This window comes from Podarcis filfolensis, assembly GCF_964270895.1.
Source record: "Podarcis filfolensis genome assembly, chromosome: 14".
In the NCBI taxonomy this organism is placed as follows: Eukaryota; Metazoa; Chordata; class Lepidosauria; order Squamata; family Lacertidae; genus Podarcis; species Podarcis filfolensis.
Window position 1 is genome coordinate 34,641,845 of NC_139616.1, and position 287,180 is coordinate 34,929,024.

At 45.1% G+C, this 287,180-nt stretch overlaps 6 protein-coding genes across 27 annotated transcripts in view; 3 read left to right on the forward strand and 3 right to left on the reverse strand.

Moving 5' to 3' along the window:
- Positions 1 to 18,180: 18,180 nt before the first annotated feature.
- DNAAF8 (dynein axonemal assembly factor 8) lies at positions 18,181 to 104,805 on the reverse strand. Its single transcript, XM_083584852.1, is given in 34 exon segments — positions 18,181 to 18,393; positions 22,123 to 22,192; positions 29,387 to 29,472; positions 32,253 to 32,470; positions 34,032 to 34,152; positions 35,834 to 35,928; positions 37,894 to 38,089; positions 43,656 to 43,825; positions 46,463 to 46,516; positions 46,840 to 46,902; positions 47,425 to 47,638; positions 47,642 to 47,751; positions 48,459 to 48,656; positions 49,679 to 49,810; positions 51,011 to 51,158; positions 54,472 to 54,626; positions 56,468 to 56,574; positions 58,512 to 58,821; positions 59,191 to 59,335; positions 61,201 to 61,317; positions 63,320 to 63,514; positions 67,901 to 67,948; positions 68,914 to 69,060; positions 76,038 to 76,232; positions 85,003 to 85,147; positions 86,631 to 86,966; positions 89,175 to 89,276; positions 93,276 to 93,422; positions 93,861 to 94,002; positions 96,031 to 96,133; positions 101,143 to 101,646; positions 102,499 to 102,615; positions 103,133 to 103,306; positions 104,693 to 104,805. Coding segments are annotated over 33 exon segments (5,097 nt in total). The 5' UTR covers positions 103,262 to 103,306; positions 104,693 to 104,805; the 3' UTR covers positions 18,181 to 18,315.
- A 321-nt stretch (positions 104,806 to 105,126) lies between these two features.
- ANKS3 (ankyrin repeat and sterile alpha motif domain containing 3) lies at positions 105,127 to 134,019 on the forward strand. 7 transcript variants are annotated; one of them, XR_014541410.1, is made up of 18 exons: positions 105,128 to 105,231; positions 106,857 to 107,040; positions 109,534 to 109,732; positions 110,851 to 110,972; positions 113,731 to 113,812; positions 115,479 to 115,614; positions 115,961 to 116,119; positions 116,697 to 116,825; positions 117,252 to 117,364; positions 118,040 to 118,207; positions 118,486 to 118,610; positions 119,424 to 119,565; positions 120,533 to 120,705; positions 121,885 to 121,970; positions 122,508 to 122,591; positions 122,765 to 122,859; positions 133,255 to 133,379; positions 133,923 to 134,019. XR_014541410.1 is itself a non-coding variant. In XM_083585090.1 (17 exons), exons 2-16 carry the CDS (start codon positions 106,871 to 106,873, stop codon positions 122,839 to 122,841), a joined length of 1,965 nt encoding a protein of 654 aa, XP_083441216.1. In that variant the 5' UTR covers positions 105,128 to 105,231; positions 106,857 to 106,870; the 3' UTR covers positions 122,842 to 122,859; positions 133,255 to 134,006. The 7 variants fall into 7 exon arrangements, 4 of the variants coding, with proteins under 4 accessions (XP_083441216.1, XP_083441214.1, XP_083441215.1 ...); XR_014541408.1 differs by lacking the exons at positions 133,255 to 133,379; positions 133,923 to 134,019 and adding an exon at positions 123,679 to 125,989 and having other exon boundaries at positions 105,127 to 105,231; positions 120,533 to 120,724; XR_014541409.1 differs by lacking the exons at positions 133,255 to 133,379; positions 133,923 to 134,019 and adding an exon at positions 123,679 to 125,989 and having other exon boundaries at positions 105,127 to 105,231; positions 121,851 to 121,970.
- Positions 127,776 to 152,770, reverse strand: LOC310748928 (glucagon receptor-like). Of its 5 annotated transcripts, XM_083585254.1 has the most exons (14): positions 152,654 to 152,770; positions 144,667 to 144,799; positions 142,192 to 142,288; positions 138,999 to 139,106; positions 137,068 to 137,189; positions 136,676 to 136,782; positions 135,486 to 135,642; positions 132,497 to 132,656; positions 131,464 to 131,524; positions 131,133 to 131,202; positions 130,157 to 130,245; positions 129,924 to 130,062; positions 129,633 to 129,674; positions 127,776 to 129,120 (listed from the first exon to the last, which is right to left on the reverse strand). In XM_083585254.1, exons 2-14 carry the CDS (start codon positions 144,739 to 144,741, stop codon positions 129,049 to 129,051), a joined length of 1,299 nt encoding a protein of 432 aa, XP_083441380.1. In that variant the 5' UTR covers positions 144,742 to 144,799; positions 152,654 to 152,770; the 3' UTR covers positions 127,776 to 129,048. The 5 variants fall into 5 exon arrangements, with proteins under 5 accessions (XP_083441380.1, XP_083441378.1, XP_083441379.1 ...); XM_083585252.1 differs by having other exon boundaries at positions 136,676 to 137,189; XM_083585253.1 differs by lacking the exon at positions 152,654 to 152,770 and adding an exon at positions 148,758 to 148,842 and having other exon boundaries at positions 136,676 to 137,189.
- A 34,208-nt stretch (positions 152,771 to 186,978) lies between these two features.
- On the forward strand, positions 186,979 to 243,751 carry CLUAP1 (clusterin associated protein 1). Of its 3 annotated transcripts, none has more exons than XM_083585296.1 (13): positions 187,009 to 187,195; positions 191,246 to 191,357; positions 193,093 to 193,177; positions 197,687 to 197,866; positions 200,738 to 200,833; positions 211,687 to 211,770; positions 215,410 to 215,543; positions 218,323 to 218,464; positions 230,238 to 230,310; positions 235,513 to 235,620; positions 238,475 to 238,530; positions 241,476 to 241,532; positions 242,482 to 243,751. In XM_083585296.1, the coding sequence occupies exons 1-13, from the start codon at positions 187,174 to 187,176 to the stop codon at positions 242,632 to 242,634; spliced, it is 1,302 nt and encodes a 433-aa protein (XP_083441422.1). In that variant the 5' UTR covers positions 187,009 to 187,173; the 3' UTR covers positions 242,635 to 243,751. The 3 variants fall into 3 exon arrangements, with proteins under 3 accessions (XP_083441424.1, XP_083441422.1, XP_083441423.1); XM_083585297.1 differs by lacking the exon at positions 187,009 to 187,195 and adding an exon at positions 187,254 to 187,355; XM_083585298.1 differs by lacking the exon at positions 241,476 to 241,532 and having other exon boundaries at positions 186,979 to 187,195.
- Positions 243,400 to 275,229, reverse strand: NLRC3 (NLR family CARD domain containing 3). 4 transcript variants are annotated; one of them, XM_083584957.1, is made up of 21 exons: positions 275,187 to 275,229; positions 272,226 to 272,278; positions 271,621 to 271,838; positions 268,273 to 268,334; positions 267,295 to 267,439; positions 264,975 to 266,715; positions 263,631 to 263,717; positions 260,944 to 261,027; positions 259,656 to 259,739; positions 258,945 to 259,028; positions 257,448 to 257,531; positions 256,806 to 256,889; positions 255,705 to 255,788; positions 254,897 to 254,980; positions 253,592 to 253,675; positions 253,135 to 253,218; positions 249,804 to 249,887; positions 248,025 to 248,108; positions 246,953 to 247,036; positions 245,601 to 245,684; positions 243,400 to 244,173 (listed from the first exon to the last, which is right to left on the reverse strand). In XM_083584957.1, exons 5-21 carry the CDS (start codon positions 267,299 to 267,301, stop codon positions 244,083 to 244,085), a joined length of 3,018 nt encoding a protein of 1,005 aa, XP_083441083.1. In that variant the 5' UTR covers positions 267,302 to 267,439; positions 268,273 to 268,334; positions 271,621 to 271,838; positions 272,226 to 272,278; positions 275,187 to 275,229; the 3' UTR covers positions 243,400 to 244,082. The 4 variants fall into 4 exon arrangements, with proteins under 4 accessions (XP_083441083.1, XP_083441084.1, XP_083441081.1 ...); XM_083584958.1 differs by lacking the exons at positions 271,621 to 271,838; positions 272,226 to 272,278; positions 275,187 to 275,229 and adding an exon at positions 271,021 to 271,107 and having other exon boundaries at positions 268,273 to 268,332; XM_083584955.1 differs by lacking the exons at positions 268,273 to 268,334; positions 272,226 to 272,278; positions 275,187 to 275,229 and having other exon boundaries at positions 271,621 to 272,200.
- Positions 275,230 to 276,546: 1,317 nt separating this feature from the next.
- Positions 276,547 to 287,180, forward strand: part of DECR2 (2,4-dienoyl-CoA reductase 2) — a 13,902-nt gene continuing 3,268 nt past the window's right edge. For 2 of the 7 annotated variants that reach the window (XM_083585372.1, XM_083585371.1), the window contains exons 1-8: positions 276,613 to 276,638; positions 280,747 to 280,860; positions 282,273 to 282,341; positions 283,028 to 283,079; positions 284,295 to 284,430; positions 285,294 to 285,418; positions 285,669 to 285,762; positions 287,057 to 287,161. In XM_083585372.1, coding sequence (XP_083441498.1) covers positions 276,628 to 276,638; positions 280,747 to 280,860; positions 282,273 to 282,341; positions 283,028 to 283,079; positions 284,295 to 284,430; positions 285,294 to 285,418; positions 285,669 to 285,762; positions 287,057 to 287,161 — 706 coding nt within the window. In that variant the 5' untranslated portion in view covers positions 276,613 to 276,627. The other 5 variants (XM_083585373.1, XM_083585376.1, XM_083585377.1 and 2 more) reach the window with 5 other exon arrangements.

Genomic DNA, 287,180 nt, shown 5'->3' on the forward strand with positions numbered 1-287,180 from the left:
AGGAGCAATGCCCAAATAAATTCACAGTCATTAATACAATGGCAGCAGAAAATGAACACACACCTGACCTGTAGTCTGGAGCATAAATGTCGAAAATGACTTTATGGTGACTTTTGGCTGAGGCAGCTAAGATGAAGCCAGCTGCTGATCTTGACTGCGTCCTTGCCTGACCGATGAACAGTCAATTATTTAGAAGCCTGACCAAAGAGGCAGCCCCTCTGGAGACAGATGGAGAAAGTTAATTAGGCTGTGGGGCAGTGGGTGGGTGGGGAGAGCAAAGGAAGCGTTCTGATATTCTGCTTCAAGCACCAAGAGGAAGAAAGACAGAAGAAAGATTCTATCCAGATTGAGAACAGCTGTTGGGAGTAGGTTTCCGGAAGTAGACCAATCGGATAGGAACATGAGAATATAAGGACCTGTCTTATATGGAGTCGAACCATTGGCATCTCTAGTTAAATGGATCAGGTAGCAAGCAGAATAAAAGACCCTGGGAAGCCACAGCCAGATAGCATAGACATTACTGGGTTTACAGACCCTCTGTGTCCCTATTTTCCAAGAACAGTCCCTGATTAACAGAAGCTGTCCCGGTTTCTGATTTGATTCCAGAATGTCTCACTTTTCCTTAAAGGTAAAGGTAAAGGGACCCCTGACCATTAGGTCCAGTCGTGACTGACTCTGGGGTTGCGGTGCTCATCTCGCTTTATTGGCCGAGGGAGCTTCCAGGTCATGTGGCCAGCATGACTAAGCTGCTTCTGGCAAACCAGAGCAGCGCACGGAAATGTCGTTTACCTTCCCGCCGAAGCGGTACCTATTTATCTACTTGCACTTTGACGAGTTTTCGAACTGCTAGGTTGGCAGGAGCAGGGACCGAGCAATGGGAGCTCACCCCGTCGCGGGGATTTGAACCGCCAACCTTCTGATTGGCAAGTCCTAGGCTCAGTGGTTTAACCCACAGCACCACCTTAGGATGTCCCTATTTTCATCAGAGAAATGTTGGAGGGTATGGAGGTATGTGACCCCCCCTGAGCCAAGGAGATAAGTAACTAAACAACCTTTAGAAGACATCTGAAGTCGAATTACAACGTTTTAGCAGCGGAACAAAGGGAAATTAGACTACAACCTGGAAAGAACAATGGAGGGAGTTCTATTACAGTTTTATTAAAGACTGAAGTTAAAGTTTTGAAAAATAATGATAATAATAATAATTTTGATTTTCAAAAAAATTTATTTTTAATTTTAAAAAGAAATAGCCAGCAAGGAGTTGGGGAAAAGTTGTGATTTATGGCCTTAAGAATTCCAGGCAGACACTAGGGGATGATGGTCAGGGGGAAATTAAACCGGAGACAGGGGGGGGAGAACTAAAACTCCAAAGGCTTGCCAACTTTGTTATTTTTTGCTGAATTGGTCTATTATTTATTATATTTTTTTTTTATTCTCTACCTTTTCTGTTTCTATTATCTGGGGTGCTTCTTTTATTAAAAAATGGAAATTGTGGAATGACATGGGGTGGGTCTTGGGGAAAGAACACTGGGTTTTTTTCTTTTTTTTTTTTTTATTATTATTAAGGGTAAAACAAATTAAGTTTCAATTTGAATGGGGAACTTGTTTGGCCAACAATATGAAAGGGGAATATGGTAGGGGTGGGGGAAGGGGGGAGTCCCGTAAAGTGATATTTTTTGTATTTTTGAAAAATTTTAATAAATATTATTTAAAAAAAAAAATAGAAGACATCTGAAGGCAGCCCTGTATGGGAAAGTTTTTTTTTTATTGTTTAATGTTTTATTATGGTTTTATATATGTTGGAAGCCACCCAGAGTGGCTGGGGCAACCCAGTCAGATGGATGGAGCAGCAGCAGCAACAACAACACTACTATGGAATAGGGCGTCCTATTTCACTGGAGAAATGTTGGAGGGTCTGGGTTTAGATCAGGGCTGGGACTACAACTCCCATCATCCCTGACCTTTGGCTATGTTGGCTGAGGCTGATGGAAGCTGGAGTCCAGAGGGCCACTGGTTCCTCATCCCTTGTTTAGATGGGCAAAAAGCAAAGGCCCCAACCTGTGAGAGAGATTGTGAGGCATCTGATCAAGACTTGTATTTTAAAATGAGCTTATATATATATATATATATATATATATATTTGCAGATGCTTGTGTGTTTTTAATGCCAGGCAGAAGACCAGCTGTCTAAAAGACTTTTGGCAGATGTTTATCCTCCTGGACAAGGGCCCCCTGATTTATAACAGGAGCCAAAATTCTCAAAGTTGTAAAAAGGGAATTACAGGCTGAGAGCAAAGGTTACTAGGTTACTGACCCTACAGAATACAATCAAGCTGCAAAAGCACTAATTAAGAGTTGGTAAATAGTAGGATTCATTGTTTAACAAAATATAATACCATGTGTCTCCCATTAGAGACTTGAGCCACAGGTTAAAGGGCAAGAGCTAATGGGAAAAGCAACTGGCCAGGAAAGGGGGTTGTAAACTGAAGAAGTTTTTACTTAGAAAAGGCCTTTGCTTCTAAAAAATCTATATATGTTATGTATGAAATATATTGGCTTAAACGTAATTATGCAAAGGATTTAGAAAGTAAGAAATGTTAGATTCTTATGTTAGATTCTTATTTCATAGAATCATAGAGTTGGAAGAGACCACAAGGGCCATCGAGTCCAACCCCCTGCCAAGCAGGAAACACCATCAGAGCACTCCTGACATATGGTTGTCAAGCCTCTGCTTAAAGACCTCCAAAGAAGGAGATCTTTCATTGATGGTGTGTGAGAATGTGAACCCAAGATCTCTGACCTCTGTTTAAGATAAAAATTTTAAACCATTAGCCATCTGTTTTGGAGGGCAAAAGGGCAAGAAGGGCAAGAGGTGATCTGGTAATTAAGGTGCCTTGTTGAGGCAAATGTAAGATATATGGCTACTTGTTTGCCATTTATAGATAGAAGGAAATATAGCTCTTTGTCTCCCATAAAAGGTAATAGGAAATGGGTGTATCTTTTATGATTGGTTCTAGCAAACAGCCAATAGGAATTTCAACCAGGCTGATTGGACAGAGGCAGCCAAAGGAGGAGCAAGGGGGCTGGGCTGAGGAAATATAAGTGCTGACCATCAGGGCTGGAGTGGGCAGAGCTTTGGTAACCATATACCACTGTGTCTCTCATTTATTTGTCTGACAAATAAATTATTATTTTAATTTCTTTATTGCTGCGTTGAATATTTCATTCCAGCTAAGCGTTAACCACAAGCAGGGTGCTACAATTGGGGAGGGGCAATATCATGCAGGCGACATCAAAACATCAGGAGTCAGATGTGGCAACAGAGCTCCTTCAATGGTTGGCAGCTTCTTTCTGGTACTAAGCCACCTCCTCAGTCTCCTCCTCCTGCTGCTGCTGCCACTGGCTGGGCCTGCTTCCCCGTCTTTCCCTTCCATGGGAGGAAGAGAAGGAGGAGAAGGAGCCGGCCACTGAAGCCAAGCCATGCTTGGCTGTGCATTTGGTGTGCTCTGCCCCTTGATTCTTTTGAGCATGGGGGGTCCCACCCCAAAAAAAATTGGGGGGAGGAAAGAGCTGGGCCTCTGAGAGTTGGCGCCTATGGCAGAGCCTCCATTGGAAGAAAGGTACAGTGGTGCTTCGGGTTACAGGCGCTTCAGGTTACAGACTCCGCTAACCCAGAAATAGTACCTCAGGTTAAGAACTTTGCTTCAGGATGAGAACAGAAATCGTGCGGCGGCAGCGGGAGGCCCCATTAGCTAAAGTGGTTCCTCAGGTTAAGAACAGTTTCAGATTAAGAACGGACCTCCAGAACGAATTAAGTTCTTAACCCGAGGTACCACTGTACTATGGTGTTAACGGGGCCAGTGGGAAATGACAGCCATAGCTACATCCTGGGCTGGTTGTACTGCCAGAAGGCAGGCAGGTGTTGGCTGGCTGAGGGCAAACTGAGACGGGTGGTGTATTGCCCCATTTGCCCTTACAAACCAGTCTGTGGTTCGGACATGAAAAGTTTGGGAGCGTTTGAGTCAAGAAAGGGTTCTGAGGCTGGCACATTTCAGCCTTGCAAGGTGAGGGGAGAACTGAGATGTATTATCTTGCTGTAGTAGTGGAGTTCCTGCACTTCCTTGCCTCCCCGTCTCATCCCCCCCTCCCAGATCCAGAGTTGAAGCTGTCTGCCACTGATTCTGTGCAACAAGGCTCGCTGGCACCCTGCAGGCCTCTGCCAGTTGCCATGGCAACCGCAGCTGCTGGGGCTTGCTAAGGCTATGAAAGATTCACCACCGAAGAGCCTTTTTCCTAACAGAAAGGGGGGGAGGCTGAGATCACCTGCAGCCCGTAATTTGTGGCAGGGTGCAATAGCAAGGATTTTGCTTTGCTTTGCCATGACCTGACTCTGGAGACACGGCTTAGGTCAGTCAAGAAAACAATGCCATGCCCAGAGGACCTTTCCCTCACCATCCTTCCTGCACAGCTTGGGTTGTATCCCAGACAGTTCAAGTCACTTAGCAGTCTACTTGTTGTGCTGAGGAAATATTTTGTGACAGTGGGGTGCTGTTGCACAAAAGAATACACAAGTTGGTTCTGGTAGCATTGTTGCGCAACGGATTGCGCTGTTGTGCAACTGTTGCATTTTATTCCTTGGGTGCGCATTATTATTAACACTCGCCCGCCTGCTAGCTCAACACCCTTTGCTGTGTCTTAGAATCACAGAATTGTAGACTTGAAGGGACTCCAAGGGTCACACAGTCCAACGCAGGAATATAATGCAGGAGTTGCAGCTAAAGAATCTCTGGCAGATGGCCACCAAACCTCTTTTTAAAAGTCTGCAATGGAGGAGAGTCTGTCACTTTCCGAGGGAATTCGTTCCACTGTCCGGCAGCCCTTACAGTCAGAATTGTGGGAGCTGCTTTCATTCCACCAAGAACACAATGGGGAGAATCCTGCCACAGTCTTGCCCCATTGCTTTTAAAAGCAGCGCCAAGCCTGTTTCAATCTCTCCTTTTCGAAACCAGTGGGAATATAAAGTTCTTTTTTAGGACGATGGAGGTAAGACAAATCATAAACAGATTCTGGGGCATTGTATCTCACATTGCGGTTTGTGATCTCCCTCCCTTGAAAGGGTTTTGCAGACCCTGCAATTTAAAATATTTTCTGGTTCACAGTGATTTTAAAAGACCACAGAAAATTTCTCATCTGCCACTGGGACAAAGTGTGGAGGCTGTTTAGCCTGTAACCAAGTTATTGAAACTGCCTCTTATCATGTCCCTAACAGCTCCACAATTCTGAAATCGAATGGGTACACTTACTGTGGCACCAGAAATGTGATTTATTCAATCGAATGCACTTGTCAGTTGATATACATTGGTGCCACCACCTGCCCTGTTAAGACTCTTATTTTAGAACACTGATCCCACATTAGAAGCAAAATCAGAGAGGCTCCACCGGTTGAACACTTCATTGAACAAAACCACACTTCTGATGACTTTCACTTCTTTGTTGTAAAGCACATATCTTCAACTCACTCATTAACTGGTGTTAATGTGTCCAGATTACTTTCCCAGATGGAACCCAAGTATTTTTATAAACTCAATCCACTAGTTCCACATGGATTAAATTCAACATTAGAGTTCACAGGATTAATGCAATTACATGCAGCTGTATTTGTGGACTTTTCACCACTATGTCTTTAAATTTGTGAGCCCTACCCATGTTTCCTAAGGAGGTTTAACAAACTGAAGGACATCGTCCTCTTTCTATGCTCCTCCCAATGGAAACATGCAGATGGGGACAGGTAAGTCTCTATACAGATCTTTTTGTATTAGTGGGACTGGGGGTATTAACTATGTATGTGCGAATAGACTAGTTATTGTCTCACCTTTATTCTTGTACAGTAGATATACCCCTGCTTTAAGTCATTTACATGCTGTCTTCTCTTACATATTATTCACTACAAAGGTATGTCTTAATTATGCATTGTCAAAGTATTTTTAATTTTAATTTTCCTTATTCTAATTGTTAATTCAGTGGAATTCTGTTACAATTGATTTTGACAGCTCGATGTCTAAGCTCTTTAGCAACGAAACCTCTGATTACCGGAATGACGTCTGAGCACTGAACCACTGGTATATCACAAATGGACTCTTTATTACTGTGTTTTCAATTGTTCAAGATAAAATCTATTTTGGAAAGAGAAGAATTGAGCACTGAACCACTGATATATTACAATGGAACTCTTTATTTACTGCATTTGCAATTGTTTAAGATAAAACCTATTTGGGAAATAAACTACTTTTGCCATTTCTATGGACTTTTATTGTTGTTTACAGATAGTTGCCTTGGTGATATTATATTGTGTCAATTGCAAAAATCATGGAAAGCCAAAGACACCAACAAGGCCCAAACACTTGGTTTTCAAATTTTGAGATACACGTTTCACATTCAAAATGGGAAACTGAGTTTGAAATGTCACATTCGACAAAACTAGACAGTCCAGTCAATTTTCAAAGGCTGGCAAATATTCACTTCAGCTCCTTCAGGTCAGGCTGGGGGATTTGGTCTCTCATGTTGTTCCTCAGGGTCATCAAAGCTTCATCTATTGAAATATCTGATCCTTTCACAGATGATAATTATGATTTTTTGTGTCCAGCCTTGCCTCACCTCACCGCTCAAATTCAGGTGTCAGCACCAATCACAGATTTAGCTTGCTCTGCTGGCCTGGCATACTAAGCCTGGCATTCTGCAATGCAAGGAGCTCCAGAAGGTGTCTAAACTCTGCCCTGCCGCTCCCTGCCTCTGCTGCAGCTATTTGTGCCTTGACCCAGCTGGTTTCCAAATGGAGCCCAGAGGAAGAAGACTGACACATTTGTCATTCTATGCTCACTGCTGTCAATTCAGATTGTCGCAGAACCATCAACTCACGCCAAAAGTTAAACTCTAAGCTCTACTCCAAGGCCTAGGAAAACAGCTTGGAGGAAAAAATCCCTGCTCTCTCAAAAAACCCAAAACCTCAAAGAAAGGAAAGGGGAATGGAAAGGGATTCAGAACAGCTGAACATAAAAGAGAGAAGGCTCACTTCAACAAGGTCACTAATGCAGGCTGCAGCCAAGATGGCGCCGCCCTCAGAAGAGGCATCTTCCTCACTGGAGCAAGAAAATGGTAAAAACATCTTAAAAGAGGAATTTGCAGTGTAAGAATAAGCCATAAAGGAATTTAGTAAAAAAACACCACACCAACAACTTGGAAATAACTAATGCTTCCAATGGAAACGAAACTGACAGGACGTAACATGAGGCTTGACTCTTTAACAGAAACAACTACAGCAACAAAAGAAATAAGCCCAATCCACGACAAAAAGATCGGAGATTAGAAAAAGAAAATATAGATGCAGAAAATCAAAATAGGACATTTGTGTTCTTTTGAAGATGGAGTGAAAGAGAGTGATCCTGCACAATTTGTTGCTTCGTGGCTTAAATCACTGCTTGCAGACCTCATAATCTTTGAACGGGCACACAGAGCACTCAGGCCCAAATTGAGGGCGGGAACTACCATAACAAGAAACTTTAACAGACTCTATTCACAGAACTCACGCCCAAAGCATCTGGGAGTTCAAGGTGACTGAGGATGTCTGGTGGAAGCAAAGTGCTGTGGCCTTAAGGGTGGCAGCACAGCAACCTCCTGCCCTCCCCTAACCTTCCCTTAGTCACTTTCAATTGCCATAATCAATTATTGGCTTCAGCTCCTGTCATACAGATGGGTGTCTGTCCCAGCCCAGAAGGAAACAGGAAGTTTACCTGCTGGCTGGGCAAACATTCTTCCCCATGTGTAAACATGTTCACTCTAGGAATGTTGACCTTGGCTGCTCTTGTGTTTCACATCCCACACTAGTGACCATGCTATATAAAAATGCTGCCCACACAGCTTGGATCCCATTGATTTGGGGGCAGGCGCAGCAGCACTGGCAGAGACCAGCACTTTGGGGCAGGTTCAGAAGCAGAACCCAGGTCATAAATGGTCGCTTAACCTAAGACAGAGTGGGGAAATGCTTGAGTTTGCCCTTGTGTTCCTGATAGCGGACTCAGAAAGCAAAATTCCTTGCAGATTTCCTCTCCCCCCTCCCCCTCTGCTCTGGTCAGTTGGTCTAATTTTAATATCCAATTATATTTCCTTCTGCTGAGTCCCAGGAATCCCCTCCCAAGGACTCTGGGCGAAGAAGGGAGGGGAGCAGACAATATCCTACATAATTTCTCTTCTAAATGCCATTTCTTTTCTTTTCTTTCTTTGAGAAGCAAACAATCTCGCTTGTTTTGTCCTCAATTTTTTTGCTTTCATAATCTAAATGAATTGTTTGCAAGTAAAGGACAGCTGCGGAAAGCTGAGAATTCCTCCCCATCAACGCGACTTCCCTCTTTGTGCTCTTTCCCTCTCTCAACATTTATTAATTTTACTCAGCTCAGGCTGGCTAATCCCTCATGTTTGGAATGCAAGGAGAGGAAGGCAAGGATCATAGAGTCACAGAGCTGGAAGGGACTCCAAGGGCCATCTAGCCCAACCGCCTGAATGCAGGAACCTCAGCTAGATCATCCATGACCGCTGGCCATCCAACTTCTGCTTATAAACCTCCAAGGAAGGAGAGTCCACCACTTTCCAGTGAAGTCCATTCCACTGTCGAACAGCTCTTAATGCCAAAAAGTTCTTATTGATGCCTAGTCAGAATTTCCTTTCTTGTAGCTTGAAACCATTGATTTGGGACCTACCCTTCGGAGCAGGAGAAAACAAGCTTGTTCCCTCTCGACAGCCCTTTAGATATTTGAAAATGTTTTATCACATGTGGTGGACATGCGAGAAAATAAAATCATTTTGGGAGTTGATTTATAACGAATTGAAAAAGATGTTTAAATATACCTTTCCCAAAAAGCTGGAAGCCTTTTTGCTAGGCTTGACGGGAGAGGAAATTGCAAAGATGGACCAAAGACTGTTTATGTATGCAACAACCGCGGCGAGAACTTTATTAGCCGAAAATTGGAAATCACAGGTATTATCGACGTTGGAGGAGTGGCAGACAAAGATGATGGACTATGCAGAATTAGCAAAACTGACCTGTAGGATCCGAAACCAGGATGAATCAAAATTCCAAAGAGACTGGAGTAAATGTATTGACTATATAAATAATAACTGTAGAAGTTTGAAAACACTAGCAGGATTGAAATAAATCTTACGACGTGGACTTGAAATAACCAGGAAACTGTGGATTTAGATTGGAAATAGAAAACCTGTTGGCTGGAGGGAGGGAAGTCACTGCTTGGCAGAGTGGTGGGGAAAGAGGTGTGTAAATAGATGTTGAAATTTACTGTTTTTTTGATTAAAATGAAAATTTAATAAAAATGTATTCAAAAATTAAATAAATAGATATTTGAAAATGTACCCAATTCCCTCAACCATTCCTCATAAGGCTTGGTTTCCAGACCCTTGATCATGGGGAGTTCAGTAAGATGTAAAGCACTTTCTCCGAGTGGGTTGCCTGACTGGTGTCACAAAGGAAAGGCTGTAGCTTAGCGTTAGAGCGACTGCTTTGCATGTGGCAAATGCCAGGTTCAATCCCTGGTGTCTCTAAGTAGGGCTGGAGAGAAAGACTCTAGGAAAGCTGTGGCCAGGCAAGGTAGGCAAAGCTGAGCCAGATGGACCAATGGCCTGACTCAGTATAAGGCAGAGTCCCATGCTTCTATTTAATTCAGCCCTATCTTCAGAACCATGAGGACTGGGAGATTACTCTGTTTGTTGCAGGCAGGCCATAGGGCAGCACTAGAGCACATATTCTGCATGCAGGAGGTTTGAGCCTGGATAGCTCAGCTGGTTAGAGAGTGGTGCTGATAACACCAAGGTTGCAGGCTTGATCCCTGTATGCGACAGCTGCATAGTCCTGCACTGCAGTTGATTGGACTAGATGATCCTCAGGTTCCCTTCCAACTCTAGGATTCTATGGTTCCCGGTTCAATCCCCAGGTAGGACTAAAAATGATTCCCCTCCTGAACCTCTGAAGAACCTCTGCCAACCAGTGTGGACAGAGGTGGATGGACCAACAGTCAGACTCAGTATCATGCAGCTTCTTATGCACACTGGATGCATCTGTAGCTCAATGACTGGCCCCAGGTTCAAATCATGGCATCCCCAGGCAGGGCTGCAAATTTATGAGGATTAAATCCCTGAGGTGTTGCTGCCAGTCAGTGTAGACCATGCTGAACTAGATGGACCAATATTCTGACTCCGTTTAAGGCAGCTTCCTATGTTCTGACTTAGTTTTAGGGAAGGGTGGTAGTTCAGGAGTAGAGCATCCCCTTTGAGTGCAGGTTTCAATCCTCAGCATCTCCAGGTAGGGCTGGGAGAGACTCTTGGTCTGAACTGCTGGGGAGCTGCTGCCAGTCAGTGCGGGCAGTACTGAGCCAGATGGCTGAAGGGTCTGGCTCAGTCCAAGGCAGCTTCCTATGTTCCTGAACAAGTAGCAGGAAATCACCCACAGCTCCTTGTCACTAATAATTGCCTCTCCTTTGTCTTCCAAGGAAAGTGACCTTGAGGCTATATCTGCTGAAGCTTCTTCATTTTGTTCTCCTCCACATGCAAGCTGCTCTCAAGTCCTTGGGGGAAAGAAATAAGATTCGGTCAAAATTTAAAGGCAAACCCACCCAATTCACAGTCACACTTTAAATTTCACGCATCTCTGAATTTTGCAGTGCGTTTCTCCAGCCACATAACACATACAGAAAGGCATATACCCGGGTAAAATGTGTGTAAAAATGCATGTATTAGTGGAAATAGCTTGCAGAAATGTGTTATATTAGGGAAATTGCTTTGCAAAAATGTGTTTATTGGGGAAAATGGCATGCAAAATGGTGTGTATTAGGACAGATTCAATAAAATGCTGATGAATTTTTGTGAGGACTATAAAAAAATGTGAACTGATGCAAAATGTGGAAAAATTGGACCTAAGATTCATATATATATATATATATATATATATATAAATTTTCTAAATTACATTTCAAAATATTTATTTAAACAACCTTAAATCAATGACTTCCCTGCTTCTCCTTCCATGGTTCATTTTGCATACCATACATCCCTGCATATTTTACATGAGCTAAACCATTCAGTAATCCAATGTTACATCCATCGAATCTTATTTACACTGTTGAATTTATCTTAATGCCACCAGCATTAAGATGAACACATTAAATGAACACAATTTTCACCCATAGTAAACATTTTCCAGTCTTCTTTAAATGTGCCTTCTTCTTCTCTTCTTCTATATGTTAAATCTGCAGGCTGTGCATATTCCAATAAGATTCAAAAAATGAGAAACTGGAATTGTCTGGCTCACAGTCGAAAAAGGGATGACACAAAAGGTAAAAAGGATGGGCAGGGTAGAGGAAAACAAGCAAACTGAAATCTGCATCTGAGTTACTACAGGCCGGGTATTCTAACAATCTAATTTAGGAAAGGAAAAAGAGCAAAAGCATTCAGCAATGTACCTTTTAGCCACCTCAGTTTTCCACACCACAGCTGCTCAGATAAGAGCTATAGATTATATGAACTTATTAGTGGCTAAACGTATTGGTGGGAGGCTGGCTATGCAGGCTAGCCTAGAAGATAGCCTTCGCCAGGTGAGTGAGGCCCACCTTCCCCTGCTAGAGACCTCTAGGCGCCTGGCTCTGCATCTTGCTGAGAAAAGGTGAGAGCAGGTCACAAGTGTGCAAACACCAGGAGATGCTCTTTGCCCCTTTTTGGAGACGGCCTTCGGGGCACTGGCCACGGGGGAGAAATATGACCGCCGAGGACGTGTCGCTGCCTGGATAGGAACACATCAATAACATCCCTTTGTGGGGGAAACAGACAAAATAGCCTTAACAGATGGCACCAAAGTGGCTGTAATTCATTCTCCAGGGACGTCTGGACATTCAACAGCACTTAAAAAGGGCTGTCAGCCTGCAACTTGCCCTGACCAAGCAGTGCTGTAATTGCTATACAAGCTGGAATCTTCTTTTCTTTGGCGATCACTCGTAGCCGAGTAAGATTGTCTTCCATGAACACGGTCTTAACAGTGAGTCTGTAAGTGACTGTAGTGGCCAATTCTGGATCCACACATCTTTCCACAGTGGGGACATAGGTTTCTGGGTAGGAGTTGATCATGGTGAGGGTTTGCCAAGCATGCCTTCCCCTTAGAATGTTTCTCCCTTTTGTCCTGAGTTAGAGCATCTTCAAAGTCTAAGATACCTTTGGTAAAGGCTGTTCTCCAATTGGAGCGCTCGCAGGCCAGTGTTTCCCAGTTGTCAGTGTTTATACTACATTTTTTAAGATTTGCCTTGAGACAGCCTTTAAATGTCTTTCGTCGGCCACCAACATTACATTTTCCATCTTTAAGTATCGCTTTGGAAGGTGATAATCAGACATCCGCACAACATGACCATTCCAACAAAGTTGATGTTGAAGAATCATTGCTTTGACACTGGCGATCTTTGCTTCTTCCAGTACACTGGCATTAGTTCGCCTGTCTTCCTAAGTGATGTGTCAAATTTTTCGGAGATACCGTTGATGGAATCTTCCGAGGAGCTGGAGATGGCGTTTATAAGTGGTCCATGTTTCACAAGCATATAGTAAGGTTGGTAGTACAGTAGCTTTGTAAACAAGCATTTTGGTTTCCTTGCGAATGTCCCAGTCCTCAAACACTGTGCACTTCAATCGGGAGAAAGCTGCACTCGCACAGCTCAGGCGAAGCTGAATTTTGGCATCAATGTTGGTCCTTGTGGAAAGATAACTGCCCAGGTAGGGGAAGTGACTGACATTTGGGATACAAGTTGGGATAAGCCTCTGGGAGCTCAGTCTGACCCATCAAAGAACTCACCACCAGCCTTCCAGTAGAAGCCGCCATCTATAGCTAAGGCAGCTCAGAGGCATCACCTCTCATGATGTTAGAAACTCAGATATATGAGCTGGGCACCCAATGGCACATTAAAGGTTATGGCCACCACAAGGGAATGTCTATTCACAGGGGGTTGGACTAGTGGGTTGGTCCCTTCCAATGCTACAGTTCTATGATCTCAACTATATTTCTTGACTGTAGCTTGCTCTTGCAACAATTCACTTGTCCCGTTATGCAAGAAGGAGAATTACACAGAGTGGAAATGAAAATGGAATTAACTATGGACTAAGGCAGAGGTTTTTAAACTGTGGTTGCTAGCCTGGTGCTCAATAATCTCCACAGTCACAATTGGACCTGAGTCAGTAGCAACTTCACGTGCCTGGTGAATTTTGAACACTGCCCATGTGGCCCTGAAGGGCTCTTTAGACTCAAGAACATGACAGGTGAGTAAGAAGTGACATGGCAGACGTTTATGAAATTATATACACCATGGAGGAAGTGGATAGAGAAGTTTTTTCTAAACACTAGAACTTGTGGACATCAAACGAAGCTGAATGTGGGAAGAGTCAGGAAAAATAAAAGCAAGTCCCTCCAAAGGAGGCAGTGATGGCCACTAACTTGGATGGCTTTGAAAGAGGATTGGACACATTCTTCACAGAGGATAAGGTTATTGATGGCTACTAGCCACGATGGCTATGCCTCCACTGGGCGTTGCAGGAGGAGAGAGTGCCTTTGTGTTTGGGTCCTGCTTGTGGGTTCCCCTGGCAGGATGCTGGACTAGGTGGGCCATTGGCCTGATCAATCAGGACTATTCTTACTTACAAAGACAGAGGAGGAGGAGGAGAGAGGGTTGCTGAAAAGCACATAGGAATGCTATCAGTTCCAGGACTTGGGGGAGCCAGGACCCTTTCCAGGACGAGGTGGGACATGCAAACATCAAGGCTTGTGCATTGTGTCATGTTGCAGTTGTAGTAAAAATGTCACAGCCAGTCTTCTCATACCACGTTATTGTGGATAGGGAGATTAGTAATTGAGCACTTTAAACTTGTTCAAAAATTAAAGTCATTTTAATTTTCCATCTAGTGTATGTTGTCCTGAAGCAAAGAAAACTATGAAACTGGGCCCTCCTGTCAGATTTGAACACTCAAGATTCTCAAATATATGTTTCTTTTTCTCTAGAGTAATATTTCAGAAATAGTAATAGAAGTTCCATTGTCATGAAGCAGCCTTTGAAGACATTATTATTATTATTATTTTATTATTATTTTTGGAAGAATTTGCAGATTGATGTCACTAGTCTTTTGCATTATGTGTCATACTGTAAACGCTAATCTTCAAGATATTATTGTGGAGTTCATTATGAAATAGGTAATGTATATTTTGGAATGTGCTAGTTAGCTACAAAATAAAAGCAATTTAATTCTCATGCCAAAAAAAAAAAAAAAGGCTTGTGCATTGTGCAAATGGCACCATGTTAGGGCCGTGGCCTCTCAGCTTTTTAGGTAACCTAGCAAATGCTCAGCCTTGGCACCATCTGGAGCCAGCCCTGCTACCCAGAAAAGCTCAACTTTAGGGGGTGATCTCCTTAAAAAAAGCTCAAGAACTTTGGTGTATCTGCTAGAAAAAGCTCAACAATTTTGGCTGCCCCTCCCCCCATGGGCCCTGCCTGGAGATGCTGGGGATTGAACCTGGGGGCTGGTTCTACCTGGAGGCATCTGCCCTACTTCCCAGGTCCCACATGCCCAGGGCAGAACAGTTCCTGGAAACTGTGTTGCGCTGCATTGCTCTGGAATCAGTGGAGGCTAGTCCATTAAGGATCATGGGACACTGGCCCACCAGGCAGCCCCCAGATGCCTGCCTCCTGATTTACAACCAGTCCAGGAGGTGGCAGCCCTGGCTCCCAGCTTCCTCTTGTAGAGCTCATCAGGGAGGAGGCAGAATGGGGACAAACCTAGCATTAGGTGGCTGCAGCTGCCATTGGCTCTGGCTCACCCTAATGTTGGCTCACCTCTGCCAGGCATGTTAGGGCAGTTCACGTTGTCTTGTTTAATTTGTGGGGCTTTCTGGGCCAACCTTCAGCCTCACTGTGGATTGCTGTCAGGGCTGCACTTTGGCCACGTGAGCTGAGCTCTGCCCTCTTAATCAACAGGGCTGTGTCCTCAGACACCGGCCTCTCGAGTGACAACAGCTCCAGGCTGCTGCAGGAACTGTATGTGCTAAGCCCGTCCTGGGAGGCAGCTGCTGGCAGGCTTTGGGCAAGGGGGGTAATGGCACAGAGATGGAACTGGTCCTGAAAACACAGCCATTAAACAATTAAGGATAATGAAATATAATTATAGGTACTCTGAGCAAGGAGTGCAGCACGGAGTAAACCTGTCAGAGGGATGGAAGCAAACAGCAGAAGCACGATCTGTTAAGTGTTATTATAGAGGATGCTTTTCCAGCCAGTGGGGGTATAGCTCAGTGGTAGAGCATTTGACTGCAGATCAAGAGGTCCCTGGTTCAAATCCAGGTGCCCCCTCTTTTCTTTTTTTGCTTTTTTTAAAAAACAAAGATTTGGAAAAACTCCTCTTAGCTAAGGCTCAACATTTACATTCCTCCCTCGGTTCCAAAGGCACATAACATTTAGAAATGCATCTTCAGGACAAAAGCACACATAACTATTTTCCACCACTCCCAAGGATTTGTTTTCACCAGGAACGGTTCTGGGCTTTTAACACCAGTGCAAACCAATGGCTACTATATCACTGCAGGTCGTCCATACCGCAGGAGGGCTGCCAACTTTCCAAGCAGTTATTGTAGCTGTGCCTTCAACAACATGCTGTTTTTCAAGAGAATCAGCCACATAAGGGTTTTGATTGCAGGGAGATAAACATGATCACCCACTAATGTCTCTCTACCTGTAGCTGCTGTGAAAGGCAATTCAAGAGGGGCCAAGGAAGGGCTGCAGCTCAGTGGCAGGGCTCAGGTTCAATTGCCAGCATCTCCACAGGGCGGTTCTCAACCTGTGGGTCCCCAGATGTTGTTGGACTACAACTCCCATCATCCCTGAGCTCTGGCCTTGCTAGCTAGGGGTGATGGGAGTTGTAGAAAGGCTGACAGTGTATTCAACCATGGGTCTCCAGCTGTTTTGGGACTACAACTCCCACCATCCCTAGCTAGCAGGGCCAGTGGTCAGGGATGATGGGATTTGTGGTCCAAAAATAGCTGGAGACTAAAGGTTGGGAAACCCTGGTTTAGAAAGACCCGTGTCTAAAACCCTGGAGAGCTGCTGCCAGTCAGTGCAGACAATACTGCCACAGGTACACCAACGGCCTGATGTGGTAGAAGGCAGCTAGAAGGTGCTGGCCACTCTACCATGTGGGTGGGCAGTTGCATTGCTAATGACCACAGATGATGGGAGTTGTAATTTTTTTTAATAAAAAAAATGTTACTGAACTACTTCCTGTACACAGGGTGGAGTGTTTTTTTTGTGTTTTTTGTTTACAACCAAGCAATATTTAAATTTTGTTAAGTAAACAAATAAAATGTGGAGGGCCAAACATTCCCCACACCTGGTCCAACAGGGTAGGACTGCCAACTTATGAACTGGCCTCTGTTGCTCTGCCCCTTTAACAAGTAGAGGTGGTTTTAGGGCAGTGCCACCAGTTCACCTGCACTCGTTGCGCAGCCAAGGAGGACACCTTTTCAAAGCCCGGCAAGCTTTCTCCACCTTGGAGAAAGTGGGGTGAGGGCATCAAATTCTGGGCGCCGTATCACCAAGGTCTATCCCCTGTAACAAGATCTTGCTTTGCTGGTGGGAATGTTTTGTTTTCCATGGCAAAGTTATACGTGGAGGCCACACCTTCGTTGCAGGAAAAGGAGCAAGTTAGGCTATTCTTTCCTTTCCCCTCCAATGATAAGCTCACCAACAGTACAAAGCAGCCAAGCTCATGACTCCTTCCAATTAACCACAATGGCACCAGTATCTGTGCCATTCCCTGGCGTTCCTCTCTCTGCCTCATCTCTGCATTCGTACCGGCCCCAGTAGACTGAAGGTTGCCGGATTCTGCTCCTGTGCCTTTAACCGCAGTTCGGTCTGTAGACATTCGCTGGTAATAATGCCTGCCTCCATGCTGTGATGAGCTCCACCTGCTGATTTCTGCAGGTTTAGTGGCTACTAAAGGCATAGCAGCAGGCTGGGCCTGCTTTTCTCATCAGCAGGTATCCCATCCCAAATTCCATCTGAGTATTTGCTTGAGCTGAATGGAAGGCAGTGATGGCTGATGATAGCAGTGTCTCAATATCAAGCTAACAAGTGGCATATGCAATTATAATGTGAATGAATCAGCATGTAAATTGCGGACATACAATGACTTTCTTGTTCTCCTCTCCCCCCGCCTCGTATTTTATCTGAAGCCATTTGTGATTTGTAAATTCCTTTGTTTTTACCACTTTCCATGCCAGCTGCCTTGTGAGGGCTCTAAAAGGCAGGTTAGAAAAATATTAAACAAACAAGCAAACGAATACAGTGTTACACAGGCACCCCCAACCTTCGGCCCTCCAGATGTTTTGGACTACAATTCCCATCATCCCTGACCACTGGTCCTGTTAGCTAGGGATCATGGGAGTAGTAAGTCGCAGGTTGGGGATGCCTGGTGTTACAGAACTGGGGGGCTGGTTTGGATGATGTATTCAGGTCCCCTCCAAGCTTGTGTATCTGTAAGATGAGAGTCCCTAGTATAAGGAACTGCTGAAGTGATCAAACTTTGCGAAATTAATGGCTCTAGCCAAGCTAGTTAAGGACCCTTTTTACATGTCTAAAGAGTTGGTCCAGTGTGCATGTGTTGCCATAGCAACAACTAGATAGTGATGCCTCTAGAAGGAAGTTGTAGGCTTCTCTTTCTCACCTCTCTGGACACCACTTTATCCTAGGGGGTAGGAGAACACTAGGTCCGGGGTAATCTCATTTGGAGCTGGGAAGACACAGAGACTTGACTAACTCTGTGTGCTGAAGCCAAAATGATGATTTGGGGGTAGGAGGGTGCTGCTCCCTGGAAACCTAACAGTGTTGTGTGTGTGGGGGGGTGTAACACAGTGAGCTCTTCCCTCTTACACTCAGCTTGTATATCTATGTACTGTAAATAAAGCCATGCATCTCAAAGACACCGTGGTCTCCAGTGACCTCCATTCTAAGGAAACTAGACATGGCATAAGCACTGGCATCCCTGAAGCCTCTCACTGCTTGGAAAGTGGGGCACACACACCAATATAAACCCCCCCCGAGACCTGAGACATGTGACAAAGGATATACTTTATTATTGAAACTGTGGGTGCCTTGTACTCATACTTTCTTCTTTTGGGGGTTTGACTTTGCTTTGTTCCCCCAAGATTGAGCAGGATCCAAGCAGATGTCCAGGTGGCCCTTGGCTAGGGATCCTGGATTTCAATCTGGTAGCTGCTATCAGAAGTCAGAGAGTCAAAGAGGACACAGAGAAGCTCCTCAGCCTGGGAAGGAAAGCAAATAGCCATTAGACTGTTGGACTCTGACTATGATACAGCCAAGGTGCGAAACCAACACTCAGCCATGAAGTCACCATACATGCATGTCTGCGGTTCGGAAAAGGCAGCCCAAGATGCAATGCTCACTTACGCAATCTAGGGCCCTTCTCTGTATGGTCTCCTTGAGGAAGGTGCAAAGGGCAGCAACAAGGAATGGCATCTCTCCGTGGTGACTCCCCATTTGTGGAATGCTCTCCTAAAGGAAACATACCTGGCATATTTCCCTATCTCTTTTTACGTACCAGGAAAAACATTTTTATCCACCCAAACCTTTGGATCTTAATTTTCTGCATATTTTGTATTGGGGTGGGGTTGAGATGCTCTTTTATGCATGTTATTGTGAGCATTAAGTTGTTTTTACCCCTGTTTTTAATTAAATCATATAGAAAAATATTTATGTACCACTATTCATAAAATAGGGATGCGGGTGGTGCTGTGGGTTAAACCACAGAGCGTAGGACTTGCCGATCAGAAGGTCGGTGGTTCGAATCCCCGTGACGGGGTGAGCTCCCGTTGCTCAGTCCCTGCTCCTGCCAACCTAGCAGTTCAAAAGCATGTCAAAGTGCAAGTAGATAAATAGGTACCACTCCGGTGGGAAGGTAAATGGCGTTTCCGTGTGCTGCTCTGGTTCACCAGAAGCAGCTTAGTCATGCTGGCCACATGACCTGGAAGCTGTAGTCCGGCTCCCTCGGCCAGGAAAGCGAGATGAGCGCCCCAACCCCAGAGTCGGTCACGACTGGACCTAACGGTCAGGGGTCCCTTTACCTTTACCTATTCATAAAAAATAAATCAGAGTGGTTTACAACAGTTGAACAGATGCTTGTTTTTGTAAGTCACTCCTGAGTTCCTTCTGTTGTTGTTGGAAAAAGTGAAAAATAATAATTCACTTTATGCGTGACACAAACAGAAAACAGCAGCTCAAGACTGGAGCAGGTGAGTCTCTCTGCTAGATGCACACACCTTTGAAAACAAGGGTTTGCTTCTCATCAAGTGTGAAGCTGATATGTAGCCTGAACTGTCTAATAAATTGAGGGTTTAGAAAAGAAGAGATTAGCAATCGGAATATTCAGGTCTGGGTGCAATTGTGAGTTAGGCAGCTGCCCAACCCCCAAAATAAAATAAAAAAACCTGTTCTGAGATTCTAGAAAATGCTTCATGTTGATTGGCCACCCGAGGCTGCATATAAAGATGCACATGTACAGTTACCAAGAAACTGCATGGGCTGGATATCCAGAATTGATGGGGACAGCGTGAGATTGTATCCAAGGGAAAGCTTATGTAAGTGTGGGGGTCACTGCAGGACTTCTAACTGGCTGGGATCCTTCCAGGTGGAACCATCAACCTGCTGTTCTGAACAAGGGAGCCAAATGCGCTCTTCCTGGCCTCCTGTCACATTTCTGGTTATTTTCTTTTTTAGAACAATCCTGTTATGGTGAGGGCTGCCCTCATCTGTTTCTTTGTTCCTCTCAGAGTATTGGGCCAGCTTAACGACACAATGGCTCCCTTTCCAGGGCGTACATTTGAACCAGCCCTCCCAGAGAACCTGGGAACTGCAATTTGTTATGGGAATAGGACTTTTGGTGAGGGGTAAACTGCAATTCCCAGGGGGAAATCCTGAGCTTTAGATACATGGTGTGTTTGCAGCCTGAAGCTGCCTCTCGGCTGGGAGGTGCAAGCTGATTTACAACCAGCTGACCACTGGAAGCAACCGGCGAGTCAGGCTGTGGTCCACTGGAAGCAAAATGTGCAGCGCTCTTAAAAATTATGAAAAGCTTCCTGGGATTGATCTCTGCAGAGCACTGCAGCTGTGCCCCCAGGAGCCATTTCTATCTACAAGGATTTAAGATCTCAAATCCTGCTATTTAACCCTGTTGATATGCCTAATATATTGCACTAAGCTCCGACTCAAGGGTCTTGGCTGGCATTTCACAAATTCATTCTGATGCGGCCGGAAGATGATCCAGTGGGCTTTCTTTCTAGGGGCAATATTTGGAGGCAGGTTCTTCTGCCAGTTCGTTCCCAGGGAAAGTGTGCTGTGATTTAAGGAGATGCAGCCATCCACACGGGGAAGCAGGTAGGATGGGAAGAGGGACAGACTTTGGTGCTTTTAGTGGCCAAACAATGTGTATGTACAAGTTCCTACGTATATAGATATAATGGGGGAGTGATGGGGGATGCTAAAGGACACAGCTGGAGCCATCCAAACATTATCCTCTGCTAATATCCTCTGCTAATATCTGCTTTGGCTAATATCTGCCCAAGCAGTGAGCATAGGAGCACTTCAGGCTGTGCGTTGTGCTTGGTCACAGCAACACCATATATTTAAAGCACATTGATTCCCCCAAAGGCAGCTCAGAACTGTAGCTCATCCCCATCAGAGCTACAGTTCCCAGCACCCTTAGCAAACTACAGTTCCCAAGATTCTTTGGAGGAAGCGATCTGCTTTAAATATGTAATGTGGTTGTGGCTTCAGGGACTGTCTGAGCAGTTCTATGTTTAAGCCTTCTCAGAATCCTGGTATGGGGTAAATATCTAGCAGCAATTCTAACAATGGTAGCGATTGTAGGGTTGCCAAACTTTTTCTTTTTCTTAAAAAAAAACAACCCTACTCCTCTGCCCTTAAAAGCAGCCTGGTACATGGAGATTTAGTAAGTGAGGCTTTTCTTTGCAGGGGGATGAGCAAAGGGAAAAGCCTCAGAGTGTATAATTTGTGTGCGCTAAGCTGCAGTCCAAGACACAAGAGCCAGAAAAGTAAAAAGAAGTTGGCAACCCCATCCAAAGTAGTAGTAGTATTAGCAGCAGTAGCTGTTATGGAACCAGGGTATGTGTCCATCCGTCTGGATGATACCTATGAGTCCCTTCCAAACCTATCTGCTGAACCAGTCAGACCAGTTTCTTTGTAAGATAACGACCTGAGCTGGCCAGTTAAGTACAGTGGTACCTCGGGTTAAGCACTTAATTTGTTCCGGAGGTCCGTTCTTAACCTGAAACTGTTCTTAACCTGAAGCACCACTTTAGCTAATGGGGCCTCCTGCTGGAGAATGATTTCTGTTCTCATCCTGAAGCAAAGTTCTTAACCTGAAGCACTATTTCTGGGTTAGCGGAGTCTGTAACCTGAAGTGTCTGTAATCCAAGGTACCACTGTACTTCCATTTACATATCCAAAGAGGTTTCCCTGTTGCCGTAGAGACAAAGGGGTAGTCCTTTTCCCAGCTTGTCTGGCTGGATGCCACATCAACCTAGAAGGGAGAACTAGAAGCTAAGGGGTGTGTGTGTGTGTGTGTGTGTGTGTGTGAGAGAGAGAGAGAGAGAGAGAGAGAGAGAGAGAGAGAGAGTGTGTTTTGGCTGATGTTGGAGGTTGCAGAGGCTTGTTTTGCAATGGTCTCAAAGCTGCAGCTACAGCTTCTCCCTGGGAATCTCTTGGTGAGGCAAGATCCCCACCCCTCTCGTATGCACATGTTGCCTATATGTCTAAATAAAACCCTGTATCCTAGGGACACCACAGTCTCCATTGACCTTCATTCCAAGGAAACTGAGCCCTGGGTAGGCACAGGCATCGCTGGAGTCTCTCACTACTCAGAGATTGGGGTGCACGTAATGGTAACAGGAAGGGGAGAAAAAGGAGTGGGGTGTCAAATCAGGGGCATAGATAAGCAAGATGAGAGTTGCACTTGCCTGTTTTTCAGTCTTTGGATACAGAAGTTGTTTCATGCACTCTGACACAGCTTCTTTCTGACAGTGGTCACTGGGACGCAGGGGGAGGGGGCATTGAGGAGAGAAAAAAGACCGGGGGGGGGGGGGGGAAGCAACTGTTAACACATTGCAGCAGAATCTGTCAACACCTAGAAACTGCCTAGTTCTGGGGAGGGGGCTTTATGGGTCTGCCTGCCTGTGTCTGCTGCTGAACCGCATAAGCCTTTTAAATCCAGGGTTCAACAAAGCTTTGCCTAAATGGATTTGAGAATTTAAAAATATAATCCTTCAATATACACAGTAATGACCTGTTATGTAAGACGCTCTCTAGAAATGTAGGAGAGGAGGGGGGCGGGGAGGGGGAAGAGGTGCTTATGGGCATTTAACAGCTCTGGAAACCCCAGCCTGGAAGCAGAGGTTGCAGCCACCAGGATGAAGCTAAGCAGGTCTGAACCTGGTCATCGTCTGGATGGGAGACCCTTTGCGTATCCCATTTATGGCAGCTGAAACTCCATGGGGTAAAAGGCAAAGCAGGTGTAGCCACTGCTAGTCCTACTCAGAGTAGACCCATTGAAATTGATGGACGTGGCTAACTTAGGTTCATTCATTTGAGTGGATCAACTCTGAGTAAAACTTAATTTAATAAAACCCACAGGCAGGATAGAAGTGAAATAATAACTGAATCTCAGCCATTTTAAGCATCATAGATTTTAATTTCTTTGGACCGGCAGACTTCCAAAGACCCTCGCAGCTGAGAGACACCTCTGGTTTTCAGTTTCCATCTTCTCACCATAATCTGAATGATGCTTATAGGTAGGGAAGCAATTGTTCTAGCCTATGCAGCATTTCTGTTATTTAAGATTGATTTGCCCATTAACCCCTAATCCCAAAGAAAATACACCTGTTAAGAGTTAATCTATGCAACCTGCAAAGGGTGGGAGACAGACTGCTGTTAAGGAGCAAACCAACACCCTGATGACAGTGTATAGCTGTTGAACTACAACTCCCAGCATGCCTGACTATTGGCCATGGTGGTTGTGGCTGATGGGATCTGGAGTTCAGCAACTTCTGAGAGACAGTGTGGTGGAGAGGGTAGAGTCTTGGACTACCTGGGAGACCAGGGTTCAAATCCCCACTCAGCCATGAAGCTCACTGGGCTTGGACCAGTCACCGGCTTTCAAATGAACTAACCTCACAAGGTTGCTGTGAGGAAAGAATGGAGGGGAGAAGAACGACATTCAGCACTTTGAGCTCCTTGGATGGGATATAAATGTACTGTAAAAAAAATCCCCACGGATTGCATTCCCCAGGTGTGTCTAGGGATATTTGAGGAATTAGATTCCTGTGAATTCCAATGGGAACCAACCTGATTTGCACCTCCTGGGCTAATGTGCCAACCTGAATGGGACAATCCACCCGATACCACACTTCTTCGAATTCTGTGATACAGTTCTCTGCTCAACAGATGTACCAACATATGTTTAAAAATGTGTATTTTAGGGAAACTGATATTTAGAAATATCTATATTGAACAATGTGGATTTAAATTTTTAAAATTGTGTGAATTTAGGGCTTCAGCCAACGTTAATCCTATATAGAGTAGATCCATTGAAATTAAGGGACCTGGCTCTCTTAGGGTCAACAATTTCAATGGGTCTACTCTGAGTAAAACTCAGTTGGCTACAGCATAATCGTTGGTTTACAGGTTAATACAGGATAGAAATAGGCTTGTGGATGAGCATTTACAAACGGATGTGGCTTGTCCAGTCTGCATCATGTTCCATGGTCTGCACTGTGTATCATTCCATGTAACCTAAGTTGGGACAAATGGCCTCCACTGTCCCTCCCCCCCAGTGATGGTCCTACTATTCTCTCCCCCTCACACACCCTTACCAGAGCCTTAAAAAAAAAAATATCAAAAGGCCAATACTGCACCATACCCACTGATGAACACCCACACACAGTTACCAACATGTAGGAGTACAAAGCAGTTTGTGGGCACATTAAATGCACACTTTACCCAGGCAATGCATTGTACACAGTGCTTGCCTAGAGTACTGCCTTGCAAATGGTTCATAAGATTTATATGCAGCTTGATTGTAATGGAACCTCAAGGCTGTTTACAAAAAGAACAAAACAATAAAATTAATAAAAACCAATTGAAAGGAACGACTGTATTTTTCCGTATATAAGATGCCCCCATGTATAAGACGCCCCCTATTTTGGGGGACTCCAAATTAAGAAAACACCCCTCAGCACTACCCGTGTATAAGACGAGCCCCAATTTTAAATCTATTTTTTAGGTTAAAAAACCTAGTCTTATACACGGAAAAAAATGTTATTTAAAAACATTTTTTAAAATTTAAATCAACAATAAGCTGAAAACTAGATTAAAACACACGTCAACGTTCTACCTGCCCGGATAGGCTTGCCTAAAGAAACATGTTTTCAGCTGGTGCCAAAAAGAATACAGTGAAGGCACCTGCCTTATGTCAAGAGGCAGGGAGTTCCAAAGTGCAGGTGCTGCCATGCTAAAATATCAATTTCTTACAAATGCACCCATAGCAATGCCAGTTCTGCAGATTGGAGTGGTTGAGTGGGCATATGGGGGAACTGGACAAGTTTGCCTTTAAATGTGAACTGAGTCAGATTTCTCCCACAACTCCATGGATGTCTCTGTGTGTCTGCTGTCAAAGACTACTCACATCCCAAGAGACAAAGGTGCATTCAACTGTTTTTGCTCCTCAATGTCTCCTCATCAAACCGTAAGTTAAGGGGGTGTCAGAGGCCTTTGTCCTGGGCCCAGTACTCTTTGCCATCAGTGACTTAGATCAGCCAACTTTGTGAACTCTTCCCATCAACCCCAGCCAAAACTGCCAATGATCACAGGTGCTGGAGTCCCAAAACTCCAAAAAAGCACTCACATAGGCTCTTCCTGAGTTGGGTGAAGGGGATTTGCAGATGACAACACACACACACACACACACACTCGAAGAGGGATGAGTGTTTGGAGAGGTCTTTTATTGCTTTTGCAAACTCTCCAGAGATCTTTGCTGTTGGGCAGCATGTAAATATTGTTAATGAATACATAAACAACCACAACATGAAAAGCAGAGTCAATTTGCAAATTAATTATAAACAGTGTGCGTTTGTGTCCACAAGCAGCGCTTGAGGAAGTATCCTGGTTCCTGTCAAAAGTCTGCATGTGTTAAATGACTCTGACTGGTCCAGGACAAAGAGGTGTCTATCTGCACATCCCTGCCAAACCAATCTCATAAATAAAGTCCAGAAAAGTTTATTAGCCCCACGGGGTTGGAGGGACAACAACCTAGTAACCTGCCTGTCTCCCCATACACTGTTGTGTTAGTGAATATTAGCCTGTTCCAGAGAGTTAGCTATATTTATTCTCTCTCTCTTCCTTTTTAGCAAAAGCAACAGAGTCCCTTTTAACATGCTATATCCTGGCAGGTTAGAATGACTAACTGCCCCAATAGCATCATGAGCACAAATCAACATGAATGCACAATAAAAAAGAACACGTAGAGAGACCCTAAATTTCTGTGGAGCAGCAGGAAGGGGCCCAACTCTCTTTCATAACATAGCTAGACTGTAGGACTAAGGCAAGGGAGACCCAGGTTCAAATCTCTGGACCACAGAGCTCCTTGGGTTAGTCACTGTCTATCAGCCAGTATCACCTCACAGGGGATAAAATGGAGGGGAGAGGGAGTGTCTTGAGCGCCTTTGGAGGAAAGACAGGATATAAATGAAGTTAATGCAGATCTCCTCCTCAGCTACTATTAGCTCCTGCTAATATTGTGACTAATATTTGTTCCCAGTGGGGAGAATACCAGCTTCGGCGGGGGGGGGGGGGAGGGATGTAGGTCAGGAAAAATGTACATGAGAAAACTGAACACCCTCTCTCCTGCTCTCAGTACCTTTGCTTTGATCAAATTCACACACACACATGCACCGATTTGATTTTGAGTAGACAAAAAGAAATCCAGCAGATCTGATCGATCACAGGTCTCCTGCAGCACATCTCTTCTTGCACACTGCAGTCTGCCTTTTGATGTAGACTTGGGTTGTTCTCTCTCCCCCCCCCCCCCCACAAATGCTGAATGTGGTGATTTTCTCCAGGGAAGCTTATTGATTCAGCCGGCTGATTCTCAAAGAGAGACTTCCCTTTTGCTGAGCTCCCTGTAGCTATGCGACCAGCATGGGAAGCCTCCTATTGCGCTTCTTTCTCCATCTCTCTTTCTCTGACCTTGAGAAGAGCTTTCCCTTAGCCACTGGGCTCTGCCTCCTCTCTCAATGCACAGCCTCCAAAACCAAGAGCCTTTGGATAGCGTGGACACACCAAGTGGCCCAATAAATAATGGGGTGTGTGCCTTCCTTGGCAGCTTAAGATAAATCTGCATAGTCCTGCATTGCAGGGGGTTGGACTAGGTGATCCTCAGGGTCCCTTCCAACTCTGCAATTCTACGATTCTATGAATAGGAGAAGTGGCATGGAAAGGGCAACTCATGTTCTCTGCGCTTAGGGAGGACTGGCTTAGGGAGGACTGTGTCAAAGGTGATGGTGGGGTGGATCCTCCAATTTACCATCAGAAAACATAGCCTTGAGGTTGCCTGTGCTTCACCTGAGAGTCTGTTAGGCCAGGAGTGGTGGGTGGAGGATGTTTTTCAGCTTGGGGACCACATTCCCATCTGGTCAACTGAAATATACTCAGAGTCGAGGGTGGATTTCATGCTCTTTATTCAGCTCATAGTGGTGAGGAGGAATGGCAGTTCCCCCAGAATGTCTGCTTTATAAACATTATTACACAATGGACCCCACGTGATTGGCTAATTCCGGGATTCACCTGTAGGCCAATCAGGTTGCAGATTCACTTCCACCTGGAGCTGGATTGGGTGGCTCCTGAGGACCAATCAGACTGCTGCATTCTGAATCCTATTGTTCTAGGACCAATCAGACTGCTGCCTTTTGGATCCTATTCAACTCAGTACATAACACCAACCTTCTGGGGACCACATACGAAGAGGATGCAAAGAAGGACTAGGGAGGAGCATCACAGCCCCTCTCCGCAGCCCACCCCTTCTTCCCAGGCTTCTCCCCTCACCAGCCCTGCTCCACACCCTCCCTGAGTGACTGGAATGTACCTTTGAATTGTGATCATGCTGCTCGCTTGCCTGGATGGCAAGTGGTGTGTGCAGAAACCTCTGGGTTTTGCATGGCTGGGATGTAGCCAATTGTTATAGGTTTTGGGTACCAGAATTTGTGTTGTGAGTGCAAGGCACCTGTACTTCCTTGATTTGGTAATTGCTAGGATTTAGCCAATACTTGGAGTATTACGAGAATGTGTCAGACACTGAATTTAGCAGTGTAAAAATACAGGCTAAATTTGGTGTGTGTCCCCACCCCCCACCAGAGAATCGCCTGGAGATAAGCCATTAAGAATTGAAGACAGAGTCATGACCCATCAAGATTGGCCATCAGCAAAGCAAAGGCTGTGCCAGCCGCAAGTGAGGGACAGTTAGTAAGGCGAAAGACCAGTCGTTTCAGTTTAGGACTGCAGTAAGCGAACAAGAGGAAAGTGTCAGTTTTGCAAGCTTGAGATGGGGTGGGTGCAGAGCTCGAGGTGGGCTGTTTGTTTTATGCTGCAGAATGGGTCAAACAAGATGTTTGGGGACCCTTGGAATTTGAGGATGCTGCAGTGGAAGGAACAGGCCCCTCTTGGGATGTGAAGGCTCTGCACTCTCTCCATGTAGGCTCAGATTGTATCTATGTATAAATAAACCATATATCATAAAGACACCACAGTCTCTGCTGGGCCTCCCTGCCCAAAAGGAAACACAGACCCTGGTAAGCATGTCTGGAATCGTACACCATTTGGAGATTGGGGTGGCATGTGAAGGTTGCCCATGAGGCAATGTGGTCCTCAGGCTGAAAAGTGTTTCCCACCTCTGCTTTAGTGGCAAGGAGGAAGTGGGAGGGGCAGGGAGGGAGAGAGGAATGGATTTAGGGCTTCTTCTTCCTTGGGGGCTCTCAGAGCCTGGCAAGGAAGACACCGGGCAGCCCAGGGTCGCATGAAGGGGTTGAAGACTATTTCTGCAGCAGGGGCCCTGCAGAGTCGCTGTCTCTAGCATCCTAAGAGTCACTCAGTTAGTACAGTTTTTTAGCCACTGTATGCTCCAAAGCATTTGGGGACACTGAAAACACAAGGAGAACGGTGTGTATGTTCTGCTGTGTACAATGGGACCTCAGGGGAAACACAACTCAAGCAGTCCAAATAATTTGCCCACATATATGCACAGAAAAAAATAGGTCTAGCCAAAAGGAAACACATGGAGATCTGCATTAATCATTGCAATGCATCCCTAATTACTATTATTGTATAATTATAAGATTATTACATAATCTTAGAAGGGGGTGTGGCTGTCAGGGAGTGTGGCTGAAATTGTTATGACGCGCCCTGCACTTCTGAATTTGCCGCAGGGTCAGGGCGATGGGCAGAATGGGCTCCTGGAGGGGGACGCTCAGCCAAAGAAAATGAAGCAGGGATACTAGTTGGGAGTAGCGATGGACAGAATGGTGTTTCTCCATTACTCACTTTTCCATTATTAGGTTCAGCTTGCTATATTTCTGCAGCAATCTGCAATTTGTTTACCAAGACAAAAATCCTCGCAAAAATTAGCCAGCATTTCCCCCCAATGCTTGCATGTGATTTTCCTGGCTACAATGCATTTTTGTAAGTTATTCCCCCTAATTATGCATCTTTATGCACACTCTCCCCTCATTTGCACATTTTGGGGTTGGAAAACTGCATCACAAAACTCAAGTGTGAATTCTAAAGGTTAGCTGTGTTTTGGTGTGCAAATGTTTGGGAAAGTGCAACAGAAGCAGATTCACATTAAAATGCAAAGCGAAATGAATTTCTCTCCCTCCCTAGTGGAGACTAGCTGCTTTCACCACCTGCCTCCCAGAATGGTGTTTAGGTACTTTGAAAATGGCCCTAGCCATGACAAGCAGGGACATCACATAAGGCACTTTTATAAGGCACAGCTACAGAGTCTGGTTGAAAAAAAATGGCAACGCTGTTTGCCTGTGAAGTTCTGCTGGGCATTTGTCTGCTCCCTGTTGGAGTCAGCATACTGGGCCGACTAACTGGATCTTTCCTCTGGCCTGGTAGGCCCAGACAGAAGTGATGAGGTGAGTGAGTTAACGGGACAGTGATGTTCTTGCTTACCTGCTCAGCAGGGCATCAAAGCAAGCCACTGCATTGTCTCGCTGGGCTGCAATGATCAGGCAGGTGCCCTTCAGTAACTGAGAGCACTGAAAGAGAAAAGAGAATGTGAGCCACCTTCTACAGGCACCCAGTGAAAGCACTTTTCCAGGAGTCCAATGGGCATCTGACATCACATGCTGTGCTGGGTGGCAGTAATGCAACCTACTCTGTCTAAAAGGCACCCATTATCTACACCCGGTTTTCCAGTGGGCTTCCTGTTTTTCTCACCCAAACACCCAGTGGTGCACCAGAGGTACGGATGGAAGGATTGGTTCATGCGGGTTCTCGGCATTTCTTATTTTTCCAATCTTCAATTCACTTCTCAGATTTCTGCAGCAATTTCCCACCCCATCTCTAACCAGGAGGGGTGTTGCCTTTTGATGGATTGGCACTCGCCAGCCTCCATAAAAATCAAGGGGGAAGCAGTGCCAGACCAGCCTGCTGTATGGCGAATCTGCACTTGCCACACTTCACAATGCCAGGAAACTTGTGCCACTGATGACCCCCTACAAGGATCTGTTTGGCAAGAAGAGAGGAGAGGAGATCCCAGAAAGCTTCCCTTTGGCTCAGATACAATCGCTCTGGCTGGAAGCATGACAGCTCCTCCCCTTCGGTGGACAAGACTCCATCTTAGAAGGGAAAGAGGTGTGTCATCTCCCACTAGTAAAGGTAAAGGGACCCCTGACCATTAGGTCCAGTTGTGGCCGACTCTGGGGGTGCGGCGCTCATCTCACTTTACTGGCCGAGGGAGCCGGCGTACAGCTTCCGGGTCATGTGGCCAGCATGACTAAGCCGCTTCTGGCAAACCAGAGCAGTGCACGGAAACACCATTTACCTTCCGACTGGAGCGGTACCTATTTATCTACTTACAATTTGATGTGCTTGTGCTTTTGAACTGCTAGGTTGGCAGGAGCAGGGACCGAGCAACGGGAGCTCACCCCGTTGCGGGGATTCGAACCGCCGACCTTCTGATTGGCAAGCCCTAGGCTCTGTGGTTTAACCCACAGTGCCACCCGCGTCCCCGTCTCCCACTAGAGCTGCCCTGTTAATGCAAGACTTCCTCCTGCCTCCCCACACCTTTGGGTTTCCACCTTTGTGGCAGAGGCCCTACTGGTGTCCCCAGGTTACAAAACCAAGTCTAATTGCTCAGTGAGCGATGTAATTGCTCTCCTGCACAGATGTACCTTAAAACAGCTGCTGCTGATTAAACATTCTGCTCTTAAAAATAACTTCCATGCTAAGGCTGAAGGGAACATCTGAGGCTGTATTAACTGGAGGAATGAGACACCCCCCCCCCCCGCAAAAATATATTGTGGTCTCTTAATATTCAGCAGCCTTCAGTTAGCAATGCATTTTAGGACACTTTGTTATTAGCACTTCTTAAATACCTATAACAACTCAAGATACAGGGATTCCTGGGGAATTAATAGCATATGTTCCAAAATAAAAACATCAACAACAAAACACAGCTATCCTTCAAAATCTGTGCATTTTGCAATGCAATTCTCCAACCGGTATGTACAAAAAAAGAGAGTTTATATTAATGAAAGAGTGCACAAAAAGGTAAACACATGCAAAAATGTGTATATCAGTCAAAACCACATACAAAACTGTGTTTTTGGGGAGAATGTTGCACACAAAATGCTAGTACATTTTCATAACGATTGTTTTAAAAGGTTGCAAATTGCTGTCGGAAAGTGGAGAACTCATTTGCGAGGCCCACAAGTGGGGCAGGAGCCCTCTTCCATTTCTGCTCCTTGGCAGTAACTAATATTCAGTAGTATATTTCATCTGACCATCTAGGCTTCAGTTAACTATTGCCTGAAGAAACCAAATGGGCCCATCAGTATAATAAGCTGTAAATAAATAAGCAGTGCTGCTTAGATGGAAGAGGGGAGCTTTGCGGGAGGAGCTGCAGCTCGGTGTTAGATTACATCCGAAAGGTCCCAGGTTCTAGGTAGATCTAGAAAAGACTCCTGCCTGACCCTCTAGAGAATGTATGAGCCGTGGTGGTTGGCATCCACTGAAAGTGGCATGGCAGTAGGCAGGGAGCCTAACAGTAGGTGGCACCAGAGCCAATGGCAGGCAGAGTCCACTCATTCTATGTTTGCCCCCATCCTCCCTGCTAAGATCTGCAAGGACAACACAGAGGCCAAGGAAGAGGAAGCTGATAGGCAAAGCCACCCTCCTGGACCAGTTGTAAGAGAGGCTGGTGGGGGCAGGCTGCATCTGGTGGGGCAGAGCCCCATTTGCCCTGATGGACACTGGCTATAAGGCAGGGGTCCTCAAACTTTTTCAGCAGGGGGCCGGTCCACTGTCCCTCAGACCTTGTGGGGGGCCGGACTATATTTTGAAAGAAAAAAAATAAATGAGGGATGATGAGCGGTGTGCGAAAGGGCTCCGGAGAGGGGCTGGCACCAACAAAGCCCAGCCCCATTCCTTCTCTAGGCAGGGTGGGGAGAAGCCAGGAGGAGGGAGGGAGGAGGTGCCGCCACTGCTGTGTGAGGGAGGGGGAAAGAACGTGTGTGCTGGCGATTCACGCGGCGATTCCCAGACCGTCCGTGGGTCGGATTTAGAAGGCAATTGGGCCTGATCCGGCCTGCAGGCCTTAGTTTTGCGACCCATGCTATAAGGGATCTGCATCCCCATGGATTTTGCTGCTCTCCAGTTCCCACTAGCCCCAGCCAGCAAGACCAATGGTCACAGATGATGGGAGCTGTGGTCCAACACTAATGGCAGGGTTTTGCTGTCAGTCTGTGTGGATAATACAAAAGACTGGAGCAATGATCGGACTCAGTATCAGGGCCCTTCCTATGAGTTGGCCTACCATGACTGGCGCCTCCCTATCGGTCGCACTCAGGACTGCAGAGATGAAGCTGGCCCGTGGTTCGTCCATGGTGGTGAGCCGTGCCCCTGTCACCAGGAAGCCTTGGCCAATCAGTCGCTCCAGCAGGACCAGGTAGGGCGGGGGGCTCACCTTCCACAGGGAGGTCTCTGGAAGGATCAGGCAGGTGACTTGGCAGAGCACAGAAAGCTGAGAGCACTCTGGAAGCGAAAGGAAGGGAACTATCAAATATGTAACTGATCTCTTGGTGAGCTCCAGCCGTTCGAACCCTATCACGTACTAAATGAACAATTTTTCTTGTCCAAATTACCATTGTATCTGAGAAAGACCGAGATATCTATCCAGCTGCATGCATATATATATATATATATATATATATATATATATATATATATATTCCCAAAATCAAATACTCAGTTAACTCAATTTTCAATTTGGAATGTTCCACATTTCCATTAAATGCTACATCTGCTCATATATCTGCAGAAGAGGAGATTGAACCAAATCCAAAGGACATCAAGCTCTTGGGTGTGCAATCTCTCCCTCTAGTGGCCAAGCCTGATTCAGAGCAGAAAAACGCACCCTGTTTACCAGCAAACAGCACCAGTTTCCCCCAAACAATCCTGTTCTGGAAAGGAACTGACAGCTGCTATACCGCTGCCATCCCATTTATCATGTATTCTCAAGAGCTGGAAAAGAGGCACCGCCGGGGCAAAGTAGGGATCATTTACGTGAGGAACTCAAATGGGAGAGCAAAGATTTCCTTACATGTTCAGCAGAACTAAATGACGGATATGAGGTGGGTGATGGGGGGGGGCATCCATTTCCCATGGATTAGCATTCAGGTGTGCAGCCCCCTCGGCCTGCTGCCCAGTGTGAATCCAGGAACAGCTCTGCCACTCGGTTCTGCTACAACAGGGGTTCTCAAAGTAGCACCCATGGTGCCATTGAGGTCTTCCCTGCCATGCACTAAGCCTCTTAGCACCTGCACACCCACTCCCCGCCTTGATCATGAGGTGGTGAGGGTGGTTAACTTCCTCCCTCGAAAAGTAAATGGAGCCGAAGTTGCAAGTTGGAAGAGTGAACCTCTCTCCCACTTCCTCACTATAGCTCTATGTGCTTTTCAAGGTTCATGTTTATTTTGCTGGGTATGACTTTTACACCAAGTGGTGTGCATTCTCTCTGTCTCTGTCTGTCTCTTCACTTCGGACTCTCTGTGGGGGCTCGTGGGGCCTCACTCAGATCCATGGACTTTAAAAAGTGGGTGACCTCCATACTACATTTCTGAACAGGAAATAATTGGTGGGGCGGGTGGGCAGAGTGAGATAGACAGATCTAACCTGGGAGCTACAAAGCACAGAGTTGGGGGAAATGGGCACATTGCACGATCACCCAAAAGTGACCAATTGTAAGGCCAAAATGCAAGGAGCTGCTCTGGGGAGTTTAGACATGTTTTTTAACAATCTGAATGCTGTGGTCAGGAATCCATCAAGCATCCATTTATTTTTTAGTAAAGAGGGGTGGGGGGACCCCACACTTTTAACGGACTCCCAACTCCTGGTACTTGATGGGCTCAGCATTCAATGAGTTAAAGGCCTAAACTACACTCCCCTCCCCCATTCTAAGCAGCAATTCTCATTCTCCAGATGTCAATACCAACTCTAGGCTGCCTCTGTTATTTTGTTTTTTTGTCTTGCTACCCAATTAATCAATAGCCATTTTAGGCTCATATAATGAGGAGGGAATTGTACATTTCCTTACCTAGAGTCTGTGGCCGCTCAGGGCCCAGTAAATTGAGCTGCCTTCTCGCTTCCCTTTTCACAAGCCTGTGCTGTTTGTCGATCTCAAGGCAGGCTGTGGGGTCAGATGCAACAGTGCAAATCTGCAGGGGAGATGGGAGAGAGAGAGAGAGCAACGCGCATCACATGAGCCACCATTGCCGGGAGACAGATAAACGCTGGTAGAAGGAGTCAAAACAGCTTGTCCATAACTCTGCCAGAAATCCATGCATTATCCGCCGGCCTGCAAAAGCCACAGGAGTGATGAGAGGGTTCTTTGTCCCTGATTTCCTTGGGTTTGATCCTGCACTGCCTGGCAAAGCACCTGCCCAGCACTCCATAAAGTTCACCTGTCAATATATATTGGGATTCCATATTCTTTGTTACTGCAGCACATAATAAAAAGTTGATTTCACTGTTAACGCCAACCTTGCACTGTTTGCCTTTTTAAGGCTACACGAGCACACACTGAATAACATGCATCTATTTATCACATTTTTAAGAGACAACAGGGGTTGGGGGACAGTAAAACCAATCCAGGTGTTGAAAGGAAGAACTATGTTACCCAATACAAATGCAGGATAATAGGCACTCATGACAGTCAACCCAACAGGCACCCAGACATCCCTGGGCCAATGGCCATGCTTCTGGGACTAACTTTGTGGTGGTTTTTTTAAATTCCAAGTAAAGATACAGATCAAAGCACTAGAGAAGCCTGAAAAACTGTTTGATCAGGGACAGTGGAGGGAGAGAGTAATGACTGTGTAACCCACGGGCAATGATAATTTTACACCATACCTCTTGGTGTCTGAGCAGTTGTCTTGGTACACAACCCAAGTTTCATACTCCATTATCTGTGCATGCGCATGCTATGAAATCTCTTGGCTTTCAGCAAAGAAAGAAGGAATCTACACGGCACATACTTGGCCAGTGAATTTCATTAACGGTGTAGATTCCTGGGTCTTTGGCCCATTACTGAAAGCCTCTAAGGGAGGTTCACACAAACTCCCTCTTGTGTTGAAAGATGTGGAACAGACACAAGCGGGTTGTGGGTTCCTGTTGCCTGGCCGTGCCCTCGCCATGCCTGCATTACTGGGTATTTTGGCTGCCGTGTGTCTAGAGCTGTAAACGCGTAAGACCTTCTCCACATCCTGGGGGTTCCTGGGCCAGTCAGGGTCCCGCCATCATGCCTGGAAGGGTATAGAGCTGCCTCAGGCTAAGGAAGACCATTAGTCCATTGAGCACAGTGTCATCTGCACTGAATGGCAGTGGGTCTCTAGGATTCCAGACGGGATTCATTCCCACCCCTACCTAGAAATCCCAAACCTACATGAAATGCAGACACTCTGCCACTGAGCTATGGCCCTCACTTTTGTGCGTACATCTATAAACACAGAGGGTCGCTTCACGCGGTTGCTGCATGCCACCCAGAATGCACCTCAACGTCGGGGGCAGAGCAGGTTGGCACAGCCCTACAACACACACACAAACATCCACACTCTTTCAGTGCCCAATAAGGTTTGTCTGAAAACTCTCTGCCTGCAGAATCCTTGGGAATAACTCAGGCTTTGCCAACCTAGTGCAATCCAGATGTTGTGGAGAGCACCAGGTTGGCAAAGGTTGGAGTAGATGGTAACCTTCGGTTAGCTGTGTTTGGAAGGCGTGTTTGGATGAGGCCGTGGGAATGGAAAAGATAACAGATGCAAAAGGAGGTAAAAGAGAGAAATCAGATAGGCGAGAGCTCCAGCTATCAAGGATGAACATCAGGAATGAGGAGGGTCCTACCTCCGTTCCCTCCAGAGATGGGGGCCCAGCCCCACACAGCCCTTCTGGAAAGAACAGCTCCATATCCCGCACAGCAACCCAATACGATGTGGAGCCTAAGAGAGATAAATACAAAGAGATGATTCTATCAGCCCATGAATTAAACATTGTCTCTGTTCCTGCTCCTCTCTCGGGATGATTGATGGCACACAGATTCCTGGAGAAATTGCTTTAAAGGGCAGCTGTTATACACTGTAACAGCAAACATTTAAACCTATTACGCCGAGAACAGTTTCATTGTCTCCTTGCTATTTTGACTTCACTCTATTGTGACTCGGCTTGTTCTCCACACCAACACAATGTCACCGTTTTCTTCCTCTTTGCAGCCAAGAAATAAAGTGTTGGAAAACTCAGAGCAGGGCATCGAGCGAAGCTGCTGCAGATACATGGCGGGGGGCTGCCTGCTGAATGCGGCAGAGTTATCAGGAAATGAAATCATTTTGGCGCCTCGGTCCAACATAATAACACTATCTTTAGTTCTTTTTCTCCATGTGTAAATAGGAAGGCCTGGATATATATATATATATATATATATATTCATGCCAGTAACAGTGGAATAAAACTCAGTAGGGATAAGGCAAACAACACCCTCTTTATATGTCCCCAGGGTCTGAAGGCTTCCCTACACATTCAGGGAAAGTATATGTGGTAGTATACACCTGCTGGCACTTTGAAATGCAGGTGGGAAGATGGCTTACTTGAGGACTGTTCCACATGGGAATTTCCCCACCTGCAGAAAGCTAGCGTGTCAGGGAGAAAGGCTAGCCCAATTTTCTCCCTGATGTACTAGCTGTTTCCATGTGCAGGGATAGTATAATCACCATCATTATCGTGGTGAAGGGCCATGGCTTACAGGGAGAGCTCCTTGGAGGTAAGGTAAGCTATAAATATAACAACTAACTACAGCAACACTCTTCCTTTTGGAGCTCAAGGTGGTGGCGTACATTGCTTCCTCCAATTTATCTACCGAAACAACCCTGTGAGGCTAGTTAGGTCGAGAGACAGTGACTGACTCGAGGTCAACCTGTGTGCTCCATGGCTAGAGAGGAATTTGAACCCTGATCCCCAAGGTCCTAACCAGGCACCCTGACTACTATACCACACTGCCTCTCTCCAACTTCTTCTCTGTGAACATGGAGACTGAGCAGGAAAAGCCACCCTTTAATCTGACCCACTTCCACGGCTGACAATGCACAAGCTTCTGTCTCTGAAGAGCACAGCTCTAGGCAGAAATGGTGTGCCTGAATGAAAGCTCTGTGGAGCTGAAAATGGGAGCTGTCACCCTTAGTAGCAGGACTCTGCAGAGGCCGTGTGTCCCTTAGCAACAGATCTGGGTGAGGAGGAGCCTTGCCATCTCTGCCCGGAGAATTGTTCCACGGAAATAGGCTTCCGCCTTGCTTTTTGGGAGGTGGGGATGCTGTTTACCAAAGGGAGACGATTCTAAGCTGTGCCTGTAATATGAGACCACATCACTCTGACACCCACCATGTCAGGAGCCATGTTGGACAGCACTTGCTTCTAAACCCTAGGCATACTTACTCTGGAATAAGCCCCAATGAATTCAATGAGACTTACTTCGGAGTAGGGATGTCAGAGAATTCCCACCAAAACGGGAGCAGAAATTGCCAAAGTTTGTTTAAGTATCCCACGTCTGGAGCAGAAATGAATCTAGTGAATACGGTGGGTATTTGCTGTTTGTTTTAGTCCACAAATGACGCACAGTTGATTACTTGTTCCCATTTGAATTACATTTCCTTTGCGCTTAAAATATAAGTGTGTGAAATAACATAATGATAACACAATTAATTGTATAAAATTCTGCCACAGCAGACAGTGAGACAAATTTTGCGTTTTTTGTCAGAAGCTGAACTGCAGCAGAAGGGAAACAGCACTGCATGTGATAAACACAGGTTGGAAGAGAAACCAATTTCTTCTTACATCTAAATAGCTAGAATTTTTCCATCAAAAACTACTTATTTGAAGTGGGAACCTTCTGAGTGATCCTAAACAGACAGGCTCACCATAAAACCCATTATGGATTAAGCTGTGGCCATACTGAGCTCTCCAAAAGAACTGATTAGCTGCTTGAGCCTCCATGGGGTCTTCAGGGCCTAGCAAGTCCAGGAGCTTCTTCACTGCATTTTGTCGCTGAAGGCAGAGGACCAAGGAGGAACCTGAAGTTAGGTAGCTGGAGTGAGCCTCCAAGGCAGCAGGGTCCTGGGCAGAAAATAAAAGAGAGGCTTATAGAAGCTTTGCATCCTGGACAGAAATAGGGACCACTAAGCTAAGCAAACGTGCAATAGCTAGCTAAAGCCTAGCACACAGTTCCTTGGCAGCAAGTGACAGGAAAGAAAGGTTTAGAAAAAGGAGAATATTTTATACCCAGTTAGACATAAGGAGGGGGGCTGTTGAGTCAATCAAGTCATGGGATAGGCAAATCTGTCAATTTCAGTTTCACATCTTCCTTTTTCCAATCTCAGCTTCGGTTCTCTGCAATTTCCACATCTGTTTGCTTTTTTTAGGGGGGGGAACAAGGCTTCTCATGAAACTTCTTCAGAATTTTGTGCAAATTTCTCCCATTACAGTGGTACCTCGGGTTACATAAGCTTCAGGTTACATACGCTTCAGGTTACAGACTCCGCTAACCCAGAAATAGTGCTTCAGGTTAAGAACTTTGCTTCAGGATGAGAACAGAAATCGTGCTCTGGCGGCGCGACAGCAGCAGGAGGCCCCATTAGCTAAAGTGGTGCTTCAGGTTAAGAACAGTTTCAGGTTAAGTACTGACCTCCGGAACGAATTAAGTACTTAACCTGAGGTACCACTGTATCTGTGTATGCAACTTTACTGATAACAGCAGGATGTAAACTCTGTTTCCATACTGGCACGTTCTCCTCAGCTTGCACTTTCTCAGGGCTGCTGACCCACACAGCAACCTGGCCATAACATGCAAAGCAGGCAGATTTAATAAGGTATGCCCTTTCTTTCTGGTGCCACATCTTCCATGTGCAGCCAGCCAATGGCAAGTCCCACAAGCCAGTGTCATACTCTGCCTGCCAAGAAGCTTGAACCAATGTGCTTTGGCAATTTCCTGCTTTGTCAAGAGCTAACAAGGGAGCTGCCTCTACATCCCAGAGTCAGTTCCCAACCGGTCAGTCTACCTGCTCAGCTGCAATGAGCACAGGGCAGACAAAATAGAGTTGTCCTTCACACAGTGCATAGTTAAATGATGGAATTCACTTCCGCAAAAGGCAGTGATGGCTACAGGCTACAGGTTCTGTCTCTGGCATCTTCAGTGGGAAAAGTCCCAGGTAGCAGGTGAATCTGTAATGAAGGGATGCTGGGGAGAGCTGTGAAGGTAAAAGGAGTGGCTCTTTCCAACAGGAAGAGGCTCTATTCAGATAGGGATTCTGGCCACATCCACACCATTCACTCTTATACCACTTAAACAGTCATGGCTGGGAATTGTAGTTAAGGGTGCTGAGACTTGTTAGAAGACTCCTTGCAGAGTTACGATTCCCAACAAACTTAGCAAACTATTTATTTGGGATAAGCTATGACTGCTGAAGTGGTGTAAGAGTACTTTAAATGTATGATGTAACCTCTGCTTAGGCAACAATAAGCCTTCCACACCCCTGGCTTGTTCTGACTCTTGGCTTGACCAGGATTGAACAGTGCTATCATGTCAATGACAGCTGATGTCCCCCAATTCTGAGATCTAGACAAGCCACACCCCCTGGCTCTGCTCAACTTTCTCTATCCCTTGACTCTGCCCATAGGCATTTCTTCCCCTGTGATGAAACCAATGCTCAACTCTCATTTCTGACCCACCAGTGTCCCCAGCTCTTAGCATGTCAGCCCCATTGGAAAGCAGTGCTTTTCCTCTATAGAATATGAATCTTAAGATTTCAATCAGTTTGAGAAACTCAAATGCTTCATAAATGATTCAGCATCAGCATCATACATTCTTGTAAAACTAGATCTCTAATTTAGTGGTTTGGGACTTACAGAGAGCTGTACATAAAGATTAAAGATACAGACAGATTAAAGACTCCCTAAGAAGATGCAAGAGCCTTCCTTGGCCTGAGCGGGGAGATACTCCAATGTGAACGACGCCAAAAAGTCTTTACATACATAAATGTTTTAGGTAGTGTGACAATATCAAAAAAGAAACTGAGGAAAAGATGTTGCAATTCTTGGGAGGCTGAACGAATTTGAGAGCCACAGCTTATTGCATTCCATTACATTAAGATTTGTATACCCCAACCTTCTCTCATAGCCTAGGAACATACAAAGGTGCCTTATGCTGAGTCAGATGCTCTACCGCTGAGTTGTGGCCCTCTCCCCAAAACATAGGAAGCTGCCTTCTATCGAGTCATACTATTGACACACCTAGCTCAATACTGTCTGCACTGACTGGCAGTGGCTCTCCAGGATTTCAGAAAGGGGACGATCTCAGCCCTACATTGAAATGGGAGGGATTGAACCTGGGACCTTCTGAATAATCTACAACCACAGCCTTTCCCCATTGGAAAGTTTCGTTCTCAACCTAGGGAACCTACGAAGCTGCCTTATACTGAATCAGACTGTTGGTCTCACTAGCTCAACAGGGTCTGCACTGCCTGGCAGACTCTCCCAGTTCTACCTGGGGAGGCTGGTGATCCAACCTCGATTTTTCAGCTTGCAAGGCAGGTGCTTTACCACTGGGATACAGCCCTTCAGACCATTGAGTCAGCCCTTGAGTCAGACCATTGGCCTGTCATTACTGTTTGCACTGATGGGCAATAGGTATCTAGGGTTTCAGGCAGGGGACATTCCCAGCCCTAGCTGGAGATGCTAGGGATCAAAGCAGATACTCTACCACTGAGCTATATGAAGAATATAAAAGATCTCTGTCGGATGACTGTGATAACCTGCTTCCTCATGATTCATAGCCGATTGCTGATGATAAAGAAAACCGAACCATTTTAAAAATTCTACTTATTGATAGCTTGCATGAGTCACTTTTTCACCATATGTTGCATAAGTGCTCAAAGTGGCCTAACAGTAAACCTGAAAATAATCTTTGTATTAGAACATGAAGTCTCCAACCAGATGTCTGTGGGAAGCCCAAAAGCAGGACCTAGGTGCAGCAGCTCTCGAGTGAGGCATACTGCCTTCAAGAGTGGAGGCAGCACATTTAGCCATTGTGGCTGATGGTCATTGGTTAGATTTAGCCTCCTTGAATTTGTTAAATATCCTCTTTTAAAGCCATCAAGTTGATGTCCTCCGCTGCCTCTTGTGGGAGCGAGTTCCATAGTTTAAATATGCATTATGTGAAGAAGTACTTTTGTCTCTCCGAAATCTTCCAACATTCAGTTTCCTTGGATGTCCCTGAATTCTAGCATTAAGAGAGGAGAAAAGCTTTTCTCTTCCCATTTTCTCCACGCCTTGCATAATTAATACACCTCTATTACATCCCCTCTTACTCACCTTATAGCATAATTTTGAAATTATATTTAAGAATCCTAGGCACCAGTATCATCATATATATATTTAGCATCCAGTTTTACCATAAACTTTTTTAAAAGTTACTAGATATCAGCAATGGGTAGTATCTCATGCTAGTCTTACTCAGAGTAGACCCATTGAAGGGGCTTTGTCCATTAATTTCAGTGGGTCTGCTCTGAGTAGGATTTAGTTGGAAACAACCTGTTGTATTTTTGGAGTAAGGTGCCTTACTGATATTTTATCCATGTTATTTCTTTCCCAGAGTTAATGCGGGAAATTGCAACATATTAAGAGGCAGAAGGGAGAAAGAGCTGCTATGTATGAAGAAATAAAATAGGATCTGAAGAAGGGTAAGACAGCTCCATACACTTATGATGTAGGCCTTTGCAACGTGAATCTACATTTTATAAAGCTGTGAGTCAGATTTATAAGAACTTTAGGGTGACTTTTCAAAATTAAACATTGCTATTGATCTGCAAGGAGAAGTATTTCAATGGTTAATAGGATTAGAAAGCCACAGCAGTGCATTAGATTATGCACCGGGTGTCCAAAGGCCAGGAGGAGTGACTCAGAATGTCTATATTGATGACGAAGATAGAAAAAGAATAATGATCGGCTCAGATTGCTGCAGATCACAAGACAAATGACTGCAAATGAAACTCAGTGTCAGTGTGTGGTGTTGACTGGGCTCCCTCTGAGGCCCATGGGCTGCTGGGGGGGGGTGCCCTAACATGAGGAACCAGAGAGATCTTGTTTCTGCTCCGCACAAAGATCTAAGCATTCCCTTGGATCATGAAAATCTCAGGCAAGTGCAGATGCAGTGGGACAGCTGGCAGCCCCTCCTACTGGGAACTGGGAGATTGTGTCACCCCACTGGGACAGTCTTCAACATCTCAGTGGGAGTGCTATCCAGTGGCTTTTAGAAAAAGCAGTTTAAAGGAGATGGTTCACCGTTTAAAGGGGGTCAACTGAGAACATCTTGCCTGAAAGACCCCAAGAACCTGGGGCCAACTCTGGGAACTCTGGCAATCTTTGTGCAGTCATACTCTCAGGAAGAAAAGCTGTATTGCTTTCAAGGGGAGAGGAAGTGAGCAGAACACACTGATGACCTGTTGACCGAGTAGTCATCCCAATTTGCATGCACAGGGAGGCTGTACAAAATCAGCTGTTTGCTGAGTGTTCATTCTGATTTACTCGTATGGAGGTTACATAGCACCACATCAAATAATTGTCATTCCACAGTTTCCATAAATTTCCTCCTCACTTTTCTTACTGCAAAAAGTCCGGACTTTTTGGGAAGCGAATTTGTTCCTCAAGGACACTGTTGTTGTTGTTGTTTAATCGTTTAGTCGTGTCCGACTCTTCATGACCCCATGAACCAGAGCACGCCAGGCACTCCTGTCTTCCACTGCCTCCCGCAGTTTGGTCAGACTCATGTTTGTAGCTTCGAGAACACTGTCCCACCATCTCGTCCTCTGCCGTCCCCTTCTCCTTGTGCCCTCAATCTTTCCCAACATCAGGGTCTTTTCCAGGGAGTCTTCTCTTCTCATGAGGTGGCCAAAGTATTGGAGCCTCAGCTTCAGGATCTGTCCTTCCAGTGAGCACTCAGGGCTGATTTCCTTAAGAATGGAGAGGTTTGATCTTTTTGCAGTCCATGGGACTCTCAAGAGTCTCCTCCCAAGGACACTGAGCTCGCTTTAATTGCACGACCTGAATTCGCTGCCTTTGAACTCAAAACGCATCCCAAAAACAGCAGCAGTCTAGAAGCGCCCAAAGAAAATTGGAAGAAGAAGAAAGCAGACAATCAAACACAAAAGGGAGATGGAGGGAAAGAGAGAGAGAAGGATAAATGCAATAATAATAAAATGAAAAGTTGGTTCCATGCTGTAGGTTGATATTAAAAGCTAGGTCTGAGACCTGAAAAGACTAGCATTGTAAATGACATACAGAACTCTCAGTTATGCCCAGTTCGTCCACCTCTCGAGTTCTGTAGTCTCTCTACTCTTGACAAATTCATGAAGGAGAAGGCTAGCCATGGCTACTGACCTGATGGTTGATGCCTCTGAATGCCAGTTGCTAGAAACTGCAGGAGGGGAGAACATTATTGCAGTCAGGTCCTGCTTATAGTTTCCCATGGGCACCTGGTTGGACTAGACGGGCCACTGGCCTGACCCACCAGGCTCTTCTTATGTTATGCCAATGGCTTATCCAGCCCAGCCCCCTTTTCTCACAGTGCCCAGTCAGTCAGATGTATTGCTCTTATGTTGATGCCCTTTGGTCTTTTATTCCAACAAACCTGCTTAGCTTCAGATGAGAGGAGTGCCTTGACATCTTTTGGGGTGAGATCTATGTGTTTCATTCCGACCAGGCTGAATTTCTCTAGATCCAGTTTCCGGAGGATCCTTGCTAGGTTACGGGTCCATGTGCCTGGTTTGAGCAGCAGCACAGTGCAGAGGATTTGGGCTCCTGTATAAAAGATCAACAAAAGGAGGATGTAAAGGTATTGCACTATGGAGCATTGTAACCAGCAGAACAATGGCCTAGCTCTCCCAGGGGCGGGGGAGAGGCAGTAAACCAGCGTGTTGATTCTAACAAGTTGTGTGCTGACTGCGGGTGGCAGCAGGTCACAGAATGGAAATTTCCACCGTAGAAAACTTTGCCCCCACCACACCACGTGCCTCTCCAAAGATTACCCCTAGGGAATGCAGACTCCAACAGGCATGGGGGAGGGGGTTTCCTCGTCCCTGATTTAGTTCTTTCCAAATCTGGCTCTTCACACTGATTCACAACCTTGATTTTTTAAAAATAAAACCTGCTATGTTTTTTGGGGGAAGCCTTTACAGTCTTTCTAGCAAATGTGAGTCATATGCCTCGATAGACGTGGAATTTAATATTTCACGATTGCCTTCAAAAACTTATATATTTTTTAGATTTCTTGTAGGCAGCATATGATCTAGTCATAACATTCATTCAGACTAGTGAGAATACTCCGTGCTGGAAAATGATGTCATTTGTCAGTGTCTCTTCTAAACTTGCTCCTCGAGGTTTGTAACTTCCTTCCCTTGAGTGTCTTGGATTGCTTTTAGCAATCTTCTCCATTCTTTACAAGATTTATTTAGAGCTAAAGTAGCAGTTTGCCAGCACACTTTGCCAGCTCACATGGGGGCTTTTCCGAAGGAGTTTTCACAAAAGCTCCCACCCTCGTTTTCATCGCGTTTTGCCACCTGTCCATAGTTTGGCAGCAGAGATCATTAAGCTCTGCTTGGCTTTTGATCAATGCAGAGTGAGGAAAGCAGGCCCTCACTCTGCATTGGCCTCATAATTACTCAACACAGCCAGTGTGATGAGGATGTCAAAAGTAAAATCACAAAGAGAGCAAAGTTTTTTCCTCTCACTGTGGCATCTCATGGGTAAAAACCCCAGGTTTTCAAAAAGGCAGCAGCAGAAGTGTGATCACTGCTATGGTTAAGTGGTCAAACACTTTGCTCTTGTTTACAATTCTGCAGCAAATCACAGCTTGCAAAAAAAAAACACAGCAATTTATTTATTTTTTGCAAGGTGGAGGGATTGCTCATTCCTAGTAGACTATTTTTAAAAGCTTTTCTCTAAGTTTCTTTGCTCAATGTTACGCTATATTATTCTATAGGAACTGAAACTCTGCTCCCTAATACGAATGCATGAAAGCAGATGGGCATTTGCAACAGAAATGGGATGTATAACTGTTCCCTCTGCCAGCCATTTCTTTCCTGCAACCCCTTACCCAGACTGTTTTCCCTTCAACCAGGCTTCCTTCCAGCCCCAGAGCCCAGCTGGAGGAAACTGGGCAAGGAGCAGCCTCCTGCAGCTTCTCTGAAAATCACCCCTGGTCAATTTCTGTATTGTATTTGAAACTGTTTTTATAGATGTAATTGTTTTAACTCTTCTCCTAGATGCAATTGTTTTAGACACATTTTTATGATACTGTGAAATCGCTTCCAGCTGCTTTGCAGGAATAGAGCCATAAACGAAACAATATAACATAGCATAATAAACTAATCTTAGGTTGCAAACACAGGATTGGAAATCCTGAATTTGCTGCATCGTGACTAATTCTGGCTGGAGACAAATCTCCAGTTCTGTCTTTTTCTCCATTAATATATTGACTAGCATTTTAGGGCTTAAAAACAAAAACCCCACAATGATCAATGCTTTATCTTTATTGATCAATAGGCTGTCCCATATAAGAAACCCATTTTTAATTCTGAGACCTGAAGTAGCGGCTGGTGCCCATTTGGGCTGGTGGGACAGTAGGCCAGGAGCCCAACCGTAGGGGGAGCCAGAGTCAATGACAGGCAGAATCCATAACCTCCAACATTTATCCAATGAAAATAGGGACATCCCATTCCATAATTTTGATTTCACTATTTATACCCCACACATTTTACTGGGTTGCCCCAGCCACTCTGGGCAGCTTCCAACATATATAAAAACATTATAAAACATTAAACATTACTAAAATTTCCCTACACAGGATTGCCTTCAGACAGCTTGGGAGTCAAATAATTCCATACACTCCAACATTTCTCCAATGAAAATAGGGAAATCCAAAGGAAAAGTGGGACATTCTGGGAGCAAATCAGAAACAAGGACAGCTTCTTTAAATCAGGGGCGTCCCTGGAAAATAGGGACACTTGGAGGGTCTGATAATCAACTCCTCCTCCGCTGAGTTTTATGAGGAGGGCATTAATGCCAGGGTCAGGGCCAGGGCTGGTTGCAAGTAAGAAGGCAGGCAGATGGTGGCTGGCTCAGGGCAGACTGAGGTTGGTGAGAAAGTGCCCTATTTACCCTAATGGACCAGCCTCCACTGGAGACATGTGCTTGGCTAAAAATAAGCAGAGTAGCCAAAGAAGTAAATTCCAGGATGGCAAGCGTGGTGTATATACTCTTCTCCAAAGAAGTAAATTCAGGCAAAGGAAGACATTCCAATACAGCGTGCAAGGTGCCCCTTATTTAAGTCCACTTAAGTTCAGTGTTTTTAATGATGGAGCCCTCTTTGTGCAGAATTTGACAGATCCACCTTTCCCCAAGAAAGCAGCAGGGCTTGCTTAGCCTTGGCATCCTTACCAACTTGCATGGAGCGGAAGAGCAATTCTGCATGGCTTGCGTGAGTCTCTCCTGCTGCGTAAGAAAAGTGAAAGGACTTTAGTGCACAAGAGCAACAACAGAAAGGGTTCTCGTCATCGAGTTGTACAGTGGCAGACATTGCCGACAGAGCTGAGGCGAATCTCTGTTCAGAACTTTTTTGGGGGCTTGAAAGTGGGGATTCCAGGGATGAGCAAAGGGTTTCATAAAACTGCCTCCCTGCCTGACCACCTTGTTTCGGGGGGGGGCAAGGGGGGCGGGGAAGTCAGCGATCTTGGAACCCATGACCTCCTGGTAGCAACTTCCAAAAATAAATTTATGTGATGTGTTGAAAAAGTGGATGCAATGTCAAGTCTTACCTTCAGACTGGGGGTGCTGTGGAGGAGGTGGCAAGTACTTCAGGGCAGGTCGACGTTTGGGATCTGGAAAAGGATGGAGATGGGCATTTTGTGAGGAAGAAGAAAAAGACAAAACATCCACAGTGGTTTTTTGGCAAAGAGAACAGTAGCCAAAGGCCTATCCAAACAACAAATGTAAAGACCTCTGAGAGATGCCTGTTCTTCTAAAGAAAGGCCTCCTGCAGGACGGCAAAAAAGAATTTGGTACAGTGGTAACAAGTGCCAATTGGAACAGAGAGGACGTAGAGCAGGAGGCCACCAGCAGGTGGAGCCAACTCATTCTACTTTTGCCCCTATCCTTCTCCCTGCCATGAAGCCTGTGGGAAAGGACTCTTGGTTTATCAAATGCTTCGAAAAATTTAGGCAATGCAAGGTTGCCATCTCAAATGGCGGGTTAAAAATGGAGCAGTGTAAGAGCAGAGTGTCTTGCATTAATTAGCAGAAAGGGCACCATTGGGTTTTTCTGACACCAAAAGAAGCTTCAGCCAAGCCATGGTCCAGATCAGCTCCATTGGTGAAGGGAAAGAATGAAAATACTCTACCCACCGCCTACAAAATCCTTCTCAGTGAAGAAGAGCGCTGCCTGCCTGAAGGCCGTCTCTGGGGTTGATGACATCACTCTTGGAAGAGAGCCAGAGCTCACTTTGCTGTTGTGCGGAGTTAGTGTTTTCAGGATTTTGGCAAGGACCACAAAGGCACCAATCCTCCGCAGCACACAGATGAGGGCAGGGCTGCTCATAAGCGCATCAATACTTGTTTGTCAGCGTTTGTCTCCCACTTCGAAGGGTGTGGTTTCCTTAGCCTGCATCCGAGTGAGGTGAGGCAACCACTTCAGAGTGAGAAGCTCAAATGGCAGGTCCAAGTCTTCCAACACTGCCGAGAGAGACATGGCCAGCATGAATTACTGTTTTGCCCCCTTGCGGAATAGTCCCTCCCCTGGTATCCAATCACAGCATGACTTTCCAATCTTAACTTCAGTTCTCAACCTTTGCACATCAGTTTACAATTTTTTAAAAAATGTGTCTGTGAAACTTCATCAGGATTTCTGGGCAAATTTCTCCTAAAATTCGCATGTGTATGCAGTTTTGCCAAATACACACATTTTTGCAAAGCAATTTCCCTAAATAGAATGCATTTTAATGTCAGTTTCACCAACTTTTATGCACTATTAGGGTGGGGAAATATATCCATTTCAGTGACTCCACATTTTTTGCTAATTATTATTATTTAACTCCTCATGAAAATTCACCAGCACTGTATTGTGAATTTCTCTAATGCACACCTTTTCCCCATGCAATTTGGCCAAATATACACCTTTGCAAAGCAATTTCCCCCAAATACAGTGCATTTTTGTGCACATTACTTGGCCGGAGAACTACATTGCAAAATTCAAAGAAGTGTGTCTTCTAAAGAAGGGCTGTGTTTTGGTTCACATATTGTTTTTGGAAAGTGCAAATTAGATAGGTTCACCTTTAAAATGAACTGATTGGAATTTCTGCCCTGTTCCTAATCACAGTGCGTATAGTGTTTCTGAATCAAGGCTATGTTCTCTATCACACAGGCTCTAAGCTTGGAATGACCTGGAGTCTGAGCAGGCTGCTTCCTGTAGCCTAGTGCAAGGATTTGGTGAAGGACGCTGCCTGCACTTTTCATGGCTTCCTTTCCAGTGAAGGTCAACAGGACCACTTGTTCCATTTCAGGCTCAGAGGCATACATCCGACTGTGCAAAACCTCCAGGGGAATGTTCGAGGGATCTGGCACAACATTAAAATTGCCACCTGCAAAAGAAAAGTGGGGAGAGGAGGAAACTTTTTTTATTGCAGAGGAAACCTACAGCTTCATTGATGCAGGACAAGTGGGGGGGAACCTTTGGCCCTCCAGATGTTGCTGCACTACAACTCCCATCATCCCTGGCCATGCTTTCTACACCTGCTGTAGAAATAAGTCACTGTAGAAATATGCTTCAGTTTCCTTTTGGGAGTCTGCTCCAGGCGCTCCCATCTTTGAAGGTTAGGCTATCCCAGCCAGGGGTGTAGCTAGCTGCTCTGGCACCTGGAGCAGCAGGGGTGGGGCGAGCCGCACATGGGGGCACCGCGGCAATCCGCACATGGGGGCGCCATGGTGAGTTGCCCACGGAGTCCACCTGGCAGACACAAGCCCCACACTGCCGTTTCGGGCAGCACAGGGCCCTGCATCACTCCCAGGAGACATGTGGCTCGGGTGCGCTGCAGGCCAGGCCCAGTGGAAAGTGCCACCCACCACAGTGTTCCATTTTGTCACCCCTTCAGGGATGACACCTGGGGCAGCCCACAGCCCCCTTCCTATGCCCCTGATTCCAACTATGGAATAGCCTTCCTCATATATATTCAGCATCTATTCTGAATTATTTTAGGGGGCAGGGGAAGCCCACTTCTATTTACTAAAGTCTTGTCGGGTTTTCATTATGGCTGATAGTAGTGCTAGCTTTTATTACAATGCAATTTCTCTTGACATTCGTAGCCTGAAAGGAAACCGAGATTATAAGTGAATGTTCACACAGCCTTCTTTCTTTTTGTGATCAGGTGGACTAACCACTAAGGAGACCACTTAGTGTTATGTGTAAAGCTTGGAGTGAAGCTTATTTTGCCCAAACCAACTAAGGTTGCTAAACCAACAACAAAACCTGGTTTATGACTGGCTGTTATGCGTGAACATGGTCACTGGTTGGGTTCAAACATAATGTGAAGCCATGGATTCTTCACCACTAGCTCCATCTTCAGATTCCTAATACTTAACGGATTATGTCTGTGCTGTGACGCACCCAGTTCCTGCAGCAAACTGTCGGTATAAGGAACCACATGAAAACACAGACTGGGTTCTGGTTCAGCATGGGAGTGCAAATTGCTTTGAATGTCCTCCAAGAAACCTTTCTCTGCCAGTGCACTCATAAGCCCTAGGTTAAAACAAACAAATGAAACAGAAACAAATGATAAAGAAAGAGATGGTTGAGTCCGCTTATGGTACAATCTAATAGCAATGTCATTATGTACGATATTCCTGGCTCATATTTCCAATTGCCTATTCCAAAAACCTCATAGTACAGTAAGTGCATGGTATCTGCGGTCGATGTCGTATTAACTGTGCCATACAAACATTTGGAAGCCACAGCAATCTTCTGCTGTTGGCACACCACAGAGGCTGATGGAAAAGATGGCTTGGCCATTACTTTTATGAGGCAGGGTTTCAGCAACTTGCCAATCAGAGTGCTGGTTCGAATTTGATGTCTTTTTGGCCAAGGATGAGCCCTATGAGTTACTACTGAGTTTGTACACATGATTCTTTAAAAAATGAAATTATACATATGTGTGCATACATACACTAATGGATAAATATTGCCTTCTGCAAGGCAAAGAAGAAACCTGCTGGATCAGATCTAATCTAGGTTCCATCTGCACTATGCATTTAAAGCAATATCATACCACTTGAAAGAGTCATTGCTTCCCCCAAAGTATCTAGGAATTGTAGTTTGTAAAGGGTTCCAACAAGGAGACACCCCTCGTAGAACTACAATTCCCAGAGTTCCCTATGAAGAAGGATTGACTGTTAACCCACTTGTCACTACAGTCGTACCCTGGAATCCGTTCCAGAAGCTTGTTCGACTTCCAAAATGTTTGGAAACCAAAGCACAGCTTCTGGATTGGCTGCAGAGAGCTCCTGCAGCTGATCGGAAGCTCCGTCAGACATTTGGCTTCCAAAAAACAGTTTGCAAACTGGAACAGTCACTTCCAGGTTTGCGGCGTTCAGGAGCCAAAACGTTTCAGAACTAAACTGTTCGAAAACCAAGGTACGACTGTATGTTACTCCACCCCATTCATTTCAATCCAAAGGAAAGGCAACGCAAACTGAGTGTGCGTGCGATGTAATCAATTACGTATCATTTGTGGACTGAAAGCAACAACAGCAGCAGATACTGATCGTATTCACTGGATTGATTTCCATTCTGAACATGGCACGAATAAGTGAGCATTGGCAATTTCCACGCCTGTCTCTGTTTTCCTTGCAATTACCAGGCACCCCTAGTGTGTACGCTAAGCCTGCAGGACAACTGGAGGGACCACATTTTCCCACCTCTTGTGCTCATGCTTTTCTTTACCTTTGAGCAACGCAGGGACATGATGGCTGGCATTTTCCTTTCTCAACAACAAAGCCAGGCAATGCACACGTGTTTGGCTGGGTAGTTTATCCTCCAAGAAACTCCTCTCTGGTATATATGAAGCCTCACTACGACAAAATACAGTTACCTGAAATGACACAAGCCAGCAATTTTTGATCTAAATGGCAAGGCAACCAATTTATGAAAAAGTGCTGAGTGTCAGAATGTTCCACTGGGCACTCGCCATCTGAGCAAAATCCTCCCACACGCAAAAATTCCAGCAGATCTGCAGCCTCCTGGAAATGGACTCAAAATATGCCACTAATGTATTATCTTCGGAAAACTTAAATTGAACACTGATCATTAATGGGCTAATTTTAGGGCTTGCTACATTAGTCAATCACTGCAGAGGTTGAGGTGACTCTGCCATTGCGATACCACAATATGCTCATGACTCTGTGCTGGTTTCACAGTGATATTAGGCCTAGTCTGCAAAAACGGTTAAAAGCTATTCTTGGGTTGTACCACTTCAGACTGCAAGCAGCTGACTGCGTGGCTGGTTTTCCACAACCCACCCCACATTCCGTCAAGATCTCCTTACATAGAAAAAAGACCCCCTTGCACACCAGAACTAGAAACTTTTCCCCGACACATTAAGTTTTCTGTGTGCAGATGCTCTATCGCTGAGCTATGGCTCTTCGGCAGAAGATGTATTTATTTCTTTATATGATGATATATACTCTTCTAGTTCTTACACATCACTCAGAACAGCTAACAAGATTTGAAATCCATTATAAAATACAGTATTGTTCTAAAAATAACATTATAAAAAAATCGAGCCACTACAGTGTAATAAAAACAGAGATGGGCACAGGAGATTTTAAAAAGCATCAGATAATTACATGCCCCCAAAAACCTGCCTCAACACCCACGAGCATCTGGTTGGCCATTGCGAGAACAGGATGCTGGACTAGATGGAACATGGGCCGGATCCAGCAGGGATCTTCTCATGCCCTTAAATATGCTGCCCTTTTCCCCAGATAGGAAATCCATAAAATCACGGGGCCCCTGACAACCAAGTTCCTGCACCACCACGACCTATGGCTTTTCAATACTTGCAGGATGCTTCACCGTTGGCCTGTATCTCCCAGACCAATGGGCTTGAGGACATTTATTAGCCTTGAATTGTCACCCAGACAGCTCCTCAAACATTTCTTGTGGTTCAGGCAATGATTCAGCGTGATGATTCATCATCGCATTTACGTCGGTGTGTCAGGAAGCTGCCGCTTGATGATGCAAGGTTGTATTATGTGCCCAAGTGTTCGTCTTGTTGCCTTTTCATCCCACGGGAAACTTTAAATGTCTGCAAGCTTGTCATCAACAATATGGGATCTCCTTGGAAAAGCAGCATCCTTTTTGTGCCAATTTCAGGGGCTGATTTCAGTTTGAGAGAACGTCTTGCTATCCCAAGTGGATCCTTAAGCAGAGTCTGCGGCCCTCCAGCTGTTGGAACTAGAATTCCCATCATCCTTGACTGCAGCCCATGCTCGGTGGTGCTGATGGGAGCTGAAGTTTGGCAATGTCAGGAGAGCCACAGATCTCCCAATTCTGCCTTAAAAGTTGTGACCTTATGATCCTGTATCCATTAAGGGTTGGAATCTAGTAGAAGAGGCTGCAGAACCTTCCAAACCAGTTCCTTTGTGAAGGCAATGGCTTTAGCTGGTTTCAGGTTCGATTCCTGGCATCTCCAGGTAGGGCTGAGAGAGATCCTAGCCTGAAACCCTGGAAAGCTGCTACCAGTTAATATAGACAGTACTGAGAGAAATGGGCTTTGTATAAGGCAGCATGTTCCTATCTTTTGATTCATCAATGCATGAAGTGCATGTGTGCTACATGGCCAGTGTTTCCACACCCTGCATGTGCAACAGAGTGCATATATTGTGGGAGCTTTGTAATAAGGACAGAATAAAAAACTGGAAGAAAACTATTTCCCATGCCTTAAAAGCAGAGATGGCGAACCCGTGGCCCTCTGGATGTTGTTGGACTCCAGTTCCCATCATCCCTGATCACTGACCATGCTGACTGGGGCTGATGGGATTTGGAGTCCCCAAGATCTGGGCTGCCACAGGTTCCTCATTCTTGCCTTAGAGGGAATAACCCACTTTTTGCAACTATGTTGGGAAATTGGATGTACACACAGATCCCGCTGTCACAATGCTCAATACACAGGTCCCACTATTGCTACATGAATGGCTGATTCAGATGTGCAAGCAGCTACTTCCTCACTTGTTTGTGCTCTGCTGGTAGCAGCAGCCATTTTCAGACAGAAACCATGGAAGGAGGGAAGGTGAGAGATCAGACAAATCATTTCCCCCCCTTTGTCTCTCCCTTGGTACTTGGCTGCAGCCATTTCAGGAAGATACCATGGAGGGAGGTGGGAGATTGAACAAAACACAGATCAGAAATGTTCCCATAGGAAATAATGGAAATCGTCCACTCATTATGCAAACGCTCACCTATGGAACAATTTCCTGGGAACGTATTGTATTTGGAAAGCGGGAACCTGTGTGCTATTACCACAGAAAAAAGGATGCATGGAGGAGGAGCATGGTAGAACGGCTGAATTATCATCCTGTTCTTTATATTTCACCTTTCTTCCAAGGAATTCAAGACGACATACATGATTCCTTCCCACCCCACCTTTCTTCCCACAATAATCCTGTGAGGTTGGTGAGGCTGAGAGACAGACACCAGTCCAAGGTGTGCTTCATGGCCGGAGCGAGGATTTGAACCAGGTCTCCCAGGTCTCCTTAGACCAACACTCTAACCACTACACCACACTACACTGGCCCTCACACCACACTGACCACAGCTGTCAGAGTCATCTATATTGAAAGGCAATAGAACTCTTGTCAATGCCCATAAGAACGTAAGAAGAGCCTGCTGGATCTGGCCAATGGCCTATTTAGTTGAGCATCCTATCCTCACAGTGGAAAATGGATGCCCAGTGGGGAGAACTGCAAATGGGACCCAAGCACAATAACACTCTCACCCACCACGCAATTGATTTCCATTACTGCCTCTAACCATGGAGGAGGAGCATAGCCATTGTGGATCGCAGCCCTTGATAGCCTTTGTCCAATCCTCTTTCAAAGCTATCCAAGTTAGTGGCCATCAGTACTACTTCCTGTGAGAGTTAGTTCCGCAGTTCAAATATGCCTTGCCTTTCCCTCTGGGCCCAACTGGCATTGTCCCACCAGAACGAGACTAAGAAGAGGGTGGGTGGTGGAACTCCTCCTCCTCCTCCTTGTTCTTCTCAAACTTCACTCACTTGGAGAGGGCAGGAGAATAGGCAGGGCAAGAAGGCCCCAGGTACTGAGAGCTGCCCCCTCCCGCCCCTTGCACAGGGGTGCAGGCCTCAGTAGGGCTCAAGGATACGAGCCCCACAACCACAGTCTTACCTGGCTTGCTGGCACACCGAGCATGTGAGCTTGCTTGGGCAACAGCTGCAGCTGTTTGGTCCCCTGGAGTGCAAATCCTCTCTGGGTGCAGGTTGAAATCACAAGGCCATAGATGTGAGGAGGCACAACAGGCGATGCCATCAAAATAATGTCTCCTGGGAAGTGCAATGTGGGGCGGGGAAGCAGAAGGAGGTTATCAGACTGGCTCTGAGGGGCTCTTTGTACCACTGCAGGGACCTTTTTACGCGTGACTAATCCCAAGAAGAAGGCTGGTGTTAGAATATCATCCTTGTCCTTTGTTCTGATCACTATTGCCAAATTACAGTGGTACCTCGGGTTAAGTACTTAATTCGTTCTGGAGGTCCGTTCTTAACCTGAAATTGTTCTTAACCCGAGGTACCACTTTAGCTAATGGGGCCTCCCACTGCCGCTGCACCGCTGGGGCACGATTTCTGTTCTTATCCTGAAGCAAAGTTCTTAACCCAAGGTAATATTTCTAGGTTAGCGGAGTCTGTAACCTGAAGCGTATGTAACCTGAGGTACCACTGTATGGAATCAGAGACAAATTGGAAGCAAAGGAGGAGGCATGAGGGCCAAGTTGCTCTGAATCTTCTATGCAGGCAATTTCAATTAGGGAGGCCAGAGAGTTGTTGTTGCTGTTATTCCTTATTGTCAGGGGTTCGGGAGCAGGAGCACAGGGGAGAGAGGAAATGGAGAGCGAGGGGGAGGAATCAGAAGGCAGCGTAGGGGAGTATGACAGTGACCCGAGAGATTCCATGAGCTTCTCCAGCGAATCAGAAGATTCCCAGAAGGGGGCGCCGATGGTCAGGGCAAGGGGGGTCCCAGGGGGGACGCACCAGAAACAAGGAGCCAGCGGGGAACCCCAAAGCAGCAGCGGGGGATCAGGACCAGTTTCCCCACCAGAGCGTAGTGGGGGGGAAGAGTCACATGTGTCAGGACCAGCGTCTCCTCCAGCGGGAAGAGGAGATGAGTCAGGGCTGACCACGCCTCCATTGGAGAGTGGGGGAATGGAGGGGAGGTCAGTTGCAGCTAGCCCCCCCGAAGGGGGAAGCAGTGACAGCAGCAGTGAAACGGTCAGGAGGAAAGTTGCTGGCTGGGCGCGCGCGCCAAGTTCAAATGTGCAGGTGCGGGGGACAGCAGGAGTCCCGGATGGGGAACCAGCTCCTAAAGCCCGCCGGAGGGAGGGGGAAAACTCAGGGGAATCAGCGTCAGAAGAGGCTAGAAAGGGCGAGACCCCGGCGGGCAGGCGGACCCAGAGGAGGAAAGAGCAGAGGAAGAGGTGGAGTAAGGCTAGGGTCTTAAACTGGTGTACAGGGGGAGGAGATTCAGACAGATCATCAGCGGTCTGACAGTTGAGACGTAGAGCTGCACGCTGCGGCTCTGGAAGTGAAACTGAACTTCAATAAAGACTTTTGTATTTAACAACGGAGCAGCGTTGATCCTTTGTGAGCTGGGACCTAGGGCAGCTCTGACACTTATTATTTATTATTTATTATTATACCACCTTTCACCTGAAGATCTCAGGGCAGTTCACAGCATACAAATACAACATAAAAACACAAAATACATAATAAAAACAAGAAGGAAACAAACCAATTCCCCCCCCCAAAAAAAAACCATTTAAAAGGACATAGAATGATAATCAGTCAAAGACCTGGCTGAAGAGCTACGTTTTTGCCTGGCACCTAAACAGGAATAATGAAGGCACCAGGCAGGCCTCCCTAGGGAGAACATTCCACAAACGGGGAGCCACTCCATGTTGCCACCCTTTGGACCTCTCATGGAGGAGGCACACAAAGCAGGGCATCTGATGATGATCACAGAGTTACGTTACCAAATTAGCTTGCTAAGGACTGAACTTAATGCGACATAGTTAATGCAACCTACTGCAAAGAAGTGGTGGAAGCATGAAAGAAGAGTTCTGTAAGGAAAGGAGATTCGATTTATTGTGCAATATTTGCTTCGCAAGAACAACCTTTGGTGGTGGAGACAAGAGCCGCTGGAGGCCATAAGGCTGTAGCGTCCTGCAAGTTGCTTGGTTCTTGGTCAGCATCTGCCTTGTGGAATGAAGGCCTAGGAAGTCTGGGGTGGAAGTGTTATAAATCAGAAAGACAAATATATTGAACAGTTGCAGTCTAGAATTCAGGTGGGATCACCCCACACAGTTGTGCCCCAGCAAATTCCGGGAATTGCATTTTGCATTGAGCACCAAGCCACCAACACTTATACAAATATTCCCTCCAAATAACTACTTGGGCTGAGGTTTGCAGAGAGCAATACCTTAATCAAGAGACCATTACCTTTCAAAATCCACCCTTCTGTGAATTTTTGCAATGCATTTTTCCAGCCAAACAATGCGTACAAAAATGTAGGTGACAGTGAGCATAAAAATGCAGACATTCATTAAAAAAACATACAAATATGCATCATTTTAGGGAAATGTGCTTGCAAAAATGTGTATGTTGGTCAAAAGTGCGCATGAAAATGTGTATGTTATGAAATACTCACACTAAAATACTGATGATTTTTCACAAGTATTAAAAAAAAACACCAACAACCCACAACTATTGGTAAATTGCTGCAGAAATGGGGAGAACCGAATTTAAGCTTGGAAAAATGAGAAACTGTGAGCAACCAAAATTGACAGAGTCATCCTTCTTGAGATGAAGTGGCTTGTTGGGTGACGTTTATCATAGGATGTAGTTAAAATCCTGTGGCAGAGCAACAAGGATAGAACTGCAAAGTTTCAAACACAGCCCAGTCCTTTTTACACCTGCCAACATCACATCAAAAGACCAGAGCAAACAGCAATTTTTTTGGCAAGCGATATCTATTCTCATCACCCCTCAGCCTCTATAGCCTTGATAAAAAGCCTTCACAGCCATCTTTCAGATTCACACATTTTTTTGGCCAGCTGAGGAGGGAAGCAGCAAGGTGAAATGTACAGAACATCAGAGCTGGTAATAGAAACCCATTTAGAAACCCAACACACTGTTTGTGTCTTGGTCTTCCATCTCAAAACATGAAATAGGAAAATTCTCTCTCTCTCTCTCTCTCTCTCTCTCTCTCTCTCTCTCTCTCTCTCTCTCTCTCCCTCTCTCTCCCTCTCTCTCTCTCTCTCTTTATTGTCCAACCAGCAGCTCAAAATTCTTAAAGAAAATTCTCTGGGCATGGATGTTCAAAAGTACAAGCGGCATCTAATGGTCAGGGCTGAAATCTTTACAGTCAGTTCAAGTTAATGGTGTGATTTAGAGCATACTTTCCCTAGAATAAATTCCCACAACTTTTTTAAAAAGTGGGGGGCAGGGCGTTTCTACAAATGTTCAGGAGCTGAGACTGGCTTCCTGGGGAAAGGGGGGTCAGCAATAGATTGTCTGCTTTAAAAAATACATAAATCCAAATTAGTTTTGCTGCTCCCAAAGCAAGAAGCAGCTGTGATCCTATTGATAGCTGTGTCATCGCACTTTTCCTGCTCAGTAACCCCCTTGGAAATACATTACATGATGATGCAGTTACAGGTGGGGGAGAAATCAGATTTGGTTTGCATTTCAATGAGAACCTACTTAATTCCACACCTCCTAAACTAATGCATGAACTGAAACATGGCTATCCTTCAAAAGTGGATAGTTGGAAACTGTGCTTAGCAACCAGGCAGAGTGGCATGATCTTCACTGAGGTTGCACGAGCTCTGATTGGCTATGTAATTCTGGGGGAATTTTCCTCTTTATGTTTGGTTGAATGCCTCCCTGCTATGTACAAGGACTGAACAAAAAAGGACAAAACCTCTCTGTTCCTTTCTCCTTAAACTGGACACTGCTTTTTTGCTCAGTATCTTAAGTGAAGTACTATCAGGACTTTTCTCCCCAGATTCCATCTGTGTTATTTAAGTGACTTGGCTAACATTCCCTTCCACCGATTATTCACTAAAAACTACCTTCCATGGAGATCTTTCAGCTCAGTACTACCCACAAGCTACTCTCACAGAATTCCAGCACCTCACACCCATCTGGAATTGTCACCTTGGTTTGCTGCATTTGCCAACAGGATTTGGAACTCCACCGTGAAGCGTCCCGTCGCAGCTCACCCTCCCTCCAAACCAGAAGCACAGCTCCCTGTGTACTCGGCTGTTCATGTGAGGGAGGTAGGCAAGGGGCTCGGCTCGGCTGGAACCATAGATTGCGCTGATTGAGTGGCAGTCCGTAACTCTGGCCAGCTGCGTGTCAGAGGGGCCCATGATATCTTGCAGGATGCCACGGGCTCTTGGTCCTCTCAGGCTCAGTGCTAGCACAGAGGGCCCTTTCTCTTGGGTATAACAAGAAGGCGGTGTTACTGGGGAAGAGAAATAAGAGAGGTGAAGACACAAAATGGAACACAAGAACCTGTGAGTCAGACTCTCCACCCATATAGCTCAGTACTGCCTACAATGGCTGGCAGTGGTTCTCCAGGCTTTCAGGAAAGAGTCTTTCCCACTCAGAGATGCCGGCGATTGAACCGGGCATCATCTATCTGAAAAACAGATGCTTTACCTCTCTTCCCTCCTTGCTGCAGCCCAATATGTTTGCCATATTTTAATAACTGTCTGCCATTTACTATTTTATGACAGTGAGAATGTACCTGAAGTTTACCGACGGTGGCTCAATAACTGCCTACCATTGTGGTGCTGCAGTCCAAGTTGCCCAGACACTCCATGCCCCTCACCTGTGCTAGAGAGGAACATGTCCGGCTGCGGGTAGAGCAGGCGGAATCCACAGATATCCAAACCAGAGGCAAGAATCAGCTGGAGTGTGTGATGGACAGCCAGGGGGCTTCTGAGCAGGGTCTCAAACAGCAGCGCCATGGCAACCTGAGCAGGGAACAGAAAGCAGGAAGAAAACAGATAGGGCTCCAGAGAGTCACACGCTTAGGAGGAGGGGACATTTTAAAATTTACAATTAAGGGTTATTTTTCAGATTTCAGAGAGAGAGAATCCTCACAGATTTAACACAACCTTTTTGAAAGGGATGAAGCCCAAAAACAAGATCCCTCTCTGAAACCTTGGGGAGCCACTGGCAGTTAGTACAGATCCACCTCTCCCCCAACTTTTTTTCTCCAGATGTTTTGGGCTACCAACTCCCACTGGGTCTACACAGTAATGGCACACACCATTTGGCTTTAGTTATTTTTCTAAGACCAGCCTTGCAAGAGATTAGGATTATCCTAAATCTCTTGCACTTATATTACTGGTCCGAAAGTATTCACTCTTCCACCACCAGCTGAAATGAAGACACCGTTAGGAATGTGATTCACTTGGAATTGTGTTTGATCTGATTTCAGACTTACCGACTGAAACAAAACATTTTCTATAGAAGTGTGCGGGTCTAGCTCCTGAAAGAATAGTTATTTTCTTGTGGTTGGGTTGACTTGAGGATCTGCATTCTTCCTATAACACTTTATTTTGAATTACCTCCAAGAACTAGCTTTGTTCTTATGCCAATAAACGCCCAATGAATTCATCATTATCGGGCACTTGAAATGGAGTGTTACCAAATGCTCCTTCTCCGTAAAGGCATCTTGAGGTTTACTCCATTATAATAAACACAGTTATAAATCTACTAAAGCAATAAAAAGCCTTCTCCAGCTAGAAGAATAAAACCCGCTCTGCTCTATCAAACTAATTACAGCTCCCCGTGTATTGACTTTGCCTTCAACTGAATGATAAGAAACCACCCTGCAGTTAATTCCCCATCGCATAAAGGATGCTGATCCTATTTTTTAATAATAAAAAATAAAGCTGGAATCTGCAAATCATTTGCAAGGACATACTTGACCTCAGCACCTGCTTCTGCAACCTACAGGTTATTCTATCAAAACTTGTTTACATGAGGCCTTATCCCAAGCTAGTAGCCTCTGAAACCCTCTTCAGCCCTAGGTCTGCCTGCATCAGTAATGGAGAATCTGTGGCCCTTCAGATGTTTCTGGACTCCAACTCCCATCGCCCTCAGCCAACATAGCCTATGGACAGTGATGATGGATGTTGGAGTCCACTAACATCTAGAGGGCCATAGGTTCCCTGTCTCTGGTTTACATTATCTAGAGATCATCTCACAGTTGTAACCAGTTCAAACTGTAGAAATCATCTGGACACTTAGGGTTATAAGAAGGTATGGATCTATGTGGTCCACCTGTCCTGAATCACTGTGACATCCACCACTGAGATCAAATGAAAGCAAGATGGAGAGCGGTAGACTCAGGGCTCCTGAACAGACTGGAAACTAAGGTCAGGTCAGGACCCTGGACAAAGACCTGGCCTGGTAGAATAAAAGAAATCACCTGGTACTGAAATGACCATAAAGAAACTTTCAGGAGAGTCTCTCTGGGGAGGGCATTCCACAACAGTGGTGCCACCACAAAGAAGGCTCACAACTCCCTGGTCGTCAGCTGCTTCACTTCACTTGGGCCTCTGAAGAAATGATCATGGTATACAGGAAGGAATAATGTGAAATAATATATTCCTGGTTATTTCTTTAGGGCAGGGGTGGGCAACCTTTCTCATAGGCAGTCTTCTGAGGGCCACCTGCTTTAGGAAGTTCTCATTTCCATACAGAATTGTCATGACCTTTAAACGACCCAACACTGGCAGGAAGTAGGCCTGCACAGTATGAATGACCTGGGCTTTCTGAAGAAGCAAAGAGGCAGATATTTTGTGGGTGGGAGTTGGTTCTTTTGTACCTCACTTTCTGTGTCGCTGCTCTCTCTGATATCACTGCCACTGGGGAAGTATTTTTCATCCGTCTCTACAGTCTGCCAGTAAAACCCAGCTGGCACTGCAAAGGCCTTCTCCAGCGCCTGAAATGCACAAAGGGAGAGCTGTTGTTTGTGAATTATCTTGATTCTTCAAAGGCAGGGACTGAAAATAAAGACAGTACAGTGAATGCCAAGGATTGAAATCAGAAGAGATGGCGCAGCAGAGGCATTAGTCACTGACACATCATTTCCTCTGCTGTTTCTGTGCCAGCCAGTCCGATGCGAGGGAGACCGAGCTAAATCCAGTGGCACCATTTGCCCTAATCGACACTTTCAGGCAAATAAACAACAGCAGGAAGAAATTCCAGCATGTTGCACCCAGAATCTCTACAGATCTGTGACTACACTCAAAGGGAGATAAACCAGCACTATGCATTGGGGATTAAAAGGCCATTTGCTGTTAAACTAATGGCCACAATGGCTCATCCAAACTGCTTTGTAAACTCATCCACCTTGGTAAATAAGATTGGGCTGTATCTAAGTCATATTCAGAGTGTTCCCACGGAAATAAATGGATTTCAGTCTTGATATGAAAAGGTGGAATGTAAATAAATAAATAAATTCCATTGAAATGGAAACTATATTCTTATGCAGCTCTATTAATTCCAGTGGCATTCACACATGAGAATTTAGGGACACAGGAAGCTGCCTTATAGCAGGCCAAACCACCTAGCTGCATTCTGTGTGCACTGACTGGCAGCAGTTCTCTGGGGTTTCTAGGGACTGGATCAAGGACCTTCTGCATGCAAAGCAAATACTCTACCACTGAGCTATGGCTGTTCTCAAGGGATTGTGCCTTAGTGGACAGTTCCCCCTCCTTTTTATTGTTGTTGTGTGAGGCATATCTCATGGTATAGTCAGACTGGTACTAATCCTGCAAGCAGCCTCAAGTGTAAAAGAAGAGCAGCCAGAAACAAATAAAAGTTTTCATCGGGGATAGGATTCCTGTGTAGAACATGGGTAGGCAAACTAAGGCCCAGGGGCCGGATCCAGCCCAATCACCTTCTAAATCTGGCCTGCAGGCGGTCCAGGAATCAGCATGTTTTTACATGGGTAGAATGTGTCCTTTTATTTAAAATGCATCTCTGGGTTATTTGTGGGGCATAGGAATTCATTCATTTCCCCCCCCAAAAAATATAGTCTGGCCCCCCACAAGGTCTGAGGGACAGTGGACCGGCCCCCTGCTGAAAAAGTTTTCTGACCCCTGCTGTAGAATAAGGAGGTTAAGAAAAGCAGGTCTTTCAGCACCCTGGACAGAGCTCAGGGAGCAGACAACCTGTTCCAATAGCTTCTCTTTCTCAACGCAGCCTTTTTATGTTTCCTTCCTGACTACACTTCTTGTGCCCTCTCACTGAGGAGCACCGAGGCTTAAAGGGGCAGCCCTTTGGCCTGAAGCCTAGCCTAGCACTCCACCATCCTTCCAGGGTTTCATGCCGGACACACTGCTTACACTAGCATGCCAGGCTCCTGGAGATGGTCATGCCAGCCCCTAGCTGGACCTGGCTTCTGAACTGCAGCAGGTGGGAGAAAGCTTGTGCAATCCATCAGTCCACTCCTTCTTTGTTTAACCATGATTAAAACTATTGGCAGTGCTGCCATTGGTAGGGATGGGGAAGAAGTTTGATTCAGTTCACATTTGATGCCGAATCTTCCAAATTCTTAATTTCTGAAACAGTACGAGAACTGAAACACAGCCAGCCTTTGAAATTCACACTATTCCAGATTTTGCAATGCAGTTCCCCAGCCAAGTGATATGTACAAAAATGCATATACTAGGAGATGGTGTGCTTAAAAATCCAATGCATCATGGCAGGGGAAATTGCTTTGCAAAAATGTGTATATTAGACAAAATTGCATTAAAACATATTATGGGGGAAATTGCACTCAAATCCAGATGAATTTTCATGAGGACATTTTTTAAAATTGCAAATTGATGTGCAAATGTAGAAGACTAACATAAAATTGGAAAAATGAGAAACGGAAATTGACAAATTTGTCCATCCCATGTCAGCATCAGTAAACAGGCAAAGCGTGGATACATTACCATGGAATCTGAGTTAAGGGTAGCAAAGCGGCTGAAGTGGATGGGAGGAATATCAGGGAGGAAGGGGTATGACTGATTCTGCATGTGACTGTCCAGTTGTGCTTTCCACCAGATAACATCCAAGAGAGACGTTTGAGAGAGAAACATGGAGCTCTGCTGATGGAACAGAGACATTCCCTGAAGGGAGTTCTTGGGCTGCAAAAAAGGAACACAAGATTAATGGCCTGGTCCTCTGGTAACAAACAAAATACCTAGAATGAGAAGCAAAGTAGAAATGGTATTCTGGGACATAAAAGCGGAGGGGATTTTATTAGCATCTTAATACAGCTCAGCACTGCTTCCCATATTTTGTGCATTAGTATGTAGCAGACTTGTTTGCAGTGGGTAGTATAGGAATCACAAACATTTCTAATTGCCTAAATCAAAAAGATAATGCATAGTTCATAAACAGACTGTGAAACACATCCTTTCTTAGATGTTACCAGCAGAATTTTTGGTCTCCCCCCACCCAACAGGAAAGGGCACTCCAGTGGACTATCATGGGCATGGACAGAAAATAAATCTCAAGGAAATCTGAAAAGCTAGTGCCAGACAGTGTATATCAAGGATGCGGAAGCTGCGACCCATCTGCCATCAGCCCCAGCCAATAGGCCAATGGAAAGGAATGATGGGAGTTGTAGTCCAACAACATTTGGAGGGCCACAGGTTCCCCATCCCTGGTGAAGACAATACAGAGCTACATGGACCAATGGCTTGACTTAGTATAATGCATCTCCTTATTTATATCAGCCATTTCTAGTTTCATCAGCCATTTATTTGGAACCATGAGGACTAGAATCTGTTTTTAGAGGAGGGCCAATAGCTTGGTGGCTGAACATCTGCTTTACACAGAGAAGGTCTAGATTCAATTCTTGGCATCTCCGGGTTGGTCTGGGAATGCCCCTCCCCCATCCGAAACTCTTCACAGCTGCTTCTAGTCAGTGAAAACAAGCCTGCACAAGATGGACCAACGATCTAATTCAGGATAAGGCAGCTTCATATGTTCCTCAAGACAGGGCCATGAGTGCTTGCTCATGCTTGTTAGTTCTAGAAGGTTCTGAGGTGTTGTTCTGCAAGGGCACAGGACCCCCAACCACACGTCCACACAGAGATCAAATGAATAAGACTTTCTCCCTCACATCCTTCTCCTTATCGGAGAGAGCTAACCTAGCTAAAAGCAGGTATATATTATTTGAATACTCTTCAAGGCTGTCCTGCAAGGACCTTGAACTCATCAGCAGATGAAGCATTGTTAAACAACTCTTTCCTCCAACTCTTAAACAAAAAAGCTCTCTGCCACATGAAGAGATCCATGAGGCAACGCTCCCCAAGGAGATAACTTGCCGAGATAAACATGTCAGGTTTTTTTCACAAGGTGTCTACTAAAGTGTTTTTAAAGGAGGTCACAGAGATGCTGCATGTCGCCACTGCCAAGAAAGGCTGGAGAGTTAAATCCAAGCAAAAAAAGAACCCCCAGGGAGGCTGCCAAAGGAGAAAGCAGCGCCCGGGTGTTTATTTGCTTTCTCTCTCTGCTGCAACTGACATTTCGGAAAGATTTGGTTTATGCGTTTCCCATCAGGTTTTCTCTCTCGACTGGTATGAATGTCAGCCATACAAATGCCTCAAATAAGAAGAGGAACAACAGCATCCATTGCTGGCAGACAGAATTTTGAAGGCACCTTTGTAAGAGAAGGCAAACACCAGATACAAAGCTCATTGTAAAGCAACAGGGGGCTCAGGAGGCTTGTTTTTTTTGTGGCACTGAGGCAGCTTGCAGGCTGACAGAGCTACTGGGCATGGTATTTCCTATGCTGCAGTGCCACCAGTGGAGGTTGGCTGGTTAGAGCAAATGGGGCACAGTTTGACCAAGCTCAGTCTGCCCTCCGCCAGCCATCGCCTGCCTTAACTGCTTACAACCACTTTAAGGGGTGCCCCTGGCTATCAGCTTCTCCTCCTCGGTTTCAGTGTTGACCCTTAGAGAACTCAGCAGGGAGAGGGAGGATGGGGACAAAACTAGAATGAGTTGGCTCTGTTTGTCATTGGCTCTGGCTCCCCCTACTGTTGGGCTCCCTGCCTTCCACCCTACCAGGCACAATGGGCACCAGTCACCACGGACTGCCACCTCCAGAATAACCAGGGAAGGCGCTATGGTCCTGAGTAAGTGACCTGAGGAACCAGCAAGGGTTGGGCTTCCGCTATAGTACTGTTCCTCCAACAATGTGTCCCACTCATTAGGCATGAAGACTGCCACGCCATCAGAGCAACAGCCTGCCTTTTACCATCTCTGATGCTTCCGGCCCTTTTGCTCCTCATTCCTAGGTGGTACTGCTGTTCTTCAGCACAGCTGGATCCAGGTGCCCCAAGGAACCAGCAGAGTCCTTAGTTGTACTGCTATAACTGTTGATAAGAACAGCCTGGCTGGATCAGGCCAAAGACCCCTCTAGTCCAGCTTCCTGTTCCCAAGGTCACCAATCAGATGCCTGAAGGAAGTTCATAAGCAGAACCTGAGTGCAGCAGTACCCACCCCATTTGTGAATCCCAACAACTGATATTCTGATACTTCTTGCCTCTGAAGCTAAAAGCAAAACACAGCCATCATGGCTAGTTGCCACTGATAAGCCTCTTCCTCCATGAAGTTGTCTAATCCAAGCCATTCAAGTGGATGACAGTCCCTGCCTCTTGTGAGAGCAAATTCTAGTTTACCTATGCACTGTGCAAAGACATCCTTCCTTTTGCTCGCTCTGAATCTTCCAACATTCAGCTTTATTTGATGGCTCCTATTCTAGGATGTGGGTGGCACTGTGGGTTAAACCACAGAGCCTAGGACTTGCCGATCAGAAGGTCGGCGGTTCGAATCCCCGCAATGGGGTGAGCGCCCGTTGCTCGGTCCCTGCTCCTGCCAACCTAGCAGTTTGAAAGCACGTCAAAGTGCAAGTAGATAAATAGGTACCACTCCAGCAGAAAGGTAAATGGCGTTTCTGTGCGCTGCTCTGGTTCGCCAGAAGCGGCTTAGTCATGCTGGCCACATGACCCGGAAGCTGTATGCCGGTTCCCTTGGCCAATAAAGCGAGATGAGCGCCGCAACCCCAGAGTCGGCCACAACTGGACCTAATGGTCAGGAGTCCTTTTACCTTTACCTATTCTAGGACTATGGAAGCAGGAGAAAAACCTCTCTCTAGCAGCAGTCTCCACACCACTGGATAATTTTACACACCTCTTTCATGTTCCCACTTACTAACTCCTCATCCCCACCCCAGTCCCCTGCTTTCTTAGCCTGAGCAGCCCCTTGCTTCTCCCTGCCTAGAATCCTGAGAACCATAGTTTCCCCATACAGAGCTACAATTCTCAGCATCCTTGACAAACCAGTTCCCAGAATTCATTGGGGAAAGCCATACGCATTGGATGTGCTTTAAACATATGGCATGGACCTGCACCCTTATCATCTGAAAACTGCTGCTGTTTGGTGGGTGCTTCTGGGCACAGCTGCTCCAAGGACCCCAAAATTCCCTTCTCCCTGAAAGTTGCCTTTATTTGTTTATTGCAGTTTTTAATCAACATCAATCACTTTCCTCCAGGCAAAAGAGGAGGGGGAGCAGAGAGCACAGCAGCCACAGCTGTCACATTACGGGTTTTATGACACACTGCAGGAAATGTGGCCTTTACTGCTCTCTGGCAGCCAGGTCCTGAGCTGCAGATGATAAATGCTTGCTGCAGCCAGGGTGGGGAGGGGGTGAAGGGTTTTAAACGCCACTGAAATATTAAGCACCAGATTGGACTAAACTGCTTAAGTCAGAAGTGTCAAAATATTAGTAGCTTCCGGTGATTCTCATTGGATGATCAATACACACTGAAGCCTTAATCATTACCCTCTTTGCTCTCTGTCTCCTGCACTTCTTTTTTAAAAACCCCAGCAATTAGAAGGTAAAGGGAGTGCAGGATTTTGAATTCGCCAATAACCATGGTGACCTGCAGCTTTGAGGCAATGCTCTTTTAGATAATCCTTGTGCCTGGCTTTTTTTTTACTTTATTGTTATGTACTCTCAGTTAGCAAGTCATGCACACTCTTAACTTGTGGATAAGTACAGCTTTCAGCATCCATGTGATTGTAACTGAGAAAGCATATAGCATCTCTGCAAGCATCCTAGAACACCAAAATATTGTAAAATATTCCCAACTAGACTAGAGCCATGGTGACAAGAGACCTGTATCTCGGCACCTGGGCTGCCAAACAGCTGGAAACTGTCAAGAAGGAGGGTGTAATTTATAGAAGAAAAGCAGCAAGTGGGAGGAGAGGTGCTTAGCCCCCCCCCCTTCCCCACTTCACTACTCCCTATCCTCTTTCATGCATCCATGAGTCCAAGAATCCAAAAGCTCAGCTGGGGGAAAAGAGGCTAAGATGAAAGGGTTTCAAATAGTGATAGGCTGAAGTATTCAGTCCAGCCAAATTTCATAAATTCTTGGGAAGGGGCAGAGTGAAAACACCCCTCCCAAAACAGTATTAGCCTTTGGTGGGCAAGTGAATTTAATGAATTTTCATATTACCTCTAAATAGGAGGTGCTTGGGCTTTGTTGTTGCTTTTCTTTTTCTTTCTTTTCAAACAACAAGAACAAAAATCCTTGCCAACGCTTCAGATGATTTATTGATAAGATTTCATACCTGCCCTTCGCCAGAAGGTCCCTGGGCAGGTTACAACCATATCATCATACAATTATAAAAACAGAGAGGGAAATCCAAACAAAACCAGAACAGTAAGAACTAAACAAATAAGCTGCTCCCAGACATTGCACATTTCTTGGACATTAAAAAAATAAAAATAAAAACCCTCATCCATCTCATATACAAAGGGAAAGTGAAAATATTTAAATTCATGTGAGTTCCCCTCCCAAAGCTTATTACAATCTTGGGGGGGGGTGTTATCACCCCTTTCTTCCCTGACAGCCCTACTTTAAACCCCCATCTCAGCCTCACCTGCCACCTAAAGCTGACGTTCTGAATGCATGTTTGCCTCGTGGGGAAAAGCAGCTGCAGGCGGCAGCTGAGCATGAGGAAACTTGCAGACAGGGAAGGGTTAAATATCCCACTCCTGCTACTTTTGCCAGTTTGGTGAAACCCCCATTATATTTTTAGCCCTTGTGCTGATGGTGAGATGCCTTGGTGTTCTACTGTGACCGGTCTGCAAAAAGGCTTTTACAAAGTCATTTGTAATCATTCTGAATTAAGACCCTCGGCTGAAGAATCTGTGGAGGTGCCCTATTGCTCATCCTATTATCAGTTTCTGTTTGTCCTATTGCTGCAGATCTTTTCAGTTTCTGCAGCCTGTGGACATGAACAACATTCTTGGAGGTACCAGACCAGAGACACCACGGGGCCAGCAGCTCCCTCTTGATGCCAGTAGTCATGGGCCTGGTCGCCGGACTCCCTGGTTCAAGACCCCACTGGCGCTTTAGAGGGCCTCCTCTCTAAATTTAGGGAGGCACATTTATGGCATCGAACAAAGAACAGCGGCTCTTACTCAACAGTGGAACAGAAAGACAGTTGCGGTGCTGCTGCTTACTTCATGCTTCCAACTGCTGTGGACTTCCGACTCGCTGACTGGTGTTAAACAAGCGTGGAGTGCCAGGGCATCCTTATACCAGATCTGCTGCAGCCCCAAGACCTGGAATGGTGCTTTGCTCTCTCCTCTTGCTCCCAGGCAGGGTACCTGTCATTGCATTTGAAAGGATGACATGGATTAACTGATCACGAGCCTAACTGGGTCAAAGCAGAGCAGAAACTCTGCAGAATGGCCTGGGAGTCTTTAGCTCCAGCTGGGGTCCAGCCAGTCACCTTCCTCTCTGTAAAAGCCATGTTCTGCCATACATGGCTAGGGCAACCCAGCCAGATGGGCAGGGAATAAATAATGAAATGGTTATTATGATTATTATTATACTCTGCAGCAGTACTGTAGTGGCAAATTCAGAAGCACAGGGTCCCTTCACGATAGCCACAGCCATGACCTTCTCACAACCAAACCCACCCACAATCAGGTCCCTTTCTAAGATTATGCAATAATCTTACACAATAAGAATAATCAGGGATGCATTGCAATGATCAATGCAGATCTCCCTGTGTTGCCTTCCAGCTAGGTCTATTGTTTTCTGTGTACATGCATGCAGAAATCATTTGGGGTACTCCTATATCTTCTTTCAGAGTAGCTTAGCTTTTGTTTTCCTTGAAGTTCTATTGTGTGTAACAGAAATTGCACACCAATCTCTTCAAACTGAAGCTCCTTGTGTTCCCATTGTTCCTAAACGCTTAGCTTTGGAGCATGCAGAACAACTCCCACCCAGTGCTCTTCCCACACACCCTCTCCAGAGTGACCCTGAGAGCCAATCCTCGGTGGCTGACTCATCCATCTTTCACTCTGATTGGCTTCCATCAGCACAAAAGGTGAGAAGACTTCTTCTCAGTGGTTGAAAAGCTCCCCTTTCATGCTGTTTGGGCAGCTCTAGAATGCTGGCGGCAGAAACAGTAATGGGTCTTCAACGCCCCCACTATGACCTTGGACCACAACACCTCTGCTCTACACTGTACAAAGCAAAACACAGAACAGAAGCAGGGGAAGGTAATATTCTAATCATGCTGCTCTCATGCCTGTGCACATTCATCTTAGTGCAAGGATCCTGAACCTCATGCATTACCCCACTTTCAGCGAGCTCACTTTTGGCCGCTCCACACAGTGGCTTGGGAGACCCCTAATAGCCCTCTCTGCATAACATGATCCAAGAGAGCTCTGTCCCAGACACCATTAATCCAGGCCTCCATTTAGAGGCTCTGATTCGGTTTTCCTTTTTTTTTGAATGCTTGAAATTTGTTTTTTTAACTGTTTTTAATGATGATTTCATTGTTCTTCCCCCCTGTAAGCTGCATTAAAGCTTTGGGAGACATTTATACATTTTAAATGAATTACACATTTTAAATGAATAATATAATAATATTACAGCGGGCACTTGGCCTCAGCAGTTTTAATGACAACCTCTTCTTAACCTCTTTTACCTGCTGTACTGACCACCCTTTTTATTCCTTTTATTGTTAAATAACTGGGGGTTACTTAAAGCAGAACCACTGAAATTAACAGACATGATGAACTCAGCAACATTAGTTTCAAAGGGTGTACTCTGAGCAAAAGTCAGCTGAATACAGTGCTGGATTATATTCAGCTAACTTTTACTCAGAGTAGACCCATTTAAATGAATGGCTGTGAGCAACTTAGGTTAGCTGAATACAACCCACTCCTTTTTAATTGGTGTTAAATCTGCCAGACTTCTTTTGCCCTTTTAAATTGTAAGCTGCCCTGAGCGCTGCAAATGCAGAGCAGAAGGGTGGGATAGATATCTTACCAAATAGATAAACAAGTTAAATAACTATACGAGAAGCACATTTGACAGCTAAAAATTACAGGGTTCCGTCATGGTTATGTGCTTTATCATTGCTTCCAACGTATGCATTTTGGGTAGCTCTGCAACAGAGAGCAAGCCTGTAACTCACTCTTAAGTTTCCTAGGAAGAGAACAGAGAGTCCTTATCGACTGGCATGTTCTCTCCTGCAGCAACACAGTACATTGCCCTTATTGATGATAATAGGGTCAATAACCTCCGTTGAAAATCAATGCTAAGTGATTACGCTATTATGAAGAGCTGGTGTGTGGCTTTTTCTTTTCCCAGGGAGCCTTCCTATTCCCCCAGTAATGTGCATTAATAGTTGTAAGCTTGTCAGTCACCTTCCACTTTGAATGAGAAAATAGTTTTTTCAGGGGATTCTATCTTGGGCAATAGAAGGAGGATGTTCCACTTATGCCACATCCACACACATTTAAAGCCCTATGATGCCACTTCAACAGACAGGACAAGGAAGCTGGCCTTTCTTTCCTAGAACAACAGCTTCCCCCAAAGAATCTTGGGAGCTGTGGTTTTTAAAGGGTGATGAGCGAGAGTTTGTTGGGAGACACACACACACACCCTATTCCTCTTCCAAGGCTACAAGTGGTTTAGCAATCAATTCCTCTCCCCAGGAAACTCTGGAGCTGACAGCTATAGCACTGACAGTTCACTGATTAACCCTTTACAAGCAATTTCACGCAAAGCCTAATTAAAAACACAGATTGAATGACCTTCGTCGCTCTGACTACATATTTTAATAGAAACCAAATTTTGACACTAGGCAAAAAAAAAAAAAAAAAAAAAAACCAGAACAGAACAGAAGAGGAAAAACTCCATTCCATTCTAACCCATCACATTTAATTATCTTTGGCTCGTTTCTTCCCCTTGATTTCCTCTCTCCCCCTCCCCTTTCTTCTACGTGACTTGGAAACTAAGAACCAGATTCAGCCTATTGACTTTGGAAGCAGCCAGAGAGGATTGGAAGCCCTGCTTTGCATAAGCTGAGCCATTGCTGTCATGGGTGGAAGATGGAAGAAAGGCAGATTTGGAGGATGATATATTTCCTTGAGAAATGCAGGCTGCGAGGGGAAAGGAGCCTTGCCTCCATCCTGATCAACTGCAAGCACTGCTGGAAGACTGCATCAGGAGGACAGGAAAGAAGGGGTAATTAGACAACCCAGTGTACCTTGCGTTGCCTGCTCAAAAGGTGACTTGAACAGCTGGGCCTGCGGCAGTGAGGTACCGTATTTTTCGCTCCATAAGACGCACCTTTTTCCTCTTAAAAACTAAGGGGAAATGTCTGTGTGTTTTATGGGGTGAATGTGTGGTCCCTGGGGCTGGGGGGGGGTTAACCTGGGCTTCCCCCGCCAGCCCTGACAAGCTCTGGAGCAGCTCTGGGGTAGCCCGCGAAGCCTCCGCAGGGCAGCGGGATGAAGGCTCCCTGCTGCCCTGCGGAGGCTTCGCACGGCTATCCCTGGCTTTTGTGGGAGGTGGGGGAAGGAACAGACCCCACCTCCAGCAAAAGCCAGGGATAGCCGCGCTCCCTTTAAAGAGCCGCGTGGAGTGTGCGTGTGGCTCTTGGGGGCTTTTCCCCGAGGCGGGAGAGGGCAGCCCATCACACACTCCATGCGGCTCATGAAACAGAGCGCTGAGCAGAGCCTGGGATGCATACAGGCTCTGCTCAGCGCTCCCTTTAAATAATTTTTTTTTCTTGAATTCCCCCTCTAAAAACTAGGTGCGCCTTATGGTCAGATGCGCCTTATAGAGCGAAAAATACGGTATATGGGGAGGAACACCATCCAGCAACTTTAGGGAACAGTCATAGCTCAGTGGGAGATCAGCTGCCTTGCATGCAGAAGGTCCCTGGTTCAGTCCCCAGCATCTGCAAATAGGGCTAGAAATGCTCCTCCTCTGAAACCCTGGGGAGCTGCTGCCAGTCAGTGTGGACAATACTGAACTCAGTGGACCAGCGTTCTGACTTGGTATAATACAGTTTTCTATGCTAACACAAGGGGCACTGTCCAAATAAAGCTAAGCACTTTTCTGTCGCATCAGTTTGAACAGATGAGATGCGCAGCGCCTTGCGTAAATCTTTCCTGTTCAGCCCCGGTGCTTTCTGAAGTGGGACCCAGTTGTGTGCACTGTTGATGAATGTGAATTAATTTCTATACAAAATGTGTATGCAGCTTTTATGACATGTTTTGTTCTTATGTAATGCACCACTTTGATATTGTTTATATTAAGCAGTATATACATTGGTGTAATCAATAAATAAAGTCCATGCCTACTCAGAAGAAAGTGTTGCTGCATTCAATGGGACTAAAGCCTAGTAAAGGGGTTCTGTTGGCAGTTTGGGACCAACTCAACTTGCATGAAGAGGAGTTTGCATGAAGTTAAGACAGACAAAGTGAGTAACATTCAGATTCCCCAACTATCCCTGTACCTGTGAGGAGAACCTGAGCTTACAGGGTTAAACAGCTCAGAGTGTACGCCCTGCCTACAAATTGGGAGGGGGGAGATTATGCGTCATTTCCGAGAGTCTCCAGCCTTTGTTCTTTTTCTCTACTTTCGCTTTTGAGGAGAGAGGACGTGTTTTCACGATGCTGTTCGCTGTGATAGACAATGGATAGTCTGCTGTAAATAAAACTGCTTTTAGCTGCTAAGATCCTGAGTGGACTTTATTTAAGCACACTGAAGAAAGCACTTGAGTTTCCAGCTTTCTCTTACCGCTGCTTATCTCTGCGTGTTGCTCAGAGCCTTTGGAATGTGGCCTTTGAAGTCCGGAGGCCTGGCCGGTGGAGGCGGGCTGGACGCCAGGCTTTATCTGAGCAATAAATATTCCTCAGTACCTTTATCACCATGCTGACTTCTCTATGTATCTCTTTGTTGTTTAGACTGATACATCTTAGGTTGCATCCTCATTAAAACCTCCTCCTCACACCTCTCTTTCAGACCTCAAAATGAGTGGTCATCTCTGAACTATCCTCTGAGAGAACAAAAGAGCAAGCACAACTGCCTTGTTCTTCTCTAGACTCAGACTAGAACCCTTTCCTATATTTCTTACAATAATTATTTCCTTACCTACAAGCATCTTGTGTGAGTGACTGCAACAGGTAAAGTATTTTTCCCCCCTAACCAGATTCACAAGCCAAACACTGCAGATTTTGTATAATAAAGGGCTTCAACAGGTAATTGAGCCAGTTATCCCAGTAGATTTAGAATTGCAGCCTTCAAACACCCAGGCTTAATGCTGCAACTTTCTATGCATGCCTACCTGCTGGAAGTAAGTCCCACTGAAATCAGTGGGGCCTGTCTTCTGAGTAGACATGTATAAGATTTCCAGGTTAAGTTTCCCACTGAAATTGACTGAGCATAAAAAGTGCTTAACTTTGGTTGGATCATGCTCGAGCAGTCAAATGCATTTAAATTATTAAATCATTTTAAACATTGATTTTTTTTCCAAATGAATTTAAAAAAAAATAAACACTGCCAAGCTTTGGTCAGTTATTCTGGTGCCTTTCAGACCGCTGACCAGAACACGGAAAGCAGGAGTAAGCATTTTGCTTGTTATTGAGAAATAGGATAGAATATTGCCTGCACGATTCCCCTTACGGGTGAAAGGGTTAGAGGCTTTCATTCTTTAGAAAAAGAAAAAGAAGCTGAAAATTCAGGGAAGAGTTCAAATATTATTTACTAATAAATTAAATTAAATTCATCACCTGCCCTTCACCAGCAGATTGAGGGCAGGTTAAAAACATTTAAAATTTAAAACAGTTAAAACATACTGTATTACAATCACTTGAACATGGTGGGTCTTGAAAACACACATCAGGAATACTCAAAGAGAAGGGAGTCCAAGATGGGTGGTAGTTTCTTAAAGGTGAAATACGGAAGGCACAAAAGCAGACTATAGCAGAAAATCTAAAGAAACTGTGTGGCTGCATAAAGAGCTTATGGATAAGCTGAGTTTTAAGAAGGGCATGTATAAGAAATGGAAGAAAAAGGAAATCATGAAGGAGAGTATACACAAGTAGCCAATAGTCACAGGGAGAAAGTCGGGCAGGACAAAGTTCAGAATGAGCTCAGGCTTGCAAGAGAGGCTAAAAATAATTGTAAAAGGTATCTTCGGCTGCATTTGAAGCAAGTGGAAGAACAAGCAAGTAGTAGGTCCTTTGCGTAGGGAAGACTGAGAAATGCTACTGGGTGACAGAGAGAAGGCAGAACTGCTCAACACCTACTTGCCTCTGTCTTCATCCAAAAGGAACCTGGTGATAACAGAACAAATGATGCAAAGTGGGAGCTGCAGCCCAAGAGAGGGGAAGAGGTGGCTACTTTAAATGAATTCAGATCTTCAGGGCCTGATAACCTGCACCCAAGGGTACTAAAGAAGCTTGTGGATGTAATCTCAGAGCCTCTGTCTATGATCATTGAGAATTCTTGGAGAACAAGTGAGGTCCCTGAAGACTGGAGGCAGGCAGATGCTGTCCCCATCTGATTGGATGGCCAGCTGTAATGAGGCACCCCATAGCCGCCTTTGACAGGACTTAACCATCGAGGGGTCCTTTACTTTTACCTTTTATCTTAGTTGAAATTCCTGCATCGCAGGAGGTTGGATTAGATGACCCTCTGAGTCTCTTCTAAGTCTACAATTCTAGGATTTTATTACCTCGTGTCAAAGCCCAGGGTCATGAGATGCGTCTTTAGCATTTGCCCAAAGCTGCACAGGTTGATTTCATCTTACGCAGCTTTTACAAACACGATTGCAGCTTTACACGTATCGTCAAAACTTGGGAAGCAAAAAAAGGGGGTAGGACAGCAGGAAAACCCCCATAGAAGGGCCGCCCAAGATTTCACAGGATCCCCCTGCTTAAAAAGTGCTTTCCGTGTCATGTTTTCCAGCCATGGAAGGAACATTTTAAGCCTTGCTCACCGGACTCTGGGAAGGTCACACAAGGCTTCTGGAATCATAGAACTGTAGAGTTGGAAGGGACCCCACGAGTCAATGCAGGAATCTTTTGCCTACCCTGGGGCTCGAACCCATGGGATTCAGATCCTTGTGCTCTTACCAGCTGAACTATCCTGCTGTCCTAATTTCCCCGCAAGATCCATTAAGGCTAGTAGCAACTTTCTGATTTATTGGAAATCTCACATATCTGCACTGCAGCTTTATATCTCCCTTTTCATCTGGCTAAGAGATTGTCCTGCAAAGACGCCTGCCTCCAGTTTGCAACACTTCCTAGAAGCTATTTGTTCCACTCACCAGAGACAGGAGCCAGGTCACAACTGCAGGGTAGATGCTAGCTGCTGCCAAGGGGGTTCCGGGAAAGAAGCTGGTCTGCTGGCAGCAAGGGGCAACCTGTCCGCAGCTAGATAACCAAATGGTCATGAGCAGCATCTCTCTTTTGGCGTCTTTTGGGGTGGGTAGCGTGTTGACAGGGGCAAGGTAGGAGGCCTCCTGTTAAAAGAGAGCGGGGATATCAAATTCAAACAACAATTGCACCACACCCATAAAGCACTCTGATAACTACTTTAGACAGTCAGCTTCCCACAAAGAATTATGAGAGCTGTAGTCTGTTAAAAATGCGAGGAGTCGATAGGAGACCCCTAGCTTCCCTCCCAAAGCTACAATTCCCAAAATTTCCTGTGAAGAGGGAGTGACCGTCAAACCACTCTTGGAAGTGTTGCTTTGGGAGGGGAATTCTTCAAGGACTAGATGGGTCATTGGCCTGATCCAGCAAGCTCTTCTTATGGTCTCTGTAGAAAATGTGAGGAAATAAATCAAACTTTCTGGTGAAAGAATACAAAAGGTGGACTTAAAGGACTGTCATTTTGGCTTTGGGATACAGAACAGTTAAGAGTTGGAGAGGTTTCTAGAAAATTGCTTCCGAGGATCACAAAACAGCTGTTTATGTGAGGCTTCATTCATTTTATCCTAACAACCACCCTGTGAAGCAGATTAGTCAGAAAGGCAAGTCAACCTGCCCAAGGCTGCCTAGGGAGCTTCACAGCTATGTCGGCACAAGACCACCAAGTAAACTGGAGACTCTAGCAGCAAGGCCACACTCTCACCCTGGACTACTGAGGGCAGTTCTAAGATAAGGTTACCAGATATCCCCGTTTCTTGGGGACAGTCCCCAGATTTACAAATCAGTCCCTATGCAAAATCCATTGAAGTTATAAAGTGTCCCCAGATTCATTGAAACAAATTTGGTAATCTTATTCTAAGACAGAGCAGCATTGTCTTGGTAATGGCCTGAGATGTTACAGATGTTCTTCAGCCCATCGCAATCAGATGACCTGAGGGACCAATTCAGGCCTAGCTAGCCTTTTTACGTAACTGCTGTTCCAGGCTTGGCTCCTCAGTTTGAGCCACTCACCACTGATGGAAGCTGCTGAAAATATCTTCCCTCTGAAGAACATGACCACAGGCCCATCTTTGGCCATGCCATCTGCCTGTGATGCTCTGGATATTCCGGCCCATGGAGCCCACAATAGCAGTTGGCTGAGGTCTGACGGAGGCGTCTCAGTCGCCTACTGAAATCAGATTGAAGGGAGATCTCTGGGAGATTTGCAGTGGATTGGCAAGGATTCTGACACCCAGCCGTTAGGAAATTAGACTGCTTAGACTGCTGAAAGCTTAGGGTAACCAGGAATGGGCTTTTATGCAGAATGTGTTTGTGGATTTTGTGGTTCTAGTAAAACACAAAGCAGATCCCAGAAGCCTGAAGTCTGCCTTCCTTGCTCCAGAAGAAGAGTCAAACCTTACAACCCAGTCATCAACACTGATTTATTTAGAGCATTTGTTCCCCACTCTTCTGCCAAAAAGGGTGCCAGAACAGCTTACACACAATCAATTAAAACAAGACAGTTCCTGCCTACAGGCGTACAATCTAAAAAAGTGTCACACAAGGGGAAAGGGACAAGGGAGGGGGGCACCGATTCTTAAGTAGTAGTTATTATGATAATCAGCTGGCATAGAAAAAGCTCAGGGAAGGTGGTGCCTGAAGGAACCGGTCTGTTGGCAAAGTCTTTTGGCAATGAGCCCTGCTTCTCCTCTCTCCCACTGAGGGAGCCTGGTGGAATGGCTGCTGCCAGGTGACACTTGAGGAAGAGAAAGATTTGTTTGCACCAATGTTTTTATCTGTAATATTGGCATACCAGCATTAATAACAAGTTATTTCAGTGTGTGTGTGTGTTATGTGATATTGCCTGATCTGGCAATCAGCCAGTGGCTGGATCTTGTAGCGGTAATTTAATACCAGCCCACTTCTGGTCATGTGGTACAGCGGTTAGAGGAACATCCAGCAGGAAGGCTCCAGACTGTCAGTATTTTGTGGGAGTCAAGTGCCTTCTGGGAAAATTAGATGTGTGCAATTGAAGAAGGGATTCAAGCGCTCTGTTGGCAACAGATCATCTTTTTAAAAAGTAACAGGCTGTTTGCGGTTAGGAAAGTGACAGGGAAAATGCATTGAAAAACATGGAGGGAATGAATGATTAACAGAAAGATAGACGAATGCCATGCAAAGCAGGGTGAATGATTATTGCTGTATGATCTCCCTACAAACAAACAAAAATGAATGCTGTATAAAAGAGCAGTTCTAATGTAACTTGTGCCCGCACTTTGTGCAAGCAAATCAGGATGAATGCTCAATAAGTGGGTTGTTAGGAGGAGCCCCTAGTTCTAAATTGCTAGTGTTCAGGATGGGACCCAAAGCAGTGTGCTGCCCTGTCTGTCCCTTGTGCAAATTGGACTGGAAGCACCACCAACACAACCCTGCTTCCTCTGCATTGCTTATCCCCATGAACTCAGGAGTTAAGTCAGTCTCTCCAATGAGATGCAGCTAATTTTTATTACTGAATAAAAACATTTTGGAAATGTCAACTGTGTGTTTCTTTCCATTCTTTGGGGAAGGCTAAAATAATGACAATGCCATCTGTTCACAGATCCAAAGTTCCACATTAAGTTGTAAAATAAACCCTGGAACCTCGGTGACAATTGCTTTGTGACGGCAAAAAGAGTAATAATAATAATAATCCTGCATTCAACGGGCCGGACACACTGTAATTAGAGAAGAAACTGGCCGTAAAGAAATGGGCAATACTGACAGTAATGGTCTAAACGGTCTTCCGGTTAATGCACTTTACTATGGAATTCTGCATTCCGTAAAACTAGCAGTTGCCTCCATATTAAGCATGGTGGGGTCACTGATCTGCAACATACGACTCCGTTAGGACAGCATTGAGATTTCTGGATCTCAGCTGTGCTGCATTTTGTTTTCAAATGGGCAATGGACCTCAAAGGGAAGTAATTGAAAAATGCAGGCAAAATATGGCTTCAGATATTTAAAATGCCAAAACGAGTGCTTAATTTGCTGAACTCTGTAGCTTCTTTCATTATACTTTTGTGGCTGTGAGTATACAGTGATCTCATAACAGAGCGGGGGGGGGGGGCAGATCAGCTGTTGGGTTCAAATTCTGCTCAATCTTCCACTTTCTAGCCCTTATAGTTGCAGCAATATACTTAAGAATATAGGCAACACCAGGCAAAATCTCAAAAGTTGCTGAGTAAGAACTCTAGGAATAGGAAGGGGTGGCTACAATGCCTTGTATATCTGCTTCCTCCATGTGCCATGACCACCAGAAATAGAAAATATGCCAAATAGCTTTTTTTTAAAGCATAATAATTTATGCAAAATATGATAGACATGGAGTTGTTCCTCCTCAAGTGCCCACAAACATGGCTGCCTATGATTGATACCTTTGTATGCTACTTTCCCATCCAAATTCTCTTATCTACTGCACCACAGTGCCCAGGAATATACAAATACATGCACATTTGTATGGTAAACTCTCAAAGAGAGACTAATCTGTTGTTCTTGTTATTGTTACTAAGGAGACCTGGGTGACAAAAAAACCCCAACCAACCACGTTTAAAAGCCTTGTTGGAAAAGGAAAACCTTCAGGTAGGTGCCAAAAAGACAACAGAGACAGCATTGTTTTAAACTGTTTAAAATATTGTGTTTCAATGTTGGGACCTGCCCTGGGACCCAGAAGTGAAGGGCAGGTAATAAAAACATACAGGAATAAATAATATTTAAGGGGAGGGAATTCCGAAGGATTAGGTGCCACAACACTAAAGACTCGATTCCTATATCATGCGTAACAGACCTTTTGATAAGGTGTAATCTACAGACGGGCCTCACCCGCTCAGCACAGTGATCGATGGGGTATATAAGGGGTGAGATGATCTTTCTGGCATCCTACCCCAAGCTGTAGGGGGCTTGATATATCAGAACCAGCATCTTGAACTCAGCCTGCTAACTAATTCATCTGTGCAACAGTTCCTGCTCTGCTTGGTGATAAGGGTGCATGAAATTCCCTTGCAAAGCGGTGCCTGGGGTTTCGCTCTGGGGAAACTTGCTTTACTCAGTGCCTCTCCTTTGTCAGCCTCTTCTGAAAGATTCCAGCGATGCAGTTGGATCAGCACATGGGGACCTCTGCTGGCCACCCAATCAATATGGACAAAAATGTAGAGTGTAGTCCTTTTTTAAAAAATAAAGCTCACGGCAGCTTTCCCCTTAAGTCAAAGCAACAAGTAGTTTGGGCTGTCAAACTCTATCAGGAATAGCTTCCATAAGAAAGCTAAAAGGTCATTTAAATCAACTCCGAGATGAAGCAAGGCTTAGAAGAGACTTAATTCTTCATATCTTTATAAGGTCATTAAAAAAAAAATCTAATTAGAGAAACAGAACCAAAAGGAGGTTGAACTGGGGAGAGCCTCAGGGGTTTCGTGTATTTCATTCTCATAATTGGGAAAACTGGCAAAGGCTCATCTGTGACAAAAGAGGTTAAGCTGAGCTCCTTCCTAGCATGTCTAACCTCACATCTCCCATGTGAGGAGATGTGCACCATGTTGATTCTTAGGTCCCAAATCCAGTAATAAAGCCGTCCTGGATCCCACTCAACATGTGCAGACCCAGACACTTACTTCTGAGAAAGAAAGGGAGCTGAAAGGACTACAAACCTGAAGGGGAAAGGAAGGGAGTTTAAATCCAAATATTCTGGGATACCACAACACCAATGATTTACTCTTAAAGCAGGCTTACAAGTTAGCTCAAGGAAGTGATTACCCCATTAAGAATTGTGCCTGTGTCATTTTGTGGCCTAGCAGAAAAATGGATGTTTTGAAAGGCTTTCCCGACACGCTCCCCAAAAGCAGTTCCTGGTGACCATGCAACTGTGCGTTTACGCGCCTGATTTAATTCATCTGTTAATTTATCAAAAATCAACCAGAATGAGTGTTGGAGCTCTGATTACCTCGCTGCCAAATTCCATTTTTATACAACCAGCCACAGAACTGAATCTGAACACAGATTAGCTCCCAATTTAGCTCGACCAGACCAAATTTAATTCACAGTTAACATTTCCGCAACGTCAAAAGGAACAGAAGCAGAAAAGGGATTCCACAAAAGAACAGAGGGCTCTGCCTCCCTATAGGCAGCAAAGAGGGGTGAGCTAAGGATAGAGAGAGCGCACAATGTCTAGATTTCCCTCCTGGCACTAAATGAGCCGAGACCATTAATGTAATTGCTAATGTACTTTTATTTTTATTTTATTTTTTTTGAACAAGAAGAAGAGTGTTACTTTCTAAGCACCTTCATTAGGCAGTGAAGGGCTTCTAAGCTCCTCCAGTGTAATTACCATTCAACTCAATTACTGAGATGTATTATGAACGACCAGCAAGATTACAGTATTCCAGGTCTAGGGGAGTCACTCCTAATCTACATGCCGGGCCACACCAGAATGACATAAAAGAACCACGAGGCAACCTTGAGAAATAAAGAAAAGAATTTAAGCCTCCCTTGGGAGCACAAAGCTCTTCCTCAGGGTAGAGGTTGCCTACATGATTCACTGCTCTGGCCTTGAAACAACAGAGCATCAGCTTTGCATGCAGTAAGTGATAGGTTCAATCCTGAACATCTCCAGATATGGCTGGGATAGTGCTCTTCCTGAAATCTTGGAAAGCCACTGCCAGTCAGTGTAGACAATACTGAGCTAGATGGACCAATGGTCTGACTCTGTATAAGACAGATTCCTGTGTTCCTAAAAGGAGTAGTCCAAAGGCCAGCTGGGCTAAGCATTCCTCCCCACTTCTACTCTTGCAGGAACATTTTCTGCTTGCAAAAGGGTGAGGGAAATTTTTCATCCATTTTCAAGTGGGTGGAGATAACAATAAAAATAATTTAATTTCAAAAATGGGAGGAAGTAATCACCATTTTGAGAAAACGTGGTAGGGGGTTCCAGTTTTGTTTTGAAAACACTCTGTAAAGCTCCACTACCCCTATCAAGAGGGGGCAAAGTCACAAAGAGCAACCCAGTGGCAAAGAAATCTACGAAATGACTCAATAGTCACTGATGTTCCATCGTTACTCTGCATCAGCCCCAAGAGAATTGTTGTATCATGGTTGTGCCATCAGGATTGCATTGGTTAAAAAAAAAAAAACCCCCACAATGATGCTGCTTCCAATCATGGTGATTCCGATAAATAATCATCAAGAAATCATGGTGATTTTGATAAATGACCTTCAAGAAACGATCAATCATCAGGACTGATTGCATCATTTCAAGAAAGATTGCAACTGTATCACCGCCAATGGCATTTGCTTAATTCCTAGGGGCATTGCTGGTAAGTAAGTAAATAAATAAATGGCTGCCTCCACTGTCCCCGCCCCCCAAACATATATTTTATCATCCACTATGAAATAAGTGGATGTTATTTGGCATGTCCTTCTGACCCATCCCTACCCACCAACCTCCCAAAACGAGAGAAAAATTCTGGGCCAAGCACATTACAGCGCGACCAATTTCCACACCAAAAAGAGGACCAAAGAGGTCAAGGATTGGCATAAGTTGTGCATATGTTAATTTATATGTACACATTCAAAATCTGAAATATAATTTAAACAGAAACATGATATATGTCACCACAGTGTGCTTGCTCAGTCTTCCTGGGGACTGGCAACTTCAAGGCCCCTCCTGCTGTCCCTTCTGATGGTTCTTTATCTTTAAATCAAACTAGGACCAGGTAGCCCTTCAAATAAGAGGACTGTCATCTGTAAATAAAGCCCCATGGCCACCTTAACACTTCAGCCCAGGAATCATGGGAACCTGCCTTATACTAAGTCAGACCATTAGTCTATCTAGCTTAGTACTGTCTGCACTGACTGGCAGTGGCTCTCTAGGATTTTAGGCAGGATTATCTCCCTGCTGCACCGTAGGACCTTCTGTATGCAAAGCAGATGCTCTACCATTGAACCACAGCTCCATCCCTTAAGACTTAGTCTTTGGACTAATGTAAACAGCCCTGTGGTTGGGTTTTTATGTAGACAGAGAAGTAGTCAGCAGGCAAAAGGTAAAAAATGGGGCTGAGAATGGACTGTTTGTCAGAAACCAGATCAGGAAGATGGATTGGGAGGGCAAGAAACAGAAGACCCAGTCACGGATGAGGCGAGGTGAACGTTTGGTTAGGCCTGCCCAAAAACGGCACATCCAATAATCAACTTGAAAAAAGGGGCACTGTGGAAATGTGGTGCCTCAAAATTTATTTATATTTCTCTTAGTCATGCTCCTTTCCAAATCTCTAAGGACACAGCTGCCAAATTATAACTGCTTTGGTTTCACATGTCAAAACAATTTAATTCTTCAATCTGTGCATGAATCAAAAAGAGGAAGGGAAGAATATTCCAATCTGAGACGCAGAAAGCACGGCTGTCAGACCTGTCTTGAAAAGGACAGCTGCATGTGGACCAGTGATGCCACTGCCTCTTCCCTTTCTAAATGTTTTATTAGCAGATGTTTATGAAGAATAAGGAGCTGTCAGACAGAAGAGGCATGCGTGGATTGCAAGCTGTGTGGAGCTCTTCAGAACCTGCCACTGTGCTAACGGTGTATTGTGAAGTTAGCTGTAAGTGAAAGAGTTCTCTTTTTATTATTGATTTATACAGAAGAATCGAGTCTACTGATCAGATTTGCAGATGACACAAACCTGTGGAGGGCTGCTAAAATAAAAAATAAGACTCTGTAGGATACGGTTGAATATGAAATGATCTTGATAAATGACAGAACTGCAGAGAAAGGGAAACTGAATGAAGACAGATGTAAAATATCAGAGAGTGTGAGATTGTAGACTCAACAGCTCATTCTTTTCTTCTTTTGGGTCAACAAGAGAACAGGCACTTTTCAGCCTGAACATGCAATGCTCCTACTTGGTTACAGCTGACATGACCCTGGTCTAAAGAACAACTCGGAGACCTAAAGGTGAAAGCTGACCCAAAGCAATGGCATGTTCCAAGATTCAGATGAAGCCCTGGCTGGCAAAGAGGAGTGAATGGCAGATCTAGAAGTCAGTGAGTGGATAGCCTTCAACCAGTGGCTAGGGACCCTGTACTATGTAAGTCACAGCCTGGTCCAAGGTGGATCATGACAGCAGCATTACCACCATGCAAATATTTGGTTTTAAAAAAAATAGGAAAGGGATCCCTAAATGCGTGTTTACGTTAAAGGTTGGTCCTGAGTTTGAAAAGATGGGAGACTACTAGCCTAAACCATTTGATGAGTTGTTCTGCTAACTGCCCAAGATATCTCATTCCGCTCCAGAAACCTGCTCTTCAGAGCTGGAAGGGATATTGTAAGGTTACTGCTGGGGACAGGCCCACTGAAATTAATGAACCCAAGTTAGTCTTGCTCATTAATTTCAGTGGGTCTTCTCTCGGTAGGACTAACATTGGAGGCAACCCAAGATATAGAGAGCCCCAGGGCAGAATATTTGAGCAGCCAATTGAGATCTCACAATTTTAGCTTTGTACTTTATTGAAGGCACTGGTTACCATTTGGGAGCTGTCCGTAGTCCTGAAGGCCTAGTGGTAAACCAGGGGACAACTTCTGATAGTAGTGTGCATGTGTGTCACATAACTAAATGCTCCTCCAGAAAACAAACAAACCTGGAAAATGACCATGCTGTTAAGAAGTTTAGGCTTAGAACCCTGTTCCCTGACATACTGATTTTATTATGAGCATGGAATTCGTTGTACAGAGCAGCATTCAGTTATGAGAGCCAGAAGACAACCAGGGTTGGAAGGGTTCCAGCAGAAGACAACCAGGGTTGGAAGGAAGCACAACATCCCTTTGAGAAGAAGGCTGCTCTCTGGCTATTCTGTGCTACTGACCGTATGGAATAAGATGGGGGTCTCTTCTGCCATGGGCTGCTTTCCAGTGGTGGAATGCTGAGGTTTTAAGTTTTCCAGCTGCTCCTTGAGCCTCTGTTTCCTGTGCTTCTCTTCTGCCTGCTTTTCTTTTTGGCTTTCTTCTGTCCTACAAAATGCAAGGAGAGGGACATCATGTTGCATTTTTATTCCAGTTACATGGTGACCTTGCCACCTCCCACAACCACTTGGTTGGCTTCAAGAGAAGATGAAACAAATTCATAGAAAACAAAGCTATCAATGGCTACTAGCCAGGATGACTATGTTTTACCTCCACTGTTAGAGGCCGTATGCCACTTAATGTCAGTTGCTGGGACTCACAAGTGAAGAGAGAGCTGCTGAACTCAGGTCCTGTGCTTTTGAGATTCCCATGGGCATCTGGCTGACCACTGTGAAAACCAGGTTGTTGGACTACATGGACCTTTGGTCTAATCCAGCTGGCTCATCCTACGTTCTTCCAGCGTCATACCTGGCCCTGACCTTGTGCCATACACTGTGTCCTCAAAGGGCAAGCCAGATGCTCCACCACTCAAGGGCCTTGAGGAACAGGCAGCATCTCTTGGAACCAAGGCTGAAAAGCTCCTTGAAGGGCCTCCTAGTCTCTGGATCATGTTTTGGATTTTGACCTTGATTTATTGAACACAGAAACTATCCTAATTTCACTTTCATCCAACCCATCTCCTTTTTCTTATTTCCCAAGCTAGGCTTTCCTTAACTGCCCCCAATCCCTGTGTCCCATATGCCACTGACTAGGGTACACTTCTTATTACACATTAGACTAAACGACCATCATCTACTGTTCTGAGCTGGTGTTATTTGATTGTTAAAGCATCAGGCCTGAAGTACAGAGAGATGGTCCCTTATCTGCTGAGTGCTGCTTGTATGAAAATTGCTTATAATTGGAAGAATTCCCAGAATCCCCATACTGGACAACTGGCTAAATAAAGGATGGGACGCAGCTTGCATGGTCAAACAAACCAATATCATCAGAATTGAGAGAAGGCAAGCAGGATTATGACCGTTTTGCTGAAAAATTGCTCAGCTTTATTCTCTACTAAGGGAATAAGATACAGGGGGAAAATGAACCCAGATTCATCATTGTTGTTGTTATTAAATTTATATACTACCCATCCTAAGATCACAGGGCGGTTGTTGGGAGTGCTTTGAAGCCAGATTGAATTTATAATTGTAAATAACCTTTAAAGGATTAAAACAATATTTAATTTTGTATTCTTTTTCATTGACTAAAAGTGAGGCTATTTTGTTGAAGATTTTTAGTGTATGATAAAACAGTAGTTAACTTTGGGGTTTTTTTGTCAGTTGTGTTATGATGTCAACATGGTTTTTGTGTTTATACAATTTTTATTCGTACTATAAAAGGAGCAGGTCCAGGGTGAAAAGGCCCAGGTTCAAACCTCCACTTAGTCATGAAGCTTTCTGGGTGACCTTAGGCATTCACTCTCTTTCAGGCTAATCTACCTCACAGGGTCGTTGTGAGGATTAAGGAGTCATGTAGGTCAACCTAATTTCCTTGAAGGGAAGGCGAGATATACTGTAAATACAGTTGATATCTAAAGAATATTCCAGGCTACCTTGGGTATCCTGTGTCTTTGTCTGTAGAGTCTTGAGGTGTCTCTCTGTTTGACCCTTTCTTGGTTTCTCCCTTGAGTTCTCTTGAGCTCCTTGCCACACTGTTAAGATCCAGAGCGGGGAAGCTTCTTGCACTAGATTCTGAATTCCCTGACCCCCTGGAGGTGGGTCTCCTCAGTTTTAGGCTCTGTCTTCTCCTGACTCCCAGCTGGTCATTTTCTTCTGAGCTCTTGAGATTCTGGCACTTTTCCTTGTCCTGGGCAACAGATGAAGACTGAGATACCTTGCGAAAGTAGCGAAGCTGCTGCAGCAGAAAGCTTTTCGCAGTGCAACCCTTGCTGTGAATGAAAGCAAAAGAGCTGCTCAGTCAAGCCTTACCTAAAAGATCCTAACTCCGTGGGAGTTGGTTTGAACCGTTTTCTGCCTCACTGCCTGGTCAGGGCATTAAGATCAGCAAATTGAACCCAGTTACCCAGCCTGGTCATTATTAGCTTGTGGAAACACAGAGGAGGGCTCTACCACTGGCAGCAGGAGCATTATAGAATGCCCTCTCTGTTGACATACTCTCCGTATTGGCATACCACCAGCTTTTGAAGATGCACTTGTTCAGGCAACTTTCTGAACCTGAACTTCTTGACCCAATTGTTCTTTGAATTGCTTTAATTGTCATGATTTTAAACAGGCTTTTGTAAAAAACAAACAAAAAACCACAAATTAATTCTGGGTGTTTTTAATGTTCTCATGGAATTGCTTTATTTTGTATTTAAATTATGTCTGGGTTTTAAAATTGATTTCTTGCTCACCAAAACAAGATGTTCTGAGCATGTAACACCAATCCTGACTGCACTGGCTGGCAATTAGTTTCCAGGCCCAATTCAAAGTGCTGGTGTTGACCTATGAAGACTTCCATGGCTAAGGACCTCAATACCATAAGGACTGCCACTCCCCATACAAACTGATCTGGACCCTGCACTTGTCATCTGAGGTCCTTCTCTATGTCCCCCCTCCCTGAGAGTTCGGAGGGTGGCAACACAACAAGGAGCCTTTTCTGCGGTAACTCCCTTTCTGTGGAATGTTCTTCCCAGAAAGGCACCATTATTGCATGCCTTTAGGTGCCAGGCAAAAACATTTCTCTTTACCCAGACCTTTGGCCATTAAATAATATATGGCTAGTTAAAAGTGAGGGGACTGTTATTATGATTATTTTATCATTACGCTGTCTGTCATTAAGCTTTGTATTATGTTTTGATCATTATGCACTGTAGAATCATAGAATTGTAGAGTTGGAAGGGACCATCACCTAGTTCAACCCCCTGCAATGCAAGAATAAAATGTGTTCCTAATGCTGCATGCCTCCCTGGGTTCTTTTGATAAAGGGTGGTATAGACATTGAAATAACAACAACAACAACAACAACAACAACAACAACAACAACAACAACAACAACAACAACATCAACAGTTGCAAACCACCAAGAAGCCATTTGGGTATGTAAGTGGACTACAGTATTATTATTGTTCTTCTTCTTGTTGTTGTTATGCAAATCAGTGTAAGATGTCATGCAGGGTAATGAAGACCTGGGAGCTGAAACAAAATGTTGCAGTCTGTCCTCACCGTCTAACAGGAATGCTGCTGTTCAAGCTTCCAGCTGACATCCATGCCCTCCCCTAAGATATTATAAACTGTAAGGGGATGAAAGAAGATATTCTGCTCCCATCCACCCCCAGCCTTCTTTTCCAAGAGATGCCGACATTCTGTAGCTACTGAGCATGCTCACTCGTCGTAGGGCAGTTTTGTATGTTTTGCTCTATTTCTCTCAGCAGTGATCACACAAGTTCATTATGAAAGGAAGCAATCCCACTGTAATACAGCTGAAGGGCTGTGCGTCTGCTATGATCTCGTGAGAGAGAGAGAGAACGCACAGAATTCAGATTCATGAGCTTCTCAGGGCCAGCAACACTTTTAGCAGCATACCTTAAGACACTTTGCCCAGTTGCTGTTGACCTGTGACAGTTCCTCATTTGTGGAATGCCTTCCCTAATGAAGCTCATCTGTCTCCCTCTTTAGTGACTTCAAAGAGGAATTAAAAACACTCCTATTTACCCAGGGCTCTGATGGCTAAAAGACACAGTTCACTCAAGGCACTCCTTCAAAACACACTGTTCCTGGCAACCCTGAGATCACTGCTTGAGAGAATGTTTTCCACCATTTTTAGAATGCTTTTAAAAATATTTTTCATTATTGATGTGTTTGCCACCCTGGGCTCCTTCAGGAGGAAGGGCAGGATAGGAAACCTGTTTCATACAGGAACACTCACAAAAGAGCCCAGATCAGCTGCAGTGCAGTTGGCAAACCTGAGTTTGGTGCCAGATAATCTGTGAAAAGGCCCTTAGTGTTCAGTTTTTAAAAGCCAATTTAGCAGCGCTTGTAAAGCTCTGTGTCAGTTGGTCTTCCTTGTGACTGCAGAAGAGGCCTGGCTCTGGAAAGGCATCTAATTCTTGTCACATTAGCAGTTCATGGAAATGTGGGATGTCTTTATTCTGTACCGTGATGGCTGAGGAAACTCTTTCATCCCCTCTTCCACTTTCTCTCGCTCTGTCACTTCCATTTCCTCCTCCTCCTCTTCATCTGTGGAGCTGCCACTCGAGCTACAAAGTGAACGAGAAATCCCATTAATGCTTCATTACTGATTGCTCCCGTTCTCTATCACGATACCCAAAGACTGGATCAGAGCGTTCATGCCACCAGATATTGTTCGTAACAAGTTCAATGCAAACTGGGAGTTGAAGAGGCATTTCTGCAGCAGATATCCAGGAGACATTGGGGGGGGGGGTTGCTCAGTAGGAGGACAGGGGAAGGCAAGCACTACTATGCTATAAGATCCACTATCCTGTAATATTACATATGTCTGTTCTACTGATGAAGCCTAGGATGGCGAAAAAAGGCAAATATTCCGGAAATCCTTGTCTTAGACTCTGTGAAAGGATTCTGTGGAACAGTAACAACCCTTCATGTGGATTATTGGACTCTATAAACAGACAGGTGGTATAGATACTTATACGTGTATGGACCTTATGCATGAACTGACTAGAGAATGAACTGATCCACTGGGTCTTCTGTTTTTTTTGTTGAACTTTGAGACTTCTGTGGAAATCTACAATTTGATACAATGAATAGTATACCTTATTTATTCAAAAGTACAGCCGGTTACGTCTTGTGTGTTTATTGAGTATGTTTCACGTAACCATAGGTTTGTTGTTGTTGTTTTGCTCTTTAGCATAGGCCACTGGTCACTGGTGGAGAAGCTTTCTTTAGTCTGAGGGCCGCATTCCCTTGTGGGCAAACTCCTGGGGGGCCACATGTAAATGATGGATTAAGCCAGAGGCAAAAGTGAGGAGAACAACAATCTTGTAACCCTTGCCTTTATGTGGAAGGTTGCATTCCAGCCACACAAATGCCATGGGTTTCTTTTACCCCTACACACACACACACACACACACCTCTTGATCATCCATCTAGATATGCAAGAAGCAGTATTGCAGCTCAAGGACACATTCCAGGAAGGCAGAAGCACTTGAGGAAGGGTGGAGTACGTCCAGTTTCAGAAGTGGCCTGGGGGCAAGGAGTTGTGGCCTGGAATGTGTCCTGAGGGCTGGACAGAGAAGTCTGGAGGGCCACTTTTGGACCTGATGTACTTGAAACTCACTTCTGAAAACAGCACACATAATGAAGTGAACAGCATTGCTTCCGCATACCTCTAAAAGGGTTCTTCCGCACAATCTGATGTAGTCGGAACTACAAAGGAATATTGTGTGCCCTTTCATGCTCAGAACTCAGTTTTTTAATAGTTAGAAGAGCTGCCTTGCAATTTTATTTTATTTTTACCCACAGAATATTACAGGCAATTGCATGAATGACTACTTTATATTTATGGCTTATGATAACAGGCAATGTAATTAAGCCCCTTTGCCCATGGTCTACAGTAACCTCCTCCTAACTCTTGATTAATATTGCCCTTGGGCCTTTTTCATCTCCCTTTACTATTCTGGTGCTGGGAATCCTTCAATCTCAAGGAGAAAACAAATCAGCAGCTTCCCTGAGATCCTCTGTCAGAATGGTTCAGTACTGCGTTCCCAGAATTCACAGAGAGGCATCATCCAGCAATAGTGCATTTAAAAACCAATCTTGCTATTTCAGAGACAATAAAAACTGGTTTCCCAGTTTGCGTTTTCTTAAAACCAGCCTTGGTCATGAGATGGAGTGTGACAGGGGAATCTGAATTGAATTCATATTGCCATATTAAATACAAAGATCAACAGAACTGCAGTATGTGGACATAAGACAGGGATGGGGAAGCTGTGGCCTTCCAGATGTTGATGGGTGCGAACTCCCATCAAACCCACTAAGCAGGGCCAATTACCAGGGAATGCTGAGAGCTGGAGTCCAACAACATAGAGTCATAGCTTCCCCAGCCCTGGCACAAGATGATTCAACAAAACTGGCTGTCTAAAGGGGAAAAATATCCACCATTTCTCAGTTAAGCTTGAGTTATGGTGGATACAACTTTATGAGCAAAACATAGCCTTTGTATGACATGGGCCTCTCACAGAAAGGGAGAATATATTTACAGCAAGCTGCCATATACCAAGTCACAGACGACTGGTCCATCTTGGTCAGTACTGTCTACAATGACTGGCAGCAGCTTCCTAGAGTTTCAGGCAGGAGTCTTTCCCAACCCTACCTGAAGATCAGATGTTGTGGAACTACAGCTCCCATCATCCCTGGCCATTGGCCATGCTTGCTGGGGCTGACGGGAATTGCAATTAGTTCAGCAACATTGTGTGTGGGGGGGTCCCCCACACCTGCTGTAGACACTGGGTGTTGAACCTGAGACCTTCTGCATGCAAAGCAGATGTGCTACAAGTGCTCAGGACTTACTTCAGAACCTGGACTTGTATGCCTGCTTGTAAGGATTCACTTGGCAGGTACAAGACACAGGGCCTTTTTATATGGAAGTCCTCAGACTACGGAAATCCCCAATTAAATGTGTATGGTCTCAGCACAACCAACCTTTGGCCTTACCTGCACCATACATTTAACACACTATAATACTACTATAAACAGTTATGGCTCCCCCCCCCCAAATTGTGGGAACTGTAGTTTGTTCAGGGTGCTGTGAGTTGTTAAGAGATCCCCATTCCCCTCAAATAGCTGAGAGAAGCCCAGCAACCAGCCCAGATTTGTGAAGGGTGTTTTCCGGGACTGCCAGTTAAAATAACGATGTTGATTGATAAAGTCAGTTCAGTTTAAATGCATTTTCATGGTGTCAGACTCTCACAATATAGGTAGCTTTCTGCAAAAGAGAAGAAAGTGTACAATAACATGCACAAGCTACTCCACATCTCCAGAAGAAAAGGCCATCTTTACTCTCTCTCTCTCTCATTCTCTCTCTCTCTCTCTCTCTCTCTTTCATTCCAACAAAATGCCAGAACCAACTCAATATCCCCTTGACTTGCAGCCCCACTGATCAAAATGAGCCCCTGCTAGCTGACCAACAATAGCTCTAATTCATTAACCTACCATTTATACTGATTACTGCTGACAGTCCTGGTATTTCCCACACAATTCTTCCACTGGAAATCAAAGGTCTGGCTCCATCAGACATGTGTCTAATGAGAAGGAAAAGAGGCCCTGCCAAGCTGGAAAAGGACCTAAGAAGCTGCCTTGTGCCAAGTCAGGCCAACGGAGGAACAATAGGAGAGATTTGATTTGGTTCACATTCAAATGTGAACCTACCTAATTTGCACTTTGTGAAACATCATGCAAACCAAAACGCAACCATCCTTCAAAATTCAAACTTTTCAAAATTTTGCAGTGCTGTTCTCCAGCCAAGCAGTGCGCACAAAAAGGCATAAAGCACAAAGATGCATACATCAGTGAGGGGGGAAAATATACAAAAATGCCTTATATTAGAGAAAATTGCTCTACAAATATGTGCTTTTTGGGCAAAATTGCATACAAACACGTGTCTACTAGGACAAAATTTGCACTAAAATGCTGGTGAGTTTTCATGAGGACTTTTAAAGAAATCAATCAATCACAAACCAATGTGGAAACATGGAGAACTAAATGTAAGACTGGGAAAAGGAAAAGCAGAGAGAAACAAAAACTGAGATTTGTCCATCCCTATCTACTCCAGATGCCACAGAGGACTCAGGAATGTGTCTTTCCCATAATCTCTACCTCATCCTTTTCAATAGTGATTCCATTGCACTTGAGACCTTCTTCAGCAGGCATGGGGGAACCTCTGGCCCTTCAGATATTGCTGAACTACTGCTCCATTCAGTGCCAGCAAGAATGGTCAAGGGCCAGGATGATGGAGCTGTAGTTTAGCAAAATCTGTGAGCCAGAGGTTCTCCACACCAGTTCAACCGCCTAAGCATGTGTCCTGCCATTGAGCTACGTGCTCCCGGAATACAGTACTGGTCTCATGAGGTGGCTACTGCAGCTCCTCCACCTTCAGTTGTTGTTAAGCCCTAGGATGGATTAAAACATCCCATATGATGATGTTAGTTCTCACACTACAAGGGTGGTGTTTGCTTCTTCGCTGCCTCTGATCCCACAGATGTTAACATGCTGGCAATTACCTTTGCTGCTCATCAGCCAACGACTCAGACCTCTGAGATGTTGTTTCCCTTAGATCAATATATACCGTTGGAGGCTCTGGAAAACGTTGCAGTTCAATTGGAGGAAGGCTTTGGCCGTTCGTCCATGATGCCAGGATGGGTACATCTCTTGGGAATACAAATCATTGTGTCAGTGGATTATCCACCATCACAAAGTAAGGCACAAAATAGATTTTGTTAAAAGAATTTCTAAACATAACAATAAGTCTGTTGTATAATGTTCTAGAAAAGAAAGCATCTCCTATTGAATTTTGTCCATGACAGGCATGTCTACACTACAAATTTAAACCAATTGCAAAATGGTTTAGTTGACATTGCTCCTACACAAGGAGAGCCAGAAACTGCAGTACTTTGCAGAGGCTAAGAAGAAGAAAATGCTTAATTTTAAGAGGTCTTATTGGGGACAGGAGATGCTATGACACTTAAACCAGCCTTACATCCTTGGCCCAGTCCTGGAAACTACCCTTTCTTTTGTTGGAAGTCTTTATCATAAGCATTGACGTCAGGTGTGTACAAAAATGAATTCTTAAAGGCTTGAGGACCTACCTCCCATCTCCCTGGCACTCACTGAAGTTGGGAAACTTGGCAAGGCACCTCCTGCGGTGTGAGAAAAATGCCCTTGACTGCTTGAGGCATAGCTCTTCTAGCTTTCCCATGAGCCTTGTTTGTGACTGAGCCCTGACAGCTTCTGAAGGTGAAATAAAGAAGAGAAACACTCAGTCCAGCTGCCGGAAAGAATTTCAATGTTAGCATCATTATGATTTCCCCAAAGGACACGAATGGGAGGGATGGTAAAGTGAGCGATGTCTTTATTCAAGAAAACTAGAAATTAAATCAGGCTTCCCAAAAGTGAAGTGCCAGACCACCAAGAGAGGTGCACACAGAAGCCTGGCCAGGGGGCGAGGGGTGGGGGGACAATGCACAGGGAGGTTGGAATCTATTGCAATCAGTTGGTTCTCTGGCAGAACTTTAAGTCTGGCTGAATGCAAAAGGCTGGGAAGAGCAATGCAAGATGTAGATGGGGGAGATACAAGTGTGCAGAAGCAGTTTAAATCCATTACCCAAGTTGGAGGGGCTTTGGGGATGAAGGGAAAGCTGCAATCTGACAGATGGTAGCTCCTATGGCCTGGGGCATTTTGGAGGCAGAGGCAGAGGCCTTTGTCAGTTGGTGGGCCACTTTTCTCTGAGGTTTTTCAGGGCACATGCCTGCTTCCCAGATTTTCTAGGAGCTATACAAGGTCCTGAAGGTATACAAGTATACCTGAAGGTGCGTCTCCACCCCCTTCGTTCAACCTAAGGTCCAGCGGTGAGGGCCTTCTAGGGGTTCCCTCACTGTGAGATGCGAAGTTACAAGGAACCAGGCAGAGGGCCTTTTCGGTAGTGGTGCCCGCCCTGTGGAACGCCCTCCCATCAGATGTCAAAGAAATAAACAACTATATGAGATTTAGAAGACATCTGAAGGCAGCCCTGTTCAGGGAAGTTTTCAATGACTGATGTCTTAAGGTATTTTTAATCTTTTGTTGGAAGCCACCCAGAGTGGCTGGGGAAACCCATCCAGATGGGCGGAGTAGCAATAATAAATTATTATTATTATTATTATTATTATTATTATTATTATTATTATTAGACAGGTCAAACCCCAGTCTTCAATATGATGCTGTCAGGCCAGGTAGCCAACACCACTCCACTGCTCTCTGTCAGGCTATTCTTCCTCAGATCCAGTTCTTTTGCATCCTTGCATGCTCCTCACTTCACTACAATCTGTCTTTTAGGATTTTGTCCCCCTGCTCCTGCCCTTTGGACTCCCATAACTTTCCTAGCGTTGATGGATAATTCTAAGAAACCCAAACATCAATGTGGTTTTGAAAGGTTCCATTTGCCATCTTGATTCCAATTGGCTTCCAACTGTATCCAAACATGGGGGGCGGGGGCGGGACTGCTCCTTCATCTTGTGAATCACCATGCCAAATTTGACTATAGTATCTTAAGAGGTGCCCAAATGCAGGCGCAATGAACAACTTTCCCATAATGAGCTGTACCCAATTAAGTTCTTCTCAGAGCATATCCATTCAAAATAATGGAAATGTGTCGCGCTTCAAAAGCCCTATAAAATTGATCCAGTCAGATCTCTAGCAAAATCTGACCCTTCCTCAGCAGCCCATTGGACGAGGAGGAAGAGATGGAGGAAAGAAAGGGCATGTCAGAGAGAAAGAGAGAGAGAGCGCACACGCAAAATGGTGACTCTACCCATCCCTGGTGGAAATTACACCACCAGGGAATGTGGCCATGGACAGAACAGAGGTTCTCTAGTCCTGCTGTAGACAGGCTGCAATTCCTGGTATAGTTCCCTGGAAGTGATTTCATTGAAACAATGGGACTTGTTTCTGAGTAAACCTGCACAACGGGGTAAAAAGCCTCTAGCCTGCTGACCAAACTTGGCCCGGCAAGCCATCTTGGGGGTAACCATGCCCAACTGTGGGTCAGCTAAGGGCAAGGCTTCAAAGGAACAATCAGGAGCTTAAAGTGACCTCCTGATTGTTCCTTTGCTGGAACAAGGCACATTCCCACTGCCCATCTACAGATTTGGTCTGGCAGAGTAGAGAAATAAGGATCTGGCCCACTGGCCAGGAAACTGGAGAGGGTGGGACTCAAATCTGGCATGACTTTTGAACTCAATTTTGCAATCTGACTTCAGCTCTCATGGATGCACATTCACCATGGTTCATTGAAGAAAAAGCGGTTTCCACTGTACAATTTCTATCGCCACTTTGCTTCTCCAGGTCCTGTAGTACCTTGTCTAGATTCCACTTTTCAATGTCCTGAAAGGAGAACAGTTTGCAGTTGAATGGGGCCACCGTAAAGTTTAAGTTTGAAAGGCTTTATCCTAATTTCTTCTAATAATACATCCTTGCATGCAATTCTGATGTATATGCACATTTTTGCAAGCAATTTCCCTTAATATAATACATTTTTGTTTTTTTCAGTGATGCAGTTCAATGCACACTTTATACCAGTATATTCATTTTTATACATTTTGATTGGCTGGAGAATTGCACTGCAAAATTTGGAAAAGTTATTATTTCAAAGGATGGCTGTGGTTCCATTTGTGTATTATTTGGGAGGGTGTGAATTGTGAGATAATCAGCCGCCTATAACTAACATGCTTAGGTCTAATTAACGCATGAAGGGCTTAAAACCATAGAGTATGTTGTTCACTTCCGCTCACTTTGGGAGGAACTAGGTATTCAGACCTATTGTTCTCCCCCAGTCTACTTGATGTATAGACGCTCCAGGTTGCTCCAGCTCAGACCGCATGGCTCTCACAAACCACTCTTGAGTTCCTTTACCAATAATTTAGAAACTTTCACCACTCTGTAACTAAGCAACATTTTACCGCCTATACAACTTTTTCTGAATGCTCTATGGAAAAGCACATGAATCTGTCCTTCCAAGTAAATAATTTTTAACTTACTAAAGGTTTGGTCTTTCCCTATGCTGGGAGAAGAGGGGAGTATTTTGCAAATCACTTGGAAGGGCATATTATAAGGTCTAATAGCCTATATTTCCAAGCCTGAATTTGTTGCAGGTTTTAAATCTCTGCTGGGGTTCCTTCACCAAAGAGTACTTACTCCAAACTTGGATCTTGGCATACTGGCGGAGGAAGAGGGGGGCAGGGGGAGCGCACCGCTCCCATCAGCATGATCCCGGTGGGGTTCCATCGTGGCTGCTCCCCCCCCGCCCGCACTGGGTGCCCCAGCGCACCACACCCCTGCGGGCAGTGCACCACGCCCCCAGAACGCATGCCACGCCCCTGCGGGCAGCGCATCACGCCCCCGGGATGCCTGCCAGCCCCGCCCCCACCTGCTCTCCGCCCCTGGTGCCGGAGCCTGAAGCTCTGCCACTGTCTTGGCATCCAGGAATTCTCCTTTCTATGTGTAATTTTTTTCCTTGAACCAACACGAATTTCACAAGTTCACCTCTGAACACAAACTGAATTTCTCCCCTATACCTACCGAAAACAGCACTGCCAATTGTTGAATCGTAGTTAAGCAAAGAGGGAATGGACTGATGGACTACACACTCTTTCTCCCATCCCCTTCTTTGGAGGACAAATTGTCCCTAGAGGATTCAACTGCATTTAATAGTTACACTGGTAGTGGTGTTAATCGTACTTAGGACTAAGTAACCCAGGTTTCCACATAACCCAGGATCTGAAACCTGCCTACCTGCTCCCTTCAGATGGCTGATTCCCCTGCCATGCTTAACTGCAGACAACGGTTAAATTGAAAGTGCCATTTATGGCAGCTGAGAGTTAATCATGGCTCTTTCGTAATAGACAATCTGAAGCCGGAATCTAAACATGGTTTCAGCTCTTCTCTAAAGCAATGAGCAGTGTTATGGCTGATTCAATTGCATTTTTGTATTGTAACTTTTAAAACAGAAGAAAAAGGCACTTTCTAATTGTCCTGCGAAAAAGATAAAGTCCTATTCATCTGAACTAGGCTGCCAGGCTGCTCAATGGGGCGTCAGCTATGTTTCTGTATATTTGTTCTCAAATCACATGTGGAAAAAGGTAATAGGAACAGCATGTTTTTCATAATATGAACTCTTACGAGTGTGATGTTGTTGCTGTTATTTTTTTTCCCCACACTAGAGCTGTGGATCTCTGTTATAATCTGACAGTTTCAGGGCAGACCATAATAGCATTTGCTATATCATTCTGAAGACGACACAAGACTGCCAATTACAACTCACTAGCATCACAGTTACAACAAACATGTAAATTCAATCCTTTCATTCTGATCCAAACAGTCTCAGTGCTGAAAGCTAATGCAGTTTCCATTGTAATAATCCCCTTTGTCTGTCACGCCATCTCAAAAGAGGCTCTTCACTGTTTCCTGGATGATAAACCTCAAAGGAGTGAAGGAGCTCTGATTAGCGCTTCTCTAACAGGGCAGATTTTGCTTTTGGCAGTCGCCAGATCCTTCGATTTAATTTGTAATGTAAGACTGGAGCTAACTAACCGTGGTTTGGCAAAGACGAGAAAGATTTACTGGCTGAAACAAGCGTTGTCTCTCCTGGGAGAGAGTAGGAGATGGAGAAAGTAGGACAACAGAAACCGCATTGGATCCCAGAACTTTGTCAGAGGAGATGAACAAATACAGCTAGTGCAATCCTGTATGTTTACTCAGAAGCAAGGGTGGGCAAAACCCACCCACATTCCCTCCTGGGCAACCATCTAGGGGCCACATGCCAATGGTGAAGGGTCAGAGGCAAAAGTGGGGAGAACAATGGATGTAAGCTTTACCTTTGTACAGTAGACTAGTTTCTAAACACAGTCACACAACCCTCTTGATCCTCCATCCAGACAAGCCAGTGTCATTATCAAAGCCCAGTACTGAAGCAGGAATGGTAAGGAGCATGGCTGCAGAGGGGTGTGGCCTGAGGGGCTGCATTTGGCCCCTTGGCCTAAGGTTCCCCAACCGTGAAATCCAATTACACAGTTATTGTATATGGCAGCCTTCCCCAATCTGGTGTTCTTCCAACTGCTCCTGACAGCAGGCGCAATGGGCAGGGATGATGGGAGATGTGGTCCAAAACATATGGAGGAAACTAGGTTGGGGAACACTGTCAAACGCTGAAATACATCAGTACAGTGGCTAAGTTTATGAGCTCTGAGACGGACGCTCCCCAGTTCAAATCTCACTTCAGCCATAGATTTGCTAGGGCTAGAGCAGAGATGGGGGCACCAGTGGCCTTTCAGATGCTGTTAGATTCCAGCTCCCATGGGCTATGCTGGCTGGGAATTATGAGTGCCTAAGTCCATCAACTTCTGGAGGGCCAACGGTTTCCCTTTCCAAAGCAATAGCTACGAATACAGTGGCACGAAGTGGGGGGACTCCTGAGGTAACAGGATGGACGCACCACTATCTGGAAAACTAGTACAACAAGGAGCAGGTAGGGCTAGATCCTTTCTCCCTAATGTGGTTGGGTTTTCTTTTACTGGCACAGGGTTGGGGCTTTATTGGCAGGGAAGCATCTGATAATGGCACTCCTTGTCTGGTGAAATGAATGAAGCAATCCAAGAAGATGGCTAAATCAGACTTCCAGCGGTGGCAGAAATCTTGCCACTTTCACAGCTGGCATAAAATACACACAATGCTTTAAAAAAAATCAGAACAAATTACTTAAGATTTATTTCTTCAGTGTATAAAATCTCAAGAGGAAGTCTTATGAGAGAAATTAGACTGTCTTGGGGGGGGGGGTGATAAAAACATTAAGCACAGAGCTCCTGCGTAAGGCATGTATAATGCAGCAGTTCCAAAACTATGACCTTCCTAGGTTGGGTTTTAGAAGAAAAAGAACACTACAAAAACCTCATAGTAAGTAGCCTACAAGTGGCCAACACAGCACCTTTGGGCCAGGGATAGGTCATTCCCCAGCCCCCTGCCGATAGTTGAAGGTGATTCAAGAAGCAGGCTAACTTTGCACTCTCTTCAAGAATAACCCCTTTTACACAAGAGAAGTAGCTTGTTGCCAGACTCGCATAGCATGTCTCTGTGACATGGTTTTATTAGTTGCTTTCTTTTTAGGGGACTAAAATAAATTATCTTCTCCAATGTTTCCTTCTGATACTGTCACATCAGATTTGCGGTTGGTAACACCAGCATCGTAATCAGGCTACCTTACTTTAGTGTCAGCTCTTGGTTAGGGATGCTTGAGGAATTTAATTCCATTTGCAGACCTCCCTTGCAACTCTCAAAGTAATGAGCGTATCAGAACCTAATTACCGTTCGGATTTCACAGATCTCCAGATTTTGCTCTCCTCAAAACCACCAAATTGTGTTTAAATGTTCATTTCAGGATAAAACACATTTACAAATGCAAACAATAATATGCAACACATATTTAAATACTGTACAATTTTGCCAAAAAACATGCATTGAAATATGTACTTAAATTTAAAAAGATCTGTGTGGATTAAAAAATTAATGATCACAGATTAATACAGAAATAGGATGGAATGGATTTAAGAAGGAGCACATCTGAAATTGACCAATAGACTGAGCTGTGCATCCCTACTCTTGGCACTGGCCTTGTCAGTTGGCCAGAGCTGATGGACTTTGGAGGGGATTAAGCCACAGCTAGGATTGTGAGAAGGCACTGATTTCCATTTTGACCCGTGTTCATTGCATGCAACACTGTTACCGTTCTGCTGCATTTCTGCTTCGAATGAAAACTATGTCGTTTGGCTTGCTCTCCACTGTAGTGCCATTTGACATAATTAATTATATTATTCCACACCATTCATTTCAATACAAAGCAGACACAATGCAAATGGTGATGGTTGTGGGGAGTTATCAGTTAAATATCATTTGCAGACTGGAAAACAACAACAGTGGATAATGCTGATTTCTGTGCATGGGACAAATAAGCAAACAATGACAATTTCCACTCCCATGTCTGGTTCCATTGGGATTCTCTGACATCCTTAGCCAAACAGCCAACATGGCAATCATTGTCACCTGTACTGAGCATTTTTTTCTGTCCCAATAGACACACTAGAAAGACTTGAAGGACCCCTTTAATAAAAAAACAATAATGTGATGAGTGTGCTCACAACAATGAGTCTCTCATACCACCTTGAGCTCTCTTAAAAACAAATGCAAATCCCTACCCTTTATCTACCAGTAAAATTAACATTCAGCCTAACAAGATCAGATAATATTCTGCATGCTTAGACCTTCAACTTCCACAGACAACAAAGAACAGAGAATACAGAGAGGCTGTTCTGAAGAAGAATAGAGACCCATATTATTATGTGTACCTTGAAGGCAAACAGCATCAGCTCTCGGGGGTGTTCGGCTGAAATAGCTCCTGGCTCCTGTTCTGCAATTTCTAAATTGTTGTTATTGTTTTTTGGTTGGGGATGACCTAGTTCTCCAGAAGGGGGTCCCAATGCCGCCTTGGAGAGAATTTTAGTTTCTATTAGTTTCCTTCGTTCTTTTTCACTGGCGTTTAGCATCAAAAAAGGTGACACTTCCACAAATGGTAACGTATTAGGTGAAGAGCTCAGTCTCCCCTTATTTTCCCTGATATCTCGTTCTTGGTCTCCGGGGACCCCTGAGATTCCCTCTCCTGGTTTATTCTCATTTATAGAGGACACTGAAGGAGCAATGGCCTCTTGGTTTGACTTTTCTTCAGTCACAAGACCAAATCCGTCCCTGTCTAGTAACACATGTCCCCTAGGACTCTTGTCTTTCTGAAAAGTGGAATCTTCTCCATCTTCATTCCAGGTCTCTCTTGGATGTCTCATAAACTCAAATGTTTTCTATAAGTACAAGAAAGATACCAGTTACATCTTGGTAAATAATACTAAGTATGTGAAGAACAGGTATTCAAAATTATAAAAACTGAATGAGCAACTTGTGAATTCAAACATGGCGGCTTGTGAGAATTACTTGTTGGGTCCCGCCAATGATAATCATTAAAAACCAGAAAAATGTAGCTCAGTGGTAGAGCATCTGCCTTGCATGCAGAAGGTCCAGACTCAATCCCCAGCATCTCCAAGTAAGGCTAGGAGAGAAATACTGGCCAACTCTTCCCTACTGGTAATACTCAGTTAGATAAACCAATGATCTGTCTCTGTATAAGGTAGCTTTCTATGGTCCTGTTTGTCACTGTGGTGGGGACTGCTGAGAGACCAGCTTCCTGTGTACACACACACACACACACACACACAGTCATTTTTAGCTGCCATTTCAGATGGCTACAGCAGAGGAAGTGATGCAAAGAAGGGTCCACCTCATCAGCTTTGCTGAGAGACCAGCTCCACTTCTCAGTTCCTTTCATGCTGGTCATTATATAAGAGCTTTGTTACTGGTGCCTTTGTGCCTTCTTTATCCCAGAAGACGTCTCTTTTGGATTTGAATTGATTTTATGTATGTGCTGCTGTTGTTTTCATATTTATATGTACTTTGTAAAAAAAAAAGAAGAAGAAGTTTTTATTTATGCAATACTTGTAACTATACTTGAAAGTGTTTTATATATGTTCTATACCATAAATCACTTCAGGATGTCTTATGGGGAATAATTCATAAATGAAATAAACAAATAAATATTGTTGGTCTTAATACAGGCATTACCCTACTGGAACCCAGTGATGATAGGTAGGACCAATGACCTGCAAGTGTGCTTCTTCTGGAGGAAGGTCTTCTAGTTCCTCCGAGAAGTCAGGAACCAGGTTGGATTGATCACGCTGGAAGATGAAAAGCTCCCCATCATCTTCATTGCAATCAGACTATCAAACAGAGAAAAGAAACTGGGTGACATTCATTCCAAGGCAGAAAAGATGGGAAAGGAAGTAAGTGTGGATACTCAACTACACTCACTGCTGGGCATCTCACACTAGCTGCACTACATAAAGTTGTGAACTTCAAGCACACTTTATTGGAAGTAAATAATGTCAAAATTTATGCAACTGAAAATATGGAACAATACAATGGAACTGAACAGAGTTCATGATAAATACTGCAGTGTACTCCATAGGATTAACAATAGATTAATTATGTGTATGTAAAAAAAAAAAAAAATCCCACAATTATCAAGATACAATTTAAATTACCACAACATGTCATAGGCAAAAAAGCTGTTTTTTCAGGGTTTATAAAATCAACTCCTTAAATTTTGACTATACGTAGGCAAGATATTTTGAGCTGAAGACTGTCTTCCTGCAAATTTTGCTAGTATTTGTATCTTGGATGGCTAATACAGATTGTTTGAGATTGAAAGAACAGAAAATGGGGAATGGCACTTACCACTAAGGTGTCAGAATCCATTGAAGGAATCTGATCTTTCACTGCAGACAGGATGGCTCCCCATTGGAAAGGAGCTGTTGGAAGGTTAGGACCCCTCTCTTTTTCCTTGTTTTGATCCTCTGATGTCATTTGAAGTGATCCTATGTGACCTAAGCTGAATTTCAGATGCTGGTACTAAAGAAAGAGCAGAGTAGAATAAACACAGGGTAGGAATGTCTACATCGAGGATGGAGAATGTGTGGCCCTCCAGATGTTATTGAACTACAACTTCCATCACCCCTAACAATCATTCACACTAGCTGAGGTGGATTGGGGACAACATCTAGAGGGCCAGAGGTCTACAACAGGAGTGGGGAACCTTTGGCCCTCCAGATGTTGCTAAATGACAACTCCCATTGGCCCCAACAAGCATGAACAATTCTTAGGAATGATGAAATAGTGGTATTCTGGGCTAGCACCACAGCATAGTGATGTAGTCTGTTGTTTGGACTGTACCACCTAAACAGCCATTAAGAACAGGAGGTGATCCAGTCGCAGGGACAAAATCATGAGGCTATCTCCTTGTGTTAAACTTTACTGACCTGGTAATGCGTTCGAAATGTTTTGGACTACAACTCGCATCAGCCAGCATGGCTGCCCTATATGGCCTTTATGGAACCTTGAAAAAGCAGTTGTTGCAGCTCCACCTACTTATATATTTATACTTAAAATAAAACACACAATAGTTTATTATTATTATCATAAGCTGCCTTGGAGATATTTTGCCTGAAAAAAGGCAAGACAAGATGTATATTAAATAAACAGATACATATATTATAAATTGAAATTTATTGGAAGGCAAAAGGAATGCCCACTAAACATTTGTGGCACATTTGATGCCTTTTTTATGTTTGCGGCACAGAATTAAGCTGAGGGAGAAAATCTTGCATATACCATTGCTATATATTTAGGCCAGGAATATATATTTTTGGTAAGCATGGATGATGCTGTACATAATATTTATTTAAATGTTTGTGTTAACTATCAGAGTGACATATATTTTCCTTTTCTACTTTTTACCTCCTGAAAAATATTTGCACATATTTGCAGTCCTAACCATGTCTACACAGAAGTATGTCACAGTGAATTCTGCGGGGCTTACTCCCAAGGAAGTGGGTTTAGGACTGCAGCCTTACCTGGGAGTAAGTCCCACTGATATCAAGGAGGATTTCTTCTTAACAGGACTGCGGATTTATCTCCTTAATATTTGTATAATTTTATATTTTCAATTTAAAAATGGAAAGTTTGACGAGCGCGCGATGAAGCTGACAGCAGGAAAACTAAGCATGGGATTGGTGGAGAGGCAAGATGGAGGCTGGTAACCATGGCGACGTTGCATCGCTTGGCCACGCCCCGCAGGGCGGCGGGTACCGCTTTTTCCGTTTCCATAGCAACCGGACGCCGATCTTCGCTCGCGACCTACCCGGCGACTTCCCTGCCCCGCACACCGGTTGCGGACAAACCACCAAGACATTTCCCCACCGCCTTTCATTGTATCTCAGTCCCTAGCAAGCGACCTACCCGAGAGCTGTCATGAACGTCCCTTCTGCCCGCCGTCTCTATTCAAATGGCGTGCGCTTCCCGGTTGTTCGCCCCGCCCCTGATTCCCCGCCCATTTCTGGAGTCCTGACAGGCTAATATAAACTAACATTTTTGGGGCTTAGCCATTACTGCCTCTCTTAGAAACTTATCGCAACAAAAAATATGCAATAAGAATATGGAGAAAACACAGACAGCGGTGTCAAGCTCATTCCTATCATTCCTTTCCGTTCCGCTCGCTGCTTTTTCCGTTTTCTTTGCCCTGCCAGGACCTATTCCTGTATTGGTTGATCCGTTCGGAAGGCGGGGCGAAGGAGTATTGCGGGTGGGGAGCGCGACAGTCTTAGCTTTTCATTGGCTGGCTGAGCAACCTCACCGCTTCCAGCAGGAGGCGGGTGATGATCACGTGGTGCAGAGAAGAAGAGGGAGAGCGGGGCCTTCCGGCAGTCCTGACGCTCTGCCCGCGACGTCATTGTCGGGCATTTCCGGGAGGGCGGCTGAGGCGACCTGAGGTGAAGCAGGTGAGGCTTGTACGGTAGCAGAGGAGGCGGAAGTTGTGTTAGGCGGGCTGGAAGGCGGGCCTCGTAGGAGGTTGTGGGCGCAGGAGGCCTTTGGCGTGCTCGTTGCCTCAGTAGGTGGAGCCCAGTACACTGGCCGGGCCTTGGTTCTCTGGGCACCCTGGAGGCATAGGCGTGAGGCGCGCCTCTGAGCTGCGGGCTGGGGGGGGAAGACCCTGTGAGCGTCCCAGGTACCTCAGGACTCCAACTCCCATCAACCTTGGCCTTTGGCCCTGCTGGCTGGGGCTGATGGGAGTTGGAGTCCAGTGGTTGGGGGTGGGCACACAGATTCCCCCAGCTGTGCCCTGGAGGCATCACCCTCAGCGCAGAATGCCCTTCGCGCCTTATGCTTGGGCTGCAGACTGCAAGGGCAGAGGTGCCTCGTGGCTGAGGGCTCCTCCACACAAAAGAACAGCAACCAGAGCAAAGCAAAGATGACTGCACAAACAGAGCTAGTGTCCCGGGAGGGAGGTTTGGGCCCTATCTTTCTTGCACTCACATGTTTGCTTTCCGCTTGCAGGGAGTTAGGTAGGTTTTGGCTCTAGTTTTCACAGTTTGGCCCTCCGTACAGAATAACGGCCATAGGAATTCTGGCTCATAGGAATTACTCTGCTAGAGAGAACAGTTATAGCCTGGTCTTCTTGCTCATCTTTTGGGTGCAGGGAATTGTTTTGTTCCTGGTCTTCTTGTTCTTGCTGTGTGCTGCTCTGTACACAAGAACTCCTTGCACATAGAAAACCAGCTTGTTAGAGGGTTTCCAGCTCAGAGATGTAACATTTTCCCCAAAAATAAAATAGAGCTCTCTGAGGGGTGGGGGACTGAAATATTTATTTATATGCATTTACAGTTCTGTACTATGTGTTGTCCCTGGAGTGGATTACAAAGTGCTTAATACAACAACTAAGCCACATCAAGGCAACTTATTTTACTGTTTTAATAACATAAAACGTACCACATAATGGGTATAAAATTGATGTCTTTGTGAAAATTGTGAAATTAAAATGAGAATCTTACAGATTTGAGGATAAAGTTGAAAGTGTGGGTGATAGCTGGTACGTTATCAAGGACCCTTTCGTCTGTCTGTGTGGGATTTCCAGTGTTTAAGGCATGAGGTTTCATGGCCTGTATAGTTCTTTGTCATTCAAGAACAAAAAGCAAATTGAACCAAGTATCAGAGCGGTCATTTGTTACCTTCTAGGTTCCCTTCACTGTGAATAGGTCTCACCTGCAAAACAGTCAACCTATCAAGGACATTTCAAAAAGACTAGGTTTCCCAGTAATTGCAGTGCATGGTTGTATGTGTTTTCCTTGAGTCTTGTGATTGGATCCGTTCTGCTTTTGTGCCTTTAACAGCACATTGGTATTTAGACATTCGTAAGTGAAGATAGTTCTCTAATCCTGTGAAGAATGCACAAAGACAGGAGATTTCCTTATTTTGTTTATTTGTATACTGCCTTTTCACCCATTGAACTTAAGGTAGGGTACACCAGGGTCCCAACTTCAGGAGCTTTCAGATCATACCCCAGGATGATTAAAAACCCTTTGAGCAAGGTAGTGAAAGTGAAGAACTGATGGTGCTTGTCTTTCAGCCCACCAAGACACAATGTCAGAGCTGAGTGATGAAGCCAGCGAGTCGGATCTGCTGAATCTCAGCCTATCCATGTGGCATGGAGCAGGTCAGATGGTCTGTCGCCAAGAGTTAGATGTTCCACTGGACCTTCACACAGCAGCCTCAATCGGCCAGTATGAGGTGGTAAAGGAGAATATTCAACGGTAAGGAGGAGAGGTTTGGGGAGGGAATAATACTGTGTTCCTGGCATTGGGCAATCAGGACAGATTAGGGATTCTGCTACTTTACCGCCCGCCTCGCTGCCCAGCAGTCTCCCTGACAGAGCTGGTCTCGGAGACAGTGTTGAGGACTCCCAGACTGCTGGTTCTGGGAGACTTCAACATCCATGCCAAGGCAGCTGGCTCTGGGGCGGCTCAGGATTTCATGGTCGCAATGACAACCATGAGGCTGTCCCAACATGTCACCGGCTCAAAGCACATGGCAGGCAAAACTCTGGATCTTGTTTTCTTGACTGGGCAGGAAGAGAGTGATTTGAAGGTGGGGGACATTGATATCAGTCCTTTGTCGTGGTCAGATCACTTCCTGTTGAGATTTAAACTGTCAGCAGCTTTTCCCCTTTGCAGAGGCGGGGGACCTATTAAGAAGGTCCGCCCTCAGAGGCTGATGGATCCAGTGGGATTCCAAACAGCTCTGGGAGGTTTTCCAGCTGATATGACTGGCACTCCTGTCGAAGCCCTGGCTGACCCCTGGAACACCCAAATGGCTTGGGCTATTGACACAATCACCCCTGAGTGCCCTCTCCCACTTTGTGATGCCCATTTGTCCCCCTGGCATACTCCAGAGGTTAGGGCAAGGAAACAAGCTGGAAGACTACTTGAACGCAAGTGGAGGAAAGATCCGAATGAATGCAACCAAACACTGGTAAGGGCTCCTTATCGAGCCTACCTAATGGCAGCGAAGGCAGCAAAGAAGCCATACTTTGCTGCCTCCATTGCAGCCTCATTACGTCATCCAGTAGAGCTTTTCTGGGTTTTACGGAGCCTTTTACAGGCTGGCCCAAAGGAGGTGATAGAACCAACAGTAGCTCGCTGTGACTTGTTTGCAAAGCATCTTGAGGATAAGATTACTTGCATTCACCAAGACTTTGCTGTTATAGCAGATGAATCTCATGGGGTGTCCAGAGCACAGTCTAGTCCTGTTGTGTTGGATGAGTTTCAGTTGGTAAGGCCTGATGATGTGGACAAGGTGCTCGGATCAGTCAGGGCGACCACTTGTACTCTAGACCCTTGCCCCTCTTGGCTGATGAAAACCAGCAGGGAGGGAACAGCTGGCTGGGCCAGGGAGGTGATCAATGCCTCTTTACGAGAGGGGGTGGTCCTTACCTGTTTGAAGGAAACAGTGGTAAACACTCCTTAAGAAACTGTCCCTGGATTCGGAAAACCTAACTAACTACCAGCCAGTTGCTAATCTCCCTTTTCTGAGCAAGGTTCTGGAGCAAGTGATTGCAGACCAGATCCAGACGCTTTTGGAAGAAACTGATTTTCTGGATCCATTTCAATCAGGTTTTAGGCCCGGTTTTGGCACAGAAACTGCTTTGGTTGTCCTGTATGATGACATCTGTCAAGAGAGAGACAAGGGAAACATGTCCCTGTTAATTCTTCTCGACCTCTCAGAGGCTTTCGATACCATTGACCATGGTATCCTTCTGGAGTGGCTGTCCGAACTAGGGGTGGGTGGCACCACTTTGTGGTAGTTCCAGTCCTACTTAGATGGTCATCCCCACAGGGTGTTGCTTGGGGAATGCTTTTCAGCCCCGTGGAACCTTCAATGTGAGGTTCCGCAGGGCTCAATCCTATCTCCCACTTTGTTTAACATCTGCATGAAACCACTGGCTGGGGTTATCTGGAGGTTCGGAGTATGTTGTCAGCAGTATGCTGATGACACTCAGCTCTATTTCTCCAGCCGTTCCTGGAGATGCCAGAGATGGGATCCGAGGCATTCTGCTACAGCCCTTCTCTGCAGAAAATGAGCACAGCAGGGAGCAGTCTGAATTATAACCTTTTCCCCGCAATGAGCTACTTTTTAGTTCAGCATGTGATTTTTATCCATGGGGGATTATTCCAAAATACCACCCCACCTTCAGCCTAAAAAAAAGTCCATTCTACCACCTCATTTTGTTGCACATACACACCAGGCTTTTGTCACTACGTGCAATTCAAAATAATTTTGTGAAACATGAGGGTGGCTAAAGGCTACCAGAAAGCATTGAAGCAAGGTAGTAGTTGATCACATACGCGCCCTACAGTTAAAGCACAGTTATTCCATTTTAGCGGCCACAACTTCCCCCAAGAATCCTGGGAACTGTAGTTCAGTCCCCCTCACAAAGCTATAATTCCCATCACCCTTAAAGCAAAGTTCCCAGGATTCTTTGGGGGAAGCCATGGCTGTTAAAAGTGGTGCAAATGTGCCACCTGCAAATGGTGTGACCAAAATGCTTAGAAGAATGCTGCTGTCAACCTTTTCACTTGCTACTGGCAAAGTGGGGGCACACATTGCTACCAGGAATATCGGCAAGACTTCTAAAGTTGTTTGTTTCCTTGAGTGAAACAGGCCAGGTTAGGGAAAACCTTCAAAAACTATGTAACTTGCCTGTGATAAGCTGCCCATGGAGCACTAATCTGATTCATGCCTTTCAGTGGGGAGGTAGATCTGAATCAGCGGAATTGCGGCGGCTGGACCCCACTAATGTATGCCTCTTACATCGGTCATGACACCATTGTGCGCATACTGCTAGAGGCTGGCGTGAATGTGAATGTACCAACACCAGAAGGGCAGACTCCACTGATGCTGGCTTCTAGCTGTGGAAATGAAAGCGTTGCTGCCTTCCTCCTTCAGGTGGGTGTACTTGGCAAGAGCTGCGAAAGGCACCAACTGTGCAGTCTAAAGATATCGCGCATGACTAAGAGGTGGAACCAAAGGTGCAAACAGGGCTGTTCAGGGGTGGTTGTCAGTGGCTCCCATTAAGTTCTATGGGACTAAGGAGAAGGGTGGCAATCTCAGACACCATGAGTGGCTGTGAGATAAAGCCTGTCCTCTTTCATAACCCCTGTAGGGTGCAGCAGCATGATAGGATCCTTCAAAGTCTCGAGTCTACTCAAAGTTACAGGCTGTTGCTTCATAGTTAGCGGTGATTAGAGTGCCTTCTCATCATTAAGACTCCTGTGAGGTTCAGTGGTAAAGTTTTCATTACTGTGATATGTTTTATATACCCATTCTCCTCCACCCCGGGTATTTCCAATGTGCCCTTACTTTACAAATATTCCCCTGTTTTATCAGGTTGCACATTAAGTTTATCCTATCTAGGTTTTCTCTGCTGCCTTTGAGGTTGTGGTGGTATTAATTTAAAAACCACTTTTGGTGGCCCTGCTGCCTGTTGCTACCATTGCCACTGCTGTTCTCCTCTCTTTCCCATCCCAGCTTTTTTCAAATATGCAGGAGCAGAGTTGAGTCAGCGTCTTCAGGTGACTCTGGCAGCCGGGTCTCACCCTTTCTGGCACAGCCGGGTCAGATCTGGTGGAGTGTGAGAGCTAGAGCTGTTTCCAGTCACTCCTCCACACCTGCCACTCACCCCACACACTGAATTGGGCAGGGGCAGGATCCTGTTCGAATGATTTTTCTGAATGCATTCAGTCAGTCAGTGAATAAAATTGATGCAATAACCCAGAATAAAATGGGAACACTCTGCGACTGTAAGTGGTTTGCTATTAAATTGCTGTGAGAAGAGCCTTCTATGGGTTGCTGCTCTTTTCCCCTGGTTATGCTGTTAGCATAATAGAAAAGTGATGTAGAAATAAGAAACTAAAAGTAACATGATTGTAAATTTCTGTCTGAAATAAGCGATCTCCCTCTCTGTTCATTATTGCGAGCTCTTGTTTGTACAGAAATGCACCCTGGCTTCAGTGTCACAGGCAGTAGGTGCCCTGTCTTAACGGCCCCTCTGTATTTCTTTGAAGCAAGGTGCCGAGTTGGAGATGAAGGACATCCATGGCTGGACTGCCCTCTTCCACTGCACCAGTGCTGGCCATCAGCAAATGGTCAAGTTCTTATTGGATAATGGAGCAAATGCGAACTGCAGGTAAGAGAGAAATGGGCCTGTGAAAGGCCTGCTTTTTTGTTTGTTTGTTTGTATGTTTCAAATATCTGGCGGTATTTTAAGGGGAAGAAGTAGCTTAGCTTTCATAGAAAAAATGCTTTCATGATAGATGCAAAAGAGGGGGAAACATAGGCAGTCACACTGCTGTACTCTTGCACCTAGATTGTGTGTAGTTAAGCCATGAGTGCTGTATGTGACGGACATCTCCAGTATGCTTCTGAGTACCAGTGGCTGGAAACCTCAAGAGGGGAAACTTATTGTTCTCAGCTCCTGCTCGTGAGCTTCCTGTAGGCATCTGGTTGGCCACTGTGAGAACATGATGCAGGATGAGATGGGCCACTGGCCTGATCCAGCAGCCTATTCTTATGTGCATGTGACATTATTATTATTATTATTATTAGTATTAGTATTAGTATTAGTATTAGTATTAGTATTTATACATACATACATACATTTATACATACACACATACATACTTTTTTATTTATTTATACATACCCTGCCCATCTGGCAGAGCCACTCTGGGAGGCTCCCAACAGAATATTAAAAGCATGATAAAATAATACAGATCACCAATGTTTGTAACACTCTTGGGCAGGAGCTGGAAGGCCTATGGCACACAGATTAGGTTTGGCCTGCCTTCCTCTTCTACATTCCTGTCACCTCCCTGGCTCAGTAGACTAGAGGTAACACCCATCCAGTCATCCCTGGTACAGAAGCTGCATTGTAGGTGGGCACTAAAACAGTACTTTGGGGTTGATCAGCAAAGCATTTGTCAAAAAGGTTGACAGCTCCTGACTTGGTTAAATTGAACTAAACTTTGCCTGCTTTGAAGGTAGGGCAAAAAAACCCCAGCACAGTGCATGAATTGAAGGGGGTAAATGTATTGGTAGGAGGAGTTACGCCTAAAGCAATACATTGGTTAAAATAGGTTCAGATAAAATCTTGCTCAGATTTTGGCCCAGGCTGGCTAACTGACGAGTCGGCTCTCCTTGCCTTCAGACTTTCTAGGCAGATGATTAATTTTCCATTCTTTTTGATGTAAGAGAAATGGAGCATCGAGGAGAGACTTTCTGACTGCTCTCTTAAAAATAATTAGTAACAAGAGTAAACATATTTATCTAAAATCTTACATCCCACCAGTTTTGCTTGTAATAGCTATTTCTTCTGGAAGAGGGTAAAAGTACAAACAACTTTTAGTTGTGGGGATGGGCAGACGTGGAGAATATATTGCAAGGGGCAGATTTTCACAAACTTGTGCGGGGACTAGTGAGATGACCTGGTGGCAAGACTGAATCTGTGCATGCTATGCTGTTGTTGGGGTTCCATTCTTTCCTTTTCACTTCTACAAAAAAAATAGTACTTGGTTCTCTTTACTCTTTCCTTATCAAATCTTACCTATCAATTCATTCTTCTGAGATTCTTCTCTTCTTTATCTTGCCTATTGCCTTGATGGCTCATTTTCAAACTTTCTCTTCTGGCTTTAATGCCACCCCCTGACTACTAAAAAAAAGCTCTCAGTGGACTCTTTCTTCTCCTCTTAGGACATGAATCTCATGTTACTTTCTCTACAGTATTCCTTCCATCTCAATAACCAAAAATGTGTTTTCTGAGGTGGGTTTGATCCATATTCCTGGAACAGTCTCAGAATCCAGAGTGCCATCAGCTTGTTTGTTTTGCCAGAAAGAACCATTTCCTTCCATGGAGCATATTGGGTGGAAACTCCAGCAGGAAAAGTTCATACTTCTGACACAGTAACTGGTAATTTAGTTTTGAAGACAAACCATCAGACTGTATTGGCATCGTTCCCAGTTTTTCTCTTCAGCTGATGTTTTAAGAGAGCACTATAGCGGGCATTCCATATACGAAAGGATTATTTTTTGTTTTTAATATTAGCTATGGCTCTCCTGGCCCAGCATATCGGAGAGAAAACCAAGCTAGAACTCATCTTCTCAACACACTAGTATTTTGTGTGGAAGACATTTTCTTGAATGGAAATGTATTCAAGCATGTGAGACCCCACCTGCAATTTGAGGTGGTACAACTTAGGGGCACATTTGCCGCTCACCATTAACTCAGCCTAAGTTTCCTGTCAATTTGAGAAGAGAATGAGGGGTGGCAAGGCTTCTCAAGGTATTGGATTGGGCCAGGAGCTTCAGTTGGTAGCCCATAGCTTTCAGCAGAGATGGGGAACCTGTGGCCCTTCAAACTCCCATCAGGGCCAGCCAGCAAGGTTAGCATTCAGGGATGGTGGGATTTGTAGTCCAACATCACCTGGAGGGCCACAGGCTCACCATCCCGGAGATAGAGCTTAAAATATGTAGAGCACAATTCAAGAACAAGCCTGACACAGCCAACAGGTGGAGCCATGGCTCAGTAGTATGGAACCTGCTCTGCAGGTGGAACATCCCAGGTTCAGCCCCTTAGCTGGAGGCCAGCAGAGCCATTGGCAAAGGCCAACCCCAACCCCTTGAAGAGCACCGCTTCTCAGGGTCAGCATTACTATGCTCAGTGGACTGGTGGTCTGATTCTGTGTAAGGTCGCTTTATTTATTTATTCAACCTGGAATGTGGTGTGAAAACCAAGGAGTCCCAAGATCTATGCCTCTAGGGTTGCCTGCCCTTGGTACTTTTCTCCCTGCTGCCTCTAGCTGTGGATGACTAGCATGCCCCCGTTGCGTTGATGACTGCCCCGTTTTCTGACTTGAGCCTTTCATGGGCTATATATTTCTGTTGTCCAGGGAGCCCCTTTATGGATATACTCCTCTGATGGAAGCAGCTGCATCTGGCCATGAGATCATTGTCCAGTATCTTCTCAATCATGTAAGTGAGTGTTCATTTCTCAGGTGGTCCAAGGCACCTTTGGTTTCCCTTCCCCGCAACCAATTGTGCTTCCCAGTGTGCAGAAATACCGCCAATTTGATAAGCCACTATATTATGGAAGCTAAATCTTGATTCGAGGCTATTTCTTTCAATGATTGCTCTTGATTATTGCCACAGGAGGGGAAATCAGAGAAGCTTCACATCCATGCAGCTTCTTCAGCATGTTCCCACGCCTAGATCCGTGCTGGATGCTCCCGTTGATCTGCCTTCATGCATAACATTTCTTTTAGGATGCCTTAATTAGAAACATTGTCCGCTTCTTTCCTCCTCTTGAGAGATACCATGCTTTTGAAACCAGTCTCTGAATCACTCTGTGCAGTTAATTCACATTCAGCATGAATAGCACTTTCTGTAGCAGCCTCTTGAAATGCCAGCTCTTTCCTTCAGCATCACATCTAGACCTTCTTCGTAGTCATCCTGTACATGTCTTATTAGAGGGAGGGAATATGTCGGGTCAATCAAACAAGGGTGTTCATGTAGGCCTTTCTTCTGTTGATAAAAGTGGGGTGAAGATGGTTGAAAGGGAAGGGTTGCATCTATCACATTTCTTTCCTTTCCCCAAAGGGATTTGAGAGCTGTGAAACGTACAGAATAAAGCCTTTTTTGTACATATCTCCCCAACAGCTGCAGCACACAAAAGTCTTTTCAGCAAAGGCTTCTTTATATGGAGCATGTGTAGACCTTTGGATTTTTATGTGGTTCTCATGCCTACATGCTTGTCTACCCATTTTTTTTAAAAAATAGTATTTTTAATTGTCATGGAGGCTTTTTCAAGTGTTTGATTTCTAAGCCTATCAAACTAGTTTTTAATAAGCTGCGTTCATTTGTTCAGTGTTGGGTTAGGAAGTCATACACTCCCCCCACCCACACACCTTCCTCATTTCTCCCAGACCTTCTCCTTTAATAGTTGATGGAATGCTGCACTAGAGACATCTAAGGAAGAGGGAAGGATGCTATAGCCTGTTATGTCCGTCCAAAAGTGGACACTCCACATTCTGTAACTACCTGCAAGTAAACTTCAAGCAGGACTGAAGATAGTTCATTGACTTTCCATCATTAGGATGTGTGTCCATCTTTCAAAACACACCAGACATCCTGGATTTAGTAGTGAGAATGCACTGCAATATTTTGTCGCAGATCCCACTTGCCTCTGCTCTCGTGCTTCAAAAGCGATCAGGAGCCCGACTCACTGGCATGGAGCCTGGTGCTTCTCATAGCCATATCTTGTCCAAAGAGCAGCTGGAGCTCTTGAAGCCTGAAATTCATACATTGACCACATAGTGGTGCCATTTTTATAGCACAAACGCAAGCAAAGATTTCTAACTTTGTGCCCTGAAAACTGTTTAATGTTCAAAGCTAAATTACTTACTGAATTTATGCCCTGCCCTTTCTCCCCAAGGAGTCCAGGTTGGCTAGTGCACAAATGCGATGGTGATGGTGGGTATGCAGAGCCTTGCTGGTGGTGCAAATCCTTTGGTCGATTCTTCAGGGACACAGCATGTGAAAGTGCACTCTTGGGTTCAACCACACAGCTCCTTGGATCTGTTTAAGCCTCCCTCCCCTTTCCTGTCGGCAACATTTAATAATGTCTGCTTCCTCCCAACAGGGTGTGAGAGTGGATGTACGTGATAGCACTGGGGCGACGGCACGGATGTTGGCCATGAAGTATGGGCACATGAAGATTGTGGGGCTGTTAGACCTGCACACAGCCCCTGTGCCCAAGGTCTTCTGCAGGGGCCCAGGTGACTCTCACGTCTCCTTATAGTTTCGCATGGAAAGGATCTTTCCGCTTGCTTAGGCAGAAACCTTGCTTGCTGCCTGCATTTCTAGTTACTGACTCCCATCTTTTCACTAGACCAGTGCTTCCCCCTCCCGCCCGCCCCCTCCATGGACCAATTGACCAAGGCTGAGGGTTGTGGCAAAGCAGTGGGGAAATCCCATGACAGATTTAGTGAGCATGGGGCAGGGGAGAAGGAGAAGGAGTGGACGTTCCTTGGCACTGCAGAACTAATTAGTTGGATGCTGTCCTTGGAATTTAATATCTGTATGCACTCTGCGTCCACTGACTTGATGCATTTTGACACTTAGGAAAGTATGAAGATCTCAGCTCCTCGGACGAATCCTACTCTGCCCCTCAGAGGCAGAGGCCTGCTCGCAAGTCCAAAGGCCCCAGTATTCACGAAGGACCCCACGCTCTGGCCAAGATCACGGCGGTCAGAATTGGAGTGAAAAGCCCGTCTCGTTATGGTGAGTTCAGGCTTGCTTCCTCTCTCTGTCTCAATGGGTAGCTTCCTCTTGTCCCGCGGCTGATTACTTCATCACCCTCCTTCCCTGAACACCATTTTCAGGGAAGTGCTGTAGCTTGGTTGGTAGAGCATTGGCCTTGCATGTGGAAGATTCCAGGTTCAGACCCTGGTGTCTCCAGGCGGGGCTGGGAACGTCCTCTGAAACCCTGGAGGGTTGCTGCCAATCAGTGTAGACCACACTGAGCAAGATGGACCAATGATGTGACTCAGTATTAGGCACCTTCCTATGCTCCTATACTGAACACAGCTGCTTGCTCTCTGGATTCTATATTTATTTATTTAACATAATTTGTATAGCGCTTAATTTTAAATAAAACTTCCAAGCAAGCCTCTAAACCTCCGTAGAGCTGTAACGTGATGAGCTCCAGCAGAAGAAAAAGCAAGAGGCAGTACTGAACTTCTTGGCTGGTGGAGGAGAATATAAGCCTCTTCATTTAACCCATCAACAAATAAAATCTCTTCCTTTCCTTTTTTCATTTGTTCACCTCTCTCTCCCTCTGCCCCCCTTTTGCACACAGAGCAGGTCCCTCCAGAAGGCTATGTTACCTTTAATGATGCTGGGAGTGCCTTTGAAGGAGGAGATCTCCGCTACAGAGATGTCACGTCTCCCATCAATGAGCATGATGTGGAAAGCAGCAGCAGCCGGGGTACCTTTCTTAAAACACAATTTTTATTTTATACTGCTGTTCATTTTTTTAAAAAAACGTTTAAATAAAACCATACAATAAAACCGTGTAAATAAATGAATCAGAATTCAGCTACTGTATTATGGAAAGATGTACTCTTAGTTGCCAGCATAAACGTGAGGGAATAAAACAACTTTTCAGCAGACCTTTAAAGGTTGAAAAAGAAGGCACCTGCTGAATATTGGCAGAGTATTTCACAGGAGTGAGCCAGTTTCATGTTGCTGTTGGGTGAGCCTGGCAAACTCTGGGGACTTCCTGACGTAATCACTTTCTATTGCGGTAGTGTATGTTTTGCATTAGAATAGGTAATCCACAAAGTTGCCATCAGTAAACATCTATGAGGCCTGAATGTGAAACTTGCTGTTTCATGACTTCTGCCTATTTCAGAAGAGAATTCCCTCTTCACCAATAACTTAGCCACCATCGGGACCAGCAGCAGCAACGAAAGTCTTGCCAAAGCTGTGGGGGTCAGCAGCGAGGGCTCTCTGGAAAGCAACGAGGTAAGTCTTTTGCTATCATTCAAGTTAGAAGAGCCTGGAGGACCAAAGTTTCCCCACTCCTAGTGTATAGAAAGAAACCTTGACTCCTCAAATTAGGGAACCTCTCTTTTCTGGTTTTCTGGAGTCTCCCCCAGACCACACCCCTCACCATGCCTGCTTCGCATCTTCAAATTTTGTTCTGTTTTTGCTTGGCTGGAATGTGTCGTTGAACCAGGATAATTCCTCTTCCTTTGTTTGTACAAGAGTTTGTAGCCAACTGTACAAAAGTTAAATTCGCATCTGTTTCTTGGCTCTAGCACTGCCTACCACTGGCATGTGGCCCCCAAGAGGTTCTCCATTTGGGAATGTGGCTCTTGGGTTCAGAAAGATTCCCTACCCCTGCCTTGTCTGTGGGTGGCTGGTAAGGGGCTTTTGTTCAGGCATCTTGGGAAGCTGGAGTAAGAGGATTCATTTGTCCTTCCATGGTGTTGGATTTCTCCCCCCATTGCCTCTGCTTTCTCTGCTTTGGTAAGAGGAGCCTCTCTCACTTCCATTCTTCCTGCTTCATAAGAATGTAAGAGTACAGATGCTTCACATCATGAACAAAAGGATAATGATGTCCTTGCATCCGTTTGAGACTTGGAGCTGCGTCGTGTTCCTTCTTCTCAAAACACGCCACTACTTTATATTTTCCAGGATTCAGACCATGAAACAAAGCTCTCCATTCGAAAGCACCCCAAGAGCTACATGAAGGCAAAGAATCGCTGCAGCAACAGCGACAGCCACTGGTCTTACCGATCCCGGGTGTCCAGCCATCACAGCAGCCCCTCTCACACAGAGGCACCATCTTACACGGGGCCCCAGGTAACCATGGCATGGTGGTCAGAAAACCATCTGGGGTTGGACAGGGCGAGGGACAGAGGGATGGACAGAGGAGCTGGTGTCAGAGACAGTCCTTGTGTATTAGGTGCCGTGTCAAATTGCAGGGGGCAAGGTGGTGCTAAAGGCCTAGAGGGGCAGAGATCCCGATGAAGCTGGAAGCCTGGCTTACAACATGCTGTGATGCAGCTAGAGTCTCTCAGCGTTTAAGAGTCCTGAACTTCTCCCTCTTTTTTGTCCTCTGTGCGCTGCCTGGGCTGCAGGATCTGGCCACCTTCCTTGAGCAGATTGGCTGCCTGAAGTACCTGCAAGTGTTTGAGGAGCAAGACGTCGACCTTCGCATCTTCCTGACCTTGACAGAGAGTGACTTGAAAGAGATTGGCATCACGTGAGTCCCTTTCTTTGCTGGCTGGCTGGAGGCTTAGCTTTGAAGTGCTGTCATATAATCAGGAACATAGGAAATGACCCCAGGAACAACGTGTACCTTCCAACCAGAGATACTGAGAACTTTGCTGTCATTGTTAGCAGAATCCCGGGTCCCAACTGGCAAGGCTGCTGTGCAATTATTTATTCTCAGTTCAATATAGGAATAGCTCCCAAAGAATTTTTAATGCTCTCTCTTAGAAATGTTTTTTTTTTCTGCTCTATGTTGTGCAGACTGCATAACCTGGACAGCTGCCCTTGTCAGTTGTGTATAATCTGCAATATTTTTGCAGAATGTACACAGTTGTGTGGCAATACTGCACAAGCACAGAAGCTAGCTTTCTGAGAATTGCAGTTTTCTCATTTTCTTTTTTTATGTTTCTAGTCCATATTGCTTCAAAAGTATAGCCCAATGCTTTGCAAAATTTCAGGGCTGAGCATGTTTCCCACTGCTTCTGGGGGAAAGGCTGCAGTACCCAATGTAGCATAGCCCATCTCCAGCCTTGAGTAAAGCAGAATAAATTAAACATAATATACATATGTTTTCAGAATGGTTTTCTTTGCGTTTTTTGAAAGCATAGTAAACACTGATCTAATTGAAGCTCCCATTATGTGTGGATATCTATTGTTCACATTGATCTCTCTTTGGGTCTCAGCATGTCTAGGAAAATCAGGGTGGTTCTGTTTTGCCTGCAGACTTCCCCAGTGAAGGAAGGGAGTAGCAAAAGGGAGGCGGTACCTTTGCTGCTAAACCTTTGCTGCTTTTTCTCCCCTGTAGCCTCTTTGGACCAAAGAGGAAGATGACCTCTGCCATTGCTCGATGGCATAGCAGCGCCCGGCCTCCCAGTGATGCCCTGGAGCTGGCCTATGCTGATCGCCTGGAAGCAGAAATGCAGGAACTGGCCATTCAGCTCCATAAGGTAAGGAAGCCGGCTTCTTAAGCCCATTGAGAAGCTTCTGCCTCTGGCCAAGCTCACCTGTTTCTGCATAGAGAATGCCCTTGTCCCTTCCTAGTCTTGGAGGATGTCCTTGTTCGTCTGAAGTTGCTTGAGAAAGATACAGCATCAGACACACAGCTAAGAGACCTGAAACTTGATGGGAGGAATTTATTTTTTTCATGCGGTGGACAAGTAGAAAGGTGAAGGAATATTGGGAAATGATTTATAATGAGTTTAAAAAAAGTTTAAATTTACCTTCCCCCAAAGAACAGAGTCCCTTTCGTTGGGAATAACCCAGACAGAAATTCCCAGGTGCTAGAAAAGTTTATTTATGTATGCAACAACAGCAGCCCGTGTTCTGTTAGCCCAAAAATGGAAAGTGAGCAAGGTCCCTTGTAAAGAGGATTGGCAGCTTAAGATGTTAGAATATGCAGAACTTGCGGGTTTAACACACAGAATAAGAGAGCAAGAAGAACGCATATATTTAAAGAAGAATGGAAAATATTTATTGAATATATGAAAAATAATTGTACACAGCTGAAAACGCTGGCAGCATTAAGATAAATTCAACAGGAGTAAACAATATTTGACTGTAAAAGTGGAAAATTGATTTGAATGGTTATAGTAAAGCATGCAGGAGAGCATGTTATGCAATGTGAACCACGTAAGGAAGTCACTGGATATTTTAAAGTTTGTAAAATGTTTAATCTGAAATGTAGAAAAACAAAAACTCAATAAAAAATTATATATTGAGAGAGATCTGAAACCTAGTGCGATTGGAAAGCCTTTGGCAAGCTAGTACTACCCCCCAAACCCAAACTCAGTTTGATAGTAAAGTGAAGCAGAGGAACAGTTGTTGGCCAGAGTTTTGTGGGAGTTCTTTAAACCCTTTGGAATTCACAAATGTGGACCCTTGTCTCTTAGCAACTTTCCCCGTGTTCCCTTCCAGAGGTGCGAGGAGGTAGAAGGGCTGAAGGGTCAGGTGTCCCAGGAGCAGGAGCTGCGTGCCGTGGTGGAGAGCTGCTTGATGGAGCGGGATGTGGTCTGGAGCAGTGCTCAGGCCAAACTCCGAGAGGTGCAGGCCATCGCCAGGAATGCTGGAATCCTCCTAGAGCAGATGCAGTGAGTGCCTCCAACAAAGGTCAAACTTTCTCGCCATTTCTTTACACTCCCTTCTCTGTAAGCTCCTTCATCTCCTCAAGGCGAAGCCAGCATGCCACCTGCAGGATTCTGAATTGGGGAAAAGTCCAGGCACTCGGTGACAGTGACTGCCAAAGGCTTGTGGCTTCATGTCTGGAAATTCATCCTTCCCTCTTGTTCTCAGCCTTAGCTGCCTAATGTGGGAGTTGCATCCATGATTCTGAAAAAGTGCCAGCGAAAAGCACTGGATATGATTTTAGTGCAACTTGTTAAGAATCTTGTTTTTCATTTTTTAAAAACTTTACAAAATAAACACAAGTTTCCAGCCCCTGGGGTTTGTGATTACATCAAAGTGTGTGGGTGCAATGCCTGGTGCAATCGTAGGAGTCGCATTGTTTCAAGCTGTGTGCCCAAACCCACATGTGTATCCAGAACTCACATGTACTCCTATACACACCACCAAGAGGCTTAGGAGCTTTTAGAGTTATAACATGTGTTTGTTATCAATGAAGTATTATGCCCCAAGAAGTGCTCACCTGAGGAATAAAGCATGAAAAGGACAGTATATGGATGCTGCTTCAAGCAGCAAAATTACACTACAAGCTGGCCGCAACTCAAAGTATACACACCTTGATCTAAAGAGTATAGAAGGATTCCGGTCAAAAGCCTAAAGAGAAAGTGAGTGGGACATTTGCCACAGCAGAGATGACTAAATCGGATACCTACTTGCTGAGGGGCTTCATCCCCTTCCTGCTCCTGCCATCTCATTGGCAGCTAAGAAGACCCAAATGATTTGGGTGGAACAATAAATGGCAGAATTCTCCAACATGTATCCCTTTTTACACAACCTGTATAAGCGGCAGAATTCACCTTTTCAGGTAGTAGCATCTGTAGCGTGCAAATGACCCTGGAGTTAGGAAGATGGTCGGGGGATAAATTCCCTTTGTCCTAACTCTCCTCTCCTCTTTAGTTCTGTTTTGGGTGCTCAGTGCTGATGCCTCATTTTTGTGGCGGTGGCATACCAAGGTTTACCCCACTTCTCTAGGATATTTGTGTGGCACTTGAGACTACAGCACTATCCTGCTTTCTTGTGCTCTACTTTGTGCGGTTTTTATTTCTTTTCACAGAATCCTGCTGACAGTATTTTCGTTTCTCTGGTAGGGCCTGTCAGGCAGAACTGTCTTCCCGAATGAACCGAGAGCATCCGGCTGGCCGGTTGTTGGAAGCGAAAGCGCAGCTGGGACCCAGTAAGTGGGCAGTTCTAGTGCAGGATGTGAAACAGGTGGCCCTCCAGGTGTCTCTGGACTCCATCAGTCCCATCCAGCATGGCCAGCAGTCAAGGATGATGAGCGTTGCAACCCAGCAACATCTGTAGGGCTGTAGGTTCCCCAGCCCTGTGTCTGTCTGTGTGCGAGAGAGAGAGAAAGGGAAGTGGCTTCAGAGGACAGGCTTATTTTTGAGCCCAGTCTTCCTTCATCTCCCTTTCACCTTCCCCAGGTCTCAGCTATTTCATATGAAAAATGCATGGAGGCTGACTGCTGCTTTTCCTTACAAGTAAAAAGTGTGTGTGTGTGTATTCAACCACACGATGACATAAAAATTTGGAAGACTGTTCAGTGCCAAATCCACCACTTCAAGTTGGCAGTCCCTGGTTCAATCCATTATCCTGACTCCCCTCCTCCCCCCCCCCCAGTGTTTGCTCCCCCCCCCACTCCATGTTTGGCCAATGGGTGCTGACCCACAATATGCCGATGCTTTGTACCCATTCTGCCTCTTTACCCTAGGCCCAGAAGGATGGCCGTCCTCCTTGAAGGTACTCAGTCTGCCTGAGCTCTCGGCTCTTCTGGAGCAGTGCTGGGGGGAAATGGGTAAGGTTTGAAGATCATCAGATGCTCATGTTCCCCTTGTTTGGCACCAGTTGGTGGGTGTAAAGTCCAAGTCAAATAACGGGCTTGCCGTTTCCCTTCTCTGCTGCCCTGCGTTGAAGAACATCTCCATCCCTTGGCACCTGTGCTTATTATAGCTTTTTCTGTGTCCCCAGGGAAGGCTCTTAGTTCTGTCAACCTTAATCTCGAGAGCCTGCAGAATCTAGAGAAGGGCAAGCCGCCCCAGAAATAGCCCTAGGAGTGGAGGAAGGTACGTAGTGGAGCGCTGTTGAACGAGATGCATGTCTGTCTGAGAAGAGAGAGCACTTGGTAGCAAAGTGGTATTCTGCTTTCAAGCTCTCTGTCCGCTCTCCTCCAAGGTCAGGGTTGTGTAAAGGCATATCTGCGCGGCAAACATTATACTGGCTTAATGTCCCCTTTCCTCTCCTCCCCTCCCCAAATCCTCAGGATTCCTAGTTGTTGCTCCCCACTGACAGTCTTTCTACACAACTCATGCCTGATTGAGAGCCATCACAGTATAAAAAAACAAATTTTTGATCCTGCTTTAAAATTGTAGCAGACACGAGCCCCAGCAAAAGCAGTGTCATCACCCTTGTAAAATGATGGTTACTTGGGCAGTGGTGGCTGGCACCCATTGGGGCTGGATGGGTGGAAGGCGAAGAGCAGAGAGCCAACAATGAGGAACAGAGTGAGATATCCCTAGCTGTGTCCCCATCCAGGCAATACCACCCTCCAGACTGGTTTTCAGTAAAGAGTTAAGCAAGTGGGGGCTGGCTGAGAGCAGACTGAGGATGGTGGGGCAGTGCAGTAGCCCTAATAAGGTAGAAAATCATGACACAACCAGTTTATAATTTGTATTATGGAGAAAGGGGATGCCAAACCTGATGGAACTTTGCTCCAATCCAGCAGGGCTCTTGAGTTTTCTGGATGCAAACGTTTGCAGATAGAGCAACTTTTGAATTAAATTGCTCCTGCCACCACCACTTTGAACAACTGGCCAAAGTCCATGCAGCACAAGTGCTCATGCTGCTGCCTCTTTTTTGTTTCCTGGGTGCGATTGTTTTTGCAGAGGTTCTGACGTCGGGTGAACATTCCACCCAGAAGCTGTGTTTTACCTGAGGAGGAAGCATGAGTGAGTGCAAGAGAGAGAGAGAGAGATGGCTCAACGGCACAGGTCATCTGCAGCAAGAGCTGCCAGCGGCTGTCCTAGGAAAGCAGGTGTGCTGTTGCAGAGAAGGGAGGCCAGATCTGCTGTGCTGAAGAAGGACCATGGCACCTAAATCCTGCTGGAAGAGCTGGAAGCAAAGGGTTCTCTCCAAGCTTGGAAGTTCCAAGGCGGGCATTTTGTGTCTGCGTCTCTTGCTGGATATTCTGTCTGTTTTGGCAACCAGGTTCCTCTCCATTGGTCCCCTTCCCTGTGCCCACATGGAAGGAAAGATGAGGCAGGAGGTGGCCAGGAGACCCCGCGCTTAGAGGGTTTTATCCTTGGGAGGTTACCTGTTTGGGGGATGCAAGGACTTCTGTGTCCTGCCCAGCTGCATGGAGGCCTGATGTTTACCTAAGCTGGCACTGCAATGGTGGGTAGGAGGTTCCATTATCAAAGCCCATTGTTTAAGAAAGAAAGCAACCCAAACACACACACACACTTTTTCAATGAAAGTGCCTCCGTAGTAGCAACCACTGGGCCTCTTCTAGCCTTTTATTCTTCCAGCAGGGAACTTGTGACTTTATTCACAACAACTTACAATGAGATAGCACCTCTCACCGTAGGCGTGAAGTTATAAAACTTCTTGCTGTCTTGACTTGGGGTGCTCATGGCTTGGCCGGGAAAATCTGTGAGTTCCAGCAACCAAAGACCACAACTTACAGGGATTGCTTATCCTGGGATGCGCAAGAACTCATGCCCACTTTGGAGAATGGAAATCCAGCGTTTGATGTGACCTTGGGAATGTTTATCCCAGGCTAGCTGATGGTGTGAAGTGGCTCCGGGATTCAGAGCAAGAAGGTTCCCCAAGCCCAGCTAGCAACGTATGTAGGCAGTCCTGGAGTTACTGAATAACATGTACTGTGTCTTGCTGGGCCTTGTCTGGTTTTTGGAGGGTGGGGGTGGGGGTGGGAGAGAGAGAGAGGTGAAGCTTTTTCATTTATCTGACTTGCTTCTGATATGCACATCATCACATAGAGTTCATGCATAAGCCTTGGTTTGCTGCACACCTGTATTGTGCGGAGACCTAAGTACAAAGCACATAATTGTCTCAGAAAATTCTTGTGTTAATATTCTTAGGTCTTCACATGATGCAGGTATAAAGTGAAGCAAGGCTTGTGCGTGGGCAGCAGGAGCATAAATCTGAAGCAGCTAGCAGATGAATCACACGGCCATGTGTTTAACCTACAGGATAAAAAGTTATCCCAAAGCCAGGCATGGCTGCACCCAGTAGCAAAGCTGTCCCATTTTTTCCACTCCTGAAACATGCAAAACAGTTACCCAAAAAAGTGCACATTTTAGCAGGCTGGTGGATGCTGTTCTGCATCTGTTGTGCAAAATGGAACCTTCCCATTAACGCACAGAGGGGGCGGGTGTCTTTAAGCGACTGCTGATAGGCTCAGCGAAGGGAGGCTGCTTTGGTGTAAACCCCTCTGCTTCACAGCCTTCTTTTCTGATGCACATCTTAAGCCTAGTTCTCACAGATAGTAAAAGATTTTAAATGTTGCTTGTTTTATTGCCTTTGATGTTGTGTTGCTAAAATTGTGAAGTTGCCTTGAAATTATGTAATGGGGGGGTATTATATAAAAATAAAATAAGCCTATGGTTGGGCTGTACAACTTCAGACTACACCGAGGGGCTGAAAGTATTCCTCCTCTGTGCACCAGATGTTGGGAGATGATGGCTCTTCTAACCCAGGCTTTTTTCCTGCCATGCTTTATAAGGTGCAGGAGACTGTATTGTATGGTGGGGTATTCATTCCTAAACAAGCTAAAGTGGTACAGCTCAGAGCATACTTCCACCATTATGTTTATTGCTTGTGAGAACTAGAGGTGGTGGCAATTTCCTTTTGATCTGCTGGTTTTGAGTGACGATGGAGCAAAATCATTTTTTTAAACAGAAGATCTGGAGCTTTTGAAAACCCAAGGTGGTCTGTGTCTAACTAGAATAGGATTGGACGTGGTTTAGCAAGATCGTTGTTGTGAGTTGATGGCTGTTGAGGTTGCCATTCTCTGTTCTGGGGTGTTTTATTAATCTGGGCTTAGTTTCAGCATTTGGGTACATCTCTGGTCATAACAATGGGGCGGAGAGGGAGATCTCAGAAAAGTTATATTTGATGACCAGCATTTAACAGGCACTGACTGATCTGTGAATAAATTTTACTCTTAATGTCTGAGTTGCTGCTTGGTTGTTGTGCATAGTATGTGATTATATGATTCAGATCTTTACAGGCGTGTTCTCTTCCTCCTTCCATTGTGCTTCATAAGAGCTACAATCCTGCACCATATAATGGCAGGAGCAAGGGGATTATAGCCCTACCCGACCCTCATGGTAAAATTCACAGGAAGCAGATCCATCCCTCATGATCCCCTCCAAACATTACCTGAGCAGAGTAGGAGTAGCTGTGCTGCTGCTTGTAACAGATGCAGATTACACACTGTTTCCTGTTGAAATGGCTTGCTCTGGTGTTGTGCAAGAATTAGAGAATTCCCCCCCCCCAAAAAAAATATCATATGACACAACTGCTTTTGGAGGTGGTCACACAGAATGGCAACCAACATGAATGTATCTCAGTAATGAAGAAGGCGTTCAAAGTTTTATTAGCTTGAAAAACTCTGTTTACAGAAGCCTGCAGTGAAGGGACTGGTGTTGGATTGGAGTCCTCTATTCCATCTTACTTACAGTTGCTGTGCATCGTGTACCCTTTACCTCCAAGAAAGGAAGAACCTGCCGAGAAAAGGAAATTTCTACAACAAGTTCTAGAAGATGCTAAACTTGTGGTGGGGAATAGCTGTGCTTTAGAATCCCTTTGAGCCTCCAGACCTGTAATCCTTCAAATCTTCCACTGCAGCTGTGAAGGGATTAGGTCACAGCAAGATGAACCTGCCTGTGTCTTCTTTGACGCAACCCTGACGTCCAAGTCACCCAGCTCTTCTCCGCTGTGCTTCCTTCTCCTCCCCCTGCCCCCAAGGGGCATCCCTTTTGCTGGAAATAATTGGCACTTTTTGGAAACATGCGCAGAACAGTTGTCTGTGTGAAACTCCTTCCCCTTGAGTGTTACATTTAAAAGAAGTGGCCTACTTAGTCTTAGCAGGCGCAGAACTGATGGGATTCATTTGGCCCTCCAGAAGTTGCTGGACTACAACACCCATCACCCCTGCCCTGCTTACTGGGGCTGATGGGAGCTGTAGTTTAGTAGCACCTGGGGGCTCAAAGGTTTGCTACTCCTGCTGCAGAGCAAGCATTCTCCAAAATGCCAAGAGCTGGGTCACCTCCTGCATTCCCCCACCCCCTGCAATAAAACTAAAGGGACACTTGACTTAAATGTTTCGTAGCACTGCCCGTTCCAAAACAGGCATCTTTTTTGCCGCCTCCAAAGTAACTCAATTTGTACAGCCTCCCGACATCCCCTTCCCGCTTTCTTCCAGGCTGTTTCTTTTCCATAGCAATGACTTCTGCAAGTTGCTCGGCATTGTGAATTGGCTGTGTGCAGCAATCCTTATTCTTCCCTGAAGAAGGAGGGGCCACTGTAGCGCCTGCACCCCTCAAAGTTATTTGCAGCCAGAGAGAAAGGCCAGTGCTGCAGAGGGAGGGGGCGGTAGCTTCAATTCAATAAGGCACAATTCAGCCCCTCCTATCAGAGCATGTTCCTATGCCCTCAAAGTTTTTCCCTTCAAAACCCTCCATGGCCTTACACTTCCCTCTATGTGCTTTATTTCTTGGCACATTCCTTCCTGTGACCTTTGACCTCAACCGTACCCCTCTACCCAAAATGACTCGGCCTTTTCCCTTTGGTGGGAGAGAGGCATTTTCAGGCAACCTCCCTTAGGAGAGTCATCATTTCCTCCTCCTCCCACCGCCAGTCGCTCTGCCCTGTAACAAAGCCAACTTGAAATAATTGCATATTCTTCCCATGCCTGTAAATTCTCCCTTTCCCATGTTGTTCCCTTGCATCACCCCCTGGAGCCATGGACCTGTTATTTGCAAAGTGTCATATATGGATAGATGGTAGTATATGAAGAATGACCATCGTCCCGCACGCACTGGGCAGCCAAAGAAAACCTTCAGAGCTGCCCAAAGGGGAAAAGAGGCAGGAGGAGTTGTTTGAGATGCAAAGTGCGTCCACTGCTGGTTGCGTGAAGCCCGAGAAGGTCAGGGTGTACAGGGAAAGTACTCTGAATTCTCCCAATGTTAACAGTGCGCCTTGCAAAGTGAACAGCTTGTGCTTTTTAATGAGCACAGGGACCTCATGCAGAAGCTGAGCGAAGCACAATCCTCTTGACTCCCCAGAAATGTCCTCTTTGGAGCCAAACCACTGGGCTCAGTCATAGCTGAGGAGAGAGTTGCAGAGTTCCCACACTGAGTCAGGCTGGCCAATGCCTGGGCTACAGAGCTATGACGTCCCCTGAAGGAGTCCTCAATGGGTTTCTTGCTCTGGCATCTTCAGAAACAAAACTGAAGAGGGATCTCAGTGCCTGTGTCTGCAAGGCTATCTTGATCTTGGCCTAGAAGCCTGTAGCCTTCATAGTTGAGAGAGGAGGACTTCTTTTCTCTGGTACAGAATATACCTCTATGAAAAGCTTGAAGGTAGATAGCAGATGCTGAACAATGGGAACAGGTGGTAGAGGACAGTATTAAGGCCCTTGGTGATCTCCTAGGATGGACTGCCATCCTACCAAAGCTGAATCCTGAGTTGGTTTTGAGACGTGGAACACAGGAAGCTCCCTTATCCCAAGTCAAACCATTTCTTCATCTGGTATTGCCTACTCTGGCTGGGCAGTGGCTCTCCAAGATTTCCAATGGGGTCTCATCCTGCCCTATCTGGAGATCCTGGGGATTGAACCTGGACCTTCTCCATTCAAAGCAGATGCTGTACCATAGAGCTAGACACGCACACATCCCTCGCTAATTCCTGGAGCTTCAGGATTCCTTCTGCAGCGTTATGCACACCCTCCATCAGGCTCTTTGGCACTTCCTAATGCCCTTTCATGGCTGGTTTATCATCATCTGGGTGCTGTAAGCCAGCAATGTCAACTTCTATGTTTTGCCCAACTGGTAGAAATAACCTCTGCCCCCTTTTTCAGAACGTTGCCTGTGGTCCTCCAGCAAAGCTGTGACCATCACCACCACCATTGCCCCAAGCACTCTGTGGCCATCTGAGAATGCCAGGTGCAGCATCATAGGACAGAGCATCAATCGCTGTCTTAAGGAGCTCTTGGCGTCCCCAATTTCCTCTTACTGGGTGCAGCAGAGGGCAGGGTGGTCCAGTTTCCAAAGCTGCCACCTCTTCTTCATTTCGGATTTCACCTGGATGAAAAGAAAGCATAAGAACAGCCTCCTGAATCAGGCCAGATATACAACTGAGAAACTAAGCAAAAACCTTCTAAAACGGAATAAAATATTCCCAAAACAGTAACAATTAAAAACATCTAAAAGCTGTTTCAGTTAAAAGCAACTGCGATTCAAAACATCCTTCCATCCAGTGATCTTGGGGTTGCCAGAATCAGTATTCTTCAGCCACCAAGTATGCTTGGGTAAACAGGAATGTTTTCAAATTCCTTCCGGAAAGCTAATAATGATGGGAGTCAAGCACACCTCACCAGGGAGGGCATTTCACAACCAGGGAACCACCACCAAAAAGGCCCAGTCAGCACCAACCAGACATCTCTTGGTGATGTCAGCAGCAACAAGTCCTCATCTGCCAATCAGAGGCTCCAATAGGTAAGACTGATCAGGGATTAGTATGAGCTGTATAAGATTGCATGCCCAAGAATGACTGGATCATCTCAGCCAGGGTGGGTGGTGGGGACATTGCTTACCTCCTTATTTGCAAAGCAATACAAGACAGCAACCAGGAATCCCTGCAGTAGATGAGAGAGAGAGAAGGAAGCATGAGTTTGCAATAGCAAACAGAAACCTGTTGGAAAACAGGGCCAAAGCCTGATGGCTTTTGCCAGACAATTTATTTCTGCACACTGCTGCCACATACATTCTCCAACAAACTTTCCCCTTTAGGATGGAAGCAGGAAATGGGGGTGGTGGTGGTCAGGAAACAAGTAAGCAACCATGTCAGAAAGCAGGTGATCCAAGCCAGGTGCTCCCAAACTCACCTGAAAGGAGTTGAGGAAGAGAGTGAAGAAGACTTTGATGTAGCGCAGCACTCCTGTAGTTTGCTCGTCTGTGACAAAAATGAAGACTACTTCATGGATCCCAAAGAGAGGGACAAGGGTGAGGGTGGCTTTGGCCAGCCTGGAAGGGACAACACCATGCAGGAGATGAAACTTAAGTTCCTGAGTTCAGGACTCGGGCTTTTCTTTGGGGTTTACCTGGCGGACAAACTCACCGCAGTTTGTAGTCTGCATAGCCCTTCTGATTGGCTCGCAGCTTGGCCAGGATCACTTTGAGGATCTGCATGAAGATCAGCAGGTTGATCTGGGAAGACACAGTGGTGAGTTAATCAAAGCTTGGAAGCAACAAGCCCCTTGCTCACAAAAAGATGCTAGCAAGAAGATAAGACATTGCAGCTGGGAAGACTGTGCCATGTTCTTTCTTCCCCCTGTAGATTTTAGGGAAGAGCCATAGCTCAGGGGGTAGAGCATCTGCTTTGCATGCAGAAGGTCCCAGGTTCAATCCTTGACATCACTAGGAGAGACGCCAGCCTGAAACCTTGGGAGAGTTGCTGCCAGTCAGAGTAGACAGTACTGAGCTAGTCTGACTTGGTATAAGGCAGCTTCCTGTGTAGTATTTGAATGGGGGGTGAGAGACACAACATATTGCCAAGCTATACTGCTTTGACACGGCTGGCAAAGGTGTTGCTCTTCCTGAGTACCAAAAGCCAGCCAGACTCCTTACCACCACCACCACCACCACCAGAAAGGCACTGTCCTCCCCCTCTCGCCCCATCTCAAGCTAGGCAAGAGGAACAAGGGGAAGGCACTTACTGTTAGTTTCTGTTTGCCACTGAGCAGCTGCTTGGAGTCACAGGACTCCGTTTACATTCCAGAGACCTTCCAAACTGTTGGAAGTCTCATGGGAGAAGGGAGATGGATGTGACGCTAGTGGTTTCCTGTTCCTTTGTTCAGTTGCTCTCTGCTCTCACAGAGAGAGGATGTATTTTTCTTTGCTCTCTGCATAGCTTACTAATAAAGCATAGCATGTAGCCATAAATCTCATCACCTCTGCTGCTTTGGAAACTCTGCTGAATGGGAATGTGCCTGAGGCCTCATCAAAGGCTCAGGTTGTTAATTATTCGTTGGGGGGTGATTCCGGAGGGAAATGAGCTTTATCAGGTCGGTCGCAGCGAAGATCCCGACACTTACCACAGATGCTAGCAAAATAGGGATGCGAATAATCCACCAGTAATTCATGTTCTCGTTCAATGCCCAGCACCTGCAGCACAAACAGGGAGGAGAACAGCATTATTCCAGAGGGGTTAATGGAACAGGCAGGGAAACAGCTCTGTGGGAAAGATGGCAAGCAGGGCTGCTCCGCCAGCTCCACTGAGAAGCCACAGAAGACTGTGGGAGACATGTCACCTTGTTCAGTCATTGACCTGCATCCTTCCCCCCCCCCCCCATTTGACTGTATAACATAAAATCCCTCCCTGTGCCAATCAGCCCAAATTCCCCATCCCAGCACCACCACACTCACTCTGCATTCTCCTTCAGGTACTTGGCAGCCATCCACGGCACCACAAAAGCCACGGGGGTTCCTGCAAGTCACACAGCAAAAGCTCTGGAAAAAACCAAACACTTACTGGAAGTCGAGAAGCAAGCTAGGTCCACCCCACTGCATTTCTGGGTTAAAAGGCACTGTCTCCACCCCCATGGTTCTGCCCGGACACTGAGGTCCAGTGCCGAGGGCCTTCTGGCAGTTCCCTCTCTGCAAGAAGCCAAGTTACAGGGAACCAGGCAGAGAGCCTTCTCGGTAGTGGCACCTGCCCTGTGGAATGCCCTCCCACCAGATGTCAAAGTGAACAACAACTACCAGACTTTTAGAAGACATCTGAAGGCAGCCCTTTAGGGAAGCTTTTAATGTTTAATAGACTATTGTATTTTAATATTCTGTTGGAAGCCGCCCAGAGTGGCTGGGGAAACCCAGCCAGATGGGCGGGGTATAAATTATTATTATTATTATTATTATTATTATTATTATTATTATTATTATTATCCCTTCTTCAGCATCCCAAATCAAGCACCGTACATCAAGGGGTCTTCAGCCCAGCAAAGGTTCATCAATAGCCAAGATGCTGAGCTTCCTATTCCCTATCTTGACTCAGCCGTTGAGCCCAAATGGGCAAATTGCCCAGGTAATGCAATTGCTGCAGCTGGAGTTCCAAAATTAGCACTGTGTATAAAATAGTGTCCTTTGCTTAAGTTCAATTCTCAAGATTCAGAATTGTCCCCTCCCCCAAAAAAATCACAATGGATGAAAAGAAGATAGATTGAAGCTGGGGATAAGAACTGTAGACTGTTCCGTGTGGGACTGGTAGGGCAAAAGGCAGGGAGCTCAACAGTAGGGGGAGCCAGATCCCATGGTAGGGAAAGCCAACTAATGCTAGCTTTGAGCAAGATTATAGGTCCTGGACGGCTTTTCCTTAAAATAAAACGAAGTGTGCTTAACAATGTATTGTATGCACTGGCCCCAGTATTAGCAAGTGCTTCCCAGCCCAATTCTTCCTTACCCCAGCCCAAGTACAGGTACAGAGTGTAGTAATTCTTCTCTGAAAACACAGCTCCAATCAGAAGCTTGTACAGGTAGACCGCCTCCGCAAGAAACCAATAATGATTGGCCAGAATACAGTACTGCATCACGACTTGAGCCACTCGACAACCAATCGCAGCCTAGAATAAGAGAGCCAATCAATGTCTAATAAGAACACTTTCCAGCACTTATGAAAAACATGGAAATAATACAGTAATACACATATTGTTGGCATTTCAATCATCATCGTTATTCCAGTTATTTTTGTCATTTTAATTTTTGCTGTTCTTGTTTCAATGATTATTATACCCGTTTACAGCTTGGTTTTTTAAAAAATAAAATTAAGTTTTCAAAAGATACATCAATAAAAATTAGAACCATTTAAAGCACCTACTTAAAAAGCCAACTAGGAAGGGGGCTTAACTCAGCAGCAACAGAACATCTGCCTTGCATTCAGAAGGTCCAGGTTCAATCTCTGGCATTTCCAGGAAGGACTAGGAGGGTCCCCTGGCTGAAAGTGCTGGAGAGGGGCTGTCTGTCAGTGTAGACAATACTGAGCTAGATGGACCAATAGTCTGACTCAGTATCACATGGCTTCCTATGTTGTTGGACTAGAATATCCATCATCCTTGACCACTGGCCCTGCAGTCAGGGGCTGGTGGGAATTTCAGCCTCACTGTCCAGCTATCTTAAGTGGGGCACGGTTAAAAAAGATGGGGCTACATTTTTTTCCCCCAGCACCCCAAGCACTTTACATGGAGAGGTTTTCAGCAAAGGTTCCCAAGATGCTGAGCTCCATACTGTCTTCCCTGACTGGAGGGAAGAGGAGAGGACAGAGGGTGAAGAAAGAGCTGTGAGCAGAGGTGAGGACCTTCTTCCCATCCTTTGGACCTCCTGGGAAACTCAGCAAACCTGCTGTACCTGGAACTGGGTGTGGAGAGTACAGCTGAATGGGACACAGCTTTGGGTAGCCTGTAGAAGCAACATGCCAAGCCCATAAAAGGCAAGTCTAGAGTGAGAGACTAGGGTGATACCTGCTGTTTCCAGGAAGTCGTCTCATTGGGAGACTTTTGTGGGTGAGCTGAGAGTTTGTTTGAACCCTTCATGGGAACCCGGAAGCTGAACAGGAGGGTTTATCAGAAGGAAAATGAATTGATTATGATTTTTATACATTAGCAACTTTGGATTAATGCAACATTTTTATATGTAACTGTGCATTTTTTTGTAATATTTTGTTTTGAGTTGTCTGTTACAGTTTTTTTGTACACCACTCAGAGATATTTTTAATAAATGAATTAGGGGGGAAAACCCAGAGTCCTTTTTGTTGGGGATAATTCAGATGGAAATTCCCAAGTGTCAAGAAAGGTTATTTATGTATGCCACTAATGCAGCTCGTGTTTTGTTAGCCCAAAAATGGAAAATGAGCGAAGTCCCAACTAAAGAAGAATGGCAATGTAAACTGGTGGAATATGCTCAGCTTGCAAACCTAACATATAGAATAAGAAAACAAGAAGAACATACTGTCAGGGGCTCAGGAGCAGGAGCACAGGGGAGAGAGGAAATGGAGAGCGAAGGGGAAGAATCCGAGGGCAGCGTAGGGGAGTATGACAGTGGCCCGAGAGATTCCATGAGCTTCTCCAGCGAATCAGAAGATTCCCAGAAGGGGGCGCCGATGGTCAGGGCAAGGGGGGTCCCAGGGGGGACGCACCAGAAACAAGGAGCCAGCGGGGAACCCCAAAGCAGCAGCGGGGGATCAGGACCAGTTTCCCCACCAGAGCGTAGTGGGGGGGAAGAGTCACATGTGTCAGGGCCAGCGTCTCCTCCAGTGGGGAGAGAAAGTGAGTCAGGGCTGACCACGCCTCCAACGGAGGGGAGGTCAGTTGCAGCTAGCCCCCCCAGAGGGGGAAGCAGTGACAGCAGCAGTGAAAAGGTCAGGAGGAAAACTGCTGGCTGGGCGCGCGCGCCAAGTTCAAATGTACAGGCGCGGGGGACAGCAGGAGACCCGGATGGGGAACCAGCTCCTAAAGCCCGCCGGAGGGAGGGGGAAGGCTCAGGGGATTCAGCGTCAGAAGAGTCTAGAAAGGGCGAGACCCCAACGGACAGGCGGAACCAGAGGCGGAAAGAACAGAGGAAGAGGTGGAGTAAAGCTAGAGTCTTAAATTGGTGTCTGGGGGGAGGAGACTCAGACGGAGCATCAGCGGTCTGAGAGTTGAGACGTAGAGCTGCACGCTGCGGCTCTGGAAGTGAAACTGAACTTCAATAAAGACTTTTGTACTTAACAACGAAGCAGCGTTGGTCCTTTGTGAGCTGGGACCTCGGGCGGCTCTGACACATACGTTTAAAGAAGATTGGGAAATGTTTATTGAATATATGGAGGGAAATTGTGTTTATTTGAAAACGTGGACAGTGTTAAGATAAATTCAACGGTGTAAGTTTTGATGGATGTAGTCATGGAATATTGAATGGTTTAGTTTATATAAAATATGCAGGGATTTATGTTATGCAAAATGAACCATGGAAAGAGAAGAAGGGGAGTTATTGGTATTTTAAGGTTGTTTAAATGAATATTCTAAAATGTAAAACAGAAATGTTAATAAAAAATATAGGGGGGAAAGAAAAAAGAAATCAAATACAGTGGTACCTCGGGTTACAGACGCTTCAGGCTACAGACGCTTCAGGTTACAGACTCCGCTAAACCAGAAATAGTACCTCAGGTTAAGAACTTTGCTTCAGGATGAGAACAGAAATTGTGCAGTGGCAGCGGGAGGCCCCATTAGCTAAAGTAGTGCTTCAGGTTAAGAACAGTTTCAGGTTAAGAACAGCCCTCCAGAACGAATTAAGTTCTTAATCTGAGGTACCACTGTAATCAAATCAAACGTTAAGCCCAAATGAGCAAATTGCTCAGGAGATGCAAAATCTGCCATTGGAGTTGAGTGCAATAGTGCTGGTTTCTTTAGGTTCATACTTGCCTCATGGCTCAGCAAGGCCTCCCAGTCGGACACCTGGAACGTCTCCCTTCTCCACATCTGCTCCAGCAATGCATCCTTCACGATCACAGAGATGGCCCGTAGCCCAAAGGAGGCGAAGAGGTTTGCATGGATGTAGTTCCGGGTGCAGCGAAGCTTCCTGGGGAGTGAAAAGGACATTGCACTGGGTACCCAATGTGGGCAAGGTGGGATGCTGTCCACTTACTGGTGACCCAGTAGCTCCGCACCACTCTATAAATGCTTTAAAAACACAAGCCTTCCAATGAAGCTGGTGTAAAACCTATTGACGGTCAGAGCAGCTCAGGAGTGGAACCAATTGCCTAGAGGGGTGGTGGGCCCTCCCTTGCTGGAGATCGTCATGCAGGGGCTCAACTCAAGCCAGGCTGCCAAAGAAGATCCCTGCCCAAAGCAAGACTTGTAAGCTCCTGATCAGAAACTCCCTGGCACATCCAATCCCAGCAGGTCCCTGTTGAACCTAATATGGCTCGTGGGCCAGAGGTTCCCCCATGCCTTGGTGTTGACAGTATCAAGCTGCATGGAGTGGTCTGTCTCAATGCAAAATGCTTCCTACATATCTTAGTCATAGGCTAGATCAGTGGTCAGAAACCTTTTTCAGCTGTGGGCCGGTCCACCGTCCCTCAGACCATGTGGTAGGCCAGACTATATTTGGGGGGGGAAATGAAAGAATTCCTATGCCCCACAAATAACCCAGAGATGCATTTTAAATAAAAGGACACATTCTACTCATGTAAAAACATCAGGCAGGCCCCACAAATAAACCAGAGATGCATTTTAAATACAAGGACACATTCTATTCATGTAAAAACATGCCGATTCCTGGACTGTCTGTGGGCCGGATTTAGAAGGCGATTGGGCCACATCCGGCCCACAGGCCTTATGTTGCCTACCCCTGGGCTAGATGGACCCAGTAGAAAAGCAGCTTCCTGTGATCACAGACATTGCTGGACACAGTCCTGTGTATGTTGAAGGGGTCGCCATGTGCCTATCCAAAATTATAGCAGCCAAATGCTGTGGATTTCTCTTCTCTCTCTCTTCCTTGCACACCTCCTGAACCTGTACAGAACAGACTGCACACTTGAGAGAGAAAGTGAGAGGCAAAGGCGTCCGTCACCATCCCACAGGGTCTTTCGCTCTGAGCTGGGATGCAGTACCTGAAGACTGTAAGGATGAGCAGAGCCAAGACCAGGGCCAGCAGAGAGAGGGAGTAGCCCACGGTGTAGAGGACCTTGAAGCTGACCATCAGGCGGTAGGATGATTCCTGTACAGGAGAGGAGGCCCCATCAGACAAGCCAAGGCAGCCCATTTCCACCCTTTTCCGGATGCATCCAGCCCATTGGGGAAGATGCAACTGGGAGCATCGGAGGGCAGGGACAGTGGCGCCATCAGGGTAGGCCTTTGGGGCAGAGATCCGGGCCCCATTCAGCAGAACAAGCAGGAAGGCCCTCAAACACTGCCAGCCAGGCTTGCCATGTTTAGAAGCAAATGACGTGTCATTATGAGCTTCACGGAGGGCCAGCAAATCCCAGCAGACTCCCCTTCTCACCTCTCCAGTGTTGCCATCCACCTCTTCCTTGCACTGGGAATGGTCCCTCCAGAGCTCTGTCCCATTCAGCATCGCCCAGTGGCCATCAGGCCCACACTTGCGGCTCACCGTACCATGTTTAACTGCGAGTAAAAAAAGGCCAGACATTGTCAGACTGACATGTTTGGAAATGTCAACGCTTAGCATCACTGTGCAGAACATACATCCACTGAAAGCAAGACTTGCTGGCATGAGCTAAGCTGCAAAACAACATCAAACCTAACATTATGTAACATACATTCAACAAACACACAAAATGTAACCGGCTATGCACAGCCAGTTATGTTTTGTGTGTTTGTTGAAGGCACGAGCTAAGCTGCAGGGAGGAAGGGAGACTCCAATCCTCTGAGGGATTATAACAATAGGGCCAAGCAGTAGGACCCAGAGGGAGAGCTGGGCTCCAACCACCCCAGCACAGTGAGTCAGACACTATCATTTATATATTCAGAGGTCATAGGGCTACTGTCGAAAAGGACAGCCCAGTGTCAGAGCTCCCCTTGTGCATTTTGTAACATCTAGTTCAACTTATCACGGCCTAGGACCCTCGTACCTACGGGACCGCTTCTCCCGGTATGCCCCACGGAGAGCCTCAAGGTCCATAAATAACAACACCCTAGTGGTCCCAGGCCCTAAGGAAGTTAGATTGGCTTCAACCAGAGCCAGGGCCTTTTCAACACTGGCTCCGGCCTGGTGGAACGCTCTGCCTCATGAGACCAGGGCCCTGCAGGATATGATTTCTTTCCGCAGGGCCTGTAAGACAGAGTTGTTCTGCCTGGCCTTTGGCTTGGAGCCAATTTGATTCCCTCCCCCCTCTTTCTTTTTTCTTTTTCCTTTCTCCTCCTGTGATGAGGCTGCATTTTAATATTTTAATGTTTCAATATTTTAATTGTATTTTAATCTTGTTTTTAAGTTGTATTCATTCAACTTGTTTTTATTATTGCTTGTTAGCCGCCCTGAGCCCTGCCTTGGCTGGGGAGGGCGGGGTATAAATAAAAATTGTTGTTGTTGTTGTTGTTATTATTATTATTATTATTACTATTATTATCTGGTCCTGACAGTGTGGCTGTTTCTCTACTCCATTATCACTAGCAGTTGTTGGTGTGGGTGGAGAAAAAACCTAATATTATTCATTCATTCATTCATTCATTCATACCCTGTCCATCTGGTTGGGTTTCCCCAGCCACTCTAGGTGGCTTCCAGCAAAATATTAAAATACAATACTTCATCAAATATTAAAAGCTTCCCTAAACAGGGCTGCCTTCAGATTATAGTGATGTCAGGACGCAGGACAAGTTGTAACTAGCCATTACAAAGGTGAAAATGAGAACCGCAGCAATGTTTTCAACAGCAGCAGGATGCTACAAAATGGGTTTAATCTGAAACATCAGCACCAAGGACAGCGACTCTTCCCAATTTCCTGCTTGATTTACAGTTGATGCAAAATGATGCCTGCTTTGATTTATGGAACAAAGAGGCAACCTTGCGTCATCCAAACGTTCTGGAACATAACTCCTATAATCTCTGACTGTGGACATTGGACTGATTAAAGCTATAGACCAGAACATCTTGAAGGCCCCTGATTTATTGGTTGGTGTCCTGTGGAGGTAAAAGACAGTGCAAACTTTGCCAACAGGAGTCAAGAATATGGCTTAGTCAACAAGCCAAAGTTGACCTAGTCAACAGGATTTGAGAAGTTGGATAAAAGGAAGAGAAAATAGGGATTTGCAGGACAAGTTGAGAAATCCCAGCATGGAAACCTGCACACATTTTTGGGGAGATGGGAGAGAAAGTGGTAGATGGAGTGTAAAAGAATTTTAGTGAATCTAAGCCTCAAGCTCCCTGGAATGCCTTGCAGATACTCTCCAAAAGAACCCACCAAGAAACAGCCTTACCTTTCTCATACCAGGGCAAATAAAAAGGGCAGGAGACATTGACGATGGTCCCGGGACTCCCATCTGGCCAGCATGCATACATGTCAAATGTCCGATTGCAAAACAGCCCTGAGAGAGGCAAAAGCAAGTCGGGTTGGGAAGGGCAAAACATAGAAGGGGGTCCAATATATTCAGCACAGCATCCCAGAACACAATGTAAAATGCCTTCCGCATCTTCAGTATATCTGTGGCTGTCACTTCTGAGTTAACTCAGCAAAGAGAACTGGTCCTGGGACAACCCCAGTTTGACCCTTGCCCAAGCCTCCTTAGGCTTTTCTAGACCAATTCTCAGCCACAATCTCCACTGACAACATGGAGTTCCATTGTACATAACACAACTTGTACATCATTCTCCTGAAGCTAAAGGACCCCTTGTGTTTTTTCAGTGTTCCTAAGTCCCTAAATTTGGAGCATGCAGAACGACTCCTTGGTGTTCTTCCTTGGTGCCTTCTCCACAGTGACCCTGGGAGCCAATCCTCTGACACTGACTTACCTCCTTTAAATCGGATTGGCTGCAATCAGCACAAAGGGTCAGAAGACACCTTCTCATTGGCTAAAAAGCTCCCCTTTCATGCTGTTTGTGTGGCTCTGGGACTCTAGAGACAGTGACCCTGCTGCAGAGATCATAACAGGTCTTTGACATCCCCCTTCCTTTCCCATAGTCCATGGCCACTACACCTCTGACAATATTCACTGGGCCATCAGCATTCAGGATTCCCCCCCCCCCATAAATGTTTTTGTCTTACTGCCTGAGCCTCTTGGTACCTCCTTTTCTTGTGTGGATAGGGCCATTCTGGCTATGCAAGAATCCTCATTCGGAGAATGAGTTTGAAGTTCATATACAGCACACTGTCTCCAAACTAACAGCAACTGATGGACCTATTCCAGTTTGCGGATTTGTCTAACCCTCTTTTCAAAGCCATTTCAGCGTGGCAGTCCCCGTCTGTCACAGCAGCAAGTTCCACAAATTAAGTGTTAACACAACTCAGCAAAAGCATTTACACACCCATTTTTCAGAAATCAGATCGTAAGCGCATAGCCCTGCAAAATGCAAAGGGGAGGAAAGAAGCAAGTGCCACTCCCTCGAGGCAGCTTTCTTAACGTTACATGAAATCAGCACATTTTAATTCTATATATTGCTGCTCCTTAAAAAAAAAAGGGTGGGGTGGGGGTGGAAGTAAAGTATTCCATACATTTACTCCCTCTCCCCATTCTTAAACAATACTTAGCTGGTGGTTTGAATGGTTCCATCCTGTGAAGTCATCCCCCTCTTCACAGGAAGGCAACTCAGCAGGTCCCTTCCACTCCTTTTGGATGAGAGCCTTAATAGAAATTGGTTCACTCTGCAAAAATCAGCTTCCCAGCAGGAGCAACATCTATAAAAGCAGTTAAATAGAATCTCCAGACCTCTTCCCTACATACACACACCCTTACCCTTGCTGTAATCAAAATCAGGGTGCTTAAAGGATGCATCTGTTCTTCAGCGGGCTTTTGACTTTGCATTTAGCATTGCAAGGAAGGTGCCTGCTGGGAACTGGGGTGCCGGGAGGGGGGAGTTTCACTGGATTCCTTATACTGAGAGAACAAGAATCCACCCTGAGCACTGCACTTAGGTAAGTCCCTTTCTTTTGCTAGAATAAAAATATCCTGTCCATTTTCACTGCTTTGAGTGAAAATGGGCACCCCTTCTGGGACTGACATCCCAGGAATTCCTATGGGATGTTTGGAGACTCTTTTGTCCATTGCAGACTAGAGTATTAGGTTGGAGTTACAACTGACTGATGGAGGGAGGTATAGACAGAGAGAGATAGAGCGCACAGGAAGGTGGGAGAGAAATACAAAGCCTGCTAGGGCAGGAAACAGTTCATGTGCCACCTTTATAGCAGGTGCCCAGTTAAAATAATTTGCAGCACATCTACTTAGAAGTCAGTCCCACCCATTTCAATGGACCTCACTGCTAGACAAGGGTGTGTATAGAATTGCAGCTATGCTGTGCAATTCCATGCATGTTTACTCGGAAGTAAGACTTGGTATGTTCAATGGCACCCATGGTAATGCAGACGTTAAGCTGCAATCCTATACACTTACCTGGGATTAAGTCCCATTGAACTCCAAGGGACTTACTTCTGAGTAGGCATGTATAGGGATGTAAAGTTAGCCTTTTTGGCAGGCCTACCTGTGATTGGAGGAAAGAAAAGAGAGGGGGAGAAAGTAGGTGGCCCCAACCAATCAGTGCAGGGAAAATACATCTCAGGGTATACCTGATATGAACCAATGTGATATTTAGCAACAACAACAAAAAATGATATGAAATATTTGTACCGTAAACTGGCTAATAAATTAGTGCATAAGGTATAAATAATAGGTGTCTCCAAAGAAATTGTGAACTTGAATATCATTTTTCACCCAGTGGTGGTCAGGTAAAGCCCACTCAGAGTCCCTGTTTTATTCACCATTTATTCACCATTCACCATTTTTGCTGCATTTTCTAGTGCATTTCTTCTATCATGCAACTTGAAGAGGATAAAGCCATAGCTCAGTGGTAGAGCATTTGACTTGCATGCAGAAGGTCCCAGGTTCAATCCCCAACAACTCCAGATACAGCAGTGAATGTCATCTTATTTGAAGACCTGGAGAGCTGTAGACAAATACTGAACTAGATGGACCAATGTGTCTGACTTCATACAAGGTGATGATGCCCTGTGATCCTTAGAGGCCCCTTTGAAGGCTCAAAGGGGGTTTAAAGCAGTCTCATTGACCTCACTTCAGCAAGGCGGCTGAGTCTCCTGCCTTCAGACCACGTGCAGGAATAGTAGAAGCCTATCACTTTTCAGGATTTCCTCTTCTGCACCATTCTTCTCTAGTCCAATCCCTTAGCAACGTAGGAATCTTTTTCCCAACATGGGGCTCAAACCCATGGCCGTGAGATTAAGAGTCTAATGCTCTACCAACTGAGCTATCCACAGGCTCTGGGCTTCTGTAGGAGGAAGGTGGAGTATCTAAGAACAAGTATTGCTCTAATATTTTTATGCAAACTGCTTTGTGAGGTTTGCCTGAGAAGCAATATGTAAATATCTGAAATAAATAAAGAGGTGCAGATTTTCCTAGCGCAATTGCCACTTTAAAATCAGCCACAAAGGAAACGGCTCCTTACCTGAAGGGTAAGGATCACTTGCTATCTTCTTCAAGCACTCATCTTTATACCTCATCCATTGTTCAAATGTCTTCTCCAGAACTTTTGGGCTGCAGCCCTGCAAAAATAAAACACTCTGCTGAGATTCAGGGCAAAGGCACTGCTAAAGGCCACCTTTACTCCTAGGCAGATAGCATGAGAATGGCCCAGGACAGCATAGCACCTCCTCCATGGGGCCACCAGAGTCCATCTGCACCTGCTGACTGAACACAGTGAGGACTAGAAACTTGCAGTTTTGCATTAGACAAAAGTCTCAGAAAGCTGCACTGTGCACTCAGTACCACACTGTGCTCTCTACTGGCGTGGGTGGACTCACTACATTGCAAGGGAGGGTCAGGAGTCCCAAATCCATTCACTGGACCTCTTGCACTGTTGTTTTTTGGTGGTCCTGCACAATGCACCATTTCCCTCTTATCTACGCCTTCTATCCAGGGGAAGGGAGGCATGTTCCCACCCTGCAACTGGAAACATCTCCCAAGAGAGATACACTACTATGCTTTCTGGTAGATACTCAGCAGGGTTGCAAGTACTTAGTCTGGAATTGCAAGACCTTTGCCCCTTCGGACCTCTAGGGAAAGAGGTAAAATCTCAGGGAAAGGGAACTGAAATATACTCAGAGTCGAGTGGGAATTTCATGCTCTTTATTCAGCTCATAGTAGCAATGAATGAATCTTTCCCCAAAACGTCTAGCTATATATACATTATTTACACAATGGGCCCCGTGTGATTGGCTAATTCCGGGCTGCTCCTGTAGGCCAATCGGGTTGTGGATTCACCTCCTCCAGAAGCCTGATTGGCTGCTCCTGCAGGCCAATCAGGTCACTGATTCACTTCCACCTGGAGCTCGATTGGGTGGCTCCTGCGGACCAATCAGACTGTTGCATTCTGGATCCTATTGTTCTAGGATTCAGCTCAGTACATAACAGGAACAGAATTAAAGGGACAACCTAAGGGACCCTTGAAACCACCTGTTTGCTGAGCATCTGTCCTAATTTGCTAACACAGAGGTTAAATGGCATTTGGTCTTCGTTGAGCCTTCTTTCTGATTTGTTTGTGGGGAGGTTACATGCCACTGAGCATTCATCCCGACTTACATGCTTATTACACACTTCCCTGCCAGTCTTTTGTCCATCCCATAATTTTGAATGCATTTGCTTGCCACGAAAAATCCATTCTTTTTCTTTAGGTGGATAAAGCATTTTTGAAGAACATGCCTTCCCCCCAAAAGAATCTGGGAAGCTGTAGTTTGTTAAGGATGCTGAGAGTTTTTATGAGACTCCTTAACAAACTTCAGCTCCCAATGTTCGTTGGGAGGGAGGGGGACACTATAACCATTACAGTAGTATGAAAGTGCTTCATATGTTTGGTTTTGGATTTGATATCCCGCTTTATCACTACCTGAAGGAGTCTCAAAGCAGCTAACATTCTCCTTTCCCTTCCTCCCCCACAACAAATACTCTGTGACGTGAGTGAGGCCGAGAGACTTCAGAGAAGGGTGACTAGCCCAAGGTCACCCAGCCAAAGCTGTCAACGTTTCCCTTTTTTAAAGGGAAATTCCCTTATTCCAAATAGGATTCCTCGCAAGAAAAGGGAAAAGTTGACAACTATGCACCCAGCTGCTGCATGTAGAGGAGGGAGACTCGAACCCAGTTCACCAGATTACGAGACTACTGCTCTTAACCACTACAGCACACTGGCTCTCCATCATGTGTATGGTGCAAATGTGACCAGCTTGTTCTCTGTTCCTCGATACAGAGCAGGACTAGAGACAGCGGGTGGAAATGGCACAAAATGATATTTTGGCTAAGTATGAAAAGAAGCTTGCTAACGGCAAGAGCTGCTCAGCAGTGGAGCAGAGTTCCTTGGGAAGGCCGTGAGCTCTTCTTGGCTGGAGTATTGAGAAGCTGGCTGGCCATCTGTTCAGGCTGCTGTGTTTGCAGATTCCTGCACTGAGCAGGAGGTTGGATGAGACGACTGCCAATGTTCCTCCTGATGCTGAGGCGCAACAAACTGCCCACAGTCTTCATTCATATTTTTGCAATAATGAGGACTAGAAACTTGGCTCTTTTACCACAACCTCCAAGGACCACAAGCAGAGCCAAGATCTACCTGTACCTACTAGGTGCCATCCTCTGCCACTATGAGACTTTAACACCCAGCCTCCATGCTTATCAGCCTAGACAGCTCAGTTGGTTAGAGCGTGGTGCTGATAACACCAAGGTTGCAGGTTCGATCTCCGTATGGGACAGCTGCATATTCCTTAGGGTCCCTTCCAACTCTACAATTCTATGATTCTATGATGTTAGGAGACTGCCAAACCTAGCCCACATCACCTGGCTTTGAGCAGGAAGACACTGTCCATGAGACAAAAGGTACCCTCCAACATCAAGGCCTGCGTGAGTAAAGACGATGAGCTGGCTGGCTTGAAACTCTTACCTCCAGAAAGATCAGGCTCATCCAAGGGAGGCAAATCAATTTAGTCATGGACCAAGGAGAATGTGCATCCCTCATAGTTAGCTTTGCTCCTTGGCACGGGGATCACAGACAAAAGATGGTCCCTTCAAAGCCCCTGAGAGAAAGAGAGAAGAACGTGGCAGGAAAACAGGTTTAGAGACACTTTTGGAGAACTTTTTTCGAGGATATTCCAGACAGTCAGCAAAGATGGATGAACTATCCTGTCTCAAAGAATGCTACAGAAACACTTGCCTCTTCCCATTACTATTTCCCTGCTGATTGAAACTTCTTTCCTTTTATGTAACCACAACATTACTGATATAACTAAACATGAAGCGGGGGAATAGATCCAGACAGAAAAACAAGAAGTTTTGACGACAGCAAACAGCAGGCACCAAACCTAAGTACCTAATTAAATCATTACAATTATTATTATTATTATTACACTATACCTGGAGGTCCCACTTTTTTGTATTTGATTTTCAGCTCAAAGATCCTTGGATTTAACATCTGCTCAAGGATAGCTACAGATGGAAAGCCCCACTTCCTCTGCAGGGAGAGATGGGTCTGACTCACACTCATGCAGCGGTGTGTGTGTGTGTGTGTGAGCTGAGATTCTGCCCAAGTGTGGAAAAAGAGCAGGCGGAATGAGCCAGCAGCAGACCGGTGGGTATGGAGTGGCAAACTTCATGTTCCTTATTTTTCTGTCCCATTTGGGGCTGGGAATCTCTGGGCTTCTGTATCTGGCCCATGGGATTCTCCCCAGGCCCTGCAGTACACCACTTTGAGTGGATTTGCCTGAGTGGAATATGTTCTAAACTATGATGACGCCTCTTGCTTGCCTGGACAGATGGAGGATAAAGGGGGGGGTGCAAACCTCTGTTTTTTTGCATGGCTGGAATGCAACCAATGGTAAAATGGTAAGTCACGCCTGTTGCTCCACCCACTTTTTGCCTCCAGCCCCGCCCACCACTGGCATGTGGCCCTGGGGAAGCTTGCCTGGCAGGGAATGTGGACCTTGGACCAGAAAAGGTTCCACACCCTGCATTATATACACAATCCTACTCCCTCTCTCTCTAATGCTTTATTGGTTTCAAAACTGCGTAACAGAAATAATAGATTATAACAACAAAATAAAGATAAACATTCATTCGTTCTTTGATTGCTGCTTGTTTTGTACCTCATTCTATACTTCAATTCAACATGACCTCCGATCTTCCCATTATGTTCCCGAGTTAGATTCCTTGGATACACATTTGACTTTATTTTCTCCCTATTATATAACTTGTTTTTGGTTTTTCCAAAACTGTCGTATTCACACGCAGAAACTCAGTCGATACCTGCCAATGGATTGATATTTTGACAATGTTCTTTTACATAGACTCTCTCTATATATCTGGTAAATTTTTCATCTGTAACATCTCATAGCCTTGCTGATATTCTCACAAATTGTGCATACTCTCTTAATGATTTTGCCAGTCTGATTTGGATGGGATAGTTTCTCCCTTCCAACCTTTTGCAATTAAAATTCTGGCAGCAACTGTAACATACGTAAAGATTCTCTTGAACTTTTTGGGAATTCCATTACCCATAATTCCTAGCAGGAAGGCTTCAGGTTTTTTGGGGGAAAGAGCATTTAAACATTTTCTTAAATTCATTGTAAATCATTTCCCAAAATGTCTGACAATCCTACCCTATCTCGATTTCTTCTCTGTTCAGGGGTCAGGGATCAAACAATCCACATACCATGGCCGAAATATTGGGAAATAATCGAAAAAATTGGAGACAACTGGAAACTGCAGAGTAAGGATAAACTAAAAAATAAGGTGCGAGATTGGTTACACTATGCTCAAATTCAAGAGGTTTTTAAATTGGATAAAAAAGTTGGCTTCCAAGTGGAAAAATCGAAATTGGAGACAGAATTGTTAGAACCAAAAACTAAGGTATTATCGAGAATGTACAACTTGCTGCTTAAGTGGAATACACAGGATGAGACAGTTAAATCTGCCATGATAAAATGGGCACAGGATGTCGGACATAACATTATGTTTGAAGACTGGGAAAGGTTATGGAACAACGGGATAAAATTCACGGCATGTAGTGCCCTGAAAGAAAATATTATGAAAATGTTATACCGGTGGTACATGACCCCAGTCAAGCTAGCTAAGATATATCACCTGTCTGATAACAAATGTTGGAAATGTAAGGAGGCAGAAGGGACATTTTTTCATCTCTGGTGGACCTGCCCAAAAGTGAAGGCCTTCTGGGAAATGATTTACAATGAACTGAAAAAGGTATTTAAGTATACCTTTCCCAAGAAACCAGAGGCCTTCCTGCTGGGCATGGTAGACCAGAAAGTGTCAAAGAAAGATAGAACTTTGTTTATGTATGCTACCACAGCAGCAAGAATACTCATCGCAAAGAATTGGAAGACACAAGATTTACCCACGTTGGAGGAATGGCAGACGCAGTTGATGGACTATATGGAACTAGCTGAAATGACCGGCAGAATCCGAGATTTGGATGAAGAATCAGTCGAGGCGGATTGGAAAAAATTTAAAGACTATTTGCAAAAATACTATAAGCTGTATGAACTTTAAGACAGTGCATGTTCTTGGAAAGGTTACGCTTTAGCAAATATGATTAAGCAAATGGTAAAATTAATGACAAATGAGAAAAGAAGTCAATGTGAATCAAACATTTTATGTTTATTTTAAAAGGTAACAAAGTTAAGATACAATATACTGAATATGGGTACATAATAATGGAAAGTTCCAACAAGGTTTGAAATAAGGTAACAAATTGCTGATATTGCTACTACAAAGAACGCAGATCTGGAAGGTGTGGGGAAGTCCAATGGTTTTCTTTTTTGTTAAAAAAATCAAAAATTGTTTCTTGTATTTGGGTTTTTCTGTATTGTATTGAATTGTCAAAATTATGAAAAGAAACGTAATAAAAATTATTTAAAAAAAAAAAAACAAACAATCCACATACCATGCATGACTGCTGTATCCAGCACTTTAGGGCACCAGGTAAAGATGCTTTTGTTCACCCAGGTGTGTAGCTTTTAGTTGGGACCATATGTTATGATGCTACCCTAGCCTGTATTGGTGTCCATCTTTCTAGATATAGGGTAGCATCTGTCCTTTCTATGCTATTGCAGGATGAGCACTTTCAGCCAATAACACACTTCTAACTTTTTGATGTATTTTAAATTGCATATTGTGTTTACCTTTATCATCGTAAGTCACTTTGAGACATTTTATGCCAGGCATAGGCAAACTCAGCCCTCCAGATGTTTTGGGACTACAGTTCCCATCATCCCTGACCACTGGTCCTGTTAGCTAGGGATCATGGGGGTTGTAGTCCCAAAACATCTGGAGGGCCAAGTTTGCCTATGCCTGTTTTATGCAGTAAGCCACAAATAGATGCAATGAATAATAACTTGCTCTTATGACCTGTCGACCAAGACTGTGCACATGCTCTTGTTTGCTCAGTATCCTGTGCCAGGATCTCACACCAGATCAGAAAACAGCGCACACACCAAGTTAGCTATAATCCATATCTATCCTGTCATTTCTTAGGGAGGGAAAATGCATCTTGATGTGTTTCCCCTGAAACCATCTTTAATCCGAATTGAAGGGAAATAATGACCTCGCTGCATTTTAAGCCGTTCATGTGCACACAGCCCAAAGTCGTCCAGGTGGTTTGCAAACACATTTAAAATAGGATTTAAATATGAAAATTAAACGTGGCACAAAACAGCTACTTACAATGCAAACCGGCACAGAGATGCCTAAAAGGTAACATCAAAACAAGCCTCCAGAAATTGAAAATTGCTGGATTAAAGGAAAGGAGCAAAAAAGCACTTGCGGCCCCAACACAGAAGCAAAGATCTTGTCTTGATGGGTATATTATCTCTGGCTCCAGTGTCACTTGTGCAGCACAAACCGAAGTTATCGCCTGCTGGAATCTCATGAAGCATTATATAAAAACTAATCCCTCGGGAGAGGCATAATCGCGTAACAGCACCACATAGGCTGATTTGCATCCGCAGCTCAACAGATACTGACCTGCTAGGAGAATGTCAGTAGTTCACACGCAGCAGCGAGAGCAGCCTGAGCTGGAGGATGCTCTGAGTGGCATTTCAAGCATGTGCTCAGATGATCCCAGACAGGACCGGCCTCCATCTGTTTACTCATATGATAGAAATAGCAGAAACTGCACTGGCCACAGCTGCAGGACATGCTGGCGTGTACCAAGCAGGCTACACAGGTACAAAAGACGTCTGCCATCTACCTTCTGCCAAGTCAGACTCTTGCTCCATCTAGATTAGTATCAGATGGATACTCCTGGGTTTAAGACTGGGGTCTCTTTCGGCTCCAATAGGGATTGAACCTGGGACCTTCTGGAGGCAGAGCAGATGCTCTAAGCCCAGTGCCCTGCATTTTCTCCCAGTCAAGTTTCCCTCTTACTGGAACCCCACACATCCTGCTGCTGCTACAACTGCTCCTTTCGGAAAAAAATAAAGAAATCTCAAGTTCTAAACAGTGAATGAACCATGTGAATGGAAGCCAGTTCTCCAGAAACAAGCAGTGGACCCCAATTCATTCATGGCTGGTTCCGCCTCCAGATCGTAAGGAAAATAACAGGGAGAAAATACTGCAGAGCAGGAGATGGGAACCTGCAGTACTGCAGTATTACTAGACTATGGGCACATCTGCACGACACATTTAAAGCACGTGGCTTATTCTTAAATAATAAAAATAACAATGAGAACTTTTGATTGTTAAGGGTACTGGGAATTGTACCTATGTGAGGGGTTAGCTACAGTTCCCAGCAGTCGAGGCCAGGCCGTTTGAGGGGCTGGGGCACTGCCAGTTTAATATCCTTCTTCCCTCCTGTTCAGTTTCTTATTTATTTCTTTTTAAAGCATTTTCATCCTGCTCTTTGGCTAAAGAAAGGCTCCCAGATCCACAGCTTCAGTTATCATTAATAAGAAGGTTCCTGTGGCATAGCCAGTCTAATTAATGCCCAAAGGGGTTAATACCATAGAGTAAGCTGTCCTGCCAGGCTTAGCTATGTCACGTCTCCTACCTCGGGAGGAAATAGGTAATCAAACCTATTGTCCCCACACACCCTGTAGTCTACCTGGGAAGCTCAGCATGAGAACAGGAGCTTTTCTCAAGAAGCTGAGAGATACCGATGGATTGTGGCTAACATCGTGCATCCTTGGCTCCCAACTGGGAGCATGTTGGGGCCAGCATAACCGCTAATGCGTGCACAAGCCTTGAAGTCAAAGCATCCCCAAATATGCCATTGTCAAGATGCTGGAGTTTGAACCTTTGGCATGGCAAATGTGGGGGCTCTTCACGCACCTGGCATCTGCCCTGCCAGCAAAACCATCCCTGGACTTGCAGCCACGGGTGACCTAAGAAGAAACTGAAAGAGCATCAGCACAAAGCCGTACTTGTTCCAGGTTCCTGGAATTGGAACTCCATTGCAGTGGCATTCCGCGAAGAAATGGCCAGGGGCTGATCTGCATGTCGGAAACGTTTAATGAGGCTGCAAGCGTAATAGAAATGTACCTCTGTTAGAGTTAAACAGAGCATCAACAAGGAAAGGGCCAGGGGAACCAGTTTCTTCTCTCTTCCTTAAGAAGTGGAGGTTCTTCCCCACAACTATGGGTAGAGAGAAAGGAGTGTGTGGTTGCCATGCACCGGAGGCATAGTATTTTGGGAGGGGCCTGGGCAGTGCTCCCCATCCACTCCTTTCTGACCACTCTTTCTCAGGATCTGACAACTCAACAGTTCTTAGGAACAGGGCATCTGTTGATGTAAACCTGAGCTAGTGGAACCTGTGGTCCTGCAGATGTTGGAGTACAACTCCCATCATCCCTGATCCCTGCAACCTCTGGAAGGTACCAGCTTCCCCATCCCTGACACAAAATAGTCAGGGATAGCCATATGTGTTAAGTGTGTCTGCCAAACACAGTACGGTGTAGTGGTTAGAGGGTTGGGCTAGGATCCAGGAGACCAGGGTTCCAATCTCCACTCAGCCATGAACCTCACGGGATGCTCTTGGGCCAGCCGCTATCTTTCATCCTAAACTACCCCGCAGGGTTGTTGTGAAGATAAAATAGGAAGAGAAGAATGTATGCCATCTTGAGCTCCTTGAAGGAAAGATGAGATATAGGAATAATAATAATAATAATAATAATAATAATAATAGGCTGCTTGCTTCCAAAAGAGATGGGCACATAATCCAGCAAAAATTATCATGGCTAAACTGCAATCCCATTCCCATTTACTTGGGAGTTAAGTCTGAGTGAACCTGGTGGGGCTTGCTTCTGAATAAACATAGAATCATAGAATGGTTGTGGCTGAAACCCACAACCCTGAGATTAAGAGTCTCATGCTCTACAAACTGAGCTATCCCTCAGTGAAGAGGATCACGCTGTAAAACCCATGACAAACAGCTTGATCCTATGCAGGATTACTCACAAGGAAATATCACAAAGTTTAATGAGATTTTGTTGTTTACAGCAGGGGTGTGGAACCTGTGGCCTTGCAGATGCTGCTGGACTCAAACTCCCACAGGGCTTGCCAACAACATCTGGAGAGTTCCTCATCCCTGGTCTACAGGACCACAGCCTACATCCTCTACCATTGCTTTCAGCAGGATTTGCAGTGCACACCTAGGCATGTTTACACCAAATTAATTTACCCAGGACTTACACCCTGGTTAATATGCTTAGGACTGCCACCCAAGTCAGGGAATGTGCTCAATAGCAATTAAATTAATGCTACTGCGATCGATATTACTAAGTATGCAACATCTGTGTGCCATTGGGTAGCACAACCACAACGAAGCTGCACATACAGACTCTCAAAACTAACATAATTCTGCCTGGAATGGATGGTGTAATAAATTACAAAATCTTTTGGCAAATGCCAGGCGTGAGGGAGCAGTTGCCTGTGGCACCTTGAAGGCTGACTGTAGCTCCCCCGTCGAGCATCTGCTCTGCATGCATCTTCCGGTTAGGGCTGGGGAGTCCTGAAACTCTGGAGGCTGCTGCTGCCAATCAGTGTAGGCACCACTGAGCTAAATGGACCGGCTCAGTCTAAGGCAGCTTCCTAGATTGCTCAAACCAACGTCGAGCTTTTCCTGTCTGCTTCATCCGCAGCAAACTCTGATCCACGATGGTCGAGGTGCCCCTCGCAACTTACGGGGGAGGCTGCAGTACTCTGCTCACGTGGATGCAAGCCCTATTGAGCAGAATGGGGCTTGCTTCTGAGTAAACATGTAGGCTTGCGCGATAGGAGCACCCTCCCCACCCCCGAAATTGATAATCAGTACAACTGGGGTGACATTGACCCCTGGTGCAAGGAGATGGACGTTCAACACACACACAGCCCCCGGTCCTCTTCCACGGTCCTTCCTTCCAGCCACGATCGTGTGAAGACGACCACGTTTCGAGGCTGGGGAGCCCTCCCCTCGCTCAACATTAACTCCTGAGCACCCGAGAGGTGGTCTTCCTCCTATCTTTTAGGATCTACGGGCGGCACGGCGGGGGGGGGGGGACGACGACACACAGATAAATAAGGGGAACCTGCATGCCTTCTCCCCAACCCCCACGACAAGTCTCTTACCCGGCCCCCACATCTCATCTTTTTCTCTTAGAAATCTCATCAGTGGAACAAAACTCTCCTCTTTAAACAAAACGCCCCGTGCCCTCTCTGTGCTTTATAACGCCGAGCCTACCTCTCGGGGTTGTTGTGGGCTGGAAAAGGGGACGGGGGGGGGTCAAACCTTGCGCGCGCCCTTGAGCTCCCGGGGCGCAAGCGGGGAGAGAGAACTCATCCATCGAGGAATACAGAGAAATCCTTCGCAATCCCCTTCTCCGCCGCCTCTTTCTCTCTCCCGGCTTGCGAAGCAGGCACACCCCTCCGTCGGATGCGCGCCTCACCTGGCCGGGCGACTTCTCCTCGGCGTTTGCTCGGAGCCTCTTTCTCCGCCGCCGTCGCCGCCGCTGGATCCAGACAGTCGGGCGCTCCCTCCAGGCTCCCGCAGCCCGATGGAGAGGCTGGACTTGGATTTGGCTTCCTCGCCCCGATGGAGGGGTAGCTGCTGCTGCTGCTGCTCTGGACGCCGCCTGCTCCTCTCCGGCGCGCTTCTGCGTCCCGTCCCCTCGACGGAGGAGCCTCGCCTCGCCTCTTCCAGCCAGACTCCTCCCTCTCCGCCGCTCGTGGCTCCCCGGACGGAGTGGAGAGAAAAGTGTCAATGGAATGGAGAGGGAGGAGTATTTCTGTAAAGCCCCCAACTCGCACCCCCGCCCTCTTTCGTGCTGCCAGAGTGGTAGAGACGACGTGCCAAGGAGGGGGCAGACCAGCCCCATGGCTATCCCTCTGCACCAGACCGGTGGAGATCGGTCTATTGGGGTGAATGGAGCACTGCCCCCACCAAGCACAGCCTGCCCTCAGCCAGCCCCTACCTGCCTGTCTATGGGCGTAGCTGGGGGGGCAGGGAGGGGCAGCCGCCCCCCAATCAATAAAATTCAGTAAAAATCCATAGGAAACTGAGGTTCTGTTCCCCCTAACAAAAGGCCTGCCCCCCCAAAAAATTCTAGCTACCCCCATGTGCCTGCCCCTTGCTTGCATCCAGCCAAGAAGGTAGCAGTGGCTGTGCATGCTCTGAGCAGCCGGGCAAGGCCACCTCGGTGGAAAAATCTGGTTGCTGGCATGGGCCATTTGGCTGGCAAAGCTATTCGAAGTGTAAGCAGAGCAGGGGCTTGGAGGGAAGAAAGATGGAGAGAGCAGGGAAGACTTGCGGGAAGACGGGAAAGGAAGGAAGAAAGGAATGAGGCAGAATGGAAAGCAGTGAGTGGAGAGAGCCAGGCAGATGAACTGACCAAGGAAGAGGAAGAAAAGGAGGAAGAGGGGAGGAGAAGCAGGGCAGACCCCCATTGCTGCAGAGTAAGTCGCTGGCAGAGCACGAAAGGTGAAGAAAAGCCAGTTTTTGTGTTTTCTGGTCCATGGCCTTTCCCAGCTTTGGAGGTGCCGCAACATCTCCTTGCCAAGGGAGCAACGGTGCCTAGGTATGTCTCTCTTTACACATGAGCAACTTAAAGTGGGGTTGAGCTCCCCTTGTTGCTTTCTAAGCAGTTGTGCCCAGGGACAGCTGGTGCCCAGACAGGCTGGTTATTATTATTATTTATTGAATTTATATACCGCCCTATACCCACAGGTCTCAGGACGGTTCGCAGGATAAAATCAGACTATAAAACCACAAAGTACATAATCAAAATAAAAACAACAACAACCCAATAACCCCTTTCTGGGTGGAGAGAAAGCAAGGAGACCACCTGCAGGTGGAGTGAGAGCCAACAGTGAGCAGAGTCAACTAATTCCAGTCACATCCCCATCTTCTTCCCTGCTGTCTTCCGCAAGGGCAATAGGCTAAGATGGAGGAAGCAGACAACCAGAACCACCCTCTTGAAGGTCTGTAGTAAGAAAGCTTTTGGGCTTGGAGTAATCATGGTTGAGGTTGATGGGGCAGTGTGCCATTTGCCCTATAGAACAGCCTTCTTTTATGGGAAGCTTGCATGCCCTTGGTTATGTGGGTTAGTATTACATCAGAAATGTTGCTGCCTCTTTTTCCTACAGCTGGGCAAGAAGGAGAGTTCCTGGGTAACTGGGGCTCAGAACAGATGCATCTCGTACCTATGGGATCACCTCTCCTGGTATGCCCCACGGAGGACCTTACAGTCTTCAAACAAAAACATCTTGGAGGTCCCGGGCCACAGAAAGGTTAGGCTGGCCTCAAGCAGAGCCAGGGCTTTTTCAGCTGTGGCCCTGATCTGGTGGAGCACTCTGTCACAAGAGACTAGGGCCCTGCGGGACTTGACATCTTTCCGCAGGGCCTGCAAGACAGAGCTGTTCCACCAGGCCTTTGGCCAGGGCACAGCCTGGCTCCCTCCTTTGGCAATCTTCACAGAACTTTAGCCCCATGGTTGCCATTAATTTGATTTTGAATGAATTTATTTTAGAATGCTGTGTTACTTTTATTGTTGTTAGCCGTTCTGAGTCCGGCTTCGGCTGGGGAGGGCGGGATATAAATAAAAATGTGTTGTTATTATTATTATTATTATTATTATTATTATTATTATCTTGATGCAGCACACCTTTGCCTGCTGAACATTCTCACAAGGCAGAACAGTCTCTGTCGAATCTTGGCTTGTGGGTATTCCAACCCATTGGGACAGCTCTGTTGCTTCCATGCAGTTCCGAACCCCTTGCCTTGATCTTGGACTACCTGTTGTATCACTTTTCTGCCTAAGTAAAGATTTCTTCCTTACTCTCAAGTAAGAGCCTCCGTCATCATGGGCTAGACGGGAGCCAGGACTGTGGGACCTGTTCTGATGTGGATTTTGGGGTCCCCAGCAGCTTCTGTGCCTCCTGTGCCTCTCATGTATGACCACCCCCCAAAGGGGGGAAAGGCACAGATTTGCATAAAAATTGTGCATACTGCTTTATACGTAGAGGTGCAAATGTATTACTTCTACAGAAATAGAATCCAATTCGCCAGATTATCGAAAACGTGGCAAAAGCTGATTGCCTGCTTCCAACCTGCGTAGGGAACTGTGCTCTAAACAACCGCCTCTCCTGCTGAGTGAAGATTCTTCATTCCCACATATCAACGATAGCTAATTTCTCATCTCAAAGGTTCCATTTGCCCTCCTGTAGTTTTTCTCAAAGGTTGCCCCTGGATGTAGGAAATGATAACTTCGTAGGCAGCTGGTGAAAGGAGAAAGGGGGAGATGGCACAGCTTGGGGAGTACTCTGCTGTTGAGTGGGAAGGGTGGTTTTTATTGTTCAGAGACCTATCAGTGCCCTTGGTCAATACTTATTGACTGCACAGAAATGAGTGCGGGGGAAGCATTGTACCTCCAGTGGCTTAGGAAGCGTAAGAACATAAGAAGAACATGTTTGATCAGGCCAATGGCTCATCTGGTCCAGCATCCTGTTATCAAAGTGGCTAGACAGATGCCTGTGCAAAAACCCTCAAGCAGAATCCAAGCACAGGAACACTCTGCCCATCTGCAGTTTCCAGCAACTGGTACTCAGAAGTGGTGGAATTTGGACCTTACAAAGAAACTGATTCAGATAGCTTTGTGCACCTCAGAGAAATCAAACTACAGTGGTACCTTGGTTCTCAAACTTAATCCGTTCCGGAAGTCCGTTCCAAAACCAAAGCGTTCCAAAACCAAGGCACGCTTTCCCATAGAAAGTTATGCAAAATGGATTAATCCATTCCAGACTTTTAAAAACAACCCCTAAAACAGCAATTTAACATGATTTTTACTATCTAATGAGACCATTGATCCAAAAAAATTGAAAGCAATCAACAATGTACTGCAGTCACACAATCAATCAGTAGCTGAACTGGGTTCCAGACAGTCACAAAAAGAAAACAAAAAGAGCCACAAAAATGCAAAATACATAGCAAAAACAGACAGACCTCAGCTTAACCCTCAAAACGGAAGTGTGACACTCAAATCAGAAGTGTGGCACTTAAAACGGAGCACGTTCGGCTTCCGAAAAAGTTCACAAACCGGAACACTTACTTCCGGGTTTGCAGTGTTTGGGTTCCAAGTTGTTTGAGTACCAAGGCGTTTAAGAACCAAGATAGCTAACTGGTTTTATGCTACTTGGTCTAGTTTTATTACTCATGTGGCCACAAAGGAATATGGGTTTCATTCTCCCAGAACACATGGTCATTTATGGAAAGGGTCTTTGGAATTGAGGTCACAAAGCTTGCCAGCTCAGCTTTACTGTTTGGACCTTTTTTCGTCTTTGGTGTTCTGCTTTGTTTTATGAAGAAGGAATCAAACAGTTACATATATTTAAAAAGCTCCAGGAGGTTCTTTAAAAACCCATTTGCTTGACCCCAAAATGACATTTAAAGTTGGCACCAGGCAGGAGTGCAGGAGAAATTCAATTCAGCTGAAGTATTTCATTATGATGATTTTCATCACAATTGATTTTCTTAATCACCTTCTCAGGGTGATTAAACCGTCTCAGAGGGATGCGGATGGTGCTGTAGGTTAAACCACAGAACCTAGGACGTGCCAATCAGAAGGTCGGCAGTTCAAATCCCCGCGACGGGGCAGTTCGAATCCCCGCGACAGGGTGAGCTCCCGTTGCTCGGTCCCTGCTCCTGCCAACCTAGCAGTTCGAAAGCACGTCAAAGTGCAAGTAGATAAATATGTACCGCTCCGGCGGGAAGGTAAACGGTGTTTCCGTGCGCTGCTCTGGTTCGCTTAGTCATGCTGGCCACATGACCCGGAAGCTGTACACCGGCTCCCTTGGCCAATAAAGTGAGATGAGCGCCGCAACCCCAGAGTCGGCCATGACTGGACCTAATGGTCAGGGGTCCCTTTATATTTAAACTGTCTCAAAGCAATGTACACATGATATTCAAAACAGTTAAATACTCAAAAACATCAAATACATTTAAATTTAAGCTTATCTAATATATACGTTCCAAAACACTGTGATGGGTGCTGCAGGACTACAACTCCCATCATCCCTGCCCATTGGCTGTGCTGGCTCAGGCTGATGGGAATTGGAGTCCAGCAATGTCTGAAAGGCCAAAGGTCCATTAATAGTGATCCCTCCCTTAAACTACCTTCAACTCTGTGGATGATGATGAAGAAGAAGATGAAGAAAGTCTTTACCTAAACTTATTGTGTGTATCCAACCTACGTAATTTGGGAATAAATGTTAAGTGTTGTGACAATGACTGCCTTGACAACTTCAGTGGACCCCAGTGAAATATTGTTGGGTACCTGTGGGAAATTGGTGGAGAAACTCAAGGGTTTTTAACATTTGACTTGTTAAAACTCTGCTAGGATGTTAATGGCTCAGAACTTGAGAGGTGGGGGAGATAGTGTAATATTAACCACTCAAGAGTATCTGAGATGTACTGTAATTATTAAAAATGGAATATTGCATAAAATTTAGAAAGGAGCAGCTCAGATGCATTAATTTCCTCAGGGAATAAGGGAGGTATTTCAAAGGTTTTGAAAATGATACGGTGATTAAAGATAATAATTGGTGTGGGAAATTGCTGATAATATCAGTTTTACAATTTAGGCTAAGAAGCAAAGGCAGCCATGTTAGCCCACAATAAAAACTCAAAACTTCCCATTGGGGCAAAGTTTGACCAACTAAGATGTTGCATAAGATGTTGCATAATTTGGAGTTGCACAGCACTCTTTGACCCCTAGATCAGGGCTGGGGAAACTGTGGCCCTCCAGCTGCTATTTGACGCCAGCTCCCAAATTAAGAAGAGGGAATCATAGAATCATGGAATCATAGAGTTGGAAGAAACCACAAGGGCCATCGAGTCCAACCCCCTGCCAAGCAGGAAACACCATCAGAGCACTCCTGACATATGGTTGTCAAGTCTCTGCTTAAAGACCTCCAAAGAAGGAGACTCCACCACACTCCTTGGCAGAAAATTCCACTGTCGAACAGCTCTTACTGTCAGGAAGTTCTTCCTAATGTTTAGGTGGAATCTTCTTTCTTGTAGTTTGGATCCATTGCTCCGTGTCCGCTTCTCTGGAGCAGCAGAAAACAACCTTTCTCCCTCCTCTATGTGACATCCTTTTATATATTTGAACATGGCTATCATATCACCCCTTAACCTCCTCTTCTCCAGGCTAAACATGCCCAGTTCCCTTAGCCGTTCCTCATAAGGCATCGTTTTCAGGCCTTTGACCATTTTGGTTGCCCTCCTCTGGACACGTTCCAGTTTGTCAGTGTCCTTCTTGAACTGTGGTGCCCAGAACTGGACACAGTACTCCAGGTGAGGTCTGACCAGAGCAGAATACAGTGGCACTATTACTTCCCTTGATCTAGATGCTATACTCCTATTGATGCAGCCCAGAATTGCATTGGCTTTTTTAGCTGCCGCGTCACACTGTTGGCTCATGTCAAGTTTGTGGTCAACCAAGACTCCTAGATCCTTTTCACATGTACTGCTCTCAAGCCAGGTGTCACCCATCTTGTATTTGTGCCTCTCATTTTTTTTGCCCAAGTGCAATACTTTACATTTCTCCCTGTTTGTTTTGGCCCAGTTCTCTAATCTGTCAAGGTCGTTTTGAAGTGTGATCCTGTCCTCTGGGGTGTTAGCCACCCCTCCCAGTTTGGTGTCATCTGCAAATTTGATCAGGATGCCCTTGAGTCCATCATCCAAGTCGTTGATAAAGATGTTGAATAAGACCGGGCCCAAGACAGAACCCTGTGGCACCCCACTAGTCACTCTTCTCCAGGATGAAGAGGAACCATTGATGAGCACCCTTTGGGTTCGGTCAGTCAGCCAGTTACAAATCCACTGAGTGGTAGCATAGTCAAGACCGCATTTTACCAGCTTCTTTACAAGAATATCATGGGGCACCTTGTCAAATGCCTTGCTGAAATTAAGGTAGGCTACATCCACTGCATTCCCTTCATCTACCAGGGTTGTAATTCTGTCAAAAAACGAGATCAGGTTAGTCTGACATGACTTATTTAATCCATGCTGACTACTGGTGATCACAGCATTCCTTTCTAGGTGCTCACAGACTGTTTGCTTAATGACCTGCTCCAGAATCTTCCCTGGTATTGATGTCAGACTGACTGGGCAGTAATTATTTGGGTCCTCTCTTTTCCCCTTTTTGAAAATAGGGACAACATTTGCCCTCCTCCAGTCTGCCGGGACTTCGCCTGTTCTCCAGGAATTCTCAAAGATGACTGCCAGTGGTTCTGAGATCACATCTGCCAGTTCTTTTAATACTCTTGGATGCAGTTCATCTGGCCCTGGAGACTTGAATACATCTAAACTAGCCAAGTATTCTTGTACTATCTCCTTAGTTATTCTGGGCTGTGTTTCCTCTGCTGAATCATTTGCTCCAAATTCTTCAGGTCGGGCATTGTTTTCTTTATCGGAGAAGACTGAGGCAAAGAAGGCATTGAGGAGTTCAGCCCTTTCTGTGTCCCCTGTTTGCATTTCACCATCTTCTCCTCTGAGTGACCCCACTGTTTCTTTGTTCTTCCTTTTGCTACGAACATACCCATAAAAGCCTTTTTTGTTGCTTTTAACCTCTCTAGCAAGCCTGAGTTCATTCTGTGCTTTAGCTTTTCTGACTTTGTGTCTACACGTGCTGGCTATTTGTCTGAATTCCTCTTTGGTGGTTTCCCCCCTTTTCCATTTTTTGTACACATCCTTTTTTAATCTTAACTCAGTTAAAAGTTCTTTAGATAGCCACTCTGGCTTCTTTAGGTACCTTCCATGTTTCCGTCTCATTGGTATTGCCTGAAGTTGTGCTTTTACTATCTCCCTCTTAACAAGCTCCCAGCCATCATGAACTCCCTTTCCTTTTAGTATTACTGTCCATGGGATCTCACCCAGCACTTCCCTAAGTTTTATGAAGTCGGCTTTCTTAAAGTCAAGAAATTGAGTCCTAGTATGCTTGGCTGCTCCTTTCCGCTGTATAGTAAACTTCAGAAGAGCATGATCACTCGCTCCTAATGATCCTTCCACTTCTACCCCACTAACCAGGTCATCAACATTGGTTAGGACCAGATCTAAAATGGCTGTTCCTCTTGTTGCTTCTCCCACTTTCTGGACAATGAAGTTGTCTGCAAGGCCAGTGAGGAATCTGTTTGACCTTATGCTCTTGGCTGAGTTTGACATCCAACAAATATCCGGGTAATTGAAGTCCCCCATTACTACTATCTCCCTTCCTTTTGCATGCTTGGCCATCTGTTCCAGGAAGGCATCATCTATGTCCTCCGTTTGGCTTGGGGATCTATAGTAAACTCCCACAATGAGGTCACTGTTATTCTTCTCTCCCTTAATTTTGACCCAAATGCTCTCACTTTGGCTTTGAGGTTCTAAATCTTGGATCTCTTCACAGGTATACACACCCCTGACATATAACGCCACTCCTCCTCCTTTCTTGTCTGGTCTGTTTCTCTGAAATAGATTGTATCCCTCCATTATTACATTCCAATCGTGGGACCTATCCCACCAGGTTTCAGTGATGCCTATTATGTCATATTTAGTTTGCTGTACCAAGAGCTCAAGCTCATCTTGTTTATTTCCCATGCTTTGTGCATTAGTGTACAGACATTGAAGTCCATTAATCATTCCCCCGTGTCTCTTATTTAAGGATTTTTTCCTCCCACCACTAGGTCTGCGTGCTGTTTGCTCCATTTGGTCTATGACATTTGGATGATCATCTTCATCAATTGATAGACTCCTGCCTTCAGGAGCACTGTTTCCCTCCCCCACATTAGTCAGTTTAAAGCCCTCCTGATGAGGTTTCTGAGATTTTTGGCAAAAACATTCCTCCCAACCGTTGTGAAGTGCAGCCCATCGCTTGCCAGAAGTCCATCTTTAAGAAACTGCAGTCCGTGATCTAAGAATCCAAACCGTTCCTGTTTACACCATTTGCGAAGCCAGTTGTTCACTTCCACTATTTTTCCCTCTCTCCCTGGGCCACGTCGTTCAACTGGGAGGACAGATGAGATGACAATTTGTGCATTTAATTGCTTCAGTTTCCTGCCCAGAATATCTGACTATGGATGAATACAGATGACCTTCCCTGGGGGGAAATAGAAATGGCCACACGACTTTCCTGCATTGTTGGGCAGCATGGCAAAGCTCAAGTGGGGTTCAATAAAAAGAAAAAAGATCTGTGGAAGCAGGGAGCAGAAGGAAGAGCTCCAGGCTGCGCAGCCACTTAAATGTGGCAAACCACGCCCCCCAGCAAGCCGGATTGGCTGGCTGCGCTCGTGACACAGGCCAGGACTCCCCTATGATGTGGGGGTCTTGACACCCCCCCCCCGCCAAGAGCGGGAAAGTGTGAGGTCTGCCTGCAGCTCTGTCCCTCTGTGAAGAGGAGTGGCTTTCTCCAACGCCGAAAACCTGGAAGTAAGTGTTCCAGTTTTCAAACATTTTTTGGAAGCCAAACATCCGATGTGGCTGTCAGCTATTGTTTCCAGGGCGCCTGCACCAACCAGAAGCTGCGCCTTGGTTTTTGAACATTTTGGAAGTCAAACAGATTTACGGAACAGATAATGTTTGATGCTTTTGTTTTTGCTATTTATTTTGCGTTTTTGTGGCTTTTTCAGTTAGTTTGTTTTTGGTTAGCCAGTTTGTTTTTTTTTTGCCCTGGGTGAAGCCTCCAGAGGAGTGCCACTGAGGCTACCAGGCTACCATTCTCTCTCTCTCTCTCTCTCTCTCTCTCTCTCTCTCTCTCTGTGTGTGTGTGTGTGTGTGTGTTTGTGTGTGTGTGTATGCAAATGTGCATGGGAGGTTGCCAAACTGGGTCTTGGACTCGGGTGAAATAAAGCATATATAGGTAGCTTCATCCCTGGTCCCCACTTTCATGCAAAGGAATATGACTCCTGAGATCCAGCAAAGTCCTGTTTGCCAGAGTAAGGATTCATCCATGCTCTCACTTGTCCTGCACACACACACCCCCGGAAACCCCACTGTTTACAACTGATGCAAAAGGAACATCAACTGGTTTTTCTGTGGAGTGGTGGTAAACAGCAAATTTTCCTGGGGGAAGTAGTAGGGCAAATGAAAAACCACTCAGACCTGTGCCTAGAAAACATGAGACAAGCATAAAACCTCTTGGCCCCATACTTTCTAGGTACGGGACTACCTGAAGTGTATACGACCCCTGAGAGAGTTTACCTTAGCATATCGTTGCCCGTCTACCTCACCTACGTTTCGTTCTGTGTTGTTGTTGCTCTTCTTCCTCTTCCTCTTCCTCTTCCTCTTCCTCTTCCTCTTCCTCTTCCTCTTCTTCTTCTATAGTGTAAGGACACACCACCACCACATTATTTATAATCTGATGATGACGACGACATTGCCTTGGAACCAGGCTGTGATGGCCTGGGAATGGGATTCGAAAGCTGAACCTGAGGAATCCCAGCCTGCACAGGATTCCCCACCTCCAGAACCAGCTGAGCCGGGGCTGGGGCATGAGCCTGAAGGGTCCTCACCCGTGCTGGATCCTCAGGTGCAGGCACCAGCTGAGTCTGCTCTGGCTCCTGAGGGGATGGAGGACCTATTGCCTGCAGGTGCTCCACCCTCAGCCCCATCAGAGGAAGCTGAGATTGCCTCTGGGTCTGGTAACCCTCCAGCCTCTCCTGAGCTGCAGAGGCTCAGGGCAGAGAGAAGGAGGGAACTAAGTTTGCCTAAGAGTGCTTGCCTCCAGGCAAGGAGAGGCGAGTCACCTGAGGATTGGGTCCGCCCTATGCCTCGGGGGAGATAAAAGCTAGCCAGCCCCAGTCCCAAGTTGTGGGAGCAACATTGTTGGTTCCAGCCTGATCCCTGACCTGCTTCCCTGCCGGAGCTCCTGACCTCACCTGACGCCCTGCCCTGCACCCAGCTTTGACTTCTACAGACTGCCTTCATATTGCACCATCGACCTCGGACTGGACTTGGACCTCGCCTCTCGGTTAGCCCCAGGGACCAGCATACAGACTTGAGAACACAAAACTCAAAGTAATTGAACATTCATGATCTTTCAGTATAGCACAGTCTAAAACAGTGGGTTAACCCGAAGGTAGCATCAAATGGGAAGGAGCTGACTTTATTTTCATTCTACTAGCTGTAAGGTCTCTGTTGTTGGGTGAAAGCTCTTTGCATGCCACCACAGAGTCGGAGTATACTATGCAACAAAGTACTCTACTTCTGAAAAATGGAAAGTGTAATGCTGGTGGTCAACAAAAGAGGTTTAAAGGCTCTCTCAAGGCAAATCTTTTAAAAAAAGTAGTATAAACACTGACAACTGGGAAACACTGGCCTGCGAGCGCTACAATTGGAGATCGGCCTTTACCAAAGGTGTCATGGGCTTTGAAGACACTCAAACTCAGGACGCAAGGGAGAAACATGCTAAGAGGAAGGCAAGTTTGGCAAACCCTCACCGTGATCAACTCCTGCCCAGAAACCTATGTCCCCACTGTGGAAGGACGTGTGGATCCAGAATTGGCCTGCACAGTCACTTACGGACTCACTGTTAAAACCGTGTTAATGGAAGACGATCTTACTGGGCTACGAGTGATCGCCAAAGAAGAAGACTCTAGTTCTAGGAGTAGGTACAATCTATTTCTTTTGTCTATGCATACACACTCCTTTTCCTTCTGCCACCGTAGCCATGGCATTTGGCTCCACTTAACATTCTGCAGCAGAGGTCATATTCAGTCTGTTACCTGTCCTGCCGCTACCCTGCATGCCCTTTGATAAATTAATGTTCTTGGCTTATTAGGCAATTATTTAATTGAAACATTTAATCAGCAAAACCTATATTGCATGTCTTTCGTGTCTGAACGTTCCTGGATTGATGAGCTTGGACAGTATCCCCAGCCAGCCATGGACCAGCTCCTGTCTCCCCCTTGTTTCAGGGACGTTTCTCCCCATCTTGGCCCCATAAAACAGGTTAATGGTACAATGAAGCATTTAACAGTTACATTTGTCTGGAAGTAATTTAAATGAACTGCTTGTTCTTCCACTTTGGCCATATCTCCCTTCCTCCACTGAAGGATTTATGGTCCATTGCTGCCCATATGTAAAAGTTGCCAAGCTGTTTTGTTTAATCCTCTTTTTTAAAAAATAAAAATAAAAATGTCATTTTCTCCAAGGAGTTTGGAGTGGTTAGGAGATCTGGGCCATGGGCAACATTCTGAGGTGAGTCAGGACTGAAAGCCAGTACAACAAGCTGGAACGAGGGATAGGGGCTAGATTGGATTCAGTGCACATTTACAGGTGAATCTGTCAAATCTACACTTTCCTCCCCCAAAAATGAAAACCAAAACACAGCTATCCTTCAAAATTCACACTTTTCTGAATCTTGAGATGCAGGTTTCCAACCAATGGTTTCCAAAATGCATGTATTATTGGGGAAAATGTGCCTAAAAATTACCATACTAGTGGAAAAAACATAGGAAAATATAATTGTTATTCTTATAACTTGGCTGTTATTGGGGGGGTATATTGGAAAACTAATAAAAATAAATTACAAAAATGAAGAAAATAACAGGAAAAATGTGTTATATTAGGAGAAATTGCTTGTAAAAATGTGTGCCTTGGTCAAAACTGCATACAAAAACGTATTTATTAGGAGAAATTTGGACTAAAACGCTGAAGAATTTTCATAAGGATTTTAAAAATTTGTTTTCTATGTTCTATAGTATGATATAGTTATTAGTAACCTTCCTGATATGCTTCAGCAAAAGGTTCAGTGGCTCACACAAACCCAAAGACCTCAGCAACTTTTCATAGCGGGTGGTGCTGTGGGTTAAACCACAGAGCCTAGGAATTGCCGATCAGATGGTCGGTGGTTCGAATCCCCATGACAGGGTGAGCTCCCGTTCCTCGGTCCCTGCTCCTGCCAACCTAGCAGTTTGAAAGCACGTCAAAGTGCGAGTAGATAAATAGGTACCACTCTGGTGGGAAGGTAAATGGCGTTTCTGTGCACTGCTCTGGTTCGCCAGAAGCGGCTTAGTCATGCTGGTCACATGACCTGAAAGCTGTATGCCGGCTCCCTTGGCCAATAAAGCGAGATGAGCGCCACAACCCCGGAGTTGGTCACGACTGGACCTAATGGTCAGGGGTCCCTTTACCTTTACACACCAAGCTAGCCATGCTAATCTGCACAGCAGTTCCACGTGGTGGTTTTAAGCTGAGAGAGAATGAATTGAGAGAATGCTGTAACTTTTTATACCACAAATGTCCAGGGAGGAGGGAGGTAGCATTTGTGGCAGAGAACAACTAATGAAGCAGAATAAATGCACCACTGATACACTATTATTGTGTCAAGGACGTGCTGCAGAATACACCCCTTTAGTCCAACCTCTGCATAAGCTTTGTGCAAGCAAATCAGGATGATTGCTTAATAATTAGGTCTGGAGGAGCCCTTTGTTTTAACTGGAGGGGGGCAGGAGCAATAGAGTCCCCCCTGAAGCCCAAACCTCCCCTTTAATCCTGCTTATACCAGCTGAACTCCTGTTAAGAATGCAGAACAAAGGCTAGAGAGTCAGGCACAGAGGTCGTAGATCAGCAGCAGCACACCTGCTTTGCAGCCTTAAGTTTCCAGCGTCATTCCTTGCCATCTCCATTTTAAAGCATCTCGGGGGCAGCAGCAGTGTCAGAGTGGCAATTTCAGAAGTGCAGGGTCCCTTCATGATAGCCGCAGGCACGCCCACTCAAAGCCACACCCCTCTTCTAAGATTATACAATAATAATAATTAGGGATGCATCACAATGATCAGTACAGATCGCTGTGTGTTTCAGCTACATCTGCTCAACTGCCCATTGGTGGTCCTCAGCTGGGATGCTCCAGGTTCTCTGCAGGACTTTGGACATGTGGATTGATCCTGGACTGGGGACTTGACATGTTGACTTGCCACCAGGATATCAACTGCTGCCTTCAGCCAAGCCTGTATGTTTCCTCTACTGAAGAATGAGATTCTGAACCATCTTTGGATCTAGAACTGTGAGGGGAGAGACTTCATCAGGCAAGGCCTTCTTCCACCTGCCTTGCCCCACCCTCCACTCTCTGCTTCTCAATTTGTATAGTATTATTTTATGCACTGTGACTTGCTGTTGTTTTATTGATTATAGTTTAGAAATTATTATAATTGTCAAGAGTGGATTTCTGTTTAATTTTTATGCTGATATTTAATATTATTCTATGCTATTCTAATGGATTGCTGAATATTACTTTATTTGATATAAGTTGCTTATTTTAAAGTTATGTTTTATTATCACATTTTTGTATTGGGTTAGATTGTTATAAGGTGTACATTCTTTGTTTCTTCAGCTTGGAAACCGCCTTGGGTATGTTGAAATAGAAAGACGGTATACAAATTAAAAGTGAAATGAAAAATCTATGATTTTCTGTGCATGTACGCGGGCAAATGATTTGGAGTGTTCTGACATCTTCTTTCAGAGAGACTTAAGGTTTTTCTTTCCTTGAAGGCTGATTGTCTGGAACAAAACTTGCACACCATTTTCTCAAAATTGAAGCCCCTTGTGTTTTCAGTGTTCCTAAACGCTGAGCTTTGGAGCACGCAGAGCAGCGACTCCTCCGTGTTCTTCCTGAGCACCCTCTCCAGAGTCTGGGAGCCACTTCTCAGTGGCTGACTCACCACCTTTCGCCCTGGTTGGCTCCAGTCAGAACGAAGGGCGAGAAGACTTCTCAATGCTTAAAAGCTCCACTTTCCTGCTTCTTGGCGGGCTCAAAGATATTGCAGATGGAGACCCTGCTGCGACACCGCTGCAGAAATAGTGAAACGTCTTCAAACCACTTCAAACCCCTGCAACTCCAAACTACTACGCCTTTGGTAGCAGGGCTAAGAAAGACCTCCCACCCCTAAACCCTGGAGAGCTATTAACATTCATAGTAGACAAGGCTGGCTGGCTGAGCTATAGAGAGCAACTTCGTGTGCCTTATCTGCACAGTGCTGTGGGCAAAACTGATTCTAGTTCCCCCAAATTGCCACTTATTCAAACCCTCAGATGTACCTGCAGCGTCTAAGCCATTTAGGGCTTTTTTGGTCTAAATCAGTGCATTGCGTTGTGGCGAGAGAGGACAGAGGGAAAGGCCTGATGCCGAGGAATTGGTCGTAACAGGGAGTGGCCTTTTCAAAGGCTTGAAGCGATAGCGTCTCACATGGCGTGTGAGCTCATTGCTCTGTCTCAATGTACACTTGGGGTAGCACATAAAAAAACCTGCAGCTGATCAGAGCTGACAGTGCCCTGTAGTTTGTTAAGGGTGTTGAGAGTTGTTAAAGGTAAAGGGACCCCTGACCGTCAGGTCCAGTCGTGGACGACTCTGGGGTTGTGGCGCTCATCTCACTTTATTGGCCGAGGGAGCCGGCGTACAGCTTCCGGGTCACGTGGCCAGCATGACTAAGCCGCTTCTGGTGAACCAGAGCAGCGCACGGAAATGCCGTTTACCTTCCCACCAGAGCGGTACCTATTTATCTACTTGCACTTTGACGTGCTTTTGAACTGCTAGGTTGGCAGGAGCAGGGACTGAGCAACGGAAGCTCACCCCGTTGTGGGGATTTGAACTGCCAACCTTCTGATCGGCAAGCCCTAGGCTCTGTGGTTTAGACCACAGCGCCACCCACGTCCCATTGAGAGTTCTTAGGTCACTCCTATTCTCCTCACAGAGCTGCAATTCCAAGAGTGGCTTAACAGTCAATCCCATTTCTCAGGGAACTCTTGAGAATTGTAGCTCTGTGAAGTGAATAGATGGTCTCACAGCACTTTAAACTAACTACAGGTCCCTGCATGCTTTGGGGCAAGTCCTGACAGTTACAGAAGAAGAAGAAAGAGGAGGAGGAAGAGGAGGAGAATTTGGACTTGATACCCTGCCTTTCACTCCCCTTAAGGCAGCCTTTCTCAACTTGCGGGTCCCCAGATGTTGTTGAACTACAACTCCCATCACCCCTAGCTAGCAAGGCCAGAGCTCAGGGATGATGGGAGTTGTAGTCCAACAACATCTGGGGACCCACAGGTTGAGAACCGCTGCCTTAAGGAATCTCAAAGCAGTTAACAATCTCCTTTCCCTTGTTCCCCCACAACAAACGCACTGTGAGGTGAGTGGGGCTGAGAGACTTCAGAGAAGTGTGACTAGCCCAAGGTCACCCAGCAGCTGCATGTGGAGGAGCGGAGACGCGAACCCAGTTCACCAGATTACAAGTCCACCGCTCTTAACCACTACACCAAGCTGACTCTCTCAAAGTGGGGCAATAATGCATTACATCTATGGTGCAGTTGTGACCAGAGCACTTTAATCGCACAAACCTAAATTCCCCAATATGTGCTTAAATCCTTGCCACAAAATCCTGGCAATCTAGAGATGCTGTAACCAGCTCTTTGTATCAAGGCCTCTTGCCCCAGCCTCCAATCAGAATTAAGAGAAGGGACGTAGATCAGTGGCAGAGGATCTGTTCTGCAGACAGAAGGTTCCCATTTCAGTTACTGGCATCTCCAGGTGGCGCCAGGAAAGATGCCATAGCAGGAACCATGGACTGCCTCTGCCAGTCAGTGTAGAGAATACTGAGCTAGATGGACTAAGGGTCTGATTTTATAAAAGGGAGCTTTCCTATGTTATATTATAATTTTGATGGCTTAAGGTAAACACTGAAATGGAGAGGCAAATTGACCTTATGTGAATATTATTTTGTAGTACCCCCATTCCCTGGACATTTAATTGACTTGACAGAATGCTAACAAGGGGGCAGGGGTGGTAATTTTTGCTCTCTCCCTGTACTTTAATCTGTGCATATGACCTTAGCTGAGGTGACTGCACTTTGGAAGAGGTTGTGTGTGTGTGTGTGTGTGTGTGTGCGGGCGGGCGGGCGCACACACACACCCCGTCATCTGCCTTTGTGGTACGTTTTGCATTTCCAATTGCCTCTCGCTCAGTATGCGCAAGTTCGATTTTGCAAAGCTCAGCCCTTGGGTGAGTTTGTGCTACTTAGAAGTGATTTTCAAGATAAGGGGAGATTAAGCAAGGTCTCTGGTGATGTGTCCAACAGGGTTTGTTAATGGCAGAGGCAGCAGTGGAAAATTAAAGTCCGCGTGGGGTTTAACCTTCTGTGTCTTGGCCCCGTCAGCTAACACTGCACTGCGGCTGTTTCTTCAGCTAGGAGCCACTGGCTGCTTTCTAGCAAAGCACACACACACACACACCCAGCTCTGAATGGCAGCTGACCACCTCAGAGTTAAAAATATGAGTTGTGTCCACTCAAGAAGGAGGGGTGTGTGGCTTTCAGCCAAAATGTACTCTGTGGGCCGCCTCCCTGAAAAAGCCCCCCCTCACTCATCACTATTTTCACTGCTGCCCATTTAGTTATCTGTCTTCAATATTATTCTTTCATATGATATACAAATATGCAGTACGCAACATTAAAGAGAAAGGAAAATAAGAAGTGAAGGAAAGAAAGAGCAATCATTAAAAAAATACCCCACACATATATAATTGTATTGCATATTTTCCTTTTGTCATTCTGTACTAAATTCTCACTCAGCTCATTGGGCCAGTCTCTGCCTCATAGTCTAACCTACCTGACAGGGTCGTGGTGAGGATAAAATAGGGACGGGGCAAATTGTGTTTGCCACCTTAAGCTTCTTGGAGGAAAGGTGGGATAAAGATCAAACAGGTAAGTTAATGAATCTCTATGTAGACAATACATAGATAACCGGTACATTATACCTATATAAAGCATTTGGATCTACGTTTTTCTATACTTTGCTGTACATTCTGAAGACACTTCACTTTCCCACGAAAATGGCCATAAGACTGTCTGTCCTCTCTGACTTTGACAAAAGTAGTCAATGGGATCATGGTAACTATGCCATTTATTTACCTTCCTCCAAGGAGCTGAAGGCAATAAAGATGGCACACACGCACACACGCACTCTCTTTATTGTCACAACAACCCTCTGAGGGAAGTTAGACTGAGAGTTGATAAAAAGGTAAAGGTAAAGGACCCTTGACAGTTAAGTCCAGTCGCAGACGACTCTGGGGTTGTGGCACTTATCTCGCTTTACAGGCCGTTTGTCCACAGACAGTTTTTCTGGGTCATGTGGCCAGCATGACTAAGCCACCTCTGGCGAAACCAGAGCAGTGCACGGAAACACCGTTTACCTTCCCACAGGAGTGGTGCCTATTTATCTACTTGCACTTTTTGGCATGCTTTTGAACTGCTAGGTTGGCAGAAGCTGGGACTGAGCAACGGGAGCTCACCCCGTCGCGAGGATTCAAACCACCGACCTTCTGACTGGCAAGCCCAAGAGGCTCAGTGGTTTAGACCACAGTGCCACCCAGTCACAGTCAATTTATTGATATACCACATTTCCCACAATCTGTGCTCAAAGTAGTTCACATAAAAATAGTCTAAATATTAGTATATTTAACAGCAATGAATAATAATGAACAGTATAATATCACTACAATATAGCAGTAAAAGAAAGATCAAACTACAGGAGAAGCGGGTAGAATGATTATGGCAGGTGTCATTGCTCAGTCTGAAGGCATCTGCTTGGCATGCCGATGGTCCCGTATTCAGTCCCTGGACCCTCCAGGCAGGACTGGTAATGTCCCGTAGCACTTTAAAAAAATGCTCCCAGTTGAGTGACTTGACAGGTAGAGCTCGATGGAAGTGCAAATTTTTGCAACGAAGGACAAGTTCAGGGTATAAATCACTCCTCTAAACAGAGTGTAATTATACCCCACCGCTCTGTTTCTGCAAACATGTAATCTGAGATTTCCATTTTTGTGTCTCTGTCTGCATCGAAAGGGAAAACAAGTAGTGGAAGAGTGATGCTCATATGTGTGGAAATAGAAGACATCTGTTTTCAAGTCTGCAAGGGCTTTTTTATTTTTCAATATTTCAGTTTCAGATACAGGAAGCACAAGAAACATCTTAAGCATCACTTGGAGAAACAGGCGCTGACTGTTGGCCATCCTACGCAAGGCTGGGGGAGGAATAATGTTCCAGCTAAAGCTGTCACCGAGACGTCATGCAAATTTTATATGCAGATTTGCAAATGAGGACTTTCCCACAATGCCAGAGGATGACAAGCCATTCAGAGTCTCACCAGTCAACCCTTATACTACTGGGTTAGATTTCTGCTATGAGGACCTGCAGAATTGCAAGCTAGGGCTGCCACCAGTTGAGTTGCAGCACTTTCTCACTGTGCACCACCAGGTGTATGCACAGGCTGAATTGCACTCCTCAGTGGCGCCATCTAGGCTGCAATACCAGCCTTGCCACCTGAAAAAACTCAGGTCAGCTGACACACCCCACCAAGGACCAGTCCAGCTCCACCAGGGCTTATAAAAGCCACAACTCAGCACTTGTTCTTTGGTCTGAACAGTGTGTCTTGTGCTACCTACTGCCAAGGAGGAGTCAGAGCCCTCTTTATTGGGCGATGGAGGCGAGAATCTGAAGGGCACATAGGGGCACATTAGTGCTGCTGTTAGATTAGTGCTGCTGTTAGATGCCCCTGCAGGGCAATGCCCCCAACCCTGGCCTGAGGATATAGCACAGCCATCCTCAGTCCCAGAGGACTCTGCTTGAGAAGATCCTGGAAAACCAGAGCCTCCCCTTCTCTCTTGCAGAAGAAGCTTACTAGAGAAGACTGGGTCCCTTTAAGCAGAACAGCCTTATGCAGCACAGTAAGAATTGAGCTGCATCTGGTGCTGTTATTATATGGTCCAGTAACAGATCCCACAGACCCTGATGTTGGGAAAGATGGAGGGCACAAGGAGAAGGGGACGACAGAGGATGAGATGGTTGGATAGTGTTCTCGAAGCTACCAGCATGAGTCTGACCAAACTGCGGGAGGCAGTGTAAGACAGGAGTGCCTGGTGTGCTCTGGTCCATGGGGTCACGAAGAGTCGGACACGACTAAACGACTAAACAACAACAAACAGATCCCACAAAGCAGCAGGGATGGCTAGAGGTTGCAGGACCATGGACAGCTCCAAGAGAACCACTTGCTCAATGGTTGGGAGCAGGCTGATGCCTTTTAAGCTTCTGCCTCCAGACCACCTCTCCTAGGCTCCACCCTCTTAAAGAAAAAAAAATTAATAGCCCAACCCTTTGGCCAGAAGATGGACAAACCTTCTTTGTTGCATAGCCTGCTTCTTAGCGGACTGCCAGACTGATAATGTGTGAGGTGAGGCATCTGGTTCCTCAGCTTCAGGGGCAGGTGCCCGTGAAGGTCTGGATTCTGGCCTTGGTGGTCCAGGAGGTTCTCCTGGGTGCTCTGTCTGGCAGTTTTAGTTGCAGTGTTCTCCTGATCTCTGGCAGCTGGCTCAGAGCCCTGAACTTTAGCTGGTGCCTCTGCAGCCTCTGGCTATGTCAGAATTGTTGCTAGATTCAGGAGTCATGACATAAGGGCTCGGTTTTAGTATGTTCCTTCTTGGAGCAACCTGAACCCTGTCTTGTATCCTTCTTGAAATTCACCCCACCTTGCCTCATGTCTAGCCTGAACCTTGCCTTGTCATACAACCCAAGTGAGCTTTGCCTTGCTGCATTGCACCACAGATCAGGACAGGACCATTCAATGGAGGAGACCCCACTCCCAAACACACACTGGAGGGTGTTGTACTCAGGACCCACCCAGACTTGGAGCTGGCCCTGGCTGGGTTAAACCCACCCAATGGATCCAGGCCACAGGCTGATCCACTTGACAGGCTGATCCGGCAATGCATCCCATGTGTTCTAACGAACAAATGGACAAAATTGTGAATGAAATCTTTGATTTCCTCTACAAATCCCGATGCTGGTATTGGTGTCGAGAAGATGTGTACCTCAAATCTGGGAGCAGCCAGCTTGGGCGCAAGTGGCTCACGTAGCGCACGTTAGAAAACTCCTTGAACTCTGAACATTATAAATGACAGCAGGAAAAATTGCTGTGCTCCAGGTATACCTTTCTGATAATGTGATCAGAGAACAGTTTTGTGGGGGTGGGGGTGGGTTTAAGCGTAATGCTATTAAGAAGAGACATGGGTTGCACAAGGATGCGATGAAGGGTGATAAGAATCATGTTGTTTGGTCTACAGGACCAGAGAGAGATTATATGGGTTTTCTGTACTGAAAAATAAAAGTTCAGAAAATGGTATCAGTTTGTGAATTTCATGTCCTGCATCCCAGTGTGTACAAAACAAGACAGCTTCCTTGCAGGGCTTGCACGTAGCTTTTTTGAATGACTTGATTGTGAACATCGTCAGCTCTTGGTCACTGGTGGCAGCTGAATGTCTGAACTGAGAGCAAGAGTGGTGGTGTGGTGAAGCACAATGGAGACTGCTCCACTAGGATGAGTGAGGCACTGCCCCATCAACCTCCGTCTGCCCAGAACCAGACACCTGCCTGCCTGCCTTCAACCTTACAAGCAGTCCAGGAGTGGCCCTGACTGTCACTTTCCTCAGCCTTGGCTGCCCTTGTAGAACTCAGAAGGTACCTGTCAGGGAACTGACATCGGAGCTCAGAGCGGAGGTAGGGCTCTCCGATGATGCAGGAGAAGGGACCAGCAGGGAGAGGGAGAATACTTCCATTGGGGAAGGAAATAGGTGTGACACCAGGAAAGAAGGGGAGGAGGGAAGGTCTTCGGAGAGAGGGCTCCAAGCGGGGTCCAGCGGGGAGAGCCCAGGACCTCCGCTGGCCACGCCCACTCTGCGCAGGAGACTTCCGCGCAGAGAGGCTAGGAGGAGACTTGGCGTCAAACAGCTTTTATGTTGGAAGAAGTTTAGGGAACGCCCACTGACGGATTCTGCCAGTGACTGAGACAGTCGCCTTGTAAGGGCTGTCAAATCAGGGAAAGGTTTAGCTACCCCAACAGCTGGGAGCAGTTTGGAATTTACGCACAAGCAACCCCAATTCCCAATGCAGTACCTTTCATCATATGTGGTGGAACTGTAAGGTGATAAAAGCTTTCTGGGATATGATATATAACAAAATGAAAAAAATGTTTAAAATAACTTTTGTTAAAAAAACCAGAAGCTTTTTTTATTAGGAATTACAGGTACCGACATTCCAAAGGACCAGAAAAGACTCTTTATGTACGGAACAACAGCCGCCCGAATGCTATTAGCCCAGAGATGGAAAGAAGACAAGGTCCCTACCAGAGAGGAATGGCAAACCAAGCTGATGGACTGTGCCAAAATGGCAAAGCTGACTGGAAAACTCAGGAACCAAGAAGACAAAGCTTTATCAAAGAATGAGGGGGGGGGAGTATAAGTTATCTAAGAGACCACTGTAAGCAGATGGAAACATTGGCAGGATTTTGATTTCACTTGTAGCATAACAATTACCATGGAGAATATGGATGGATACAAAACCGAGAGTTTGGAAGAAGATGCAGTTTTAAATGCTTAAAATTGGACTCTGTGGAGGGGGTGGGGGGGAGTCCTGAGATTTGAAGAACTCTCTGTATATGGATATATATTTGGATTTTTATAACTTTGTACAGTATTGTTAAAATCAAATAAAAATTATTTTCAGAAAGAGAATTCAGTGGGGTAGGGGTGGGGACAGAACTAGACTGAGTTGTCTCCACCTGTCATTGGTGGCTGTGCCTGTCATTGGATTAAGCTCCGCCTACCCTTGGCCTTCCTGTCTTCCACCAGTTCCAATGGGCATCAGCCACCAGTGGTTGCATTGCATGTTCTCCCTCACCCATTGTTTGATTCCTGCGAGGTTTCACATGGTGTTGCTGCATGGGGCATCACATTGCAAATGGCCCTAACTTAGCCATGTTTTGCCTTGTTGTGCTCACTTGGGAAAGTGTGTGCCACACATGCAGAAGGCTTATTCCCTGGCACCTCTCTGGTTAGAAACTCTCCAACCGCGTGGCTAGGAAAGAACTTTTGCCCGTCATGTTGGAGAACTACTGTGAGCTGGAGCAGAAGGTCCTGGGTTCACTCCTCAGCATCTCCAGCTAACAAGGGTCTCCCAGAAAGAGCTGCAGAATACATGATCTGGAGTCCTTGGAAAGCTGCTTTCAGCCAGACTAGAAAGTACTCTAATGGGAAATGAGCCTTTGATCGGCTTCACACTGTTAAATTCTCCCCACTTCTCCAAACAGTGAGATGTTCCAGGGGTTGATTTCCTTTGGAAGGAGATCACTGGAGGCTTACAGGCATTTTGTAAAACTTGCATTACATATATACAGTATGTGAAGAGGTGACAAAGAGCAAACAGCAGAAATTTCCCCACCAGACAGCTAAAGTCCACTGCTCCATCAACAAGCTACTAGGGAGTCAGACAGCCGACCCTGAGATGCCCACCCCTCTTGTTTCCATTGCAGCCTCTCCTTATAGAGTGACATCTGGAATACAGTGGTACCTTGGTACTTGAATGGCTTGGCTCCTGAATAAATCAACTCCTGAATGCCGCAAACCCAGAAGTAAGTGTTCCGGTTTGCAAACGATTTTCAGAAGCTGAACATCCAACACGGTTTCTACTTGAATGCAGGAAGCTCTTGCAGCCAATCGGAAGCCGCACCTTGGTTTTCGAATGGTTTCGGGAGTCGAACAGACTGCCGGAACAGATTAAGTTCGAGAACCAAGATACCACTGTACAGCATCCTTATCTGGGAGGGGTCAGGGTTTGCATTTTGCCCTCTTTTGGTTATTTCTTAGCTATTGAGAAAAACAGTCTAACAATTAGTTCCCTTTGCTAGGCTATTAACGTTACTTTGTCAAGTCTGGGTATTGCCTCATGATAATCCACCTTGAAATCTCATAGGAAACCCATACCAATGTTTAAGCAGACCTCATTCTCATGACTATTTGCAGCATTTATATCCTATAAATGAGTCCCCCGGGAACTCAGGGCACCCAACATGGCTGCCCCCCCCCCCGCCACCCTCCATTTTATCTTCACAATAACCATGTGAGGTTGTTTCAGTTGCGAGTAAATGACTAGTTCAAGGATACCTAATGAGATTTGTGGCTGACTATTTGAACCTGGGTCTCCCTGGCCATAGTCCAGCACTCTGACCATTACACCTCACTGCCTCACTCCTGAGTCTTGGGTCGATGAAGAAGACATCCTTTGAAAGTGTCCTTCTTCTACATTAGCTGGTCCTTTAAAGGGTTTTGCTTCCCTTGTTCAAATTTCCATCTGCTTTGCATCGCCCTTCAGGGCTCAAAACTTCTCCCCAGCTGATGCTTTGACCTGCCCTTTATCGCATACCATTTTTGTGTGCAGGATTAGCACCCCCACGCCAAGAATAATCTAATGTGTAACAGAACTCGGAGCTTTAAAAGTTTATCACAACCTTAATCATGATGTGTAAGTTAATGTTCTAATGCATGTGATAATGCTGCATCCTTTAAGTGCATTGAGCAGAAAATGACGTCTCCAAGGATGCGATCCCAAGCTCTTCTGGATGCTTTGAACCTTTTTTTTCTGCCGCTTGCAAAGTTTCCTTCAGGTGTTCTGATTGAAGCTGGGCTCCCAGCCCTCCCTGCTCTCATTTATTCAGAACACCTTTCACAAGATGCCAAAATGAATGCAGGTGGTGCAGGGAAATCAGGTGGTGGAAGCAAATCAGGAGAAAATCAAAGCCGAAACATTTCAAAGATTCAAAAAGCTCACATGGAGAATTGCCAAAATAACAAACATAGAACCCTGTGAATTCTGGAGCAATAGTGGGGCACACGTAAAACTATTTAGGCAAATGGACAACGGAGAACTGTGGCTGGATTGCTTTACATTTTGGTAAGTAGCAGCTGGGGGTGCTACCTGGAATGGGACGCTGCTGCTTTAGGAGGGGAGCTTAACTCTTTCCATCCTGTGCTGCTTTCCTGATCACAGTCTTCCTCCATCACTCAAAGCTTGAAGTTAACACTTGTAGAGGAGGCTGAGGGGCAGGGCAAAAACAATGGTCAGAGAAAGGATTCAGCAGCCCCTTTGTGCCCATAGCTTTGCTACTTGAAGTCACCTATCCCTCGCTTTTTACACATTTGATGGCAGCCAGGAATTTGTGAGGGGGAGCAGGGATTTGGTTCAGCTCACATTTACAGGTGAACCTACCAAATTTCACTTTCTGAAACAATATGCAAACCCAAACACAACCATTCTCTGAATTCTGCATTTCTCTGAATTTTTCAATGCAGTTCTTCAGTAATGTAATGTGTACAAAAATGCATATACAGTGGTACCTCAGGTTACATACGCTTCAGGTTACAGACCCCGCTAACCCAGAAATAGTGCTTCAGGTTAAGAACTTTGCTTCAGGATGAGAACAGAAATCGTGCTCTGGTGGCGCGGCGGCAGCAGGAGGCCCCATTAGCTAAAGTGGTGCTTCAGGTTAAGAACAGACCTCTGGAACGAATTAAGTACTTAACCCAAGGTACCACCGTACTAGGATAATGTGTGCATAAAATGCATATATTAGTGAAAATAACATACAAGAATGCATTAAATTTGGGGGAAGTACTTGCATATATTAGGAGAAATGTACGCTAAAATGCTGATGAATTTTCATGAGGACTGGTTTTTGGTTTTTGGTTTTTAAATTGCACATTGCTATGGAAGTGTGGAGAACTAAACTTTAGATTGGAAAAGTAAGAAACTGAAATGGACAAATTTTTCCATCCCTCGTGGCAACCCGCATTTCAAGATCCTGGCCTGGCAACTTGATGTATTGTTCATCTCAAAAGTTAGCCAGGCAGTTGGGAAACTCAGTTGTTCTTGTTCCTGTGGATAGGCTGACAAGACCATTGAGTGCAGAAAAGTTGACACTGCAATCCATGTAGCCACAGGCGCTTCTGAAAGAAAAGTGGAAACAGCCCAGAAATGTCTGAGAAGCTCAGCAGACACAGAAGGGGAAAAAATCCTATATATTGGGTTCACTTAAGCTCTCCTGCATAATGCAAAGTGTGTGTGTGTGTGTGTGTGTGTGTGTGTGTGTGTGTGTGTAAGTACTGAAACCCTATAAAAGTAGATACAGGGCCATTTTGGATGAAAATGCTGCATTAGGAAGTAGGGGCAAAAAAGTGAGATCTGGTCCCTAGTCCCCTCTGTGTAGGTATCATTGTACTTGCCATGTCACCTTAATAAGACTGAATAAGGTTAGGAGTCCACAGAGTAGGGAACAGAAATGTAGATTCGCATTATGAAAAAATAGGAAATAAACTGAGCCGTTTCAGAATTAAGGAATTCATTTGTTAGGGACAACCTGGAAACATGCATTGGGCATAATAAAAACAGTAGCTTGGTTTACCCATGTTGAACCATGATTTAAACAAACCTTAGTTAAGAAAACACGGTATAGCTTTATGGGGGAAACCAAACTGGTGCATTAACTATGATTTGCTAGTGAAAATCACAGCCATGGCTTATTGTTGGCTTACTGATCTTTACCTATAATACCCCTTACATGTGAACCCAGACATTTTGGAATCTTGCCTGGTCAGAGTCAGTAATGCTTCTGAGCAACAGGTGCTGGAAACTATAGAAGGGTGGAACTACGTGGGGGGAAATAAGTCTCCATTGATTCTAGAATAAAATGCTGTAGGTATGAAGCCTCAGTAACTGAGCTGGTGCATCCCATGCTCCTGTAGTTTTCATGGCCAATTTGAGTGAGCATAACAGCTCCAATACTTTGGCCACCTCATGAGAAGAGAAGACTCCCTGGAAAATACCCCGATATTGGGAAAGATGGAGGGCACAAGGAGAAGGGGACGACAGAGGACGAGATGGTTGGACAGTGTTCTCGAAGCTACTAACATGAGTTTGACCAAATTGCAGGAGGCACTGGAAGACAGGAGGGCCTGGCTTGCTCTGGTCCATGGGCACACGACTAAACAACAACAACAATAGGCTCTTATTCAGCAACCTAAATACCATGATCTTCAGAATGCAGCTAACATGGGGATGAGTAATTGTATGTGAGCTTCCCTGCATGCAGATAATTCCAAGGCCAGGTTGTTTGGATTGTAATTTCCCTAAATGAAGACAAAAGGTTAGGGCTTCCATTATATGCAAAGCTATTCATCAATGTTTCATGTTCAGTAAGTTATCCTAAACAGAGGAGGCCCTCATTCAACAAGCTTCACATCCGTAGAAAAAGCAGCCCTCCCTACGCCTCTTTCACAGCTCAAGTGGAAATTTTCAGCTGAGGATAAACTCTTCAAAAAAAATGACACCGTGGAGATTCGAATGCTCTTGAAAATCTTATTCCATTCTAACACCAAGAAGTCTTAACAATGAGCTATAGGCTGGGAACGCATGGGGGGTGTGGGACAAGAAGGTAACCTTTGCTGCTCTTCATATAGACTTCCATAATGAACTGAAGTTTCTCCAGCTTCTGAACTCTGAGCAAGGAAGAGGGCAGAACCCCTCACAACTGGCTTGAACAGGGAAGATTAACACAACTGTTGTTTCCACCGTTGCAGGGAAATTAACAAAACAGGGTTCACTGGGGTGAAAATGAATCACAGAGTTGAAAAGTCCTTATAGATATGGATGTTAAAAAAAACCACAAACCACCCCCATTTTCCATTCCACCCTGTCACATGCAGCCGTGTTTTGATTCCACTGCAGTTTGTCTTCTGTCAGTGTGGTGTAGTGGTTAGAGTGTCAGACTAGGACCTGAGAGAGATCAGGGTTCAAATCCCTACTTGGCCGTGAAGCTCCCTAGGTGACCTTGGGCTGGCGGTCACTTACTCTCAGCCTACCTCACAGGGTGGTTGTGCAGGTAAAATGAAGAGAACTACGTATGCCACTTTGAGCTCCACAGAGGAAAAAGGTAGGATACAAATGCAATGAATGAGTTGCTGTACAAATGCAATGAATGAGTTGCTGTAGTGAACTTATGTACCTTACATAATTTATGTAATTAATTACATAACTTACATTGCCATTTATGCTATTCTGCTGCATTCATTTCACTACAAAGAAAACTGTGCAAATGGGGGTGTTGACTTAATCAGTTGTGGACTGAAAGTAACAACAGCAGTAAATATGGACTGAATTCTCTGGATTGATTTCCACTGTGGACATAAACACCGGCAATTTCTGCTGCTGTTTCTGTTGGTGGGCTGGATCCTGGGTTCACCCAATCCTGACAGGCCACTTTGACAAGTAGGTTAAACACCTCCCCTTCCCCACCGCTGCTTCGCTGCTGAAAAATGCCACCTTCCCATGTTTATATTATTTGGCAACCACAGGCTTCGGAACTTGTGTTTGCTGACGAAACATGTGCTTTTCACCCTTGGACCAGTATCCTGTTTCCAATCATGCCCAGTCAGATTCTTCTGGGAAACCCACAAGCCTTCCACTGTTGTCTGCCTAGTATTTGATATTCAGAGATGCACTGTCTGTGGGCAGGGAGATTCTGTGTTCTCTAGGCTTAGCTGCTTCCACGTAAAGCTCTGCAAATTCCTGGCTATTCGATATGCTAATAGCAAACTCGTTCTATGAGCGTGGTACCTTATTTAGCAATGCACACATGCATAAGAGGGAGATATTAGCAAGGTTGAGAGGAACCATGAGGTTTATAAAGTGCAAAAGATCATTGTTGCGGGTGAATGAAGGGGAGGGGATACTCTGGAAACACTGCAATGAGAATGGAACATGCTGAAAGAATGTTGGAGGGGGTAACCAAGGAGTGACGTAGAATGGAATGGAGTAACATGGAGAAGGTCGTGGCTGGCTGGCCAGAATCCGAAACAGGAGCACTCCATCCTGCTTGTCTTTCCTCTTACACAACCAACCCGCTTCCCCAAAATATCTGACCATTTTGTGATAAGGAAAGTGGACAGGGGAAATGCACTGGAAAGTATGACATAGCACTCGCCTTGATGCCGCATCATCTACTCTCCCTGCAAACAAATCAGGATGAATGCTCATTAAGCGGCCAACATCATCTAACATCCCCCAAAATACATCAGGACGGTGGGTTGTCTGGAAGTGCCCCATGGTAGAATTAAACATATAGTAAAAGGGAACACTTGACCTATGCAACACATTCCTTGCACCACTTAGGCTGCATATACACCATATATTTAAAACACATTCAAAGCACACTCAAAATGCTTTTAGAAATTGGGTGTTCAGGGCACATCGATGGACCAGGGCTGCATACAAGCCATACATTTAAAGCACATTTAAAGTTTATTCCACCACCACATTTCAAGAATACTGGGAACTGCAGTTTGTTAAGGCTACAGTATGGGAGGCTACAGTATGGGAACTGTAGCTCTGAGTTCCCTGGACTACAGTTCCCTGGATTCGGGGAGGAGGGAGGGCTTTAAATGTGTAGACAGCCCTAGTAGTCCATTGGTCTGCCTGGAACTGGAACATTTATTTCTTAAAAGCACTTTGAGAGGGAACTTCAGCCACAAAAGTCTCCCAGAGTGGCTCACAACAATCAATAATAAACTCCTTGCCCTCAGGCTTCCAATCTAAAAGGCACAGCACAAAAGTGACTGGGAGGGGGCTGGAGGGAAGAAAAGCAAACTCAAGCACTTGCTCCTGCTATAAAGTTATTGTAATGTTGTTTCACACAGGGAAAGGGGAAGAAAGATCCCTGCTGCTGCTCGTTCTTTGGGCAAGGGCTGTAAGTCAGAGTTAGTCTCCTCACACTCTTTGCCATGATCCTTTCCCTTAGAATCACAGAATTAGTAGATTTGGAAGGGATCCCAAAGGCCATCCAATCCAACCCCTGCAATGCAGGAATGATGATGATGATGATGATGACCAGATGCAGGAGTGGGAACCATTTGTCAGTCCGAGGGCTGTGTTCCATTTATAGCAGCTTTCTGGGGACCACATGCCAATGGTGGGTGGAGCTAGGGGCAAAAGTGGGTGGAGAAAAAGGTGTGTATTTTACATTTGTACAGTAAAGGTAAAAGGTAAAGGACCCCTGGATGGTTAAGTCCAGTCAAAGGCGACTATGGGGTTGTGGCTCTCATCTCGCTTTTCAGGTTGAGGGAGCCGGCATTTGTCCACAGACAGCTTTATGGGTCACGTGGCCAGCATGACTAAACCACTTTTGGCGCATGAAGGACCATGACGGAAGCCAGAGCACACAAAAACGGCGTTTACCTTTCTGCCACAGCGGTACCTATTTATCTACTTGCACTGGTGTGCTTTCAAACTGCTAGGTTGGCAGGAGCTGGGACAGAGCAGCGGGAGCTCACCCTGTCGCATGGATTTGAACCGCCAATCTTCCAATCAGCAAGCCCAAGAGGCTCAGTGGTTTAGACCACAGCGCCACCCACATCCCTATTTGTACGGTAGGCTGGCTTCTACACACACACACCTGTGTTCTCCATCCAGACAAGCAAGAGGCATCACCAGAGTTTAAAGATACACTCCAGCCTTGCAAAACCCCTCAATTAGGCTGCAAAGCAGGGTTGGTGAGGGGTGTGGCTTGGGAGGTTGTGTGACCTGGGGAGGGTCCCAAGGGCCAGACAGGGAGCCCCGGAGGGCCATGAGACTACCCATTTGTGGCCAAATATAAAGGAAGGCAGGACTCCTGTGTCTCTAACTGTTGTGTAGAATTTTAGCTGGTTTTCTTTGCACCTTGTATGAAAAGCTGCATCTGCTGAAATTCTTTCACCTACATAATTATTAATTTTAAGAGTACACTACCTTTGCATCAGATCACCCCACCTAACAAATCTCTCTGCCAAGCAAAAGAATTCAGGGAGAGAGATTCCAGGGAAGGAGATTTATTTGTTGTTTTCCAGTGGCACAAGACCCCGTCCAGGCAGCTCCTAGAAGTCCTCCCCTCCTCCCTCCAAGGAACCACTCACGCAAATTGCCTATGCTGTTCCTACAGCCTCAGTTCCTTTTGGGTCCAACTGGCAATCTCAATAAGGTTAAGAAATGGCTAAAGGGGTGCATATTGCCCCCATTTCCCAGTTGTTCATTTGTGCACTCCAGGCTCTTCACTTTATACAGACAGGACTTGGCACAAATCGGCAGAGAGCCAGGGTAGGGAGAGGGTTCCCCTCTGGGCTCTATCCACACCACTGCCCAGAGAGGAGGAGAAGAGACAAGTGAAGGCCGCAAAGCAAGTGGACAGACAGGAGGAACTGTGGGGCAGGTGCCTGATGATGCAAACCTCTGATGACCAAATGGCCCCTCAGTTCGACTCATAACCGAAAAACCAGCCACTGATTGCCCCTCTAATGCCAGAATTTTGCAAGGCTCCCATGGTGGAATTGCAGACAGGTTTAAGGTTGACAGTCAAAGGGCTCTGGAGGAAGACTTGGCAAACCAGTGCCTTCATTATATCTAGTTAGAGCTGCTGCTGACATGAGGAGGGAAATGTTTCATTTATGAGCAGAGGCTGCGGCGGCGCCTCACAACGAGCTCTTCTCTCCTTTAGTGTCAAGACGTAAATGCTGGGCAGGTGTTGATCATTATTTTGGTCCTGGCGGGGTGGGTGCATGGGTGCATGCCAGGATGAAAAAGGATCCCATCACTTCTTTCTTCTGCAAAGAGGGTTTTGGGTGGAAACAGAAATTGGACAATTGCATAATGTTAGTATAATTCAATAAATTAGTATAATTATATTAATTATAATAATAGCCCTCCTACTTTTTCTGAGTAGTGATTTGTCCCTGAAGTGCCGCATTTACCCAGATTTGTCTTTCATGGGAAGAATGGTCACTGGAGGTCTATTGGTGTTTTATAAGATTTGCATTCATTTCCATTCACAGCCCCCTCACAGATTATGTCAAACTGTGTCTCCTCACAGGCCAATATTCAGTGTTAAGCACCCAGGCTAAGAAGTGGACCTAATAACAAAAAAAAATATAAGATAAATCCGAGGGGTTATGGAAGCTTTTGTACTCATACTTACTGTGATCCCATCCCATACATATCATCTCATAAGTCATGGGGTGGGGGGTTTCTATAGTATTTTTATTCTGAAATTGCATTTTCCGCATTTGTGAAATTGCTCGCTGGGTCTTTTCTGCTCCTGTTGCTGTTTAACACAATACAGTGGTATCTCAGGTTATATATGCTTCAGGTTACAGACTCAACTAACCCAGAAATAGTGCTTCAGGTTAAGAACTTTGCTTCAGGATGAGAACAGAACTCGGTATCCGGCGGCGCGGCAGCAGCTGGAGGCCCCATTAGCTAAAGTGGTGCTTCAGGTTAAGAACAGTTTCAGGTTAAGTACGGACCTCCGGAACGAATTAAGTACTTAACCTGAGGTACCACTGTATATAGCCTTAAGAAAGTCATACAAAGCTTTAACATCCCAATTAAGATATCACCTTATCAATGTTTCAATTTCTTTTTATTCTAGTATACCAAAATGGCCACCAAGCGTTTTATAAAGAATTCAGTAAGTAAAAGTTCAGTATGGAAGCCCAAGATAATAACTAGTTAGGCAAGCCTCCTTTAAAATAAGTAGGTAGACTCCCTTGCTGCCGCCACACACACACACCGACTTCCATCCTTTAAAATATCCCAACTGTGCATACTGTGTGTGGAGGAATTGTGTACATCAGAGCTTCCCAAACTTTTCATGTTGGTGACACACTTCTTAGACATGCATCGTTTCATGACACGGTAATTCAGTTTTACTAGCCAACCAGAGATTAAACTAACCCCTTTCCAGCCCCAGGAAGAGTGCGGGGAGCGTTCACACAACACACCTACACACTGCAGCCGACACACTAATGTGTTGTGGCACACAGTTTGGAAATAAATCATTGAAGAAATTTGGAAAGTATCCTGTCATCTTTCAGATTAGCAGCTTCCCTCCATCACTCCAACAAAAGTATCTCAGAAGAGGTTAGTCAAAGGCATCTGTTATGAAACTGTGATGATGTGAGCTGTCACTTTCATTAGATTACTGAAGATAAGGAGGAATGGTGTGCAGAGAAGCAGGGGACTAGGAACATAATTTCCGGTGCTTAAGTACATAAATGCTTCTAATGCTGAAGCGAAAGGCTGGGCTGGATGAATCCCTAGCCGGAATTAAGATTGCTGGAAGAAATATCAACAACCTCAGATATGCAGATGACACAACCTTGATGGCAGAAAGTGAGGAGGAATTAAAGAACCTTTTATTGAGGGTGAAAGAGGAGAGCGCAAAATATGGTCTGAAGCTCAACATCAAAAAACGAAGATCATGGCCACTGGTCCCATCACCTCCTGGCAAATAGAAGAGGAAGAAATGGAGCCAGTGAGAGATTTTACTTTCTTGGGCTCCATGATCACTGCAGATGGTGACAGCAGCCACGAAATTAAGAGACGCCTGCTTCTTGGGAGGAAAGCAATGACAAACCTAGACAGCATCTTAAAAAGTAGAGACATCACCTTGCCAACAAAGGTCCGTATAGTAAAAGCTATGGTTTTCCCAGTAGTGATGTATGGAAGTGAGAGCTGGACCATAAAGAAGGCTGATCGCCGAAGAATTGATGCTTTTGAATTATGGTGCTGGAGGAGACTCTTGAGAGTCCCATGGAGTGCAAGAAGATCAAACCTATCCATTCTTAAGGAAATCAGCCCTGAGTGCTCACTGGAAGGACAGATCCTGAAGCTGAGGCTCCAATACTTTGGCCACCTCATGAGAAGAGAGGACTCCCTGGAAAAGACCCTGATGTTGGGAAAGATGGAGGGCACAAGGAGAAGGGGACGACAGAGGATGAGATGGTTGGATAGTGTCTTCGAAGCTACCAGCATGAGTTTGACCAAACTGCGGGAGGCAGTGGAAGACAGAAGTGCCTGGCGTGCTCTGGTCCATGGGGTCACGAAGAGTTGGACACGACTAAACGACTAAACAACAAGAACAACAATACAGTAGTGCAAGCAGACACTTATTCCTTTGCAAAGATTACCATTAAGGCTACTCTGGAACAAAACGAATGTGATTCATTCTATGTTGCATGTAGGTGTCAACGTGTACCTTCATAGTGAATGTGTCAGCAGCTGGGGCTCAAAATATGGCTCCCATGCATTCAAAGTAGTATCATATAGCTTTATAGCTGCTGTCAAACAATGCTGGGAATTGTAGTTTGTTATGGGTCCCCTCACGTGGCTACAATTCTCAGAGTTCTGTAGGAAGAGGGATTGACTGGTAAAGTTTTTATAATTTTTTTTGAAAGGCAGCCTAGGAATATTGCACATAAAGTAAATATTGCAAATCTGGTAGAGATTAAAAATAAATAAATAAATGCAGATAAAACGTACGCCATGGCCATAGCCAGGATTTTGTTAGGGGGGCAGGCCTTTTGTTAGTGAGGGCAGAACCTCAGTTTGTATGTATAACAAAAAAATTTTTTTCCTTCCAGTAGCACCTTAAAGACCAACTAAGTTAGTTCTTGGTATGAGCTTTCGTGTGCATGCACACTTCTTCAGATACACTGAAACAGAAGTGTATCTGAAGAAGTGTGCATGCACACGAAAGCTCATACCAAGAACTAACTTAGTTGGGCTTTAAGGTGCTACTGGAAGGGAAAAAAAAATTTTGTTTTGACTATGGCAGACAAACACGGCTACCTATCTGTAACTTGCTATGGATATTTATTGATTTAGGGTTGGGCAGCTGCCCCCCCCCCCGCCTACACCCATGACGTATGCAAATAAAAAACTCTGCTTGTATGGCTGTCTCCGACGACCAGCTAAGCCACGCCCCTCTCTTGTCACAGGGCCTCAGAAGCAGCTGTGATTCTAGGCTAGCCCCGCCCATTTCCGCGTCTGTGCCTGGCATTCGATTTATCGCTCGTTTCTTTCAAAGGCGTTTCTTCGTCTTTCTGCGCGGTTTGAGCCCGGCGGCGCGCCGTAGCCTTGTTGTCATAGCGACCAAAGCGCCGCGGCCTGGTCTCGAAAAGCTGCGCGGGGAAGCCTCGGCGAGTGTAGCGTTAGCCGAGTGAGTCAAAACAGCAGAGGATATTTCGCAGCGTTTCCTGGAGCCACCATGTCCTTTCGCGACCTCCGGAGTGAGTCGAGTTGCCTTTATTTCGTTTGGAGTCCCACCCGCCTCCCCGTCCTCTGTCTTCCCGATGTGCCTGAAGGAACGGCTGCCCGCTATATAGCTCCACAGAGATGCAGTGTCCAACATCCTATCTGTTCCCGGGCATCGCTGATCGTACCACCAATGTGGGAGTTAATTATTAATCATTGTTATGATTCCACCTTTCCTGAGGAGCTCAGGGCAGCCTACACGCCCCCTTCCCGCGCTCTCGTTTCATCATTGCAACAACCCTGTGAGGAAGGCTAGTTAGGCTGAGAGACTCTTGACTAGCCAGGGTCACCCAGTGAGCTTCATAGCTAAAGGGGGATTTGAATCTGGGTTTCCTGACCGTAGTCCAGCACGCGTCTGCTCACATTGGCTCCCAAAGTTGATCAGGCCTGTTGTTGACCATGTCTGTAATCCTCTTAGGTAAAGGTAAAGGGACCCCGAGCATTAGGTCCAATCACGGACAACTCTGGGGTTGTGGCGCTCATCTCGCTTTACTGGCCGAGGGAGCCAGCGCTGGTCCGCAGACTAAGCTGCTTCTGGCGAACCAGAGCAGCGCACGGAAACGCCGTTTACCTTCCCGCCGGAGCAGTACCTATTTATCTACTTGCACTTGACGTGCTTTTGAACTGCTAGGTGGGCAGGAGCTGGGACTGAACAACGGGAACTCACCCCGTCGCGGGGATTCGAACCGCCGACCTTCTGATCGGTAAGCCCTAGGCTCTGTGGTTCAGACCACAGCGCCACCCACGTCCCTTGTAATCCTCTTAAATCTGCATAATTTTACACGTGATCCACCCCACTCCGAATTCAAAGCTTATGTTTGTGTCTATAGAATGCATGCTAAAAATCGCATCTTGTGCAGAAGGCTTGCATAAATGTGGCTCTTATGGGGTCTTAAGTTACATGGGATGCGAACATACCTCAGGTATTGTGGTAGTTCAGGAGGATCTGTATTAAATCCTATTGGGTCACACTTTTACCAGACCCTTCAAAACTCGCCTTTGCCATGAAGCCTATTGCTTAACCCAGTGGTTTTCAACCAGTGTGCTGTGGCACCTTGGGTGCCTTGAAGGATGGTCAGGGGTGCCACCTTTGATGCCTTCTCACATTTCTGCCACCCAAAGGCTTGCACAGCTGTTTGTTGCAGCAGCCCTGGCTACAAGTTCTGCAGGCAAATGGTGCCTCTGGGGCTGGCCAGGGGGTGCTGGTTGCCAGGAACTGAGGCAGCCTCGGAGTCAGCAAGCCAGTGGGTGAGGGAGCCCAGCCAGCCAGTCTGGACAGACAAGTGGGAGGCCGGGCAGGCACTGTGCTGGCTTTTCTTGTGCTTGCTGTGTACAATCCCTGCCTGGGAGCTGAGTGCCCGGCACTGAAAGGGAGCCTTTCTGCCATGCAGGCCTGGCGGTACCCGCTGCTGCCACTGCTGCCTCCCAAAGTAAGTCCTGGGCTCACATTCACCGGACTCCATTGGGGGCATCATCTTCCAAGGCATCTGTGGGGCAGTGTGAGGAGGCACCTCTCTTTGGGGTGTGTGGGGGGGTGGCAGCTTAGAAACCAAGGGCGGTGGCAGCAGCTGCCCTGAGGACTTCCAAGATGAGGGGAAAGGAGAGGAGGCTGAGGGAACACTCCACAAGGGATGGTGTTTGAAAAAGAGTGAGAGGCTGCCAGCTCTGCAAGCAACGGGTGACATAACTGGGCTCCTGAGCCACACAGGGGTGCTGCAGAAAAAATGTAGTTGGTCAAGGGAGCCGTGAATTCAAAAAGGTTGGAATCCTCTGGCTAAATCCACCAATACGCATCCTCAAATCTGTGCAAGCCTTAAAACATGTAATTGCATTTTTTACCCTTCCTTTCAAAACCTGCCACAACTTACATTTAACGTTTCTGCCTGTCAAAGTTTAAATTGCAAAAGCTTTGTGTGCAGATCTCACATTGGCACAATAACCTCTGCAAAATGCCATGTATATTGAGGGTGATGTGTAAATAATAACGTGCATGGAACTTCCTACGTAATAAGAAGAGGATGGTGTCCTTGCCCCAAGGAGCTTACAAACTTAAGCACAACAGTTGCAAAATATGGAGGGAAGGAAGATTGACTGGAGCAGGGAATAAACAGGAGAAGCATATGGGTTTACTTATATCTTGCCCTTCCTCCTTGAAGGGTGGCTGCTTGCAACGTAAAATCCAATAAGGCCATAACCAAAAACAATAGCTAAAATGATAGTTTTAAAATCTGCAGTATTTTAGTCTTGGTTTCAGGTGCAGAGATCAAAGGCAGGGATTAAGAACCTGTGGCTATTCAGTTGCTCTTGGACCCCAGCCTCCATCACTCCCATCTGGCATGGCTGATGGTCAGTGATGATGGCAGGTTTTAGTTTAGCAAAATATGGAGGACCCATAGGTTTCACACTTCTGATTTGAGGCTGCAAGGAAAGACTGCAGGCAAAAGGTAGGTTCTGAGGAGAGATTTTTAAGAAGAGAGGGATGTGATATTTTGAAGATGGCAGGTGGGCAGGAAGGTATTGTTTGAGTTATATGGGGAAAAGTGGGGCCTATGAAACCCACCAACCTCAACTCTGTTTTACCTCCAATGCCATGTCCTTTCCTCTTAGTCTTCTAAAAACAGTAGGTTACTGATAACCAGTGTGGTGCTTTGCAGATGTTTTGAACTACAACTCATCGACCAGCATTGTCAGTGGTGAGGGATTAAGGGAGCTGTAGTCCAGCATATCTGAAATGCTCAGCATTGGCTATCCCTGCATTTGATGAACAAGCTGGCACACGAAAATTACAGAGGCTGGTCCCTTTGGTAGTTTAGCTCTGAAGAGAGGCAGTTCCAGGCACCATCATCATAGGTACACATAATTATTTATGGCTCATGTTTTAAAACGCACATCAGAAATTATGCTGTAGTTCTCTTTGGTGGCTTTTTTAAAAAAATTGATATCTATGCACAACTGAGAGGGACGTGGGTGGCGCTGTGGGTTAAACCACAGAGCCTAGGACTTGCCGAACAGAAGGTCGATGGTTCGAATCCCCATGATGGGGTGAGCTCCCGTTGCTCCTGCCAACCTAACAGTTCGAAAGCACATCAAAGTGCAAGTAGATACCGGTAAATAGGTACTGCTCCGGCGGGAAGGTAAACGGCGTTTCTGTGTGCTGCTCTGGTTCGCCAGAAGTGACTTAGTCATGCTGGCCACATGACCCGGAAGCTGTACGCTGGCTCCCTTGGCCAATAAAGCGAGATGAGCGCCGCAACCCCAGAGTCGGCCACGACTGGACCTAATGGTCAGGGGTCCCTTTACCTTTTATGCACAACTGAATTCAGTTTGTTCTTCTCAGACTTGTGACTGACTTGTTAACATCGGTTAGTTACTAATTTCCTGTCAAATTTCCCCAGTTGCCAAACAATAAACACTGTCCTTCTAGTTAATGAACTATGGAAAGCAACAGGATGACAGCCAATTCATTTTCATTTGCTGGCACTTCCTGCTCTGAAATGTGGTGCAGAGATTCAGCAGCACCCTTGAAAACTCCTGTCCTTTGCCATTATGCATGTCCAGTGCCCATAAACTCAACTGGAATTAACCCTGTTTCTGAAATTGCTCCCCTGGCTTTGCTCACACTGGTAGTTCTCATAGGAAAGCCATGAGAGAAGGTCAAGGAAGGGTTGACCATTGCAGGGTACAACTATTTGAGAAGAATAGTTCGCACTAGAAGAGCTTTAGTGCAGACTTCACAGACACTGGATCAACATTTAAATGCAGCACAGAAGCCATTTTCTTTATCACAGTCTGCTGTTTTTCTCTTCTTAGAAAGAAAGTTTTGTTGTTGCTGCTACCCACCATAGGCCTGGTATTAGGTCATAATCCATTAGTTGATGACTAGTGAGTTAGAGAATATATGTATGATCTACAAGATACCTATCCCGTGTATAATTGGAAAAACTGTTTTGCCCTTGATATCGAGATGTAAGGACAGGAGGTCACGATGCTGTATACATTAAAAAATTGCATATTTGTTTCTCAAGATTTTACTGAGATGATGAGGGCTCTAGGCTATCCCCGGCTCATCTCGATGGAGAACTTTCGCACTCCAAACTTCATGCTGGTTTCAGAGATACTCATTTGGCTGGTGAAAAGGTTGGTACTTTATCCTCATTTGAAAGCAAATATCAGATAAAATGTGATAATCACCAGAGGAATACTTGGATCTTTGGAAAAGAACAGGCTTATAGATGAACTTTAGATGCTGCTTTTTTTCTACAAGATCTCAAGCCCACAAAAAATAGCATTGGTTCTGCTTCTAGAACATCTTTGAAGCTTTCTTTCATACTTGAGCAACTTAAACCCTTAGCTCTTTCTCAGTTCAAAGTCATACATGTTACTGAGATTAAAATAGCCTCACACTGTTTTCTCAAATCAAACACAATGTAAGTTTATTGTTCTAGCCAAAGGCCATGACAAACCTGCAGCAACAGTACCAATAGAACAATACAGATCATACATCTACCCTAGTGAGACACTACAGGTGAGCTACAGGAAAAGGGTGGTATACAAATTTAATAAATAATAGTATGCTACAACAGCAGCAAGAATACTTATCGCAAAGCATTGGAAGACACAAGATCTACCCACCCGGGAAGAATGGCAGATGAAGTTGATGGACTACGTGGAATTGGCGGAAATGACTGGCAGAATCCGAGACCAGGGAGAAGAGTCGGTGGAAGAAGATTGGAAAAAATTTAAAGTTTATTTACAGAAATATTGCAAAATCAATGAATGTTAGAAGGATCCTGGAATGAAGTTATATGGCTTTAGCAGAAATGTTATAAAGAAGTAAAAATAGATTGTTAATGGGCCAAAGTGGAAAATTTAAGGTTAGATTGTGTTAAGATAAATTATAGAACAAAAATTGAGAAAGATGGAAAGGATTTGCTGAAATAGCTAATTGAATCAGAATACAAAAAAGGGAGGTGTGAGGAGGTCGATGAAACAAGTAAATGAAAGATAAAGATATGGAAATATTGGATGTGTTTTTAATTGTTTTTTGATTTTCTTTTTGTTCTGTTGTATTGTTTTTTGTTTTTTTCTATGTATTATAAGGTATTAATTTGTTTTGTTTAACTTTTCATCTTTTCTTTCTTCTTTTTTCTGTAATCTTTAAACCTCTAATAAATATTTTTTTAAAAATACAAATTTAATAAATAATAATAATAATAATACATCAATAATATGAGCCAAGATCTATGATGTAAGAGAGAGGTTACCAGAGACACTAACAAACTCATATGCAGCTTGATTTCGAATTAAGCCTCCAACTCACCACAACAATTTATAACGATTTCATCTAAATCCCTTTTCCTGATTTTTCTTTTTGCGGCTAGTACATAGAAGACCACTTCTGTGTTACAAAACTATTGTTGTCATGCAAAAGAAACATGACCATTTCTGCTAGGGTATACATGCTTGCTTTTGTGAATGAAGGTTTCAGAATGTCTTCCACCTGAGGTTGACCACAAATACAAAGTTTGTCCTCATGTGGGACCTTATTGTAGTGGTCCTCCAAGACTGCAAAAAACTGGCTCTACAAATCCCTTCTTGCTGCTGGTTTTCTAGGGTCAAGCTAGGACTGTCTTGTTTCAGAGGGCATTTGTACTTCCCAGTGAGTGGTTGCACTGGCCTGGGATCTGTTTCTTGCTTCTGGATGCATTGGGGCTCTTGCTCTTGCCTTTTGTTGACTGCCTGTGTTGATTTTTATGTATTCAGTATGTGTATTTTTCTTTTTAAAAGTTCTTTGTCAGTTTGAAACACTTGGGTAAAATAATATGTTCTAGCAGCATACCTTTTAAACTGTTAGAGCTGTTTCATTTTGCAGGTATGAACCTCAGACTGATATTCCTTCAGATGTTGATACGGAGCAGGATCGGGTCTTTTTCATTAAAGCAGTTGCTCAATTTATGGTGAGTCTATTTATTTTACGCTTTACCATGAAGTGAGGGGGAGAGACCAGCAGGTCTCCTCTTGCATTGCCGAGTCTTGCTAGCATTTTATTGATTGACACATCCTTTCCACTGTGACTTTCATTCCAAATGAAAACAATGTAAAATAAGGTTCATATAGGTTTAAAATAACTGCCCAGGAATACACTAAGGAGAATTGGTCTTGTGTTGCAAGTGGAGGCTAAATATAGATCCTGAGACTGAAAATATTAAAGACTTTCTTGACAGCGGATGATCCAGTCTTTATAAATATCCTTCTATTGGTGTAATGTGATGACTCACTCTTAACATAGAACTATGGCTTTGGCTCTGTAATAGATGGGTTTGTGAAGCATTGTCTGGTTGATAAGGTTTGACTTGTGGTACATATCAGCACCATTGGCATTGGGGAAATGTAGCTGTGGTCCTGGAAGAAGAAAAAATAAGTTACTAGGTACAATGTTGAAAAGCAGGGCAACTATTTCTTCAGCAGCATCCAAAATGGCTGCCAAAAAATCAGGCAGTCACACCATAGTCTGTTTTGGTCCATCATCTTGATTCAGAATGGTGGCCAGTGGCACATTGTCAACAAAAACTGCTGCCACCCCCTTCTTTCAACCCCCCTTATGTCTCCCTCCCAATCTTATACTGTATACAATATTAAAGTCTCACATTGACTATAAATGATCTGAAAAAAGGACTTTATGATCTGAAAACAGAGACGATGTATGTACTTTTGTAACCTAAGAAAATCTTCAATAAATACACCCCCCCAAATAAAACTTCTGCCCCACTACATGAACCCTCATTCCAAGTTTGAAATCAGCCAAAAATGAGGTGAAGGCACACTAAAGTAATATTTCGGACTGCCATCTTAATTCACAATGGTGTTTGGCATCCCAGTGTTGACAAAAACTGCCACCCCCACCTTGGGAACCCTCATGCTGAGCTTGGTGATGATATTTCAAAAGACATCCGAATGCATAGAGAACCATATTCTAAAATATATAGTAGTTGGTGATGGTGATAACTCAGGTAGACTGTGAAGAGCTCCTAAAGGATTTCTCCAACTGGGTGAATAGGCAGCAAAACAGCAAATGAGATTCAGTATAATTAAGTGTAAAGTTATGCAAAACCACCATAACTTCACATATATGGTGACATGTTCAGCCATCCTCAGCCAGGAGAGAGATCTTGGGGCTCAACAATATTGTCAACTCTGTGAGTATCAACTATGAAAAAGGCATATTCCATACTGGGGATTACTAGTAAAGGGACAGAAAATTTAAAAATCCCAGTATTGTACTGAACCCAGTTCCAGTCATTTCATCTCAAAAAAGAAAACTGTAGAGATACAGAGGTACAGAAAATGGCAGCAAAATAATCAGGTTAATGGAACATTTTTCCTGCAAGGAAAGGTGTGAGGCATTTGGAGCTTTTTATGTTAGAAAAAGATGACTAAGGGCAACATGATAAAAAGTTGTCAAATTATCCACTTTCTCCATATCATGCATAGATAGAAATTTCTCTGTCTTTTGTAATACTAGAACTGGGTCATCCAGTGAAATTGGTTACCGTAGGGTCAGGACAGATCACAAAAAGTACATCCATACATCTAGCATAATTAAATTAATGGAATGATCTGCTGCAAGATGGGGTGATGGCCTCTGGCTGAGGTAACATTAAGAGAAGGATGTGCCTGTCACTGGCCATTAGCTAAATGAAACTTTCCAATTAAGAGGCAGTTGATGAGCAGCAGGACCAGCAGAGCTCTGTTGCCTTAGATGTCCGGTTTGTGCACTTCTTGAACATTTCTCCCGGCTACTTTCTTGGGCTCCATGATCACTGCAGATCGTAACAGCAGTCACGAAATTAAAAGACGTCTGCTTCTCGGGAGAAAAGCAATGAGAAACCTAGACAGCATCTTAAAAAGCAGAAACATCACCAAGCAAGGTCAAGGCACTGATTTATTACTACTACTATTGAAAATAAATTTCCTTGGAAGTGAGTCTTAACACACTGCTTCTGCTGTCCATATTGGATAGTTTTATTTTCCTCTTGTTCTGTGGAGTACATCCAGTAGAAATTAAAACGAACGAGAGTGGGTACCAGAATAAGATGAAGGTTCTGAAATGTTGCTGGTGTAATTGAGTCAATCTTAAAGCGATAGACTAGGAAGAACTGTTGACCTTTGCAAATGTTTTGCTGGTAGCAGATGTGAATATCGCTCAAGTGTCTGATTTCTAAACTATAGAACTGGCACTTTTATTGCTATTTTGAGAAATACGGAAAGTACATTATTTTTCTCATTACTAACTTTGGTCTCTGTTTCCATAACAATTATTGATTTTTCCTCTTCGTTTTTTAAATGGATCTGTAGCACTTTGGTTTTTAACAATACCTTCAGAATGCTTTCCATCAGCCTCCCAGTGAAACTGACATTGTAGGTGCTACCAATATAGAAATTACAATTTCTTTCAAAACTTTGCACTCAATGCTGTCATGAAGCAACACTTCACAATCTTCTGGCTGAAAGAAATAGAAGGAAAAACACTTTGCTTGTTGTTGTGTGAAACAATTGCCCGTGATACTTTTTCTTGCCAATGCGTGCTGACCACTTCTTCCTTTTCTGGGCTGCTCAAAAATTGCTTAGGTCTTTTCAGTGTCTATAAAGAATTGCCGTTTTTAGTCTAGCAATTACATTTTCTCTATTCTTGCTGAGGTTGTTTCATGTAATCCTCACATCAGGCAATCACTTGATCTTTCCTCTTCTTCAGTTTCAGCATTTCTAAAGTAGCCATTCCTTGTTGTACCTCCCTGCTGAAGCTTTTATCACTGTCTGGGCTAAACTTCACCTGGGCTGTTGAAACCTCCTCTTTGCAGGTCTCTCCTCCTGCTGTGCACTTTCCCTGCTTTTTCTCCCTAGTGGTTTGTCCAAAGCAAATTGTGTTGTCTGCAGGCACTGATGTTTGCGGTGTGAAAATATTTCCATCTTGCTTAGCAGGGGGATATGTCACCTTTCTGCCAAGAGCCTCTCAAGGCAAACCTTTCTTCCACCACCCTGGCCCACACCATCCCCATCTATGATTTTAGTTCCTTGAGTATCCACTCATGTCATGGAGTGAACTATGAGTAGGTAAAAGACAAAGTCACAGGAACCCAAGTAACAAAACAGAAGTGATTATTGAAACATAAACATGTCAACATATGCAAATATATGTGTACACAATACAAAATGCAAGTCACCCGAGCTGTGACCACTGTATAAACAGCAACAAAGTTGTGGAAATAAAATAGATGAAGATAGACAAGATCTCAGGATTGTATCTCACTTCATACTTGTTCAGAAACAAATTGGAGAATTATCCATAGATGGCAGCCCCAATATCCCCCCCCCCCTATTTTCTTCCTTTCATTAGTTTGCTATTTCTGTAAACTGTGATTCTGCTACACGCACCCAGGCATTTGAGTAACAACACTATTGGTTAGAGGGTTGTTACTCCAAGAAGTGTGATTCAAAAGTGAAGAGTTTTCAGTTCTTTGGCAAGGGGTAAATATATTGAAATGCAAATCTGCTACTTTATTATTACTTGTTACTTCATTCTTTCGTTACTTATAAATATTTTCCATTTTGAAACCCCTCTGGCTTTTTTTCCATGCTCTGAACTGCTACATACAGTTCCATGCCAGCACCTTCCATTCTCCCAATGATCCCCACTGTGGAACTCCCTCCCCTCCTCAACACCCTTCCTTTTAATTTCCAGATGGTAAATGTTTATGTGTGTTCACGGAGAGGTGTTGGATTGATTTCATGGCACATACCAGGGAGAGAAATCAAAACAGAGTAATTTAATAGATAAATGTTGAATTGCCTGTCCACAAGAATCATTGAAAGGGAAGAATTCATTAAGGTAAATGATCTCATTATGGCAATTCACAGTGGGGCTGGGAAGCCACTGACCTCTGTGTGGAAGGTGGGCACGGGTGGGCAGCACTTAAGTGCCAATTAAGCAAAGGTCTGATCAGCTGCAGTTCCACCCCTGGCGAAGTAGATTAACAAAGTTTGCTGTGCTGAGTTTTCTCTTTGGGCTAATTAAGGAACCACTTGATGGCAAGGGCGTTTGCTGTATAAGGGTCATTTTTATTCTGACAGCATCAGGGAACGGCTTGAGCTGTCTTTTTGCAATCTGAATTACTGTGTTACAACTATTGCATGGGCAAAAGCGTCTTTTAAAAATGGAAACACTCGCTAAGATATATAAGTTGTGTTCATGGAGAAGGTGTTTGAGATCTGCCTCTTCAGAGTCTGGCGATCCCAGAGCATGGCCAAAAACATGATGAAGCAGCTTTATGAAAGCCAAAGCAAATCCAGATCTGGATGGGAGACTGCTTGGGAACGCTATGTATATCGTCTTAAGTTCAGTCATGGAAGAAAGGTGGGACAGAAAATACAGTAAAACAAATCGGCATTTATTTTTGGTTTTCTAATAGGCGACAAAAGCTCACATCAAGCTCAACACCAAGAAGCTCTACCAAGCAGATGGCTATGCAGTGAAGGAGCTCTTAAAGATCACCTCTGTTCTTTACAATGCTATGAAGACCAAAGGAATGGAAGCCACTGCCGTGGGTGAAGAAGACACGAGCAAATTCAAATTTGACCTTGGCTCAAAAGTAAGGAACTTTGTGCTTCTTTCTCTTTCATTTTCTTTTCAAGATTTATTACATTTGCGCCCTGTTCTTCTTTTCAGGAACGCTAGAGTATTATTTTAGCCTCACAACTTCTCTGTCAACCAGATTAAGTTGAGACAAAGGGCCACCTAGCCAATTCATACTAGCTGTAGAAGCCCTGTGTTGTTGTTTTGAAGTAATGTGTACAATCTAGAGATGTGTTAACCACACATTCAACCCTAGTTGATTAAAACAGTTGGCGTGGGGAATTCTGGGGACTGGTCCCTGATTTGATGCAAAGTTTGATTTGATCAGCAGTGGTTTGGAGCTAGTCCTTATGGAGGTGGTCTGCTTGTCTCTAGCCCGTACCACTGATGGGGGATCATATAATGGGGTGTTCCTCCGTACAGCATATAATATATTCCTGTATATAATAAACTAGCCTTCTTCCTGACATGCTATTTTTCCATATGCAATGATTTATTTATTTTTTAATAATGGTATGGAGGAGCAGTCATTCCTCTGAAGCTCCCCTTACAGTCTGAAGTGTATAGTCCAGATAAAGCTTTAGGCCTGGGATGTGCTAGTGAAGACAATAGCAGTATTTCTCACTATTCACTAATTTTTAAATGTTTGTACCTGTATTTGAGACTGGGAGCCAGTACTCATAAGAGAATCGCAGATGAATATCCTTTGAGTATTGGCTCCAAGACCAGTTCAGCAGTGGTTCTGGTGTTACGGAACTTTCTCTCCAGTGAGACCCACTGAGGTTTACAAGTGTATCTCAAACACCTACATTTCACGGTGTGGTTGCAAATTCTTTTTTTGCTAGGTTTTTTGTTGAGGTTACTGTACTTTATATACTTATTTATATTTTCATTTTTATTAATTTTGTTACTATTGTATGTGTTAACTGTGGCTTCTTTTATCACTGCCATCCTCTTCAGAAAAGATTTGGCAAAAAGGCAAAGTATACATACAAATAATAAGCTGACTGTTTTGTCCCTACATTCTTAGCATCTATCATCCATAGGCTTGTCTGGAGGATGTGACCTGAGGATTGTGGCCCAAATTTACTGTGAGATTGCCCCAATTTCCAACCCATTAGTCTTCCATCTCCCAGGTTTTCAGAAAAAGTATCACAATCACCAAGAATATGTTCACATTCTGGCTTCCAGCTGTTTTTATGCTTTTCTGCTCTCCCATTACTTAGTGTGTCTGGCCTTTCTTCCTGGCCTGTCAATGAGTCTGCACATTGCATACAAAAAAAAATGTTTTGTAAGAGTATTAGTAATTATGAATCTGTAAATGGGTCATGCCAACTGTGATGGAGCGGGGAGGTTGCCCACCCCCTCTGTCTCTTCTCTTACTTCGCCTTCTTCCACAGCTGTCGTTTCTCTCAGATGAATAAAAATCCAATGAAGCTGGATGCCAGAAGATTCAGGACAGATAAAAAGAAGTAACTTCTTCACACAGCACATAGTTGAACTATGGAATTTGCTCCCACAAGTGGTAGTGATAGCCACCAGTTTTGATTACTTTAAGAGAGGACTAGACAGATTCATGTAGGATAAGGTTGTCAGTAGCTACTAGCCAGGATGACTACATTCTACCTCCATTGAAAGAAGGAGTATGATTTTGAATACCAGTTGCTGGAAACTGCAGGAGGGGAGAATGCCGTTGTGCTCAGGGCCTGCTTGCATCCTTCCCAGAAGAGGCATCTCGTCGACCACTGTGTGAACAGGGTGCTGGACAAGATGGGCCACCATCCTGATGCTTTGGCTGTGCTGATCTTCATCCAAGGTGACAGACCTTGTGTGTTTTGTTGCCCCACAGCAGGAAGGCTAGTTTCCTTTGATGTGAAAGCCTTGTGGATCTCCACCACCTCAGGCTGGCTCTCTACTCCTATAAAGGGCCAGGAGCCCCAAGGCAACAAAGAGACTAGAGTAGGTTGTGTGTACACCCCATCATGGCATATCTAGTCTTTGTACGATAATTGGTAGTTGCCATTGGAGACCAGAAGAACTGCAGGTTTTAAGGTTGTGCCAATCCACTTAACTCATTTATCTCTCTCATCCTCTCCCAACTTTTGTGCGAAAATATACTAACTATAAGCGTCTTGAGAAAATGACTCTTTTGAATGGAAGCTGCAGCTCATTAATTTAAGATGACCTCCTCCTACTCAGGAAATGTTCTTTTTTGGCAATGTAAAAAATTCATTTACGGGTATGATTTCATTTACTTGTTTAAAAGTATCTTTAGGCTGGAATACACATTTCAGATTGTTCACACTTATTTAAAAGTGTGCTTAAACTAACTGCTTCTTTTTTAAAGGAAAGGTATCCATGGGAGGTCCTAATCCAAAATGTGCTCCCGAAGCAGATTTCAGTTCCACATCAGTTTGTAGCTGAACATCATCCCCCCCCCCCCCGGTTGCTACTTGTTCACAGAGATGTTGTTCATGGCAAACAGCAGAGAGAAAATTGGAGGATTGTTGATGGGGAACAGTCAGGTCTCCAACCTGGATTGGGGTCTCACATGGCTGCTCTTTTTTTCCAGAATAAAAGTGGACAACTAATAATAATAATAATAATAATAATAATAATAATAATAATAATAATATTGTATACCACCCTATACCCTCAGGTCTAAATAACATGATATGCACCTTGTCCCTTTAAAGCATGATTTGTTTCCACCATAACTGGCGTAGATATGATCTCTTCTTTTTATGTGTTTTGAGACATGCCCTTCCAGTTGCAGAACTGACCAGATATGGTGGTTTCACTAGAAATATCCTTATCTCTCCCCCCCCCACCCCCACCCTGGAATTTTCATGCAGGTAAAGCTCTTCTTTTTCTGATGTTTATCTAGATCAGCGATTTGAAGACGGCCAGGCAGCTTGCTTCAGAAATTACTTCCAAAGGAGCATCTCTTTTTGATTTACTGGGCAAAGAAGTAGAGCTGAGGGTGAGTTGGTAAAAAGAACTTGCAGGCTCTGGAAAAAAAAACAATAGAATTCTTCAGCTATCATACTCGAAGTAATCCATCTTTGTGCTGTAATATTTCTAGAATCCTGAAACCCAAAATTGGGTTATTTCAAATCAACCAGTTGTGAATTTCAGCTCTCCTTTAGTTGTCAGTTCCTGGTCATGATAAGAGTTCTCCTCTGCTTAGTTTCTCACTCAGTTTTCTATCCCCTCTCAGATTTCTTCCTGTTCACCTCCCTGCTTTCCATCTCAGGAATTGCTTCTTCCAGTCCTTTTCATCCACCTTCGCTCCTTTCCTTTGGCCAATTGTCTCCTCTTTCTCTAGACCTTTCTGATCCACGCATAAAGACAGGTGCCACTGAAGGAAACTTAAGGTTCTGTGTAGTGTTAGTCCTACTTAGCATAGGCCCATTGAAATTCATGAGTAACTTAGAGCTGTTAATTTCAGTGGGTCTACTCTGAGTAAAAGTTAATTTGATGCAACTCTTAGAGAAGATGGAGCAGACGGAGCAATTTAGTCTTTGGCATCTAGAGGCTCGTCTGCCTGGCTAGACCCACTGGAACATTAGGATAGCTTAGCCAGCAACTGCACACATAGGGAATACTCTCCTGTTTTCTGTGTCAGAGTGTTCTCTGTGAGTAGCAGTTTCCTCATTGTGCACACAGAATATTCTTTGACATAGGGCAAGGCACAAGGCAGCCCTGGGATGTGCAAGGCTCTATGTGTAGAGCTTTGGGATTGCGGCAATTTAATTATTTTTAACACTTGAGATAGTTTATCATCTGACATTATAATGATGCGCAAGCAGTTCCGTCTTGCTTGCTGTGGGGTTCAGGTACACCAGCGAGGTCACTGCTCATACACCCAAACTAAGCAGGATTGAACAGCTGTTGCATGGTTCAATCCTACTTTCCATCTGTGGGATTCAACTGTTTCTCTACTTGCCCTGCACCTGAAGTCGTGTATGAGGTGTGAGGCAGGTGGGCATAGTTTGGTGAAAACATCGTTGTGGGCCACACAGGGAGGCCTGGTGGTCCAAATTTGGCCTGCAGGCTGGGGGTTCCCCATCCCTTTTTTTTTTAGAGATTTAGCAGGCTTGGTCAGTGCTGTATTGAGCTGTCCCTCAAAGGCAGTGTTCTAATGCATACATAATGCATACATAATGTTAAGCCAAAAATAGTTATCAGACTGAACTTGCCATATCCTGTCTCGGGAGAAATGACTCTGCCTCATTAGAGTTGGTATGACATTGTTAGTGTAAGGTACAAAGCCTTTGCAAAAGGCCAGTTGTGTGAAAAACCTTCAAGAAAGTAACAAGCAGCGCTTTCCGGTATCCTTCCTAATGATATGTGTCTGGTTTTTTTGTTCTGAGCAATTAATTAAAATTGTGAAATGTAATTCCAGCCCAAGGCTGGATAGTTAAGCTGAACTCTCTCTGCTCTCTCTGGGATCTGGGCCCATGGCATGTTCTGAAATACATTAGCATTAGTCTGTTATTGAAACAGTGTATTGATATCCATTTTTGCTGCTGGGAAGCTGAACTTTATGGTAATTATACTGGCAAAATTGAAGCCATTAATTATGGGTGAACTTAATGTTTACAAATCCTCCCTTAATATAAATATCAAGGGCTTCTGCAGTGCACCCTCCCTCTCCAGAATCTTTGTCTTTCCTTTATTTCCTATATCTGATTTTAATCCTACCCTTCCTCCTCTAGGGAACTCAAGGTTACATGTAGTTTGCCTGTGCTTTGCTTATATGCCACTCACATCGTAGTGTAAGGAAATGTTGGGGATCTACTTTGATATGTTTGCTAAATCTTAATAGCTAGGTTTTATGGGCAATAAATTACATTTATATATTTGAAATATTTCATCAAAACAGATTCCAGATCAGTATACAACAATAAAGACTGAGGTGGGAAATTTTGTGTTTTATCTATGGATGTATTTGTATATATGTGCTGTTTTTAAAACTGATGCCAGGAAACCCTGTAACCAATAATTAGAAATTGCTGATAGTAAATACTTTATCACAGTTGCTTCCTTCCCTTCCTCAAAGGACTGTTTATGTGACATTTCCCTATTTTGTTAGCATGGTAGCCCTATGAAGCAGATGAGTGTGTGTCAGGCCTGAGGTCACCCCAAAAAATTCATGGTAGAATAGGGTTTTGTATCCAGATTTCCCCATTCAGATACAAACCTTTTGCCAACAACATCACATAGATTACCCTTTTTTGAGCTGCCAAAGTGTGTTTCATATGTTGCCTCAGTAATTCTTACAACCAACCCTGTAAAGTAGGTCTGTACCATTAACTCCTTATTACTGATAGGAATTTTGGCAGGCAAGGGTGGGGAACATATATTGAAAGTTCTCATATAACATGTTTGTATACTTTTGCTAAAGAAAGTTAGGCGTAAGAATTGCTCTCTCTTAAAAACTCAACTTGGTAGCTCTCTGACCTTACTATAACAAAAGGCGCTTGGGTTTGTCATTATGAGATGCTTCTTTGAGTTTTAAATCTGTCTGTCTCTTTTCCATTATTTTTCCATTGTACAGGTTGAAGGTGTTCTTTTTCTTCTTAAGGATTATAGATTGCATACTTTAGACTTGCTATATTAGTTGAGAGCTGAAATGAAATTTCTTTTCCCATCATTGCAAGGCAGGTGTAAATGAGCCCTTTCAGTTAGTGGTCGAAATAGCTGTTATATAGAAAAAACACTTCTTACCGTTTGAGCAATTTTGAAGTGGTGGAAAGATGCCAATTATAGACCACTGGAAGAGCATCTTATAATACCCAACCTAGCAGGTGGGAGACAAGCTCCAGTGCTTACCTTCATTTGTGGGTGCTGTCAGTGCATTGAAGTTCCTATGGTGTGCATTGGATCTGTCAGAGGATGGTTCGAGGGAAAGGATCCAGGTCATTTAGAATAAGTACATTGCTACATTTTCCCCCCATGTTAAAAGTGCTGAGATTTCATGAACACTGTTGATTTGCACAAAGTTTAAAAACCCAGTACTTTCATACTTCATTAAGAAGAGCCTTCTGGATCAGGCCAAAGTTCCATCTAGTCCAGCATCCTTTTCTTACAATGGCCAACCAAATACCTATGGGAAGCCAGCTGGCAGGACCAAAGTGCAACAGCGCTTTTCCCACTTGTGATTCCCAGAAACTGGCTTTCAAAGGTATGCTGCCACCAGCAGAGAACAAAGCACATAGCCATTGGTAGTCTAATCATTATCTAATCCTTTTTAAAGCCATTCAAGTTGCTACCTATCTCTAAATTTTGGGGTAGCAAATTCCATAGTTTTAACAGTGCACTTTTGCCTGTCCTGAATTTTCCAACATTCAGCTTCACTGGATGGCTTCCATCTAATATTGTGAAAGAAGCAGAAAAACATTCCACCCATTTTTTTCTACAGTATGCATAATCTTATACGCCTCTATCATGTCCCTTACTCATCTTTTGTTCTAAACTAAAGAGCTCCAAATGTTGTAACATTTCCTCATAGGGAAGTTGTGCAAACTCCTTGATCATTTTTGTTGCCCTGTTTTGAACGGCTTCCATCTCTGTGATATGCTTTTTGAAGTGAGGTGGTCAGACCTGTACACCTGTAGGCTTTGTTCTGAACTAATTGATTGAAGCGTTGAGCAAAGACTCAGGTCCTTTGGGGGCCGGTGTCCTATAGCTCCCCCTCCCTGCTTTGGAAGTGTGTGTTTAAATGTCTCCAGCTCAGCTGGTTGTCTTTCACAGCTTTTCTTGGCGCTCTCCCATCTGTCAAGTCATAGATGGGTAAGCGGGAGCCTGTCAAGAAATGGCCTTGCTTTGACATGGTAAGATCTTACGCTCAGCAGGCATAAAAAGAAAATTCCCAAAACATCTTCTATAGTGGAATGACCTTTTAAAAAACCATGAAAAACATGCTTGACTACGTCTTTTTTGAACATCTTAATTAATGAGACTGAATTTTACAATATATCAGAAAAGGTATCGGGAAAGCTCCTTTTGTTCCTGAAACAAATGTGTGAAATTAAGTGCATGGACCACTTCACACATTGCATTCATTGGAGTATCCTTACAAGATCTTAGGTACATACATGTAAAATGGGGATGTGTGTCAGAGGCTTAGTGCTGTCCAGCTGGCCATAGATAAGACTCCGGGCTCCCAGCCAGTTCCAAACAGTTGATTTATTTGACAAAGTTCAAACGTTCATCTCCAGCGTTTCCATTAGCCTCCTTCCCCTTGTGCGCAGTTGCTCCCTCTAATCTTACTTCCTCCTTTTCCGCACCCAGCATGCAAGTCTGCGAAAACTCTTCCCCTTACTTCCTCTGTGTACAGCCTGACTTGTCCCAGGCTCATCCTCCTCCCCCTCTACGTCAGACTGACTGTCAGACGACAAGCTGCTGATAATCTCTTTAGGCTCTCTATAACTGCTGGTTTCTGTCCTTTCATCTTTTCCCGTTTGCCTCTCCCTGACAATGTGGTCCCATCTTGGATGTTGTACAGTGTTAGGATGGAGCTATAGACAGCTGTTAAGAGGGGAGCCAGGAAGAGTTGCGCCAAGATAGCCTGACACCAAGCCAGGAAAATTTGGCTTAAATTTGGCTTATCCCCATGCCTGAGAATACCTCACTTCCATGAAGATGCTCCAAGTTGCATTTCTGTTATATGGGATAAGCACACACATTTTGGTATGTTATTTTTCTCTAACATATGCATTTTATAGCACATACACAGACACCCCCGGTATATGCATTTTACTTGGTTGGAAAGCTGCATTGCAATATGTAGAGAAGTGCAATTTTTGAAGTAAAACTGTGTTTTGGTTCTCATATTGTTTTTGAAAGTGCAAATTAGATTTTGCCTTTAAATGCAAACTGAAATGAATTTCTTCCTCATCCCCACTCATCACTGAGTGACCATAAAATGGAAGATGACCACTGCTGAAAGCAAATATATCTGCATCTCTAGCAATTTATCAAGGAGCAGAGAAACTGGATGTCTTATGCAACATCGTATTGTACTCTCGATTTGAGCTTTCTCCCCACCTTTTTTTTGTTATAGAAAAGAAAACATGTGAAATGACCCCTGTGCTTCACTTACAAAGGATGTCTGTAGTTATTCATTCTCTTGCTGTATGTCCATTCTTTCTGCAGCAGCACAGATGCTCCCAAACTGAGCTGCTCATTGCTGCTGTTTCTTTACCTTTGTCCAAAACTAAATCCACAAGAAGCTCTTGGGTGTGTTTTCCAAATCGGAAAGCCCCAAATTAGTTAAGGAGGACAACAGTGAACTACTTTGGTGTTAGTGCTTTATGCAAGACGTGGTCTTTGCTTCTGCAGGGTGTCGGGGGTGGTGGTGGTGGATGGAGTTCATGGCATGTTTCTGTCAGGGTTCTCTCAGGTCTTTTTTTTTTAATCATGATGTTTTTACTTTTGAAAGGGGTGGTTTTCACATTAGTTTTATGGGTGGCAAAAATGAAGGGGGGGAGTTATAGTCCCTCCAAGGAGGGGAAGATGATGGAAAACCCTCTTCCTTTCTGATTTGAAGACAAGGGTTAGGGGTGTTTTGTTTCTTTAGTATGCAGTGGACAAAAAATGTGGAGTGGAAAAATATGGTTTGCAGCTGGAAAGCTAATAACATGCATTCTGAACAGTGGGGTGAAATTAGACACGTTAAGTGTATGTGTTTATTAAGCGCATAAATGACAGGCAGTGTCAGGGATAGCATGTACACCAGGGGTCAGCAATTTTTTTAGCAGTGGGCCAGTCCACTGTCCCTCAGACCTTGTGGCAGGCCAGAGAAGGGGCACTGGCGGGGGGGGGGGGAGCTGGAAGAAGAGGCGAGTCCTCCGCAGCCCCCAGCCCCAGCCACTGTGCTTACCTTCCCAGGAGCTGCCACAGCACCACCACTGCTGCTGCTGCTGCTTCTCATGGGTGGGCAAAGCGAGCTCGTCTGCTGCACTCTCTGGCCCACAGGAGCATCAGGGCGGCAATGGGAGGAAGAGGCCGAGTGGCAACGGAAGAAGAGGCCAAGCATTGGCGGCTCTGCCGGTGACAGGAAGAAGAGGCCGAGCACTCAAACGCCGCACCTGGTTTACCTCAGCGCAGCACGGGGATGTCTCTGCGAATCAAACACCGCTGAGGTAAACCAGGTACGGCGTTTGAGTGGCAGAGCCGCCGGCTGCTCAGCCTCTTCCTCCTGTCGCCATCGCCGGGAGTCTCTGCTTCACGGCGCGGGCCAGATTTAGGCCCAGGGTCCGTAGTTTGCCAACACCTGATGTACACAAATTATACAAGGGTAGAATGATTTCAGTTTGCACACTTAAGACAAACTGCCCCAACCATACTAAAACATCATACTTCTTTTAAGACAAGGACCTCATCTTCCTAATCTCTAGGCAGATAATGCTTCATCACATCCTTGTAAATACAGCAGTCTTGCAACTTACGTGCTTTATGTTGCAGGCTTACTATACTCTTAAAGTGCTCCTTTTTCTTTCTCCTCCTCCTCCCCCTTCTTCTTCTTCTTCTTCTTGGCATCTGATAGTTTCTGAACTGAGAGAGAGTCAGAAATGAATCATTATTTATATAGTAGATAATAGCTGCTTGCTCCTATGCAGAAACCACCACTGACACAGGGTGAAAAGCGAGGAGAAAGCATGCTTAAGACTGCCATTTCTAATCACAGGTCCTAAAGCTATGTTCCCTCCACTGTTCTCCTCGGCCAAGATGTAAAAAGAGATAAATCGGCTTAATTTTTGAATCTTTTCCCTTCAACTTTTGGGGCACTTCTTTGCTGTTGTATCGTTCCTTTGCTTGCAGTGTGATTCAACACTGGCAGTATTAATAACACCTGCTAATAGCATCTCTGTGGGATTGTGTACATGTTAATTGTTTTAAAATGATTTTCCTCCTTTGCTCATCAGCGTTAATTTTACACTCTGCTCCCCTGATTTCTAATTAGCAGTTGTTTCACAACATCATGGTCCTAGTAAACAGTAAGCAACAATTTTTGCAAGTGCTTCCTTTCTGTTAATCAATTTAATATTCATAAGATATATCTTTCAATTTTAATATTCATAATTGTTCCCATCTCATAGCTGTTCTCCAGTTGTCATTCTCCCTTGTGTCTGATCTTGCAAGTCAGACCATATGTTCTTAAACTTCCCACACCAACTTTCTTCTTTATGATGTTAAACTACAAAAAGAAAGCTATGGTGTACTGTAAGACAAATCCAATGCACATTTTTGCAGAAGTAAATTTTCATTCAGCAGAGGTTATTCCCAGGTAGGTTTGTGCATAGGACAACAGCTTTACAGCCTGTTCTTTTGCAGGCTTTCTCAAAAGTAAATCCTATCCCTTCGGTGCCACTTACTTTTAAGTTTGTGTATATAGCATTGCAGCCTTAGATTCTGCTAGTATCCACAACTGCTGCATGAAGGGAGGCTGAGTTTTAAACATATTTTCTTAAATGTTATTCACTTATGTCTTAAACTCATCAAGTTTTGATTTACGATCATATTTCTAGGGTAGCTTCATTGTACTGTCGTTTCTGTAATCTCCACAGAGGGTTCCGTCAAGACTTAATCACTACTATTCCCCCCCTTGATCTGACTGCCTGTGTGCACTTCATGCTGAGAAAGATGTTCTCATTGCTCCCTTGGTAATGCTCAAGGGATATAGAACATTCCATATTTTAAAAGGGCATTCTGTCCGCTTGTGGGCTGCTTAGCCCAATCAAAATGCAGAGACTGTAATCTCAGACTAGTTATACTGGAATAGCATGTCCTGGCTGTAGCAATGAAGTATTCCATCTCTTGCTGTCTTGGACTAAATGTGTCCATTCACATGCCATTTTATTTTTCCTCTGTGGAACTATGAACACTTGCCAAGGAAAAACAGTTTTGTTTACGCTGTCACTTTCCAGTCGCCTCCAAGGTGGCTTGCAACTAGGAATGAGGTTAAATTCAATTCAGTTTGCATCTAAAGGTGAACGTATTTAAGTGTACACTTCCCGAAACAATACAAGAACCGAAACGTAGTCATTCTTTGCACTTCTCCAAATATTGCAATGCAGTTCTCCAGCCAAGTAATGTATACAAAAATACATATACTCAGAGTAAAGTGTACATGTGTCTATGTATATATTTGTGAAAATAACATACAAAAGTGCACTACATTAGGGGAAATTGCTTTAGAAAAACATGTATATTGGGGAAAATGCATACAAAAAGGTGTCTATTGAGAGAAATTCACACAAAAATTCTGATGAACACAACACATATGCAGGAAGCTGCCTTATCCCAAACCAAATCACTGTTTCACTTTGTGCGGTATTGTCCACATTGACTGGCCATGATTCTTCCCAGCCTTATGCAGAGGCACCAGTTAATGGAACCTGGGACTTTTTGCATGGAAATCCTGTGTTCTGCTGCTGAGCTGTGGACACATCCAAAAAAACACTATGGTTCCTTGATAGTCATTCAAGGAACATAGGAAATTATATTGTCAGACACATTGGCACATCTAGCTCAGTACTACCCAGACAGACTTTCAGTGGGTCTCCAGAGTTTCAGACATCAGATGGAATAGCTCAGTTGGTAGAACACGAGGCTCTTAATCTCAGAGTTGTGGGTTCGAACCCCACATTTGGCAAAAGATTCCTGCATTACAGGAGGTTGGACTAGATGACCCTTGTGGTCCCTTCCAACTCTACAATTGATTCCTCCCATGCCCTATCTGGAAATGATAGGGATTGAACCTGGGACCTTTTGTATGCAAAGCATGTGATCTTATCCCTGAGCTTAAGCCACCCTACCACAGTGGCTATCTGTTGTTTTGTGCATCTGGGAAAAAGTTTTAAAATTGCACTCCATGTTGTGTATTAAAAGTGCAATATGCATTATTTAATAATAGTTCCTGTGTCTGCTTGAAATGCCAGTTTGTCTGAAACTTGCCACCTCTTCGCATTGTAATATGAACTGCACTTATAAATACTTTTGTGTTGTTTCAAGGAGTTTTGCAAGACAACCTGATGTACGAAAAGTCCTGTTGTTTGTAAATGCAGAGCTGTTATCTGCTTCTTCCTTCTCCCTGCTGGCCACAAAATAGATTTCTCTCCCTGCGTTCAGCACATTTCCTTCTTGTGTGCTGGTAGTTCTTTCTAAGAATCCTTGGGTATTTTACGTGAAATGATTGAGTACATTAGTCCAGACTCCTGGCGGTGGGGGTGGGGAGTCCTGCATTTCCTGTCATTGCAGTCTACATTTCTTCCTTGGCCAAATCACTTGCTGAAATTGAATGAAGCACTGAGGCTTTTGGATGCCATATGTGCAACCAAGTTTGACCGCTTGCGATGAGTAATGGGCTGTAGTCATTGCTTTGACAAATAGCAAAGAAAAGTTGGCTTTGAAGTTTAGACCTGCCAGAGTTGGAGGAGAGCTGCTCCTCAGGACACAAGGTCTAGACTTGAGTACATTCAAGATCTAGCAGCTAGAGGTTGCAACTTTAATAGCTTAAAGATGCTCCTGATTTAATTGGAAGCATTTTTGAATATATATAATTGTTTTAATACAAATACTTATAAAAGCTGCAGAATGCAGTCATTCTCCCTTCTCATACACAGAAGGGGATGAGAGACTGTGACTGGCCTGAGGTCACCTAATGAGCTTCATAGTTGGTCTTCTGTGTCCTCATCTGACACTCCAACCACTGTACCACCACCACCAGCTCTCTTCTAAGATGCTGCTTGCTCAGGCCAGTGTGGCATCTTCTGGGAAAAAAAAAAGTACACGTTAGGCTTCAGTAGTCTTGCTTTTACACCTATCCAAATTTAGTTGAAGGATTAGTCAGCTAGAACTCATATGATTCATCAATTCAATTATTTAATCAGATTGTAGCCGTATTAAAGAATATATAAGGAAAGCCCTGCTGGATCAGAATAAAGGTCCATCTAGTCTAACATCCCCTTTTCCACAGTGATTAATCAAAAGCCTCTAGGAACTCTCAAGCAGGGAATGAAGGCAACATTCCTTCCCTGATGTTGCCTCTTATCTGTTGGTATTCAAAGGTGAATTGCCCCTGGATTGTGAAGTTCTGTTTTAGCTATCCTGGCCAAAATAGACCTCTCTCCTCCATGACGCTTCAGGTTGCGTTTTTTCGGGTTACGGATGCACCAAAACCCGGAAGTACCAGAATGGGTTACTTCCGGGTTTCGGCGGTCGCGCATGCACAGAAGCGCTAAATCGCACTTTGCACGTGCACACATGCGGCGCTGCAGGTTGCGAACACAGCGGTTTGTGAACGTGCTTCCCGCACAGATCACGTTCACAACCCAAGCATCCACTGTACCAAGAACAAACTTAGTTGGTCTCTAAGGTGCTACTGGACAATTTTTTATTATTATTTTATTTTTTGACTACGTCAGACCAACACGGCTACCTACCTGAAACTATTAAAAAGGAGTTAATGATAATAAGACTACTGATCTATGGGCTGTTGTCTGGGGCGGGAAGGGAGCTAAGAGGAGCTCTCAGCATCCAGTCAACATTTTGTCATAAATCCCCTTAATTTTAATGAAACTTGCTGCTTAGTTGGCAGCTTTAATGGCTGCCAAGTCAGAAAACATTTTAACACTGGACCTTTGTTAACCTTCTTAATGGGCTCCAGTTCTGTGAAGGCCTTTAAGCTGTTGGTGCATAAATATTAGACTACACTCCATTTGTTATGCAAATCACTTTGCCAAAGAGGTTCAGCTGCCTGCCATTCAATGAATATTAATGAGAGGCTCAAACTTGGAACTATTTCTTGTGGGTTTTGTCTTTCAGGAAATAAGAACAGAAGCAATTGCCAGACCTCTGGAGATAAATGAGACTGAAAAGGTGATGAGAGTTGCCATCAAAGACATTTTGGTAAGGATGGTGGTCTTTTTAAAAAAATGTTTTATTCTGTGGCTTTATTATGAATCGGTTATCTTGTTCAATACTATCTTACTCTGTTTTCAAGTTCTTTTTTTTATTCCTGAAACTTCTTTAGATTCTGTGTGCCACAGATCAGAACCTACCTATGGCAAATGTGTGTCTTGGAGGGTGTTTTGGAGCAGGGAAGGAGTGCATCAGCCTTTCCATACCTGCTTCTTCCAGTTCATCCTTCCCACAGTTTCCCCTTTAAAATGTTTTTAAATCTGCTGGAGTCTGTTACATGCATTTGTATGTAATGTGTGGTTAGGTAAAGGTAAAGGGACCCCTGACCATTAGGTCCAGTTGTGGACGACTCTGGGGTTGCAGCGCTCATCTCGCTTTACTGGTTGAGGGAGCTGGCGTACAGCATCTGGGTCATGCGGCCAGCATGAATAAGCTGCTTCTGGCGAACCAAAGCAGCACACGGAAACACCGTTTACCTTCCCACCGGAGTGGTACCTATTTATCTACTTGCACTTTGACTGCTAGGTCGGCAGGAGCAGGGACTGAGCAACGGGAGCTTACCCCGTCGCGGGGATTCGAACCGCCGACCTTCTGATCGGCAAGCCCTAGGCTCTGTGGTTTAACCCTCAGCGCCACCCACATCCCACGTGTGGTTAGCCCCCAGTAATCTTTGCAACATCCCTGTGAAAATAGGCTAGCATATTCTTCTACCTATATTTTACAGGTGTTGACCTTTGGCTGAATGACAATCGCTTGCCTAAAGCCACCTAGTGGACTATACATGTATAACTATGAAGAGAGGCCCTGTTTCATGACTATAACTTGAAATATATTGTAATTAAAATTTGATATGTACATCAGAAGAGCCCTGCTGGATCAGGCCAGTGACCCACCTAGTCCAGCATCCAGTTCTCACAGTGGTCCACTAGGTGCCTGTGGGAAACCTGCAAACTGGACCTGAGCAGAACAGCACTGATCTCTCTCTCTCTCTCTCTCTCTCTCTCTCTCTCTCTCTCTCTCTCTCTCTGTTCTTCCACCCCACACCCACCCCGCCATAAAGCACAGTTTCAAGAAACCACTCTGGCCCCATTTTTCAGAGTTCCCTGGGAAGAGGGATTGGCTGTTAAACCACTCTGGTTTAATTATAGCTCTGTGAAGACAATGGGGTCTCCAAACAACTCTCAGCACTCTTAACAACTACAGTCCTTAGGATTCTTTAGGGGAAGTCATAACTGCTTGAAGTGGTATGATACTGCTTCAAATGTGTAGTGCAGATGGGGCCCTGCTTTCATAGCTGTCTGAACTAGTGAGTCCAATCAATAGTAGCCATCTGCTAGAGGAATCCCAATTGGTGCTTAAATGTCAAAATATTCCTTCTTTGCCAATTAATAATTCTGAAAGAGCAAGGTTTTCAAGGTCATCAGTACTTTGATTCTGTGCAGCACATTTTTGTATTTCCTTTCTCCCCTTCCCTCCCTGTTTTCTTGATTTCCTTTCATCCTTTTGATTACATTTGGGTTTGTGTGGGAGAGAAATGGCTATAAGTGAGGCTTTTTAACAAGGCCCAAGCGGTCTGCATGTTCCCTTACACGCAGCACTTCTGAATGAAGAGTTATCCTAAGCAGCTATAAACATTGGCAGAGGATTAAAACCTACAAACAGTTGTTCCTTCGCTTTTGTATTTGCAGACAGCACTCCCCTGATCTTTCCTATTTTCCTTCTGAGGTATCCACCAGGGAGCTCTTGCTTCTTTGTATGTTTGGCAGAAAGCACATTATTAATCTGATAACAGGGTTGCACTTGGACAATGATGTCAATTTAATGTAAAAGTAATTATAAAATTTCCTTAAGCATTTTTGTTGATAGTACTGGGGTACAACTATGCAGCGGTGAGATCAGGTTCCCTACAGCTCCTTGGTTAAACAAAAATAAAGCTGAATGGTTAGTACCGCTGTGTTTTAGCAGCTGCATCAGTATAAAGTAGCTGGTGCATTGTTAAAAGGAGAGTTTTTCCCATGTTGGGATCATTTAGGACCCAAGTACGTTGGATTTGTACCATCAACAATTTGCCTTGCTCACTTTAATGGGGGTCTAATCCCAGCGGCCTCCACCTCAGATTAAAAATGCACGCAAAGAATCGGGAGTTTGAGACAGAACCATCAAGCCTGTTTACGGTACATAAAGCATGAATTAGTACAGATAACAGAAAGAACTTGGGTCTGGGTATTCTCTTTGATTATAAAAGTCCTGGCTGCACAACAGGTTTCTGAATCATGGTGTTACTAGTTGGCCAGCTTTTAGGGATGGAACAGGGGTGAGGAACCTCCCAGATGTTGCTGGCCTCCAGCTCCCACTATCCCCAGCCAGCGTAGCAAGTGTGCAAGAATGATGGGGTTGTCGTCCAAAAACATCAGGAGGGCCACAAGTCCCCCATCCCTGGTGCAAAGACTCCAAATCAGGTGTCAACCTGCACTTGGAAACAGGCATCAAGAGAGTCACAAGCAGACAAGGACCCGGTACAAAACAGGTGCATGATTGGATAGCCAGATGATTCTGGGAAGCTCACAAGGAAGGGATGAAGGTTACAACCCTCCCTATTAATTGCCTCCAGCATTTGGCATTCAGAGGTGTACTGCGTCTGAACATATGACGGTTCTGTTTTGCTAATATGCTTAGAACCAAAGAGCTGTGGAATGTTTATTTGTGAGCAGTTCGAAGCAAGCAGAAGTGGACTCTGCCTTCCTCCTAAATGGGACTGGTCCTGCTCTGAAATATTCCACATACAAGTCTGGCATGTTCCTTTGAATTATCCTGGCTATCACGTCTAGATTCTTAAAGCATTTGTGCGCTAGCCCAAACTTTTCTCAAAATTACTCATCCTTATCCTAGTAAGTTCTTGTCCTGTTTGTGAGTTGTAGCACGCTCTCTCTCTCTCTCTCTCTCTCTCACACACACACACAAAACCCAAAAACAAAAACCCTCCAGCATGACTTGGAAAAAGTCAGAAGAGCAGGTGCATAAAATTTCCCCTCCTCATGACAAGAAAAATGAGAACAAATGCAGAATAAACTATGCAAACAGTTCCTGTTCTCATTGTTTATATGCCCTTATATTGGTGCAGAACATGTGCTGCTTTGGTGTATAATTTTTATTTATAATTGTTTTGCATTTTAATCCCACCTATCCTTCAAGCATCTGCTTTGCATGCAGAAGATCCCAGGTAGGACTAGGAATGTCCCCTGCCTCAAAACCCAGAGAGCCACTGCCAATCAGTGTAGACATTATTGGGCCAGAATGATCAATGGTCTGACTCAGTATAAGGTAGCTTCCTAGGTGATAGGCGTGTTTTTCCACCCCCCACCCCTACCTCACTGCTGTATTTCATGTTCACAACAATTCTATGAGGTAGGTGAAGAGAGGGAGAGTAGCTGTGACTTACCCAGTGAGCTTAGTGGCTGAATGGAGATTTGAACACGGATCTCCCTGGTCCTAGTCCAGTGGTTCTTTAGCACACACAGCCATAAATATAACCATCAGAAAATGTGGCCAGAACAGAGCTAGGAACTAAAAATGTCCTCTGGTGATTCTGCCAGCGACTGTCACTCATCTTTGCAGTATCTCTTTTAGGAGCAGGTCCAGAAAACCAAAGACATGCTAAGCAACGTGGCATCAGATGAAACCAGTTTGGAGGCCAAGATTGAAAAGAGGAAATTGGAGCTGGAAAGAAACCGCAAGCGGTTACAGACCCTTCAGAGCGTTCGGTAACTACTGGCGTACTGTTTGTCCCATGAGAAATGAATATGCAGAGTGTTAATGTGCATGCTTAATGCCTAGTGCAGTGGAGAGTGAAGAGCCTGCAATGAGCCTAAGAAACTCTCTTGTCCAAGAAGTGCTATAAGTATTGAGGCCCCAAACACACAAGCAGAGGCTCTTACTTGTAAGTAAGAAACAGATATTTATTCAGGCAAGCAGTGGAGCAGGGTCAGACACAGGTTGCAAGAGGCACAATTCAGGAGCAGCGCAAGAAGTTCAAAAGCGACAAAGATGTCTCGACAAGTTTCCATGTCCTTCCCACAAAGTTTTTAAAGAAGAGGCATGGTGCACTCACTCTCAAGATTCTCTTGCCTTGTGGGAATGTTGGCACTGCAAACACACATTCCGTCAGAGTAGGTGGGTTCTGCTCCCATGTGGTTCTAGGCAACAAGACTGCACCCTGCTGTTCAGGCTCTTGTTCAGTCGCTGCTGCCTCCTCTTTCGCTTCCTTCCCTTGGCTGATCATAGCTTTTTCCATCTTCCACTGAGGCTCTCTGCTCTAAGGGAAGGTCAGTGGGGAAAGCCAGCATCCCTGCTCTCGCATCCAAAGTGGCTGATGTTTGGGCAGAAAGAGGAGATCTACTCCAGCCCAGTTTTCCCCCATTCAGTCCTCTCCTCTGTTTCCTCCTGCCTCTCCTGCATTAGATCCTGCCAATCCAAGGTTATTCCCGACAGCACTCTCGACAGTAGAATTACTTGCTACCTGCTAATGTACACTCTCTAATTGCAATTATGTAATTATCCATTTTTCCAGTCATTTGACCTTTTGAAAACAGCTCAGCATTTTCCTACTCTGAGCACCACTTGATAATTGTGTTTTTAAAAATGATTTGTTTTAAAAATGCACAAAAATAAAGTTGTTAAAATGAGATTGAATCTGTGGCATTTGACTCTTTGTTTTTAAAAGAAACGGGTTCATATTGGAGAGGTCAGTCTGTAGTGACCATATAGCCGACTTTAGTTTTTTAAAAAATTGTGATCCTTCATGGCATATCCCAGATGCATATATAAGAGTGAAAAATCATAAAGAATGGGGGAAGGTGTTTTGTTTTGTTTTGTTTTGTTTTGTTTTGTTTTGTTTTGTTTTGTTTTGTTTGCTGGGTGCCTTTTTTCTGGGACTTTGGGTATTTGGGTGTTTTTGTGTTTTTGACTGTGACTTCATCAAATGCAGCTGCAGACTCATGGGCTAGATATTTAAATCACAAAATGAAAGCTGGTTTCTAATGTGTTGTAGTCAAGGATCTGTGGGACTTTATGCAGCCCAATAAACCCTTCCTATCAGGCTTCTTTGGGACACGGGTGGCGCTGTGGGTTATACCACAGAGCCTAGGACTTGCCAATCAGAAAGTCGGTGGTTCAAATCCCCGCGACGGGGTGAGCTCCCATTGCTCTGTCCCTGCTCCTGCCAACCTAGCAGTTTGAAAGCACATCAAAGTGCAAGTAGATAAATAGGTACTGTTTCAGCGGGAAGGTAAACTGCGTTTCCGTGCGCTGCTCTGGTTCGCCAGAAGCAGTTTAGTCATGCTGGCCACATGACCCGGAAGCTGTATGCCGGCTCCCTCAGCCAATAAAGCAAGATGAGCACTGCAACCCCAGAGTCGGTCACGACTGGACCTAATGGTCAGGGGTCCCTTTACCTTTTTATCAGGCTTCTTTGATCTATGGATCATTAAAAGACAAGTGAGCCAGTTTCTCCTTTAAAAGTTTTGTGCATGTTAAGATACCTTGAAGACTGCCTCCTCTCATACCATCCTGCCTACTTCTTAAGAACAGAAGGAGAGAACCTTCTCCTGGGTCCACTTAGGATGGAATCACAGTTGGGTGAGACAAGAGAGCAGGCCTATTTAGTGGTTGTACTCAGATTCTCTCACTGTCTGCCTTCTCCTGCTTTGACCAGATTTATTAACTTTACCATACATGCAACATCCCAGATGTTAGCTAGCCAAGAATCTACAGAAGGAAAGGTGATACTGTTCCAATTCTGCCAGATTATCATTATGGCTGCAGTTAACAAATAAGCTGTCATTTCTAAATCATCTTCTGGTATACTGCCCTTTAGATAAGGAAATAATATTACCTTTGGATCTCTTGGGACATCATAACCTAGAAGTTTTTATTTCTGATAATACTAGATTCCAAAATATCTGGATTTTTGTATATCACCACATAATGTGGAATATATTTGCCTCAAGTGTTTTACATATCCAACAATCACCTGTAGTCTCTGGGTATATTTTGTTCAATCTCACTGGAGCCAAAAATCAATGAATTTATAATATATTTTTTTAAAAAAATTAAGTGAAGCAAGATATTTTCCCCCAAATCCATACTCATTTATCTTCTAGAATTATTATCAACATGCTTTGTTGCTAGTTAACTAGATGTTTATGTCCAGATGGTTCAAAATCAATCAAATCTTACTTAGGACTCCCTTGACATAGTTTTCAGATGTAATTAGGACCTCACATTTTGTTGGCTCTCTTAATGAACCATGATTCCATAATAATGGATTAACTGTATTTCTAACTTGGAAGATATTGGAAAAAGAGTAGTTGAGCATATTCTAGAATTGGTTTAACCTGATAAAATGTTTTAAATGTTCCCAGAAAATATGTGGCAGCTGGGTGGGAGATAAGGTAGTGGTTGAAATCCCTCAGTTCATCACACAGCTAAAAAACCAAAACTCACAGATTCTCCCATGTTCCTTTTTTCTTGTGTCCCCATCAGCCCAGCTTTTATGGATGAATATGAGAAGATTGAGGAGGAACTGCAGAAACAATATAGCTGTTACCTGGAAAAATTCCGTAACCTTACATATCTGGAACAGCAACTGGATGACCAGCACCGAATGGAGCAGGAGAGATTTGAGGTGATGGTTCTCAAATATTACATGAACTCCTTTATCTTTATTTCTACCCCACATGTTTCTGTATGCATTTCTGCAGTTTTGTCTGTATTTATCCTCAAGTGTGCACCAACCATAGCTGTTAACCATCCTCTATTTGGCGGGAAACTCCCTTATCCCAGCGCCGTGTCCTGCTGCTGTCCCTTATTGATGATGTCCCTTAAATTTCCTGGGTTTCAAAGGAAGCAGCTCCTCTCCCGCCCTCCCTGCCGGCAAGGGAGGAGGGAGGCTCCAACTGTGTTGCTTGGCTGCTCGGCCCGCCCCCCTCTGGCCTCCTCTCACCAGCCTCGGCCCTCGGGAGCCCCTCCCCACCGGGACTGGTGGGAGCCTCAGGCCCTTCCGCCGCCATCCTCCTCGCGGCCGCCGAACTGAGCGTCTCTGCCTGGGGCCTCCCCTCTGCCCGTCGCCGCCACCACCGCTCCTGCTAGGCCGTACTGTGGCTGCGCCCCCGAAGGACCCAGATGAGATGGGCAGCTTGGCATCGCCTATGAATTGTTGAGGAGCCTTGAGAGGAGAGCGAGGGAAACCATAGAGAAAGCAGTTCAGAGGGGGGAGGAGGAGGAGGAGGAGGCGCGGGCAGGTGTTCCAAGGGCTAACCATAGAGGGGGAAAGCGGAGGAAGGACCGCAAGCGCTTCTCCCATAGATTTGTAGCGGTAGACTAGCATAGATGGTCTGATCTGCGGGTTTACTTCGGGCGCTATTTCCCCCCCCCCTTCCTCCCGCCCCACCTGATGGAACTGAGAGCTGCAGATGGAGCACGAGAGAAAAGATACAGAACTGCAGCAGCATCTTCGTAGCTTGGACTTCGTTTTGCGCGAAAAGTGGTTGCTGGTTGTAGTTATTTAATTGCAGTGTTTCATCAGCTGGTGTCTTGAACAGCAACCTCTGGAAACGAAGGGCTAAAAACCGGCGCTGCTCTCCCAAATTATCTGGTCCCTTTTAACTTCGCATTTCAGCTGGTTGACTAAAATCCCTTATTTTGGCTGCTGATCCCTTATTTTCAAGGCTGCTGGTCCCTTATTTTCAAATCTGTAAGTTGACAGCTATGGCACCAACCCAGGTTCCAGTACAAAATTTTTCTAAACTTTGAGGCTTGCTTTCTTGTTTTCTGTCACTATTTTGGGGGCTTGACCCATTTGCTTATGGTAGAATCCGACTGCTGTTACCCATCTGCCCAGGGTTGCTCTTTTTGCAAGGAGGTATACAAAGACCAAGAAAAATAAAACATAGTTATAAATAAATAAATTTAAAACTCTTGGGTGAAGACGGATGTAATTTTAAAAAGTTCAGTCATGCGCTGAGCACAGTTTCCTCCTGCCTGTGTAATTTGCATGAAAGGTATACATGGCAGTGCCTTGAATACTAGTTGAGTCATCTTGCTTCCTTGCTTCAGATGGTCTGCCCAGTATGGTCCGCCACATGTATTTTGATTGACTTGTCTGTCATTTATTTATTTTATTTTAATAATAACTTCAAACATTGGTTTTAAAATTTCAGAAATGCTCGGGGGACACAAGTGTGTGTATGGTTATAATGGGTTAATGACTTTGTATGCATGAGCCAATAGGCACTGTTCACAGTTGCTCTTCCCCATTCAGGGTCTGCAACATTGAAAACCTGCCCATTGACATGTGTTGTTTTTAAGAAGTGTGTCATAACAGAAGAAGCACCATGGACTTCAAAAATCCTCGCCCTGTCTCACCCCGCTTTCTGAACCACTGCAGATTTATGATTTAGTGCTGTACACAATGGGAGATCAAGGCACAGTTCTAAAAGGGCTGTTTCTCTCTTCCTTTCCTCTTCTTCCTGACTGTCCTTTCATCACGTTTGCCAGGACACTTTGGTGTCAGATTAGCCCTGCCCCTTTGGAATATGTGCCGCTTGCTGGGAGTCAAAGAAAAATAGGACTTGAAATCATAAATAATTGAATTCCAATCTTTGCAACACCCACTCATCTAAATAATCAAAGGGCTCATTGATCTTTGTATACTGACTTGCCTTTGTTCCAGTAAATATGTCTTTTGCAATTATTGTGCAGAGGAAATGGTATGCTTTGTGCCCCCTTTTTCAGAATTTCACTCAACAGCATGCTAAGACAATGGCAATGACTATGTGGTTAGGTTAATCTGCTTCCCTGGGTTCTTTGGGTATTGAGGAATGAGCTGGTGGACAAATGAATATTTATCAAGTGAAACTGTGTTCCAGCCTAAAGAGCATCATTGAGTAATTGGCCTGTATAATCTCTGGAACACTTGGCAGATGCAGTGGCTTATGTTCTCTGCAGTTGTTTCACAACTAATGACATCGGGTAGGTTGCGTTTCATAATTGGAAAAGTGATTTAAAGACTGAAGAAAGGTTTTCACATTTTAATTAGTGCAGCACTGTGGATGCCATGCAGCAGTCTCTTAAAACTCCCCCCTCTTCCCCACATCCCCAAAAGACGGAAGGCCTACAGGTCTATGTAATACAGCAGATCTTTGACCTCAAGATTCCTGCTCTTATACAAGCACTAGCATAGTCCTTGGAGGGAAATATGCATGTCTAACCACGTTGTTGTTGTTAAGAAAAACAAGAATAAAAACAACCTAAAATACAACAAAGGACGCGGCTGGCGCTGTAGTCTAAACCACTGAGCCTCTTAGGCTTGCCGATCAGAAGGTTGGCGGTTCGAATCCCCGCAACAGGGTGAGCTCCCGTTGCTCAGTCCCAGCTCCTGCCAATCTAGCAGTTTGAAAGCACTCCAAAAAGTGCAAGTAGATAAATAGGTACCGCTCCTGCGGGAAGGTAAACGGCGTTTCTGTGCGCTGCTCTGGTTTCGGTGTTCCGTTGCACCAGAAGCGGCTTAGTCATGCTGGCCACATGACCCGGAAAACTGCGGACAAACGCCGGCTCCCTCGGCCTGTAAAGCGAGATGAGCGCCGCAACCCCAGTGTCGTCTGCGACTGGACTTAACTGTCAGGGGTCCTTTACCTTTTTACCTTTAAAATACAACAATATGCATAAAAGTGCAAACCCAACTCAGTGCCACTCCACTGAAAATATGCAGAGAATTAAACTCCAAAGGCCTGGCTGAATAAAAGCAGATAGTGAAGGAGCCCAGCGTGCCTCTCTGGGGAAAGCATTTCACAACTGGGGAGCCACTACTCAGACGTCCCATTCTCTTTTCACTACCCTCCTCACACACAGAGAGAAGGGCATCAGCTGAAGAACACAGGGTAGTGCTGTGCTACCGTATCCCTTGAGAGGAAGTGGCAACCTAGCTTGCCCAATAGTAGTAAGCCTATCTCTAATAGCTAACTTGGGCCATGGAGCCAAAATGGAGGCAATGAAAATGAGGGTAGTATCTGCATGCTTGGGTGAAGCAAGAAGTAGGTAGAAGTACAAAAAGAAAATATCTCATGAAAACTCAAAAAAAGGCAGTCTAAGGGAGATTGAGGAAGCCCAGTAGCTTCAGGATGTTGAACATCAACTGTAAAAGAAAATCAGAATAATAAGGAATGCCTTGCTTTGGAGGGAGTAAGTGACTGGAAACCTGATTAGGAGCACTTCCTCTAGAAGAGGGAATATGCTGCAACACCCCCCCCCCCCCAGATCCCACTTGCTTCTCTGAATCTCCATTTCTGGTGGTGAGGTGGGGGCAGGACACAGGGTTTGCAAGGGGGAGCCTCTGTGGGTTTCCGATAAGCATCTGGCTGGCCACTTTTGGAAACAGGCTGCTGGGCCAGAAGACCTTTTGCTCTGGTCCAGCAGGACTCTTCTTACGCTCCTGGGAACAACAGAGGCCCAGAAATGCCAGTCATCTCCCGCATTTCCCTGAAGGCCCCTGACCATCTGCGATGCACGCCGAGCGCTGCCATTCTCCTTCAAGGAGGCAGCAGGAGCTGTAATTTAAATTTCCATGTAGCTCAATCAATCCTGAAATGATTAACTCTCCTTTGTGACGCTTCTATTGAGGAGAATTCATTACAATTAAATTCTTGTGTACAAATTGTTCCTGCAGAAGCTTGGCTTGGGAAAGCTTGCGTGTGCTGCCTATTGGTATCTGAGTTACCATTCATTATGCAATCGTGACATATCTTAACTGCTGAGAAGAGTTTAAATCCCAACTTGTCATTATGGTCTGCTAGTGAAGCATTCTGATATCAAAACACCAGCTGGCCTGCGGTCAAGTTAACCGAGACAGAGGAGGGAAAACAAACACTTGTTAAGCCATGCTACACTCGCAATTATTTTTTATTGTGCTTGATTTTTGAGTGCTTTTATAAAGGTGGCCTCTTTCAGTCCTTGTTAAGGCTAACTGATGCTGTAGGTGTGAGCAGCCACCAGCGCTGTCCCCTTAATACCATGTGAAGAGCTTCATTAACTACAGGCCCTGAAATTTGGGGTCCCCTCCAAACCCCTGCTTTCAGTATAAATTACAGACGTACTTCGGAAGTCAAACAGAATCCATTTGACTTCTGAAAAGTTTGTAAACCAAGGTGCAGCTTCTGATTGCACAGGTGTGCCTTAAACAATAGCAGAATATACAAGAGTAAATTGTGATATTCCTTGCTGGTAAAATATTTATTTATAAGGCTCTAAGAGGCCCCAGCTGCTCTAGTAATTTCTTCATCTGACATAATTTGATAAACTATATACACTGATCATGGCGTTCACACCATGGATTCATCCACATATTTACATAAAGACCATGCATGGAAACCAACGCATCAAATAAACTAATACAATAGAACTGTAATAGGCCAGGAGAGTAGCAAATGAGCTTTTATTGAATCATTACAATTTGTACTTTCCCTAGGTCCAGAGAGAGAAATAAGCAAATAAATATGAGAGCAGTTGAGGCAATTTCTATTACAATGTAGGCACGGTTGAGTTAATTGGAGATGTCCCAGATAGGTGGCTTTGTTTTTTGGTCATTGAAAACGGGGGACTCATTGTTTGAAGAGTACTCTGTTAATACACCATGGTCTCTTGAGGGGCCTTTCTTTTCTTTTGCCCAATGTTGTCACTTTGTTTCTTCCTTCCTTAATCTCCCTCCCAGCCATAATTTTGAATTTCAGTCTCTTTGCTATTGAATGTGCATTGTGCTCAAGTGTGAAGATTTTGAGCTCCTGTTAGAAGGAAATTGGCATTTCCCCCTGGACATTGTGCTTATCTGCAAGCTGTTAGGACAAGATACCAGGCAGGATTAATGTCTCCTGCTCTGGAACTGCTGACATAAAGAAGGGACTGTTGAAACTTGAAGTTCCTGTTGATAGCATCATAAGGATGCTGCACGGTCAAGGACTCTTCTTGCGCCATTGTGCCCAGGACCTTAGGGAATGAAAGGCTGCAAGAAACACATAGGTTTAGAGCTGAGATGGGGAACCTGTGGTCCTCCAGATGTTGCTGTAATAAAACTCCAGCATCCCTGCTGGGATAACATGCTGGCTGGGCTTGGAGGGTCACAGAGCTCCTGGCTCACCTGTCTTTCTGAATATAGCCTTGTGAAGATACCAAAGGCACACATCTTTGCTGCTGGGATTCAAGAAGCCTTTGCCCATCCCTTCTTTTCGGTTGCTGTGCTCCACCCAGCTCAGGATCTCAGCACTGATAACAGTTTTCATCACAATATTTTAAGTGAAGTGTGTACCCCCTCCTTAGAATGGGCAGACATTGTGACTTACGCAACATGAAAGGGTGGGGGATCCAGTGTACAACATTATTAAGAATGAGGAATACAGACGGAGTTTAGACGAAAAACGCAATGCTTTATTTAAGAGCATAAGAAGAACCCCTGCTGGATCAGACCAAAAGGACCACTTAGGTCAGCATCCTATTCTCAAAGTGGCCAGCCAGATGCCTATGGGAAGCTTGGAAACAGGGCAATCGGTATCAGATGCTCACTGGGTCATCATTTTCATAATGAAACTGAAAATTCAGTGCAAAGCTGGAGAAGTGGGGTTTGCTTCCCATCTTTCCCTCTTATCTACTGCCTCACAGAAACTACAGTGAGAGATACGGTGAGATTTGTCATCACTGGGGTGGCAACATTCTGGGACCGAAGTCAGTGGCTCACATTGCAAAACTTGAAAAAGCAAATTCTAAGGAACTGGCCACTAAGCTTAGATAGATGTATCAGATTTGCCTCAAATTCTTCTTTGCTTAAAAATAAAATACTGGAGGGTGGGGGTGGAGAAAGGCTTTTAAAATGTTGCTGTCAGGTTCTGAACCAATTCTCTTAAGGTAACACCTAGTCTTCATATTTATTTAAAACATTTTTATTTTGCTCCTCAGCTGAGAAATGCTCCCAGAGAACTAACTGAGTCCTTCAGACATACAGTCTAAGAAAAAATATGATGCAATAGGAGCAGACATTAGGGAGGGAAAAGGAGAAAAAGAAACATAGACACAAACACTTAATCTTGTAATGATCACTGAAATGAAACGATTTCAAGGAGAGGAGGAGGCAAATGTTGCTGTTCTTTCAGCAGAGGGCAAGAAAATGCCCCGCAGTCCCGTCTCTCTCCCTCTGCTATGGCCTGATGGGATGGCTGTAATGACATATTGCAATAACCAACAGCAATATTACCAGAGCACGAATAATTGCGGGAAGGTTTTTCCCCTGGTGGATATGGCCTGATGCCTGAGGCAGATGATGCAAATAGGTTCCAAATGTTGGAAAATATAAGAATTAAATGAGAACTTGCTGCTTTTTTAATGTGCTCTCAAATCTGCTGCCTGAGGTGGGCTGCTTTACCTTGGCTAATGGTGAAGAGAGCTTGAAAATGGTTGCACACCTGTGTTGGGAATTTCTCCAGTATGTTACAGAAGTTTCACTTTTTTCTGCCAGCTGCTTGTCAAAATTCATTTAGTTATATATTTTAAAAAGTTGACAGGGTTGTTGACTACCAGATGAAGCAATCAGTCAATATGCTCATTAATTCCTTCAAGAACACGGGGGGGAAGAGTGTTCAACTACAAGCTAGGAAATAACATTTTAAAATTAAATACTGATTTGTAATGATTTTTTTATAGCGTAAGTCATGATCAGTCAGAGGACAGGATGCTGTGCAAGTGTTGAGCCAGTTGTCTTTCTAAAAGCCCCTTTGCTGGGCAGGGATTGTAGTTTGGTGACGGAACAACTGCTTTGCACAGAGGAGGAGGACCCAGGGTCAGTTTCTGGCTTCTCCAGCGAAAACAGCGTTGCCCAACCTGGTGCCCTCCATATATTTTGGACTGCAACTCCCCATCAGTCATACATTTCCCTGTATCAGGAAAAATTTTAATGTCTAATGTTTTGCGATTTTTATGTGCTGTAAGTCACCCAGAGTGGCTGGGGAAACCCAGTCAGATGCGTAGGGTATAAATAATAAAATTATTATTATTTTTTATTATTATTGCCAGCAAAAAAGGTCCAGGGATGTTTTCTTGGCAAGTTAAAGTCATGTGTCATGTATGATTTGAGAAAACCCAGCTCCTCAGAAGTTACCTTTTACTGTACTAAGCCAAACTGTTGGTACATATAGCCAAGTATTTTCGGGGGGGGGGGGAGAGAATGACATAGCTTCTCTGATGCCTTCTGAAAGGGTAGCTTTCTCTGACTTGTGAATATTGAGTTTGAAGTATTATTATTTATTTATTACATTTGTATACTGTCCTTTATTCAAAGATTCCAGAGTGGTTCACAACAGAAAAATACAAAATAAAGCATACCAAATGCTTAGTAAATCAAAAAAACCCCATAGAAACCCTTCCACAAACACAAGCCTGGATGGAGGCTAGGAAAGGATATGTAGAAAACAAGTCTACTGAGAAAAGATAAGATTTATATTTCTTGCTCCAAGAAATTTACATTTTTTTTTACTGCAGATTTATTAAAGAAAGCAAAAGCACAGTTGTCATCTCACATTCACAATAAAATAAACATCAATATGTCCATCTTAAGATACACATAAAGATTCATAAATGCCCTACAAATGTCAAAACAGATATCCAAAGGAAGTTGGTGTTTGAAGAAAGTGCTTTCAACTGTAGCAAGGGCATTAAGGACTTCAAACTGTTGCATAATAGATAGTGAATATTTATCCTTCCACGCTCAAGGTATATGTCTCTTAGCAACTGCAAGGGCTCATAAATTCCATTTTTGTTGTCCAGTTGTTAGTCCTTATTTTGCAGGAATATAACTTAAAGTACACAAACATCTGCAGATATTTTACCAGTACAAAACTGATACAGACAGCAACTTCATACCAAACAGGGCATTTCATGGGGAAACCAACATCATATGCCTCAATGAGACATTTCTAGCATTACACCTCCAAAATGCATCTGGCTTAGACAACCCCTTCATACAGAGCTGCTGTGGAGTCCAATATACCCAAAATAGGTGTGTGTTTTTTGCTGAATCAGTCAAAAGAAACATGCCATATAGATTCTACAGCAGTTTTCACATCCAAGCATAGAGAAGACGCAGGGAAGGGTAGAAAACTGCCATCCAAAGTCCTGCCAACAAGATAGAATTTGGAATAAAGGCAGTAAATGGTTTACATTCTAATTGTATTTTAATTCTGCCTATAGAAGTCAGATTGTGTTGTGGTAAGCAGAATGTTTACAATGTGGACCTGAGCAGGTTGTGGATGTCCAAGGCAGCAGAGGCTTCACTGGGAATATCATTGGTTAAACAATGTTGTGCCTTGCAGAGCTTGTTTAGCAATAGATCATCAGCCTCCTGCTAACTGATGGCATGTTTTTCACAGTACCCTTCCGTAGCAGCTGCTATTAGACTCTTTGGAAATAGCTTTGCAGACGCTCAGTTCCGTTCTGCTTCTAAGATCAATACCCCCCGTTTTATAGCTTTTTGCAAAATGATTAATTGCCTCTGGGTCCTGTACTCTCCCCACTCTGCCCCCAGGGGTGACATTTGGAAAACTATTAATTAGTATCTGTGACAATGGGAAATAAATGGATGCATTTACCATTGTGGTAGACAGGGCTCCCAAATGCTATGTCTAACACTTTCTCGCTGGAGACTCTGTCTGTCATGATATTGGGCAATCTGTTGTGCCTATTGGAGCAGGAGTGAGATACAAGGAAATCATCTTAAGATTTGCAATCAGTTCAGTTCGGTGCAGAGCAACTGTAGCTAGTGGGCTAGTGTAACTAGATGGATTTCTTTTGGTGGCTTTAAAAGAGGGTTAGACAAATTCGTAGAGGCTGCCAACCATGATAGCTATGCTCTACCTCCACTGTTAGAGGCATTATGCATCTGGAAACCAGTTGCTGGGACTCACAAGTGGGGAGAGTGTTGTTGAACTCGGGTCCTGTTTGTGGGCTTCCTATAGGAGGGGGGCATCTGGTTGGCTACTGTGAGAACAGGAGGCTGGAATCGATGTGCTGCTGGCTTGATCCAGCAAGCCCTTCTTATGTTGTCATTCCAGGATTGCTTGCAGAGGCAATACCCATGGATTCAGATTATAGAATTATGGAATTGCAGAGTTGGAAGGGACTTCAAGGGTCATCTAGTCCCACCCCCTGAACATTCCTCTTCCCTTTCCTCTCTCCCTCTGTGGCAGGGGTCAGCCATTGGTAGCTGCCCAAGTTGAGACGAGCCAAGGGATGCCAAGAAATGTCCCAAAGCCAAGAGGATTGTGTGGCTTAGGCAAGTCCTGGCCCCAAAGGGTACCTTTTGATAGCCCTTTCTGTCCAAGCTGGCCCAGTGGACAGGAAGGGTAGGCATATGAAGAGGCCTGCAGGATCAGGACAAAGACCCCTTTGGCATATAGCATTCTGTTCCCACAGTGGCCAATTAGATGCCCATAGGAAGCCTTTCTGCCCTCCCTTCCTATGTTGACTTTCCTTTTTATTTTTCGTTTGTTGCTTTAATTGTATTATACAATTCTAAAAGAAAACTTCTTAAAAAAAACTATTTACGAAAACAAATACAATAAATTATGAAATCCATCCAATCTGTTTTGATGAGTGGTGGTTTATAAATCATCTAACGAGTAAATTGAGCCCTGGTGGGATCCTACGCAAGCTGGCAAGAGAAGGGTCTCATCCTGTTGGGTCCCAGCCTCCTTCCTGTTTGTCACCCAGTGAGAGAGAAGAGGTGGCGGGCACAGAGGAAGCAGGAGGGTGGCAGATCTTGCACTCCTGTTCTCATTCGTTAATTGCACATCTCCCCCACCACCACACTCCCTCTATATGTCAGTGAACTACCCGCAAGGTCCTGAACAGTATTTGTGGGCTAGAGCACACATAAGTTTGCTTCTCTCGACCATAGTTGGAATCAAGGAGTAAGCAATGTAAGAAAATGTGTTATGGTAAGAAACAGGAGCCTGTGTGCATCACTCTGGAGCATGTATTCTACCCTAGGCAGAGAAAGCAGCGAAGTTCATAGAACTGGCTGCTTTGCCATATTGTTGTCGGCATAATAGTGATGAAATTGCTTTAAGTTTTTGACCTTTGAAGGATATTTCCCTTCCTAGATTAATTGCATAAACCCATGTGCAGGTGCTTTGAGTGTACAAGTAGTCACAGAAGCACTTGGAATACATTTCCAAGTGTTGTGCATGGCTTTAGGGTATAGCTCTTTGTTTCGTTCTGCCACAGCAACTGTACAAAGAAGTGTAAAACCAACACAACTGGCAGTGCATATCTGAATTTTTACTTGCTGGCTTAAAAAAAGCAGACTAGTAAATAAAAATGGAGGCTGGAAGCACTTTCTCCTCTGCCCTTGTCATTCTGCTCTTCTCCCCCACTCCCTTTAGTGGGTGACAGCACTAAAAAGGGGTCCTTACCCTTCCCTTTAAGGGGGACGCGGGTGGCGCTGTGGGTAAAACCTCAGTGCCTAGGACTTGCTGATCGTATGGTCGGCGGTTCAAATCCCTGCAACGGGGTGAGCTCCCGTTGTTCGGTCCCAGCTCCTGCCCACCTAGCAGTTCGAAAGCACTCTTAAGTGCACGTAGATAAATAGGTACCGCTTTATAGCGGGAAGGTAAACGGCGTTTCCGTGTGCTGCGCTGGTGCTGGCTCGCCAGAACAGCTTCGTCACGCTGGCCACGTGACCCGGAAGTGTCTGCGGACAGCGCCGGCTCCCGGCCTCTAGAGCGAGATGAGCACGCAACCCCAGAGTCGGACACGACTGGCCCGTACGGGCAGGGGTACCTTTACCTTTACCACCCTTCCCTTTAACATTTACCATTGTGCTTTGCTGTGCCACAAGGCAGCACCTCTGAGCTGGCTCCAACTGCAAATGAAGTTGGCAGACATGACTGGAACGAGCTCAGGAGGTGCTTCTTCTAAGCAGGCTAGGGATAAGGACCAAAGTTAGCCCAGTTAGCTTTCATACTGGTTGCAGGGAAAGTGGCTTTACTCCCCCCATGGCTAGCACACACAAAAATTGTATGGATTCTCATAGACAGTTGATTAACATTTGTAGATGTTCTTTTATTGAACCAACAAGTTACATAAAAAACGTTTTAGTCTACTGAACCTCATGGAATAATCTTCTGGCACGAATCAAAGAGGAGTGTGCCCAGATTCAAAGGTTTGCAGCACTTTTGAACAGCTAGAGTTGATCTAATTTAGAGAGAAACTTATAGTCACTTTTTTTTTAAGTCCCATTCTATGGAACTAAGCTGGCTGCAAAGCCTTTGATATTAACCCAAGCAACAGCTTATGTCTTGTTACCCTCCTGAGCGGAAGCATGGTGCAGCTGCCTTTCTGATTTTGATGTTTTCCCTTCCCTGCAGGAAGCAGAGAACACTTTGCGTTTGATGCAGAACAAGCTGAAGGAGGAAGAGAAGCGCTTGCTGAAGAGTGGAAGTGAGCTCTGTTTGTTATCTTTTCCGGGTGTCTGCAGACCCAGGGTCCCATGCAGTTTGACCCTTTCCATTTGCATGTTACCATGGTCATTTGAGGTGGAAACTAAACACCAAGCAGGCAGAGAGGCATATGGAGCTACAGCAGTTTTCTCTTTCTGCTTGATTGTCCTGTCACTCAATTTACTATTTTCAAGGCAGAATGGGAAGTCAAGGCTGTATGTCTGTTGCCCCCCACCCACCCCATTTCAATGATGGGAGCTTTGGGTAGGTCATGGCTGCTTACTGTCTAAATATCTGAGCCCCAGATCAGCTGCATTATGGGTAGCATGGTGGGTAAGCCCTATTAATTTTAGGAACAGAGGTGAGTCACTTTCAGTTTAACAATGTAGTATCAAACCCATTAGCTGCAGGAGGGTTGGACTAGAGGACCCTCATGGTCCCTTCCAACTCTACAACTCTATGAAGCAGTTTTGCCTTGCTGTGTGCTAATAATATGGGATTTGTTGTATTATTTATTGACCGCATTTACATGCCACTTCCCCCCCACCCATTTGCTCAAGACACTTTAATGTGTAAAATCATGGCCACCAATCCGTTGGCTACAAAAAGGAAAGGGTGATAATAGAAGGGGGTAAAGAGTAAATTCAGATACCAGTTCATCTGTAATAAGGTTGCATAATGATTTGGGCGGAATGTGCCTGGCACACATCATCTTGGAGGAACCAAACAGTAGTTGGTCCCATAGAAGGGGGCCTTAGACTCTCACATTCTTTTCTCTGATGTGGCCGGTGCATTGCCTGTTAGTGGAGTGGAAGAGCCAAATGGCAACTGGTCTGACGGAAGGGGCCTCACCGCCTCACCTCTCCAGCTCATGCAACTATGGAGAATGAATAGACACCAATGGAGTGAAAGAAATTGATGGATGGCCTATCCAACAAAAAACAGGTTTTGGTTTTTTTATTATCCACCTGACTATTAATTCAAAGCTGTAAATTGCAACTCACCTGGGCACCTGTACTAGCTAAGAAAACCTACAACCAGGCAAGGAGCAACAACATATTCCTCCTTTAGGGTATAAATGGCTAATATAAGTTACAGGCATGCAAGAGGCAAGCAGAAAACTTTCTATGAGCTAGTAACTTTTGCAGATGAATATGCAAAACTGGATTAATTCACCGATTTGCGGATTACATTGAACTAAAACCGGGTCTTATAGTATTGGGTCCTGTTTAAGCCATATGAAAATAAGTAACTCTATTTAATTAGCCAAAGATGCTGCTCTTCATCTGATAAGCAATTCCAGTCAATGTTTCCTCTCTTTTTACTCTTGGTCAAATCCCTCCAGTGGGAGGGAGTATTTAGGCCTGCTTTTAATACCAAGGGAACTATAATTAATAAGGTTGCCCACATGCTAACTTTTGACAGAAAATTCTGATCAGTGACAGATTGGAAGGAGCAATTTTATCCTGATGTTGTTATTTCAGTTTTGGCTTATTCTTAACTAAGACGTCAGCAGAGACCCTTAGGTGAATCATCCCAGTTATTTTAATATTGCTTTGTATGCCTTGAACATTTATTGGGAGGCAGGGGGCATGTGAGGGAGAAGCCCAGAAGGTTTTCTCTTGTGGATCAGTTAAGGGAATTTTTGCTTTTGACTGAGACTGGCTGAAGCTTTTCAAGTCGCATTTGATAGTTCCAGCTTGTTAATAGTTTTATCTCAACCTTCCTTGTCTTTGTCCTTTTGTATGTGGCAGCAGGCTTTAAGTAGCAGAGCACTGTTGGTTCTGCTGAGGACTAGTGTTTTGGCTTGCTGGGTCTTTGTAGATCAGGCATGAGGAAACTTTGGTGCTCCAGAAGGTGATGAACTACAACTCCCATATTCCCTGCTCATTCGCCATGCTTGTTGGGGCTGGTGGGAGTTGTAATTAGCAGCATCTGGAGGCCCAAAGTTTGCCCATGCCTGTTGTGGATCCTGAATTTTTTTTCATCTTGCAGCTGTCTTCTAGAAGGAGACTTGAAAGGGCCTTCCCCCAGCTGATTTTTACCCTGGAACTTGATTCTGCATTGAGCAGGAGGTTGAACCAGATGATCTCCAAGGCCCCTTACAACTCTACAATTAGATGGTTCTCCGAAAAGATGGCTATGAGCAAAGCTGAGCATAATCAGACTTGAACATGAAGCCAAAGGACTTTAAAAAATGAATTTAGAGGAGTCTGAAGGAGAATAAATACACTTGCTCAGATACGTAATTCTTAGAACGTTCAGAGCAGTTCATGGACATACTCTCAGTGATCACCATATGCTGATGGCGTACTGAGGCTCTGAGATTTGCCAAAGGCCATCTCAGTGAGTGTATAGGTAAGATGAGATTTGAACCAGGCTCCTCATCCCAGAGGCTTGTCTGCTGAAGTACACAGGACTGGACTTTCAATGACAGAGCTTTCCTTTGGAGCATAATTCCTTCTCAATCATAAAACTGCCTCTGTTTTACAAACTCAGTTGTTTGTTGTTACAGTATTGGCAAAATTCTGTTTGGGGAAGCAATGGATGAGCTCCTGGGGCTTAGCCGCTCAAATGGAGTATATCACATATTTGCTTTTGTTTACAAAGATTTGAAGCAACTGGGGCAAACAAGAGCAGCTTTGATCCGTGGGGAAATCTGAGTTCCCACAGTGAACATGAAGCACATATTGTTCTTGGCTTGAACAAAGCTTTATTGAGAAAGTGACACATCTATTGGTGGGTTCTGCCTGCAGCTAAGGTGGAAACAAAGTATGATCAGTGAAAGATTTATTAAACACATTTGGGGTTTGGTGTGGGTCGTTCTTTCCTTCTTCAGTTTTGGTTTTCATGTGAAATTAGTGGCATACAAAGACACAATTTGTACTACCTTCTCATCTGATTCCATCTACATGTTAGGATATTTTAGGGAAGTCATTTGTATTTTTAGTTAATAGCTGCTTTATGGAACCACAGCATGGGTTCCTTTAAAGTGGTGGGGAGAGGCAATTTCAAATGGTACTTTGCTTCCTTTTTAAAGGGGATGGGTGGCAGCAGTGGCGTGAGGGAGTCCTCCATCTGCCAGCCGCTATCCCTGCCCCCTTATAGGAGAAGGCAGCTGGTGAGTTGAGATTAAATCCTGCTGCCTAGGCTGCATGATCCTGGTCCTTGCTGGGAATGGGGTGGTGCAGCCAATCATGGGCATAGCCAGGACTTTTGTTGGGGGGGCAGAACCTCAGCTATGTATTTTTATTGATTTTTATTGATTGGGGGCAGCTGTCCCTTCCTGCCCCCCTCCATTGGCTACGCCCATGCTCTACCCTCCCAGCCATCAGCTGACATCACCTGTGACCTCAGCTGATGAGGGGGTGGGGGTGGTTTGGAGGGAAATGGCCCGGTGGCCAATTGGATCCCTTTGTGGGCCAGGATTGGCCTGTGGGTTGGACGTCCCCCACTCCCTGCCTGGAGGAAAGAAGGTGGCGGTGGCAGCAGTATATCAGGCAGGCAACCATCACTCCACCGCCTCTGAGAGGAAGCCTTCCGCCTTAGAACTGCATCCTTTCTGTTCCCACTTTGCATTATTGTAGGAAGGACAGGTGACATGCCATGGCTGATGGTGTGCAGCACAGTTTCCTCCACCCCATTAATGTTCAGTTCTAAACTGATGAAATAGTCTGTCCTCTCTGCAGGGGACTTGGGTGAGGGTGCTGAGAATCTTCTGTTAGAAGTTCCTGAACTACAATCCCTAAGATTCTCTGGGGGAAGCCATAACCATTGAACCAGGACCAAAAACTAATAGAAGTTTGGAATGTAGAGAAGAACATTTTGTAATTAATCTGCAGCCCGTTTTGTCCCTGTTGTTGTTGTTACAATAATTATTACTACGTCAGTTGGTTAATTTCGCTTGGGTGAGAGATCCTTAATTTTCTACAAATCTTCTTGAATTGAGAACATATTGATCTTTCTTTCCCCTAAGTGGGGCACCTCCCTGCTTCCTGCTGGTTTTGGATGGCGCTGATTCTCTTTAGAAAAGATCACAGTAAAAAGGAAAGAGAGAGAAACTTCCAAAACCTTGTTTGTGATGAATGTGTAGGCAACAATCAAATTTCAAAGTGTTCTCCACCCCTACATTTGTAACTTCTGAAACGCTCTGATTAGCCACTATGGGTATTTGTGTCTCTGTGTGTTCTGATAGGCGTCCGATTTCTCTGGATCCTTTAACTGTGTTTGAGAAGGGCATGGAAATCAATTGCGTCATTTATCTGCAGGAGATGAGATGGAAGGTAGCTCAGGGAGCTGTTTCTGGCATATTTCAAAGTCCGGCTAGCTCCATTGAACTGAGCTGCAGGTTCCAGTGTTATGAACAGGGGTAAATAGTTATCTGTGAGTGGGCTCACACAGCTTGACAGCAAATGCACCCTATATTTATCACCGCTGATCTTGTGTTCTGTTGGGAATAGCTGGCCGGCATGATAAGAAGGAATGAGCAATGTTATCAAATTTCCAAGCTGATTCTCTTAAGTGTGATCATTGCAGAGACCACATGAAAAATCTAATGGCTGTGACCACGTAGCTACTCCTGACCTTCACACACTGTAGAATTAGATCTCTGAGAGTAAAAGATATGAAATCAATAAAGGGAGGGTCTCCTTTAGTGGACGGTCTTCCTTTGTTCCATTCATATCAATATGTGAGTTTTCTGGACAGAAGCAGTTCCGTCTTCTTGCACTGCAATCCTGCACATTGTTCAGACTGCTTAAATGGCAGTAGGATTTAAACACCTACAGTGTGAGGGAGATGACAACCAAGAGCCTGTCCCCCTATCCTCTCCACCCCTATCAAACGATGCTAATAGTAGTCCCAGAAGGGAATAATTTTGACAGAAGCAGCAGCACTGAGGGGAAGCTTGAAGCACCTCTTTTCTGCCATCTCAATTAAAAGGTCATTCCTCACCTTGACTGGGTTTTTATTGTTATTATTATTTAAAGTTGTGTGCTCTTGACTGTGGATTCCCCAGTGCCATGCCTGAAGCAAAGTTATTTCCTGAGTCTTAACCGGAGATCTCTTTTGCAATTACTCTGTTGCTGAGCTGTGGTCTGCCTGTCAGCCCACAATCATTCCTTCAAGCTGAAGCAAAGAACAGAAAGAGATGGAGCTGATGTCCTAATAACCGTCTTTGGTGGGCATTCTTGTTTTTATTTAGATAATGACGACTCGGACATAGAGATCCATGAGGATGAGGGATCTGACAGTGACATGGAAGACAGGCAGCTAATGAAGCAGCATACGGCCATGGAGATGCTGATGCAAGGTACCTGTACCTGTACACCTGGTGGACGCTCCATTGTAGATGAAAGGGACCCAAGGGGCTGAGTGGTTTGTCCTGCAGGGCGGCGGGAAACAGCAAGTGCCTAGAAACTTCATGGTGCCGCCTACAATTTTGAAATGCTTGCTCAGCTCTGGAAAGGGCTGGCCAACAAAATGAAGTTGGGAGTCTAAAATATATTATTTCTCAGGCCGCTTTCTGGAGTTGCATTTCTGGCCGAGCTGCACATTTATAGGAACAATTATGTGTTTACTGAATATGATACTGCCTCAGGCATTTAGAAGTTAGGAGCTATAAGGTGGTTTTTTTATGGCCAGCGGGTGAGCTGCATACTTTCTATCTCGCAGTTCCTCTCCTGAAGAACTTCTCTCCATGTTGGTTCACTTTCAGAATTGGAAAAGCATCTCCCCATTGCAGGGAGCTAAGCTGTGGGTGGGCAGGAGAGATCCATGCATCCTGTTTGTTTTTCGAATCAAATCCTCCTCCCCCTGCCACATTTTCCACATAATTGGGGCCTTTTTATGTTTAAATACACAGAATTGTCCTGTCACTTCTAGCATGGCCCTTACAGTAAGTGGAGCTCTGGACTCATTTAAAAAATGGTTTCGCTCACAGATGGGGAATATTTGTCCCTTCTGAAGTACGTAGCTGAACTACAACTCCCCTCAGTTCCAGCAATCATGGCCAATAGCCATAGATGATTCAGGAATGTCTGGAGGGCCAAGGATTCCCCACCTCTGCTATAACTGAACCCTGTGCATGTGGCTCCATCCCCAGAACGGCTCCTCTAGTTTAACCAAGAGCATGAGATGCAGTTGCTCTCCCACTCCTTCCCCAGATTCTCATATTATGATACCACAAGAAGCCACAGATACAGTATTTACTAAACAAAGGGAAAACAATACTTTATACTCTACTCCAATTTTTTGCGGCCGACGGAGCCTCTCACATCCCTTCTGCATTGAAGGTATACCACGCAAAAGTGGTTTCCACCCTCTGTTATGCTGCCCCGCTCTGGGCCCCAGGGTCCAATTTAACATCACTGGGGACATTGCAGAATCAGTTTCTCCGTCGCCTTCTGAAACTCCCCATGTGTGTGAGCAATGCAGCCATACGTCTGGAGTTAAGGATTGCATCATTGGAGACTGTCGTCTGGAAGCGAGTCTTTGGCTATTGGCTGTCCAGCTGGCATAGGCTTCCCAACCATTACCTTTTTCAGTGCCTCTGGCGGGACGTCTTTGTCAATCCGTGGGTAGGAAAAATCCATGCCAAACTTCTGAGCATCGGAATTTCCCCAGCGGACTCCTTAAAGATGAACTTACGCTCAGCCAAAAGCCTTATTGAGCAAAGATTAGCGGACTTTGAAAATCAACACAACCTCGCCAGGGGTGGGGGTGTCTGCTCCCCCAGGTATCACGGAATAACCCCACCACTTGACCTTCCATCATACATGTCATCTCTTTCATCAGTACCACACCGACTTGCATTTATTCGTGCAAGGTTCAATGTCTTTCCATCGAACCTGCTGAACCACAGATTTTCCAAGGGTTTGGTGTCTCCGCTATGCGTATGTGACGGGGAAACTGTTGAATCTCTTTCACATATAATGTTCAACTGTCCCCTACATAGCATAGCCAGGGCTAAATTCCTGGGTCCTGCTTTACTGCGCTTGGTTGGCAGGCCTGTTGAGTCACACGCCGCACTGCTTTTGCAGGATACAGATCCTTCTGTAACTCTGCAGGTGACGAGATTTCTGAATGCGGTTATCTCACACTCAAAAACCACCAAAAAACAACAACAACATCAAAACTAATCGGACTGTTATGATGAGAGTGCATGTCGGAGTTCGTCTTCAGTTTTCCGTTTCTGTGATCCGTCCCTTGGAGCTCTCCTGGCCCCAAGCTGTCACTTGGCTCTGCTCAATGACCCACCCTTGCATCGTGGTGTTCACCTTCTGTTGTTGGATATATCTGTTTTTATGTCTCTGTGTTTTTATGTTTGTACATATTTTATGGGCTAATAGCCGTAAATAAATAAATAAATAAAATAAAGATACCACAAGGATGGCAGCGCTTTGTGGAGCCTCTCTGGAGCCTCACCAACAATGTTAAGCTGGAAGCATTAATGCACAAAATGACTTCAGGAGCTCCTTGCATCTGTCTCCGAATGTCAGCTGTCTCCTGCTTTGGTCAAGCGCTCTCGGCTCCTCCCTGCAAAAGAGCTGTGACCTTTACTGGAACACAGAAGCAGTCATTAGAGCAAAGCTGACATATTAGTTTAAGCTAATGTGGCTTTATTTAAGTTTGTGTCATCACATCAAAGGCAGGGGTAAGTGAAAAGGTGTTCCCCATAGATGGCATGTGGATTGTCCTACAGCTTTTGGAAGGACAGGGGCTCCATCAAGAAGGGGCCCATTCTGACAGGCAGTGAACGTTTGCCTCTCGTGGCCGCTCAGGCAGAAAATAGATCACATATTTAGGACTCTCTAGCACTTCATTTTATTTATTATTATTTATAATTTCTCTAAATCCAACGTTGCCCTTCAAAGCATCTTCTTTCTAACACAATCAGAAAGGTGTGACCTGAGGCATTGTTGCCTGCTAGGTCCATGTTCACTTTCTCTTCTCCCTCTCGTCATTTCTGGTCAAAGAGACTACAACAAACAAACAAACAAACCCTACAGCCACCCACCCCAAATCTGAGAACAGGGATACTGGCAGGATAAGTCTGAGCATCAAGTGCCTCTTATACCACCTTTGGCTCCCTAGAAAGAAAGATACCCAGCATTGTTGTGTGTTCAGCCATATTCTCATTGATTCTGTCTCCTTCTCTGCTCCAGGGAGACCAAACAAACGGATTGTAGGAACGATGCAAGGTGGAGACACAGAGGACGATGTAAGTAGTTGCTAAAGACGCTATTGGCAAAAAGGTGCTTTTTCCATGGCATGCCTTCTCATTCTGCAACAGGTAGCCTGCCTCTTCAGTTTCCCCTGCCTTATTTCACTTTCTGTTTCTGTCTCCCCCACTTTCCTCAAAAGCTCCTGCATCTTCCCCATCTCATCTCTTCTCTTCTCTGTAGGTCTCTTTCTCTCCTTCCTAGTGCAGCCACTTCTTTGCCTTTTCCTGCTGTTCTTGCGATTAAGTTAGGTAAGCAGAGCAGCAGACTGGCAAGCGATGCTTCTCAGAGGTCTGTCTGTCCCTCCCCCCCTCCCTCCCCCCCCTCTCTCTGGGGACAGAGACTCCTTTTGTGATCACGCCATCACTATCATTTCTTTTCCCTTCAAAATTTATCATACGGCGCCTGGTAATTTTACTGTTACTAAAAGCATTAAGCACTTTACAATAGATAAAGACAGATCTTGATTGACGGGGATGCTAATTGGTCTTTGCGGAACCTGTGCTGCTACTACCCCCGTGGGACAGATGAAAGTGACGAGGAGCATGCGGCCGCCGGCAGCTCTGTTTTTTCTGTCTGTCCTCCTAGCAACATTTTGCTAAAGAAAATTACATCCAGGAAAAGACATGACCACACCATGCTCAGTGCTTTTCTGCTCCTCCCCCCCCTTGCCATGTCATTGGTGCAACTTGCAGAGAACAAGGAAGGCCTAGCTGTCTTGCTGATACATTCCAGGTCATTCATACCTAAGCATTACTGTGGTGATATCAGGGCTCACCATTAAGCCCCATCAGGATGGCAGGCACAATAAACAGGGCCTTTTCAGTGGTGGCTCTATCCCTGCTGAATTGCTCACCCTCTTTGCACAGGATCTCCCTCTAGTTATTTTCAAATGTGCTTTAAACTGCTTTCAAAAGAATTTGGTTGTTTGTCTATATCATGTAAACTGCTGCTTCTTTTATAACTTAAAATTAATTGTTTTGGGCTAGAAATTTGTTTTTATTTTAGTTATGAACTGCCTTATGAGAGTCTTTGGCCTGGGGTGGGGGCTAAAAATTAATTAATTTGTAGTTAGGCCTGAGTCCCATTGAAATAAATAAATATCTAAGTGCAATTTAACTCTCTTTTATGTCCCACTGCTTTCAGTGGGATTTGGCCACCCTAAGATCTACGAGATTTCACTCTGTGTATTTAAATATCAGGGTGTTTCTTCCCAGCTGAATGTTTTTGAGTACTTTCTGACTAAGAAAACCTTTTTCTCTAAAGCAATTTGCCACTAAAGCTTGGGCTTCTCTTAAGTCTATCATTTTTATTCATGTAGGAGCCAAACTCCTTGGCTCTTCCCCTTGGGACAGACTACCTCCCTGGCTAGAAACTGCTGCTTGTGTTTTGAATATGCATTGTTCAGGTCAGCCTGAAGTCATTGCACGGATGCAGGAAATACTAAAGCATTTGCACTTCCTGTGTGAAAACCAGGTTTACTGAATTGGAGCTGCCACACGAAGGCCTCCTTTGAATGGCTCAGGGTGGCGGCTGCTCACTTGAAGTAGACAAAGAGGCTGTGTTTGTTTGGATAGCTGTTTTAAATTGTGGTGTTAGGTTTAAAGTGTTGTTGCAACGTGGTTTGTTCTTTTGTTGTTGTTGTTGTTGTTGTTGTTGTTGTTAATTATGACTGCATCACTGTGGCAGAGAAGGCAGATATGAAATTGGTCTTGCATGTGCCAAGGCCAGCAGTGGACAGTGAATTTTTCTCAGAACTCCAGCAGTTCTCTCGTGGCACACTAATGTGCCCCTAACCCTGTTTGAACATTTCTACCCTAGCCTCAGAATAAGCAGCTGCCCTTAAACAGTTTACGGCAGGATAACAGCCACACGGAGCTTCGGCTATAATTTGGAGCAGATTCCCTCAAAAAGTGGTGAACTCTCCTTCCTTGGAGGTTTTTAAGCAAAGATTGGATGGTCATCTGCCAGAGATTTTTTTAGCTGTGATTCCTGCATTACTGGGGGCTCGACTAGATGACCCTTGGGGTCCCTTCCAATCCTACAGTGATTCTAAACAAGCCCCTTCTCCCAGCCTGTATTGCAGTCAAGCAGATTCCTGGCACCTCTACAGAAACTTGGGTCACATCCACACCACACATTTAAAGCACTCTCATACGACTTAAACAAACACGATGTTCTCCAAAAAAAATATTTGAAACTCACAACTGCCTCATTGGGGCAAGATCTACTGGAAAGAGATACTGTGATCACTACACCTGAGCTGTTTGGGTTTCTTTGAATAAAGAGTTAACTTCACTGACACTGGGTGTTTTATTGCTGACCTGCTCCTGACACCTAACTACAGTGGTACCTCGGGTTACATATGCTTCAGGTTACAGATTCTGCTAACCCAGAAATAGTACCTTGGGTTAAGAACTTTGCTTCAGGATGAGAACAGAAATCGTGCTCTGGCGGCGCGACAGCAGCAGGAGGCCCCATTAGCTAAAGTGGTGCTTCAGGTTAAGAACAGTTTCAGGTTAAGAACGGACCTCCGGAACGAATTAAGTTATTAACCCAAGGTACCACTGTACTCTCAGCACAGACTACCGTTCCCAGGATTCTTTGAGGAATGCCATGGCTGTCAAAGTGGAATAAGTGCTTCAAATGTATGGTGTGGGTGTGGTCTCATTGGTGCCACTGAGAGGGGGCTGTACCCTGTCCACCTGCCCTACTTGAATTCTCCGCAGGCAGGCAGGCAGCTGCCCTAGCCCACCCAGTTGTGCAGCTCACCTGTCTTCTCCTCCTCCCTCCTTTGGAGACTCTGCCCCCTCTCCCCGGTGCCTCTTTCACTCCCATTCATTTTTGCAGTATTCGCTGGTTTCATTTCTCTCTCTCTCCTAATTTTTCCCCTTTCTGCTTCCATCTCGCGTTGCCTCTGCGCGCTGCTGCTCCCTCTTCCAAGGTCGGGGCAGCCCGAGCCCAAGCCAGTAAGCGCAAAGTCTCCAGAGCCAAGGCTAAGGTGGGTGTGACTCCCGTCCGCAATGCTTTCCCCTCCACATGCCAGGGCCCACACACACACAGCTCTGGTGGTGCACAGCCTTCCTTCCCTGCAGCTTCTTTAGCATTTTCAGCCATCGGTAGCACTCAAATGAAAAGAGTGAATAATGGTGAGATGCATAGTGGCATATGTAGTTTACACAAACAGTCAGGAGAAGCCTCAAAAATGTTTTGGCCTGTGTTCTCAGATTGCTATCAAGGCAGAGGCAAGGGCAGTATTTAAAAAGACAGATCTTGGTTGGAAGCCACACCAGAATTAAGCAGAGCTATTTGTTTTGGGGAAAGCAAAACACTCTGTGCGTGCTCAGATATGTACTTTATTGTACAATATTCCTATCTGTTACTTTCAAGGAGGGACGTGGTCAAAATGGAAAGGCAATCATGCAAGCTGCTGCCACGTGATTTTCTTCAAAACCCTTTTCCCGCCACAGCTCCTCCCATGGAACATGGAAGAGGCTTGTGCAGTGGAACGCAATAATTGATGTCCTTCCTCACACAGCACATAATGGCAATTGCTCCAATATGATGTTGTGAAGGCCATCCGTGGCTATTACCCTGGTAGCTGGATGTTCCACTTGCCGTGTCAGAGGCAGCATGTCTCTGAATACTGGTTACTGTTGCCCTCAGTTTCTGCTTGAGGACTTCCCACTGGGGCATCTGACTGGCTACTGCGAGAGCAGGGGGACAGACTAGATGGGCCTTTGGCCTGACCCAGCAAGGCTGTTCTTGTGATCTTAACCGTATCAACTTTAGCTGATTAATTGACAAATGTTTTAAATTGAGTAACAGCCTTGTTACTAATAATGATAAGCTCTTTTAGTGGTTTGACTCTAATAGTTTCTTACATTGAGCCTTCAAGACAGGGCAGGTTTTTTAAAAAAAACCAAATAATAAATAAAATATTTTTACAGGAGGACACTGAAGACAGTGAAATTGATTTGGATGACGACGACGATGATGATGACGACGACCTGGAAGATGACAGCATGGATCTCTCTCCCAACAAGGCGAGTCGGAGGGTGAGAAAGCCCGAGCCCCTGGAGGAGAGTGATAATGACTTTTGAGCAGCCGGGTCATCTCCAGGGACAAACCTTGAGGAGCACAGAGAAGCTAAAACGTTGACCCACATGACTCTGACAGGATGTACTCTATAGAGTAAGGCAACCTTGATACTAGTGAAAAGAGTACCAAAGTAGTAATATATCTTGGAACTCAAAGTAGCTTAGCTCTTTTGCTGTTGTCAGTTCATGAGCAAGGAAAGAACACTTACATTCAGGGAGCTGTCATGTCACGCTCCATGGTGCCAAAGTTTTAAGAGACCCAGCAACACACACACACACACAAAATCCAGCAACACAAAGCAGTTTAGACTCCTACAAGATTCCTGGTATCTTTTTGATACAAACATGAATCTGGAATTGTTTCAAAGAACAATTCAGGATAAATTAACAGCTGGACTTCAGATTGAATTCTGAACTATCATCCCAAGTGCCTAACTACCCTTGGCAGACGAAAATGAATTCTGTCTTTTGCCAAGAACAAAGGAATATTGGAGCCCCAACAAATGTTTCCATCACTTTTACCAAAACTGACAAGGCAGGAAAGGAGGCCACAATTAGTCTGGGGCTCTGCTTTGTCTTTAATTTACCCCTTTGCTATATGAGCACATATAAAGCACTGTCATATTGGGATAAAAGAAGTTCTAGGAATGATATCTCCAGCCTCATTATTTAATACCAAGTCCTTGCCACACATGTCCATGCTAATGTAAAACCAGGTATCAGTTTGGTTTTCCTAAGCAACTTTTAATTTTTTTAAAAAAAAACTCATTTAGTAGAAATACAAGTTTTATTTTGTTTTTCTCCCCTTATTCTGGGCCAATAAGTTTCTAGGCACCGAACAGGCTTGGGTGAATACTTTCCTCTTGCCACAAGCCACACAGTGCTAGCAGTCTCTGAATGCCTCTGTGTATAATTTTATTTTCAGAGGATAAATGAAAAATATTTTATAGATTCAATCCCCTAACAGTGCCAGGTATCACCTGTTGAGCTAGTTCTGTGTTGAGGATTCCTCAGTTCCTTATGCCTTGCAAGTTGTATGTATTTTCCAGACTTGCTCTGAAACTCTTTGACTTTTACATTCATTCCCTCGTTTCACAAAATAAACGACTTTACAATCTTGTTTCTTCTTGTGGTGTCAACTGCTTTCAGTTTGTCAGGAAGGCACAAACCACTGCTGCAGATCCCCCACAAAATGTCTGAAGCACCGAAGCACCTGCACCAGCAGGAACAAATGTCCAGAATGAAAATGACAAGGTTTGTCCTTTTCCACAACTGCCTTCAGCTCAGGCCACATCCCCACTTAGTACCATCCATTGCAGCATCCTGTCACTCCCTGGTGATCTGCCTTTGCACCACATCCTTGTCAGTGAGCCATTTGGGAGGAAGGGGCATGTCTCCAGGGCGCAGGATGTCTGGAATCCCAGAGCACCTCCTCCAGGGAAGTTTCTCTTTCACATCTCCACAACGCAGCTGGGGGCATTTGTACGGATGGCATCAGCAATCACCTTGGCTCCAGATTCACCTATTTTGTTTCCCTGTAAGCTGTGGAGGGAAGACAAAGGGTTGACTCTTAATGCAGCATCACTGTCTTGGCACTGCTCACGGTCTGATCAGTAATTGCAATTTTCTCACATGTCAGAATCACCCAAAAAAAAAAAGCTCTGAGCAGGGGGAGAGGTTGAATGGCTTTCCCTGTTGCACATGACTTTGTTAGGTTCCTTGAACCAGTTGGAGCTTTTGCTCAATGGGCAACTTAATTGAGTGGTGGCTGTTGTGCTTGTGCCCTAAAGGTCTGGAGAGTGGAAGCTGCGGAGGGTGGGCATTCCTGATTTGTGACAGATTTGGACCGGAGTGCTTTCCAACCAATTAATATCTAAAAGCTGGATACAGGGAAGCAGTGGGGCTAGGAAGGACAGCTAACGCATTTGGGTTGCCAAGCCATGGTCAATATTTAGCCAGTCTCAACCCCACAGGAAAGGTTTTTAGGTTGGGATTGTCCTCCAGGCCCACAAACAGCAGCTAACTCTTAACTCCTTTGCTGAATATTCAGGAACTAATCACTATTACAACAAAGAAGTAAAATTAACTGCTTGGGTCCATCATACAGCTGTCAGCCTAGGATGCCTGTCCCTCCTCCGGGAATCTGCCCTGGCTCCAACATCCAGCTTTATAAGTCCTTTGTGTTTTTCTTTCAGTAGGAAAAGAGGGAAGGGGCAGGTTGGCTCCTGCGGGAGAAGGGCCAAGGAGTGGTAGCTATAAAAGAAAAGTAATCAGGGCAGAGGGACGCGGGTGGCGCTGTGGGTTAAACCACAGAGCCTAGGACTTGCCGATCAGAAGGTTGGTGGTTCGAATTCCCGCGACGGGGTGAGCTCCCGTTGCTCGGTCCCTGCTCCTGCCCACCTAGCAGTTCAAAAGCACATCAAAGTGCAAGTAGATAAATAGGTACCGCTCCGGCGGGAAGGTAAACGGCATTTCCGTGTGCTGCTCTGGCTCACCAAAGCGGCTTAGTCATGCTGGCCACATGACCCGGAAGCTGTCTGTGGACAAAAGCCGGCTCCCTCGGCCTATAGAGTGAGATGAGCACGCAACCCCAGTTCGCAACTGGACCTAACGGTCAGGGGTACCTTTACCATTACCATTACCTAACTAGGGCAGGGCACCCTCTCCTCACTGTGCTTCCTGCACATCTCCACTCTGGCTCCTGAGGTTAAACCAGATACTGATCCATATGTTTTCAAGCTTCTCTGCCATAAATGGGCTGGAAACTTTTTTTCAAAAAAGTTTAGGATCTCAGGAAGAAGAGTTCTGCTTCCATGGTACATCCACTAATGTATGGAATGCAATGTTTGTGATTAATTAGCAAGTTCTGCTCCACCCCGGCCACCCATCCCTGCCAAATCCAGTAGGGTCTGGATATGAAATGCTTTGACACACACTTTCTAGACCAAAAGCATTGAAAAGTGAGTTACTTGATGTAGGCGAGGCTGTGGCTTCCAGTCAGAGCTGTGGCAATGCAGATCGCTCCATCCATGCCCAGGGAGTTCTCTTGGAGGCTGTGGGCAAGAGAACATGGGCATATGGAATCCATTATGCACAGGCGCACACACAGTGTCTGCTCCAGCTTTGTTTCGCTTCCCCCACAAAAGTGTAAAGTAACATCTGCCTGGCCATTGAGTATCTACCATTACAGGTAGGGTAAGTTCCATCCCACAGCCTAGATGAAGCACACAAAGCCATTTCCCCTGCATCCCACCCCCCTCTTCCCAACATGCAGCCTTTAGGCTTGATTTTTTAAAAAAAATTTAGACAATAACTTCCAATGGTGCAAATTAGTTTTTTAAAAAATAAAACACTAATTGCCCCATGGTATTTTTGGTGGGGTTCATAGCTGGTTCAAACTTCGTGAGCTCTGATTCCCCCTGTCAAAATGTAGCAGTTGGCCTTGGAAAAATATCTCCTATTGGCTTCAAGGGGAGACCATTTTCTAGCTTAATTGTTTGGGCTATTCGTGGAGATCACGGCTGCCGATGGAGGGGCTCGCCGTCCCCTGCCTGTGCGCTGTGACACCTCCAGCAGCACATTCCTCAGCCCCCATAATTAAACTTGACAAAAGTGCCACTCCTCCCTGCCCCAGCCAAGCCTAACTGCTTCTGTGGGAAAGAATGAATGAATGAATTTGTTAAGTCTACATGAATGCATATGGGGAGACTGGGGGGGTGTCATGCCCACTCACTTTTGCACTGACCCCCAGAAAGTCAGAAGAGATTGTAGCCCTCAAGCCGAAAAAGGTTCCCCACTCAAAAGCAGTGCTTAAAAAACTAGTTGTCCCCCAAAATACTATTTTGTATTGCTAGTTTCCCCAAGCATTAGAAAGGTTCAGGAGAGCTTTTCACAGGGTCAGCTGTCTTACGGGAAGAAATGCCTGGAGATCTGTGATGGTTTCACAATGCTGTATCTATTTATAAATGCACTACATGAGCAGCCTGGCACCTAGTCAGGTGGTTCTAGCCTTGTATCAGTGACTCCAATAGCAACAACCGACCTTTGCAGCTTTTCAAGGTGATTTTTGCCATCTGGGTGCAAAACCCAGGCTTTGGGGGAGGGGGGTGATTTGCTCTGCCTGGAATTCCACTGCAAAACTCTTAGCCCTAACTCAAGCAGGATACATGTGGCACACATTTTATTGGTTCAGAATTAGCCACCAACCTCATGAGGCCATTAAACAAGCACTTTCAGCCATTATGCAAACCCAAAGGCCATCTCTTGACACTCTTGAATGACAGACTGACCCCATCTGTATCCTGTCCATCATTTTACTTACTTCAGCCTGCGGAGGGCACCGTTAACTTTCAAGGCATTGGCCATTGCCTTGGCCCCTGCCAAACCGATGGCGTTTCCTCTCAAGCTGTCAAAGAAACAAGGAAGAAAAATTAAGGCCAGGTATTCAGTTTGATAGGGACGCGGGTGGCGCTGTGGGTTAAACCACAGAGCCTAGGACTTGCTGATCGAAAGATCAGCGGTTCGAATCCCCGCCAAAGTGCGAGTAGATAAATAGGGACCGCTTTCCAGCGGGAAGGTAAACGGCGTTTCCGTGTGCTGCGCTGGTCTGGCTCACCAGCTGCGGCTTAGTCACGCTGGCCACGTGACCCGGAAGCTGTCTACGGACAAGCGCCAGCTCCCGGCCTCTTGAGCGAGATGAGCGCGCAACCCCAGAGTCGGTCACGACTGGACCTGATGGTCAGGGGTACCTTTACCTTTTATTCAGTTTGATAGCTTTAAAGCTATGGTTTTCCCAGTAGTGATGTATGAAAGTGAGAGCTGGACCATAAAGAAGGCTGATCGCCGAAGAATTGTTGCTTTTGAATTATGGTGCTGGAGGAGACTCTTGAGAGTCCCATGGACCACAAGAAGATCAAATCTATCCATTCTGAAGGAAATCAGCCCTGAGTGCTCACTGGAAGGACAGATCGTGAAGCTGAGGCTCAAATATTTTGGCCACCTCATGAGAAGAGAAGACTCCCTGGAAAAGACCCTGATGTTGGGAAAGATGGAGGGCACAAGGAGAAGAGGACGACAGAGGACGAGATGGTTGGACAGTGTTCTCAAAGCTACCAACATGAGTTTGACCAAACTGCAGGAGGCAGTGGAAGACAGAAGTGCCTGGCATACTCTGGTCCATGGGGTCACGAAGAGTCGGACACGACTAAACGACTAAACAACAACATTCAGTTTGATGCTGAAATGAAGCTACAATTCCACAAAGCCAGAAGAGTCTTGCTGAATTCCAGGTGGGCCACTGGCTGCACCAACTGGCCTAGTTCTGTGATGGCACTTATAAACTTATAATTCCCCCACCCCTTCCTGGATGAAAATAGGGTCTGAGGAGTACTTACTCTAGTGTCGCGAGGCTCTTGTTAAGAACCAGGGCATCTCCTAGAGCTTTGGCCCCACTCTCGCCTATCAGCGCCACCTGGAGGCTGCAACAAAACAGGGCACATTTAGAACAAACTCAAGGTAGCACCACCAAGTTGTGCCAAGGACACCCGAACAGTGCTGGAAGGGTCAGCCCTACCATTAGGCAAAGGGAGGCAACCACTTCAGGCAGCTGATGTCGGCTGTTCTGAAAGGACAGCAAATAGTTATTCAATTTATTATTGTTGCATTTTTACAGCCAGGAAAGGGGGATTGTCTGCCTCAAATGTCAAAGTAACTCTGGCTGTGGGTGTTGTGCTCTTCAGGGGCATAGCCAGTGTCGTGTCCTCCGGATGTTGTTGGCTCCCATCAGTCCCAGCCAGCAATGATGGGAGTTGTAATCCAACAGTAACTGGAGGGCATCGTGTTGGCTCTCCCTGATGTACCTTGACCAAGTGATGCTGCTGTTGCTGCTGCTTTTTGCTTCTCTGCCTTAGACAGCAAAATAGCTTGGGGTACCCTTGGGTGTTGAAAGGCCTCCCCCCCCCACCTTGCCTTGTGTTCCTTTCACCTGAAATGGCTGGTATATATAATTTCCTTCCGCAGGGCCTGTAAGACAGAGCTATTCCGCCTGGCTTTCAACCTGAACTTAACCTGATCTTTTATTCCCCTTCCGTCCCTCCCCCTCCCCTTTTTATGAAGATTACCCGCTCTGGGATCTCACAGCTAATTCTCCCCTGGTCTCTTCACTGGCCCAAATAGGACTAATTTAGCCAGCTAGCCCTGGTGATCATCTAATGTTTATTGGATGGATTTCCCCCCTAAATTGATTTTTGAATTCTGAATTTATTGTTATTCACGTTTTAGACTGTATTTTATGCTGTTTTTTGTTGCATTAATTAAGTGTTTTAAATTTGTTGTTAGCTGCCCTGAGCCCAGTTTTTGAAATGGGAAGGGCAGTGTATAAATAAAAAATTATTATTATTATTATTTATTTAGTAGTAGTAGTAGTAGTAGTAGTAAGTGCAGGAGAAATGAAGGTGGGCTTGGGTTGGCTTTTAATTTTAGGAAGTTCTGGTGGGGAACAGGCCTTGGACTCAGCTCCCATCTTAAGATCATCAGAAGAGTCTTCTGGATCAGGCCAATGGCCCATCTAGCCCAGCATCCTGTTCTCACAGTGGCCAGCTAGATACCTATGGGAAGTCCAAAAGCAGGAACTGAGCACAAGAGGACTTTCCTCCCCTGGAACTGGTATATTCACATTTTTGAAGGCGTCCTGCACCATTCAGCCACCCAAGCAAAAGGCAAGCAGGAAGGCAGGGCTGAGACCCTCTGGATCTTGCTGAACTCCAGCTCCCATCAGCCCCAGCCAGCATGGCTAATGGTCACAGATTATGAAAGTTGTAGTCCAACAATATACAGAGGGCTACAGCTTCCCCATCTCTTACATTCACAGTTTACTTTCAATAGCTTAGTTATTGAGCCTTTCCACATCATTCCTTCCTCTCTGCATGGTCATTCTGGATTCCAAGGTGGCATCAGCTGCTGAATGTGCTGTTCAGGAAGTCCCTTGTGCCCTCTGCAGCCCTCCTAGTCCATCCCAACATTCACTAAGGGCATGTGGCCCAAGCAGCCATGCACACAACACTGGGCCAGATACAGCTTAAGAGGCCAGCAGTTGCTGACCACCTCCATGAGTCTTGCATCTTGATAAATCCCCTAACAGGTATTCCATCCTTGTGTATAACATGGAAACTTACTAGAGAGCAGTGAGTGTTGAGTTCACCCTCAGAGCAGAAGCCAGGGCAGCTGTTCCTTCGTCCCCAATTGCATTTTCCTGTAAACTGAAACACAGCAGAGGCAAGGCTTTTATATATATATATATATATATATATATATATATATATATATATATACATACACACACACACACACACACACACACACACATACACACTCTTCCACATTTTTAACATTTAAAAACCTCCCCTACACTTTGAGAAGAAGGAAGAGCTTAGCAAGATCTCCATGTTGAGAGTTTTTGATTATTTTCTCAGGGGTGTGTAGGCGGGAGATTAAAAAAATATGACAAACACACCCTACCTGCATTCTGAAGTGGCATAGTCCTCATTCCGTATAAGGTGCAGCTCTAAGAAGCCCCGAGAGAGCTAAATTTTTGTGGGAACCCCCCTGAAAATGCTTACAGAGCTCGACTCCAATGAACCCTTTCTATAACTTCCCCGTCCCGAATCTTGGGGGTTATAGTTATGACAGGAACAGATTATTATTTATGGCAAATTCCCAGGGAACTGTTTCACAGAACTGTAATTCCCAGAGATCCAGGTTAAAAGCTATAGCAGCTAAGCAGGTGTGAAACGAGTTTAGATTTGCAGAATGAATGTAACAAATGTGACACTTCTTAGAAGGAATTTATCAGAACATTGTATTATCCCTAACAATGTTACTCTCTTCGGTAGTTATGTCTCCAGTAGCTTGAAATAAACACTTACTTAATTACTTAATAATAATAATAATAATAATAATAATAATAATAATAATAATTTATTATTTATACCCCGCCCATCTGGCTGGGCCTCCCCAGCCACTCTGGGCGGCTTCCATAAAAACCAAAAATACAGTAAAATATCACACGTTAAAAACTTCCCTGAACAGGGCTGCCTTAAGATGTCTTCTGAATGTCAGGTAGTTGTTTATCGCTTTGACATCTGCTGGAAGGGCGTTCCACAGGGCGGGCGCCACTACCGAGAAGGCCCTCTGCCTGGTTCCCTGTAGCTTTGCTTCTCGCAAGGAGGGAACCGCCAGAAGGCCCTCGGCGCTGGACCTCAGCGTCCGGGCAGAATGATGGGGGTGGAGACGCTCCTTCAGGTATACTGGACCGAGGCCGTTTAGGGCTTTAAAGGTCAGCACCAACACTTTGAATTGTGCTCGGAAACGTACTGGGAGCCAAAGTAGGTCTTTCAAGACCGGTGTTATATGGTCTCGGCGGCCGCCCCCAGTCACCAGTCTAGCTGCCGCATTCTGGATTAGTTGTAGTTTCCGAGTCACCTTCAAAGGTAGCCCCACATAGAGTGCATTGCAGTAGTCCAAGCGGGAGATAACCAGAGCATGCACCACTCTGGCGAGACAGTCTGCAGGCAGATAGGGTCTCAGCCTACGTACCAGATGGAGCTGGTAAACAGCTGCCCTGGACACAGATTTGACCTGCGCCTCCATGGACAGCTGTGAGTCCAAAATGACTCCCAGGCTGCGCACCTGGTCCTTCAGGGGCACAGTTACCCCATTCAGGACCAGGGAATCCTCCACACCTGCCCGCCTCCTGTCCCCCAAAAACAGTACTTCTGTCTTGTCAGGATTCAACCCCAATCTGTTAGCCGCCATCCATCCTCCAACCGCTTCCAGACACTCACACAGGACCTTCACCACCCTCACTGGTTCTGATTTAAAAGAGAGGTAGAGCTGGGTATCATCCGCATACTGATGAACACCCAGCCCAAACCTCCTGATGATCTCTCCCAGCGGCTGCATGTAAATGTTGAAAAGCATGGGGGAGAGGACAGAACCCTGAGGCACCCCACAAGTGAGAGCCCAGGGGTCTGAACACTCATCCCCCACCACCACTTTCGGAACACAGCCCAGGAGGAAGGAGCGGAACCACTGTATGACAGTGCCTCCAGCTCCCAGCCCCTGAAGACGGTCCAGAAGGATGTTATGGTCGATGGTATCAAACGCCGCTGAGAGATCCAGCAGAACTAGGAAACAGCTCTCACCTTTGTCCCTAGCCCGCCAGAGATCATCAACCAGTGCGACCAAGGCACTGGTTATTTATTTATGCAAGCTGGAGGAATGTTACTCTTATGTGCAAAAAGTTACACCCCACCCATCCCCCACACTCAGAAGCAGCAGGAGCCTCCCTTTTCCATCGCATCATAAAATTACCTGTGATCCTCAGACTAAATAAAATAAATGTTTATATGGGTTAACATGCAATTCTGGTCACCCTACATGGTCTAAAGCGGTACTGACTGTCCCACCACCTCCAGATTCTCATCCTGCTGCTTAAATAAGCCAAAGGAGCGTCTCCACCCCCATCGTTCTGCCCGGACACTGAGGTCCAGCGCCGAGGGCCTTCTGGTGGTTCCCTCACTGCGAGAAGCAAAGCTACAGGGAACCAGGCAGAGGGCCTTCTCGGTAGTGGCACCTACCCTGTGGAACGCCCTCCCACCAGATGTCAAAGAGATAAACAACCACCTGACATTTAGAAGACATCTGAAGGCAGCCCTGTTCAGGGAAGTTTGTAATGTGTGACATTTTAATATATTTTTAATCTTTGTTGGAAGCTGCCCCCCAGAGTGGCTGGGAAAACTCAGGCAGATGAGCAGGGTACAAATAAATAATAATAATAATAATAATAATAATAATAATAATAATTATTATTATTATTATTATTATTATTATTATTATTATTATTATTGTGATTTCAAAAGTGATTTGTTTCCTTTAACCATAGCTGTCACCTTACAGATTTGAAAAGAAGGGACGCAGCCTCAAAAATAAGGGATCAGCAGCCAAAATAAGGGATTTTCCCAGCACAGGTATGTTCAACTTCTGAGCCCCTCTGAGCCAAAGGCAGGAAGCACAGCCTGCAGCCAAACGAAGCCTCAAGCAGTGGTTCCCACAGCGCAGCAACCCGGCAGCAAGGGAAACCACCGTCACCTCTCCACTGGGAAGCGCTGAGCAAAGGCGAGTCCCCAGGCAGCGTGGCCAATTTGATCAGCACAAGGCATGCAAGCTCCACCCCCCCAGTCGTTCTTAGACTCCTTATTGGGTGAGCAATTCAGCCAAGCAACACATTTGGAGCCTCCCTCCTCCCTGGCTGACGGGGGGGGGAGGAGCTGCTTCCTTTGAAACCTGGGAAATTTAAGGGACATCATCAATAAGGGACAGCAGCAGGACACGGCACTGAGATAAGGGACTGTCCTGCCAAATAAGGGACAGTTGACAGCTATGCCTTTAACACAAAATCTGCTCACACTATTGAGGCTGAGTGGGAGGCAAAAGTCAGGGACTTACTCCAAGACAGAAAGACTCTCGTTGACCTGCAAGGCTTGGCTCAGGGACTTGGCTGCTTTGGACTGGATGAAATTCCACTGCAAGCTAGAAGGAGAGAGAAGGAGAAAAGGAATGAGGACCCTACCACACATTCCCGCATGGTACAGCCCTTCCTAGACTGTACCACTTCAGCATGTAAGCAGGGAGGGGCCAACTTGGTACCAGTTTACCTACAACATCACCTTGCCTAATATACACCCATCTGACTGATTTGATTGGTGGAACTGGTGCTGTTACAAGTGCCAGCCACATAATGCTCGTTCTGAAAAATAATGCCAACATCTAGGCAGCAGTCTCAGATTATAGCAGCCAGTTCCAAATCTTTGAGACACCGCTTTGCAAAAGCCTGAACAATCCTGTTTCAACTCTTTGGATGTATTTATGCTTGAGCAACGCAGACTAATCCGCTGAAACTCACTGCAGGGAAGTGAGCGCTTGGTTCTCCTTCAGTGCCAACGCAATGGCCTGGACACCTTCATCATGCAGCAGGTTGGCAGCCAAGCTAGAAAAAAAGCACAGGGAAAATGAGAGTTAAAGCAATGCAGAGCTGGTTGCAAGAGCTGGTTGGCTGGTTCCAATTAATACATGAAATCCAGGCCTTGCCACTTTGGCCTCAACCCCATCAGTCCCCCCAAGGCCTTCTGCCTGACCACAACATATGCCTTGTCCTGCTTCTAGGGCAGGGGTAGGGAGCCTCAGCTTTGAGGTGGCCCTCCAGACCTCTCTATCTGGCCCTTGGGACTCTGACCAGGCCACGCCCACAACTGGTCCTGCCATGCACCCTCCTTCAGTGTTTTTGCCAGGCTGGAATGTGTCCTTGGACTTTCACCATGTTTCTAGGTTGCCTGGAGATTGGAGAGAGATCAGGGGATGTGTGAGTGATGGGACAAGCTAGCTTACAGTACAAAAAGTCACATTTACTGATTAATATTCTACAGCTTTTTAAATGTGGGGGGGGAGGAGGGGTTATTGTTTTGTCCTTTTGTGTTTTAACTCTTTATTTGTGCTTTCATCTCATGTTTTTAATCTGTGAAGTGCCCTGAGATCTTTTGATGGAGGGCAGTATATAAATCTAATAAATAACCTGGAATGCGGCCCCAGGAAGGGTGGGAACATGACTCTCCGTCTGGGAAATGTTCTCTGCCCCTGCCTGGACCCTTCATGAGTTTTCTCCTTTTCTTCCCTCATTCCTCCTGCACTCACACACCTCCCTGAGAATGTTACAGCGCGTGAGCCTGGAAAACAATAGCCACCTTTCTGGGAGGAATTTGACATCGCTCCGCTGAATGTTCCACATCAGCGTAAACATTTCAAGCTGGCTAGATGGGATGATGTGTCCCCTCCTCCCCTTGCACACTTTTCTTTGGGGGTTCCCCCCCCCACAAGTCAATTCCAGGAGACATGGGAGGCATGTGGAGAGAGGAGAGGAGGGAAAGCCCTGTTGTGCAGGTGGAGGTCTTTGCATAGGGCTTCTGCTGGTGGTAGTCATAAGATGAATTGAAGAAGAAGAAGAAGAAGAAGAAGAAGAAGAAGAAGAAGAAGAAGAAGAAGAAGAAGAAGAAGAAGCATTTGCTAAAGTTCTCCACTCCATAGAATTCTATGATTCTATACCACCCTGAGCCCCAAAGCACCAAATTAAGGACATGCTGCCAGGCCATAAAGCCTTTTAGGGTGTGCAAAATATTTCTCAGAGCCCCTGTTTTCCAAAGGTCAAATGACTCACTCCAAATTCCTCAGGGTGCTGTTAGCTCGAAGGGCACTGGCAATCTCTTGAGCTCCGTCTTTGCTTATGGAGTTTTCCCGCAGGCTACAGGCATATGGAGAAAAGTCATTATTGCATCCTTATCAATGCCTTTGTTGTTTTTCACACACTGCTTTTCCCCAAGTGGATGGAAAATAGTGGGGAGGGGGGCAGACTTCCATAGTTCTGTTTCCTTGCCAGAGGACTTTATCCTAATCACATATGTGAAAGGGGGAAATACCAGCAGGCACCCAAAACAAGCAAAACCTGTTTTAATGAAATCCCAGAGTCTCAGCAACCTCATGTCAAGCCCACACAAACTAGTGCACCTGCCTCACCACAAAAATAAATCAACCAGATATTCTGGGGAAGTTTCACAAGAGCTCCAAATCAGGTTTAATTGCACAGTCTGATTTTGCGGGCACTGGCGGAGGAAGGAGGGCTTGCCTTGGGTGTCATCCCTGGGGGGGGGGGTGACATCACTGCCCTGCCCCCCTAGGATGCTCGCCGTGGCCGGCACCCCCCTGGGATGCTTGCCCCACCCCCGTGGGCGGCTCGCCCTGCCCCCAGGTGCACAGCATGTGGGTGCTGGAGCAGCTAGCCCTGCCTCTGTTTGCTGGTATGTGATTCAACCAATCCCACCCCAAAATATTTAGTCTAGGAATACCCAGGGGTTCTTCTTGTGCTCTCTATAGCAGTGCGGCCACCATGCTCTCTTTCCCCGAGTCTACTCAAAGAACTGTAGCAGACGATGGGGTTTGGAGGTGGCAAAGCATAGGCTAGGACTTACTTGAGGCTGGTGAGGCCTTGGTTAGAGCAGAGGGCTCGAGTGAGCGCAGTCACCCCTGTGTCGCTGATTGAGTTGCTCTGGAGACTGAAGAGGCAAACACAGAAAAGTGGAAATGGGTGAGGGAGGGAGGCACGCTGGATTTCGTCTTAATTCTACTCTTACACGCAATCCGGGCTTGGCTTTCAGTTAACCCAAACAAACACCCTCAGGTATCTTCCCCTCAGAGGAGGGATGCCAGAGAACTCCAAATGGGAGCAGAATTTGCTGGCATTCACTGATTTTCTTTCTATTGTCTGGAACAGAAATCAATCTTGCCAATATGATTGGTACAGTATTAATATTGCTGTTGTTTTCAGCAAACAACATGTGACTTACCATTTGCATTGTCTTCCTTCCTTTCTCTCCTTCCTATTTTTTGATTTTTATTTTACTCACACGTTTTACTTACCTTAGTACATCAGTTATAGAATTGTCATTGGTTATCTTACAGTCTTTGACTGTGTTTCATTTGTATCAAAAGGAATGGGGCAGCATAAAGTTAACGATGACGTAACTTGCATAACTTATGTATTTTTCTCCCAGCAGACAGTGAAACAAATGATGTCGGCTTGGGCAGAAGATGAACTGCAGCAGCACAGAAACAGCACCAAATGCAGCAAATACAGGGCAGAATGGACAACGATGCCTTCTTACATCCCTACCTTGTGCTGAGGGAGAGGAAAACCTAAAAGTGTGTGGGCTGTACCTGTTGAAAGAAAGGATGCTGGCACAGTCCTCCAAGCACAGCCTTGGAAACAAGCTTCAGGGGCTCATAAAAAAAAAGCCTGCCTCGAAGGAGGGCTTTGTAAGCCCCAGGAGGACAAAGGATGTGGGACTAGGGGAAGTTGCAGTTCCCTCGAGGGCTGCGGCATCCTACCAGGGTCCCTCAGACTTTGTGTGCCACCACAGGCTATCAGGGCAACAGAGATTGAGGAAGGGAAGGGGGGAACTCTGCTCTCCAGAATCACCTTGCTTTAGAGAACTCTCTCAATAGTCATTTTCAAGGAAAGGGGGGAGCAGCAAAATAAACACATGTGGGCAATGGAGGCGGAAGTCACTTACTCCAGGGTTAAAAGGGTGTGGTTCACCTTCAGCCCTTCTGCCAGGGCTGCAGCACCAGTGTCTCCAGCACAGTTACTGGACAATCTAGAATAGAAACAAAGGGAAACGTAATGTGTACCAGCAACTGCCCATTCACTAGACATTACTTTAACAGCAGGATTAGCAACCATGCCCAGGGCTTTAAAAAACTTTAATACTATGTGTGAGTGGCGTGTTGACTAACAGTCACATTTTGACCAAGCAATTTCCCCCAGTAGAATGCATTTTTTTGCATGTGGTTTTTAAGGCATGCTTTACCCTAGCTTATTCATTTTTTGACTCATTACTCGGTTGGAGAACCGCACTGCAAGTTTGGGAGACGTGTGGGTTTCGGTGGAACTGTGTTCCTGTACTGTGCCAGAAAGTGTGAATTAGGTAGGTTTGCCTTTAAATGCAAACTGAATCTGAAGTCTCCCCCACTGCCTGCTGCAGAGGCAGGATGGGGAGTCAACCCTCTGCTTTACCATGGTGTAGACGTCTGATGAGCAGCCTTTGCCTCCATGCTACTGGGCACTCTCTAAAGAGGTGCAGACCCCACAGTGAGGGCAATGCCACTCCCTCACAATCCATGCAAATCTGTGAGTCAATTCTCTCGGCTCTTACATCAGCTCCTTGAGGCCCCAGTTAGTCTTCAGTGCTTCTGCTATTTTCTTTGAACCTTGGGGTCCAACTGAGTTCTTCTGGAGGCTGCAAAGGAGACAACATCCTTAATGAGCAGTGAGCCGAGGGAGGTCGTCCCCCAGCCCTTTGATCAGCAGCTGCAGCGCTACCACTTTAAGCAAACAAATATAATCCCTTATTGTCATCGCAAATATCCCTGTGAATCTGGAAATGTGGAATCAATAACTCATGTTCTTAGGAACTGCTCCTTTTATCATTATAGACATAGGATTTTAATTGAGTGCTTTCATGGAGATTCCCAGGAAAAAAGATGCCTTTTATGGGTTTTTTTTTATTCCTTTCAGACCTGAATGGACCCATCTCTTCCAAGGAGGAGGAAGAAGAAAAAGCTTATGCATGTAAAACTTGCCAAGGACTAATTTTAGCAAAATTATAATTTTGTTCTCTATGCCGGTTCTCTATTACTGATACCGTTACTATTACTTTTATTGTTTATGGCTCTCTCGTTTTGTTTTGCTTGGTATTATTTTACATATTTGTACAAAGCTCTTTCTTTGAATACTGGTCTTTGATTATTATATCCCAGCTCGATCACTGATATCATATTCAGCAACATGGTTAAGCATCAGCAGAGTTGGCAAAGCTCATCTGACAGCAACAAGAAAACAAGTCTTTAGTGTCATCAGCCCAGTCCTATGGAATGCTCTGCCAACAGAGATTAAGCAGGTGCCTTCTGTTTTAACCTTTGAATGCCTGCTGAAAACATTTCTATCCCACCAGGTTTCTGCAGGCAATAAAGCAGATATCTATCTGTTAGTTGATCTCTGGCTCTAACTTTTGCATGGCTTTTATTGCATATATTATGTTTGTTCTAAACTTCTTTGAGATATCCATATCTACAGTATACCTATATTTATATCTATTTAAATAGCAGTATATAAATACTTTTATAAATAACTAAAAGCCAATCACACCATTGCTAATTGCTCGTTTGGTGTTATACCTGTTCTTCCCAGAAACACAATCAAACAGGCTTTAGAAGGCAGTACGTACATCAGAGAAAAATCAAATGGCATAGGTTTTCTTGGATTGTACTGCAGGTCTGATGGGCTGAATGTTAGGGGAGGGAAAACCTCTACAGACAGAAACCTAGCACATCAGAGAGAAGGCTTTTAACTGAGCCATGTCATTGACACTCCCCTTTTCTACATGCAGGGTTTGTTGCTTCCCAACAGCAGGGACGCCTTCAACCATGCCAAACCACTCACCCCAATAACTTCAGCCCGCAGTGTAACAACCTGAGAAAAGTTTTTCTTGCTTAACTGCTAATTGCATACACAGGCCCTTATCTAGTTCTAGTTGAGATGTCAACCCAAACACAGTATTAGCAGCCAATTGCACAGACTGGAAGAACAGGCGCCCAGGAAGGAACAGGTGTGTAAACCATGATGCTGCTTAGCAAAGACCAGAGAGACGCACTGCAGAGTCCTCAGGCTGTGGTTGCTGGTGAGAGCCTCGGCCAGGCATTTGGCACCTTCTTCCTTGATGGCGTTGTTCTGGAGGCTGAAAGAGGAAAATAAACTCCATTACTTTTTCCAGCCAGCGGTTGAGGGGAAGGAAGCAACAAATGTTCCGACCTTGCCACTGACAAGGGCTTTGGTAAATTTACGCCATTCCGCAATTTTCAGGTCTCTCGCCAACAGTTCACAATGGCCTGGCTGGAGTGTTTTGCTATAGTTTAGTGTGGCTCTCCAGATGCTGCAGGACTACAACTCCCATCCTCCTCCTCCTCCTCCTCTCTGTTCATTGGCCATGCTGATGGGGGCTGATGGGTCTTGAAAACATCTGGAGGGTGCCAGGCTTAGTCTGCATGAGCTAAACATAATCTTACTAAGGAGTCTGAAAGTCTGAAAGTCACTTCTGCTTTGAGTTGGCAGTGTGCCATGTTGTCGAGTGCTGAAAATCCTGGGGTTTCCCTAATCATTCAGAGACCTTTATTTTCGTGCGTGTGGATGAGGCCCATCTGGGCATGCTTCATGACTGGCACAGCCCACTCAAGTTTGGTATAGAGGGAGCCTTTGTATAGGCTAAGAAGCAGCAAACTACCAGACAGTGGCATGGTGCTATATTGAATGCCATGGACATCTGCCTTCCCCTGTCGGTTAGAGACCAAGAAAAGCAAGCACTTACTTGAGAGAAAGCAAGTACTGGTTGATTTTCAGCGAGTCAGCCAGGGCCTTCGCTCCTTTGGGTCCTATGGAATTACTCCGAAGACTGAATCCGAAAAAAGTAAAGAAAGGAGAGAGGACCAGGGTTACCTAGTGGTGGAGGAAGGGGGTGCGGGGTGTGTGACCACCCCGGGTGCCATCACTGGGGGGGGTGACAAAATGAGTTTTTTTTAAAATAATAATAATAATTGGGCTCACAAAACTTTTTAGGAGTGACTTGGTGGTTTAGGCACCTGAAGGTTCTGCGTTGCCTTAAACGGCAGTGTGGGACTTGCGTCTGCCTACTGCCCCTCACTCAGCCGCCCTACAGCTGAGGGGGAGGTGGCGGAGAGGCTCGTCCCGCCCCATAGGCATGGATCGACACGCCCCCGGCTGCAGGACACGCCCCCGCACCAGGCACCTGAGCGGCTAGCTACGCTGCTGGGGTTACCTATAGATTGCTCACCAAGACCTCCTTTATACAGTGTCCCTTTCATCGTGTTATTCACGATGACAGTATCAAGGCAGTCATACAGTGGTACCTTGGGATAAGTACTTAATTCGTTCCGGAGGTCTGTTCTTAACCTGAAACTGTTCTTAACCTGAAGCACCACTTTAGCTAATGGGACCTCCCGCTGCCACTGTGCCGCAGGAGCATGATTTCTGTTCTCATCCTGAAGCAAAGTTCTTAACCTGAGGTAATATTTCTGGGTTAGCCGAGTCTGCAACCTGAAGCGTCTGTAACCTGAAGCGTATGTAATCCGAGGTACCACTGTACATGATTCCCCCTTGGGCACAGGCAACAGGTCTCTCTGTGCACATCTCTTGTCCCTGAGCTGTCATCTGCTGTGCGTGGGATAAGAACATGAAAAGCCTTGCGAGATCAGGCAAATGGCCCACCTAGTCCAGCATCCTGTTCTCACAGTGGCTGCCTGCATCCGTGGGAAGCCTGCAAACAGGACCCAAGCCACAAGAGCACTCTCCCCTTCTGTGGCTTCCAGCAACTGGTATTCAGAAGCACTGCTGCCTCTTGACTGTGGAAACACAGTGTAGCCACTGTGGCTAGTAGCTGTTGAGAGTCTTCCCCTCCATGAATTTGCCTAATCCCCTTTTCAAGCCATCCAAGCTGGTGGCCACCAGCCTTCCCAGTGGCAGTGATTTCCACAGTTCCATCAGGGGCAGGTTCATCCCACTGGCTGCTGGTTGCTGATCCCTATTGCAGTGCATGGCAAACACCAAACCCTTTAAAGCAGAACTTCTGAGATACTTACTCCAGCGCCATCAGGCTCCTGTTGACCATCAAGGACCGGGCAAGAGCTTTAGCACCTTTGTCACCAATCTTGTTTTCCACCAAGCTGTCCAGGGATGTAAAACAAAGGTGGTCAAATGCATTTTCTAAGTAATATAACCCATTCCTTTTTTACTGGACCTGTAACTCTATTGGAAGTTGCCTTAGCAGTAATTTAATAGTGCTCTCCTCTACGTCTGGTGTGGCCTGATAGTTATTGCAAAAACATATAGACTCTTGCTGAAATTTGAATCTGAAGAAGAAAAGGTTAAAGAAGGCATGATCAAATGGGCAAAAGGTTTTGGTTATAATGGACCTGAGACCCTCTGCAAGCAAAGCAAATATTCTGCCACTGATCTATGGCCTTCCCCACTTTCGTGGGCACCTATACATCTCTCTGTCTGGGGATCTGAGATCAGCAGGTTTGCTCCTTGTAGAAGCGCTTAAGCTGCTTTCCTCCACTGTGCTCTACTTTTATATTTGCAATTAATTCAAATGCAGCAAAATGCCACAAGATTCTGGTGATCTCTCCTACCACAGGAAGCAAAACCCTTGCAAGCGCTGCCCTTGGGGACCTCTCACTGCCTTGCAAAGGGGCGTGTGCACAGCGTTTCCTTTGCAACTGTAGCTCCTTTTATTCCTAATCAGACTGCGAGCTCCTCCAGATGAGCTGTTTGTTTATCCTGATTTGCTAGCACAAAGCTCACACAGAGGTCAGACTTGGTCAAGTCTTTATTTAGAGTATTCATCCTGATTTGTTTGCAGTTGTTTTCACACCTGCCCATTAATCATTCATCCATCACACACCTTTCAGTACATTTCCCCTTCTCTTTCTCAAGCACAAAAAGTCAGTTTTGTCTTGGGTTTTCTTTAAAGTAGATTTGTGGGGCAGAGCGATTTAATACACTTTACTTTTGCAAACCTCAATTTCCCAGTAAGCACTTGGATCCCTCCCATAACAAACTGATGGCTTGGAGGTACCCTGCTAGATCTGGTTCCCAAGCAAGTAAAAATCACATACAAAGGCACAATACTAGTACAGTGGTACCTCAAATCAAATCAAATCAAATTTTATTAAACGGTCACAGACCAGATTAACTCGTACAGCTAGTCAGCAAAGCATAACACCGGAAAAAACAAAGGACAATTTCAATACAGATTAGGCCATAACAGTAATTTAAAATTAGACAGCATAAATAAAATTAAGTATTTGCCTTCGCCTGCATATTGGCATTGGAAAGCTCTTGTTTCCTGCGCCTAATAGCGGATACACAGAATTTGGCAACATTGATCGTAATTTCAGGAACCTTATCTTCTACCAAGGCTCTCATACGTTGGAGTTCTGGTTCATTTTTAAGCTTTTGTAGAACTGGGGCAATAAAGGTCAGGCGTAGATCCTCGTAGTAACTACAGTGCAGCAATACATGCAGACTTGTTTCCACTTCCGATGAGCCACATGGGCAAACACGTGACTCATACGGTTTGCCCTCATATCTGCCTAGCAGCAGGGCAGAGGGCAGAACGTTAAATCTGGCCAGGGTAAAGGAGTGTCTGTACTTAGGTATTTGTAAATCAGCCAGATAATTTGCGGGTGAGAACCCTCTCCCAAAGTCTCTAATTGTGGCATGTTTATCCATTTTGCCCATATGAAGTGGTACCTCGGGTTAAGTACTTAATTCGTTCCGGAGGCCCGTTCTTAACCTGAAACTGTTCTTAACCTGAAGCACCACTTTAGCGAATGAGGCCTCCTGCTGCTGCCGCGCCGCCAGAGCACGATTTCTGTTCTCATCCTGAAGCAAAGTTCTTAATCCGAGGTACTATTTCTGGGTTAGCGGAGTCTGTAACCTGAAGCATATGTAACCTGAAGCGTATGTAACCTGAAGCGTATGTAACCCGAGGTACCACTGTATATAGCAACCACAAAAGTGCAGACGGGCACATGACTGTAAAGACCATATACGGTACCCTCTGCAATGCAGGAATCACAACTTTAAAAAATCAATGACAGATAACCATTCAACTTCTGTTTAAGAACCTTCCATGAAGGAGAGTCCACCACCATGTATTTTGAGGTGGTGTCTTATTCACATGTGGATTGGTAATTATAATGGTAGCTTATGAATGTTTGGTAAACCCTTATGGGGAATTTTGTTTTGTTTTGTTTTGTTTTGTTTTGTTTTGTTTTGTTTTGTTTTGCAATTATGACTGAAGAAGATTTTCTGAAGCAGGGCTTTATCCAAAAGCCTGCTGTCAGCTCCTTACAGCTTTCTCCAACAGAATAACAATATCTTTTGCAACTGTTTTTGAAAGCTTTGCTGATATGCACACTTTGCAATTGTAATAATATTTTGTCTTTCTATTGTAACTTCTTATCAAGATATGCTTGCTCATGGGCGTAGCCAGGATTTTTGTTGGAGGGGGCAGAACCTCAGATTCGTATTGATTTTTATTGATTATGGGGGGGAGATCCCCCCGTACCCCTTGGCTATACCCATACGCTTGCTACAGCCATGTGCCCTTCACCCTTTTTTGTGGTTGTTCCCAAGCAAATCAAGCATGAATGTAACTGCCAACCGAGGTAGAGGCAACCACAGTTGTCCCACAAGAAGCCATAAGTCTGTACACATTGTGCAGAAAATAAGTACTGCACACTTAGCTATTCTGCATCACCTGATTTTCTGAATCTGGCAGTCCTTTCCGCTCAGCACGCTGCCCAGCAGGTCCATAGCACTGTCTTTAAACTGGTTGTAGTCTAGCCTGGGCCAAATTATGGCCGGGGGTGGGGAGGGCCAGGAGGAGAGAGAACAAAGCATATTCTTAATACATACAACCAGAGGAGAGAGAAAAGGTGGGCGAGTCATGTGAGTGTGGCTGAAAAACAGGCCATTTCTAGGGATGGAAGAGGGAACACTTTTCCATTCTTCCCTGTATTCCTCACACGCAGCACTGTTTCCATTCCACTGCAATTTGTCTTCCTCCCAAAGCCAATGTTATTTGTCGCACTGTCTGCTATGGCAAATTTATGCAACTGGCTAATTAATTAACTGTGTAAATGATGTTGTCATTACGCTATTCCACCCAGTTCGTTTCATCACAATGAAACCACAATGAGAATGGGAAAGGGAGGAACCCCATAATCCATCAAGTAATCTTTGCAGCCTAAAAGCAGCAGCAGCTGTGAATACTAATCACATTCTCTGGATCTACTTCCCATTCTGGACAAATAAGCAAACATCTGCAACTTCCACTCCTGTTTCCATTTCCATTTTTCTCCCTTCCCTTTTAAATTCATTCGTTTATTTATATTTTATACATTAATTTACATTTTATATATTTTTTGACAAAGTCATAATCATAAATAAATAAGTATAAAAATGTGCACCCCACCACCAAGACCATTCCATTGTAACTATCCAACCTCCCAAAATTTCAACACCTCTTGCAATGGTTTGACCCCTTTCCATTTTAACAGAACAAATTCTACAAACACCCTCCATATCTCCTCAGAATCATTTCTCTTGCATATTCCCCGTCTTACCTTAATGGCACATGTTAATTCATCATTAATAGCTATATCCCACACCTCTTTATACCATTCTTCCATTTTATATTCAGTTTGCCCCTTCCACTTCCAGCTGTCAATAAATTTGTGAGCAAGTCCTTCATAGCCTATGAACCTTCCACCTCATCGTAAAATGATAATAGCGCTAACTCTGGACATTTGGTCAGCTTTAACCCAGTGATTTCTGTTATCTTTCCATTTCCATCTGAAGTCTCTCACATTCCTAGTCAACCTGTTTTTTGAGCCGCCATCCTGATTTGTTTGCTATGGCCCTTCCCCTCCATAACCATTATTCAGAGAGGCATACTACCTCTGAACTTCATCCTTCAACCAGCATGGCTATCAGCTGCAGTCCAGCAAAACCTATGCAGAGGATCACAGGTAGCTCTCCTCACCCTCTTCTTCCTGTCCTGCCAAGTCCTGGCTCCCATCAAGCACTGAATGTGACCTACCTGAGATTACTACAGTAGTGGAGCTGAGAGAGAAGGCTCTGGAAAGCATGGTAGGTGAGGCAGTTGGAGAGGTTTGCCTCTTCCACACAAACCTCTGAGGTCTGCAGGAGATAAGCCAAGGCAGAGCAGTTGACCGGTGTCAACATCCCAGCCAGAGCCTCGCTCTTCATTGCCTCCTCGAGGCTCGCGACAACTTCCACGTGCTGAATCTCATGTAAACACCGCATGAGGTTGACGGACCTACAAGAGACGGCTTGGTCTGCTCCCAGGAGGTTTTGCAGGAGGCCAACCACATGACTTCGGTAACCGTGGTGCTCGTCTCTCGCCAAGAACCAATCAGACAGGACTTTGTTCACCTGTGGGGCGAGGAGGCCTGAGAGGAAGCGCACAAAGATGTCCAGGTGCCCATCCTCGGACTGCAGAGATCTTTGGAAGGCGTTTTTAAAGTGGCTGAGGAAGCCAAACTTTGGCCAGGACATGCCACTCTCCACAAAGAGGTCAAAAAGAGCCCGCTTTGCGGCAGTGTAATAATAGGTGGCTGCCAGGAATTCTTGAACTGTTAAGTGGGGGAAGTAGTAAATGGTGGAAAATGGAGTCTCTTCCTTAAGCAAGAGCCTATTGCACAAGCTAACTTGGAGAGAAGAGAGGTCTACGCCATAGGCTTTCATGTCCTGTTCGTGGAACATATATTTCCTCTTGATTAGGCTGTAAAACGCCAAGCGGCCTAGGCAGTTCATCATTTTCTTACCATTGTTCAGCAGCTGGTCTATTTTGAGGGCTTCCTTCTGTTTCCCTGGCCAGTCGCTACACAGCGCCATTTTAAAGTAACAGGAATAGATTTCTGACAAAGTTTTAGGAGCAGCCAATGCTTCTGGAGATTGATTGGCACTCCTTAGAAAGTATCCCATGGAGGACCCGCAGGTCTGGCAGAAAGCTGGCACTGTGCACAGTATGTACAAAGACCTGCTGGCCTTGAGATGCCGCAAGACACCATCGGATAAGCCCTGGTTCTCAGCAAACATGTGATCTAAATGGTGTTTGATCTCTGCATCTCCAAAGCCCTGCACTTCAGTCATCCGGTCCACTAGACCTCCTGGGATCTGCGTGGTTGCCGTTGGCCGCGAGGTGATCCAGACAGAAACCTCTTGCAACAGATTGCCTCGGATGATGTTGGTGATCAAGTTATCCACCTGGACCTCCTTTCGGAGGTCTGTGCAAACGACGGCATTGGAGAAATCCAGCAGAGTTTTAAACTGATCCAGCCCATCCAGGATCAGGAGAGTCTTGGCCGTGTCGATGGAGAGAAAGCTGGGCTCAGCTAACTGGGGGGATGCCAACCGGATCAGCTTCTCTGCAGAGAGTTTGTCGTAAGCATTCAGTTCCCGGAAGGTGAGAGGTAAGACAAAGGTAAAATCCTTGCCAATCTCTCCCTTTGCCCAGGTGTGGACAAACAGCTTGACCAAAGTGCTCTTGCCAATGCCGGCAACTCCAATGGTCACCGAAATTCGCGGGGGGATGGTGAATTTGGACAAAGGCAGGAAGAGTTTCTCCAAGGGGATCTTCTTGGAGATGTTCCTCACTCCTTTGATCGTTTCAATCTGTACAAAATCATGTTGCTTCTGCTGGAGATCGGTCAGCCCTTCCACCAGGAGGAGATCAGTCAGTCTCTCTAAGGAGGTTCCTCCTGTGCTGGTGCCACACCAGCTCTGCAGAGTCTCCATATGTTTTTGCACCATCAGCTCTGCGGCGGAAGAAGTCGGAAGAGGAATTAGAACGGGACGCAAACACCTTCAATCATTTATATATTTATTGTGTTCACATCCTACCTTTTCCCCACCCAAGGAGCTCAAGGTTCTCCTCCTCATTTAATCTCCACAACAACCCTGTGAGGTAGGTTAGGCTGAGTGGGGATCTGAGCCCTGGTCTCCCAGGTGCAACTCGCTAACCACTACACCACACTGGGCAGGCTAGGACCCACCACTGGCACCTCAACTGGGCAGAAACTCATCAGAACCCCCAAAGGGCAAATCAGTGGTGTCAGCACAGGCTTTTGTGGGGAAATGCAGGTTTTGTTACAGTTTTGTTGACATAATTAGGGGGGCCAAATTTCAAAGGAGGAACTTGAATCCATGTCATTGTTCACACAGGCATGGATCCCCAGGATGCTGGAGGTAGAGAAATCAAGTCTTTTTCTATCATTGAGTTGGTGAGCGAAACCCTCCTCAAAAATAATGAGCAGGAGGAGGGGAAATAAATTCCTCCAAATCTGGGGGAAAGGGGTTTCTGCCTACCTTGCTAGCAGGACCGACTGCCCACTTACCATCCATCGGGGGTTTGCTCTGACCATCACCTGGAGCACCTGAACGAGCACCTGCACGTGGGGAATGCAGGTCAGAGATTCTATTTCACCCTGCTCTGTCCATGCTGCATGTGGAGATTCCCTGGGCTAGCCTTTCTCCATGGTTCTGCTGGAGAAGGAAGGGAGGCCATAGTTTGCAAGTGATGGATAGAGAGACAGAAAGCAGAAGTGGACTGGGTACCTTCAGACAATGGTTTGATATTGCAATTGGGTCACGAAAGTATCACAAGAGGATCGTTGCAACTGGGTTTTCCCCACTTATTAGATTTCCCTCAGAAAGGCTAAATCTGTATTAAATGGGGGGATTTGGCAATAGTAGTTAGGTGGATGGAGTCTGCTCTGAGTAGCATTAGCACTGGGTACAACCTAAAGACTTTTCAAGGAACAGGGAAGATGCAAAGATAACTGCTGTTGGTTTTTGTTTGCTTAGTTTTCCTGGTTTGTTTGTCATTTCATTCTTTAAAAAATCTGATATATTCTTTTTTTCCTTTTCCTTTTTAAACTGTCTTCAGTTTCAGATGGAGGGAAAGGCAGGGTTAACAAGAAAATCCTTTTAAATAAATACAGAGTAATCCAGCTTCGGCCAGTGGTGTAGCGTGGGTTGTCAGCACCCGGGGCAAGGCAAGTAATTTGCGCCCCCTAACCCTTGGATTTGCGCCCCCTAACCCGTGGATTTGCGCCCCCTAACCCATGGATTTGCCCTAACCCCAGATGTTGCGCCCGGTGCGGCCCGCCCCCCCTGCACCCCCCACGCTACGCCACTGGCTTCGGCTCATAATGGCATTTTACAAGTTGCATAGCTGAGTCATTCAGATACACATAGCTTAGATAATACATACACTTCCCTAACCTGCAGGGAGTCTGCTATGGATGCACAAGGCTGGCATCCCTCCCAGCTTATGACTCAGGAACTTATCACACTTGACTCGGCTGAATTACCTGCCACGGACACTGCCCCACTGCTTATAAATAATTCCTTCAAGTGTTTGTGTGATTGGCCTCTGAAATGAGAACAGATTATGCCGTTCAAGGCATCACCTAACTAAATAATCAGACACCTTAACACTTCCTTATAAATACCACTGGCTTGGAAATGCAACTGAACTTTCCTGCAAAGTAGTTTGAAGCTGTGGGTTTTCTTGGCATGCGATTAACTTATCACATCCCCTGCGCCCTATTTGCATTAAGGCTGCCCCCTTTGGAGATGATCTCATCTAAGTCCAGCAGTTCACATTATCAGCCCCACCCTGCAGCCAGCCCAGTGATGAGAAAATGGGTTGAGGGGGGAAAGTGGTTGTTGGGCAATCTCTCTCACCAACAGATTTTTCCCTTTAAATGCCAAACAAAACAAAAAAATCAGTGGGGGTTGGGAATAAAAAAATTGTAGAGTCAGAAGGAACCCTGAGGATCATCCAGTCCAACCCTCTGCAATGCAGGAATCTGCAGCTGCCCCATACGGGGATCGAACCTGCAACCTTGGTGTTATCAGCACCACGCTCTAACCAGAGCCATCTTTCCCATAGGACTTAGTGGTGCCTTGCACCAGGGCGCCGGCCTCTCAGGGGGGCCCCAGCAAGTGGGGGAGCTGCACAGCTTTGCCGGCGACCTCCCCTTTCCCTGCACGCCCGCCAGCTGCACCCCGCCAACCATAAGGCTGGCAGACGTGCAGCTTCCCTCCCAAGCCTCTGCAGGGATAGCTCTCCTCCTGAGGAGGCTTGGGAGGGAAGCTGCGCTCTCCTGCCGCGGAGGCTTGGGAGGGGCGCAACTTTCCTCCCAAGCCTCTGCAGGAATCACTCTCCCGCAGCGGCATGGGGGAGAGTTGTGTTAGTTTCTGTTTGCCACTGTGCAGCTGCTTAGAGTCACAGGACTCTGTTTACATTCCAGACACATTCCATACTGCTGGAAGTCTCATGGGAGAGGAGACGGATGTGACGTTACTGGTTTCCTGTTCCTTTGTTCCTTTATTGTTCAGTTGCTCTCTGCTCTCACAGGGAGAGGATGTATTTTTCTTTGCTGTCTGCGTAGTAAGAAATAAAGCATAGCGATGTAGCCATAAATCTCATCACTTCCGCATGCTGCTGGATTCTCTGCTGGATGGGAATGTGCCTGAGGCCTCATCAAAGGCTCAGGTCGTTAATTTCGTCGGGGGCTATTCCGAAGGCTTGGCCGGAGGAAAATGAGCTTTATCAGCTTGGCCGAGCGGAGATCCCGACAAGTTGAACCCCCCCCCCCCGATGGCTGGCAGTGCACAGCTACCCCAACATTACCGTAGTAATTTGGGGGTGCTGGGCGGATATTTGCACCCCGGCGCCACATCTGCTGAAGTCAGCCCTGGCTCTAACCGACTGAGTTGTCCAGGTTTTGAGCCCCATTATGCCTCATTCTGTGCTCCCGACTATCTAGCTCAAGGGAGCACCTGCCCCCTACAGAACAGCATCTGCTTTGAATGAAGAAGGCCCCAGGTTCATTCCGTGGCATCTTCAGGAAGAGTAGGAGAAGACCCCAGTTTTAGAAGCCTGGAAAGGCGCCATGTGCACATCAAGTGACTAAACAAATACCGGTATCAGCAGCAAGACAGCAAAATTTTGATATACTCATCCAGACTCATTCTTAAAACACAGAAATGTGTGTGTCTTTACATGGGTTCTATATATAATTTGTTCCTACTACTCATTCAGGGAAACTACAGTTCAACTTTGTTTTTACATATCTCAGACTCAATTCATAATTGGAACTGGCTATGTGGATGGCTCTGCAAAAACGTGGCTAAGAACAGGCGGCTCCAGTGTGGCAGGCTGCATTTGGAAAGTGGCTTCTTTGGAAACGACCCTGATGCGTTCCCTGCTTTCTTTACACAGTTTATGCAGAGGAGTTCAACAGAGCAGGAGCTGTGTGGGGTGAGAAGCATTGCGGATGCCAGTGAACTACTAGGACAAATTCAAGGTGTTAGTACTAGCATAGAAAGCCCGAAATGGGTTGCAATCGAAGTATCTAGAAGAGTGAACAAATTAAGTGAATTTGGATATGCAAAAGATATTTAAAATAAATTTAAGGAACCGCAGAAAGAGGGGGAAGGAAGTCAAGTTTTGAAATGCTAAAATGTCTGTAAAATTATTGAAATCTGAAAATAATAAATAAAATAAAAATAAGAGTGACAGGGCCTTTTCAGTGCTGGTTTGCCAGTGGTAGTAGTGACTGCTGTTATTATTATATTTATTTATATACGCCGCAGACTGGGAACCAATTTGGCTTACACAAATTAAAACACAGATTCCTGCATTACACGGGGTTGGAGTATATGACCCCTGGAATTTACTGACCCCTTGATCAGCTTATTAAGCTAACAAAGCTTGAGTAGTCCCCCAACCCAAATTCTTGTAATTGAAATAAAGTGAAGAAATATCAATATATAATCAACATTTGTTAATCATCCATCACTGTGATTACTGTGAATCATAAAATATAGAAAAGAAGGAAGTAAAACAAGTATTCCATTAATAATGATACCATGCATTTTATCATTTCTAATGAGATGGAATTCAGAGGTTCCACATTGGCAAGGGAAGTGCATCAATATTGTCTGTCTGTTTATTACCTGCCCTTCACCATAAGGCCCCAGGGAGGGCTACAACATTTAAATAACATTTAAAACAATCTGAAGCTCATAAAAAAAATTCCCCACCATACCTTATAAAAATTTCTTTTCCACCCCAGGCTCTTTCCAACTGCCCTTTTGACCCCATTGTCTTTATTCACCCCCTGCACAGATCCATCAACCCAGGGGCAGGCTTTGGTAATCTTTCGTAATATGGTGCCCTGTGCAAGGCCAAAATCTGGTGACCCCAAACGGATCTTCTCAATTTTTGCACCCCCTCAGCTCAGCGCTCTGTGCAAGCACCAACACTGCCCTAAATTTGGTGCTGCATCAACCACTTTGGGAAAACCCAGGTATAAATAGACAGCTATGGGGGAAGAGGCGGAGGAGGGATGGAAGAAAAGGTCAGTGTAAAAAAACAAAAACCAAAGCAAGCATCATGTAAATGAAAAAATGCAACAATACATAAGTGCATTCTTAGGTCTGCTGTTTATAGAACAAGTTTCAACATTTATAATACCTGCATGAGAAGCTGGAGACTGCATCTTTTAAGTGCAACTTTCAGGGAAATGTAAGAATGAACCCCACCCAAGGACCTGAGAAGGATTTTTCTTTCTTTTCCCCTTAATAAATTGGCAAGAACCCATCCCAACCCTATGAAAATCAATCACACCATTTCCCCCCCCCCTTACCTTCTCCACAAATGCAGCAGGAATGGGAAACTTTAGGGGGCCATGGAAGGAAAGTCGGTGGAATAGAATTATGGATTGATGTAATGTTTTCCTTTTTTCCCTTCCTTTTCTTTCAGTTTGTTCCTTTTTATTCTTCAGATCTGTATTTTGTACTCTTATAAATTCATAAACACATATATTTTTAATGCCTCCGTTTCTTGCAGACTCCCTGGGGTTTTCTGTTAAGACAGACGTCACATTTTGAGCCTGCCAGCAAAGGCCACTGCAACCTGCTTCAAAGTTACCTTGTCAGAACCAGGATGCTTCCTGGGTAACTTGAATGCACTTGTCTTGATGGCCTGAATCGAAAGAGAACGTGTCGTTTCCAGTAAGACCTTCTATCTATTAGGATTCCTTCCAAACATTTTGCAATTGGCATAAGGCAAAGATGAATTTTAGCGTCTTTTGAACGCCCTCGGTTCAAGGAAAGTAGAATTATAAAGAAGACTGAGCCACACAGATAACTACGGATTTCCTTGTCTCTGTATTGCTGCTGCTGCTGTTTCAGTTGAGTTGCTTTCTTTCCGTCTCATTCTTTTTTAAATAAATTAAAAAATGCTACTCACCTCTTCCTGTGCTGTGGGTCTCGTTTGATCTTCCTTCCTGTTCATTTCAAAAGCTGCAAGACAACCCAGTGCAGAAGGGTGACCACTACAGGAAAAAAAGACCTAGCCCACACTTGCCAGGAACTAGCAAAGTTATGAGTGTCTGGCATTGTGCTACCAGGCACAGAGAAAACAATTTCCCATGCTTACTCAACAGGGCATTTTGGTACCCAAAGGGGAAAATCCACACCGCCCCCACCCTATGATTAATTCACATGGCGCAGGGCTGGTCCAAGACATTTTGCTGTCTGGTGTCCTCCCTATCCCCAACTCAAGATGCAATATATCAACAGACCAAAATAAATACATAAATATCACAAACAACTCTCTCTGTACCTGCTACAGAAATACAGGGGTGTGGTATTATCTGCATCTGGGGTAGCCAACATGGTGCCCTCTTGTTGTTGTTGAGACTACAGTTCCCATCATCTTCAACCAGAGGCCTGGCTAGCAGAGGCTGATGGGAGTTGTTGTCCAACATCATTTGAAGGGCATCAACATTGACTGGCAGCAGGTCTCCAGGTTTCAGACAGTGAGTCTTTCCCAGCCTTACCTGGGGATTCTGGGGGTGGAACCTGGGACCTCCGACATGCAAAGCAGATACTACATAACTAATAATTTAGTGTCTTTTCCTGGCACCTAAGATCTGCTGCCCCACTGCCTAATGGTAGGGACTTGAGACATAGTACATTAAGGAGATCTCCTGCAGAATCCTCATCCATGTCTTTAATGATCGGTTTCATTATATTGGGGAAATGCATTCTATTAGGAGGGAATGTTTTGCAAAAAATGTGTATATTAGGCAAGATTGTATACAAAAATGTGTGTAATAGGATAAATGCACACTAAAATATAGGTGCAGTTGCATAAGAACTTTGAAAAATATACTATCACAAACAGATTTTAAGACTGGAAAAAATGAGACAGACTTGCCCATTTCTAGTAATCACTGAAATTTAAAAACAACCTACTGTTGTTTTTAACAGCTGAGTGGAATTGAATTTTGCGAACAATGCCGAATTTTGCATTTGTAAAATTCAAGCAAACATAAAATTGTGGAGCACCCACAGCCTGGCCTCCCCATCACATTGTCTGGACCAAGAATTCTAGATCATCATTTTTTCTAAGGCATTGTCGCACTGCACAGGCTATGGCATGACACCAAACCAACCTGCAGACAGGATGTTGAGAACCACATATTTGTCGGGAGGTTGCTGTGGGAGGATTCTCTGTTCACCGCTTGCTACAAAAGGATCAATTGACAGAAAACAAATTAACATGTGTTTTTCACGAGACCCTCCAGAAGCAGCTGTTTCCTCCCCTGAAGGTGAATGGGTTATAGATGGAGCATCAATCAATATGAAGTACTGGGGGGGGGGAGCCCCAACTGACCCAGATAGAGCTGAAACTTTTGCAAATATTTCAAAACCTGGCAGCATTCCAAACTTGTACCTGCAAATTCTGAATGCTAAATTTAAAAGCTGACTTCGCACTTTGAATGTGAAATAATTTGCCTTAATGTTTGAAATGAAAACAGTGCTGCCATTTCTTGACTGTTTCCAATCTAATTTGTTTCCAATTCCAATTTTCTCATTTGTTTCCAATTCCAATTTTCCAATAAATTGCTGTTATAGTCTAAATTATAAATAACCAGGAAAACAATGGGATCTATTTCTTGCATTGACACACCACCTTTTTCTCAAAGGAGCTCAAGGGTGGAGTACATGGTTCCTCCCTCTTCATTTAATCCCCACAGCAGCCCTGTGAAGTAGGCTAGGTGGAGAGGCAGTGACTGGTCCAAGGCCATCCAGTGAGCATCATGGCTGAGTGAGGATTTGAAAAAAACAATAATCTGTCATTCTTGATCCACAAATTGCTGAGTCAGTAACTCCTTTAAATTAAGAAGATTCTGCACTTGTTAATGGAACAGAATCAGCTTACATAAATGCAGCTATTTTTGCTTCTCTGGTTAATAGACCTTGACACACATATAAGCTCAATGCGGCAGATCATAATTAAAAATAAGATGTGCAGGAAAGGGGATTCATTATTTCCTAGTATGAATGTACTGCTTAAGAGCCTCTTACCTGAAGAGGTTTTGTACCTAACTTGAATGTCTTTTACTCAAGTGAAATAATTGGGAACCATTTTCAGCATAATAAAGACACAGGTAGAATTGAGGGTTGATCTACAGATGACAAAATATCAAGTACCACTTGAAAGTTACTTAATGGGCAAAAATTGAGGCTTCTGTAGCAGCTTAGAGAAGTCCAATTTTAATACATTTTGAGACTAGGTGATTACAGACAGATTACTTTCATTATTGTTGTCCTCATTCTCTTTTCTCCAATCCACTGTCAACATTTAGGGTTTAAATTCATTGGGCAGTGAGTGGTCTTTCTGCGTGCGTCACTGTGTTTTCACGCCTGTATGCTTATGTTACTCTCTACTTTATAAAATTACACCTAAAAGCATCAAAACTCTTTCTACACTGTCAAGGTGGCGTTTTTCCTCTCGTATTTGTTTCTCACAATTACCAAATGTTGCCTACCACCGTTGCGTTTTTTGTTGAGTCACAGACCCCATCTGCATTCTGCATTTATAGCAGTATGATACCACTTTAAACAGTGATGCCATTCACAGAACAAAACCTCTAATTTTTCAGGCTGTGTGTACGCAGAATATATCTAAAGCTCACCCCACAAAGAATCCTAGGAACTCTAGTTTACCCCTCAAAAAGCTACAATTCCCAGCACCTTTAACGAACTACAGTTCACATGATTCTTTAAATGCATTGTGTGTTTGCAGCCTTATTTACAGCCAACCTATTTTGAATGTAGCCAGGTGGGAGTGGTTTTGGTTTTCAAATACGTTTTGCGTATACATCTGTGCATCCTTAGGCAGACTCGTCATTTTGATTACCTTTTTAAAAGCATGCGTGAGAGAGGCACTCTTCACATACTCAGAGGCATTCTAAGGGATCCCAAGAGTCATCTTGTCCAATCCCCTGCAATCCAGGAATCTCAACTCAAAACATCCATGACAGATGGTCACCCAACATCTGCTTAAGAACCTCCAAGGAAAGAGAGTCCACAACCTCCTGAGTCCTGAGGGAGTCTGTTCCACTGTCCAACAGCTCTTACAGTCAGAAAGTTCTTCCTGATGTTGAGTCAGAATCTCCTTTCTTGAAGGCATTGGTTTTGGTCCTACCCTCCGGAGCAGGAGAAAACAAGCATGCTCCCTCCCTTCAGATATTTGAAGATGGCTATCATATCTCCTCTCCATCTCCTCTTATCCTGGCTAAACATACTCAGCTCCCTCAACCATTCCTCATAAGGAATTCCTTTGTTAATTCCTTTATTATCTTCGCTGGCCTCCTCTGCATGCGTTCCAGCTTGTCAACATCCTGCTTAAATTGTAGTGCTCAGAACTGGATGCAAGACTCCATTCAGGGTCTGGCCAAGGCAAAAAACATACTTCTAGAATTGCTAGAATTTATAAAAGTAAAGGGGCTACCCTCTATCAGCCATAAGCACCCTACTGTTACCTTCTAAAAGAATTCCTTAATTCCTGACCACCCAATACGTTTCTTCACATGGCTGAGCTGTTGCCAATGTAGACAACATTAAACTAGTTGGGCTATGGTTCACACTATATGAAATATACTTGGAGTCGAGAGTGGATTTCATGCTCTTTATTCAGCTCATAGTGGTGAGGAGGAATGGAAGTTCCCCCAGAATGTCTGCTTTACATACATTATTTACACAATGGGCCCCACGTGATTGGTTAATTCCAGGATTCTCCTGTAGGCCAATCAGGTTGCGGATTCACTTCCACCTGGAGAGGGATTGGGTGGCTCCTGTGGACCAATCAGACTGCTGCATTCTGGATCCTATTGTTCTAGGACCAATCAGACTGCTGCATTCTGGATCCTATTGTTCTAGGACCAATCAGACTGCTGCCTTTTGGATCCTATTCAACTCAGTACATAACACTATACCTTTAAAGCACCATTCCCCCCCTCAAAGAATCCTGGGCACCGCAGTTTCTTAAGAGTTGCTCAGAATTGTACCTCTGAGGATAAACTACATTGCTCAGAATTCTTTGAGGGGGCGGCGGGAAATGTGCTTCTCTATTTACAGCGGGCTTTATGCAGGGTTGGCGGCTTTTAAAACAAAGGGGGGAAACGGCCAAGGCCTAGAAGTCCTCCCACAGCTGTGTGGAAGGACCACGCCAAGGCACGAAAGCTTTACCAGGATGTGGGACGACGAGCGGCTTTGCTGCCGCTGGGTAAAGGAACTACACATCCCACAATGCCCTTGGGTGGCCGAGCGCCTCCTGGCCGGGAACTACAATTCCCAGCATGCTTTGCGGGTGAGTGCTGCGCGCAGGTATACTGTTGTTCGTGCGAAGTCCGCGGCTGGCCAGGTAAGTGAGAGCCGAGCCGCCTGAGGGGATTCGGCAGCGGCGGTATTAGGACAGCCATGAGCCCCCAAAATAGAGAGAGAAAGAAGAAGATAAGTAAAGCAGGGCGAAGAGGCCGCCTCTGGAGCGTTTCTATGGGGGGCCCGGATTCCCAAATTTGAGAAAGCCATTCAGCTCCCTTCCCCCCACAACATGTGGGGCTCCAGCTTCAATGCTCTGTAATCCTGGAGCATTAATCCTAAAGCAGTAACACTTAAAGGCATTGTCACTGTTTGTTTTATAGACTCCCCCCACCAAACACCCTTAGAAAGGCTTCTCAAAAGGTGATTTGCATTGTTTAATCTGTACGGAAAAACAGTAGCATGCTAAAAACAGCAGAGTAGAAAGAAAAAAAAAGATTTCTTATAAAAGCCAAGCTGTATTAATATTTTTATTCTTATTTTATGGACCTAGATACCCCAGCCTTTTAGAAAGCCTTCTCAGAAAGTGATTCACAAATTATTTACCCAGGGATCTAGATAAAATAACAATATAATGTCCACAGTATAACAATAAAATGTGCACAGTATAAAGGGTTTATTATAGAAGCCAGCAAGCATGCATGTTTTTAAAAAATTAAAAGTTAAAGTACAGTGGTGCCTCTGGTTACGTACTTAATTCGTTCCGGAGGTCCGTTCTTAACCTGAAACTGTTCTTAACCTGAAGCACCACTTTAGCTAATGGGGCCTCCCACTGCTGCCACGCCGCCGCCACGCGATTTCTGTTCTCATCCGAAAAGTTCTTAACCCGAGGTGCTATTTCTGGGTTAGCGGAGTCTGTAACCTGAAGCATATGTAACCCGAGGTACCACTGTAATCCTAAATAGCCTTGCTGAAAGGAAATGTTTTAAAAGCACTCTTAAAAGCAGAAATGTTTTGATAGGTTTGCTTAGGCAGCGTTGCTGCACATGGGTGCCTTCCGAAGTTTATAAAGCAGGCAGAATACTTAGAGCCCTGTCCTCAAAGAGCTTATAGACTCACATTGAAGGGGAAAGACTAATGGGGGAGTTACCCATTCTTAAAACCTGGTTACATCTGCTGGAGTAGCATAGAAGCTGAGAGACTGAGCAATGAACCTATGAGTTTGAATTTCTTCTGTGCTATGAATTGACTACTACATTTGCAGTATGTGGGGGAAGGATACTGACTTGCCCTTACTGGATTATTGTGTAAGGATTGCACAACTAGATGAAGCCTGTGAAGTGCTTCAGATGTGATATAAAGGTTAAGCTGGATAATTCATTAACTACTATTAGTTAGCAACACCATCCTTAAGGATGAGGATTGCCTGAGTCCTTCTAACCCAGCTGGATTGCTTAGATCAGTAGTCTTCAACCTTTTCAGACCAAAGACCCACTTTTAACCCAAACATGCATTTGGGAACTCCTTTCTTAATATCTCGCCATATATTTGCATGATGGTAGTGCTCCTGCTGTGACCCACCTTGCATCAAGCTGTGACCCAGTAGAAGACCAGTGGCTTGAATTGCCTGGAGTAAAACTATGGGTTGATCCTTGTGTTGCAGAGCTAACTGGCCTCTACTAGAAGTTCGGCTGCTGGTCCCATGCTGTAGTACATTCTTCCAGTAAATATTTGGCAGGTATCCTTGCTTTTGTTTTTTTAATCTATATATTAGATATTTTCACATTATTGAGGTAAAACAGTACAGTCTCTCCCAAACTTCCTCCTGGTTATAGCATTTTCCTTTCTAATGTTCCGTTGTTTGGCGAGTAGTACAGAGTTCAGGCTCACATGCTCAGATAATAATTAGGATAAATGAGTGTCAATGCTCAGCTTTAGTCCCAGATTAAAAATTGCTATATTGGAGAAGTTTCCACCTCCTTTGTGCCTTCAACTTCTAGATGTGATTATTGCTTGGTGGGGAGTTCCATAAATGCACTGGAAGTTAGTCTTGGAAGTTAGTCTTCTTATGTAATTTGTAGAGCAGGATTTTCTCATGGGCTGGTAGGTGTAGTTTTGACTTCCAAAAATATTGGAAGAGTGTTTTTTTTACACCAAGGGGCCTATGCAATTGTTTATTTTTATTTTTGAGTAGCCAGTAATATTAGAGGTTGTTTTGGATGTTTCTTATATTTCTGTGTTGCTGCACACCACCCTGAATTTTATGAGAGGGTAGTATATAAATTAAATAATTTAGTGGTGGAGGAAGACAAATAAACCAAAAAGGATGCCAAAGATATACCTGCCACTGCTTTCTGGAATGCATTATTTGCTAATATCCAACCATTTTCTGATAAGCTTGGCAGGGAAAGCTTGTTAGAGCTGAGGGAGCTGAAAATGTTTAGCCAGGGGAAGAGATAATTAAGAGTTGATACATTAGCTGCCTTCAAATATTTGAATGGCTGTTACATATCTGATAAAGCAAATTCGTCCTCTGTTTATTAATTTAAAGCATTTCTACCCAACTCTTCAGCCAATATGGTTCCTAGAGCACCTTATACTTCAGTGAAGGAAACCAAGACAGTCACTACCTTTCAGACCTGCGGTCTAGAAGGCATGACACAAAAAGCACTCCTAACTTTTAAAAATGTATGTGTGGGGTTGGTGCAAGAGTCAATTGGGGGTGGGGAGAGAATGTGTATAGCAGCGGGGGCCACATGTGAAAATTGTGTAAAGGGGGGGCCACGGCACAAGACTAGGGGGCCACAGAGGGAAATGAGAAGTGAAGAAAACAGAGAAGTGACCGAGAAAAGAAAGAAGAAAAGAAAAAAGACGTTGATGTTTCTTTGCAAGAGGTGCTTATAGAGTGACATAGAAGCCAAAGTAACTTTCAGTCAAGAAAAACACCATTTTTGGATAAAGAGTACTGTAAAATATCTAAAAAGTTTCCACAACTTTTGGATATAGCAAAATTGTTTTCCATGGCATTTCCTACTTTGTATTTGGTAGAATAAGGGTTCAGTCGTGTGAATTATTTACTCAGTCTAACGCAGAATCGCCTTGACATAACGGACAGAAGTGATCTTTGGTTATCCCTCCCGGCAATAGAACTGGATATAAAAAAGCTTTTTTTTTTTGTCATCAAGCACAAGGGTCACATTGATATAGAAATACTTAAAAGTATAAATTTTTATGTAATTGTATTTGTATAAATTATAAATAAAACATGCTCTGTTTACAAACAAAACATTTAGATAGCTACCTTTCTACCGGTAGGATGGGGGGGGGGGGTGCACAGGAAGGAAACAAGGTTGGAAGGTGGGGGGGGGTTGGAAAAAGATTGAGAAACGCTGGGTTGTGCTTTATCCATGCACATGGTTTTTATTACAGTTTATTAACAGCATTTTTCTATAAGAAACTAAGTGCATAACATTAAGTTCCAATCTTTTCATTAACAAACTCACATTTCCCCCTAATTATTTGGAGGGTATGTGTACATGTTGGGACGCGGGTGGCGCTGTGGGTAAAACCTCAGTGCCTAGGACTTGCCGATCGCATGGTCGGTGGTTCGAATCCCCGCGGCGGGGTGCGCTCCCGTCGTTCGGTCCCAGTGCCTGCCAACCTAGCAGTTCGAAAGCACCTTCGGGTGCAAGTAGATAAATAGGGACCGCTTACCAGCGGGAAGGTAAACGGCGTTCCGTGTGCTGCGCTGGCTCGCCAAATGCAGCTTGTCACGCTGGCCACGTGACCCGGAAATGTCTGCGGACAGCGCTGGCTCCCGGCCTATAGAGTGAGATGAGCGCACAACCCTAGAGTCTGGCAAGACTGGCCCGTACGGGCAGGGGTACCTTTACCTTTACCTATGTGTACATGTTAGACTAGAAATGATAATTTGAAGTTGCCTTCAGTTCTATCAGTCAAGAATGAAGCTGCCTGGCCATGGGTAATCTTGGATATGAAGTACGCCTCTTTGCCTCCCAGCTGTTTCTTCGTAGATCAGGTCAGCTGGCAGCATGTGCTGGGCATAGTGATCATTACGTGATTTGGGGCTGTATGGAAATATTGCTGGTTCTTTCTCCCTCTCAGGACTTGTGATGGCTGTGTCTTGTTTTCTGCAGAACTGTCTTGGAAGTCATGTCCCAGCTAGGCTTTGCTTGCCAGCCTCCTCCAGATGTTGACACTGATGACTGCCTTCCGGAATACTCCTACCTCTTCAGTCCAGACATTCTCAAGTGAGTACTACCAAGTACTCAAACATTGCTTTGAAACCTTTATCTAGATTAATTTACCCTGTGCGATTTTCATTCCTCACCTCTGCTATGTCTACGTCCTCACCTGCTTCTCTTGATCTTTGGTGTTAGTCAATTTATAGTTGGTGTTGGCATATTAATAGTGGCGTGTTGCTTATTTTAACTTGTGTTCTTTAAAAAAAAAAGTGAGTAGGAGTCAGAGTAGCCACAAAACAGTGTGTTTTGTAATAAAATAAAATATTAGGAAGATGTGAGATGCATCTTCAGAGCTCAGGAAATCATCTTTACTGAGCCCTCCTTTCAGATTTTGTACCAACAGTTTACATGTTGTCAAAGATAGGGAAATGTAACATTTTAAAATTACTGTCAGAGACACATTTAAACTAGAATAAGGTACATGTGGCATAAGAGATATCAAATATCTCTCCCAGAGGCAAAACTGATGCATCATAAGATGGATTTCGTGCAGTTTCAGTTTATCTTTTCATACTATCCTCTTCATTCCCTGCTAGTATAAGCCTCCTTCAAGCTTGGAATGGCTGTTTGCTTTGTAGAAATAGGTCCATGTCTTAGGCCTGCTTGAAAGTACATTGCTCTCATCTCTAAAGATTTCTAAAGGTGCAGTTTTTAGTCACAGCCTCTACCAGCAGCAGATCCAGTGTGCTTTTTATTTACTTCTGAGAGTTCATATTTTTCCACTCAAACAGAATTCCTTATTAGGTATGTGTTTATGCCACTACTTGTAGCAAAACAGGTATTCTGTAGCAGCTGAAAATGTTGGATGGTTTTGCCTTTTGAGGGCTCATGCAGTTGAATTGGGCAAGTGGTTATCTTTTTGCCTAATCTACTTCACAAGACTCCTGTGAGGCCTCAATTACTTTCAGTACAAGCGTGACAAATCAAGACTGACTCTTAGCATATTAGTAAACTGTCTTCCCATTTAAGACATGCATTTCATAGTATAGTGGTACCTCAGGTTAAGTACTTAATTCGTTCCGGAGGTCCGTACTTCACCTGAAACTGTTCTTAACCTGAAGCACCACTTTAGCTAATGGGGCCTCCTGCTGCTGCTGCTGCGCCGCTGGAGCCCGATTTCTGTTCTCGTCCTGAAGCAAAGTTCTTAACCTGAAGCACTATTTCTGGGTTAGCAGAGTCTGTAACCTGAAGCGTATGTAACCTGAGGTACCACTGTACAAGTGACATTTACTAAGTGGAGGATGCAGGAAACCTCTGGTCTGCCTGGGATTGATGTGGTCTGACCTGACTGAATTTCCCTCATCCATCCTTTTTGTATGTGTCAACGATCTTCACTGATGCTGCTCTTTCTGAACGCGCATTATGAAAAGTCTATATGGATCCCACTGGTTTCAGACGTCTTCTTTCTTTCTTTCTAGGGGCAAAGTTGCATTCATCACTGGCGGCAGCTCCGGCATTGGATTCCGCACAGCTGAGATTCTGATGAGGTATGGACACTCTGGTGCGGTAGCAGCTTGGCCTTACTTAGCTTGCGATGCTCTTGGTCTCTGCTGTATTCTCCTGCAGCAGCCGCCAGCCTGTTCCTAGGAAGCAAGTCCTTCCTTCCCTTTGCAGCTGCATCGTGCTTTGTGCCATTTGTGTTGTCTGCAGCTTTTCTGCAATGTGTGTCCTACAACATGTGGTGAGATGTGCCATGGAACTGCAGCCGTTTGGGGTTCTCCACTGCATATATCAGGACGTATCTCTGCACTTTGCATGATGACTGCAGGAACGCCCAGTTGCCATGTAGCAGCCTGGTTGGAAGGAAAGGTGGCAGGATGTTATCAAGGAGAGTTGTCCCCCCAAAACACACACACACATACTTGTGAAAAATCTGAATGCACAGCTCCACATCCTGGGAGAAGAACACAAGCCCCACTAAGCATAACCAAATTAAATATACAAATGACTATATCTAAAACCTATCCAAACTGCACAGTATTGGCCAGTGTTAATACCTGAGCTTTATGGTTTCTGGGTTATCCAATCTGATGGCAGATTGCAGGTACACATGGAGACCTCACAAGCATACTGAATCCCCACGGCTGGTAGCAGAGGTGTGTCTGAGTAGACAAGCGAGTGATGAGCACAAGGTGTTCTGTGTCACCCTCACCATCTAAGGTTTTGCTTGCAGGCATGGCTGCCATACTATCATTGCCAGCAGGAACCTTCAGAGGCTAACAGAGGTGAGTGGATGGGAGACTGTCATCCCTTTCAGATGCAAAGCAAGGACTTGGCAGAGGCAGTTCTGCTGGAGTCACCTGTCTCAAGCAACAGATTGGGGAGGTGTTGAGGATGGTATAGACCAGCGGTTATTAAAACTTTTTTCTCTGGGCCACACTTTCAGAATAAAAATTTGCTCGCTCCACACCAAATTTCTTATTGATGAGAAATACATTGGAAAACATCACTGGCAAGTTTAAACACACCTCACTTAAATGAAGTTTAAACACACCTCACTTAAATGTTTCTTTGATTGCCTTTGAATCTTCCTGCCACACTTGCCACCCTCTCCAATGTGGCCTCACCCTTGACAAGCGCTGGCATACACGGAAGACAGATGGATCTGATCTGTGGGCACTCTTGTGCAAGATCTGTTCAAAGGAAGAAAAGTTTCACAAGACAATGGCTTCCTTCTTTAAGTTAAGAAAAAGGTGGTAGATAGGAGAACTTGTGAGTGAGGCCTGAAGAAAACTTGGAAGCTGGGGACGGAGGGAAGAAAATCCTAAACTGTGTTTCTCTCTTAGGACAAACTGCCCCACTAACCTCAGTCTGCCACCAGCCAGCCCCTACTTACCTGCCTTCTTACATTCAGTCTAGGGATGGAACAGCCAATCAGTCTCAGGGTTGGCCTGGCAGAACTGAGCAGGGGGGAGAAGGACAAAACTAAAACTAGTTGGCTCTGTCACTGACTGTGACGCCACCTACTGTTGGTCTCCCCATCTTCCACCCAAATCGTTGCAGAAATGCAGAGAATTGAGATTGGGGGAAATAAGAAATGTAGGCAACAAAAACTGCAAGATCCATTCTTGTCTACCTACAACTGAGATGTGGTCCCTCCCATGAATATTTGTTGTCATCTTAAATGCTCCTGGGTGCACAGCCCTTAGCATACCACATCATAGATTCTCAGAGGTGAGCCTCTGTTTCCATGTAAGAGGTACCTGAAACGTTTCACAGAAGCCTTTTGAGAACCTTCCTAAACAATGCAATATGTTGCTGAAACCAGGAAGGGTTTCCCCATCCAACAGCACAGCAGGTGCGTAACATGGAAATGTTGCCCTAATTCTTGACACAAATCCCTTTTCCCAGTCTGTTATGTGTCCAGCTCGCCATGCTGCAGCAGAAAGACAGAAGAGGGTGGTCATTTATTACCGAATATTTTTTTCCTTTTTTTATAGGCTGCCAAGAAGCTGTCAGTGGCCACTGGCCAGCGATGCCTGCCCCTCACTCTGGATGTCAGGCAGCCACAGATGATCATGGCAGCCGTGGATGAGGCCCTCAAGGAATTTGAGAGGATTGATATCCTTGTCAACAGTAAGTTGTTTGCGTCAGCAGAGGACATTCATGGGGCGTACTGCTGGCCACCTGTCTGCAAGCTGGAAAAAACTGCTCACTGTTGCATGCTCTGGGAGGGTGATCCTTGAGGGTACTGGCAGGGCTGTTTTAGTAGGAGGCCAGGAATAGGAAACATTTTTCAGCCCAAGGGCCACATGCCCTTCTGAGAAACCTTCTGAGAGCCATATTCCTGGGGTGTTTGGCGGGGGGGGGGCAAGGACAAAAGTGGGCAGAGCAATGAACATAAACTAGTTGCTCTGCAAACATACACTCTCCCCAGCTGCGCCCCCCCCCCGGTAAATCAAGTAAATAAATAAAAAATACTTAACTAAAAGTGGAAAAAAAACCAGAACATTCGAAATTGAAAGGCTCGCTGAGGTCACTTGAATGATGTTGTGGCGCATTCTAGCAATGCAACTGGAAACCTGACTGAGCAATAGGCGAGGCTTCCGCAAACTGGCCAATTGCGTCGCAGATAGCTCAGTTCTGGAACAGGACAGGTGGTTGTCCTTCCCCTTCACTGCCCCCCCCCCAAATCCTGGCTACACCAATGCACATACCCCTCTCTTGCTTGTGCAGGCAAGCAAGAGGCATCCTTGACGTTCAAGAAAACATCCCATCCAGGCAAAAGCAGGGCCATTGAAGGGTGTGGCTTGGGGCTGGATAAAGGGGTCCTGAAGGGTTGCATCAGGAACCTAGGCTGGACGTTCCCCACCCCTGTAGTAAGCAGTGGAATGGAGTGGTTTCTGATGCCACAGCAGGCCCATGGCATGCCCTTGTACCAGCCACGCCTGCCTTGCCATGCTGATTCAGTCTCCAACTTCTCTCTCCCTTGTCCCCAGATGCTGCTGGAAACTTCCTGTGCCCAGCCAGTGCTCTGTCCTTCAATGCCTACAAAACCGTGATTGAGATCGACACCTTGGGAACATTCAACGTCTCCAAAGTGCTGTATGAGAAGTGTCTCCGTGTAAGTTTCTCTCCTCCGTAAGAGGCTTTTCTCCCTGCGGACAGAGACGTTCCTCAGCTCCTGCGCTCTAGGGTCAATTGCCCTGGGCAGGGGTGGGGGGAGCTTTTTTTAACACCTGAGGGACATGTTCCCTTCAAGAAAAGAATATGGGGGAAGGTTTCTATTTATGCCAGCAATGTTCATTTTGGGTTGTGTCTCCTGCATTTGCTGTTAATTCTTTCCCAGAGCTGACTTTATTTTGTTGATCTAGGACCATGGCGGAGTCATTGTCAATATCTCGGCAACCCTGAGCTACAGAGGTCAGGCTCTCCAGGTGCATGCAGGGACAGCTAAGGCAGCCATAGGTATCGTAAGCAATTTGGCTCCCCTTCTCATCTACACCCTTAATCGAGTTTTATTCCACTCCCTGTCCCTCCCACCCAAGTGCAAGTTATGGTGTTCTGGCACCACCTACAGTCTGGAAGAGATGTTGCAGCTTCCAGATTGAGCAACAGAGAAGCCTTCTGGCCCACAGTGATAATTTGTCCTGGGAAGACCACTTCTAGGACATGGGTGCCCCCCCATCTGATTTTTTAAAAGAAGAGTTACCATCTGCAAATGCATATAGTATTATCATATTGACTGTGTCTGGATGTAATGCTAAGCCATGGTTTGCTGTGTTTTTATTATGTTGAAAGCCACTCAAAGTGGCTGGAGCAACCCAGTCAGATGGGTGGGGTATAAGTAATGAAAGTATTATTATTATTATTATTATTATTATTACTACTACTACTACTACTACTACAGTGAGCCTACAGCAGTGATTCCCCTCCCTGGCATGGCAACAGTGAAGTTATAGGAAAGTTCTGCTCTAGATTAATTGCAGTTCAGCATGTCGTCTGAACTCCAAACAGTGGTTCACCTTAACTTCAGTTAGTGAAAACAAGCTGGCTTCATCAATTATGGTTGACATTAGCTCATTTCAACAGTTTGTCCAGGTTCAAGCAAAATGGTTAATCAAAAACAGAAGCAAAAGCTTCCGAAGTCAAACTTGTAACTGTGCTGGAGGAGGAAGGGAAGGTGTATGAGTGCTTGGCTCGTTCTCCTGGCACTAAACTAGGCTTCCTCAACCTCAGCCCTCCAGATGTTTTTGAGACTACAATTCCCATCATCCCTGACCACTGGTCCTGCTATAGGGATCATGGGAGTTGTAGGCCAAAAACATCTGGAGGGCCGAGGTTGAGGAAGCCTGCACTTAACCATTAACATCTGAATCAGCCCAATGTCTTGTCAAGGGTTTTGCAAATTCAGCTGGCTATTTCTTTTCTTCTTGTGAAGTGCTGAATGGCTTGAGAAATTCTGTTTGTTTTGCTTCTGTTTATTATCCTAATAATATATATTTTTAACTCACATACATGCAATGTAATTCTTCCCTGTGCAAAAGGAGAATTCCATTCCAGCTTGTTGTGGATAGGGCCTCTTTCAATCACCAAGGGACCGTGCTTTTGCAGGGGCAGAGTTGATGCGGGGAGGGTCGTGCCGTATGAATGGGCAAGAACCAGATTTAGATTTGATGACTTTCCAGTCCCTTCTAGCGCTGTAATTCTTAGCTTTTCAAGATTTGCTCTTGAACCTCTCTGTCTGTCTTCTCCCTTACAGATTCAATGACAAAACATCTGGCTGTGGAATGGGGTCCTAATGGAATCAGAGTGAATAGCTTGGCGCCAGGTCCTATTTCGGGTACAGAGGGTCACCGCCGCTTAGGTAAAGCATTAAATATAAT

What these genes read in the sequence shown, in the direction of transcription:
- NLRC3 (XM_083584957.1), bottom strand. An exon ending in TGCCAGATTCAGAAAATCAG is followed by an intron (nt 261,028 to 263,630) that starts GTGATGCAGAAT and finishes ATCCCTGGACAG; the next exon opens with CTTGGTGGAAAACAAGATTG. An exon ending in GGTGCCCTCCGCAGGCTGAA is followed by an intron (nt 245,685 to 246,952) that starts GTAAGTAAAATG and finishes TCTTGCCCACAG; the next exon opens with CCTCCAAGAGAACTCCCTGG.
- ANKS3 (XM_083585090.1), top strand. Translation starts at nt 106,871, where the DNA reads ATGTCAGAGCTGAGTGATGAAGCCAGCGAGTCGGATCTGCTGAATCTC. An exon ending in CATCTTACACGGGGCCCCAG is followed by an intron (nt 118,208 to 118,485) that starts GTAACCATGGCA and finishes CCTGGGCTGCAG; the next exon opens with GATCTGGCCACCTTCCTTGA. An exon ending in TTGAAAGAGATTGGCATCAC is followed by an intron (nt 118,611 to 119,423) that starts GTGAGTCCCTTT and finishes TCTCCCCTGTAG; the next exon opens with CCTCTTTGGACCAAAGAGGA.
- LOC310748928 (XM_083585252.1), bottom strand. Translation starts at nt 144,741, where the DNA reads ATGAGGGATGCACATTCTCCTTGGTCCATGACTAAATTGATTTGCCTC. An exon ending in AAGTGATCCTTACCCTTCAG is followed by an intron (nt 139,107 to 142,191) that starts GTAAGGAGCCGT and finishes TGCCTCTCTCAG; the next exon opens with GGCTGTTTTGCAATCGGACA. An exon ending in TCTTCCTCAACTCCTTTCAG is followed by an intron (nt 129,675 to 129,923) that starts GTGAGTTTGGGA and finishes CATCTACTGCAG; the next exon opens with GGATTCCTGGTTGCTGTCTT.
- CLUAP1 (XM_083585296.1), top strand. Translation starts at nt 187,174, where the DNA reads ATGTCCTTTCGCGACCTCCGGA. An exon ending in GCAAAGAAGTAGAGCTGAGG is followed by an intron (nt 200,834 to 211,686) that starts GTGAGTTGGTAA and finishes TTTGTCTTTCAG; the next exon opens with GAAATAAGAACAGAAGCAAT. An exon ending in TCTCCAGAGCCAAGGCTAAG is followed by an intron (nt 241,533 to 242,481) that starts GTGGGTGTGACT and finishes ATATTTTTACAG; the next exon opens with GAGGACACTGAAGACAGTGA.